This window comes from Scleropages formosus, chromosome 20 (assembly GCF_900964775.1).
Source record: "Scleropages formosus chromosome 20, fSclFor1.1, whole genome shotgun sequence".
NCBI classification, from domain to species: Eukaryota; Metazoa; Chordata; class Actinopteri; order Osteoglossiformes; family Osteoglossidae; genus Scleropages; species Scleropages formosus.
This window is the reverse complement of record NC_041825.1, coordinates 8,037,980-8,319,640: the sequence shown is the minus strand read 5'-3', so window position 1 is coordinate 8,319,640 and position 281,661 is coordinate 8,037,980. Positions and strand designations below refer to the sequence as shown.

General features: G+C 40.5%; 4 protein-coding genes across 9 annotated transcripts; 2 read left to right on the top strand and 2 right to left on the bottom strand.

Moving 5' to 3' along the window:
* Window positions 1–40,483: 40,483 nt before the first annotated feature.
* On the bottom strand, window positions 40,484–193,130 carry mad1l1 (mitotic arrest deficient 1 like 1). 3 transcript variants are annotated; one of them, XM_018740908.2, is made up of 18 exons: window positions 193,058–193,130; window positions 190,752–190,933; window positions 190,418–190,558; window positions 189,572–189,751; window positions 189,047–189,171; window positions 188,652–188,733; window positions 187,720–187,850; window positions 187,123–187,237; window positions 185,629–185,690; window positions 176,357–176,443; window positions 156,658–156,802; window positions 147,508–147,648; window positions 146,177–146,233; window positions 138,024–138,112; window positions 133,497–133,587; window positions 123,802–124,009; window positions 112,305–112,495; window positions 40,484–40,957 (listed from the first exon to the last, which is right to left on the bottom strand). In XM_018740908.2, exons 2-18 carry the CDS (start codon window positions 190,896–190,898, stop codon window positions 40,799–40,801), a joined length of 2,151 nt encoding a protein of 716 aa, XP_018596424.1. In that variant the 5' UTR covers window positions 190,899–190,933; window positions 193,058–193,130; the 3' UTR covers window positions 40,484–40,798. The 3 variants fall into 3 exon arrangements, with proteins under 3 accessions (XP_018596424.1, XP_018596432.1, XP_018596441.1); XM_018740916.2 differs by having other exon boundaries at window positions 123,802–124,006; XM_018740925.1 differs by lacking the exons at window positions 40,484–40,957; window positions 112,305–112,495 and having other exon boundaries at window positions 123,924–124,037.
* A 2,929-nt stretch (window positions 193,131–196,059) lies between these two features.
* On the bottom strand, window positions 196,060–210,341 carry LOC108926729 (sorting nexin-8-like). The gene is made up of 11 exons (XM_018739623.2): window positions 210,258–210,341; window positions 204,661–204,870; window positions 203,635–203,755; window positions 203,141–203,277; window positions 201,650–201,730; window positions 201,328–201,488; window positions 198,513–198,642; window positions 198,339–198,407; window positions 197,546–197,677; window positions 196,846–196,995; window positions 196,060–196,185 (listed from the first exon to the last, which is right to left on the bottom strand). The coding sequence occupies exons 1-11, from the start codon at window positions 210,339–210,341 to the stop codon at window positions 196,060–196,062; spliced, it is 1,401 nt and encodes a 466-aa protein (XP_018595139.2).
* On the top strand, window positions 210,034–223,565 carry iqce (IQ motif containing E). Of its 4 annotated transcripts, none has more exons than XM_029246528.1 (23): window positions 210,034–211,632; window positions 211,830–211,877; window positions 211,994–212,039; window positions 212,412–212,558; window positions 212,730–212,837; window positions 212,936–213,006; window positions 213,253–213,366; window positions 213,994–214,044; window positions 214,267–214,337; window positions 214,995–215,067; window positions 215,230–215,279; window positions 215,369–215,523; window positions 215,698–215,753; window positions 215,889–216,121; window positions 216,980–217,078; window positions 217,785–217,935; window positions 218,645–218,824; window positions 219,079–219,105; window positions 219,333–219,437; window positions 219,891–220,021; window positions 220,707–220,825; window positions 220,974–221,105; window positions 222,626–223,565. In XM_029246528.1, exons 1-23 carry the CDS (start codon window positions 211,582–211,584, stop codon window positions 222,736–222,738), a joined length of 2,331 nt encoding a protein of 776 aa, XP_029102361.1. In that variant the 5' UTR covers window positions 210,034–211,581; the 3' UTR covers window positions 222,739–223,565. The 4 variants fall into 4 exon arrangements, with proteins under 4 accessions (XP_029102361.1, XP_029102359.1, XP_029102360.1 ...); XM_029246526.1 differs by having other exon boundaries at window positions 216,938–217,078; window positions 220,710–220,825; XM_029246527.1 differs by having other exon boundaries at window positions 216,938–217,078; window positions 220,977–221,105.
* Window positions 223,566–225,745: 2,180 nt separating this feature from the next.
* On the top strand, window positions 225,746–277,667 carry LOC108927365 (protein tweety homolog 3-like). Its single transcript, XM_018740629.2, has 14 exons — window positions 225,746–226,846; window positions 241,454–241,623; window positions 250,637–250,748; window positions 251,324–251,544; window positions 253,860–253,955; window positions 255,369–255,441; window positions 257,554–257,629; window positions 262,052–262,107; window positions 263,110–263,202; window positions 264,501–264,593; window positions 266,407–266,543; window positions 269,101–269,286; window positions 270,509–270,584; window positions 274,765–277,667. The coding sequence occupies exons 1-14, from the start codon at window positions 226,721–226,723 to the stop codon at window positions 274,834–274,836; spliced, it is 1,587 nt and encodes a 528-aa protein (XP_018596145.2). The 5' UTR covers window positions 225,746–226,720; the 3' UTR covers window positions 274,837–277,667.
* Window positions 277,668–281,661: the final 3,994 nt, after the last annotated feature.

Here is a 281,661-nt window from a genome sequence, read left to right as displayed (position 1 = left end):
CAGCATCAACTGTTGAGATTCATCGTTTCTCATGTAATTATATTCAACCAAAGTGCTGCGGTAGCAAGTCACTACATGCTCTGCTGAGGTTTCAGCCCCTAAAAATTGATCCTACAGATCTGAGAATGAATGTATTCTGTACATAATGAAAGTGTATGGCAGCTTTTTGTTATAAGCTGATTTTGGTTTTCTTACTCTCAAATGTTTACTTCCCCTGATCTTTGGAACACAGTTTTTACATTTTTACTTTGTACTGATCTTCTTCATCCCTTGATAGACATCAGGGGAAATTGCCCGACTCAAACCAAGTTTTCTGACACTGACACTAAACGATAGCAATCATTTTTATGAACGACCTGCCATCCTGTGCTGAAGCAAGTTGTGTTCTGATCCAGCTTGATCTTTCCCTGGAGGAAGCGTGTAAAGGAGACTCCTTGCTCTCAAAATGACATACTGGGTAAGCCTGCCGGTACATGGTACTAAGGCTGAAAAATCGGTACGACTGGAAACAGAACCAGTCAGTCTGACCAACATTCAACCACCAAGAAAAAGAAGTATCTACAACAAATGATAGTATTAGCAGTTGTTAGTCCGTTATCGCTGGATGTTTGCCAATGTGGGACTATAACATTGCTTTTGTAAATGTCCATGTCCATTCAACAAGCATGACTAAACAAGCCAGTTGACAAGAGTGAAGAGCTTGTAATGTATTCAACATTAATGCTACTTACACTCAACTGTTACCACTGCAATGAACTGTTACTACCACTTTGTGTAATATCTGATCTTATGTCTTAGAGTGGATTACTAGAGATAATTAAATAGGCCATTTACTATTATTATTATTATTATTATTATTACATTTCAACAGCCTTAAAATTCTGAGATTTATGAGTTTATTTTTGTTTCAGTGTTAAGATGTAAACATTTTTCTTCGTCAGCTGTTATTTTTCTAAATGCAGTTTAGATTTCATGACTTGTGTGTTTTGATTACAGATATATTAACAAGTAACCTACATGTTTTTCATACCGCGTATTGTAGCACCTTTGTGTCTCTGTGAAGTCCAAGAGAACATCTGGATATCTTCAAGAGGACAACCACTGGAAAACAATGCTTAAGCATGGAAAGCAGTTGTTGTGAAAGTGCAACTGTGAGACATGCACACTGATGGATTTCAAAAAGCTTTGTGATCCATCAGAACTGAACAAGAGCACAATAAAGACTTTTTTCTTTCTTAATAACTAGTTATCTGTTTTCAGATCTATTTTGTGTGGTGAAATTAGAATAAGACGGGGTGTAAACAACTCCATTCATCACATATGCACACCTTCCATTAATTTAATTTCAGCAAATCCTTTTCAATTAGAACATCTATTAAATCCAATGGATATAATTAAATTAGGGAACAGTCTTCTGTATCAACTAAAATTTATTCTGCACTAACATGCTTATTTATATTGGTCCACTTACGGATATTAAGCAGGTTTATTTAACTTCCATGCAGGAGTTTAATAGCTCCTTCAGTCAACGCAACGATTAGCTGAAGAGGATAGTGTAGTACCTGGCTTGAAGAAAAGCCAGCAGATGTAATTCCAGTAATTTCCATTCAAAAATTTAATTAGGCTAAAGTGCTTTCAGCCAAAATTCTGCTTTGTATGTATGTGACACTGAAATAGTAGCCATTTCATTTGAAGTTTTCCCCGATATCTATAAAGGTGTGTAGATTAACTTCCTGAACTAAAATGACTAAAAAGGCAATTTTACTTAATATCAATATGTGGATCACACCAAGAGAACTATATTGCGTGTGTAATATAAGTAGTCGAACCATAACCCTAACTCTAAGAGGTTATTGATGAACACTGGTGAGAAATGTGAAGTTCAGTTCTCAAGTGCATTTGCCAGGAGTCGGAAAACTTCGAATGTGACCAGTCATGACTACTGGTTTATTGTTCCTTTAGTCCAAAGTAAAACCTACACCCAGTACTGTATGGCATTTATAATTTAAACTGAACAATCTGGTTTAAATTTTAATAGCAAAAAAATAAATGTTTGTTATTAAAAAAAAAAAAAGAAAAGAAAGAAAAAACTGTATTAGCCAATACAAGGTCATACGAGCTCACATTCTTTTATTTTTCGCTGTGTTTACATTACTTCATTTGGCTGATGCTGAACTCCACAGTGGCGTCCAATCCAGGGCAAGAATAGACGAAGAACTTTGGATACAAGCACTAATAGCAAATACACGGCCAGTCTTGGCAGATGGTGTTGAAACAATTTTTGTAGCTGTCAGAAGATAGGGAGAGAAGTGGGATCAAAGGAGAAAGTTAAGACACTTCTTAAATGAAGGGAGGGTCCAGCGGTTCTGGGGAAGGACGGAGTTAATTGTACCACATTGGGGCCAAACTTGAGAATAGACAGGCTTTGAATTTCTCATGCTGGAATGTAGGGATTGATCAGGTCCTGTGGGGATCGGGGTGCTCATCCTTTGACTGTCCCGTTGGGCGTAAGTAGAGCCTTGAGCTAGACACGGGAAGCTGCAAAAAGAAAAATGAAAACAATGTGGAAGGGTGACACAATGCCAATGTCCCTTTTTATTAAGCTATACAGTACATTGTGACAACGGACGATTGAGGTTTGCTTTTATTCCCGGTTTATTCATATGCTGCAAAGCACAGCACAGGTACAAACCCTTTGGATCCCCCCCCACCAAAAAAAACACAAACCCACAGAGGCCATGAGGCACAACACAAGATGTACTGGCAGTGGGCAATGAAATATTATAAATAAAGATGCTCTAGCCCACCCCAGTGACTAGGCAATCAATAACACAAAAAAAGAATTAAGGCAGCACATCCCATGCTTATTAAAATGTAACTAAAACACATATATACTATGTAGATATACTAAGAGATGATATCTCACCATCCTGCCACTACAATGTATATTTTTAGTGGATATTCATAACTCATCATGGGCCAATATTTCTGCTTTCCTTTAACTCAGATACCATTGCACATGTTTAGAGAATATGTTCTGATGCTTCTTGCCCTAAAGCACTGAATTGGGAAAATACAATTTTCAGAATTACAAATCATTGATGGAGCCAGCTGACTCATTTTTGTTCAGCATCACTCGGCCATCTCCATATTTATGATGCTTTCTTTTATATTGAGGAAGAAACCATTTTTTACATTAGCCTGCTGGGATGTCCCATTTGTTTAAATCGCTGCTTTCAGAGTGATTGATCCTCTGAACAGCAAGCAGGACCAGTGGAGGAAGAAATGATTTGATAAAAGCACACATTCAATGATTTATAAAGCCTATATTGCTTGTCCGGAGCCTTTCTTGGAACCATTCCAGTACCTTTATGACAAAATATGAGACCAAAACTAATGAAAAAATACAGTGATGAAAAAATTAACTCTTCAGCTTCTGTATAATGAAAAGATTGAAAGACATGCTTTTTCACCAAGAGGCTTTTTAATTACGTTGATATGAAATTTCATTATATGCCTTACAGCTATAGTCTTCACAATATTACTTTTATATTACATAAAATACAAAATCTATTCTCAACAGTGCTGCATTTTTAAAGAAATGTTGCACAAAGGTAGATGTGAATGTGACCATCTAGCATGATGTTTCATATGAGAGAAATTAGTGTTTTATTGCAACAAAAATGATTTTTTAAGGCAATACACTGTGCTTAATACACTTTTCATGTGCCCTAAATGAGCGCAACCATCTGAAGGGAAAGACTGCATTGTGTTGCACTGGGATATTTTAGCAGTTTCCCAGTTGCAGTAGTTGTTGGCATCATTGTTTAAGAGGAACGAGAAGATAAAGCAGAGCCAATAGCTGGGTGAGTGATTGTAGTACAAGTTTTACCATGTTTGGAGAATTTTACAAGTGTTCTCATTCCGGAGAATAAAAATTTTCTATGACTGTGTCATTGCCAACAGTGTTGGAAATTTTGCGCCAAGTTAGCTCGTGTCTTTATGTTCATACCTTTCAGCTGGTTTCAGCTCGCTGTGGGAAGTTGACATAAAGCTCCCTGGCAGAGTAACATGGACAAACCAGGTAATTAGGTGTGAAAAGCAATGGCTATTTTATACCAGGCTAAATAATCTTGAGTGCAGCAACGACACCAATGAAGCACAACTCCAAGATCCACTACACTGTTCAAATCTGCTTATACCCCGTGACCATAAAGTGAACTAGGCAAGAAAATCAAGCGGCACCTTGTCCAATGAGTTATCATACCTATTTATATCTTGTAAATTTTGATTCCACGCTTCTTTTGAAGACATGGGGTAAAGTTTCCATCTTCATTACAAGCTGAGTCCTGCACAAGCCATTTGTGGGCCTATTGTCACATAGTGTGTGAGTGACAGAGAGAGTGTGTTCCACTGATGTATGGATGAGTGACCCATTGTAAGTAGTGTATCTAGCAGTGTAAGTCATCACGGTGAATAAGGTGTGTGGGCTCATAACACTATATAGAGTTCACTGGAAGTTGCTTTGGCGAAAAGCATCTGCTAAAATAAATAAATGTAATGCAAAGTAACTATTGCCCATTCATGGAGCTCCAGGGTCAAAGGACAAGGGCCAGAGCTTGCAGACCAGTAATGTAGGGGAAAGCAGCAGTGACCTCCCTCTTGTTTCAGGGCAGACTCCTTCAGTGCTGAACATGACCCCTGCTGACTACCCTTCAAGAGCACCTTGAAACCCCTGAAATCGGCACTGAAGCCATCTCTAACTCAAAGGTCTTGGTTGCTTCAAGTGCAAAAACAAGAAATTAAATCACTGATGGATCATTCTTGGTAGCCAGAAGGCTGATAAAACACTGCAACACTGGAAGATTGTCTGGAGAATCTGTCCTGCAAACAGTAGCAGAGCTTTTGTTTGCTCATCTGAGTGTAAGATCTGCTGTTGTGAGAAGATATTCCCAAAGGGAGATGGCAATTCCTTTGACAGACAAGGGTGGTTTGTTGCATTTGTCACAAATTAAAACAAAACCAAACAGTTCAGCAGCCCTTCAATCAACACTGCCATGTCAGAGACAATGCTCCGCAATGAAAATGCAATATGTTCCCACACTGTCGCACTTTCAGAGATGAAAACTGTAAAGCGCTGCCATCTGAACAATTTTTAAATGTGCTTTGAAGACAATGCTTTCAGAAGGAAATGTTTCTCAGGGGGTTTAATTCACATAATTGGTTTATTTAATGGATTTTACTGGAAAAGTGGGGAAAAAAAACTAGTTCTGAGTAAAACTGTATCATTCGTGCTGGTTTAGGACCGGCACTATGAGTCTGTAACTATGCCATAATAAAAAGTTATAGACTTATGTACTTCTGCTGGAGCTTTTGATAAACCGTATATATTTTTCTTGCATTTACTAAGACAAAGCTGTACCTAATGTTTTTCATTATGCACAAGTTGGCTTTGTTTTTTGAGTTAGTTCTAAAATAAATATATATTTAAAAATCCTTTTTTAATATCTTCAGAATGTTCATGAAGAAGGCAGCACAGATTGTTTCAACGACTTTCATCATCCTCTTTCTAGAATCTGTTCCACGCTTAAAAGCGATCAAAGGATAAAAGCAAAAAAAAACTTGAGGTCTATGTGTTCAGAGGAGCACAGTCTGCACAGCACAGCACCACCTGCCTGACTCCTGCTCCATGCACAAATCTGAGAATTTAATTTTCTCTGAGAATCATAATTCACTGGTGTTTTTTTTAATATGAAGATGGAAAAAAAATTAATTACAAAGATCACTGTTGCAAAATCTGAGATAAAATACAGTGCCCTGTTCTGACACTAATCACTTAATTGTGAGTAAATGGCATTATTCCAGATTTTGAACTTTGATAGATCTTGTAGACATATCATTAGCCGATAATTAGAAAACAAAGGCTAAATCTGAAACAATGCTTGTCGGCAACAATGAAAGTGTTCATCAGCCAAAAGCCCAGGTGGCGAGAGATGCTGAGTCATAGTATACCTGGGTTAGGATTAGGGTTGGAGTTTGGGTTAGGGTTAGGGTTGGAGTTAGGGTTAGGGTTAGGGTTGGCGTTAGGGTTAGGGTTGGAGTTAGGGTTAGGGTTAGGGTTGGAGTTAGGGTTAGGGTTGGAGTTAGGGTTAGGGTTAGCGTTGGGGTTTGGGTTAGGGTTGGGGTTGGAGTTAGGGTTAGGATTGGGGTTGGTGCTAGGGTTAGGATTGAGGTCGGGGTTGGGTTTGGGGTTAAGGTTAGGGTTAGGGTTGTAGATGCCTCAACCAAAAACATAGTATAACTTTTTTGAACATTTAACTTGAAAAATATGATCCATATGAACAAGTGGTATGGAATCATATTTTGAATCTATCCTGTATGAAAGTACAACACATAGACTTATTAACATGAAGCAACTTTGCATAGTGGAATTACATTCAGACTGGTAACCACTTTGCACAGGAAAAAGGTACAAACTGGTGGTTCTGACAGGGCAAAAGGTACAAAAAAGAGCCGTATCATTTATTACTCATTAAGCCAGTGTGGTGGTCATACTCACGCTAGGTTGACTACGGAAGCACTTTTGATAGTCAGTGAGACACTCTAGAAGCATCCTCCGTCTGCCAAGGAGCGGCAGCGCTTTACACAGTGAAAAACACACGCTCTATGGGGCAGATTTCATCGGCCTCAAGCCTCAGATGCTTTTGTGGCATCTGCAGCCGGAGCCGGCCGAGATTTGGTGAGTCAGAGCTGCTCTCCAGCGCGGAGCCAGGAGGAAGTGGTGACTCACAGCCGCTCTCCGCTGCGGAGCCAGGAGGAAGTGGTGAGTCACAGCCGCTCTCCGCTGCGGATTGACAGAGATTAATGGTGCGGTCAGTGTCTCCTTATTTCCCGCTGACTTCTTTATGCCAGTATCACGGTTAGTTGGTGCAGGGCACTACTCCGCAACACAAATTCCCTTTTTTTAAACTTACCCCCCGCCCCCTCGGTTTCACAAAACAATTTCATTTTCCTGAACTGTATGTTAACCACAGCTGTCTGCCAACAGACCCCCCGCGTGTGCCAGGAAGCAACAAAGGCCGACAAAACTCAACTCTTGCTGGCTGATGTTCGTTGATCATACTGTCCACATAGAAGAGCTCAGTGCAAACAGAGCGGTGCCACCCAGCGCACAAGACCCATCAGGCACAGGCTCTTGAAACGCCCATTAGAGGCCTTCATATTGCAGTCTGCCAAAGTGCCCATTTCATCCACAGTTCAACACCAGTTGTGGCTGTTATGCGCTGCCTTTTACAGTGCTCACAGTGACAGTCGCCCAATAAAAAAAAAAGCTGAAGTCCAGTCAAATGCCGAAAGATTGCAGCAGCGGGTCGCGGGTGCTTGGTTGCCTTACAGCATTTCAGACACTTGAGAGCCGTCCTCATACATAGTACATGTTTCTATTACTGCTTTAAATATTCGGTACTGAAGCGCAAAGGCCTGAGTAGTGATAGCACAGATAAAGTTGCCATGTACAGGTAAGTGTTGTACCTGAGTACAAGCAGTATATATGTCTGATTGTGCTGGAGTTGAATTCTGAAACGACTTTTCTTTTAGTTTCATGGTAATCCAACAAGCTGTGTCCTCAAAAGGAGCCTGGCTGCTACATGAAACAGCATAAATATGTCAGGTAGAAAAAAGTATATATATATAATAATATTGAGTATCACAGTTTTGTCTTAGAGGGGGCCGCGGTGGTGCAGTAGGTTTGGCCGGGTTCCGCTCTATGGCGGGTTTGGGGTTCGAGTCCCGCTTGGGGTGCCTTGTGATGGACCGGTGTCCTGTCCCCTCTCCCTCCAGCCCTGCACCCCGTGTTGCCGGGTTAGGCTCCGGTTCACTGCGACCCTGCTTGGGATAAGTGGTTTCAGACAGTGTGTGTGTGTATGAGAAAGAGTGAGAGTTTTGTCTTGCACTGATAATCTCAGCCTGGAAATAGGCACCATTAAGTGTGGACGAAGAAATGGAAACACAGAGCCTCCAAACAGAGGTCATGCAATGCATCCCGTATTCGTGTATTGTGGCATTCCAGCAGACACTGTGCAGAAGATCAACAGGTAAAGTGAAAATCCACGGAAATAATGAGTGCCTGAATAAAGGAGTGTGGACAAACACTGCTGCTTTAATATACTCATTGGAAAACCAGCTGAGATTATTCTGAATGACATATAAAATATGGAAAGGTTCAGTTTCAAAGACTTTTTTTCTGCTTGAAGTTTCACTCATAGTCCTCAGTGGAATTGTCATGGTGACAGTCTCATTTAAGCCCTGATAAACTGCTAAAAACAGATATGCTAGGTATAGATAAAGGAGTCAAATACTGTGGTTATTTACTTTTATATTGCAAGTAACTCCGAAAGTTCAGAAAAAAACTGTGCTACCATGGCGATTACCACTTGCTCTTACTTAAGACAGATGCTTTTTTAACGATGATGCAATTGTCAGTAACTCGTAAAGCTGCGGGTCAGGGGTTCAGGTGGTCCGTAGGGAATAAAATTATACCTAACGTGTAATAAGCTCATTAACATTCACACCACAAAAAAAAAGCTGCAGAAACTGATACGTTTCAGCTTTTCACAAGGGCAATTACATTAGGTGACCATAAACAGTGAATACAAACGCGTGTCAGGTACCCCAGTGCTCTGTTTGGATTTTTTAAACATTGTTACGGAGGATACCATAAATAGCAGAAATTAATTCTTCTCGTTTTTACCGTTAGAAAATGCAGTAAAGTATAATATGGTTTCAAGCATGTGTAGCATATTTATATGAAGCAACTACATAGAATTCCTGCCAGATTCCATCATATCTAACAATGTATTGTGGCGCGCAGTGCCGTGGGTTTGGATGGGGCGAAGAAGGACGCAGAGGCAGCGTTCATTTTGAGCATTTTATTCGAACACTGATGCGCAGGGTAATAACGCTCTCGGTCTGAGGACCCCGTTTCCTCCAGGTCTAGCCAGCCTTCCCAGCCTGGTTAGCGCCCTCAGGCTCTCTTCTCTTTCTCCTCTTGGCAGATGCAATCACCTCCTTATACTCGCTGTACGTCACCAAACGCTAACCAATCACAGTAAACACATTTCCCGCTCAAAACAGTAACGTGGGTCGTTACAGTATGTTTTGTCATTGATTAGTGAGGTGATGCCAGCTAGCGTTCATAACGTATGTCGATAGAAGTACTGGCGTTATTTGAGAAGCTGTAACAAATTAAGCTCGTGTAACTAGTCAGCCCATGTGACTGACTTACTATAACTGTTCAAGGATAAATATTCCAACTTAATTTTTTTATTATTAAATCTAATGCAATAGCTGATGCTTTATCTAATTTTTCTCTTTTTTTTTTCTGTAACTGTTTTCCAACTAGTCGTGTTTGCATTTTTTATTTTTAACATGGCAGTTTAGATTGAGGTAACCGTACAGCGCTCACAAAGAATCAATAGACATTTTAGGCAAAAATGAAAGTGTGATGTTGGTAGTTTTGTACAATATGTGGATAGTGGATATGTCAATACACTGCATGTATCAAGTGCAAGACTCAGGCTATAGCCTAAAGACAGTCAAATGGTCATCCCCCTGATCCTTACAGGACCTAACCATTCACTACACCCCAATGATGATACTGAGCTCCACGTCTGGCCACCTCCTTGTCTCACTTACAAGGGCTCCAAAATCAAAAGCCTACCTGCTCTGTGTTGTGATCTGATATCTCTCTTCCTTTCAGAACCATTGAATCCCTCCCAATGCTCAAGAAGGGTCTCAAAATTCAACTCTCTCCTTCAGTGGGACAAATGGATGTCTTTGATGGCAACCATGAGGAATGGACTACTTACAAACAGTGAAAGAGTTAAACAGTGTTGTCTAGCCAAAAGTAATGGGTGCAAAATGTACAGTGTGCTGCTTAACTGCACCAGTAAAACCAATTGAGAAATTATTTCAAGAAACTGTGGACAGGTTACTGCCACACCCATGCCACCGAGCCAACGAGAAGCACCTGGGGCACGGCGCAGACTGATGCATAAAAGGCAGCGTCTGACCAGGAGCTGACGCGGAACCTTATTCAGCCTTGTTGCTTACGACCTCCTTGCTACTGTTCTACTCCTTCCTGCTCCCTGAGTCCTTTCCCCATCCCGTAATCCTACTCCTTAGTCCTAGTGCCTCCCTATGATCATCGACCTCTCGCCTGTGTACCGACCTTGCCTCTTGGATTCCCCCTTTAATGATGTTCGCACCTCTAAGACCTTTTGCCTGTCCTGTGACGAAGTCTCTCGGATTTCCCTGAATAAAGCACGAATTCCACTCCGCACTTGAGTCCGCCACTTCCTTCCGGAACCAGCCATGACAGTTACAGTCACATTTTAATCCAAAGTCACTGATTATTACCAAATAATTACAATTTCACAAATGTCAGCAGAAGAAGAATGAGTCAAATGTGTGCTATGTGGCTGAGCTTCACAGCCTCAGTGTCATGTGTTCTAATGACAGAGGGGGTTTAAATCAAGCAATATTTCATGAAAACGCAGAGAACTTCAACACACGCGCACCTCCTTCACTTAGTGTTACAAACCTGTCATAATCATCATGTGGCATCTATCCTTTCTCTGTTGAAAAAATAACACTACAAAACCCACAACTTGTTACATAACACATAAATAGCTACCTCTCAAAATTAAAAAAAAAATTCCAGTGTAATAGCTGATGAGAATGAGCATTCAACTTTTTAAAGACTTCCTCCTTCTAGAATGAACGGTGTCAACACAACTCAGTTTACTCTCACAAAATTCATTGGTTCCCTTCCAAAAGGTTCTGGTTTGCACCAGTTGCCTGTCTCACGTTCAGTCATGTGCCTGGCTTGCTGACTCTGCAAGACCTAGTAAAAGCAGTTCCTTTTCAGGTGCTGACCGAGTATCCTCACTTGGGATGGATGAAGCAGTATCTGGCAGAGATGCATTGATTGGTAGTGGGCTATTGACTGTAGTCTCAGCAGGAACAGGTGCATCGATAGCAGGCTGAGGGGAAAGCCAGGCTTGCAGATGATGTCTGTTCCATCATAGACACACTCCCTGATGTGTCTCAATTAGGTAGGACCTTGATATGGAGCTTTCCTGAGTTGCGGCTGCTAGCGTGATTCATGTTTTCTCATGGTCTGTCTTATTGTTGCATAACTTATAGGATTACTTATAGCAATAATTTTATGCAATCTGACACATTGCATGTTTGGCCATCGAGGCTGAAGGTTCTTCTCTAGTGTTGGATGGGTTGTTCTAAGATTTCTCTCCATGAGAAATTCTGCTGAGATGGCCCCTGTAGTAGTACCTGGAGTTTACCGAAAGCATTAGGGCAAAGAGAAAATCGTACTACTTAAGGGTTCTACTCTGTAAACTTGACTATTGCCTCGTGCATGGTGGGGGCTTGAGGTAATATGCTGAAAGACCTACTGTTTTGCAAGTTTTTTGGAATTTTGCACTGGAAAACTGTGGTCCATTGTCAATCATGACTTCCTCACAAATTCCATATTTCGGTTTTGGTTCACAAATATGTCGTATAATTCTCTTAAAACGTCGGCGAGGCAGTGGTGGGGAAATGAAAAGCTCCTTCTTCTGTAAACTTCTTAGCTTGCAATATGACAAAAATGACAAGCATTTAGTTTTTTTTATCTCAGAGGAGATCCTGAGCCCTCACACTAAAGCTTCAGTCTTCTCCATCCACCTCATTAGACCTTGATGTCCATCACGTATCATTTCAGGTATGTCAAACCTCAGAGACTGCAAGACAACCAGTAACTACTCCATTGTAGTCTGACAGTTCCACTCTGACAGGGAAGAACTCACATGTCGAAATGGAGGTTATGCTCACAGTGTCTAGCCAACTACACCTGATGAACTTAAGAACAGTATGAATCTTCTGGATTCAATCTTTTGCAATATCCTATCAAGATGATGTTATCAAAAGTACTACCATGGTATTGCCATCCACCAGAATATCGTCCATGAATGCAAGAACATCTTCCAGGCTTTGTAGCATTTAAGTCATTTTTCTTTGGAAGATCTCAGGTGCACTTGTTATTCTAAAATACACCCTTCAAAAAGAGTATCTAGCAAAAGGTGTGATGAAATTAGTTGGTTTAGTGCTCTCTAGATACAGGGGTACCTGCCAGAAACCATAGACACCATCTAGAAGTGATGAAACAGTATCTCCACTCAGTTTGGCAATGATTTCCTCCACAGTGGTTAGGATAAAATTCCTCCTAACTGCTTTATTCAGTTTTCTCATATCAACACAAATTTCCACAGTCCCTTTTTTCTTGACATCTGGAACCATGGCTGCACAGTAGTCCGCTGGATGTGTCATACATTCTATTAAGCTATTGTGCTCCATCCGTTACAACTCGTCCATTACCTTCCGCATTAAGAACAAGAAACATACACATTGTGTACTGCATATGGTTCAGCAACATCATTCAAATGGATCTTCAGTGCTTCAGTTTTGAGTATCCCTTGTTCACCAAAGGCATTCAGTCACTCTCACCCAGGCCCATTGTGCTTGCAGTGGACTGACATAATAAGCTTCGCATACTCGAGCCTCGGGCCATATAGCCTGTGCAACAATACTGCTTTCCTTTGTACTGAATGGCTGAAGAATTCTCCGACACCAGCGTACTGAAAGTGTCTTCACACATCACACCAGCATCAGCTCCTGTGTCTATTGTAAATGTCACGGGGGTGGTACTGATTAAAAGCTGTTCTGTCCACTGATTGTCTTACCTGCTGGAGCTGCTCACTGACCCGAAGAAACACCCTGTCTTCTTCACTTGCTCGGTGACTTATTTCACTGCTTTGCTACGACACACTCTTCCCAAATGTTCAATTTTGTGACATTTATTACAAGTGGACTTTTTTGCCCATCATTTTTCCTCCTTTTGTGTTGAACCTTTGCACATTTGCCATATTTCTTTTCATGCATTTGGTTTCCATTGGAACTCTATTGTCTTCAGCTTTCCAATGCTATTTTGGCGTTCTGCTGTGCGCCCATGAATCCACCTTCCCCATGCATAGTTTCACCCTGAATCGCCTCACTTGTTCCATCTGCCTTACCCTTTGTACTGGTGGTGCCAGATTTACGCTGGTTCGACTTTCAATTTTTTTCAATTTTACGATGGTGAGCTGGCGATAGACATTTAGTAGAAACCATGCTTTGAATTTTAAATATTGATTTTTTCCCAGGGCAAGCAATGTGCGAAGCGATACTCTCTTGCGATGCTGGGCAGCGGCAGCCATCCACATCTTCCGTTCTGTCACCCAGAGATGTGTATTAGGTGTATTAAATGCATTTTCGACTTACATTTTCAACTTATGATGGGTTTTGAGGAACATAACCCCATTGTAAATCGGGACCGCCTATACAATGAAAGTGTAATGTTCTAAGACCTCATGCACAGCTTTGATAAATTTCTGCTTTTTCATCAAGTCACTGGAAACAATGATGAAAACAGGCAAATTTGTGAACTACATTTCTGTGCAGGCATAAATGTTTATCAGACTTTCACATTTATTCATTTAGCCGATGCTTTTCTCCAAGGTGACTGACAATCTTAAAGTTACAATTATTTATCCATTTTCACAGCTGGGCAATTTTACTGGAGCAATTGAGGGTAAGTACCTTGCTCAAGGGTACTACAACTGGAGGTGAGGCTCAAACCTGCAATCCTGGGGTCCAAAGGCAGTAGCTCTAACCACTACACTACACTACCAGCTATCCCCCTTCTTAGTACTGCAAAAAATAGTTTTTTTTTCTTCATGAAAGATGTTCTCTGCTTCATTCCCCACAGAATTAATCAGTAAACTGACCTACACATATCCTCCCTCTGTCTGGTTTTGTCGCCATTCTGAATGCTGCTTCCAGTTAACCACTCTGTCAGCCTTTTGAAGGAAAAGTTTGCCGGTGAGTTAAACTTTGCCAGTGTACTCTCGCTGCTTTCTTCTGTCACTGCCAAAAAGATACCACTTCTCACACCATGCCATATGTTCCAACAATGAAGAAAGTTTATACCGAACAACATTTTATTAGAACACAGAGAATGGGAACACACATGTAATCATGTACTTCCATAAACTACATTGCACTGTCTAAACAGCAATGCAGGGTCACAAACCTGTCTTACATTATCATATTATAGACATTACAACAAATTACTTTTTGGTGTCACTTCTGCCCCTGCCGTGTAGCAGAATGCCATGGGTCAAGTATTGCAGACCATCCCTGGCACTCGGTGCTATTTGAATGGGACAACTGTCACAGGCAGTGACGATGGTACTCTTCTGGCAAAGCTGGAGGCAGTCCTTACCAGGGAGGCAGAGTTTGAACTCAGAGCAAACACGAGTAAATGTCAGTCCTTTCAAGACTTCATAGAGTCCTGTGGACACATAATTGATAAGGTGGGCCTCCATAAATCCCAGGACAGGATTCATGTAGTCTATAAGATTCCCAGGCCCAAAAATGTCATCCATTTCTGGGCCTTCTTGGTTACTACAATAAATCTGCATAATTCTAACTATCATAAATTCTTATGAAATATGTCAATCTCAACTAAACTACTTCCTAGCTAGAGAAAGGAAGAACATTGAAGTATTTGATCACATCAGAAAAAGTGCTGATTCACTATAATCCAAACTGTCCACTGCATCTAGCAGTGGTGCAATCCACTTAAATCTCTCTCTCTCTCTCTCTCACACACACACACACACACACACACACACACACACACACACAAACATTTTCTGAACCGCTTGTCCCATTCAGGGTGGCGGGGAGCCAGAGCCTAACCCGGCAACACAGGGCGGAAGGCCGGAGGAGGAGGGGACACACCCAGGACGGGACGCCAGTCCGTCACAAGGCACCTCAAGCGGGACTCGAGCCCCAGACCCACCGGAGAGCAGGACCCGGTCCAACCCACTGCGCCACCACACCTCCCTCCGCTTAAATCATCTCATACAAAATCTGATGGTTCTTAATGACCAATAGTACTTGCATCACTATTGTTAGACCCTGCTGGACAGAACTCTGTGTAAACTAGCAGGGAAGCTCTTACTCCAGAGAGGGTATCAAGGAATTCCGTCAGGGTTTATAAGCAAAAGCAAGTACATTGTTCAAAGCACATTTAAAATGTATTTTAGTTTAATCATGTTTGGTATGTAATTTCACTAGCAAAGTTGTATTTATACTTCCGTACTTATAGTTTTACAGTGTTCAGATTTACCAAGGCACTCGGTTTTTTTGGCTGTGAATTCCCTTCATTCTGGGTTTTTGAGGACATGCAGAAGGTCTCAAAGTCACACTCAGAAACAGAGAAAGCTATTTAAGAAAATGTACGGTTTTATCAAGATGTATTTGTTTTTTTCCCCTCAAGGACAGGCTGACCTTTCTTGTTAATAGAGGTGTAACCTTATCAGAAGCTCTGGAACTGCAATACAGGTCAGTATGGACCAGTGAAAGAAAAATAAAATGGAAAAACATAAAGCACAATTCAGTGTTACCCTAATAATTTGGCAATCTGCGTATGATATGTCCCTGAGAGTATGGCAGTATATGCAATTCGGAATACAGAGTTAGGAGTTCTGTTGTAACTCAGTGATAAGCAAAAAAAAAAAAAAACGTGAAAAATGAGTGCTTTGGCAAGACAGCATCTGATCCTTCATAAGGATATCTCAGTCTGGATACTATAGGGGGTGTATTAGGTAGCAGAGATACTTCTGAAAATGCACCAGTTGCTCCAGCTGTATAAACGAATTATAAAATGTGTAGGCCATACATTTTCAGCATTGAATATTGCTCTTCATAAAATCAATAACACTGTGGATGTGTTGAGCAGTAATCCAGTCTGTAGAGATATAACGAGTGCGGCACAAGTGATACTGAATGTGACATTCCTAAAATTATCAGTCTGCTTCAAATGCCCAATTTTCCTGTGGAAGATTTTATTCTTTTTTTGCACAGATTAGAAATGTATTTGCAGAGCCAATGTCTTCATGCCATGCCAAGATTGGTTAAGCTCATGTAAAAGGCATTCGGTTGCTTTATTTGTTTATTTCTCAACAACTACATGTATAATTTTTAATTCTTTTCTTAATACACACTGGTACAAATGTAGGTAGCTGTGTTAGCGAATTGTCGATTTTATGTAAGTACGGATGGAAACAATTCATTATTCCTATCAAAAACAGCGGCAGTAGAAAAACTGTGGAAACTGCATAAAGTTTTTAAAATCCAATTTGGACAGACAATAAGTGTTGGGCAACGGAATTAGTGAGACAGAAAAGTTACGGGTTGAAAGAACATAATATAATTTATAATTATGTTTTTTTTTTTTTTCCTGGATTCTGTATCTTTCATTCTTGCCACTCTTTTAACTTTACTCTTGAATGATTTGTTAAGTCGAGAAACTAAGTTTAAAAGATGTGTATAATTATTTCCTGAAACCATTATGAAAGGAGTCCGCGAGGTTAGCGAGAGAACAGCTAACGGTTGTACTTTCGGTGCTTAAACACTGAGAACGGCAAGTGCAGAAAGCCGCTGTTATTATTTATATAATATAGAATTACTGAATATTATTAACTCAACGGAAAGTTTAAAAGAAAAGTAGCACTGCTTCCCATGAGTTCCTTGCACACATTAACATAAAAGTTGACAGTGACAGCTCCCTCTGCCGAGCTGGACAACTTCTTACCCGACTAATTACACGACTCCTCAAACGTGTTTCGGAGAGTTGAGGAGGCCATGGCAGAGATCAGCTGGGAGCAATTTAAAAACAGTTTAATTAGCTGAGGTGCCATTCCCATTGAATGACTAATGGAGAGACAAGCACGTGCACAAAGAGACAGATCGGCCCTCTGTTTACAGGGGGCAACAGGCAATCAATGTCCTAAGGAAATGACAAAGGGAATGGGGTAGCAGCTGCTAAAAAAAACCTTTGCCAAGGATAAAAGAGTGCTCCACGAAGTTCTCAAACGAAAGTCACATCGCTGCATTATGCAACTGACTTGCAATACATATACATGGGATTACGGGGGCGTGGTGGCATGGCGAGTTCTGCCGGTGCTCGCTGCGTGGCAGGTCTGGGGTTCGAGTCCTGCTTGGGGTGCCTTGCGATGGAGTGGCGTCCCGTCCTGGGTGTGTCCCCTCCCCCCTCGTCCACGCGCCCTGTGTTGCCAGGTTAGGCTCTGGTTGAGCGCCACTTGGGATAAGTGGTTGTTGATGATAGATGAATGGATGGATACATGTGACAGAAAACATATGGATATATGTTTCAGCTTTCCTTCTTTTCACTGAGGCATGGTAATGGTTGAAAAATTTGTCTGACAACGTCAACCGAAAATGATTAATTACTCCAGATTTGGGTAATTTCAAAACATCTGCAGAAATAAAAGCTAACTGAAACAAGAACAACAACGATAATAATAATAATTCTTATTATAATAATGACAACATCCATACAAAAGGATATGCGTGGTATGAGACCGTGGCCTCTATACCCTGTATCTACTCCCTGTAAACAAAGGAGTTGTGTCAGTGTCTGAATGTGATGCTCTCAGTTGCCAGGACACTAAGTATCATGTAAAATACGTTGGGAAGGAGGGCATCGCTCCGGCAGCATGCGTGTGACAGGGTTCGCGTAGCGAAAAAAGACAGTAAGTGCTCCGGACTGCGCAGGATTCTGCTCATTTTGTACAGGCAAAACCAATTTATTGCTGAAGTTGCCTGTCCCATGCAGTTTATCATATTGCGCTGAAAGCGGCCGCATGTGCCCACCTCACCGGTGCCGGTTCACCCCCTTCTCATCAGCTTGCCTTGCCTCCATTCCTAAAACTCTCCTCTTTCATTATAACCACTATCATGTCACATTTTTCAAAGAGTCTATTTTCCATCGAAGAACAGAACAGTTGTTCTATGCAAGATACTGCATTTACCTCGTTTAAGGAGAGTAAGGAGTGCCAGTGCGTAGCACGCCACAGGGAAAGTTCCCAATAAGTTTGAACATGAACGAAATACACTAGGAATATGTCGATTAAACCTTACATTAATTACCTGGAGCTCAACATGAAATGAGAAGAATGCTAATGAATTCAGTTGGCTGCAACTCTCCTCCAAACACACAGACATTCTGGACCTTGTCATCAAGCCAAGTGTTTCCCTGAAGCAATCAAACCTTTTAGTTGATTCAGCAGCGGTATCTTTCCCGGGGCTCAACTCTAATAATCATCCATTCATTGAGTGAAAGCGCTTATCCTGGCGAGGGTCGCAGTTTACACAAATAACCCTCCAGGTGAAGCGTAATCTCTGCTCCAGTTCACAGCTCCACTATTCCACCTTTGTATTATTGTTACTTGTTACTTTTTTCTAATCAAAACATCCGCAAGGGCCCGTTTCCTCACGGTATCAGTGGAAACTGCAAGCATGTGCCGATCGCAGCATGAGCCGACGTAAAATGTCATCGCTCCTGCGATGGAGAAAACCAGTTCGAGTGGAAATTTATCTGACGGACACTCTGACTTCGGGAGACACCTTTTATGAAAAGGTGAGAATGTCTCACCACAGGCAATGGAAATGATCTATGATATGCTCATATATAGATGGCTACTGCAGCGTGCTGTGTCTGTATTACCAGCAGAATGTAGGAGATCCTTACGGGGCACTGGTCTTGGTAGAGCAGGTTCAGGTTCAGGTTCACACACGGCAGAAGGCCTCTTCTTTGACTGTGCTTTTACATTCAACTGATACGTTTCTCCAAAGTAACATACAGCGTTGATCTACCGACAATTATTTACCCATTAATACAGCTGGGTAATTTTACAGGAGCAATTTATGGTAAGTACCTTGCTCAAGGGTACTGAAGCTAGTGTTGGGATTCAAACCTGCGACCAGTACACTGCACTGCACCACTGTGCTTCAGTACATATGATGTGTTCGGTTATGGAGACCCTCCTCCGTGAACCGCCACCTTATCGTGGTGGAGGAGTTTGAGTGCCTGAATGAGTCCAGGAGCTATGTTGTCTGGGGCTACATGCCCCTGGTAGGGTCTCCCATGGCAGACAGGTCCTGGATGACAGACGAGACAAAGCGCGGTTCAAAAACCCCTTATGAAGGAAAAAGCAAGGCGTCCGTTTACCCCGCCCGGTATGGGGTCACCGGGGCCCCACCCTGGAGCCAGGCCTGGGGGGGGGGCTCGCATGCGAGCGCCTGGTGGCCAGGTCTATGCCCACGGGGCCTGGCCGGGCTCAGCCCGAAGCCATAACGTGGAGCCGCTCTTCGGTGGGCTCACCACCTGCCGGAGAAACCGTAAGGGGCCGGTGCATTGTGAGTTGGGCGGTGGTCGGGGCCGAGTGCCCGGCCGACCCAAACCTCGGGCGCCAACTCTGGTTTTTGGGACTTGGAATGTCACCTCACTGGCGGGGAAGGAGCCTGAGCTGGTGCGGGAAGTTGAGAGATACCGTCTAGATATAGTCGGGCTCACTTCCACTCACAGCGTGGGTTCTGGAACCACTCTACTCGATCGAGGGTGGACTCTCCACTATTCTGGCGTTGCCCAAGGTGAGAGGCGGCGGGCTGGTGTGGGCTTATTAATAGCCCCCCAGTTCAGCCGCCATGTGTTGGAGTCTACCCCGGTGAATGAGAGGGTCATCTCCCTACGCCTTCGGGTCAGGGAACGGTCTCTCACTGTCGTTTGTGCTTATGCGCCTAGCGGCAGTGTAGAGTACCCGGCCTTTTTAGAGTCCTTGGGGGGCGTGCTGGAAAGCGCTCCCACTGGGGACTCTGTCGTTCTACTGGGGGACTTTAACGCCCACGTGGGCAGCGACAGTGATACCTGGAGGGGCGTGATTGGGAGGAACGGCCTCCCTGATCTGAACCCGAGTGGTGAGTTGTTATTGGATTTCTGTGCTAGTCGCGGTTTATCCATAACGAACACCATGTTCATGCATAAGGGTGTCCACCAGTGCACTTGGCACCAGGACACCCTAGGTCGGAGGTCGATGATCGACTTTGTAGTCGTTTCTTCTGACCTTCGGCCATATGTCTTGGACACTCGGGTGAAGAGAGGGGCTGAGCTGTCAACTGATCACCACCTGGTGGTGAGTTGGATTCGATGGCGGGGGAAAAAGCTGGATAGACCTGGCAGGCCCAAACGCATAGTGAGGGTCTGTTGGGAACGTTTGGCGGAGGCCCCTGTCAGAGAGGTCTTCAACTCCCACCTCCGACAGAGCTTCAACCAGGTCCCGAGGGAGGTGGGGGACATTGAGTCCGAATGGACTATGTTCCGCTCCTCCATTGTCGGTGCGGCGGTTCGGAGCTGCGGCCATAAGGTCTCCGGTGCCTGTCGCGGCGGCAATCCCCGAACACGGTGGTGGACACCGGAAGTAAGGGATGCCGTCAAGCTGAAGAAGGAGTTCTATCGGGCCTGGCTGGCTCATGGGACTCCTGAAGCAGCTGACAGGTACCGACGGGCCAAACGGAGCGCGGCTCTGGCAGTCGCCGCGGCAAAAACTCGGGCTTGGGAGGAGTTCGGTGAGGCCATGGAGGAAGACTTTCGGTCGGCCTCAAAGAGATTCTGGCAAACCGTCCGGCGACTCAGAGGGGGGAAGCGGTGTTCCACGAACACTGTTTACAGTGGAAGTGGTGCGCTGCTGACCTCAGCTGAGGATGTTCTCGGGCGGTGGAAGGAGTACTTTGAGGATCTCCTCAATCCCTCCGACACGCCTTCCGTAGAGGAAGCTGAGGCTGGGGACTCGGAGGGGGACTCGTCCATTACCCTGGCTGAAGTTGCTGAGGTAGTCAAAAAACTCCTCGGTGGCAAGGCTCCGGGGGTGGATGAGATCCGCCCCGAGTTTCTCAAGTCTCTGGATGTTGTGGGGCTGTCTTGGCTGACACGCCTCTGCAGCATCGCGTGGAGTTCGGGAACGGTGCCTCTGGACTGGCAGACCGGGGTGGTGGTCCCTCTTTTTAAGAAGGGGGACCGGAGATTGTGTTCCAACTACAGGGGGATCACACTCCTTAGCCTCCCTGGGAAAGTCTATGCCAGGGTACTGGAAAGGAGAATCCGACCGATAGTCGAACCTCGGATCCAGGAGGAGCAATGCGGTTTTCGCCCTGGCCGTGGAACACTGGACCAGCTCTATACCCTCACTAGGGTGCTGGAGGGTTCGTGGGAGTTTGCCCAACCAGTCCATATGTGTTTTGTGGACCTGGAGAAGGCATTCGACCGTGTCCCTCGTGGCATCCTGTGGGGGGTACTTCGGGATTATGGGGTTCGGGGCTCGTTGCTACGGGCTGTTCGTTCCCTGTATGACCGGAGCAGGAGCTTGGTTCGCATTGCCGGCAGTAAGTCAGACCTTTTCCCGGTGCATGTTGGACTCCGCCAGGGCTGCCCTTTGTCACCGATTCTGTTCATTATCTTTATGGACAGAATTTCTAGGCGCAGTCAGGGAACGGAGGGTGTCTGCTTTGGTGGCCGCGAGATCTCGTCTCTGCTTTTTGCGGACGATGTGGTCCTGTTGGCTTCATCAAGTCAAGACTTGCAGCGTGCACTGGGGAGGTTTGCAGCCGAGTGCGAAGCGGCGGGGATGAGAATCAGCACCTCCAAATCCGAGGCCATGGTTCTCAGTCGGAAAAAGGTGGATTGCTCCCTCCGGGTTAGGGGGGAGTTGCTCCCTCAAGTGGAGGAGTTTAAGTATCTCGGGGTCTTGTTCACGAGTGAGGGAAAAATGGAGCGGCAGGTCGACAGACGGATCGGTGCGGCGTCCGCAGTAATGCGGTCATTGTACCGGTCTGTTGTGGTGAAGAGGGAGCTGAGTCGTAAGGCGAAGCTCTCAATTTACCGGTCGATCTACGTTTCTACCCTCACCTATGGTCATGAACTCTGGATCATGACCGAAAGAATGAGATCGCGGATACAAGCGGCAGAAATGAGTTTCCTCCGCAGAGTGGCTGGGCGCACCCTTAGGGTTAGGGTGAGGAGCTCAGTCACCCGGGAGGAGCTCGGAGTAGAGCCGCTGCTCCTCCGCATCGAGAGGAGCCAGTTGAGGTGGCTCGGGCATCTGTTCCGGATGCCTCCTGGACGCCTCCCTGGGGAGGTGTTCCGGGCTTGTCCCACTGGGAGGAGGCCTCGGGGCAGACCCAGGACACGTTGGAGAGACTATGTCTCCCGGCTGGCCTGGGAACGCCTTGGGGTTCCCCCAGAGGAACTGGAGGAGGTGTGCGGGGAGAGGGAAGTCTGGAGTACTCTGCTCGGACTGCTGCCCCCGCGACCCGGCCCCGGATAAAGCGGAGGAAGATGGATGGATGGATGGTTATGGAGACCAAGAAGGCACTCGTTACATTTTAAAAGCCCTGATGTTTCTTGCAGAATGTCCTCACCTCACACACTCCCAAAGTGTCTTCACTAACTGTGTCACGGTCTCCATCCAAAGCCACTTTGAGTCGTATTGTACTATATCTGTACATTTAACTGATTACTTACAATGCGAAACTGATGTTCATTCTGCTGGACGCAGGATCTGTATTTATACATAAGTCATTGTATAAATAAATAATTGTAAGTAGCTTAACATTTTTCATCGCTTTGGAGGGAAACATCAATGACATTTACATTTACTTAACAGACGCTTTTCTCCAAAGCAACTTCCAATGAACTCTACGTAGTGTTATCAGCACACACACCTTATTCACCAAGGTGACTCACACTGTGAGATACACGACTTACATTGGGTCGCTCATCCACGCACTATGAATGAATGAATAAAGGTAAACGTACACTCTGGACTGCACCGAACCGCCAAGAAACTCCGTTTTGTTCTCTACTCCATAAATTTCACCGAACCTTAGGGGAGTGGATGCAGAAGAGTGCAATCACAGAACCTCACCTGCCCTGATAGCGTGGCTTCATTGATAACCCAAGGAGTCTTGACCTACGTACATGTGCTCTTGTGAATCGCAGACCTTCACGTCAGCAGAAAAAGACCCGTAGATGTAATTGGCCAAGGCGTGATCGCTGGAGAGAATCGGGGTGCATGTAGATTCATGTATGACCTTGTGTGAAACCAGAAAGGCTATATGGCAAATAATGACTATCCCTAAAAAATTAGATGCAATAAGAGTAGTATAGTACAAATGACCACATTAACTGGACATTACTGGTCAGTTCAGCCACAAGGGGGCAATCGGATCCACTCCACACCCTACGTCACAGCGGGTGGAGGCCACAAGGAGGACCAGCAGCTGGTTTCTACCAAAACGTGGACACGCCCACTAGCGTGATGCACCACCCAGTGCTGCGTTCTACAACTAGTCGACCGAGTGCTGTTCACACTTCCTACCGCCCCGCGTCCTCTGGGACCTGGAAATTGAAAAGTATTAATTATTCTTAATTTTTGAAAGCTTGCACGGAATTTGATCACAAGAGACTAGAATATGACCACATGTTTAATGTTTGTCAAAATACATTGATCTGCTCATAAACATGACACAGTATACTTGGTTTAAACCCCCGCGTTCAAAACACAAATTCAAGTTAGATATTACTAACATTTAAAATACAGTGACATGCTGATGAAACGCAGCACTGACATAAGATAGAGAAGTGCGACTATAGTGTTATGTAAAAAATAGATTTTAATATTTTCAGTGGCACGGCGGCACAGGGGATTGAGCTGTTGCCTTAAAGCTCTAGGGCTGTGAATTTGGACGAGGATTTAAATTTGATTCTATCCATAGGAAGATGACAAGTTCTTCTTGTGTTTCCACGGATTTCCACCCAGTGCTCTGGTTTCCTCCCATAATCCAAAGATGTGTTTCAGGTAAACCGGTGGCTCTCAATTTCTTGTAGAGTGTATATGTTTACCCTGTTATTTGCTGGTGTACTGCCCAGAGTGTAAAATACATCGACTATATACAACACACCAATTTTTCTCACAGAGATTTGCTCATTACCGGTAAACTGCAAATCAAAAGACAGTGGGTGAACAAACTAAACTTCCAGCCTTATTTTGTTCTGTTTCACAAGTCATACATACCATTATTTAAGTATATAGTATCTTAAATCTGAAGTTGCTATAAGAAAGGGAAATAAATCTAGGCAGTTTCAGTTCCATCTGCCTTTATTTTCATGCCATTGGAGAGGCTATGATGTGACCTCATTTACAGACTTGAAAAGAGATTTAAGTCTGCAGAAAACTGCCCGGGCCAAGTGCACCAATTAGTTAGAAGAGTGTGATAATGAGGATCAAATTTTAGAAAAAACATATTAACTTGCAGTGCTGGCATTAGGGAGGGTGGCCGGGATGGGCATTGCTACCCTCCAGATTTTCGCTATAACTAAAGGTTTGCCTACTCACTAGATGTCGAAGCCCCCCGTCAAAGCCGTCCAGACCGAGGGCTGGAATGCGTGTAAGATTTTGGAATCCTAACAATCGTTGATTTATTTAAAGTATTACTGAGGTATGCTACAAAATGAATGTGTGAAATATCAATAAAAGCACAAAACTGTTTAGGGCAGCCTGCACACACAAATTTGGTTTTAGGGTTTGGATGTTACATAAGCAAGTAAGCGTTGGGTCTTTGCTTCCACAGTAGCACACAGGTGCTGAAAACTGGACTTCAGTGTCGGTGCACTGACACACTAACTGCTCGTGCTTCAGAAGACCTGGGAAAAAAAATGCCGGACAACAGCTTTACTTAGATTACACAGGGCTGAGAGAAAAATCTTCGCCCAGGGAAATATGCAACACCCACGCAAGTTCTCTCAAACGTTATGACTCAAACAACAATAAACAGTATTTATGTCAAAACAATTATTTACATGTGGTGAACGATGAATGAAACGCACACAAAAGACCATCCTTTGCTCAGCTGGGATTGCTGAGATGGTAGGGATGCGGCAGGGAGTGTGTGTGTGTGTGTGTGTGTGTGTGTGTGTGGGGGGGGGGGATTCTTTAACGGAAGGTCTTGGGACTGAGATCTGAAGAGTAGAGCCCTATTGTGCTAAGTTCTTGATGCAGGCAGTTTAAGACATGCTGTCCAGTACATCCAGCCTGTATAGCTGGGGAGAAATTGGTTCTCCATCTTGGCTCTTATGGTTGAAAAGCTCTTTGGAGCACATCCTCAGCGGCTGACCAAGAGACCTGAGGTGAGGGCTGCTATCGCTGGCACCATGCCCAGGTGCTCAAGGTGGTGGCAGAGGCTATCAGTGTGGGAGAGCGTAGCATTTGTCAAGGAACATGAACGAGCACAGGGCTCGGGGTGACAGCATGAGACTAGCAACTGACGGCTGACGAAAGCAGGCAGCTGAACTTTCCAGCCACTATCACAGAGAAACCTCAGGCAAGGAATCTAAAGAGTGTTTCTCATTCTGAATGGACGGTACTGCGTCTGAGCGAGTCGTCGATGGAGCTCAAAGTCCCTTGAGAAGAACAGGTGGCGAAGACTAATAAGGGGAAGATGATGGCGTGTAAGAAACTGGTGGAGCAGTGCCACACAGAAGGTTGAGGGAAAGGTGTGTGCCCATTGATGTAGGCTGCAGAAGCTTCATGGGTTCAAGGTAGTGCTACCTGGATGCAGGCTGGGGGTCTGATGAATACTGGCAGATTCATCTGTCTGATGCTAAAAGACCTGAAACACCCCATGACCCCAAGTCGCATTGTTGATAACGTGTCCAAGTTCACGTGTGATATAAAATTAAAAAATCCTGATACATATTTACGCTGTTCCACTTTGTGAGTGCTGTGAGTGAAATAAAAAACAGCAGCCTTCCAAGGATTGAGTTTAGAACCCAGTGACAGAGTCATTCAGAAAACCTACCACTGAAAATATACTAATAAATATTTCAATATACTGTTATTGCGTGGGGGGCGCGCTGGGTTTGACTGGGTTCTGCTCTCCGGTGGGTCTGGGGTTCGAGTCCCGCTTGGGGTGCCTTCCGATGGACTGGCGTCCCGTCCTGGGTGCGTCCCCTCCCCTTCCAGCCTTACTCCCCGTGTTGCCGGGTTAGGCTCCGGCTCCCCACGACCCCGTATGGGACAAGCGGTTTCAGATGATGTGTGTGTGTTATAATTATTATTATTATTAGTGTCCTTCTTCTAAACCACTACACTGCCAGCTTCATAAACAACTTCAAAAGTAGCTAAAACCAAACAGTCATGTAAAACCCAGTTTGTTTTTACATTTTGTAGGTCACAAGAGATCTGTTCTCTCCCACTACCAGAAACTACCAGAGACATTCTTGTCTTCTAGAACTGAAGTTCCAGGTGTACACCATGCTTCCATCCTTCACGCCCCGCTCTGGGATGTTCCCACAGCACTGTCCCCAGCAGATGCCAGCTGTGTTTCTCCTCTTTGGGAAACATCTAGTATTCACAAGGCAATTCCAGTAGCTGTTAGGCAGCGGCAGGGACTGGGCAAAGACTTGAAGAGAGAGGGGGGGAAAAGCAGTGAATCAGTAACTGTACAAAATGGTAGGCAAGGATGATTTTTCCACTTATGAAAGAAGAAACATTGTGTCTCCCACAGAAATGAGATAGCAAAGAGGGTACGAGATAATCGGGATGTCCAAAGATCAAAAAAAAATGAGAAGCAGTTCTTCAGACTCACCCAACAGAGAGAGCTGTGAAGATACCAGATATGAAAGAAGTTCAGAAAGTTTTAGAGAGATAAAGCGGATCTCTTGATTAAAAAAGATTAAGAAAAAAGTTAGTCGAAATTTTTCTGAGAAAAGGAACCGTGACACTTATTTAAGACAGAGTTGTAAAAACTCTGACTGATGTTCCCACAACTGTAATCCTTGAGTGACTGGTCTTGTTTCCACCCTTCTGCTATGTATCTATGGACTTCCAGAAGACACCAAGGTTTGCTGTCCTTGATGACACCAAGAAGGTACCTGTCCGTTTTTCCCTTTGCTGCCAACAAGGTGAAATCTGGAGCACTTCAGCAATGGGAGGGGAATCGGAGGTTATTGTCACAAGTCCAGTCAAGGAAGAAAAGAGCAATTGTCAGAAGGGGGACGATGGCTCTCACATGGATATTATACAGTATACCGTTAATAACTAGTTGAGGAGGACTGTGCGACCCCTTTGAGTGAAAATTTCATTCTGTTCAATTAGGATAACATATCTGCGCTGATGGAACTGTGGGTAAATTATTTTCACTGACCTCATTCTGACACGCGTAGGGCAAGAGGCAGGATCACATCATGGAAAGGACAGCAGCCCATTGCAACGTACACGTCTACACACAAATGCAAGCACAACACGAAAACACTGAAGACGCAAAACAAAGAAATCCGAAGAATAAATCAATACACCTGCCATTCCCTATAAAACACAGAATAGACTCCAAGAGAGCAGGACATCCCCGTGGTGGTGCGGCGAGTAGCGCTCCAGCCTCAGGGCACCTGGGTGGTTCGAGACGACGTGGATTCGATCGTCGCTCAGTCTGTTTAGAGTTTGCATAATCTGGCCATGTCTGTGTGGCTTCCTTAGCACAGCTGAGGTGAATCGGTGTTCCTAAATTGCCTTTACTGGATGTGGCTACCTTATGATGGACTGTCATCTTATCTGCAGAGTACCCTTCCTAATTCCCAATGCTTCGCATATTGAGTCTTTTGACAAATAAAGGAGGGAATAAAGTTTGGACAGGTACAAGTAGAACAAGTGGGACCACACCATGGACCTGTTATCCAGTCTGTCTCTCTGAGTGAGACGCACGAGCCCTCGCCTCGCAATTTTCAAATGTTTTCATATCCTCATCAGAGTATATAAATCAAAGAAAAAAGTGGTTAAAACGGTTTCTGTATGTTTGTCGTACATATCTTTACTTTTCTTTGGGCTCCTTCTGTGACATATTAGATGTTTGTGCATGGCTGGTTCCAGCTTTAATGAGACATATCTTTCTGGTGATACAAAGTGAGCGCTTGTAGTCCCAACTGTCTTCTTCTATATTATTCCCATTTTCTCTCTGCAGCCAGGATGATACTGAACATATCTATGACATATTCATTGAATTGTTTTTTTATTTCTGCCTATTAGAAACACATTAGTTTTTTTTTTTTTTTTTTAAATAAGATGCTGACCTGAATAAAGGTGTCAGGAGTTTCATTTAGCAACTTATAAAATAAGCTCTAAATAGTATGCAAACTATATAGACATAAAATATAACACGTTTTCTCACAACATTAATAAAATTAGCCAAAAAAAAATTACACATAACACTCATTAACTTTGTGCAGTTAAAGAAAAAGCATTTTGGCCGTTGAACGGCTGCATGGGAGAAAATCTTGTGAGAATAACAGAGTTCTCACCATGTTTCATAGAATACGTCATCATCTTGACAGAAATGCGGTGTAAAAAGCTAATAAATACAAGGGATGTAAAGCAAGTCAAATTGTTAGCTGTATTTGTAATGCTATTGATCTCATTTCTAGATGGAGTGCAGGAAAATAAAAGATCAAAAGGTTTTAAAAGTGTAGCTACAGTATAGAGGTACTTTCTTCTGAATTCATTAACCTGTAATACACTGTAAAAGTGTGGTGCACGTTTTACAAATCACGGATAACCCGAGAACTGAACAAAGCGAAACGATGACTGACTGTGCTCTATTTGTTACTGGCTCTGAAAATAATTGCTCATCTATCTTTTCAGTGGACCAATTTTCTGTGTCCCGACATGTTCAATTACAGTAAGTTCCACTGAGTGGAATTTGACTCATGACAACCACTAGCAAAGTTTTCCTGGAGGGATCGGGGTTGATTTACCACTGAATTTTCCGTGCATGGCTTTGGACTGCAAACGCGAAAAGAAGATAACTCCGCACACTCTGAGAGATTTGAGCCTATACCCAAACACATTCACTCATTTAGCTGATGCTTTTCACCAAAGCAATAATGTTAAGATAGTTACAGCTATTCACCCATTTGTACAGCTGGGTAATTTTTTTTTACTGGAGAAAATGAGGGTACTACAGCAGGAGGTGAGATTTGAACCTGGAACCTTTGGGTCTGAAGATTACAGCTCTAATCTCTACACTCCCAGCTGCCCCTAAACACACCCCTCAAGCACAGTAAGGTACTAACGTTGCAGAATGTTGTGTCTCAGCACACTTAAAGACTTATATGATGAGGGATCCAGTATTCACTGCAAACATTTTATAGTGCTCAAGTGTTTTCTGTAATAATTTTCCCCGCGTAGTAAATGTGACAATATGTAAAAAGAGAGTGCAGTAAAGACATGAAAATACAGGGAGCGTCTACATTTCAAGTAGTGCACACTGGCTGTCACAAATTGCCCAAAACAAACATTAATTCCTAACCTAAAAAACATGAACAGAGACATATGCAAAACATTTTATCATAGCTTGTTCGGGGAAACAATTGAAAACAAAAACGAAGGCACCCAGCAGAGTGGAAAACATTTTTTTCTCCGGGTGTGCACCAGCTTTGTGCAAAAAAAAAAAGAGAGCGGGGTCTCGCTATGCTTCAGGGCCCAGTTATTCCATCTGGTCTCCCTGAGATTCTCAATGAAGAACTAATTGCTTTGGCCAGAGGGAATGGGGTAAAAGTGTGTTATTAATCTTAGAGGGCTATTGAGGCCGCTCATGGATGTCCTTTAGATATGGCACAGCAATCTATGGGACTCAGGTGAGCGTGCCTCTTGGCAGCAAGGTCCAGGAGAGATTGAGGTTCCACTACAGAAGCATTAGCCTGTCATTGCAGGTGACAATGAGGACGTACTCTTTCCCACTATTTCCCGAATCCAGAAAAGCCAGATGCAAAACATGCCTTGAAGATGAAAAAAATGCAAGAGAAACTGACAGAAAATTTAATAAAGCCAGATACATACAGATGTTGGATCCGACAGCAATCTTTTCACAATGAGGAGAACGATGAAGGCACTTTGCCTTCGACTTTATTGCTGATTTCTCGGTTATTCTTTCACTTTGGCCAATCTGGAAATATGCAGCATAGACTTTGCCGTTTTTTCCGCGTTTCACATTAAACCTCTTCATCAAAAAGATCTTGATTAAGAAAGTCAAGACTTAAACAGCTAATTTCAAATATTCTTAAAGTGTTCACCTTTGGATCTCTAAGATTTGAACGTCAGCAGGTTGCATGGTGGTTTGATTTATCAACTTTGGACGCTTTCTCCAAATCGACGTACATCTCAGTAAAATACAATTTGTGTGTTACATTAAGAGAAAGAGACATGGCTGCAGACATGTAATTCTTATGTAAACCTAGTTTGTTGCTTTCCACTTGATGCACCAATATTCATCGATCTAGTAGGCGCATAAAACTCAGGATCCTGATAACCTCCTACCAAATTTATTTATTTTTTTTTAAGAATAAGGTACACAAACAAACAGTGGCATACAATGCCCGAGTAGTGGCTGTGTGAAGATCTATCTGGGGAAGATCATGAAGTTACGGTGCATGAGCTTTTACACCACACATGAGCTGGAGAGATCTTGGGCAAAATGGATCTGGAAAAGGTGAGCTTTCAGACTCTTCTTGAATGTAGACAGAGTTTCTGCAGTTCTGAGTGAGGTCGTTCCACCACAACAGAGCCAGAACCGTGAACCTCCGTGCTTTACCTTTCTTTCTTAAAGGACCCAGGTTCAAATCCTACCTCCTGCTGTAGGGCACTTGATCAAGACATCGTGAACCGCTCTGGTAGAAACTCAGACATTAAATTTTTCATTTAGCTGACACTTTTGTGGAAAGCATATTACAACATTCAGCCACTTACACTGATTTACCCATTTTCACCAGCAGTTTAGGGAACATACATTGCTCAAGGCCAGTGCAGCCAAAGGTGGAAGTCAAACTCACAACCTCTAGGTCCAAAGGCAGCAGTGCTAACCGCTACGATACCAGCAGCCCCCACTTGAAAACTTATAAACTGTTACAGCCACCTTCTTTAATCACTGTTTCTCCACACTCAATTTGTAAATATAATTCCAAGTAATTATTCGCAGCTAATTTTAGGTAGTTTTACAATTAATAATTAATTGTAATGAAACATAGTAGATTAATAAAAAATTGACATTAGACATTTAAAAACTGAGCTTGCCTTTTATGTGCAGCTACAAATATTAACGTAATAATAAAGGCCTCGGAAGAGAACACGAAAGTTCGGAAGCTCACGAAAGACCGAAAAACCGAACACGAAAGACAGGCACGATTTGAAACTGAAAAGATGAAGTGTGTCGATACAGTTCTAGAAGTGTGGTATTTTTAGTTAAGAACGTTTTTTAAAAGGCTTCTTTATTTGGCGTTTCTCATTTGAATAAAACCTATGCTAGTGAGAAACGGTACGATCTTTTACTCTAATCATGTTGGCATTGGATGGGGGAAAGTAAATAAATACATTCATAACTTAACAACGGAAAACACGAGGGTCACATTTATTCACCCTTTAAATCGGTGTTTGTAAATCCTTCTCAGGCTTGGATTATGCTTCCAAGATGCCCCCTGTGGTGTTTTATCTGCTCCGGGCTCTGCTGAAGGGTATCCTGGCGCACTCCTGCAGGCGGGATCACACCATGTTTCCGGATGTGTGAGCCTGCCTTTTTGAGTTCATGCCGAAAATGCCTCTCAGGGTGAGGTCAAAAGACCACCCGAGAACATGCACAGCATATTGTGAGGGGCTCACCATCATTTCGGAGATCTTTTCAGATTTGCCGTTCTATGATTTGGATCCCGTTTTAGACACGGATTAGCCTCATGGCAACAATTTATCCAGTCCAAATAGAGCGACACCAAGAGTGCAATGGGATTTGACCGCTGCTGGCGATGTTTTCTCAGCACAGGAAACACGACTCTTACGAGTGAATTTCCCTCTTCTCTCTACGAAAGCCGGGTCGTTCCTTCGCGCAGCAGTTTCCCCAATCACCTGTTTGACTCCTCCTGTTCTCGACGTGATGGACACTTTTGCGTTCTTAAAATGCTGGTTGGTCTTGGACAGGGAACTACTGCAGTTTGTTTTCTGCTTGTCTCAAAAACTACCTCTACAACAGCACATAATGACAAGATACACCTAAATCCTCTTCTTGGCAACACGGCCACTGACCCTGTAGACATAAAATTTATAGCCATCGCTCAATTTGCGGAGATGAATGAGCATTTGCAGGTCTTTGGAGAGCTCCCCAGCCTTACCCCTGGTAATATATGCCGCTGCTACCTTGTTGTTAACTTGTTTATTCCAAGCAAAAAAGGAAATTTTGGGGCGCTGAACTGATCCATAAGCTTCCCCTGACTTTCCAAAAACCAGAATGTTCTTTTTTTTTTTTTTTTTGCAGCTTTTAATTCATTTAATGCTTAAGGATACTGATATATGTGATGCAAGAGCAACGATAATTATGAGATATAGAATATGACTTTGGCCATGTTGTTAGGGTTACAGCGTAATTTTCAGCGCATCACTCTTCCTATAAATATTTCTGGAATTACATTTTCAAGGACGGCTATGAAAAAGTATAGGGGACATTACATACAGTATGCAAGCTGCAGCAGATCTGTCAAGAAAAACATTCATAATTAGTTTCCTTTAATAGGTTTTACTTTTCAGAGTATCAATTTCATGCTGTATATTTGGATGGAAAAAAACACAAACAAAACAAACAGTAATCAACTCAAATGAAACAGGACCAAAATCCCAGACTAGTGTGGCCAAATGTAGATACAGTGTATTCATAGCGGCTACATCTGGATGACAGACACAAATATATATTATGTACTATATGTTATATAGTACATAAAAGATATTTAGTACTGCAGCAAATAACTATAAAATTTTCAACACAGGTAATAACTGGGTGTTGCATTAAAAGACATTTATATCAAAAACCTCACATGCACACTACCTGTCTGCTTAGTGTAACTGCAAGGCATGTTGCACATCTGTCTTGCGAACCTGACGCAAAGCTTCGTTCGATCTGTATACGTAGGAAGCTTGAGTTTGACTTGAATTTGATTCTTCTGAAGTTGAACTGAAAGAAAAAAGGGAATTAAAAAATGGCACTTAATTAGTGGGGCAAAACTTTAGAGTACTGTTCCGTACTTCATAGGTAGCTAATAGGTAGTTATGCAGGAACTAGTGCAGAACTAATGGGTTGTGCTTCATTAACACTGCAGTAACTACTGACAACTAATAAGGAAGAGTGGTTAACTAATCAGTACTTAACGTTTGCAGTAAGTAACAGTTAATTATTAGTTATGTAGTAGTAGTTACTAATAACTATTAAATCCTGCAGTACTAACAATTATTACTTATTTAGTAGTTACTAATAAGTATTAAATGTTGTATGCCTCCTGCAGTACTACACATTAACTGAGGTTCATTTAAAATAACTATGAATTAACCACTCAACAGTCACGTACAATTACCTACGGCAATAAACAGGCTATATATGGTCCTGTTTTTATTAATAATACAATATTCAGATTATTCTTTTACTTCAGGAGGTTGGTCAGAGTATTTTGAACCTTTATCTGTCCTGTCAGCAGACTGAGGGAGGTGCGGTGGCTTTGAGCGGTGCCCTGCTGTGTGGTGGGTCTGGGGTTCGAGTCCTGCTTGGACTGTGTAGCAGCTCCGTGCTTCTTCAGGAACTACTCATGATCTGGACTAGTATTCTAAAGTGAAAATCATGAAAACCCATTAGTAATGATATAATCCAGGGCTGCAAGAATTCTGAGATGTATATATTTTTTAGACACATTTCCTAAGCTATGCAACTGTGTTGTAGAAGTAATTGCTTTCATTAAGTGATTATGTAATGAAAATTGGAGTGTCTACAATGCAAAATTTAAACTTTCTTGGCAGAGTACAAAAGTCGATGACTCAGCGTTTATTTCTGATAAAATTAGACATCCAAAATAACACGGACGTTGCTTTGCTTTCATCAAGATGTTTCAGAGTAAGGGGCGCGTGGTGGCGCAGTGGGTTGGACCGGGTCCTGCTCTTCAGTGGGTCTGGGGTTCGAGTCCCGCTTGGGGTGCCTTGCAGTAGACTGGCATCCCGTCCTGGGTGTGTCCCCTCCCCCTCTGGCCTTACACCCTGTGTTACCGGGTAGGCTCCGGTTCCCCATACGGGACAAGCAGTTCTGAAAATGTGTGTGTGTTTCAGAGTACTTTTGTGGATTGTAAAGCATTAATTTTACGACATGTTTTTGCATCTGATGTGACATTTATCCTAATTTATGATGACATGCTACATAATTATCTGCTACAAAAATCATGCAAATGCTGTACAACTTTGAAAAAGTCAAATAAAAAAAAGGACAAATTACCAGTTTGGTCGACATTTTTGTGAAGTTCTATCAGCCGTCGAGGTCGTGCTCTTTTACACGGACCTTTTCTTTCCGTCATCGTCATGTTCTCTGCCGATTCTGGGCTTTCCGTCCTTTTTCGATTCTCCATCTTTATACATGTGTTGTTTCTGTCTCTGCAGACAAGTTCAATAACCCTCTGCGAGTCCTCCCCTGTTGAGTGCACTACTCCAAAGAGTAATGCAGTTAACGACTGGCCTTATTCCGCTTATTTGCATGTCTTGCAACACTTTAATAACGTTTTTATTTTTTCCTCCATCTTCACTGAATGTTGCTAACTCCATTTTTCTTGTTATGAACGAAATGCTCCTCTGATCCTACTGCTTTCAATCGATTCGCTAATCGGACCAAACGAGTCGTTTAATATTGTCATTACGATGTTTGAGTCAATATGAACAAACTAACTCTTCTTTAGGCCATCATCATATTTAAAAATGTTCTTCTTGTCTTTCTGGGGACATTTGTACATGAAGAAGAATGCTTATTTACATTTATGTATTTTAAAGACAGTTACCTGATAGATTATTGGACATCCACCCCTATAATCTTTGACGAATTATTAATTTAACTGCTTTATCCATTGGGATTGGTCCATTCAATCATGCACTGAGAAAAGTACATCCTGACTATGTGACACACTCATACATGTCAGTAGCGGTCTGGATGACAATGACGGGCACAGAGAAAGCTTAATAGGGGCTGAATTAACGATAAATGATGTATTGTAAATATACACACACACACACACACACACATTTTCCGAATCGCTTGTCCCATACAGCGTCACGGGGAGCCAGAGTCTAACCTAGGAGCACAGAGCGTAAGGCCGGAGGGGGAGGGGACACACCCAGGACGGGACGCCAGTCCGTCGCAAGGTGCCCCAAGCGGGACTCGAACCCCAGACCCACCAGAGAGCAGGACCCTAATAAATCATATTTAAAGCCATACTGATTTCTTTTAATTTTTCCAAAAAGGACTGCAAAGGTCATTGAACTAATTGTGGTATTTGTTTTTATAGCTCTAAAATTCACGCTTCAGGTATGATTGTATATAATACGTAGCACGCGTAAGTGTCTTTTAAATTATTTTAACCACAGACCTTATAACACTAAAAAATCCAAAACTGGAGATTTCCCGGTTAACCCAAGTGTACACAAGAACTCCATGGTTCAACATTAAGCATGAAATGAAGACCTTTGGTTATGAAAGCATCTATAATATGAGTATAATTATCAGTGTCACACACGCGTCTATAAGCACACTTGGAAAAATAATGAATGGCCTGGGCACCATAATGTCAAGCAGCACACCTTTCTCCCACATAGCAACTGTTTCCAAGCAAGGATTGCTTATGGCAACCATGCTGCAGAAAAGGCGCTATCAGAGCCGGGCGTCGTACGTGCTAAACTTTGTACTTACGCGGGTTTTTTTCACAGTCTAATAATGGGGCTTGCAAGGAAAATAATTTCACTCTGTGAGCACACCAACAAAAAAGGGAACAGAAAGTTCACCGTATGGCTGCAAAAACACAAGCTTATTAAGTCAAAGATGAAATGCGGACTGTGTAAAAACACGGTGTGTCCCCTCCCCCTCCAGCCTTGCACCCTGTGTTGCCAGGCTAGGCTCCGGTTCACCGCGACCCCGCTTGGATCAAGTGGTTTCAGACTCTGTGTGTGTGTATTTCAGAACCGCTTGTCCCATACAGGGTCACGAGGAACCGGAGCCTACCCGGTAACACAGGGCGTAAGGCCGGAGGGGGAGGGGACACACCCAGGACGGGACGCCAGTCCGTCGCAAGGTGCCCCAAGCGGGACTCGAACCCCAGACCCACTAAAGAGCAGGACTGCGGTCCAACCCACTGTGCCACCGCACCCCTGTGTGTGTATTCTGATTGGTTAACATCTTCTGCACAGAGCATGTCACAGAGTAAAAAAACAAAAAACGACATAAAATTGCACCTTCTTTAGATTTAGAAATTGCACATCCTCAACTTCATCGTGATTTGTTGCACAGCCCTACTACAGGGTGGGACGAAATGCCACTTGCCACGTGAAAGCGGAAGTATCCATTCATTACGTACAAGCGGCAAGGTCTTCTAAGAAAAGTCAGCGGCCACCTAGCTCTTCTCTGGTTTCTGCCCATGTAACTCATTTAACTAATCAGTGATTCATTTCACAATTTTCCTTGACAGCTTTAGTATTCGCTTCTGATGCCAGTGTTCGGCGAAAGCATATTGCATTCTTGTTTTATTACATTAGTATCTATGTGCTATTTACTGTTAATGTAAAACCTATTAAGCTTTCGCAGTGCAAGCTGTTGTCATCCAGACCACTGCAAAAACAAGCATGTGGTCATGTGACGTGTTAGTTTTCGGTGCAATGGACCAGAAGGACCATTGGTAAGGCATTCCATTTAATCATTTAATAGAGGGGGCAGATACCCATTTGTATCTGAGGTACCAATTTTTCAGATTAACAGATTTAAACAAGCACACTTTGTCATTTACAGATGTCCCCAGGAAAAAGTCTATAAACTGAAATGTGGCCCAATGGAGGATCAATTCGAGGATAACGAATGCTTTCTTGAGGATGATGCTGTGATTCTCATAGGTCACAGTTATAAGCTCAAAGCCAATGGTGTAGACACCCAGTGGTTTATAGGCACTTAAAATTCTCGATCAGATACAGTTACTTTCTTTGCTATTTCTTTTGTTCAACTAAGAAAAGCAGTAGTTGAAATGTAATGAATATCTGGTGTGACCGGAATCAATTTATTGAAAAATAATTATTAATAATTTACAGAGCTACTGTCATTAAAGTTGTTGTTATGCTCTTAGCTTGAATATTATGTTATTGTTGTCAGAGACCAGTAGGTGTGCTGGTATGAAGTGGAATGACAGAACTTTGGTAATAGAACAAACATACAGTTATTGACAGTATCTTTGTATTTCTAGTATGGACAAGGACGAGTTGGAGGAACTTGGAAAAGGAAGAAGTGGGTGTTTGTTACGCTGGCTATAAGAGGTCGAAGGAGACGACCACTTTTGTGGCTTGTAGAACGGCGTTCAAGTGATCACCTCATTCCCATCATCAGAAGACATGTTCACCAAGGATCCACAATTTTAAGTGATGAATGGAGACCCTACAGAAGGGCTCTTTCAAGGACTGGGTACTCTCACTACTCTGTGAAGCATAGCAGATGCTTTGTAGACCCAAATCATGGAGCACACACACAAAACATTGAAAGGGCCTGGTCTATATAAAAAAGTCAGATCTGACAGTTGAGAGGCAACAAAACAGAGAAGTTCTCACAGGAACACTTTGCTGCTTTTGAGTGGACTTATTGGCTGGGGTGTGAGCAGAAAGATGGTCTTCTGGGACATTTGCTGAAGGACATTAAACATCAATACAGAGTTTAAAGGAAGTAAGAATTATAATGTATAGTTTAAGCATTATAGCATTCAATTTAAGTTCATGAGAAACTGTATTTAAATGAAACTAATAGAATATTGAAACACTTGAGTTATTAATGTTACTGTTCTACTATTAATAGTGTACTATGCTTTTTACTTTACACTGCTGCTCCAGCTAATTGTTCATTACTTACTTTTTTCAAGTTTTGCAAATATTTACAATACTGTTCAAGACTATGTGGATGTGGTAAAACCTAAGTAATTACTAAGGAGCTCCCATGGTTTTCACTTTAGAATACTGTTCCAGACCACGAGTAGTTCCTGAAGATCGATGTGGTAACTACTCAGTAATTACTAAGGAGTTACCAGGATTTTCTTAATAGTTAATAATAAAAACATAACCCCCAGTCATTACATAATTTACTGATAAAGAGTAATAAGGAGAGATGTCCCAAAGCAAATGGAGGTGGAACACATCGAATCTGTATAGTTTAATATGAGGTAAGTTGACTAGTGATGATTTCTCACAAGAGGTGGCTAATTTCTTAAGTTTCTTCCTGGTTAAAGAACACAACAAACCCATTTTATTGATGGCAATATACAATCTTAATGAGTTATTTAGTCACTTCAGTACAGTGACACACGCATGCAGAGTGGTTAAGTCAAACCGGACCCGTAGCAACCGCCTGGGTGGTTTTCGAGGCAAGTCAAGGGAGGAACAGAGGTAGGTTGCCAGGTCCGTCCTCTGCACATCGGGAGAGACAAATGCAGGGAAAAACATGGAGCTGTTGCACAGCCCAAGCAGGACTCGAAGCCAAAACCCACCACACAGTGAGGCACTGATCAAACCAGCTGCACCACCCGACCTCCTCAGCCTGCTGATAGGGGAAATATAAGGTTCAAAATACTCTGACCAACCTCCTAAAGTAAAAGAATAATCTGAATATTGTATTATTAATAAAAACAGGACCATATATAGCCTGTTTATTGCCGTAGGTAATTGTACGTGACTGTTGAGTGGTTAATTCATAGTTATTTTAAATGAACCTCAGTTAATGTGTAGTACTGCAGGAGGCATACAACATTTAATACTTAACTACTAAATAAATAATAATTGTTAGTACTGCAGGATTTAATAGTTATTAGTAACTACTACTACATAACTAATAATTAACTGTTACTTACTGCAAACGTTAAGTACTGATTAGTTAACCACTCTTCCTTATTAGTTGTCAGTAGTTACTGCAGTGTTAATGAAGCACAACCCATTAGTTCTGCACTAGTTCCTGCATAACTACCTATTAGCTACCTGTGAAGTATGGAATAGTACTCTAAAGTGTTATCAATTAGGGAATTACATACTCTATGCACACGTGCTTGTACTGATTACCGGAAAAACCAAAATTTGTTGCAAATTAGTTTTTTTTTATTTAAAAAACACAGAAAAAGTATGAGAAGTGTTTTGTCTGGTTTTTATTTCAGTGATATATCATCAAAACAAATCCACACATTTTTTTTTTTTTTTTAAACAGATTTTGGCAATTTTTCAGTAATGGCCAAGGACACGGAACAGTGTCATTAAACAGAACAATGACACAATGTTGCCCACTTCTTCAAACTGTGGTCCTGAACCATTCATTAATACAGGAAACAAATGATCAACACAACTGCACATGGGAAAGAACAGATTCCTTGAAAAATATCTAAATAAATCACAGTATATGGAAAGCTACAAAGTATGCATAACGTGACGAAAATACATTGTTAAACCCAAAATCTACTCATCAAAATAAGAAATTTGTATGATTATCTTAGTTTTGTGTTGTTTAAAGATTTTAATAATATAAGCAAAAAACAAAAGAAAAATTAAAAAAAATACTACTCCCAACAAGCATATGGTACCTGATCCTGCCTTTCACGAAACGTGTTAAGCAGTTGCGCTGATTATTATGGAGGTTACACATCCTCTCGCACATCCTGGATCCACCGTGTTTCCCACCAGCTCGCAGGGAAACGTGCTGTGAACCTTGGGCTGTGGTGGAGCACCTCTCCCTGCTGCTGCCTGAGCTACGTGCGACACACAACCGGTAATTCTCCAAGTGAGAGGCGCAGCCCAGCAGCTCATTATCACATTATAATTTAGTAGATTCACACAGGCACAACCACCACCAGGCTGTAGAAATGGGGAAATTCCGAGAACATTCTGGAATAAAAGCAGTCTCACGGTGCCCTACCGTTTACAGATATTTGCAAACGAGCCATTTATATTCCGTTGATTGTTTTGTTTTTAACACAATGATCACACCATATTTTGGAAAATGAATCCAAATAAGTTCAGTTTTGCAAAAAGCCAACAAAAAACAACAAACAACAAGACAGATAAGATTGTTGTTGATGTATAGTAGAAACGCTCATGTCCTTAAAGCATTAATGTTCACAATCATGCTCGGATCAATCCTTTACAGAGCCACTCCTGCAATGTAACGTAAATGTTTATATGTATGTGATGAGGGAAACTAACTGTACTTGTAAGAATCACACACTTGCAGCTATGTTTCTTTCTCCTAATGTAATGTACACATTGTATTTTCTATGAGATGTACGTCGCTTTGGAGAAAAGCATTTGCTAAATGCATAAACGTAAATATTGTATGTGGAAAGTTTAACATTTATTTGACCAGTGTTTCGTGTTTCTTATGAATGTAAATGTATGCTTGGTTCGCGGATAGCAATTTCTTAGAACTCAGCGTAAATGTTTATTCTTATGAATTAAAATGCAAACACAAAAAAATATTATCATAGATCAGCAGAAATAATGAAGCTTGAGAGGGATCAAAGGAGACTGTGAACACCCACATCTTTTACCACCCGGCCTTTCTGCATCAATCCCTTAACAGCAACAATCACAGCAGGCCTGCCCGACACTGCCCTCACACTGTCCTGACGCTGTCCTGTTGCCATGGCACCCATGTCCTCCTGCGACAGAGGGCGCGGTCAGGCCATGGTCGAGCGGCTGAAGAGGTCCAGTGTGACGGCGCTCAGGAAGACCGGGATGCTGTTCTGATGGAGAAGATGCAGCTCCACAAGCTCACGCAGCGTGCGCGAGTATTCTGTCTCCATGAGCTGCATGCTGGTGTGTCCTGGGTCGGTGGCCTGGTTGGACACACACAAAGCATCGTGTTAGTCACCCCCGGGCCCTGCCACAACAAAACACTGCCCCTCTTAGCCGCTGCTCCCTGGAGGCACCGGGATGAGAGATGGGTTGTCACTCCACCGAGCGTGCAGCGCATACAACATCCCGGACAACACTTCCATTAAGCAGCAACACGGGCGCTGACACACTTGCACTTCAGTGAGCACCATGGCTCGCTCTCCTCAGGCCAGCAGGCACAACATCGGGGCTAAATCTCAGTGAGGGTGCATCCAAGGAGATCTGCCATTTCCCAAAGGCTTTAGTCTAAACACTCAACAGATTTCTAAAGAGCTGAGAAACATGTAATGTCCCCGACTTTATTTTTGCTAATGAGAAAAGGCAATCGTATTGCAAGGGCACAGAACCCCTTTAGAACAGTACTGTGTGCTTCACATACGTATCATAAACTAGTTAAACGGGACAGGCTGAATCAAATACTGCATACAGAAACCTTAAGAGGCAACAATACATCTGTTGTAAGCTGTTATTTGTTAAATTATTCACTTAAACTATATGTTAAATTATATCACTTGAGGCATTTGTATTTCTTACATACTGTTGATTCTCTACACACACACACACACACACACACACACACACACACACACACACACACACACACACACACACCCTACTGAACCCCTCAAGAAGATATGCTGTCCTTCAGCCTGTGGTGTTTAAACAATTTATCCCTGTAAGTCAACTTGGACAAAGGTGTCAGCTAAATGAAGAGTAATACCACAGACTGCAAAAATGCACAGTTTTGTTACTGAAACCTAAATTGCACTATTTCAGATTTAACCCAGGGAATGTGCGTATTTCAATAACAGGTATGGGATTCGAGTAAGAAATCCTACGTCTATCATTGCCTCAAACTCGGAGGCCACATCGTAATTAGAAAAGCTAAAGTTATGCATATTGTGAGGAACTCATTCATATAATGGCACCGAAATGAAGGCATAACAGAAAACGATTCTAAAAGGAAAGCTATTGCACTGTAACTAAAGGCTGCAAGTTTTATAGCGCTGTTAATTAACTCCAGTACAGTGTACAACGCTTTGTGTTTGCAGTAAATCCTTTGACAATATCCAACTGTCTTTACTTTCAATAACAAAGCCTTGAACCAGCTTTCGTGAACAGAGTGCCAGTCAATGGAACAAAAGGTGCCAGTTGACCATAAACAATGTTCAACACAAGTCTTGCTTTTCCTTTGACCACATATTACATGTACAAGGTGCATCATATTTGTATCAAGGGCCTGGAATGTGGATTAGGGAGTAATGAGAGATGACAAGGAAAGTCTCAAAGGATTAATTAATGGAGTGCGGCTTTAGAGGGTTGCAGTGCGGAATCGCCACGCAGTTATTAAAACATTGCCGAGATGGCAGGAGGAGCTCCCGGACGTGAGCTCGGCTCTCAGTCTTGCCTGTGGATTTAGACGTCATGGGTGCTGGGGATGCATGACAGGCAAGTGGGGACGGGAGCTCAGCTGGAGAGCTGGGAACAAACAGTCATCGCAACTGCCTCTACCTGCCCCCACATCCCCCTACCGAGCTACTCTTGACAGCTTGGGTGGGAATTGTCACAGCATGCATGAGGTCCACATTTTTTACTCTCACGCCACTACAGATGGGAATGCGATGAACACTATGCAACACTGATCATATGAAAAGTTAATTCAAGCAGCTCCCTAATTCATTTCTCATTTGTGAAAAATATGACAGTTTTCTGTTCCATAAATTCATGCAGCATATCACAGCATCTTAACTGGAATGCTAACGAAAGCGCAGGCAGCTTAACATTAACGGGGGCAGAGATTAGAACCAAATAAATATTCACTTAGCCCCATGAAAAAGTATCTGCAGATGCCAGATACTTCCCACATCAGTTAAACACTGACTGGTTATTTTCTTAAATAACAAAGAAGCAAAAAACCACTACGTGAACCACCAACTTCAACATTTCAAAACAATTTATCTGACAAGAATAACACAAGACAGCATAATTAATTTGCGCCCTATACAAGCGCTTTACTGCATTTAGCTTGTTAGCAATATCTCAAATACATACTTAAGCTAGCTGATAATTATGGCACCAATTTAACTGTATGTGTCATACCATACTTCACGGGTGGACTGCAGAAAAAAATTGTCCACTGACACCCCTTTAAAAACAGGCCCTTTCTTTTATTTTCAGAAGCTATACGCAATGAGAGCAGAGCACCAGTGAGAAAGAAACAATCAAGCTGCACCAACAAAATTCACATTTTAAATTCTAATTGTACCTACATCAATTAACCACCAGTATACAGTTAAAGAGGCAACATCTCAAGAGGCTGTAGCTAATAATCACTGCCCAGGAAAATTTCACTAATACACAGTAGTCTCTTTAATTTGCCCAAGGTGATACTACAAGAAATTTTTATGGAGATGCTGCAAAAATAAGAACAGATTAATATTTACATATTGAGCAAAACAATGAAAACGGTCTGAACACAGTACCATGTAACAACTTTATTTGATAGTGTTGGATTTCCATCTTTAGATGAATGAGAAGAAACAAACTGGAACATCAATACTTTAAACGTAACCCGTGAAGGGGAATTGCTGTGGTTCTGTTCATCATTGCTTGCCACGAGACTTTCATACGACAGAGTTAAAAGTGTGCACCAAGCTGTTCAGTTGTTTTCTTCTGGGGTGATCTGGAATATGTGCATTGGTGTAGTTTTGACCCCAGAACTGTGGCCAGCATTTCCTTCAGAACAATTTTCTTAATCTATCGGTCATCTCAACACCAAAAAGGGATATTTATTTTGGAGGCAAAATAAAAGGGACAGGCCCGGCTACCGCAGCCTACTGGAGTGAACTGATAAGGATGCAAACCATTAGCGCTTTGTGGCTTAAAAGGAGAGACGCAGGGCCGGTCTCCTTTTAAACGCATTCCATGCATCAGCTTCATGTTGACTTTAATCTATTCCCGCTCCAGTTTTCTGAAGGAGCCTCAGAGCTGAAAGGGTCAACGTCGTGCGGGTGAGCAAGGGGCGAACCCTTGTGTTGGGCACAGATGTTCAATTTTGTGTATTTTCGACCAATCCCTCGAAAAACATTCTGAACGTCAGAGGGTCGGCAATGGCCTAGCACCTAATCAGCTCATGCAAATGTCTCTCCTCGCCTGCCCACACAAAGGAGCTTTCCATGCCGTCTTATCGTGGCTGCGGTAAAGTGCGCGGAAACTATTTGGCAGGTTTCCTTCTGCCCTTGTTGGCGAGCACACATTACAGTCCAGGAGGGTTTTGATGTTTTTGAGTCACTGATCACGGCAAAACACTTTGATTAAAATTCCCTCCTAGGGAGAGCGCAGCGACAGTCCTGCGCTCACGCCTTTTATTTGACGGTCTGGTTTCCAAAGTGTGCTGGAAGCTTCTACCAATCCACTGTCAGTGGAGAACGATAAAATCTGACTCATAGCTCTCCTAGTGCATTCTCAGTACAGATTTTTTTTATTGCCTTGCTTGCGTCTCTTATAACTGTCCACTCTGATCTGACATCACTTAAAATCAACCCATCAGCACCCAAAACAACGTGAAGCACACCACACGTTTCAACAGGTAGAACTCCTTGACAGCAGTGTGTTCCAGAACACGTCAGAGCTCTCTATATGTTTTACCGGATGACATATAATGGTTGCTGTATAGCTTCAAGCTCTCTACATTTCAACAAATTAATTAAAAATACGGTCGACTGCCTTTTAACTTATGTCTGTAATAATTATACTTTGCCAGCAGCGTGTTCTAGCTATTTGTTATTCATCTTAACTACAATACCAAAGTAAGCAGTGATGTTATACAAACATTTGATCGCTAAAATAGTGTACATCAAGTAGAGAAAGTCTTTTTGAACAAAGACACTACCCTGTCTTTCTTTGACAGCCACTTTTCACAATGAAAACTACTGAAATAAGCCCAATTTCACATCACACAATCTTTTTAATTTGTTGCTGAAAATATACATGAATATACCTTTACTAACAAAGTAAAACTGTCATGTGCATGCAAATTATTAGACGTATGGGGGGAAGTTAAGGGGGGGCCTTATAACATTCAGACCAGATACAATTTGAAATTGTGAAAAACAACATAATAGAAACAAAATACTGAGTCTCCAACTAGCTGTAATGCTACACAGCATGTTTACTTTGACCTACTATTATTTATAAGAGAAAAGAAAAGAAAAGAAAAAAGAAAAGAAAAGGAAAAAGGCACCGTCTGCAAGTGGACGCCACCAGCTACTGCTGGATCTGAAAGAAAGGAGAGGTGAAGGAGGAGCAGTCAAAGCCATAACGCTGAAATGAGGAGCCCGGGTGCAAACGTTCAACGCAGGAAGGCTGAAAAGAGACAGATCTTTTGATCGCTGTGGAACATTCATTCCACCACCCAGAGAACTCCGACAATATTTTGCTCTCCTTATTCAGAGCTTGTCTATGCTTGTACTGTACTAACGTTGGTTCCTTGTTATTCTCATCTCACAAATTGTTAAACTGGAACCATGTGTGAGCCCAATCCCAGACATATCTTAACATCACTTATCAGTTAATAAATGGCAAACGCTATCTGTCTGAAAATCACTATTCAGCACAAATGTTCTGTGACACCTGCTGATGTGCCAAGACAGTGCTGCAAAACGTGAATGAGATAAAAATCGGAGATTTATCATTTTTATGGATAAAAGAGAATGTACAATGAAAGCACATCAAAGACAATATTATGTGTTCTATACATTCTGCTGTTGGACACATACTGTTCGGATGAAATTTGATGAAAATGCCATTTCAGTCAGAGACAACATAAAAGGCTTTAGTTAACAAAGAAAAAAAATCCTGGACGCAGCAAAGTCTTGAGATCGCATGCAAACAAATGGCAGTCCTTTATCCCCAGTCCCCCTCTATCATCTCCCTTTTCCTCACGGCAGGACGTCCCGTCACTTCCAGAGCACTAAGCAGAGGCTGAAGGCTCACCCTCGCAGCTCCAATAGATCTGAGACTCGAGAGCATTAATCAGCTATGCACACAGCATGGATCCATCTCACAAAACAGAAGCAACACATACACACACTCAGTTTTTCTCCCCCTCACCAGCAGCTTAACAAGCATCTTGAAATTGGCTACGTAGAAAAATTGCATACATTTCACTGAATGAGTGAAACCAGCTCTAATGAACAAAACAGGCAAAGTATGGCAAATAATGTGCACAAGCCTGTCAAAAAGGATGCCATTTGAAGTGCTAACATAGACAGCAAAATTACTGGAGATGATAGTATAAAGCATAGCTAACGAAATCTCGCGGTTGACAAGACGTACCCATATCAGAGAGAGGACAAGCGAACGCAAGCGGATGACGGCATGTGGACCAACCCTAGAGAGCCCTGAGCTAATTGTGGATACATATATAGACACGGAATAGGAACACAACCTTTTTATCTCCAGGCATTATCCCTTGTAATGTCCAAGTAATGTCATCAATGACTCCATTAAATTCCAGCAGTGTGCCTGGGGACTAACAATTATCCAAATGTGGTCATTATGTAAAAACTATATCCTCGCCTCAGGGCACCTTTGCTTGATTAAACCACTCAATATGCTTTGTTTTGTGTTTATCCTGAAAGTATAATTTCTAAAGAGCTGTTATTTAAAATGCTTACTGAAGGGACTGAGGAAAGTATTGGATAAACTATTATTACAGCCACTGAACTGTTACCACCAGTCCCCAAAATCCTTGAAAACATTCAAAACATATTTTTCAAGTTACACACAAGCGTCCATGCTACTGCTTTTTTTTTTTTTTTTAAATCTTTCATAAACCTTCATTAACAGAAATAACAATATAAACCAGGATTTGGTAAGTAAATCTTAAACTCCAAGCTGAACAGTATTGAACGACACCAGCAGATTTTACGTACTGTATTCTGTGATTTCGTTTAATACAGTATCTAAAAGGTTAGGCTTGAGGAGTTTCTTTTTCAGATATGAAAACACAGTTGTAATTAGAAAAAAAGGTCAACAGATTTCTTTAAAAAAAAATTATTCAAAATATGACCTTATCAGTGTCTGAATGAATATTTGAGATTGAAAATGTATTAACACTATTCGGTCGCTGCAACATGCAGCAATTTTGCCAGTTTAAAAAAAAAATGTGGAGAACAAAAATGAATGATGTGAAGCAGAACTGGAGAGGCACCCTGGTCTACTGTGGGTTGCTAAGCTGTGTAAGCTTTTACTTGAGAGTCAGCAAGAACCTCTCACAGGTGATGTCCTCAATGAAAGGGCGAGGTTTTGACCTCCTTCATCTGCTGACACTTCTTTCAAGAGGGAAAAAAAGTGGTGGCCAAATAAACCCATGTAGCTCACAAGACTGAAAGCTGTGTGCTGCCAAAGCAGTGAGGGTGCAAACCGGTCTTTTTCGGCTGATGATCTAACAGAGCAAACACACAGGGAGGCATCAATAATAACTACAAGTGTGTACATCTAATGGGGTTTGGAAGACTACTCAACAGAGGCAATCCCTAAATCTCCAAACTATTACTGAACACACACAGTTCAAAAACTGCAACAGATTAATAAATCCAGTGATTTGGGAAAATCACGGCAACAATAAATCCGTGTAATTAAATAATGGGGGAGCAGTAGTTGGTGGTGTTTCAGCTATTTTTATTCTTTCTTCTCGTAATCACTAAAATAAAGCGTACAAAAGCAATAACAAGAAAGGGCTGACCACTGAACAGGACTGAAGCCTGGGAAAAGAAAACAACATCTTAAGTAAACACAGTGGCTGCACATGATCACACACACCAGAGCCTTCACAACCAAAAACTCCATTCCCTTCACTCCCTCAGGCTCTTAAAGTCCACAACTTAGACTGAGCCTCTCATTGGTTTATGGATATATGGGGGATTGGCTGCACCTGGTACTTGGTGTTCCTTCAAGAAGCTGTTCCCAGGCTAGAACCTGCCACAGTGACATTTGTAAAGATGCAGTTTAAAACTATCATATTTTCTCCTATAAGTGAAAGAAAACAGGCTGTAACCCTCTGGAATAAAGGCCTAAATCTCAGTTCTTTTCTTGTGATTCTGTGTGATTAATAATTAACTTCTCAAGAAAGCAAAATTCACAATGCGCCTAAAGATATTTATTAGAAGGACAAAAAAGAAAGTAACCATGACATTAACCTTTAGATCTACTCTTAGAACTGCTTTTCTTCCACAGGCGAAACATCTATTACATTCAACCCTGTGTACCATTGCCTCGGCAGTTCTGATTTGTTTATTAATGAAATAAACAAACTACACCTGTGTATAGTAAAAGACAGGAGAGGTGAGACAATTAGTTCCGAAAAGTGACTCTCCGTCAAGTTCTGAGCTTCTGCCAAACCCAATCAATCTGTGGTTTTGTTTGATCAATATGGAGATGGCGAGGGTGAAATCATGCCCAGCAGCACGAGCTCAGCTGAAGATGGGCCAGCGGATGGCAGAAAGCCTCCTTAATGACTGGCTGTCACGATCCCACACCAATGAGGCGGGAGAGACGGACGCTGACTGATCTGCCGCAGAGCCCAGACGCGCTCAAGAGAGCCGCTCGTTAGGACGAGGCGGCGATGGGCTCGGCAAGGGGGCTCTGACAATGAGCAGAGGAAGACAGGCGGCGGGTCACGTGGCCCCCACAAACGGCACGTCCTGGGGAGAAGAGAGAGCGTCACTGCAGGCAGCATGCAGCAGAGCGGGGTTAAACGTTAACACTCGTTAGGACTTAAAAGAAGAGGCAAATCGAAGAACGTGCCGGCCACACAAGGAAGGAAAATAAAGAGGGGTTGGGAAACTTTTGTTTCAGGAACTGGCCGGCGCCAGAAATGAGCTCACTTAAGTTCACCTGCCTTACATTTTTCTCTTTAATGATCATAGCTACATCCACCAAAATATATGGCAAAGATTTAAGAATAGCCTTTCGGAGAATAGCGATGTACAGATTTAGATTTCTTTTTTTGCAGCTTTATAAATTGAATTGACACTCAAGATGGTATATCTTAAACAGCAGTGAGGGCAGAAATCTGTTTGAAAATAAATTGTTTTTTAAGCTCTGGGAACTCAGATATGAAATAAAGCAGTACATTGTCCTCCATATATTCACACGTGTACTTTGGTCCTCCTCACATGCCTCCCTAAACAGACTTGACCTATCTGTGTACTTTTCCAAGTTTCATTTTTCTAAACTGGTTAACAGGTATACTCCAAATTACCTTGAAATCTATTTCCACGAAAGTAAGACAAAATCTGGAATTAGAATCTTGTTACTAATTGCATACATGCAATGAAAATAAAGCATTTCAACAAATAAAAGCTCATTAGTTTATAGTTAATTATTATTTACCCTTGAGCTGAATTCTGAAGTCAGATATTTTTTTAAAAAAAATGAGGAGGCTAATGGGGGATAAAACCAGACCTTTATCTACAAAAACCACTACGTGGGTTTCAGGGTGAGATTCTAAAAATAGAACGGCAGCTAAATCACTGCTGGAAAAAAAAAAAGAAAAATCCCTCTTTTGTTTCCAGTGGCTATTAAATGTGACACACAGAGAAATGGAACAGTTTAAGTAAGGGAAATAAAAAACAAAAGTGAAAATGATTGGTTTTCTGAGTGTGTTAAATGGCTCTGCTAAATATTGTATTTTGCCTGCCCGCAGGAAACTTAATTTAAAACGGAAAGCACACAATTTGATGTTGGACAGGAAGCTATTACAATTTAATATCTTAAATCAGCTGCATCATTTGTCAATGTACAGAGAAATTAGTCTTTTCAAGCCACTAATATTTATTTTGCTGATATTTAAAAGAGCATTTTTTGGAAATTAGTAAGATGTGCTGCTCAAGGGGATAAAAAGCAGAAACTGAATTCATGACTGTTTAAGAAACACATGCTAGGGTTTTCATAGAGAGGATGGAGAAAAACTTTCTCCAACTTTCAAAAACTTTTACTGTAAACAGAGCTAAGTACAAAAGGAACTTTGATCACACGAGTACGACCAGACCTGGCTGGACATATCTATGTGGACATTTATGAAAAACTCTTTCAGGCACTAGATTAAAATAAGCAGTTTTAAATTATGGCAAGACAAATAGCTTCCTATATAGAAACTGACATCTCCATAGAACAAAGGCATCGGTGAATAAAATTCTACTTACAAAAGCACTAGCATACTTGCATCCATCATATACACCTCAAGAAGTTTCAGCTGCTCGGTCATCAATCTGTTGTGCAAGGGACTCAGTTACAGTTACATAGATAGTGAACTGAGATGATTGACTCAACCCCGTCAGTAAGGAATTTGTCCTGTCCAGAACGGTGGATGGAACACTGCACAGTGCTAACCAACCCTACCCCCCATCAATCACACAGCTCCTGTGGGCTTTCCTAGGAGGGCAGCGTAGAAGTTATACAATCAAAGTTCCCAGTGTTATGTCTAATCAACATTTTACTTGTTTTACTGGTAATTACACTACAGTACATTAAAGTTAATGCAATAACTTATATAATAACTGAATACATAAACATACATATATGTTAAAATAATTGGTGGTAATTATTTTTAATTATGATATTCTGTTGACATTTTGTGGACCTAAATATATCTGATTTTTTTTTCAATTTTTGTCAAATTTAAAGCAAACTAAGGGAAACAAGTGGTTTTTATACTATATTATATTGGGGTAAGTGTGAAATATTGAGAAGCGTATTTTGTTTTAAACTTTCAGGTCCACCTAAAAAAATATCAACATAACTAATTGGCAACAGTTATTTAGCTATCACCATGTTCTTGATAGTATGCTGATACTGGTCAAATTGGAAACCAAAGAAGCCTGAGCAAGAGGGACCTGGTAATTAACCTTAGCAAAGGGGCAATGTTGGCAAAATATGATTAAAACACCTTTCTCAGTGCACCAAAAATGGCTGCTGGATTAAATGAAAACTTTGGAGTTCTTCTAACTGTGTGAACTGTGTAAACTGTGTAATATACACTTCATGAACACAGCTTTACTGCACAAACTCCTTGGAAAAAGCCATACTTCAACAGAAAAATACAAGAGTGGAACTTCCTAAACCAAATCCAGTAGACCTCAGGCATTTGGTTTTATTCTGTAATGAAATAAAGTTGAACTTATTTTGAGTGATGGCGACAAGAAGGTGTGGAGAAAGTGAAGGGATGCCCTGAAACTAAAATGCAAATAGAGTATGTAACGTAGCACTTATTAATGGAATAATGACAGTATACAAGAGTATTTTGGTGGGGGTTGTGGAGAATGGTGTTCATGATAAATCAGCACATGGGAGAAAAACTTTTTTCCAGCAAGACAATGATCCCAATCACATGCTACCATTTGACATGTTCTCCAGATCATCAGCCTTAACCAATCAGTGGACAAAAATAGCCCTCCCAGTGCCTACATCTTAATCCCATTGAACACCTGTGGGAGAAGATGGAGAAGCACCCATCACTTTTCCAGTGTGACCTTTTCTTTCCTGTCAAATGTACGATCAAGCGCTTTCTGAAATTACCCAGAGCTTAGTTAACAGCATACCCCATTAAGGCCAAAAAAGGGCCAGTTAACAACTGGCATCTGAAAATGTCATCATCATTGACTACTGTGCTAACGTTTCTTTTTTTTTCTTTGCAAAAACAGCTTTCTTAAGTTAACTTCAGAATTTAACAAACTTTATCTGTAAAATGTTGAAATTCATCCCCACAAAAACAAAAATACACTGGTTGAAATGATTATATATCTAATGATACCTCATTTATTGTAACTGTATCTGCTCCAATTTGTACCCTGTAAATGATATATCGTATATCAGAAAAACCATCATATTGTATGTTATTTAAAAAACAAGTCATGTCACACAGATGACTTCACTGACAGTAATTTTTTTTTTTTTTTTTTTTTTTTACAGAAGCATGACAAAAGGTTAATATGTGAGATGTACTGATATACAGGTATAATGACTGCGAATGATACTAATAAACCTAGTCATTAATATGTTACAGCTGTTCAAGGCAGAATTAACAGTATACATATGGTTTTGTTTAAAAATATACTGTAACGACCTGCGTTACTGAGAGTTTGGGCAGGAAACAGGTCTATTGTACATAGTTGGATTATGGGAAAACAAAGTTTTCAACCACTGGGGAGACTTAAGGGGAAAATAAAGGGGTGACAGTGTTTCCCAGAGAGCAGAGGAAGCCTGAGGTGCTAAGCATGCTGGGGAGGCTGGCTTGAGGCACAGGTCCTTGAGGAAAGGGGGTCCTTGGACCGAGAGCATTATTTCCCTGTGTTCTGATGTCCGAAAATCGTCCCATTCGAACCCAGAACGCTGCGCGTCACAATACTGTTTATATTGCCACCTATCCCTTACCGCTGACAAAAACAAAGAGAATATTATAAAATCCAAAACCACATTAATGGTTATTATAAATATCCAAATATTTACTAAAATTAGATTCCATTTAAGCATGCAAAAATAAGAAAACACTACTAATTTACAAAGACATATCAAATGTTCAAGTAAGGGGCTTAACTTACAAGTTGCAATAGATTTCTGAACACCTTGCGTTTATATTTTTGGGTTTTTTTTTTTTTGATAATGCACATTTGTCTTGAGATCACTGAAGCTCTTGCACTTTTAAGTCTGAGGTTTTATTCTTAGATCGACCCTGCTGTTGGATACAGCAAAGCATACCAACATGGTTCCGTCCAGATCCATGGGGTTAGCTACACAAAAGTGTAACACATTTTAGTCGATGACAGGCACAATCCTGAATGACCTACTGTTCCAACCGTGTCTTACTGCAGTATATTAAGGATTCATAAAACAAACTAAAAAAAAATATCCACATGCTAAAAGTATGTCTTCATATTACACCTCTTCATTACCAGTTAAATGACCTACATGTATACTTACAGCACAGTTCTTTTGTTCATTAGGTGCTTTAGGCATAGAATTTTAAATGGGAACTTCAATGAAAAGTAATATCCTGACCTCACATTAAAACATTATGAGCATCATGACAGTTTCGGCAATAAAACCCTCTAGTTTAACGTAGTGCAGAGAGCCTTCTTCAATGTTCTTTACATCTGATACCATATGCATACTTTCAATATATATTCCAAAGCTCATTTCAGTATGAATAAGCCAGAATTTTACAAAAAAAGCTTAAATTATTGTATTTATACAAAGGATTTATATTCTGCTACTGTTCCACATGTCAAGGTGCTGTTCTTTAGACAGAAAATTGTTCACACAACAGTGAAGCACACAGAGAAAGACACTGAGTTCAGTCTTTCGCAAACTTTTTAGACCTCAGGAAAAACACAGCTGTCTTTTTCGAGAAGTAAATCAATTGGACATATGTATGAAAATTACCGCTGGCTCTTGAAAAGAAAAGAAAAAAAAAAGGTCTTCCCAAACACAATTTCATGGACAGCTGTTTGGTAAGCAGTAGGCCAGCTGCTCAGTGTCAAATTGTGAGTGGGGAAAGACATATACACAAGACCAAAGGAAAAACAACAAATCATTTAACTATTTCATGATCCATTTACCCTCTTCCGGTCACAGGAATGGTTGGATGCTGTGTTTTGGTGATCGTTAAGTTTTTTCCTTTTTCTAAAACACAGAGGTTTTAACTTTCCGCACCTCCTCCCCATTTTGCTGTGAAGCAGGTACAGAAATGTGATCCACCTGAAGCAAAAGGCAGGAACTTCTCTTTCGCAGTTCAGCTGCTTTCTTGTCATTTTGATATTGAAATCTATGCAGAATTCAAGCTGCATAATGAAAGCTGCTGCTTCAAACTGGGACAGAACAACTAAAGAAAAAAGGAGCAGCTGAAGCAAGCCTTTGGCCCAAGTCAATTATTGGGTCGATTATTATGGGATCTCGTCATTATTGTGCAGTCACATCTTTTGTGAATGTCTAACGTTTTGGTTGTGTTTCTGCTGGAAAGAGAGCTTACAAAGTCATCATTAAAAAGTTTAGCATCAAATGTTTGGGTCTGATCCTACACAGAAAGGATGGAAACTAGCTAGGTGCTTTGTATCAGTCATTTAAATTCCATGCTGCATCAGTACTGAGAGGTACTGGCTAATATTTGTATCCTTCCTGCCTTGACGAGAGTGACCAACCTGCCTTTTTTTTCTTAAGTACCAATTATTCTAGTAAAATAACTCAAAAACTCAGTCATAAATGGAAGCAGCTTTGCAAAGCATTCAAGCATGGGAGATGAAAAACCAAAAAGAAACATTTCACAAAAAAAAAAAAAGGAAATATTTAGAATCATATTTTCCTTTATAACTTACAATGGCTGGTCTGAAAGACATAACTATTTTCAAACCAGAAATGTCAGTTTCTAAGACTTAACCATGTAAAATGTAGCAGAATGCATACAATTCACCGGAGCAAAACACCCTTATATCCACACATTCACACAAATTTCTAATCTTACTGGAGCATCAACAAGAAATATGACCATTGCAAATAATGACCAGCAGATAACGTTTAGATTGTGATCAGAATGGCAATGTCATGTGCCTCCTAGGTTTTGGAAAGTTTTGAAGCTGAAAAGATTGAACATGATTGCGGCATAACTGGCTATTACTATTTCCACGACTGTTTTAGCTCAGCAGAAAGTGTGAATGTAGTATGTCATAGTGCATTATTCTCAACAATCATATTAAATAGCCACTGCACATTGATTTGACGGACAGCAATAAAGACCTGTAAAAAAAAAAAAAAAAATAAATAAAAAATCAAAATATAGCTAACAAAAAAAAAAAAAAAAAAAAAACAGTAGCAAGAACAGTTCGACTCCATTTAAACACGATATCTGCACTGCATACATAATTGTTTCAGGCATTTTTGATTTATTATTTATTTTATAGCAAACATTTGTAGCACGTATGACAGCAAGAGGGAAAAGACTTGTAATTGTGCAACAGAACTCAATGTGACATTTAGTGTACATTAGAATTGTAACTTTGAAAACTTAAATAATGAATTTGAGCGTTACCTTATTTTCAGATAGGACTTTAAACTTTTCAATCTTGGTTTTATGGAGAGGAAAAATTGACTGTCTACAAATATTTTTAATTCAACTTATTTATTAGGACTACCACTTGACACCAAAAATGAGAGCTGGGTCAACAACAAATCTTAAATGAATACAATACTATAGTCTCCTGTGACATGCATTATTTCTTTAACAGCTAGCCCTTCATTAAATCTAAACCTTCTCCTGCTGAACATCCCCTACAGCACGAAGCCTTATCAAATGTAGGCTGTTAGAGCCAAAACATAACAATGAATCGGATCCAAGTTTAATGAGTCCTGGAAGAAACAGGATTAGTCCTCTGAAGATTAACCTTTTTTTTCTGCTAAATGGAAAGATGCCTAAAATATAAACTGGATTTTCTTATGCTGTGTAGAATGCAAACGGCTGGTGGTTGGCCAAGTCATGTTGCAGTGATAATGATGCTGAAATGCACGAGCAGAAGCAGAGACTGAGGAAAAAGAATTTCACATTCCCATTAGGGAATACAGACTGTCTTTGTTGTTTTTCCCCCAATGAGGAAAGGAAACACGGCGACTGCTAGACCAGGCATAAGACCTCTGATAACTGTAAGTCGTAATTGCATACTAGAAATACCAAAGTCTGTCTACCTCAAGCTCTCTACCTGCCTCTACAGAGCTCTTCAGTGCTGTAGAACACACAGTACGCCACATCAATTTCATTGACATCAGTATGCTAACTAGCCTATGTGCTGAACTTTCAAACAGCACTTGAAAATTTGTAGGTATTTATATCAATAACTCCTGTATATTGTTTGAAAAGGACTGTTAAATTAACAATGAAAATGTCCAATAATGAAAACAGCCAACAGAGCATCCTAGTTATGTCTATTGGCACAAACAAATGATGGAGGCGTATCGCACCGAAAACGAGGATGGCTTATTCACTTGTCTTAAAAAATAATCCAAAAATGCAAATTAAGAGATTTCAATTTAAATGCAGATTTTGACATTTTCTTTCGGCAAAAAACAAGGATGCAGCAGGACAAAATTAAATCTTAATAATGTAGGGTTGTTTAAAAAACTAGACTTTCGTTGCAATTTCATTTGCCTTTGCAGTTTGTATTATTTATGTTTAGGTGCCTTGAAAGACTTGAAAGACCATGGGAAGGAGGAAAAAAATAAATAAATTATCATGTCACAACCATAAAAGTAGGCTTCTCAAAGGTTTTGAAGCTGATGGTGTGATTTGTCATGTATAAGAACGACAAGAGAACAGGTATATAAAAAAAAAAACCTTGTTATCAAACAAATGCCAACACTAGATTTAAAAAAAAAAAAAAAAAAAAAAAAAAAAAAAAAAAAAAATCAAAAATGGCAACAAAAGCTAAACTCTGCTTTACATACAAACATTGATGTATATACACCTCTTGTGAAGAGAATGATTTTGTCATGTAACACGACAAAGACATCTAAAGACATTCATTTTGCGTAGACAATTAGTCAAACAACAAACTTGAAAAGGTTTTTTTCTGATTCATGAACCAATCAAATATTTATATCAGATAATACTTATGATGGATGACAAATTCCATAATGCATTCACAAAGGAAAGTCACCTAACACTGATGACATGAAAAAAGGGATCAGAAGAAAGAACAACCTCGAAAGCACATGCTTCACGAAGTATAATTAAAAGCATTTTTCTGGGAAATCACATTGCAATTGCAAAAGCAAAGCAAAACATAACAGAATAAACAAACTACTGAAAGACAACCACACACACACACACACACACAGTTTCTGAACCGCTTGTCCCATACGGGGGTCACGGGGAACCGGAACCTAACCCGGCAACACAGGGCGTAAGGCCGAAGGGGGAGGGGACACACCCAGGACGGGACGCCAGTCCATCGCAAGGCACCCCAAGCAGGACTCGAACCCCAGACCCACTGGAGAGCAGGATCCGGTCAAACCCAATGCGCCCCCCCCCCAAAAGACAACTATTAAAAGAAAACACCTACAAAAACAAACAAATAATTCTGTGTATAAAATGAGTGATTACTAAATCAATCTGCTGTAAACCTTTTTTTCCCCATTTGGGGTTTTCCTATACTATCAGTGAATTATTTTAAACTAATTCTATAGTATAGCTAATACGGAATGATATTAAATAGACAAGTAATTCGACAGAACGTCATTATTACAGCTCTCAGTTTACTGAGGGGTTGTCTTGTGAAGCTGAAATGAATAATTAGTTTCAACATGACGAAAGAATAACCTCCTTAAGGCAGCATTTCTTTCCTAATCATTTGACACAGATTCTGTTTTTCAAAAAGTTGTCAATCTGATACTGACAAATGGCTTGTTGCTCCAGTCAGAATGTGTCAGGTTGAAAACCTGGAACACTGCAGATGCCCTCGCTGCTTTAAGAGGAAACTGCAATTCTCAGAAAAACTGGGAAAAAGCAAAGCGTGATAGTGTGATGTGCGATGTGCAATTCTGATTCACTGGGGAACGGGGTTGTGTTGAGCATCTACATGATGCATCGTGTGTGCTCAGCTTGCTGTTGCTCTTGCTTTGTTGTCACTTTAGCTTCCAAGAGTGTTGAAAAGTTTAAAAAAAAAAAAAAAAAACAAAACAAAGGATAAAACTGACAGGAGTTTTGCAAAGTTTAACAACAAGCTGAATTCACCAGCAACACATTATTACGTTTTCACTTTCCACTGCGCCCTGGTAACCCCTTGCAAAACTCTTTAAATGAGAAGAAAAAAAACATCTCATGACATCAGCAGCGATGACTCTGAATGTTCTGAGATCATTCAGTTAAATGCAATGGATACACCCTAAGATGTAAATAAAGAAGAAACTAAACTTGCGGGAAACAAGACCTTTGCGTCAATCGCCATGAAGATCAATGCCAAGCACTTCAAGACAAACACAACAAACACATTACAAGCCGCCGACCCGACCGGTATTAAAATAAACAACCCTGATGCATTCGCAGAGAAAACAAGCCCATTAATATGACACCAATAACACAACATAGTTTCCTTTAAAAACACAAAAATGCAAGGTTCTGAAGATATTCATCAATTAATAATAAGGGTGATAATTGCTTTCCTTAACAAGCCCCTAACAACATGGAAAAACTGCAGCAGAGGCCATTCATCCTCATAAAGCTGGTAACATGTTCAGGGCTGACTGGGGATCCAAACCCTTGTTGCAGACGTTCCATCTTTCAGAGAGACAGTCAAGATAGTGAATACAACTGGCAGCAGCCCAGCAACCCTCTCGCCTGCAGACCTGCTCTCTGGGGTGAGAGAACTGCTATATTTGGGTGTGAGTTGCAAACTTGTATTAAAATGCATTACCATATGTAATGCAGGAATTTTGTCAAGCCTCATTAGCTGGCTTGCTGTAACCTTACATGCCTGGCTGAAGAAAAAAAACTGTAGAAAATAACAAAAGAGAGGACTGATAATGCATGATGCCAGATGTGAGATTCTCTTGCTCTTTCTGCCTTGTTCTGTATGTCACCTGTGATCGGTCACCAGCATTCGTAATCGGGGAGAAAGGGGTGGTGGGGAATTTTTATCAAGAACAGAGTGACCTGAGGGGACGTTTGCCTTTGTAACTCAAATCTAGTCTGTTAGTTTTCAACAGATTCTGTCCTGTTCATAGCTGTGAAGGTGCAATTGACGGGAACCATCTGGATCAATGTTCCATTTCCCAAATGTTTAGCTTTCTGTGGGGGGTCTATGGGCTCTAAAGTCCTCTATGAGCAAATATATGGAGCTTTTTGCCAGTTAATCTTAAATTAGTGAAACTATACTATCGAACCAAAAAAAAAAAAATTAAAAAAAAAAAAATCAGTTTTTACAGGGTATTACAGTGACTCCACACTTTTCCTCTTGGGTAGCTAATTAGGGATGTTTTGTTTGCATTCTGCAACCGTCAAAGGAAGCTGAAGGAATACCAACTAATTCTCTGTAAATCTCCCAAATCATTACAGCACACTCAGTGATAATGACAATATTGTCGCCAAATACTGAAATCACAGCCACTCTCCTAACATTGACCTAGATGATAATTTGGTCAAAATTTTCCATTGTGTTTACTTCTGCCATCAAATACACACTAGTGTGCGTCAGGATCATAGGGAATACAGTGAAATACAGTTCCTAAGCCTGTCCGTCACTTTGATTACCTGTGCAGATGCTTCATATTTAAATCTGCCTTTTTCAGAAAAAGTGAAGACTGGTAATGGCATTATTTTAACTTGCTGTTTGCAGATGCACTTTCTGAGAATAATTTACAGCAGTAGATACTGAAAATTCATTGGTTGCTACTGAAATACTCATCATCACTGTTCCGACAAAGAAGTTATTTGAACATCATTCAAAGCTAAATATAGTGTTCTGCACATCTACGACCAAAGAACCCTCAACTGTATTTAGAAACAGAAATAATTTGTACTCCAGATAAATCATCAGACATTATAGTAAACTCATGAAAAACATTTGCCTTATTTTTGAAGGTCTCCATTTAATGTTTCGACTGTTTCTTCAGCTACAAATACTCCCTTTTACAATATATTAATCATTGGTGCTGGTATTACTGAAAAAGTCACAAGTCACTTTTAATCTCTTTGGCAGAAATAACAAATTTGTTAATCTGTGCTAAAAAAGAAACAACTGAGCTAAAGTTATTTTTGAACCATTCACAGACTATTTTACATCGGAGAACATGTGCTTTTTTTTTAAAAAAAAACAACAAGAAAGCTCAACTTCTGTGTTTCTAAACTCTCCTCCACTTTGGATGCTGGCAGAGCAAACATGGGCCTGATGAGCTGTTGGTTTCCTTATTGGTGTAATCCTTCCTGCTGGGCAGCCACCTGGGGAGTAGGTTGACGCAGCTTCAGGCAAATGGTAATTGCTCCACAAAACCTCAATCAACACCCACAAGATTTACATCGTCAGTAAGAAAGTAGCTGCCCCAGTAGCTATGTGAAACCAAGTCCAAATGCAGCACTAAAGCCAAATGATCCCTTCAAAACTTTTTCCTAATCCACTGCTAGCACTATTATACAGCTGAACCCACTGAAATTACACAATGGAAGAAAAAAGAAAAGAATTTTAAATAATTTGTTGAAATTCAATCTAATCTTCAAATACAAGTTCACAGTGTGGTATATTTAGAGAATTTTTTTCTTTAAGTAGTAAGGCAAAATAAACCATTTTTGACAGCCTTGGACTGCAGTTTTGACTCCATGGATATTTGTAACACCACTACAGTCAAGCAGAGACTAATTAAACCAATGATGACCATAACTGTATGAAATGAAGCACTATTTTTAAGAAAATAATAATAAAAAAAAAACATATGAGCAAAACAGTTTTCTCCATTGTTTCATTAGTGGCAATGCACACACTTTGCATTTCATAAAGGGTTAGACAGACATTTCTACAACTATGACCTCTTCGCTCTTGAGCAGTGGTAAATATTGCCTCTTGTCATATCTAATCTGCTTACCTCTTTGCGGGTCTAAAACCATTATGCAGTCAGATATGAGGCTATTCTGACATGCAGGATTTTTTTTCTGCTGTCTGATAAAATATACAGTAATAAAAAAAATGAGAAAAGGATAAAGGTTTTCGGCCAGTGGGAAAAGACAGATCGTGGAAGCCAAACAACACTGACAAAGCATAATACAGCGAAAGAAAGCTCCCACGAAAGGCATGCTATTTCTGGCACAAGAAGAGCGATGGGTACAGATAGTAAGGAACGGTTCTCATCCTGCACAAGTCTTTTCAGTCAATATCATGACATCACAGAGCTGCCTCAGTGCTCACTTTTAATGACAACTCAGAGGAAGCTTGACAGCCTTCCTTATCCACTATCCGCTGAAATCTGTGTTGCTTTAATTCCAGCAAACTAATTTGGTTGCATTTACTATGCTTGCCCCCTAACCTGAGAATGCTAATCAGATGCAGAAAGATGTCGACTTAATAAAAGACAGTGAGTCACTGCAAGTCTGTGTAGATTATGTATGCATATACTGTACAGATGTGAGACCAATGTGTTCACTCATATCTGAGTCAAAAAAGCAAGGTGGGAAACAACTCACATGTATTCTGCTCCGATATCTTTGGAATTAAAATTTTTGTAAAGGATTCAGTTGTGTTTCTGATATCCTGAGTTTATATAAAACAAAGTGAAAAGTACCTGCAATTGGGGAAAAAAAAGAAGTGAATTAGCATTACTGCAGGTACTTTGACGTACCCTTGTAAAAATCCGGCTTCAGGAAACATTTAAGAGTCGAGCTCCTAAAATGATATAACTTCTAACTCTTACAAACTGGTAACAGCACAAAGCTTATCTACAATGAGAAGAAAAATTGTGCAATATTAAGATCCCAATTAACACCATTTACTCCAGTAAGGTGTTCCCACCCATACAGCAACCGTTACCTAATTTTGACTTTCCTCATGGTAAGTTTAGCAAACCTAGACTCAACTGCATGTTCGTCCAGCGCAATCCCCGCTAAGCTGATTGCTTTCTTTACACACTACCAGTCATGTGGCTCCATATGAGAAAGTTACTGCTGACCTGAGGAACTGTGCATCCAAAATGTTTCTTACAGGCACTTCTGTAAAATGTAGGGAGACAGCCATCAAAGGAGACATCACAAACAAACTCCAACAACCTTGTGAATGAATTCCTTAACCGACATTTCATCGTAGCCATCTTCAAAGGTGTTGGATGACATTTCTGTTGTAATTTTCCATGCCTCATTGCTAATGATCTGGCCCTTCTAGTTGTTGTTGAAAGAGTAATGTCCTTGTGCTGATACCTTTTTAAGGCACACCCATCGCTCTGTAATTTTCCAGCTGTGTGCACTGTTATTCAGCTAGTTTGTCTATGAGAGAGTTACAACAATAGTAACCAAGGATTTAATTAACTGAGCAGTCATTCATTGATCTCACTGGGCTCTTATATTTCAGTGCCTTTTGAGCCCTGGAGTACAATTTCCAATTACCCTGAATAAATTTCATCTTGGCAAAACTAATGTCTATCTATAACTGCAGTAGAAGTTTGTGTGGGTGTATGTATGAGTGTTTATATGCAGGAACACAATCTGCTGAATTAGTACAATGCAACAGGTAGATAACCATTTTAATTACTCAAACAAGTTTTTTTTGTAAATATGCTTTTGCTCTTCTCAAGTGCGTAAATTCTCTTTTACATTTAATAACAAAGAATACACAACATCTTGCACTGACATTAGACATGGGATATTACAATTTAGAAATAGTGCATGTCTTCACTGCTACTCTGAAATGAATAAACGGAGGTGACATATAGAACCATAAATATCTGTTTCATGTTAACCTGGCCTTAAACCAGGATAAGTGTGAGCAGAGCCTTGAAGAAAGATTAGTGTTAGCTGTAAGATACCACCCTTCTAACATGAATCATTCAATCAATCAGGGGGTCATTTAGTGTCACATGAAGAAAGGAAAGAATTTTTAAAGCATCTTAATGTGGGAATTTAATGATTTTGATTGACTTCTTTACAATCTTACATTTGTAAAAATAGCCCCTGACATAAACATTATTCTGTGCTCAAGTCAGGTATTTCTATGGTGAATATCAACAAAGTTTTATTTGCCTTTTAATTTCATCTGTATTTCTCCATGTAATGGGTACATTATACCCTTTGCGTTCATCTCAATCACTCGGGACAAGACTTTTTTTTAATACACCTGTATGTTACGATTAAGTGAATAAATTTATTTTGCTAAACAAGATTCTTAAAATTTTAAATTTTCCAACATTTAAAATTTCCCATAACCCACAACCTTTTCAAACTGCAATGTAACTCATGGATGTCAACTGCAAACAAGCCATCAAATTAACTTGACAAGTAATGACGGATGCATGCAATTAAATGCAGAAAACAATGTAATCTCAATTTAAGCCCACCTTCGCCATTTTCAGTGAAATGGATTTGCTGAAAAAGTCAATCCAAGAGACCCAATAAATTCTGCAGTGTTACTTCCAAGAGACTAGTGAGAAATTAAGCCTGTAAATCTCCCCTTGCTCAGAGCAGTTCATTCCAGTTAAATGACCACCCCTCCTACAATATTAATTTTTATTTCAGGGAAGGTTGCTGGGTTTGAAATCTTTTAATAAGAAAACTATGCCCCTTGTTATAAATGTTGCGATATGGATGAACTATGGTTTAGGAAAAAAGAAGCAATAAAACAGGACAGACATTTTTAGGAAATTCATCTAATAACCTGAGAGGAGGTAGTTGAGTAGATGAAGGTAAATTAAATTACTGCATATTGTGAATATTGACTAGCAGGATTTAAGTCACGGCAACTCAATGAACCAAGAGTGTTTTTTTAACACTATTAAATTTATAAGGCTTCAGCAATGACTTTTCTGTCCTTTGCAGTATTTCATATTTTATCAGCATAATTATTTTTAGTCAGGTTTTTTTTTTTTTTTTTTGGCATGTCATTTTTATCCAGAGTCTGATTCATCTTTCGAGAAACATTTGTCACTGCATCTCAACATAATCTTTGTGGATGAGGCATGACCAGTAATTGCTTTGATGAGGACATGTTTTCACTTACACACACACACACACACGTATATATAAAATCAGTAATTCAAAAGAACTAATGTATACTAATGTTAACACAGGATGAATCTATTAAAGTTTGAAGAAGTCCATTTTGGATGAGAAAATTATATAGCTCCTACAGCCCTTTAAGTTTTCTCTTTTGTCAGTCATAATTCTTTGCTGTGTCACCTGTATTTCATCAATCAGGGCAGACAGGTGAAGGTTGGACAAACCACGCAATGCGCCATTTTTGTTAAAAGTTAGGCTACTAAAACTAACAAATTGCCAGTTCAATAATATTACGGGCTAATGATATAATACGTTTACATTTATTCATTTAGCTGAAACTTTTATCTAAAGCAACTTACAGCTTTAAGCTACTTACAATTATTTACTCATCTATACAGCTGTGTAATCTTACTAGAGCACTTTTTTTTTTTTTTTTTTTTTTTAGGGTTAGTACCTTGCTCAAGGGTATTACAGCTAGAGGTGGGACTTTAACTTGTGTCCTTTAGCTCCAAAGGACAAAGCACTGACTACACTACCAGCTGACTTAGACTATTTCCATAAGGAATCTAGCCAACTGGCTATACACAAAGAACAAATATCTGTCGAAGTCAAGGAATTCAAGCTAAGCACTATCAGAAATAATGTTTTGTGGTTATTAGTCTGGGAAATGAACATGCAAACACTTAAGATTAATAGTGATGTTGCACAGATTTTTTTTTCCATTTGTAAAGGAAGCCTGACAAGAATCTTTTGAATGAGTATTTCTGAAAATGAGACGGCTGTAATCAATGGTCACACCGACTATGCTGGCCATGGCATATCAAATATCCTTTAAAAGGAATGCCCAGCCACACAATGGCATTTGAGGTTCCATGGAAAGCTAAAACCTTGACTGGCTAGATACATTCTTGGAGACTAAAGCGATCAAATCATTTTAGCCTCTGCTGTTAAAGCACTGGGGGACAGCATTCAGTTGTCAGGGATTATATAGATAGTGACCAATTTTCTAATCAAAATAGGACATCAAATACAGTAAATATGCAAAGTATTACCATTTTTGAAAGGAGTTATGAGTGACCCAGTTCACAGTTGGCAATTTTGGAAAGCAATGCAGGGTGGTATTACAAGGTTGCATTGGCACCGAAAAGTAAAACACCATGGCAGGACAGTGGTGCAGCATGCAAACTTACATCTAATAGACTTGTTTAAAGCCTGATGCTTTCATTAAGTTGGATGACATGATATGTTGAAATTAAAATAAATATTAAAAAGAAAAAGTAACATTACAGCATATTTTTCATTGTGCTGTGTCTTGCACAGCTACCTACATGTACTACTTTCATGCAGTAAACCATGGGAATCAGGAGTTATAAATTAATAGTTTATTTACATTTTAATATGTTTAAACACAGTAGTATGGTAGCTGGACATTATTTCAAACAATAGACTGTCTACAGCTCACAATAACGAGTTAATTGCACTCCGTTTTAGTGACTATGACATGGTTTCCCGAATTCTCTGCAACTAAGGGCACCACAAACCCGCAAATCATATCACAATAATTAATGCATTACAGGTATTAAAGTAGGAGCAATTAACTTCTTTTTTGTAGATAACAGAAAACAGGTTTCAAATTTGCAAGAGACTCCTGGCAGGAATCAAAAGTTCAGTTAAATACCTGAAAATTAAATCTACATTAGTATTAACCCACATTTGCATTGTACATTTAGCTGTGGTGGCAAAAAGAAGTCAGCAATCCAGTCTTGTCATGTTTAAAGCATACATTGTACTGCAACAAATGCACTAAAGTCAGGGAACATGGTTCTTTTTTCATGAGTCATTGTCTTTCAAGAATTGTAAGAATAATATACCCGTCAAAGTGAAAGATTTTATAAAGGCATATTTCTTTTTCCATTCTGAAAGGTTTTCGAACTAATCATGACATTTACTCAGCCTAGTGAAAAGAGTTACAGTAAGAAATGGTTGCCAAGCGAGAGAGGGTTATATAATACAGCAGATCAACACTTTTGACAGTCACGTGTCTGCATCTAAAGCGCTTTGTCTTTGAGAATTGCACTTTTGTTTACTTTGAATTGTATGTCAATTTGGAGAAAAGCATCCGGTAAATCAATGTTAGAAAGTTAATGTAAATGTATGCAACTCTAATATCACAAATATAGCTAAGCACAGAAGTTCCAACTAACTCTTCAACAACTTCACTTTTTCTTAGCTAGCTGTAATTAACATGAGTCACTTCGAAGTTAAATGGAGACGACTCCCTGCTGATAAAGTGGAACAAGTTACAAAAGACTTCAGTTCTGTACTGCTACATGATATTACTGAAATAATTTAATTACTGTTGAATTCTTAATTCTTTTTCAATTTATTGTGAAGTTAATAAAAAGAATATTATATATATATATATATATACACATCTATATTTCTATAGAAAGACAGAAGACTAGAAAAAGGACAAAGGACTGCGGAAGGTCATCTTATGAGGTGACAAGGGTGTGTGTGTGTGTGTGTTTGGTTTTACTGGTTAGCTGACAAAGCACCAAGGATGCAACAGATATCCAAACCACTTGCATCCCTGACCTTGTGAACAATTTGTGCTAGCCAGAGAACCATGGATTTCAATTTTCTTATGTCTATAACTGCCATATTTCCCTTGACATGCAATTAAAAAGATAAAGCTAAAAGATCAAAAGTCAGCATGGCAAGGCTGCGCATTAATTCACCCGGCTAACAAGTCCCAGAAGGAACTGATACCGCATGTGTCAAACAGATACGTGGCCCTGCATTCTGAACATATAAAACCAAAATAATTACATAACACATGGTACGATACCGCAGAATTACAAACACAATTTCTTACATTTTAACATGCTAAAGTATATTCCATTAATAACCATACTCAATGTACAGCAACTTTGGCATATGCCTAGTGTGTCTCTTTGTGAGGCTCTTACTGTAAGGATAAACTAGAAAAACAGTGCCATGCAAGCTTTAATAATCTGTCACAACAAATACAGTATATGCAGTCTTAATTTTACTTAGATTTTTCCATTTTCATTTTATCCCTGGGTTTAAAAATATATAAATGCGTATATATAAATAAATATACTACCAGCACAGACTTGCAGGCCACAAAGCCTTTCCATGGCACATCTAAATAGAACAGATTAAAGCATTTCTTATTTTTCTGTGATGAAAGGTGATGCGTGAAGATGTGTGTGCGGTCTCACACGCATTGGAGATATCCCTTTCCCCGGATCAATGCTTAACGGCGAAAGAGAGAAATCTCTAGTGTTCCCACACAGAGTTGACATGCAGTCTCCTCACGACAAATGCTGACGGTTCTCTTCACAGAAAGATGACAACACAAGAAATGACTGCCGCTCCACTTGTGCAGGATAAATGACTGTTAGTCAGAGCCTATTAGCTTTGCACATCTCAGAGCTGAATGTTTTATAAACCATGCATGTGCTTACTGAATATTTGTATTCATTTGAGTGACAGTGGTCAGATTTTAGCATCTACTGCTCGATACATATATACAATAAAATGTTTTGAGATTCACACAATTTTTTTTTTCCTTTGGCAGAGAGATAAAAAGCATGGCGACAAAGGCTCATGCTGTGTAGCTCAAATCTACACCGAACTACACAAAACACACCCTTTCATGTTCATTAGGAGCCCTTCAGTGCTGGGTCACTTGGCACCATATCCTGGTGGGAAGACCCCTCACACCATTTGATGTTTGGAAGATGCTTCTGACCCTTTTCATGCCTTTTCTCATCTCCAGCCGTTTGCTGTTTCGAGAGAGTCCTTGACTATTAATCGAAACTGAAAGGTCCTGTGAGGCTAATGGCTTTGCTAACTGATAAGCAATGGGGGGATATTCAAGCTTCCTTCAAGGAGGAGGGCAATGTGTTCTCCTTCCCTTAGTGGAGAAGGAAAGAACCTCACACCATAATGAAGTACTGATGAGCTCCATGCAAGGAATCAACATTTAAACACACACACCTATACAATTTGCATATCTCACTGTAATCAAAGTACAAGGCACTACCAATATGTACTCAGATACTCTATGGATTTAGCAAATGTCCACTACAGTTCAATTTTTTAAATAAAGAAAAAAATTTATATTAATTTCATTATAGCAAGTTAAAAGGCAGCTCTGAAATATTGTCTGCTATTTGGCTTTAATATTTAAAAAAAAAAAATCTCAGTTTTTACTGCCCTCACTATAACAGAAACTAGAGGGAGGAAAATCTGAAGTTCCCTTCAACAAAAACTTTCAAGCGGAGTCAAGAGTCAAGAGACATCTTCAAATATCCACACAAAGTAAGTAATAGGTTCTCCTGTTGACTGGGGTATTGCAGCTAAGACGTTTGCCCTCTCTGGAGACCCGAAATCAAACCTAACTTGGACAAGACATGAAAGTGCACAAAGCTCACTCCACTCACTGTTACAAGCATATGGGCTAAAACACTGCCTTGTTTGCCTTGCAGCCACAGCAGTCCACAAGCGAACTCCACCTCTGTGCAGAAACCCATTACGTCTTAGGGACAAAGGGCATTGAATACCTCACAGCAACAAAATTTTCATTTGCCACATACTGTCAGCATACATCCATACTTCACACAATAATCTGTTTTACTAACGAACATTTTACACACACACACGCACATTTTCAGAACCGCTCGTCCCATACGGGGTCACGGGGAACCGGAGCCTACCCGGTAACACAGGGTGTAAGGCCGGAGGGGGAGGGGACACAAACATTTTACTTTTGCCCAAATCACACCACTGGCATAGACAATCTAAAAATCTTGTGTGTATAAGACGGGCTTGAGAAAGACCCTTGGTGACAAAAATGGAGTGAATGTAGGCACATTTCCAAAGGAGAATGTGCTCATAAAAAAAAAAAAAAAAGCTCCAGTATAAATCCATGACATTGCACAGCTGATGACCTAATAATTATAGCATCCTTACACCCTCCAACTTCATCAACAAAAGGTTTTTTATTTATTTTTTTTTTGTATTACATAGCATAAAACTTATTAAAAGTGACAAATCACAAAACACAACACTATCCTTGGAATCTCTGAATAAGAAGTTTCAAAAGTTCTAAGAATAACTAAATGTAATGAAATTATAACTCTCGGTTTAGAGAGTAATGCAACAGTGCACCATTTAATTTGTTACCACTGAGTAAACTGAAACAACATTAAAATCAAAACGAAACCTTTCAACTCACATCCCGTACAAATTCTAGAGGTGTGTATAATTAAAGACTGCTTTAAATTTGCTCACTATACATTTTCCAACCCAGACCCGTTCTGCGTATGAAAGCACAACACACAATGGCCTTATGAAAGTCAGTTCTTACAAGATGTCCAACACTACATTTTGCGCATTAAATTTCTTCCCCAGGTCTTCCTAGACTGGAGAGGCCTGCTCCCGTGCCGTGACCTTCCAAGTGGTCGTAAATGCCCGATAGGCTATAAACCACCAAGAGGGTTACTGCTATTAACTGCGCATGATCCTAGTTGTAAAACTTCGGCGCTGCTCATTCGGCTCAACAGCTGTTGGTGCAGCCACAGAACCTTGCTCATAAAGCCCATCAACACGTCATAACCCTTGAGAGAGGCTCCTCACCATAATGTCCATATCAACCACAGAATCTCTCAAAAAATACTCCACAAAACAAATTCCGCTCGACAAATATGCCAATCCTGAACCAGACCGAGGCCAACATTTAATCAAAGCCTACAGTTTACTGCGATGTTACGATGCACTTTGGGAAGAGTCGGCAGGCTGCAAGTGGCTTCCGAGTCAATCTAGATCAAGATCTTCCACTTAAGTGTGACTAGTTATCCCGAGGCCCTGCTGACTGTCCCCATTTAAAGGCACTGAAAGTACTTGTTCTTTAAGGGGAGGTGTACTTTGGCGAAGTACATCAAATGGATATACTGAGTGGGAGAGCAGGCCTGTCAGCTAAGTTGGCAGTGATCATTAACACTCACAAGAAAATTAATGGGTGGCTGACAGAATGGTAGACCACCCAGCTATCAAAGGAAATAATGCAAGAGCCAGTTTTTTTTTTTTTTTTTTTTTTTTTTAAATGAAGAGTTCTTTGCAAACAAGACAACTAGAAATACTTATGTTGATTCAGACAAAGCACATGCTAAGACAATAATGCTTTTTAAAGCTTAAAGTAATTAAAGGCTAATCTGTCTGGCTTTTTTTAAAAAAAAAAAAAAATGATTAATCCAACCTTAAAATTAGCAGGTCATTGAAATTTGTGTTAATACGTGGTTGAAAAAATAAATCCAACTTGGAGCAGTAGATGGCATTGGGGTTAGAGCAGCATTGCACTCAAAGTACCGAGATTCAAATCTCCTACTTCTGCTGTACTAACCCTGAGCAAGAGACTTAGCCTGCACTGCCCCACTAAAAATTACGCAGCCATGTAAATGGGTAAACCACTGTAAGTAGCTTAAGATGGTAAGTCACTTTGGGGGGGGGGAAAGCATCAGCTAAATAAAGGGAAAAAATGTAAACATAAGCTGAAATTAAGAAGAGCTGCCAAACAACAGTATTCAGTATTTAAAATAAACACAAAAAGGAAGACAGAAAAAGTAAACCAATACTGTAAATATAGGTCCCTGCTAGGCAAAGCGTTTGTCCCTTTCATTGAAATTTCATCGAGTCAGTAGCGGATGTAGCTGCTTCCCAGCACGGGATGCTCGGCATCCGGCAACAACAAAGAAGGGGATGGTGGGGGGCGGAGTTAGGGTGCTGCAAGGCCCTGCTGATGAGTGTCATAATCCCCACTGACGTACAAATAAGGGGCAATCCATCACCCCACCCACACCAGTGATTTCATTCAAACGCACCCTTCATCAGCACTGGCAGGGTCTTCTACATTGTAAATCAAACGGAGTATCGCAGCACAGCAGCTCTTCGAAACTTGACTGGATTTCAAAGACAAGCGAGGGGACCGGGGTTGAAATTGCAGCACTTGTCAAGACGGGGTGGACAGGGTTCGTCTGCAGGGCTGGCCAACTCCTGCGAGTTCACAGCTGCACAGAGGCCGCTGCCAATGTGCTGCCAAGAGGCTGTTCATCTAAGTGTCATGCATTCTACAGGGGTTCGGTGGCCTTGCTCAAACAAATGCAAATGATTTCAAGAAATGCATCTATTACAACGGCAGTTAGGATCGTGTGTATGCCCGATATGGGTGCTCTGCTCCGAACATGAAGGTCTCCTGGGGTCACAGCTCATATACATTCAGATCCTGTCAACAGACATCCATTCTAGCTATGTGACTCAAAGTAAAATAAGTTATTGCATATGTGAACCAAACAGATATTACATTTATTCATCAGATGCTAAATGACGTACATCTCATAGAAAATACAATGTGTGCATGAAATTAGTAGAAAGACAGACTTAGATGTAGACGTGTGATTCATAAAATATATATATTACAGAAACATAGCGATATATAAACATAAGATATACTGTATATTATAAAAGAAAAACTAAAGTTAAAAGAACTTCATGCTTTTTGCACATTGACACCATCCTCGTAACTAACATCATATTTTTTAAAACTCCGTGAGTTACAAATCGACCGTTAGCTGTACGTATTGTTCATATTAACATTTACAATTACTCATTTAGCTGATGTTTTTCACCAAAGCGACATACAATGTTAAGCTACTTTCCATTATTTACCCATTTATACCGCTGGGTAATTTTACTGGAGCAATTTCTTGTAAGTACTTTGCTCAAGGGTACTACAGCTGGAGATGGAAAATTGAACCTGGGAACTCTAGGTCCAAACGCAGCAGCTCTAACCACTACTCTACTAGCTGAAATCATTACTGCTACACTGACAAGAAACAGCAGCACATCAACTAAAGTGTGTATGACAGCACATCCAGATGAAGTCCATATCCAAGTACAGAATACAGAAGAAAAACATTTGCTGGTTCCATGTGCTGTTAAACTAGCCCAAAAATATGAAAAATCTTTGAGCCACCAGTAATATTAGACAATTCTGTACCTGAACTAGTGAAAAAGCCCACACCGCTGGCATATTTAACACTGTTTACCTTTAATTTCATTAATCTATATAGGCCCTATTCCCTATAACATCTTCTGAAAAGGGTACCAACTCTCAGCATTAATGCAAATCAGTGTTCACTCACTTTGCCAGCCTTTCACACAGTGAATGAGCTGCACAGAGCAACCAGAAGAAGAAGAAAAAAAACCTCTTAATATAAAGTTGTAGTTGCTTATTAAAATAAGTGTTAAGGGAATTTAAATATTAATTCACACAGTGAAAACGAATAATACTTTACTGCTCAATTTCTTTAATTTCATTCTCTCACTTGTGTACACTCAGAGTTTACAACTGAAAGTAAAGGAGCTTTGTGAAGCAAAGTGTTCCAGTAAATTTCAACCAATAAAGAATTTTATTAACTAAACGTTATACATTTATCAAATAGACAGTGCTGCATTCACGCTGTTACCTAGGGCGTTCAGCACAACAATGTTCTAAGTCACGTAAAAAGTCTAAGATGTAAAACGTTGCATCAGTTAATTCACTGTGTGTGTGTGTGTGGGGCGGGGGGGGGGGGGGGGGGGGGGGGACAGAGAGAGAAAAAACTAAGCATAAGTTGCAAACACATTTAATAGATTTGGTATAACATATGACTCTGCTGAGAATAAAATAATATAGCCTCTTTTTGACCTTTTGAACACTCAAAAGTCATTGTGAAATGCTTATATAGAATACAGATCAGGCACAGAATACATTTCTTTTCAAGAACCTTTAAACTAAGTAAATGTGAATTAGTGATTTCACAGAGACCCAAGGAAAAACGAGAGGCACTCGGGCTGGCGTGGAAACAGCTCGGTCCATCCAGACACCACTGTCTCCATGTCAATGATAGGCCAGCAAATTACGGGGGTCATGCCGGAGCATATGCTCTGGCTTGGGGGGAGGGAGGGGGCAGGGGGGGGATACAAAATGAAGGAGGAGCATTGCGATGCACTGGTCAGACCGCACAGAGATCTGAGGCTCTGCACAGGAAGCTCAGCTAAAAAGCCTTTCGCCCCAGTGGAAACATCTTTAACACAGCTCTTCTGCAGTGCATTTTGGAGGCAGCCTTGAAGCAGGCTGTACATTTTATTAACACTCAGATCAATGGCCCCCTCTGCGTCTGTAAGTAATTCCTGTTATCGTTTCGAATACTATAAGCACATGTGAGAATACCTACATACTTAATACACCACACAGTGCATCACTGGTCCTTTATATGAATCTTTTGCGTCACAAAACACCTGCATCTATCTCAGGATGGATGGATGCCATCTACCGAGTCAACAGAGTAGGACATTGATCCTCTGCCAGATTCAGGAAGCCACAGTGCATTTTAGAACAGAGATGAAAATTAGATGCTTCCCTTTGGCGGGTTAGCAAGACTGGGCCTACTTGTCATTCCTTGACCGAGCACCAGATAGCAGGATCACAAGGGCACAACAAACAACCCCTCATTTACACCATAGTCTACACTTGTAAACACTCACTACAGAGAAAACAAAACAGGCATGTTCACCTAGAAGTTTTCAATCTACAGATGCTCCTCAATTTACGATTTTTCAACTTTACGATGGCGAGCTGACGATAGACATTCAGTAGAAACCGTACTTCGAATTTTGAATTGAGATTTTTTTCCCCCCGGGCAAGTGATATGCGGTGCGATACTCTTTCACGATGTTGGGCAGTGGCAGCGATTCGCATCTCCCAATCTGTCACGTGGCTGCTATACAGATACCCCCCCCTGCGTATGTAAGTCGTGTTTTGCGCATCCATAATTTCACAGAAACACCCATCTGTCTCTCCTACTACTGGTGTGAAGAAGAAGAGGAGGGAAAATACTCTTGAGGAGAATCTCAAGATAATTGCCCAGCATGAAGGCGGCAAGCCTGTAATGGCCATTGCACGTATGCTAGACTATGATGTAGGTGAGGTGTGTTAAATGCTTTTTTGACTTATATTTTCAATTTACAATGGGTTTCGCGAAACATAACCCCATCGTAAGTCAGGGACCACCTGTAAAAATGGCCATTTGCTACGTGCAGGGTACCGCGGATGTCGAGTTCTGCTGAACCTTCCTTTTTAATGGACTACTTCACAGTGTAACTGGTCCAGTTAAATCTTTTGTGAAAGTTATCAGAAGAGAAAACTTATTAATAATTGTTACATAATTTTATTAGCTTCTGGTTAAAAAAGAAAAATATGCACTGTATAAAATTACACAATGTATAAATGTTAGAATACAACAAAAGGACATTATATTATCATACATACACAGTTTCTAGACTTGGGCTCCTTCAGGTTTGATTACTAATACTTTAAAAATAGATATAAAACTGCACAATAAAGGCCAGTTATCACAAAAAAAAACTATTTCAAATTTTACACGTTTGGGGGGAAATGTATGTTGTTGAAATATGGGGATGAGGGAAACGTCCTATGGTTTTACTGACATCTCCATTAAACCAACGCATAATCTCAAAGCAAATATTTAAGATACAAAAGCAGAAAACTACAACTGCTGTGTATTTACACTTTCAGGAAAAAATATATTACCCGTTATGAAAAATAAAAATAAAATGTATTACAGGTGACTTCATACAGTATTATCTGCCTCAATTTTATACTTCACTCAAGTACTGACCGCAAAGGTGCCTCACATACTGCTGACAGATTTGAACTGAGTCCATTTCAGACATCAAAAATAATTTATCATTTTGCTAATGATTTTCTCTTATCAGTTCATTATCACCACAGTTGATCATTATTCGGAATTTCGATGACACGCAATTTCCATTCTGATTAACGATTTCAATTTGGATTACATGATTTTTTTTTTTTTTTTTGGGAACACACACTGTGTTACCACCTGCAGCCACGGTGATTATGATTGGACTGAATTACAACGTCTCACATTTAAGAACTTGTGTTCTTCCATTACATCTCTGACCTCTACATAGTGTAACACTGGGCCTTCCAATCTGAGTTTTACTCAATGCGAAAAGGTCCAGTATTACATTCCACCTATTTATTTAATAGCTACAGAAAAACAGTATTAGTTTCAGTTCTCACTTCAGAGTCGAAGAACCATCCCCCTTACAATATCTGCAAATTACATTAACCTGACACTTTTCTCCAAAGCAACTTACAGTGTTAATCTCCATACAATTATTTACCCATTTATACAGCTGGGTAATTTTACTGGAGCAATTTAGGGAAAGTACCTTGCTCAAGGGTACTACAGCTGGAGACTGAACCTGCAATCTTTGAATCCAAAGGCAGTAGCTGTAACCAATACGCTACCAACTGTCCCCAACAAAAATAAGATCAACATGAAACCTGTTTAACAGCTATAAATATTTTCTTTAGTTCACAGTAAATAGAAGATGTAGAAGTCCAACTCTTATCAAGCAAAATAATAATATGCCAATTTTGATTTCCGTGAATTAGTGCAAATTTTACCATAATATCACACGCGCAAAATAAAAGAAAATGTTAGAACATCTTTTGGGGAAATTCCCATACTTCCATACGAAAGGAGGATTTAGCCAAGGTTTGTACTGGCGATGTGTTACATATTTATACACATGCAAACAGCAGTTGAAGGGTTTATTGTTATTCCTCAGCCAGCTGTCTTTAGAACGATCAGCAAGAATTATTCACTAGGTGCGGTGGTTCACTCTTACCCAGGCTACAATACTTAGTGATGCATACGCTGAAGAGCAGTACACAGGAACTATAAGCAGGATGTCTTTGAAAGGCAGGGGAATAAAACATCAGCAGCAATGTCAAAGTAATATTTGCAATGCATTTTCTGCAAAAAATTTTGTAGAGAAACAGATTATTCATCTGACACTGTACTATACCTGTATTTCTGACAATGTCAATCGTGGCAGGCATCTGCAGATTTTCTTCATTTACATATTAACAGACACTGCAGTACGAAAAGGATTGAATCCAAGTAGTCCTCATATTCACACTATGTACTGGTGTTAAAACCAGTATTTTATTTATTTTTGAAGAAACTTTGATATTTATGAAAATTACATAACAAAAATGACAAAAACATATACAAATTAAAAATAATTACAGGCACTATTGGATATAAATTGAATATGGCTTTTTTGTTATTCAGCACTAGTCAGAAGAACTTAAGATTCTAACCCAGCCCCCGACTGTGAAGTTTAAAATGAAATGACCCCTTCTTATCTTCTTTCTTTAGGCAAATTAGCACACAGGCTTGTCTGTTTACTGGGGTGCTCTTAAATTTTGCACATGCACACCATGATAATTAGTCACTGAGTCACCAAGAATTCTCATTTCTTATTCTTTCTGCTTTGTATCATTTATCATTGTGGGCAGCCTTTTCACTGTAAGAAGTCAAATTGGGCTATAATGAGGCTTATCTTAAGGCCAAAATGAGTATAATTAAGCTAATCATTTTTACATATAGGTTTCTGAACAGTTCTGATTGCAGTGGCTGTAATGTAAGAACACACAGAGCACAACCATTACTAGCCATTTCGCTGAACAGGGAAGTGATTCAGATGACCCGCACAAAAGAAAACCACATTTCAAAATTGTGTTTAATACATGCACAGACCAATCACACAATGTAACAGAAATGTTATGTCTTTTTTTTTTTTTGCACTTTTCATTCAGTTCTGTTAGATTAAGCATACTTTTGGTGTTAGTTCATACTGTATGTCAGTTTCTAGAAAATTATTCCACATTTTTGAAAATGGCAAATTTTGCAACCGATTTCCAAGCACTGAATATTCCAGTACCTTTTAGGATCTGATGCATTCTAAAATGCTTTGATAGTTTCTTGAATGTTTGAATCCCTTTGAGAATCTTCCAACGGGTGTAAAGTACCAAACTAAAAGTGACACTCTAGAAGAACTAGAAGTACGTAAACTTTAAATCATAGTCAACACAAAACTCAACGTAAGTAAGAACTTAGTTCAACTCTGTAACAACTAATTGGCTAACCTCTATAAAAAACAAACTTGATTTAGCTGCTGTAAGGGCCAGAATAACAAAATAACTGAGGTGTATACAACGAAACAAGATCCACATTCATAAGCAAGTGACAAATTGGGACAGTTCAGAGAAGCATGTGACCTGTCTGCAGGGTACTTTTATTAGGTATGCAGAAAACAAGCCTACAACTTAATACTTCTGAACATGATAAATTTGCAATTCATTACTAGAGTAGCAGTATTCTGAAAACCAGGAACAGATAGACAAATTAAATGATGTTCACATTTGATGAATATGACTAACACGGAAGGCTCAAATCCAAATCAATGCTATAATACTACATTTAATTACCAATATTGATTGCTCATCTTGAACAGTTCCTGAATTCCTGTAGAGACTTACACATCAGGAGGGTGATTTGAATGCCAAGTCAAATCACACAACTTCAATATGAAAATACAGGAGCAAATTAAGAGAGAAAACAATGAATACATTACGAAGATTATTAATGCACTTCATGGGAGGTTATATAAAGACAGCTGCCTCAACTGTTTGGGAAGCTACAACTATTTCTTTCTACTCTTTCAAGACATGACTTTCAAAATTATTCCCATTAAAAACTCCAAGTGCACTTCCTTAGACAAGAATGTAGCCTTTTCAAATATTTTCTTTCCTACAGCAGAAGACACAATGGACTGAGCAGCAGGTTATGTCTCACATTTTTTCACAGCTGTGGACTTGGCAGGAATCCCACTGCAATCATCGTTGGTACAAAGTTATTATAAACACAATGTAAGACGTGAAGAAAGATTTTCTGCTTACCACATAATCGTGTGTGATGGTATCATGGGCTTTCAGATAAATCACTGCTCTTTTCAAATGAAAGAACTCTTGATTTTTACATACATTTTTCCTGATTTACACTGCATTTCATCAGGACAATAAGTGTTGACCCAAGATTTAAAACAACAAGTACAGCACGATTGGGTTCATCAATTAGCACTTTAAAAATTACAGAAAAATGCCTCTTGTCCCACTTCTATAGCATATAGGCACTCATCTTAAACAAAACTGCTACCCCAGGTTTGAGCTCTGTAAGGATGTCTGTTGGTTATGAAACTCATGTTTCTGATGTTAGACAAGTTCTTGAACTTGAATATGAAGCGGACAGTATAAAGAGAGGAATCTTTAAGAGCAGAGGAGACACACAAAATGACTGAGAAGAAATGCAAGCACCCGAGGCTAAAGAAGTGGTGCAGACAACAGGCAGATCGGGCCTCCTCAGTAATCCTCCCCCGCTATTTGCTGACCTGCTCCACTGGAAGCGGTTTTTGTGTTTTTTTGCCCACTCCCTGATGGTGACAAATGACCTCCTGGCAATTTGTAGTGTCAGTATCGACACAGAATGTGGACGTCCTCTCGCTGGATGACCGTGTGTCCCGGGCAGGTGGTGGGCAGCAGCTATGTCCTCATTAATCCTTCCTGGGAGAGGAACCATCTGCTGCCACAAAGGGCAGGGATGAAGGTGCAGGCTGCCACCTGAGGAGGAGGAGGCCACCCCCAGCCATGTGTCAAAGGTGCATGCTCCTTTAAGAGGAGGCCATGGTGATGGGGCGACTCTCATTATTGAAGCTAGTTGGCAGACCCGCCACAGCTGTCGGCTAATTAATCCCTTTAATCGCTTAACCTTTTAAAAACCCGATTGTTTCCAGTGGGATGTTCCCCAAGGACCAAGAGCTACTGTAGTATGGATTTGGCTTTGCTGGAGTATTTCAGCATAACCTTAGCCCAATGGGGCACAATGCAATGTGAACTTTTATCATCTCAAAAAACATGAAAGGCTACACTGTAAGAATTTTTTTCTTCTTTTTACAAAAAAGAAAAGAATAAATGATAATGGCTAGAAACCCATTTTTACACTGCTGACAGCATTTATTGGATGACAGATTGCTGCTCTGTAGATTAACTTTGTTGTTACAGAAGATCCCAAGTTATATGTCACATGCATTCATTTGCTGAATACACGTGAATGCATTTCTGCTTAAGGCAAAGATAAATGAGAAATAATGTATACCTGAAAATCATCTGAGAAAACATTTGTGGGCTGTAAATAGCTTCAGGGGTGCATTAAATGGATTACCACATAGGACCCACCCCTTCTGATGCTGATACTCCTGGGTCATTATGCATAGACGAATTAGCACTACAGACAATGTCATACTCACTCTAAAATAAGAACATTTTTGGCATTTATACCACAGTTATCACTCATCAACACCCTTGGCGTATAAGATAAATATGCAAACTCTAAATGATAACCATGATGTACTGTTGTGCTGCTATAATCACAAAACACTTGAATACTGTTTGGTCATGTGCCTCCGTGCAAACAAATTGCCGATCTCTACTAAATACAAAGCTATTCCTGATGTTTTCAGTCATCAGTACGCTTCTTTTCAGCTTCGTATAACTTTAATCTGAAGAAGTAATCAATAAACATAACATGCTACAATTTTTCATTTGCTTTTAAAACGTTTACTGCTGGCCAAACACATTTTTAGACAGATTACAGAGATACGAATACTAAATACTGACTGTAATTTTCATGCACTGGTGTAAAAAAATCAAACCTCCTCTCCCAAAGCTGATATTTATGCACATAACTACCCAATGATCCTTTCATTTAATAAATATTTAAAAAAAAAAAAAAAAAAAAAAACTGAAAACAGCATCAAGGTCAGAGCATTGAAAATGAATAAATGACATTAAAAATGAATTCAGAATACAGTAAATTTTTATGAATTTCTGCAAAACGCCACCTGGAATGACAGGTAAAAGACCATTATGAAATGAGACAGCCGAACAGATAAAAAAAGAGCTTCTGCCCTTGTGGTAAAAATCTATTATCAGGAAAAGTTTAATGGTAAATTAAAGGGCACTGACGACCTCTTGAGAGTGATTAGTGCACAAAGCAAAGATGTCAGTGGTGTGATAAAGAACATTCCTGACTACAGCCGTCTTCCCAGTGAATGGCGCTGGAGATTTTAGCTCCAGGTCAAATGGTAGCGGGGTCCTTTCTGAAGGATGCATCTCTCAGTATCGTGACACACACATCAACCAGTTGAATAAAACCCCAGTCGATGGAGTGCGCAGTGGTGTCACAAAGCAAGGTGCCCAAAAAAAAAAGGGAAAAAAATGAATACACGTGACTCGCCACCACCTAGAGCTACGTGTCTGCAATGACGCCGGGCTGTCAGCACTGGCGTTCCAAGAGGTCAGTCTGCTGAGAGGGGAGACCGGGCATAAGTCGATGTGTGACTGGTGGACTAAAAAAGATGGTCCCTTGAGGGCCAGGGATTGGAGAGCAGGGAACAAAGGGCTAAAGCCACTGCAGCTATGCTTACACATAGTATGGTTCAGGTCTGAGAATGGGCTTGCTGTAACCCCCAGGGAAGGCCATGTCTTTCACACTCGTATCTGAGCTGCTGGAACCCACACTGGACAAAACTGCCAGATAAATGGCAGGTCTCAGCAAAAGATGCTTCTCTTTCAGCTTTTGTTGTGACATGTCTGACTGTCCTGTTTCAGTCTGGATTACTGTTTGCTTGCCTTCAATTTGAAGCAAGCGATGGCCGGAAGCAAATGCGGACAACTGGCCATTACTGGCTGCGGCTCGGTTCAGTTAGCACGGTGTCCCTTGGCACTGTACAGTGGAGGGGAAAAGAAGAAATATATGCTCAGTGCTTCTGTTACAGTCTCGCTCTACTGCTGGCATTGCACCTCAGACACTTGACTTTTGACACCATGTTCTTAAAGCAGCTGACCTCAGTAATAAAGATTTTCAAAAGCTGCTCAGGCTCTGCATCAGACCAAAAAAAAAAAAAAAAAAATTTAAAAAATGACAATTTAACTATCAGACATCCAAAGCTAATACACTTGATACCATCTTACAGTGAAAATATGCAGAAATAAATGTTTTACAGAAGTATAACTCAAGAAGAACCTGACAATTCAAAAGTTACTTAGAAAAAATACTGCAATGTAAACTTTTCTAGCTAGCTATTAGCTGAGCCTCTAAAAGCTGTAGTTGTATCACGGTTGCCTAGCAACAAACATATAGCTGGAAAGTAACGAGCATTACTTCATACCCAGCAACAGCTGCACAGCGAGGACAGTGATTGCACACATCCTTTTATGTGCCCAATAAACAATCACCTTTACAAAAGCACAGTTTTTTTTTTTCCTCCACATTCTTTTCCACATGTGCAGACTCTGGGGCACACTATAGTAGGGGCTCATCCCTCTATGTTCTCTCAAGAACACAATGGTTCCCTGTGGGCTTTGCTCACATCTTTTACAACAGTAAAACAAAGCTTCTCTGTGTTCTGTGATGATGATTTAAAAATGCACAAGGGTTTTTACTTGACAGCACGTGTGCATTTTTTCCCCCCTACAGTCTACAGCAGGGCTTCCAAATACTGGTCCAAGTCACCCCTGCATATGGCGTTTTTGTTCCAGCCAAGCTGTTAATTAAGTAATCTTTACTGAGGTGTTTATTGAATAAACAGCACGATTCAAACAGAACATGGACTCATTAAGTATTCAGTGAACAGAATAAGTAACTTCTGTAGTGAGAACATTAGAAAACAGTTTCAGGTGTGTCATGGTAATAAAATGTCAATTTCATGTATAAAATTTAAATTCACTGAGATTAAAGAACTAAATTATTCACCTGTGAACATAACAAACAGAAAGGGCACTTCTACATGCAATGCATACAAAATGGCACATTTCATCCACGCATAAAATCGCTTAAATTGTCTTAAGTGCGTAGACGACAATTTACAGGTTGAGTCTACAGGTTAAAAAAGAAAGTCACGGAAAGCTATAAGGAGTTTACTCTGAGAAAGCTATCAAAACAAGGTCTAAGACACTTCTTGCAAGAAAGGGATGCTGATGCCCCTCTTGCAAACACCACACAGTTTGCCCCCCTAGAGATCTATACAGATCAGCTCTTTTCACACCATTTCCGTAAGTAACCTATTAGAACGGTTTAGCTAAATAGATGGACAGCAACAGCCAAAAGATTACTGGTGGCACAAAACAACAACTAAATGCACCAATGTTAACCCGCATGAGCAAAATTATCTAGCCATTTCCCCCAAATGTAGAGAAGCAGCAGAACTACTTCGACAGCAATATAAACAACACGTCATCAAGGTTAACAGAGCAATTTGCTTGTTCACTTCTGGTACAGTGTTTTTAAAAGATGCATTCAAGCATGGTTGGTCCTTTATATAGCACTTGGCTCAAAATACCAAATTTAACCTCAGACAGGTTAAACTCAACAAAATATTGTAATGACCTGCGTTACCGGGAGTTTGGGTGGGAAACGGGTCTATTGTACATAGTTGTATTGTGGGTAAATGTAACTAAGTGTGCAACCACTGGGGGGACTTACTGGCAAAATCAAGAGGTCACAGTGCTTCCCAGTGAGCAGAGAAAGCCTGAGGGCGCAAAGCAGGCTAGAGAGGCTGGCTTGAGGCGCAGGTCCTTGAGGAAAAGGGGTCCTCAGTCCAAAAGCATTATTAATCTGTGTGCAGGTGTTCAAATAAAACGCTCGCAATGAACGCTGCCTGTGCATACGTATTCGCCCCCATCTGAACCCAGAGTGCTGCGCACCACAATATTTTACAGAGTAGAAGTGACTGTTACAGTCATTGCTGATTGGCAACTGAAGTCCACAAAACACACAGGTCAAATTAAAGGTGAGTGTGTACCGCATAAGTCTATCTAGGTCTTAGTATTAGTTAATATGTCAGAAACAGTACATTTGTTAAACAATTGTTTAATAAAGTCCCACTAAATGTCCAAAAATAAGGAGAGAAGACATACGATATCACCTGTACACATTTATGTTTGTTGTGCTAATGTTTCTCAGTATCTTTGTAATTTAACAAAACTGAAAATTCAGAGCCTCAATTAACTTTTTCCTGTTCAAGCTATAATACAACACATTCATATGAAGCTTTTGCAAAAACACTGTCAAGATTTCCATGCACAGCTCAAAATGTTTAATATCAGCCCAGGAAGCAAATCTCAGCATGCCTTAAAATCTCAGCATGCCTTTCAGATATTTTCTTGAGGCAAAAAAAGTGTATGTGATTCAAGGGCAATATAGTTCAGCAGAGTACATGCCCGGTGATGGGTGATGAGGGTAATGGATCATGGAGACTATTTTCACCATGAGTGGGGTTTCTATTTGGTGTCAATATGCTGCTGAGTAACAACAGCACACAGCACAAGAAAGGTTTCTCTCTTTTTCAAGGCTTGCATAACATGTAAATACATTGCTGCCAACTGAAAGGAAGGTGGAGGTAATGGAACAATATGATTCTGAGTCAGTAGTATATTTCAAGGGCTGCGGTGTGCACACACAACCAATGCAGTCATCCACACCAACACAGTAAACAGAAAACCAAAGAGGACGTAAGGCTGGCCGACTCTAACAAGTATGGTATTGCGTCTGTACATACAGTAAGTGAAGGAAAAGGTTTAAATCCAAAAAACACTTAAAAAATGCAAGCCTCATTGTGAGCGTATGGACGACGGATGGAAGCAGCAGTGGAGAATTGAAGTAGTGGACCAAAAGGTTTATTTTCCTTTACTAAAAAGTATTCTTCAAAACACATAAACCCTCAACCAAGTACAAAACAAACAAAGTTATAAAGAACATGAGGCCTATGAGACATGGGCTTAGCCCTTATATCAACATTAATGCATAACTCTCCTATTCACTGCATGAGAGTAACTACATAAGTTTGTATCAAAAAACTCTCACTAGTGCCTTAATACAAACCTATATAGTAATAGCTCCGCCCCCTGATTATACCATAACAGCCTCAATTTATTTCAAAATACATTTCCCCCAAAATTACATCTAAAATAAATACTAAAACATACTAAAACATACAAACAATACTAAACATTTCTTACTATAAAAATCCCTACATACATCTTATAAAAACATTTCACACTACACAGTAAAACACCCCTGCCTAGTTGGTTGTGCCCAAGGACTCCCCCCTAGATATACCCCAAATAGTTGACTCCATTGCGTTTCCAACACAAGGCACCAAACACAACAGAACACCAGACAGCTACATGGTAAGGAAAAAGTCTACAGAAATGTTCTTCTAAAAACAATAAATACATTCACTCTCCACATTACATATACCTGCCATATCTTTATAAAAGAAATATTAGTAAATGACAACCAGACAGATACCGGTAGGCCTTTCCCGGCACCCAATCTAGTTCAACAAACAGTGTTAAATGGAATACGAAACCAGAACAAACAATATAACAATACAAGATAAAATGCATGTGACAGGCAACAGCAACAAGGTTCAGCGTTACATTGTTGGTACTTTGCCGGCATCTTGCTGATTCCTTGGAACAACTTGCCTGTCACAGCTCAATCTGTGACACTCATGTCTTAAGCATAGTTTTAAGTAAGTATTTCAGTTAACAAATGGATCTCCTTGACTGCTGGTTTCCCCATCACAGCCCCATCACTTTGCAAAACTGCACACACAAAATGGACGATTTTGGAACACTGACTTTGTGTTGGGAGCAGTTATTTTCTGTATTCCCCTTTATACTTCAAAGTGTTCATGAATCCTTAGCTTTATACAAGAACACAAAATGATTTTCAGTATCATGTACCTGCTAAGATAAACCGATAACAGACTGATTGGTATAGAAATAATACAAAATCCTCAATGTGTTCAATCAAGCTGCCTTAATTATAACCTAATTATAGTTAACTCAAATTTTATTTCCATTTCTCAACGTTTTGCCACTCCACTTAACCTTTTATTACATATTTAATTAAATCTGGAGTAAAAGAAAATGGGGAAAAAAGAAACCTTGGGATAACTTTCCATCTTGCATATAAAGACATTTTTGATGTCAGAAATATGGAAAGGAGACGTTAAAATCTTTTTCACGTCCGTTAATTCTAGTCTGAGAACTTCCTTTTCGATAGTGGATGACACATTTGCTAATAGAGCCTAATAGGACTGGCAACAATGAGCAACTAAGGAATGACAACTGCAAATAACTTTGCTATATATACACACACATCTATATAAACATACAGTATATACCTAAAGATTAAAAATAGAATCAACACTTTGTTACCTGGATGAAAGAAATCCAAGCCTTAGAAGGCTCATCAATACGAAAACAGCGAATTTCATGAGCTTAAATGTTTTACTGTTTGTGGTACCCATCACTTCAAAAAGGAAAATCTAAATTAAGACATTAGGCTGTACTATTGTGATGGAAAAATGACATTTTTTTGGCATTAGAAAACATGTTTGTGTGAAATATGCTAGTTTTACAATTTAACAGAAATTATATTTTCAATAGCAATTACAATACAGAATTTACATTTTCCTTAAAAAATGTATGTTGCAATTGCAACCAAACCAATTTGGTGGAATCAAAACCAATAAAGTGGATGCTTAAGTGTGTCTCTGTAGAGAGAATCACAAACAAGAATCACTGCTATTCATAAGGGGATACATTCTTAACAATGGCCATTTAATTACATGTCTCTTCAACACACTTCATCACTTTGTGAAGCTAACTTACCATTTGATATACATCTGACAGAGTTGTGCTCAGAGGTTACTAATATGAAGCATTGATTTGCAAGATAAAAAATATCTTTGGAATAAATTAAGAAAAAAAACACACTAATCTTGTAGAAAACTGATTTAAAAATGAAATGAAGTTCAGGATACATAAAAAATGTACTGTTTCTCCACTGAACACAAACTGAATCTTCAATGTATGAAGACAACTGGTACTGGAAGTGTATCTGAATCCAGATTTGTTCTTAAATCCAAACTTATTTTTACTGTCACAATCAATAAAAGCAAAAGAACACATATCCATTTACATATTTAGCAGATGCTTTTCTCCAAAGCGACTTCCAATGAACTCTATGTAGTGTTATCAGCCCACACACCTTATTCACCAAGGTGACTTACACTGCTAGATACACTACTTACAATGCACCACTCATCCATACATCAGTGGAACACTCTCTCTGTCACTCACACACTATGGGGGAACCTGAACAGCATGTCTTTGGACTGTGGGAGGAAACCAGAGCACCAGAGAAAGCCCATGCAAACACAGGGAGAACATGTAAACTCCACACAAACTGAAAGGGAATGAAACCCATGTCCTCTTATGCAACACAGGCACTGTGAGACAGCTGTGCTACTCACTGTGCCACCGTGCCACCCATACCTGAATTTTATATATAGATTCAGGGTTCAGTAAAATAAAGCAACTTGATAAAAACTATCAGTGCAGTGTGTTTATCAACTTCAAACTACAATAAAACTAAAAATGATTAAAAAAACAGCTGACTGGTAAAGTTGATACAATGGTGGTTAGAGCTACTGCCTTTGGATCTGAAGGTTATCAGTTCAGGCGGTCACTATGAGTCAGCCTCAACTCAACAGCACTTCCAACCATCGAAGAGCTTAACACAAAAACACAGGGCACTTTTGCTTCTCCACATGCTGAAATTTTGGAAAATAGAATGGTAAAGAAAACACTTAAACTGAAAACGGGATCTTCAAAAATCTGTAACTTGACATTCATAACACAAGGAGCCAATGTTATGCATTTATAAAATCAAGCTTTTATGGGCACAAGCACTGTCTATATGCTCTATTTCTGACATGTGATAACCTCTCATTTTTTAGCAGTCATGTAATCATGAAATTTCAACATTTTTGACATCTACACACCTTTCATTTTCAACCTTATTGCGACACTGTCATAATAATTCTTGAGAGTATGGCCAGTTTCTACCTCTTTGAAATGCTAACACAACCAGATTGTGGTGATATTTTGTATCACAGTGTTTAAGGTGAATTTCTAATATCTCCTTCCACAGACATTGCAGAAACATTACAATAGATAAGAAACACTACAATTATATATTTCAGACTAATATTAGGTACCACCTACAGAAATGACATTGCGCAAAATAATTTGCATTATATTGGACCCCATCACAGTCCTGTACTCATAAAATTTTAGGGTGGTTATAATACAATGACACCTACTGCATCCGAACCACGGTTGCTTAGTAGGCTTTCTTTCCGTTTTTTTTTTAGTTTTTTCTACATTTACTTAGACTCATGTTAACTGTTGTTCTTTTGTCAGATTTCATTACTGCGATGCAAAAATTTCCTTCAAGGCATTTCTTAAGTCAGGATACAATCAAACTCCGACAAGACCTGAGGATCAGCTGTGGCTGAACGTCCAATTCTAGATCCAAAATGAGACGTGAGTGAGCCGGAGGTCAGAGCAGAGTCCCTCATGGAGTGATGTTCACACAAAGCCCAAAAACATTTTGAGGAGAACAGCCCTGGGTTAATAAATATTGACAGTGAATTATCTATCCAGTGGGGTCGCAGGTGGACTCTCCAGGCCAGATTTGACACACTGAAGATGACGAGAGCAGATCAGGAGATCACAGCAGAGGAGGGCTATTTAAAGAGCTGCATCACAGGTAAAGAGCAGCACAACCTCCTGAGCAAGCAGAGAAACTGGAGAAATCCCACTTGTTTATGGCTCAAATGCTCATCCACAGAGAAAGGATATGCAACACAAATACATTTATTCCAAACACACACACACACACACACACACACACACACACACTTCCTGAACCGCTTGTCCCACACGGGGTCGCGGGGAACCGGAGCCTACCCGGCAACACAGGGCATAAGGCCGGAGGGGGAGGGGACACACCCAGGACGCGACGCCAGTCCGTTGCAAGGCACCCCTAGCAGGACTCGAACCCCAGACCCACCAGAGAGCAGGACCCGGTCCAACCCACTGTGCCACTGCACCCCCTATCTATTCCAAACAAGTGTGGTAATTTCAAAAGGAACAAATGGGAAATTTATTTAATCTCCCAAAAAATTAAATAAAAAAAAAACTGGGTTTTACTCTTTGGAGGCAAAGCTATGAGTTAGTCAAATATAAAATCCATGGCCCAATGACTTAATATGAAAAACAAACTATTGTAACGCAAAGGACACGGCCTTACTGGTGAAGTACATCTAATTTTCAAAAATTTGTAACAAAATTATAAGATATTTCCAACATATAGGTATGTTCATAATATAAAAGCTTTTTAAAGTGTGAAACACAGACTGCTATGAAGGACAAAAACAGCATGACAAAAAAAAAAAACTGGGGGAAATGTATTTTGTGCTGCTTTAGAAGTGTTTACATTTGTCAGTAAAGTACTTATTCTTCTTTTAGAGAATACCAATATTTGACTTCAGGAGAGTGGAAAAAATGGAGATAAAAAAGGAACATACATTAAGGCAATGTATTCATTGAAAGTATGACAGCGACAGACACAAAGCAGAGACCATTTCTCATACAGTATAATACAAGCTTAAAGAACAATTCTGCTACAGGGTTATTTATGGCCGATTACTTGAAATGGAAAGGAACTCCTGTTTCATACTCTGACAGTTTGTCCTGGTTTTCATTATTCTTCACATGTACTCTGTGATCAACACAAATATGCATTGAAAAAATTAAATGCTTAAACTTGATAAAACTCTCAGAATTCAATTTTAAATATCAGACAACAAAATCCAAATCATTCATTTAACAAAGATTTTCTGATCTGAGATGTGCCTCGTTCATCTTTCAGCATCTCGTACCGTTTCCTAGAAGATAGCAAAAATTAAACTTTTTGTTCGGGCAGCATCTACATGCTATTTAGTGAAAATATGCACAGCTGGGTCATTCAAAGAAAAGCATGGGTATGTACTCTATGGCATGCAGCTAAACCGCTACCATCATGTGATTTCTCAGCTTCAACCTGGCACTATGACCACAACTAGTAAACACCAAGGTTGGTATGTTTCATCAGCGCAGGTGTGGTAGGGACTAAGGGGGATGTCCTGGACATTGAGCAGGCAGACCGAGTTTCATGAGAAACGTAGACAATTAAAAGCAACGACAGGGCAGATTTTCTGGGCAGTTAGACATGATCAAGAGACCAAAGCATATCATGGACGTAGTTCAACTGGAACGTCAACGGCAAACCCAAAAATGAAGAGAACAAACACGAGCGCTGTTTGCCGAAAACCCTGCTGCACACAGTAACTAAACAGAAACATTTCCAACAAACGCAAAGAACACAAAAATCCAGTGTTTTGTGCAAAAGCAATTGTTTTCACTTTTGTTGTGTCAAACAAATGAGTAACACTGAAATGCTAGCCACCTGAAAGTAATTGGATAAATTTAAATAACATGCTAGTAAATTCAAACTGAGCAATGTACAGTTTTCTTTTTCCTTCTAGATCAAAAGCCAAGGTAAAAAGCCTGCTCTCAATCAGTAAACAACAATAAGCCATATGAAGTAAAGACAAAGCCTTGAATTTTTGTCAACATTGGACAAATGGCTGGTGTTCCTGGGTGTCAAGTAAGCTGTGCTGGGTGTTTTTTCATAGCAGTTAAAAAAGAAAGGAAAAAAGCTATAATTAAATAATTATGAGCCAAAAGATGTCTGTTTCTCTCAATAAGCTGTACCAAGTGAGAAATAAGATGGCAGAAAGCTCAATAAACCATGACATCACCAGACCAAGACACTTATGCCTAACAGCAGCAAGTCATGTAGTACCACTACCTCCAGCTTCCATCATTAAAATCCTGGCAAAGTTAAAGAATAAAAAAAATACTTTAAAAAATAATAATCTGTAGAAGCGAAATGCTGTTAGCCCTAAAGTAGCCCACTGTGAAGCAAGACATAACTGTACTGCATGCTACATAAAGTTTTGTGAATCCAATAAAAATAAAATTAAATGAAAAAACAGCCTGAAGTAAAGTTACAAGACAGGGCTTTTGCAAAACAATCAACCAATTTGTAAACTTTTTTTTGTTTTTTTTTAAATATTAGCCATACATACACACTCAAATTGCCACATTGTTTAAAAAAAAAATAGAATAAACCCCAAAACAGTAATTCATAGAGAAAAATGCTTTCCATACTTTTTGAGCATTTAAGACGCAGCTTTATAAAAGGTTTTCCAGCCTTCGTATAACGTGAAACAGATGATTTCCACGTTAGCACTGACAGTGCTGGTTCTGCTTAAACTCGCATGTTTTGTGCCACTACCAATTATGTATGAGGTTTAAACCATAGAAGTAGAGCTGACATTTGAGTTAAAGGATGGGGAATTACGTAGATGAGCAGCGCAGTACCAACAAGTACAGGTATAGCAGTTCCTTCTCATCTCACTTTTCCCGTTAACACCGCACTGGCTCTGAATAAATGTCTCCAGAAGAGCGGTTTGTTCCTGCGCTATTAAAATGTACGAGCCTTTGGAGAACAAACAGCCGTAACAAGCGGAACGGCGGTTTGTATTCCAGCCCAGCCCATTTACAGTCTGTCATGCTAGTGGGAATCCATGGCTGTACACAGGGAAGTGAATCGCTGAAGGCATTTCGCTCTGACAGTTAGCAGGAGGGAAAACAACTTCCTCATCACAACTCGTTCCGCGAAACCAACATCTGTCTGCACGTCGCCACAGAGTTCAAGTAAAACTAAACAGGTGACGCTAAAATGGAACGGACAACTGTTGAGATGAAAACGAACGCCTTGGTGATGTCTTGCTGTGGGGGCAACAAAGAGAAAGGATTTAGTGCAGGTACAAAACAATATTATCAAGAAAAACTGGAGGAAAAGAAGGGTTCCAAAGAGCCACGAAAGCTGCTGCTTGGTGAAGAGGGACATGCCAGGTTCAAAATGTAGAGTAGGTGCGGCCTGGACTCACAACCCCCCGAGCTCTTAAACTGGTGAACATCTAATTATTCATTTATGTGTAAAGGCAACGGTCTGAGTGGGCAGTGAAAGTAAAACATGGCCTCTGCCTCGCTTTTGCTGGTACTCCAGTGGAAAGTACCAGGAGACACATTTCAGCCCTGTGCTGTTAGCACACAGCCCAGGATGTGGGAAGACAAAAGGTTTCAATTTCCTACCCATCTAATCCTGTTCATTGTTGCTTGAAAAAGTGCTATGCCATATCAAATCTAGTATTACAATTAAAGGACACTTCAGTAAACAGGAACATTAAAGCTCTGTGGACTCCTCAGGAAAAGAGGATTCACAATGCATTTTTTCCCTCTTCAATAAAACACTGCAACAGTTCTTCAAAAAAAAAAAAAAAAAAACAACTAGGTGCTGCTGCATTTTAAACCACTGAAGGTTCTGTTTTTATTTAAAATATTGATGGCACTTATAAATTTATGCAATAACACAAACAGCAGGCTGCTTTGCAATTTGTTTAGAAAATAAATTGGGCCCTAAGTGAGAGTGCGCACACCCGCAGAGGAGGGTCGGGAACGAGAGCGAAAGTCTCATCTTGGCACGTTACCCCTGAATAAACACAGTAAATGAATATGAGCCTTCTCTGCTGTGCCGTTTATTACTTGACAGTAATCATTCGGAACATTTAATTCCATATCAGCGAAAAGCAGTTAATATCCACATTAGAATATAACTATACAATTATAGCACTAAGCAAAAAAGGGACATGGAAAGATTTGTTTAACAAAGGTTGCTGTGGTATCAGGATTAATTACATTCCTTACAACTACGTATCATACGTCATATGAATACTTACATATTTCCAGAGGTAAAGATACTTTGCCTAAATTGCACCAGTAAAAATTACCCAGCTATATAAAAGTGTAAATAATTAAAGGTAGCTTATCATTGTAAGTTGCTTAGAAAGAAGAAAAAAAAATGTCAGGTAATAAACGAACGCATACATAGACATGGTGGGATTACATTACATTAATTCATTTAGCTGACAATTTTCTCCAAAGTAAATTACAATGTTAAGCAACTTACGATTATTTATCTACATACAAAGCTGGAATATTCTACTGGAGCAATTTAGGAGAAGTACCTTGGTCAAGGGTACTACAGCCAGAGGTGAGATTCAAACCTGTGACCTTTGGGTACAATGGCAGCAGCTCTAACCACTACGCTACCAACTGACCATACATTAAAGTAACTGACACAGGTTCCAAAGGGGACAGATCACACATTTCATTATAACCCAACAGAACTTAATGGGTTACAGAAATGGCCCTCGCAGTTGATTTTTTTTTTTTTTTTTAACCACTGGAGTAAAAGATTTAGTAAAAAAATAGCACTGGAGTTTATATCTGTATATAACTCTACAAGGACATGGTCTAGGCTATAACTGCCAAACCCATAATAATGGGCTGAAAAGAAGCAAGTCAGGCTAAAACAAAAAATGCATTCTATCCCATAATAAACATGAAAATGGCATATTTTTATGTCCACATTTTTAGAGTGCTAAAAAGCCCATTTTAACAAAACACAAAATTAAAGGTACAGAGCAGTGATGAAGCAATCAGATTATTGATAAAAAAATTCAAATAAATAACATTTTGCAGTATCATGCAATCCTAGTGTTCTGATAAAAGCTTCATATGAAAATGTAGAGAATAAATATCCTTTTGTTTCTTACTTTTCACTGATATATGAATTCTTTTGGCATTCTAAACAGTATGACTTTTGGGAGAAATTAAGATGTTCCTAGCCTTGAGTCCATATGCGCCTTGTACGAACTCTCCATTATCAAATGAGCCGTGTTTTAAAAAAGAAGAAGAAAAAAAAAAAAAAGCATTTGGATAACCTCAGGTTGCTTGTTGGAAAACACAGTTCGAGGAGCATCTCAGTAACTTCCCAGGAAGTGAAGTTAAGCTAAGGAGAACAAATATGGAGAAAGTTATTTGAATATCTAAAATATGTACACACATCTCATAATACGAAACGATTGAGGAATACCGTTGATGTTAATCAAGGCAAAATAGCATGTTACAATTTTGCTTCTTGATTTTTATCTATAATTTTAATTTACCTTCATTTCAATAAGGGTGGCTTAGACCACAATACAAAAAAATATGAATATATGTGACTCTTCAGTATATCTTACTGCAGGATGCAGTGCTGCTTTTAACAAAAACATTTTATTATAGTTTCTGAAATGAAACAAGCATCTTAATGTTTTACTATACTCTGACCAGAGAGAAGGGGTGCAAAATTGCCCAATGTAACACAGACTGAATGTGATTTCTGTTTCAGACATTCAGATCCAGGGGAAAAAAGTTTTACGGAATGCGAAACAGATGTGTCACAGATATTACACTGACGGAGAGAAAGTTTTATGAAAAATCGGTACATCCCACTGCTACTGAACTGCTGCCGAATGAAACAAGAACAATATTTCTGAGAAAACCGAAAACCTGTTTGGCAGCAGTTGTAAAATTGGAGGGGGGGCACAAAAAAAAAAAAAAAAAAAAAACAGTGCTAATGACTTGTATAGCAAATGAAAGCGATGCTGCTATCCTGTGCAGTAAGGCCAGTTGCCAGCAGTGCCGTTTCTGCTGTCCTGAGAAAATAAATTTAACCTTGACACAGTAAAAATGTTTTTCACTGCTAATGATAAATGGAAAATTTTTCTCATATTTATAGCCCATTCTCTCCCACACACCTTTATTAATCTATATTCCAAAGACAACACTTTGACCTTTGGCAGGAGGCAAGTATTATTGCACCTGGCATTAGTAATTATATATATTGCTTTTCCAGCAATCTGCCTCAGTAGTATTGCATTTTCTGATATAAAACAGCCAATTTTAGGTTTAAGCTTTGATAATGTGCACCAAATGTAACAATTTGCAGTTCTTCTCAAACAAGTAGTATACATATGCTGTTGACGAGTCATGACAACGTCTGTGCTGCAGCTGAACAAGCTGCATACTGATTTTAGACATTTTGGAGAAATGAGGGTATGCAGCACTGTGTACATCCTCAGAGCCGCCTCCAAAACTGTTGAATATTAAATATTTGTCCACATTTCCGCATTGTCATACCTTCTTTGTCATTTGAAATCTAATAAGACAAAGACCGTTTGAGAACATACAGCACAACTGCCGTGAGACCAATTCCGCCGAGATTAACACCCTTAAAACCATCATCATCTTCAAAGGACAAAATCGAACACTTTAGTTTTCCCCCTGCTGTAAATAATCAGCACTTTGTTTAACAACATTTACGGATCCCAGAAGAGTGAGGAAAAAAAAACTGCAAAGACCAGAAACTACCAGTTTTATTTAATTTCAACAAAGCCTCCTAAGAGAAACCTGCTGTAAAAAAAAAAAAAAAAAAAGTTAAGAACTAAATCACTTCAAGGATAGGCTGAAGCAATTTGGGTTAATTTCGTGAACTTCTTAAACGGATGACATGTGTATAAAATGTGCAACTGGGAATATAATTACCGTCTGGAAAAAAATTTTTGGTAACCACTTGGAATTAAGGGAAAACATCTTCACCTGAACCTAACCCACTGGAGCCAATTTAAAATGCAGAATCCACACCTCTACAGGAGGCTCTCCTGACATCTGTTCTCTGCTCACATGCCTAATGTCTTCACTTTTTGCCTTTTTGTTTCTCTACTTTCCACATGTACAACGACAAATAAAATATATGCATCTTTGAATGCGACACAGCAACACGTCAGAAGTGTAATGGTGAATGATACAGTAATATATTTGTATACAGGTTTACATTTGTATATTTTAATACAGGATTACAAGATACAGATGTTTCTATATTCGATTAACCAAACCTACAGAGCTGAACGTAGCCAGATAGAGTTCCATTTTTCCCAGTTGCTTCAGTGCATAGAAAGAAAAAAAACAAAATAAACGTGGTACTAGGAATTCAAGGACTACAGCAAAAACTTCCCTTGTCATTTTCAGGTTCCACAAGGAATTTAGATTAATACTAAATTTAAAATTACATTAATTGGACCTGACCTGGTGATATCAGTAGTGTAATGTTAGAGGCACTGGAGTGTTCACCAAATTATGCATTTGCTCAGGGGTAAAACAGCAATGTCTCTTGCTAAGTTTTAGCCCTTCAACGCCGTGCAGCTCGTGCCCCCGTGTTCAAACTGGAATCCGAAGCACAGATAAAGGCAAGTTGCACAGCAGTGCAAAAGACACAACCTGCTATAAAATGGGGTGGGGATGACACCAAACAAACATGCACACAAACACACAAAAGCTTTTTTACATCCCTATTACGAATGTGGGCAGCATTTCAAAGTACCAAATTTCTTCAGCTGCTATCAGTTAAGCTGAAGGCGCTCAACAGCCTTGAAAAAGCTTATCTTAGACTATGCACTGATAAAGTATAAAAGTAGGTACAGTACTCCTCCGAAGAGAAACAAGCTATTTAGACTAAACTAAAAATGGAACAGTACAAGATAAGCATGTAAATCCATAACAGTACAATTAAGCATCAGAGCAGAGTAAGGTAGAACAACATCCTATGTTGACTGGAATCCCAGATGCTTAGATTTATACATAATTAAGCCAGCATGCGAATGGTTATCCATTTAATGCACTACATCGGAATTACAAAAAACAAGGTAAAGCAGTGTGTACACCTGCCAAACACTGCAGCAGGAACAGTCTGTTTCTAGAACACTCATAGAGTCTTGCCTGGATTTTGGCAGCTGCAGGCCTTTCTGTGGGATGATTGTCATAATTTACACACATTTATTTTCATATAGACTGTTTAATACATAACCTGGAGTAAAAACAGTTAATATAGCATGCTAGAGGGCAACCTAAGGTAAATGTTTAGTGAGTGACAGCTTACTCCTTTGGGGAATTTATGCCTGCATAAAACTTGTTACAATCATCTTGGATTGAAAGGACTTTACAGCTTCTATTAAAATCCATTTTGTTAAGGGTTCCTTTTGTAACTTTGACAGCAGTAGAGCCTTTCATTATGTATTTTTGGATCTAATACAACACATTGGATACTACATAATGGAGTAATGCAAGATGACTGTCACAGCAAAATCTGGACCCCTTTTCAAACAGTGGATGATTAGAGAGTTTTTTTTTCCCTACTGATTTTTTAAGACCCCTCAAAACATTTTTCATCTCTAATTATTTTTTTTTTCCCATTTTATTGCTTTTAAGATATCAGTGCTTCCATGTCACAAGTTAAAGTTAAGCATTTTATCTTAGTCTTTACTTGAGTTTGTAAAGTAACGTTCTCTTACACAGACATATGCAGCATTTATCTCATTTGGAGCAATCTTAAATGGAACATTCAGGCTCACCACCTGAGTCACAAAGCATTTCAGACCCATTTAAAGTACCAGTCAGATTAAACTTAATGCAAAGCTTCGGAATTTTTCTAACTGAACTGAACAAATAATTTACTGAAAACACAAACATAAAGTAGTGAAACATTTTTACTGCACAAATGCAACACGTAAACAATAGGCAAAGCTAGACAGAATATACATTTCCAGATGGGCAACATTTCACTGAAATAAAAGAAATTTAAAAAAAAAAAACTGAAGTATACTAATAACTAAATGCCATGTTCTCTTTTAAAGAACCGTACATTCCCAAGTCCCCAGAAAAATGTCTTAGGACTGTGGAAGGGAACCAGAGCACAGAGCATGGGGGGAGCGTGTTGTTGATGTAATGCACTCTTTGCAACCTTCTCTGAAATGTACATCACTTTGGGGAAAAGTGTCAGCGAAATAAATAAATTTAAATGTAAATATTCAAATTTCATAGACTAAGCTGGCTTCAAACCCACACTGAAAAACAGCCTAGGTGATATGAGGCACTCATACTACCTGTGGTGCCATGGTGTGCGGCTACAATGTGAGAAAGAAAAACATACTTCATGCACAAGCTGTCTGACAGAATTACCAAGCATGTTCATACAAACATCCAAAACAGCACACGGAGTGTCAGATGCACTGGGCGCGACATGATTATAGATGGTAACCTGCAGCTTCAAAAGGCCTGCAAGTTGTGTGATCGATGTGCTGAAAATGACCCGCACAGCGCAGAACACACACCCCACACTGCTGTAAAGAGTGTGCTGTTGAGCAGTGCTCTTGCATGTCTGTTTACTGCGCCACTGCCTCCTGATGATAAGTAGCACTATTAGGACACATCTGAGAGAGCATTTCATCAGGTGGTGAGCTCACTCGGGGGGAGAACCTCAGGGAGCTAAACACATCGGCCCACCGCTCCAGACAAACAAAAATACAAACATTAAAAATCCCCCCAAAATGTATTAACTTTTTCAAATTAGACACAGTTCGAGGCGACTGCAATCATATGTTTTGCTGCGAAAGGTTTAAGGACCGTCAAATAGATTTGACATTAGCTGAAACCAGTTGAACGGTTTTCATTTTATTTCGATTTGCTTAGCCATGCTCCATAAACAGAACATGATGATTATTGCCAAGTCACTAAAGGGCAGGGGGGGAAGGAATGGCAAATATTTACAGCTGTAACAGTAACATAATCCTCGGAAAAAAATGGAGGAGGGTGCAGAAAAAAAGCAACAAAAATGTGCTAGAAAATAGTCATTTCTTTTTGCACCTCATAAAGCAGTGTGTTTGGTTCAAAATGAAACAAACATCCTGCAAAATAAGTGTTGTAGACACCACGGTTATAAGAATTATGATGCATCAAATTTACTGTGTATTCCACAGCTTAGTTTCATGAATTGTACAAAATACTGTGCTGAAAAGGAGGGGAAAAAAAAAAGAAAAGAGAACTGTTGTATGGATGTAGTGCTACTTGTCTTACTTCCGTAAAATCACCAATGGAGAGTTACAAGACTACACTACAAATAAAAACAATGAGAAACAGAAAAAGCACTAGAATTTCACAAGGCACAATATGCTATTCGGGAACGTTCACCCACAGAAGGTCTTACTCTGGCTGGAATACTTTGGGAACCTTAACTCTTTACTCTAAAGTAGCTGAATATGAGTTCTAAATATAAATCTGAACTCTATGGTGCTTGAATATATATTTTGACTATATGAATATCGCAATACCAACACACTGCCTAAAATCTGAAAGTGCAGATGTTCGGGCACCTCAACATGGCTTGACAGCCACTCCATGGTGATAAACTATTTGAGTACATGGAGTGAATCAAAAGGTGTCATGTCCCTGAGCAAACAGGTTCTACACGCAATCATTACCGTATCTTAACAACAGGGCTCGGGGCTGAGCTTCCTGGGATTCCCTTCATTTGAACGGGACTCTTTGGGGATAGTTCTGTGACACTATCGATTTAACAACCACACAGATATCTATGATGTTCAGCACGTCTGATCAATATAAACTTCCATGAAGTTGCGCGCACAGGTAGGTACAACCAGAAAATATTAACTGGGCCACACAATGCTTCTTTAGCGACATTTAAAGGAAAAAAAAAAAAGAGGCAATCACAATCTTTCAAGGTCTTGATCCTTTGTGCTGCATTCATAGGAAAGATTCTGCTGACAGCTACAAAGCAGCCTGTATCGACACAGCAGTGCAAAGGTAAGGGATCGCTACAGAGGACTAACACACACACACACACACACACACACACACACACACACACCCCGTCTGAACTGCTTGTCCCATACGGGGTCGCGGGGAGCCGGAGCCTAACCCAGCAACACAGGGTGTAAGGCTGGAGGGGGGAGGGGGGACACCCAGGACGGGACGCCAGTCCGTCGCAAGGCACCCCAAGCGGGACTCAAACCCCAGACCCACCGGAGAGCAGGACCCAGTCCAACCTACTGCGCCCCCCAGGACTAACACAGAACAGTTAAATTAAAGAAAAGTCTCAAGTTTGCCACCTAAACTTACATATATTGCACATGTGTAGGATACACTCTGGACTGAATGCCAGTCCACTGCAAGCTAGCCGCACACATTCACACACTGAGGGCAAATTAAAGCCATCAGTTCAGTTAAAACACACCTTTTTGTTCCTCTGTAGGAGGAAAGCCATGCATTCATGGGGAGAACATGTGAACACAGACCGAGCCAGACTACAAACCGCTACTCAGCCTAGAGCCCAGGAGCTGTAAAACACCAGCAATAAATGTCTTACCACAGTGTGCACCTTCTTGTACCTATACTCCTTTTTAATCATTTTTATTTCCACACGAGAACACTTGAAAACTCTCCAGCTGACATGTGAAAAACCATATAATTCAAGAAAACCAAAAATAAGTTCTACACCAAATTACTAACACTTAAAAGACATTCTCAAAGTAAAAAACAGAAAACGTCAACTTAAAGAATGCCATGCTGAACAGAAACCCACAAACCCAAGGACAAATACTTAATCTGCTCCACAGAGTACAGCTGACATACGCAGAACGGTGACATCACACATTCCATGAATAACAACAAATTAAATCAGATGAACAGTACAAGAGTTAATACATTTATGATTCACCTCTGGCATTTTAAACCAAGAGACTACAATAGGCAGTATCTATAAACATGATAGAGGTGAAAAGGACGATTTTAAGATTAATTTTGTTGTGGATTTGTCCTGGGGGGGCCCTCATGATTGCAGACCATAATGGGAAAACTTTGTCTTTATTTGAAACAGATGGATCTGTGGAGTTTTTGTTTGTGGATAAAAATAATGAAAAAAGCTATTTTCCAAAAGAAAATTCTCTAACAATCCATGCATGCATAAGCACACACTGCTATAACACACTTATTGTACTTTAGCGCATGGAGAATAAGCAAAGTGAACACTAACCTTCCTTAAGAAAATGCGCACGCGCACACACACGCATATACAGCGTACATGTATAAAATGAATACAAAAATGTTATAAAGCATAACATTAGTAGGACTCATTTAATTTTATCAATTTTAAAAGCACAAGGAAGTAATGTGTTACAACACTAATTGTGAGAAACAACTGGCTCTCGTGTCTCTTCTCTACCTTGACCTCTCTGACCTCTCTGTCCTCCCTGTTCTTCTGGTTTGTGTCATACCTGTCGAGAATGTGAGTGCACACCGGAGTTCTTGTTTTAACTTCTCTCTCTTTGTTTAAGGTAAAAGGGCCAACGGATGCAACTGAAGTATCATATAGCCTCTCTACATGTATAACCAATCACAGTGCTCTGTTGTTTAACATTACCTTTTGTGTTTCTGTCCCTAGACCCTGACTCACTTTTTAAACCAATGAAAACATATTTCTTTGTTCTGAAAAATAGTATATAATCTATGTGAACACACAATAAACTTGAGGATTTGGAACGAAACACGCTGCTTGTTCTTGTGTCCTAATCCTCCCAGTGATCACTGGTCTCCGGTGTCCGGACAGCTCTGAGCTGGCAGAAGGCCGAGATAGAAATTAAGATAATTTCTAATCTAACACTAATAAAACAGCATTTTTTTAATCTGAATCACATATCTTAAAAAAGGTATAACTATTCCTCCCAGCCACCTTTATAACTACATAATTCTGCAAGCACCGCAGCGATGACTGCTCAGTTTCTTCAGTGTGTACAGAGTGACAGTGAATAATGTATAATTAAATGAAAAGACCTTCAATGCCAATGAAAATGTAACTCAAACACTGTCCTCCACTCTAGCGAGAAGGCAGAGGTTTGATTATGTATATGACAACAAAAGGAAATCCACCTCCCATTCGATGTAGTGCACGCATTGTTCTAAATGTGAGGCAGCATTTAGTGCAATAAAATTATTCCTTCATTTGATACACAGTTTAAGAAGTTTCACGGAATTGTAATGAAGGGCTACAGAGGCTAGGCGGATGCTTCCTTTCAGCGCAGACAGTAAAATCACAACATTACAGTAAGACTCCTAATTAGTGCCAATGTCTGTTCAAGCGTTCTAACCCATATCTTGTTAAAATGACAGCTCTGGTTTTGGTTTTTCCTTTTTTTTTTTTTTTTGATAAGTCTCAGCAGGCTGGAAATTCTCAGTGCAAGTCTAATTTCAGATGAAACTTAATTTCCCACAAGCGTGATTTAGTTCCATATTACAGTTTCAAGCTAAATGCTAGGTCTCTTATCTACTGTGGCCTTGAAATAAAGCTGTATTAGTTACAAGTGATTGTCCTTGGTGAGGTGTGCTCCCATCTATGTCAAATCAAATAGAAACACAATTACCCAGAGTCAAGGCATTACCTCCCAATTCTGGAAATGACAGTACCTTTTCAAGGAGAGAATAAACAAACAGAAAATAAATTAATATTGCTACAACTCAGAATGCTGCTAAACTGTAAAGCCTTGCAATTAAAAAATGTGCACATGTAAAAAGCTAAATATCTCATACTGGGCATATTATGGTATAGAGTCAATTGTTTCAACATGAAAACACAAAAAAATAAGTGCTAATCACTAAAATGCATAATAAAATCACAGTAAATATAACTTCAACGGAAAAGAAAATTATTCTAAAATTCTGGAAATTTTTTTCAAAATTTATTTTGAATGCCTGTGTTAAAGCGCTGTGTCACTGCGTGAGAAGAGTGCTCTATAAAAATAAATAATTAATTAAAAAATCAAATTTTTTGTGTCAAGGTTTTAAAAAATAAGTATACATGTATGCATATTTAAAAATCAAGCAAGAATAGTGCAGAAATAATGTCAGTAATTTCAACAATATAAAACCTGAAAATCTATATATGTGTATACAATTTAGAACCTCCATGTGTTCATTCCACCTGTTTTCAGCTCACCATACTTCAAATAACCATGGACTTAATCTAAGACATTTCTATCAATGTCCATTAATTGCTACAATTCTACACCTCCATAGCCCTTATTTACAATAAATAAAACCCAACTGTAGTTTCAATATGTACATAACACCGCCACTGAGCAACATCCAAGAAACATCTACAGTTTATAAAACTAATAGCTCAATCTTGTAAAATGTGTTAGTTGTGTGTGTGTGTGTGTGTGTTTGCCAATTGACTTAATGAGTCACAATTGCCAAAAGTAAATGCATTTCAATATTATGTGAACTGACCCAAACCACAACTGTCCATTGGGATTTTAACCTCCTTCGATACACAAAGTCACTCCTCCCTCCAGGACATGGTCAGTGTGAAGTTCAACACACTGCTCCTGGGAAAAGGTTTCGAATCTCATTATCTGCAGGACATCAGCAGCCCCTCATCTGCCCCAATACTTTGCACAGCAGGCTTGTTGGGTGTTAATAGTCTCTACCACTCAGAATTGTCCCTCCAGAGCTCACAAGTTGTACTATTACCTCGACTGACTGCACAAGCGCCAAACATCTATCAAATGCAAAAGCCTTATTTAGCCACAAAGTAAGGACTCCCCATTGTAGACCCAACACCAATCCCCTGAAGTGAATTTCAGTTCGTGCCATCTATAATTAACAACTATTTTACTAATACAACTAAACCATCCATCCATGGTTGATGGCTTTCAGCAACTTTTCATTAGGTAAGTCATTAGAAGACCTTAAGAGCTGCAAACTGGGGTAACACCCTGAACAAGACAATAAGGGAACTCTGATATACTGTACATAGAGTGTAGTAAAATAAATGAATGCATATAAAAATGTCATTTAATGAAAATCAATATATTTCCATTATAAGAAACACTTCCTGTGAAATTTTATGTAGTGTAAGGCTAAAGATAGCATCTGTTTCAGCAAAAACAAATACGTTCTTCACTTAAACCATGAGTGGCATGTTCTCTTCTTGCATTTTGATTAGAGCTGATACAAAATAGTGGAGCAATCTGGGAAGATTCATTTAATGACAGTTAAGAAAGTGAAAAGCAGCATTTGGGTAGACTTAGACTGCAGATTCACATCGTTTAAATTGCCTGGCTCCAAGTCAACTTCTCACTATTCTCCAAGACTACTGTTTAAGTCTGATAAAACAAATCTGCTCCCAGCATGCCAGGCATGTATACAAAAGGTTTTCAAATCAATGTAGACTTCCCTTTTTCCACAGAACAGAAAGCTCTTGAGTGACTCATGCATGCATTTCAGATGCCACCTATACCTTCTGAGGGTTTGGGAAAAAAATTAAACAGAACATACAACAAACAACATAAAATCATCCAAAATAATGAGATGCTATCAAATGATTGATGCCCTGCATTTCATTCACCTCGTCCCTGAAACACCCTCGCTGTGGGCTCCTCCTGTACAGTAGATATAAATGCATTCTTTCATGTCATAGCCCTCTTTCATCACTGCAACTTCATCTCTTTGCTATACTCTCTGCATACCACTGAAAAATACAAACAGGGGCAGGGGTGGACTAAAGAAATACAGAAACATTAGTCTATTCCAGAATGTCTAAAACTGAAAGATTTGTAGAAGGTATTATTTTGTCCTTCCAGGGGAAATTTGACTAAAATATATTACTGTCTAGTGTGGTGAAAGCGCTCAATGCCAGCAACATTTATTGGTACTCTATGTAACAGCGGCTGAATATTAATATATAGCCCAGTAAAACGCAAAGTGTACTAAACCAAGCAATTTGTATAACAACTCATACATCTTATAACCACACCTGACTATTACTGAAGCGAGAAGAATCAAAGGTTGCGCAGAATCTATTACGCTGAATGTAACCAAAACTCTGGAACATATTTAAATGTATAATGATACTTTTGCAAACCAAACTAATTGAGCTGTGCAAATGATAACATGGGATGGCACAGTGGGTAGCGCTGGGACCTCTAAGCTTCTGGGTTGCGCATTCAGATATGGATATTACTCAGGCTCAATCTGTGTGGCATTTGCATGTTCTCCCCTTGTTGATAGGGGTTTCTTCTATGTGCTCTTGTTTCCTCCCATATGTTTCAGGTGGATTGATGACTCTAAAAGGACTTGTGTGTGCGCGTGAGTGACTGCCCTACCACAGGCTGACAGCCTGTTCAGACAGCATCCTACCTCATACCCTGTGTTTCCTTGATACGCTGTGAACCACCAGGACCCTCCACTGACCAAACAGCTATAGATAATGAATGAATGAATGAATGTTGTATTCTATCCATTTCAAAAACCATCACCTTTGCTTGGGAAAGATAAAACGTATACCTGTCATGGCTCCAAACAGCAAACGGAACTCTGAAGAAACCGCTTAAGACTCCTGCTTAGCAGCCACAAGCTCTTATAATCACTTTTTAATCAGTTTGTGGAGAAGATAATGTTGAAAAGCACAATAATGGAGGGCAAGAATGCAGCCATAGCAATCCTCTGTGGCCAAACTTTAATTAACCAGCCAGGAGAACCTGGAAGTAAAGTACAAGTACTGTAACTGTGTGCAGCACTAATCCAATTAAAACTTTGTGGTGGGGGAGAGAAAGGATTATTTAAGCGAGAGCTGCAGGCTTTGTAGAGGGAGAGCAAGCCGGAGTGGGCTATACTCTGTGATCTGCAGTCTCTGAAGTCAAAAGCCTGTTTCAAACAAGCTCCATTTTATTGCACCTGTACATTTGTATTCATGCACTCGCAGAGCTACAGAGTGAAACAAGCAGGGCAAGCCAAGTACATGCTCAAGACGGAAAGAAGCAGAACAGCAGCGCTTCGCAAAGCTCACCTGCACTGCAGCGGGAACCCTAAAAATACACTGCTTGCAGCCCATCGTTTAATGAACATCAGCAGTCTACCAGCCAATTAAACTTCATTCTCGCACAGCCGTTTTCTTGGGAATTATTTTTAATGCTGAAATCTGAACATTACTGGACTGAAAAGAATGACAAAAACTAAGAAACATAAAGCAAAGCAAAAAAGAAAATTCTGTACATGAACAACAGCCCAGTGAATGTCCATCAGTTTTTGGACAGTGGCAATTTGGGCAAAAGGCTGTCATCTCTACACAGGTCAACCAATAGAGATGCAAATTCTCTCGAATGACAGCCTTCTGTCTGAACCTTAACCTCATAGACATTGTTTCACTTCAAATCAAACGTGCTACATTCAAGAGCCAAAACAAAAACTGCACCATTGTCCAAATACTTACGGACTGTATTGTATATTGAAACGATCCTTCTGAAGATAACATGCCCAGACAGTAAAAATATTAAAATTTTGGCTTGTAAAACTGTTTAGAACATACTGCTTTCAAAATACAAGTTTTAGTGTACATACTGCCATCTTTGGATCTTTCAAGTTTGATGGGGTGCTGGTTTTTACCCAGCCTGAGTGCTAAATTACTCTGGGCACCTCAAACACGTCACGGTCTAATTACATACCTATTAAACATGCATGTTACCTGCAAGGTCTGTGTTTCATGTCAATTTTGTTTTGAGACATTTAAATGAGATTTCAGAAGAGCTGCTGCAAAAGTCATGAAAGAGTTCTCATCCAGGTGTCCGGAGGATAAAATCGCAGAACAGAAATCATCATTTAATCCATATCACCTCACTGATGGATTAGTTTCTTGGGTAGAAGAAAATTTTAAGAAATCGTTCAGGCTTTACTGGCTTGACAGTCGAGCACTAACGCAAGAAAAACACTAAATTACTTCTGACTCTTGATTCAGATAAAGAATATGCTCCGCTTAAGAGCTGATAAGGAAATTTATCATATTCATGAGCTCAATTATAAAGTTTGTGTCATTTGCCCCATTGCTATTCAAGGACTTGTTTCTCCCCATCTGTCAACTAGCAAGGGGTAAACACCCTTAGAACATAATGTATAATTATAAATATATTATAATTACAGAAGGTCTTTTCCAAGAAGTGCATTTCAAAACAGCCTGCACCTGGACTGTGAGTACATATTCATATGAATGTAAACTAATTCAGACCTTCTGCACCTAAGAGTAATGGGTCAAAAAAAAATAAAGCTTTCCTTTTGTTTTCTAATGATCAGCTCCTCAAAAACAACTTAGTGTGCAGCACAGATGAGAGGCCAAAGCAGTGCTGGAATTTCTGCAACTCTGCATGCTGGCCACGTCTCCCCTGCACCAATATTCCATCACCCTTGGCTGACCTGATGTTGAATGCATGCGTGCGCGCACACACACACACACACACACACACACACACACACACACACACACAAAATCAGTTTCAAACTGGACAAGAAACTCTCCTTTCTGTAAACACACTGCAGCCGGCCTCCCTGGACATGAACTAAGGATGCTGCTCTCAGAGAAAGCAGCTGCTTCTCTGGAATCTGACAGCACATAATTCATGCACACGTCACTACGGTCGTCATCGCCTTGCACTTACTATGGTGTTCCTGAAGCTTAACCTCCAGGCACTTGTTAACAAGCAGAGTTTAACATATCCCCACCCCTGCAGAATAAACAGGAAGGTCTGTAAGTAACAACTTTTATATAAAAAAAAAAAAAAAACTACCCATAAAATGACCTCATAACTACATTAAATGACTGCAGATATACTGCGGTACTAGTAAGGGATGCAAAGACTGTTGAGATTGGAAAGAAAAAAATATACTGCAGCTTCTTCCTTTTAAAATACAGTACTTCTAAAAAATATTCAATATGCAAACAACACAAGTGTCAGTGTTTATCTGTATCACAGTGTTAAAAGTACATTTTTTGATTGTGACTAGAGAGATCATGTTTGCCCTCCCTTCTTCAGGTAGCTATAGTGTCAGGTCACCTACTGTTACTGTACACTTTTAGAACTTTGCAAACATTGATTTGTTTGTCTGAACTCTTTGTCAAAGGAGATTTACAATGTTAGGTTTGTATACTCAGCAGACATACCCATGTATACAAGTATTGAGTATTTTTTTCTACTACTGTATGTCAGGTAGTGCAACAGGAGTAGAACTGAAACCCAAGGATCTTCTAACTGCCTCTTAAATTAACACACATACATAATATACTGGCATGAATGTATTTAGGGGAGTGAAATTTTATATTACGTTTGCAAAAGCACAGCCGAAATATGCAAAATAGGAATTCCCTATACCTGTCAGGTGCAACAGAAGTCTCACCATTTAGACTGATGGGATTCTGTAAATCAGTGTTACAAAGGTAAAGAGAACCAATATAAGTGGATGTGTACATCTATGTGGTTTTATCTGAACCATTTAAGGTGGAAGAAAAAAAAAAATAAAAAAAAAAAACATAATGGTGAAAAATTTGCATGTATTAATAACACTTCTGAATTCGACTAGTGAGCAACATCAGCCCTCCACCTCCAGGTGATTCACAACACCCCATAAACCTCCCAGCAACCCATTGCCTCACTTTATGCATTCTTGCATCAAACACACTTCTTTACTCTCTTATGATTTGTATAAGCAGTAATGTATTTACCATGAACATGCTTTTCATTATAGAAACTATTGTGTTGTATGGTGTCACTCTGTGTCAATCCCTCAACTGCAGCAAAAGAAAAAATAAAAATAATAATCTGGTGCTTCATAGAGCTGACCTGCCGTTCAAATGTGCAAAAATGCATATCCTGAAATAATAAGCAAAAATCCTGGACGTCTGAGCAACAGAAAACATGAATATTTAAAAGGAACATTAGTATTTTTATAACACAAATCACTTCTTTCAATCTCACAAATCTCATTTTACCTGTGCTACTTTTCCCACAGTTCCTTCTAGCTAAATACTTGCCTAACAATTTTAAAACACTCAGCACAGATATTTCAGCAAGAACTTCAAAATGTCAACAATAATTTGTCATGATAACAGATGAGCACTAAACAGCACAAAGTCAGAACAAAAATATATGCAGCACAACACTACAGACACAACAGCTCTGCTTTTTAATATGTGAAAATAACTTCACTTCCCTTGCTTTGTGCAAAAAGCACGAAAACCATAGAAAAGAAGCCACCAAGTACCTCAAAAAGGGTTATTTCTTTTACAACTGTTATATTTATCTAGAATTCCACCAAAATTCAAGAACTGTCACTTTAGCCAAGGTAAACTCAGAAATCACCATGTATACAATTCTTTTATATTCTAAGTGCTAATGCATCCCAGTTCAGTTATTTTTTAAAAGTGGCCTTCATTTTTTGAGGTCACAGAATTTAGGGGTTTCTTCTACTGTCATAAACCATTATAAGATAATTTAAGCTAACTAATGTGTCCAAAATGTTATTCTCCCCCTCTCACTCAGAACTGCTAAATCTCTCTCTACATTTAAGAGTCTCAAAACTCACCTCTTTCAGGCTTACTTCTGCCCTGATCTCTTAAGTGCATGATGAATGTGAATGTTTATGTTCAACAATTTTGTGATTATGACTGTTCAATAATGTATAAACCTTCATGCATCTACTCATGTCATGTACATTGGTTCATATGGTGGAATGTGACAAATTAACTGTGCTTTAGAATTACGTATCTGTATCCAAATCTCTGTTGATGTAATGCACTCGTATTTTTCTCTGAAATGTATGTTACTTTGGAAAAAAGCAACTGCAAAACGAAGAAATGTAAATGTAAACATTCAATCTAAAACAAGAACATTTGTACCGCCGAAACAGTAACACGTCAGAGTGACAGAGACCGTTGGTGCGGTGTCACTCACAGCACTGACTGAAAGACACCACACACGACACAGTGTCCCTGAGGGAGCCCACTCACATACCACATCACAAAACAGAGTAAGAGAAAGAATCACTGGGCATGCAAGACTACACATTTGTACAGATCAGCTTCATTGGTGTACTCAATTCCCAGTCACTGTGTAGCTGTTTTCGGGAAAGGGATGTTAAATGTGACCGAGAACCGTTTTCATTAACTTTATATTACACTAATGCGCGAGTACACAACCGTTTTAGGACATAAACTGAAAGACAAATACAAATCAGTATTTATTATTTATTTTACTAATGGACAGGAAAGATGAGGGGCAAGATGGTCACTGCCACAAAGAAACATTTTAAAGAGGAATGTGGCAAGGCTTTACAAATATTGACAGCAAAGAAATGAAAACCTTTTCCATTCTAGTCAGCTTGTTCTGATAGCAGTAACGACAAAGACCACCAACATCGTAATTACTCTTCTCACTTGATCAAAAGCAATCTGTGAATTGTTCTAATGGAGGGAGCGCTGCCTCTACAATGCCGTGCTACTTACTCCCCAGTCGATACACCTCTCCAGGTCCACACATCCATCAATTCCAATCTGTCACTAAGGCCCTCGTGTTCAGGGAGAGGGGCATGCAACCAGCATACAATTAAACACTGTCCAATAGGGGCTAAATGTGGCAAAAATACAAAGCGTATACAATACAAAAACACAAGTGTAAACAATTTAAAAAGGAATACACACATAAATTAATCAAAATGCATATCTATTCGCTCAGAGGACTGATAACTGTTTTAAATAGATTTGTTCTGACCAATGAATATGATGATTTCACAAGGGGGCTTCTCACATTATGTTGACCTATCCAGCAGGAGGTGAGATTAATGAAGATAAGAGCTTTTTCTAAGTAAATGAAGATATGTGTAAAAAGACTGACCAAGCCATTGCTACTGAAAGATTCATAAATGCAAAATAAGTAGCAAAAAAAAATGGGGTGAGGAATTTGCTGTCACCAAGACAATGCAATTAAAAAACAGGCTACAGGTAATGGGATGCATAAATAATACACCTACATGTACAACTACAGCTGGAACGCCAACATTATGTTCACTGAAAATACAGTGTTAGGCAAACTGAAACCAAACATCAGATATGTTCTATGCAAGGAAAAAGAGGGGGGGGGGGGAACAATATAATACGCAATGCTCACCTATAAGCGGAAGAATGGCTGTCACCATTCGACTTGACGTAGCAACACTAAGCTGGATGGCTTCCATGTGCATGCAATGTACACGCACCATTTAAAAGTCAGAGTACACCTGGGCAATACCTGTATGAAACACACTGGACTGGGGAGTGAAAGCAAAGCAATACACAAATATTGTACGTGTCTTGGAACTGTTGCAGAAGAGCTGGGAAGACATGAGCTCATTTTCTGATCAAACTTACTCACTGAATACCTTAGAGGGAAAAATTAGTTGCCAAAAAATGTACTTAAACTAGCACTATGAACATATGTGCATGTAAATATATCGCCTTAGCATTAGAGCAAGCTTATAGTTGTATGATGAAGATACTTTTAAAGGTACATTTATTCATTTAGCTGATGCTTTTCTCCAAAATGACTTAATGTTACAATTATTTACTCATTTATACAGCTGGGTAATTATACCAGAGCAATTTAGGGTAAGTAAATTGCTCAACAGTACTATAGCCAAGGGTGGGGATTGAACCTGCAACCTTTGGGTACAAAGGCAGTAGCTCTAATCCCTAAACTACTAGCTGTCCCCAAGTAACATTATTTTTTCCTTTATTATCTTAAAATGCTATAGTATATGTAAAGGCTGCTGAAAGCTCCTACAAAGACCATCTACACATTTATTACATACATTTACAGTTATTTAGCAGACACTTTTTTCCCAAAGCGACTTCCAATGAACTCTATGTAGTGTTATCAGCCCACACACCTTATTCACCAAGGTGACTAACACTGCTAGATACACTATTTACAATGGGTCACTCATCCATACATCAGTGGAACACACACTCTCTGTCACTCAAACACAATGGGGAACCTGAACAATATGTCTTTGGACTGTGGGAGGAAACCAGAGCACCCAGAGGAAACCCACACAGACACGGGGAGAACATGCAAGCTCACACAGACTGACTAGGAATCGAACCCACATCCTCTCGCACCACCCAGGTGCTGTGACAACAGTACTACTCGCTGTGACATCGTGCCGCCCACAACCAAAATGAAGAAAAAGACAGAGTGGCATAAAGAAAAAAGCAGTAAGAAATAATGATTTACTATTGGTAAAGAATCTATAAATAATTGAATAGAATTTAAGAAAAAGAATAAGCCATTTTGCTTTTTAGACATACTTTGCATATCTACTTTATTAATACTTACAAATCTGGTCTTCAGAACTAAGAGGTTATGTAGGAAGAAACTGCTCTATAAAATTATCAGTGTAGGCAAATGCATAGAGTGTCTAAACAGGAACGCCTCTGCTGCACAATATAAACTTGTCATGAGGTCTGACATCAACAAATACAATTCAATTTCCAGACAGCAACTGGTGCCGAGAGTTGTCATTTTTACTCAGCTAATCCAACACAGTTCTATATACGCGTAGATAGAACTGCACTGAGAAGTCCCGCTGATATGAAGAGGATCTGGAAAATGGTGCACAATCAATGAAAAAATAAATATTTCAGAATAAAGACAGCTCTCTCTGCAGGGTTCCACAGTCTGGCATATCCAGTATATCAAACTCAGCATCTGGATGAAGCGGAAAGTTGTGGAAACGTTAAAAGGGCGAAAGTAGGGAGATCACTTACTGAAACAGGAAAAAATAAAGCAGTGAGAAAAACCATTGTCACCTCCTATATGGATTAAAATTTCAATGTAACTCAAAGAAAAATTTGTGGCCAGACAAGAAAACATCTTTAAAAAGAGATGCGAATAAATTTTTTTAAAAATCCCCTTTCAAGTAAATAGTAAGTAAACTAGAATGTCAGAATCCTATTAAAATACAGTGATGAATACAATGAATTTATGTGGCAAGATGTGGAATTTGCTATAGTGAGAATCTAAACATAATTTATCAGTGTTTTGTGAACTGAGGACAAAATAAGGCATCATCCATATCACTGCCAAAAAGTCTAAACTAATGTGGAAAAAATGGCTAGTCAGGTGAATGATCCAAGGCAAACATCTAAGATTTAGGTAGCAGAAGACACATTTACCTTCCTTCACAGAGACAAATTCTGAACTCTTGAAAGGTTTCATGCGCAGAATTTAATTATTTTTAAAATACTAAATAAAATGCCTTTCCTTTCTAAAAGACTTTTCCCATAAGTGAAAGAAATCTTCGGAGCAGTACTTTTGAAAGGAACCATGGGTAACACTTGCTTTCAGACAGAGCATGTACTTGTCAAATTAAGAAATTGTAACAGTCCTTCCTTATTCCATTTGTTTACAACATTTGACAAAGCATACTTACTCAACCAAGATACAATGTATGCGTCCTCAAAATCATAATGAAACCAGATACCATATAGTAATCTGATCTTCCTTATAATGTTAATGGTACATTTACTAAACTTCTATTTTCACTTTGATCAGAATAAAACACACCTGCAATAAAGAATAAAGGAACAGCATGCCTGTTTGAAGCAGATTTTGCTTACACTGCACAGAATGAAGTCCTCTGCTGTTAAAAATTACTTAAACCCCAATGTCCCAGCAATCACTGAAATTTCTCAAGTGGACCAAATGAAAAACATCGTTAATTGTTACATGTCAATACATAGTCCAGTACAAAATCTAGTTTCAATGAACTAATAAACTGAGTAAACTTGAAAATTTAGTAGCTAAACTAGCTGCTGGAGCAAAGATTTTTTTTTTTTTTTTTTTTTTTAAATTACCTTGAATACAAGACAGTCGTCCACGTGCTCAGCATAGACGGATGTGAGGCGGTACTGGTTTTCGGTGGTGATGTCAATCTGGTAGCCTGTGAGGACGTGGCACACGGTGCGAAACTCTTGAATCTTCTTCTGGAAGACCTCCTTCAGACGCTTGTTCTTCAGCTCGGTGAGTTCTAATTGTTTGCGCAGGTCTAAATCATGATATGAAAATAACAAAAAAATGTAATAAGAAAAATGAGAATGCAGCTGTCTGTTCTTAAGTCTCTCTCCTTGGTCCTCATCCTCCTTGACCTGTCTGCAACGTTGAACACTGTCAATCACCAGATTCTACTCTCCTCTCTTAGCTTGGAATCAAAAGAACAGCACTACAATGGTTTGACTACCACCTATCTGACAGATCCTATTAATTGGTCTAGCAGAGCTCTTGTTCTCCTCTGCCTCTCACAACCGATGTCCCGCAGAGCTTGGTACTTGGTCCTCTGCTCTTCTCGAGCTACACCTCCTCCCTCGGCCCGGTCATTGCCTCTCATGGATTCAAACACTACTGCTACATTGATGATACCCAGCCCTTCTCCTTTCCCCCTAGAGCATTAGACATTTCTGCATCCATTGCTGCCTGCCTGTCAGACATCTCTGCATGGATAACTGATCACCACCTACAATTCAACCTCTCCAAAATGGAGATCCTACACCTCCCAGCCAGCCTGTCTTCCTGTCATGATCTGTCAAACCGGAGAACTCACTCATTTTGCCCACCTCCTCAGCTAAGAATCTGGGAGTGATGATAGACTCAAATCTATCTTTCTCTCAGCACATCGAAGCTACAAGCTGGACCTACAGATAGATCCTGTGTAGCATCCGCAGGATCCGTCCATACCTCGCTACTGATTTCGCCCAACTACTTGTCCAGGCTATGGTGACATCCAGTCTGAACTACTCCAACTCTCTCGTGCCTGGCCTTCCAGCTACTGCCATCTGATACAGAACGCTGCTGCCCGAGTTGTGTTTGACTTGATGAAGTGTTCGTATGTATCTCCCCTACTTGTTTCTCTGTACTGGTTTCTCATAACCGCCCAGATCAAATTTAAAACCCTGATTGTGGCCTAGAAATGCATCAATAGAACTGCTCCCAGCTATCTACAAGACTTGATCATTCGCTACATGCCAAGCCGACTGCTACGCTCTTCCACGTCTGCCTGCTTGACGGTCCCACGCACAAAAATTAAAGCACAGAAGTTCTCAGTTCTGGCTCTGCTGAGGTGGAAAGACCTAACCCTCTCACTCAGAACGGCTGAATCTCTGTCCACAATTAAAGAGAGTCTTAAAATTCATCTCTTCCAAACATTGGAGGGGGGGTGCGGTGGCACAGCGGGCTTGGCCGAGTCTCGCTCTCCGGTGGGTTTGGGGTTCAAGTCCCACTTGGGGTGCCTTGTGATGGACTGGCATCCCATCCTGGGTGTGTACCCTCCCCCTCCAGCCTTGTTCCCTGTGTTGCCAGGTTAGGCTCCAGTTCGCCGCAAGTGGCTAAAGCCTGTGCGTGTCTTCCAGACTCACATCACCCAGGATCTCTTAAGATTATGTAAGGTACCATTGTTCACGATCACGCTTGGATCAATCCTTTACAGAGCCACTCCTGCAATGTAATGTAAAAATTCATATGTATCAAAAAAAACTACTAGGAACATGATTAGGTATCAGTGACATTCTGGTGAAGTTTAATGCAGCTACTTGGGTGATGAACATTGTTTTATTCACCATATGCACCAATGTACTTAAAATTCACACATCTGAAGCTATGTCTTTCTCCTAATGTAAGGCACAGGCTGCTGATTAAGGGGATAAAATAGTCTAAATACATGCATTTGATTTCAATTTTTTTCCTACAGAGATGTACAGAGTGAGGTAAACGTGGTGGTTCAGTTCTTCATAAAATGAATTTATGCTGGACTAATTTATCACTAATTTGATCTAAAAAGTACAATGTTTTCCAATGTAACAAATCCAGAATATTATTTTTTTTTTTTAAATGAAAATGATAAAATTAGAAAAATCTCTGGGAAAATATTGTTTACTTATCTACTTGCAATGAGTGAGAAAAGAATTTCAGCAAAATCAAAAACTCCAGGGCTTTGAAATTTGGACTTTGCACATGCAACATACAGATACTCCTCAATTTATGTAATAGTTTTCTCAATGATCACTAGAAAAATTTATTGAAACTGTTAAATATTTCAAGTCAAAACAGAATAGAATATTTGAAATCTACTATCTCAGTGCACTTCAGTAATGCATCTAGTTTATACAGTACAAACATTTTGAAAAGAGATCATAAAATGACATTCATTTATTTCAACATTTTCATTGCAATACTCCACTCGTAAATATTTACAAAAAACACAAGACTAAGAGTTCACTGTGCAGTGAACTCAGGTTGCGAAAAGTAAAACTGACAAGAAAACAATTCTGACAAGGTCACAGGCAGCTGAATTGGTACGACAGTTTTGGAGTGCAGCTGAAACATGGAGCAGAAAACAGTTATCCCACTTCTTCGAAAAGTTAAAAATCTGCCAAACAGCACATATGGCTGAGGCAGTGTGTGAAAAGTTGATGCACAAGTACATATACATCAGACAGGGAAACATTGTTCAATACAGGCTTATAAGCATTTCCTGCTTGTCTCCATGGTACATCTACAACTATTATGGTCTCCTCCCATTATTACACCGGAGAGGCACGAATGACTGAAATTGCATGGCTTATTCATAAGATGCCACGTCAAATTCTAAATTACATGTAATCAAAGTCCTCCTCTGGATATTTCACTAAACTGAAACTTAAGTGTTCTTAAGAGGCAACTACGTGTAATCTTTATGGGACTTAATAAGGAATAGTGACATATTGCCATTACATGCTCAAACCAAAGAAGGTTCCTATACACAATAAATACCTAGAATAAATCACTACATAAATCTGAAAGAAGGCACGGTCTTTTGAAGCTCTGTGAAAATAAAAACACCAACCTGTTTGTCAGCTATGTGGTTTCATTAAACAGATATCTTGCTTTTCTGTACAGTGTTTGGGGGGGGGAAACAATTACTCATAATGCGTATTTGCATATGAGTGCTGTTTAGGGAACCCTTGAAAAGTTCCAACATGAGACTGGATCTTGGCATAAGATAAAATATGTAAATATGTAGTAATGTATTAAATTCCATGTCTGCAGACCAGCAAACTAATGCACGTTAGATACTTGTTTTTATGCAAAATAAACCTGCATGTCAAGAGAACTCTAAAAAGGTCGAAACTTTAAGCAAAAATAAAAGGCTGGGACACAGAACTCTGTATACACAGAACTTGTAAAAATTAATGAAGCCAGCCTCAATAATGTACTTCAGACCCATCATACAAGAGAAGTCAAAGAAAAACTGTACTTGTAAAACCTTAAGACTTGCAGTGAAGGGGAAAGAATATCCTACCGTCATATCATAGACAAGAAGTGACAATACAGTACATCAGTGTATGGCGACCCAAAAGCCATTTCCTACGCTGTGCTTATTAATTTCAGGGGACAGAGTCCTTCCCAAAATCCTGTTCTGAAGTAATACGGCTCCTTCCACAACAAAGGGATTTAAATCCACGTGTTTACTCAATCTGACTCTTATCCCTCTTCTCTCTAGTAGACAGACATCCATTTCTCAATGCATTCATGGACACAAACACCACTGCCAAGATTCTCAAAACACGATGGAGCACAAATGAAAAGGTGTACAGGATATTACAGTCTACCTTCAAATATTTTTTTAAACCCTCTAATAATTTGAAGTTCCAGAGTGATTTCACTCAGACTACTTTAAAAGCTTCCATATACCCAGGCTGGAATCCTTACAGCTGACTTTTGTGTGAAATACACAGTGAACTGTCAGTGGCTTAACAGTGACCCATCAAGTACTTTTACCAGAAACAGCGCAGGTTTTCACCCACACCTCAAATTGCTGGTGAACTAGGTGCCCAGATACAGTAATTGGTCATCATCTTACCACTTGGCAGCTGATGCTACTAAACTCAATTAGGCAGACAAAGCACCATCACTGGAAACAATATCCCAAATGGTGTATATAAAGATGCTGGCAGAGAATGGACTTTACATTTATTCATTTAGCAGAAGCTTTTCTCCAAAGCAACATAGATCTCAGAGAACATACAATTTGTGCATTACATTAGGAGAAAGAGTGATATAGTTGCAGACATGTGATTCTTAAGTAAACCTGGTTTGTTTTCCACTTTATAGAGCAATGTTCATCGCACGAGTAGGTGCATAAAACTCAGAACAGATGAATCCCGATCACCTTCCTACAATTTTTTTTATTTTAAAAAAAGGTGCATACATTTACATAAATACAGGAGTAGCAGCTGTATAAAGGCTTATCTGGGAATGATCATGAAGTTATGGTGCATGAACATTGACACCATACATAAGTTTGAGAGAATATGGGCAAAGGGAGTCCGGAAAAGGAGAGTTCTTAGACCCCTTCTTGAATGTAGACAGAGTTTCAGCAGTTTTGAGAGAGAGGGGGAGGTCATTCCACCATGATGGAGCCAGAACTGAGAACCTCTGCGCTTTACCGATCATGAGCAGGACCACCAAGCAAACAGAAGCAGAAGTAGCGAAGCGGTCTGGCTGGGGTGAAGCGGTTGTAGCACTTTATTCAGACAATCCACCTCTACAGATATAATGTTTGCTATTTGACTTAAAAGGGTCTTTTAGAACTTAAACATATTTGTCAAATAACTGACTCACTTTGGAATTTAGTTCATATGCAGCAACACATACATTCAACATGCAAAAAAACCTAATAACTAAGCCACTCCTACAAAATGAAGAGGAAATTACTTGGTGGCTTTTTTTTTTTTTTTTTTTACACTACAACAGAAATATCAGTGACTCAGAAATTGTAAACATGAATACAACACACACTCTTTGTTCTAGTTATCAAAGGGGATGACAACCTTAAACATATATAGTCTTGTACAATATTGCAACAAACCTAGGGACATCCTGAGTCAAAAGCATCTTGACTAACTCAACAAACCAACAAAATAATAGAACACTTAACTTATGCTTTATGGAATGTTAAGGATTATAACTGAGAACAATACGGTCAGAGGTGAAATAGTAGTGAAATGTAGGCCTGGAACTTTAAGTGTAGAAGATGAAGAATTCATTCAGGCTGCCAGGCATTGATCACACTGTTACCTCAATCATGTATTTCAGGTTCTGAGGGCTAATCTGACTCTCTACTGACATGCAAAATGGTTTGTACTAACTAGGCATTACATGATTGGTTGGTTAAGCCACTTGTTAGTTTATTTAAACCTTCCTGACACAGGTCAGATGTCCTGCGCTATTGGTTTTATGGTTTGTAAACAGTTTAGACACCCTATCGATAGTAAAGCATATGTACCACTGCAGTATTTTCTTTAAAAACACCTATGATAGCCATTAGGAAGTTTTTGGAATGTGTTAAAACTTTTCATTTAGTGCAACTGAGAGACATTGAGTCCCTCTGGAGGTCTGGCAATGGATATGAGGAATAACATGCCTCAATGACACATGGTCACAAATAAGTAGCAATGTGTCTTCAAAAAATGTTTAGTGAGGCATCGTACAGCAGGAAACCTCTGTATGCCAAACGTCTCATTTCAACAGCAGTTCTACCTTAAATGGCCACAGGTATGACTGCTTTGTGAAATGAAAGGTAGTGCTGTTGTGAGATCATCACAAGCTTCTTCATGAAATCAGTAGACTTTTGCAGATCAATACATTTCTGCATTGCCTACAGCAAAAAAAACAGCAATCCTTTTGTGGATGAGTGAAAACAGTGAAACCAACTTGTTAAATAAAAACCTGAGTTACGCCTGAAATCTCCAGTGTGAACACCGCACATTCTCGTAGCACGGTACAAATAGACGTCATCTCATTTTTAAAGGAAAGAAAACTGTGCAAAGTGCCAAGAAGATGATGGCTGGATTGATGGATGAATGGGAGAATGGATGGATGGATGGATACTTAGAGTACAACACTGGTGAATAAACCAGTTCCTTCCATTAGTTGAAGCAGTAATTACATGGTACAGCATTTTTGGGGGGGGGGGGGCAGCCAGGAGTTGTTTTATTCATAGAAGCACACACCTCATTGTACATGCTGTGAGCCACCCACTTCTTTGCACTTCACAAGCTGTGAGCTTCATTGGGCAACATAACATGCTTGGAGAACAGTGCTACTCGCCCAATTCGACTCACAGTGCGGTTGCTGGCCGATCGACTACCAGTGTTGCTGTGACTGATGAAGGAGAGAGAAACCCAGCCATCTCACCCACCCGAGGGAACATGGACCAATTTATGTTCTCTGGAGCTCCTCGCCACAGATGGCTAGTGTGGCACAGCAAGGATTCAAAACCAGATTCCTGCCGAGGGCACTCAGTAATTTATCGGTGTGCCACTGGGGAGGCCCACAAACATGCTTCTATAAATAAAAACAAAGCTGTCTTCTTTCAAGAGGAGTGGATATCTAAGTACTAGTGATGAATATTTTATATCTAAGAGGAGTCTCAAGAGCACAAAGCTGTCAATTTCTGTCAGAAATTTTCCTGAGGTTGCTGGATCTACTGGGGGTTGGGGGTGGGAATCTGCCAGCATAATACAGCTGTCACAATAATAAGAGGCTTGAGTGTCATAACATAAGTCATCCTTAACCACAAGTCAATGTGGGGAGGAAGGAACACCACAGGAACCAATGGCAAAAAGCACCAGTTGGAACTGAACCAACGGACATCTAGAATCCCCTAGATTTTTCTTCCTAGCATGTTGGTGAAGCCTGAAAATTAGAAAATGAGTGTATGGAGAAGGGTAATATGTGCACATGAGCACGCAGACACACGTTTGTAGAGCATTGTATCGCTGTTAGGCTGTTTTTCCGATTATTTCTGGAATTGCTGTCACTTGCAATCTTTTCCCCTACCCATGTATAAAAACTGCACATCTCAGAGGCCCAAGTTTCCTAACATTGATATAGCAGTCAGATACTGACAGCAAAAGGCTCAGACATACAGCATTTAATGTTTTCCCCTCTCTTTTCCAAAACACTGATCTGTTTTTTCTGTTGCTTTGGTACTTTAGAACAATCCTGTAGGCTTTATGCACATGGTTATACAACTGATCAAGAATCACATTACAATCTGCTGACTTGTGCAGAAGCAGTGTGCTGATGATGCCTGTTGTTGTGACAGGTTTCCTATATCCTTTGAATAGTTTACAAGTAAGTTTTCTATACCAGGCTCATATCTGTATTTGTAACTGTATAGCTTTATTAGTGCTGCACAAAATCATCAATCTTGCCAACCTTTGACAACACTAGAGCTAATCACAATCAATAACCAATGTGGCAGATGTATGACTACTCTACTTTCATGCTTACTTTCAAAAAGTCAGTAATCAACTAATTTGAAGAGAACTGGATGATTGCAGAAGTGAAGGATGGTATTACAGAAAGAGATGGAAATGGAAGTGGGAGCTGTTTAAAAGCTCCACATGTATCAATAAACATTTGGTTAAAGCTATTTAGCAAAACTAAATGTGATCATAAACTGCATCTATAAAGATGACAATATTCAATTCAAACATGCCAGATACCTGCATTAAAAGTTAAGTAAATAAATTAACATATTTTCACTATAATCCCATAACCTGGTTAAAAAGGACTTTGTTTTAGGAGGGAAATACGTTCCTTAATTTTCATTTAGAAGTTAGTTCCTGCAATTACACTGGAAAACCTTAAGACTACCCAAAAAAAAAAAAAAAAAAAAAAAAAGTCAAAAGCCACATTTCTTCCAGATGACAGTGCACACAAAGACCATAGTAAGCTCTTTTGGATCAGTCTGAGAGCTTAAAGCTACCAGGGGGCCAAAAACTCAATGATGGCTGATAGGCATCCTTAACAGTGATTTACTTTCTTAGCATGTTTCTTTACTAAACTCACCAGTTGATGACAAGCTTTTTATACATCCATTTCTAAACCCGCTCATCAACATACTGATCTTGTTTGTTACATCATATTTTAGATAATGGCTCAACAAAAACAGGTCATGAGCCTTAGCAAGTACAGAAACAATTGTTAATATTGTTGGATTAAGTATAAACAAATATACAATCTGCCCATTAAATTCACTGAATGAAAACACAAAAAAAAATTTCAAAAATTTTTGCAACATTAATCAATCTACCAATTGTGCTTGAGACAACTTACTGTATGGATGCTCATTGTTATAATGGTCTAACAAATGTGTTTTCATTTATAACGCTGGTAGCATAAATATAGGAGGGTGACAAATTTGATTCAATTAAAATCAAAATAAAAACATTTCTAGTGAAGGGGACAAAAGCAGAAAGCAAGCTGTATCTTCAATGGACATGAACAGTAGCAGAGCACAGATAATTAAAGGAAATAAAGGGTGTACCTGAGAACCACGAAAGGAATACCTTCAAGGTATGCTTATTAAATCTTTAACATCCTATTATGTGTGAACTTAGCGAAACCTCAGCGTCTGCATTTTCCTATAATCACCTGTCTACAGATTCAAGGCTAATTCCTTCCACCTGCACGTAGTCACTTATTAACGGTTTGGAAGTTGAACCGCAGAAAAAAAAAGTAGTCCAAACCCTTTCAATTAATGTCAAGCGCCATCTTCTTAAAGTCCACACTTTTATGGAACCACATACTGAAGGCAAGAAGCGGATGAAAATGAGTCCCCTCGCTTTTATCCATAAAGCAAAAAGGGGACATTTTGTTATTAAACACTTAGTTTAATAAAATCAAGCTTGCGGACTCTTCACATCTGCCCTGCGTGTGTTTGAAGAACATGAAGCATAGCTCCTACATGTTGGATTTGACTAAAGTAGCTAAAGGTGACAGGCATCAAAAGGCGTTCTTAAGAGGAGCCAACGTGTGCTGCTCAAATGTTTCCAACTCATTAGCGGGGCATTTTAAATTGGCCCGTTGCTCGTGCAATAAATTACTGGGTTTATTTGAGATGTCATTCTCGGAATGACGGCCAAGCACTTAGGTCCGATGACCTCGGTTTGTCACAAAGCACAAATGCAGCACTTAAAACAACACAACCTGTGACAGCAGCCTAATTACATATTAGCGTAATGCACTAATTAAAGTAGTGCTAAATATGCATGTCTGTCTACAGTAATAACTGGTAAATAAGAGAAAACATGATAACAGCATAACTAAATGATCATAAAATTTGTTCAACAATTAGCCATAAAAGCTTAAGACCACCTCTGACTATTAAGGAAATTATGAATGTTACAATGAGCTGACTACAAACTAAAAATATATAAAATGCAATTATCTTTAATGTCACAGCTTATGGTACATCAAAAGGCCTAGGGACTATGTGTGCGCACAAAGCCTTCTTTACAGAACAAGAAGAATTCTGTCCACAGCATTTACTCACTAAATCCTCTTATTAAAACCAACACCATGAGACACATTGGCTTTCACACCACTTAAATCTTGTCAGTCTTCAGTTTTTCAAGGAAGTAAAAAAGAAAGAGGCTGCCAATTACCAGCAAAAAGATCTGTTTGTTTATCCATGGCCCAATGTCATTAATGAGACTGTCCTGTCACAGCAAAAATTACTGAAAGTACAGATGATAAATTACCTCTTAGAAAGGCACATAGCAGCAGCACATTCCAATTTCACTGAGGATTTGAATATTTGCATTAGTCCACGTCATATAAAATAAAAATACAATATCTGAAAGGGTTTGGAGCATGAAGGGAGAAAAAGCAATAAGACTGCAACTGTTGGAAGGGATGGAGCTGTATCTATACATTTCACAAGGAAAACAGAAGTGTTCCAGACAAAATATTACCTTTGGCAGACACTGAATGCATACACGTACACAAACTAAAGGGCAGGATAAGTGCCATCTCGCAAATTCAACTCATAGTGAACGCTCATGTGGTTCTCAAGGTAAGGGATTGTATGGAAGTGCTTTACTGTGCCAAATAACCATACAATAAGGTAAATTAATGGCTAGGAAGATTCAAAATTCATAATTAAATTGACATTTATGATGCAGACATAGTGGGAAGAGTTAGACTAGTCAAATTCAGCAACTTGTTGCATAAATTAAAACCATCAAATAAATCCGTATACATGTCGCTGGCAAAACAAATGCTGTTGCTTTTTGTTACATAGCGTTTCCTAATTAAGGTGACAAAACTGAACATGTCCATACTAGTAAATACACACACACACACACACACACACACACACACACATTTTCAGAACCGCTTGTCCCATACGGGGTCACGGGGAACCGGAGCCTACCCGGTAACACAGGGCGTAAGGCCGGAAGGGGAGGGGACACACCCAGGACGGGACGCCAGTCCGCCGCAAGGCACCCCAAGCGGGACTCGAACCCCAGACCCACCGGAGAGCAGGACTGCGGTCCAACCCACTGCGCCACCGCACCCCTTACTAGTAAATACATGTGCAATTTAATATTTTCAAAAAATGCATCTGGGATTATAAACACTTTGATTTTCCTAATACAAAAAGGCATCCTGTCGCCTGGTGACGACCATTTTTCATCTTGGGGACCAAGCTCGGCTGTCGGCTTTCCCTACGTGACAGTGACACTCACGCATCATTACACAGAGTGAACAATTTTTATTGCGAGCAGAATCAGTGCTTTACTTTGAACACAGGAGTGTACTGGTAAAGTCTGTGCTAAAGTCATAACTTGCTTTCAGTCCCTCTCCTGGCAGACCCACCTGTATGCTGGATTTTGTAGATTGTTCATGAATTGCATAATAAATTTTGCTATGAAGCTGAAGCAAACAGTATTGGTGGACTTGGCAAACAGGACAGGGGAGAGCTGGTAGCATAGCGGTCACAACTCCTGCCTTTAAACCCAAAGGTTCGCAGGTTCGAACAACACCTCCAACTGTAGTACTCCTGAGCAAAGTACTTAGCCTAAATTGCTCCAGTAAAATTACCCAGCTGTACAAATGGGTAACTAATTGTAGGTAGATTAACATTATGAAGTTGCTTAGGAAAAAAGTGTCACCTAAATGAATGAATGTAGAATAACAGACTTAAATGGTGAAAAATAAGACAGAAGAAAATCCTAACATTTAAAATACAATTAAAAATGTGACTTCTCAGTCAATACTTTGATTAACTTTTGAACTCATACAACATATTCGGTCAACAGTTACATAAACAATCATTCCATCGCAAGAAAAAAAAAAATTATTTTCCATATTGTTCCAAAAAGGTTGTCCCCTCGCTCCAACTGAAAATCGCTTCTGGGCTAATTAGATTAAACTCAAAACGCCAGGATTCACAACACAGCTTGCCAAGCTCACTTGAGCATAAAGTCCCTCCCGCATTTGGATTTCAGGGTTAGTATACAATACCTAGGACTTCCTGGGAGGACGGGAGGTTGAGGGGACCTTCTTCGATGGTCGCAGCACCCCCTGCCTGTAGTGCCCTAACAAGGTTACCAAGGCGCTGGCACTCTTCCCGCAGCTGCTGAACCTCATCAACGCGTTGCTGCTTGGCCATGCTGGTGGGGTTCAGGCGGAAGTGGACCACCTTTGTCTTTGAAGGGTCATAGTCGCCCTGCTGATGACATTGGATCAGATATCACAACCTACAAATGAATGTACAAAACGAACAACTGTGCACACAAAAAACCCTACATTATTATCCAAGTTATTTAACATACTTATCCAAGTGAATATCCATATGCTGAAGAGTTTCAAAAGCCCATTGTAAATATATACCTAAAAATTACCACCCAGGCACATAACCTTCAGTAAAAAGCAATCTAAAAGCTATGCCTTAACAAGTCTCAAACTGTGCCTCTTGCTAACAATGCCTTTTTAAGTTGTACAAATCTTGCTAACAATGCCTTTTTTACATTGTACAAATTAAAGTCCAACCTCCTGCTCAGGATTAAAGGATATTTCTTGAGATTCAATCCTTGTGGCACTGACAAATTCCATATATTTCAAACCCCATCAAAAGACTTGCAGTGCACTCCACACACATCTCCACATTGAAATCCACATTTTACTCCAATATCTACATATCCTCCAGGAGTGAGGGGGGGGGGGGGAATCCAGTTAAGATTTCTACAAAATTATTTACCTAATAGGGTTGCCAAAGTAGTGTAGCCTCTAGTGAGAAAGTTCAACTTTCAGGTGCTGCTTCATTTTCCATTTTATAAAGAAAGAGCTAGAACTTAAGACTCATTTTCAGAACATCCTTGATGACAAAAAAAAATATGAAAGTTGCTAATGTAATCTGAACCTTACCAGCCTACAGGTAATCAGGTAATGAAAGTGCCATGCAGGTCTTGATTACTCCACAAGATATAATTTTGCATCCTGCATGATGAATTAGCATGATGGTCCCAATGAAAAACAGACAAGTAGATCCGTTTTAATCAGGATACAGGAGTTTGGGTTATACATGTGGTGGGGGGGAGCACAAACCATTAAAGCACCATTTCAGTCTATGCTTTACTTTTTTGTTTTTACCAGTACTTAACACTTAAGAATGACAACTGGTTGCATCATGATGTGCAAGTAAGAGACATTTAACTGCACTTAATAAACATTGCTCTTTGCTTTCAAATTTGAAAGGATTATACAGAAAATCAGCATAAAACGCCTTTATATATATACACACACACGTACCAGAACTAACAAGCGGCAAACAAAAGTTTTATTTACAGCTACACAGAGCAGTGCTAACAACTCTAATGCCTGACATAATATTCATATGAAATGTAGCTGCATACTAGTCTAAACATGGTTCTTCTGAACCCAGTGAGGCAGGAATCTTATCACAACTACACTGTAACATTGATTATGTTCTTGCAAATCAGAAGAGCAAATGCGTAAGAGCTTTGCGGTGGAGAGAAATTTGCATTTATTCATTTAGTTCACGCTGTCTTCCAAAGCGACTTATAATGTTAATCTACCTACAATTACTTACCCATTTATACAGCTGGGTAATTTTATGGGAAGTACCTTGCTCACAACTACTAGAGCTAGAGGGTGGGAATCGAACCTGCAAAATTTGGGTCCAAAGCCAGCAGCTCTAGCCATTACACTACCAGCTGTTCTTATATGGAGAAATACTGCATGTGCTTTAGAATGAACGATAATATGAAATTAGTTCCGATTACCCTGAAACTAGCACCTTTGTCCTGGGAGTGTAAACAATGCATTTGTGCTCAGTAGCAGACTTTTTTAAAATTTTTATTTATTTAAACTTTTGAAGCATTCTGTTTCAATTGTGCAGTAAAATAGGAACAGCATAAAAGTGCTTCCATAACAATGCAGAAATATGGCCCTCAGATGTTTTCAAAGCTTTACAACAAAAAAGTAAAAGGATTTTTTTCAATATTTGTCCCAATGATGCCGCTTAAGAGCGTTTTCTCATTGCTGAGCCGCAAACCTGCCTCATTTCCAACAAGCAATACTCACATGTAAACGAGACGCCAATCACTTCATTTTTAATTTACATTGTGGGAAGTTGCGTCCCTTGTGCTGAGTGAGGGTAAAGCTCATTTCCATTTCATGACAAGAAAAAGTGGGAAAAAAAAAATTTAGCTGGTCTACAGCAGAGGAAATGGTAATTTGGTTGTGTTGCTCGTTCAGCTTTGTTGCAGCTCTCCATGTTAGACAGGTTCTGAGAAGCTCAGTCGGCCCCCCTCCTCATTTAACACTGTATTATAAGCGTCCGTGAGGTGGTTGAAAAGCAAATCCATAGGGAGCAGGGCAGTAAACAATCTGAAGCAGAATGCTAATGACACACTATGGATTCATAAAGCTCTGTGTCCCACTTTGAAATAACCTCAGTTCTATTTCTGCCTGGAGGATTATGGGTGGTGTTTAGCATATAATCCAGCTCCTCGCTTAAGATAGTCAAGGCTTTCCCTGCTACAAACTGTACAGTTACCTCTAAATCATTACCTGCTTCTGTGAAAGGGTTCAAATTGCTCAATAGAGTGATTAATTAGTTCAGCAATCCAATTAAGTTGGAGGGGAATTAAAACAGACAGACGCACAGGACTGCTCTCCCTAAAGGGCACTTTAAATTGTATTCCAAATATTGAGACATAAGGTGTTTAAAATGGCATTCATCGGGGGGGGGTAATGCCACAGCCCCACATGCAGTGGTACTGCAAAAGTAATTTGTACTTATTTAATATGTCTAAGAGGAGAACCAGTTTTTTAACTGCTGAGATGTGCAATACACTCCTTTTCCAGCAGAGCAAATTTCTCTTATCACTTAGGTGTAAGAGTAAATTTATACCATACTGGGAAACCTTCATGTTTGCACTTTGTTGCCTTTTTTTTTTTTTTTGGTGCCACAAAACAGTTACAATGCAAGACGATTTAATTGTAATTACAAAATGTATTAAAATCTACTGCTAAGGATGAAGGCAAAACTAATCAGATATTAAATGGGCTTATTCCTCCAAAGTTAACCAACAAATGACCAATGATAGTTAAGACGAATTCAACGGACCCCCACATATTTGTTGTTCTGGTCTGTAATGAAACAACTTGATCTCTCTGATCTTGAGTAATCAACAACCACATAATCATGTCTTTTTTAGTATGTAGGTTAATTGATAATATGGCAGTGCAGTTATTTGCATGCATATGTAATGACGTATGATCTGTGGTTTCCCCCCCCCCCCCAGTTAAATGCAGCCTTAGAAACCTAAGGAAAACTTCACAAAGTACACAAGTTAATGTATGTGACATTCTAAGATGGGGGGAAAAGTTGTACATTTCAGCATTTACCACAATGTTCAAATGCTGACTCCAAAAGCTAACACAGCAGCACATGTGAGACCTGACAAGTCTGGGCTGAGCCCCTTTCCCTCAGCCATGTGTTGAGGCAACACACACTAAAACACACTTAGAAAGGGTCCGGGGAGCGAGAGCTTGTAGCATGAAGTTGCAGAAGCACATTTGTTCCCCCGCTGAGAATTTTAAACATCCTCCCTTTAACGGAGGAAGAAGGGCAGCAGACGTGATGGGAGCCACAGCCCAGAAGGCCGACGCGTGTAGGGTTATTCTTTTGACAGTGTTTCTCCACAACAGATCACCATTGAGAGAAGAGGGCTGAGTGGCTCCCCTGAGGGCCTTGCCCCTCCACTCCCTCCTGTCTTGCCTGGCTGCCCAGCTGAAAGGATTAAGAGAGGACCACTCGGTGAAGGTTCTCGCTGGTGTTCCCTGGGGGAGAAGAGGGATTCACTGAAGGAGGGCAGACGAGGGAAGAGAGCTTACTTCCCAACAGACCCTGACTGGAGCCGCCAACGGCCCTCCACGCCAGTTGAGCACACAGGCACTTCTTCAGACTTGGATTTCTTCTCATTTCCACCCCACTCCCCTCCCCACAGGCAATCTGGGAGCTTAGCAAATGTATATTTTTCATTTGCTCCACTTCAGAAATTTCAGTTATCTACTTATTTCTCTATTTTGAGTCACTTGATTCTGCACCAGCTTTATAAGCTGCAGTGGATAAGGAGGAGGCACTTTAAGTTTAATTATTTTAGTTTTTCCTCTTTGTATTTTAAAAAATGAGAAACCTTATCTTCAGCACTTCGGAGCATTACAAACAGTGTATTCAATCGCTCAGAAAACAAGCTGACTGATGCCATTAAGATCACAGAGTTAGTTCAGCACCATCTACTTAATTGCTAGATGTCAGATATAAGGAAGCAGAATGTCATTACATGTTTGCTCCCCCACTTAAAGAAGCACATCACACAGATCTGAAGAGTATTTCTCCTTTCTGTACTTCAAGTTCAGAAAATGGGAGAAAGGTAAAGATTTAAATTTCACCAAAAATATCATATTAAGGATATTACATTTAATTGTAAAATTCTATGGGGAATCAAAATGCAATGTAACTTTGCATTAACCAAAACAATTTCATCGTAATGCAAAATATTCAGTATAACACTGAAGAATCAGAATCAGTAGTAGTCCCTGATATTCATCACACGCTCCAGAAGGAACAATGTAGCGCTCTACCTGCGGTAGGATGAACAAACTCCACATAAGACTAATGAAAAACAGTCTACATCTAAGTAACATTCATTTCTATACTGCAGATGTATAGATCTCCTCCAAAATATTTGCAGAACTATAATGAGGAAAATAAGGTTTAACATATATAGATTCTTCAAAATTCCAATAAAGGGGTCCATGTCTCAGGATATACTATCCTTTTGGGGACACAAGTAACGGGGGGGGGGACATCCACACACAAAATTGAGAAAAGGACAGGGATTAGAGACAACCAAAGAATTTGTGCTCATTTCTGGGTAAGCATGTCAAGGAAAAACATAAATCATTTAAATCTAATCCCATATGCTGTTCTTGGAATATGTATCCACATTTTACCATGAAAGATCCAATTTCAAAGGAACAGTCATTCAAACTTCAACAGCACTGGAGGCAACAGAACTATCACTTGGAAAGAGCTTCCATAAATCTCATTAGTTATCAGTATTCTTCAAAGATTCTGAAGCACTTTGCTCTTCAGGACTGCCCTTATAGAGACTAGGTTAGAAGAAATTGTTTCAGATCCCATTATCTGACCTAAACAGAACATTATCACTGTTAAACCATCACTCTGGTACATGGAAGGTATACACTGTATGTCAAGAATATCAGATCTCAAGGTGTCCTCTCAAAGTGGCAAGGAACTTCATTAAGCCATTCACAGCCATATGATTTAACCATTTCCTCTAAATGTAGGAGGAAATACAGTAGAAACTTTAAATTCAAACATTCTTCTGGAATCAGATTCTTTTGGCCCAATCAAACCCAGCCACAGTAGCTTCCAGTGTTTTCACAAATAATAACCTTGATGACCTTGACATCTTGTTCAGCTCTCTCCCAGGGGACAACACCCCATTGATTCTTCTGGGTGACTTCAAACTGTCGCTCCTACAGTCCTTCGACCTCTCCTTGTCCTGTCCTCTGTTACTCCGCTGCTTGTCTCTGATCACTTAATTTCCTTTCAACCCTGCATCACCACTAATCCCTCTCCTTTTTCTGCACCCATTGTCACCTTCCACCACAACTTAAAATCTCTCTCGCCTTCCTGCCTTGCCTCTGCCACACTGTCCGCTCTCCCATCTGCTGCACAGTTCTCAGACCTACAAACAGACAATGCCAGTAACATTTCCTCTGCCCTATCTTCCTCTCTTTACTCCGTCCACTGGCTTCCAGACCTGCACGCTCCAGTGCCATCCCATGGCTGACATACATTACGTGCTAACAGGACCAAACTCTGGGCTGCAGAGCCACAATGGCAAAAATCCAAGACTTGAATGGGCCTGGAGGTCTCGAAACAACTCAACTACTTTTCACTCTGTCTCCTCAGTTAAAACTACCTTCTTCCAAAACAAAACAGTCAGCAACAAAAAAAAAAAAAACCCCCACACAGATGCTTTGCCACCTTCTCATCCCCTGTGTCCTCCACCACACCCTCCTCCTTCTCTCACTGCCAATGACTTTGCCTTCTTTTACAGAGACAAAGTCAATGTGATCATGGACAAGTTCTCAGTACCACCCTGCCTGGTTCGCACTGGATCTCCATGCGAAGTCACGCTCTCCAAAATCAAGCCACTCTCCACATCTGAAATCTCTGACCTCCTGATATCACAGTGAGCCACCACCTGCTCACTTGATCCAATCCCATCGTCACTCCTACAGACCATCTCCCCCTTCATCTCTAAGAAGATCAACTCCTCCGCTGTCCTCTGGCTGCTTCCCATCTGCCTTCAAAACTGCTCATTTAACCTCTGTTAAAGAAACCCTCCCTAGATCCCAAGGCAGTCCAAAACTAGACCAGTCTCCCTCTCTCCTTCCTGTCTAAAACTGTAGAACAGGCAGCGTGTGATCAACTACCTGAATTCCTCACCTGGAACCATCTCCTTGATGGTATCAGTCTGAGTTCAAAGTTAGTCACTTCACGGAGACAACGCTCCTGGCAGTGTCTGATCCTCTCCAGTCAGCTAGAGCCGCCTCCCTCTCCTCAGTCCTCATCTTCCTCAACCGGTCTGCAGCATTCGACACAGTCAACTACCAGATTCTACTCTCCTCTCTCAGCTTTGGATCACAGGAATGGCACTAAGATGGTTTGGGTCCTACCTATCTGACAAACCCTACCAAATGGTCTGGTGGAGCTCCCATTCATCTCCTCTGCCTCTCTCAACCAGTGTCCCGCAGAGCTCAGTATTGGGTCCTCTGCTCTTCTCGATCTACACCTCCTCCCTCGGCTGTGCCATCGCCTCCCACGGATTTGAATACCACTACTACGCTGATGATACACAGCTCTTCCTCTCCTTTCCACCTGGAGCATCAGGCATTTCTGCCCGCATTGCTGCCTGCCTGTCAGACATCTCTGCATGGATGTCTGATCACCACCTCCAACTCAACCTCTGCAAAACAGAGATTCTGCACCCCCCCAGCCAGCCTGTCTTCCTGTCACGATCTCTCAATCAAACTGGACAACTCACTCATTTTGCCTACCTCCTCATGTAATAGTCCGAGACTGACGATTGACTCAAGCCCATCTTTCTCTCAGCACACTGAAGCCACAACCCAGACCTCCAGATACATCCTGTGTAACATCCGCAGAATCCGTCCTTACCTCACTACTGAGTCTGCCCAACTACTTGTCCAGGCCATGGTGACATCCCGTCTGGACTACTGCAACTGTCCCTTGCGTGGCCTTTCTGCTACTGCCATCAAACCTCTACAGCTGATACAAAACACAGTTGTCCGTGTTGTGTTTGACTTGCCGAAGCATTCCCATGTATCTCCTCTACTCGTTTCTCTACACTGGCTTCGTATAGCTGCCCGGATCAAATTTAAGACCCTGATTATTGCCTACAAATGCATCAATAGAACTACTCCTATCTATCTACAAGACTTGATTAACCACTAAACCGCAACCACACCGTTTCGCTCTTCTACATCTGCCCGTGTGGTGGCCCCATGCACAAAAGGTAAAGCACGAAGGTTCTCAGTTCTGGCTCCATTGTAGTGGAATGACCTCCCTCTCTCACGCAGAACTGCTAGAGCTCTGTCCACATTGAAAAAGGGTCTGAAAACTCACCTCTTCCAGACTCACTTTGCCTAGGATCTCTGAAGCTCGTATAAGGTGTAAATGTTCATGTGCAGTAACTTTATGATCATAGCAGGATAAGCCTTTACAAAGCCGCTACTCCTGTATTGTACGTAAATGTTTATCTTTAAAAAAAAAAAAAAAAAAAAAATTGTCAGAAGGTGATCAGAAATAGTCTATTCTTAGAGTTTTATGCAGCTACTCATGTGATGAACACTGGTGCATAAAGTGGAAAGAAACTACTTAAGAATCGCACATCTGCAATTATGTCACTCCTCCGCCTAATGTAATGCACAAATTGTATTCTGAGATGTACGTCGCTTTGGAGAAAAGCGTGTGCTAAATGAATAAATGTAAGAAAATTTCCAAGCAAAATTCAGCATACACTGACTACCAACAGCACAGATAAAAGATAAATATGCAGTACCAAGTGTTAACATTTTAAATTACTACATTTTTAAATTAAATACTGAAAGTCAGAAGGAACCTTGGGTTAAGTATCATTCCCACTGAAACTGCACATGGAAAAGGTCAAAATTTGCTTTCCTATCACAACTTTCAAGTACACTCAGATAATACTGTACTCTCATCTATGAAGAAACTTTCTAAAGTCAATGCCTTTAAACCAGGACATTTAAGAATTTAATGTATATGCTTTATTCATTCATTCATTCATTCATTCCATATTATTTAGAGTATTTCAGATATTTTGATACTTGGAAGGGAATTACAACTATCGGAGGACATACTGGTGTAATCAAAGAGACCTTTTCAATAAAAAAAGAAACCTTAATCTAGTGCACAGCGTCAATTTTCAAAAACAATTTTTCAGTACTCTGCACTGTAATGTACGTGTGCGCCTTTATAGTAAGGACAGCCAGATTCTACCTTTGGTTTGTTGCAGCTTGAATCAGAACATAAATCTGAGTGCTTTGATGCCTTTACTTAAAAATGGACCTTAAGGAAATTCCCATAGTCCTACCATTGAATTCAGAATTAATATTTTGATATTATTAAAAGTGGTCTTTAAAAAACAGCTATCACATCCTCATGAGGGGCATAAAGTCTCAACAACATTTATTGAGTTTCCTTTATAATGAGAAGCTCTACAAACCATTAGACATAAAGATTAAGGTTCCCAATAATATGCCCACAGCTACCATTTTTTCAAGAGTCATAGTCCAATTAGAAGTGGCTGGGTGACAGGTCCTGTGGTAAAGTGTACTACAGAGGGTCTAAATGGCTCCTAAACCTATTTTATCACCCATGTCAATTTCCTTTTCCTTGACGCAGAGTATTAAAAATGGATTTCATGTGTTGCAAATACATGTCAAAACAAGTGCTTTACCCGATCAATTTCAGTTTAATAAAGGTCAGAAAAGATGGACGGGAACATATTGGGGGCTGGGGGGGATGTTAAAGTCAAATAAAAACTGGAAAACTATCCTGTCAGGCTGAATACATTCACAAAGACCATGTTCAAGGAGGTAATTGCAGGGATAAAGCACAGGCAAGAACAGATGTAAAACTACCAGTTTTTTTTTAAAAAAAAAAGCATCCTATCAAATGAAAGGCACAAACAAAAATTAGTTTAACAAGCATAATACACGTCAAGTTTTCTACAACAACAGGCTCCACTACTTGTGGGTAGCGTGATTAGCATGAGCGCCACTTGAATAACTTCAGAAATTTGTGTTTTACATGGTTTGATTCTTGATGCATTTGTTTTTCTCATATTATCTGATTTCCATGTGCTTACATCACATTTGTTTTTGTCCCAATCCAATTAGCTTTTCAACAACCTAAATCACTTGACTAAATGTACCAGTTTAACTGAACTGGGGAAGACCAATAGGTCAAACCTGGACAATTTGTGATATGATATACCCAGAGAGACTGATGTCTGTCCTCAGTCAGCGGTCCCCACATCCTTTACCTGAAGGTTATGTCTCTCCAATCTCATCTCAAGGATATTATTCTGATCTTCTAGACGTTTGCGCTCCATCTCCAACTCCTCAATCTTCTGCCTGTGATGAGAAGCAGGGATGAATAATGGAGGACCAACCAATTTACATCACACAATTAGAAGTAAGTGGCTGTGAAAATGACTCCAGAGGCAAGTGACGTCATCAATTCATTTAATCACTCAGGCTATGGGGCTGCAGAAAATGGGGTGCTCATCTCACTTATACTGACTTTTTTTAATCTCCACTTTCAAAGTGAAATAAGCCTTTTCAGCAAGGCATGGAGGCCCATACTTGCTTGTACTTCTGCTTGTGTTTTTTTTATTATGAGACATGGACAAAGGTAGTTTTTACGGCATAGGACGGTGACGGTAAGAAGAAAAAAAAAAACATCAGAAAAAAACAGAAGCAGAGAAAGAACTTGCTTTTCTCTGTCCTCAGAAATATGATGCACAGTAGCCAATGGGAAAAGCAAGGAAGCGAAACAACACGACACACTAGGGGTCTGCATAACATGCAGAGATTCCCCTCCACCAAACAATGATATTTGCACAGTTCTGGAAGCCTTCCAGTCACAGGAAGACCATTTCCCTATCAGTTCACACAACTCTTGAATGATGAAAGCTCTGGTAAAACTTAAGCAAATAAAATAGGGATTGTTGCTTCCCAAAAGCCAGGCTTGAAATCAAAGCATTTTTGGCCTCAGTGGTACCTGGAATTTGACAAAAAAAAAGTTGTTTTTCAACTGTTGAATAATTGCATGTATCTGATAACTTACATCTACAGTAAACAATCCATGCAGTGAAGAAGTATGGGATGATGTTCCTCTGACATTTTTATTGAAGAATGTATCACAGAAAGGGACTCAGAGAGTCTTCTTTCTTCTACAACATAATACAAAAGTTACTTTGGACCTAGCTTAGCCAGAAACAACAACAACCAATTTGTCCTTACTGTCATAGTCAACACTCATGGTGGTTGTTTTTTCCAGCTAACCTGTATTTTTGTGTTCACTGGTTTCTACTCAAAGATTGTTTCCTCCATTAAGCAACCTGTACTCTGTACTGAATCTAACTCTGATATTCAATAGTGGAGCCAGCCTTTCTAAAAAGCCCACACAAGCAATACAGTGGTCTTTTCACTGAATGCATAATACCTCATTAAATTCAGCTCCATCAAATGAACAACTGTTAGAAGAAAACTTAAAAATATACTTTCACACTGAAAAACCCATAGTCTTTAGACTAATGGAGTAAGGGACACTCCAACTTCTTCATAATGGTGTAAGCAGACGCGTGGTGTTTGAGACAAAAATGGTAATTGCCTAGAATCCTATTACAGACATGTGTTACTTAAGGACGGGGATACATTCTGACAAATGCGTCGTTAGGCGATTTCGTCATTGTGCAAACATACTTATACAAACCTAAATGGTATAACCTCAACGCAGTCTAGAGACGTGGTAAACAAGATTTATGACGCTGCTGCCAGTGTAACACTGCATACTCTTAACGTAAACTTTTTGTATAAGTAGAAAGAGTACACTGTAAAATAATAAGTATAGTAAATACATAAACCAGTAACATAGGTGTTTATTATCATTATCAAGTATTATGTACTGTACATAATTATATGGGCTGTACTTTCATACGACTAGAAGTGCAGGAGGTTTGTTTACACCAGCACCACCACAAAACAACACACTGCGCTATGAAGTTACGAGAGCTACGACGTTGCTAGTCGATAAGAATTTTTCAGCTCCATTATAATCTTTGGGGACCACCGTCATACATCCAGTCAGTTGTTAAGCAAAACGTCATTAAGTGGCGCATCACTAATATAGATTAACAGTTTCTTTTTTTAAAGTTACTATGAAGAACATTTTATTCCATGAAAACTGTGACACTAAAATGTGAATAAAACCATTGTAATTAAACATTTCATATGGGATATTCACAATAGCTGACCAGTCATATTAAAACAAAATCAGAATCTCAATAACAATTCTTCCATCTGCATTAAAAATTATGGTCACTAAAAGTATATAAGCATCCTTTAGCAGCTACTGTTTAAAACTACTGGTTGTTTGCTGCAACGCACATGGTACAAAGTATATTCTCACTGATTTACCATCACGCCATGCTTCATATTTCTGACTGATCCAACACAAGGCTTTCATACACTCACCCCAACAGCAGCGTCTGGCCGCCCGCTCACTTTAAAATAAAAAAATAAAAAAAAAAAAAAAATGTATGCTTTCTCCAACACAGTGCCAAACCTACAGTCAGCACACATCATACGAATGAATATGAAAGAATATGTATGCTGTAAACAACATTTCACAGTAGACCACACTCACCCTTACAAATGCATAACAGTAATGAAACACCTTCTGCCATATTAGTGGAACCTCTTCGTACTTGTCTCAGCAAGTTCACTCAGAACTTGTTACTAGTTCAGGTATAAACCCCACAGGTATTCTGCTCAGTTGGTCTGACTCATTTAAAACTGATCTGGAGTTGATTTCTCACCTGAATGACCACCTCAATTGATGAACTGTCAAAACAGACAGTACAGATACTACAAGTAGCAACAGCAACCAAGCTAGTGTTTCTTACAAAGACAAGTTCATTAGTAGCACTGCAATGGTTACATTTCCAATAATGAACTGTTTTGGATAACAAGGATAACTTGACAAGTATCTAGCTTTTGAGAATTACTTCCCCTTTAATATTTTACTTTTTAGTCCGTAAGCTCAGGCTTTTAAACAAAAGGACCTCAATGAGCATTATGTAAGTCACATAACATTTGGTACTTAAATTTAAAAAGTGTTCAGAAACGCATTTCATTGGATTCTTTAAAACTGATGCAATTTACATAAAAATGAACAAGGATTTGAAATAGTTTGTTCTTAAAATGCTGGGACCTCCAATAGCCTTGACGAAGACAAGGGGTGTCAACGATAAACTAACTTTCATACTGCAAGTGACAACACTACTCTGTTCATTTAGATACAATTATCATCCATAGAACAGAGTCCCAAATAAAAGTCTGACATACCAGTTTATTGAAATAGGACTTAAAGAATGATCCTTTGGTTTGATACAACAGGGATGTTGCCTGTTGTAATGGCGAATTAATATGCTATACCATACATTAAATGTGCCGTTCTAAAATGCAAATAATGTATAGGTCCATTTAAACACAACCTTTATACCACAATTAAATGGTGGTAGCACATCAATTTTTCAAATTTAGGACTCAGAATTTGTGTTGTCTAAAACTTCACAGCAGCTTAATGTGTTCAGCCATCTTTATATTCATACTTCATAACATCAATAACATTTTTCATTTGGTTAAACCAGCTCACTTGGTGCTTTTGAGGATATCCTCCCTCATATGTTGTACTGGTTCAATTAAACATTTGAGGAGAGTGCACTTTTCTATTTTTTTACAGCACAGTCCAGATTGTGTGTCCTTACAGATGACACAATCTCCACTGTATGTGGGACTTATGTAATAATTGCCACAAATATGATAAAATATGCAGATTTTTTTTTCCTACTTGCAATGTCTTCATTTGGCATTTCAGTGATTCTTAGGTGCCACTATGACTGTCTAAAAATATTGCCCACATTAAAAAAAACAATGAAAATTACACACCCACATAAGTTATCCATTGAACAGGGAGATTTTACTCATCAAATTAGGATTAAGTGGTGGAAAGCACTAGTAAAAATTGACAGTTTAAAAAAAGGGGGGGGGCGGGGGGGGGGACCTGCTAAATCTCCGAAAATTATTTACTAATCAGAAACTGAAATTTTGTGCATATCCACAGACACTAGTAAAATAATAAATAGCCTAGGAACACCAAAATTATTTTAATATGGATTGTCAAAAAAAAAAAAAAAAAAAAAAGTTTTCCATGAAATGACAGTAAGAACACAAAGGTATATTGGATGGTTCAACTGTCACCTATGTGATTTTTCTATGAGAAGGTATTTGGGGGTGGGGGCTCTACGGAGCCTTGGCATGCATTATCACAGATAGGATAAAATGGAACACCTAAAATGGCAGAGCATCTGCAGTCTGTGAGCATGCTGTCATGAGCATCATGCTCAAACCCAGCAAAACCATCTGGCTCTGGACACTCCAGCTCCTCATTTCACTCCTGAGCCAAAAAAGCTGGGGGGAAGGGGACTTCTCTCATTACCAGTGTATTCAGGCCAATTCTTTCATGGTCTCAGAATTTCAGCACCTTTTATCCATAGGAACATAGGCACAGCCTTTCGTATTTTAGAAACAGAGCACACAATATTCTTTCAGTTTCTACTAATATTTCAGTTACTTAAGATCACATGTTCTTGTGTACTTCATTGCTTTGGCAAACAGGATTTCAAATATATTTCAGCCAGAAGAAATGAAGTTTAACCCTTATGATTCAGTTTTGGTGTGGATACCCTCCAACTCATGCTCCACATGGACCAAGAATTGCTCACCTGAGGGAGTTGACCTCCTCACCCATCAGAGAGGAGCTGGTATCTATATTAGTGGCCTGCTTCTTCAGGGTGTCAAGCTCCATTTCTGCCTGAAATACAACCCAATTAAAAAAGAAATGAGACACGTTTGTGCCAGGAGCAACAGAAAGTAGAGGCAGAATATATGTGGCCCAGATTTTATAATACAAGAGAGTTAATATCCAGGTAAATGTCAACACAACAAAAATACGCAGCTGGCAACAACAGCATTTCGCTTACTTATGAGCAGTTCCAGTATGGCTCGAGGACCTAATTCAGATTTCAAGGCTACCTCATATAAATTTTCTTCCCATCCAACATGACCCACTGTAACAGTAACAGGAGGGGCAACCTGCTACACTCCTCCACAGTGCTTAAACACTATAGATGTTTCTAAAAAAAAAATCAGTTTTGAAACTTGAAAGCTGGATAAATTGTCTCTCCAAGATTTCTGTATTTTAGCAGATTACTGAAAGTTGTCTGGAACTTAAGAAAATACAAAAATAAAAATATAATAAGGGACTGAACATGTAAACCGTCTAAACAGAGTAATGTCATACGGAGTTACAAAAATAACAATTACTTGGAGTGTGTACAGTTCAATGTCAAATTGTACTAAGGTTAAGAGTACATTTACAAAACATACTATTACAAAAACTCAGCCTTTTGCACAAAAAGCAGACAGAATATGTAACATGGAATATTACAGAATCCAAAACCTGAGAAACTGACCTGCATCCTGTGCAAACACAGGTTATACAGAAAACCACAACAGGATTTGCATGCCACAATCTTTTTTTTTTTTTTTTTTTAAAAAAAAAAAAAGAAAAAGAAAAAAGATAGAATACTTAAATTCAATTAATAAGATAACATCTAAGCGCCATTGAACTGTGATGAGTCCTATTACTGAGGAATTTGTCTAACGTGGTCTGGGGAGTAATGGAAGAATAACATGCCACTAAGTGCCATTTTCTACTCCTGCTTATCGGTGAGAGTAAAGCATTGTTCCTGAATGCCCTCCCAGAGATTCCTGTCCTCTTGCACTGTGTCAGCTGCGCCATCAGCCGAACTTCCAGCAGCTTGGTGCTCACAGGGGCCGTTGTTCCTCGCCTTGAGATGAAGCTGCTAGCTGCCCTTCGACACAACAAGACGAATTGGCAAGAGCCGGAAGGGTCTCCCCAGACCACCTGTGTACCATCTGTGCTCTGTATTTGTTTCGAAATGCAAATCAAGATGTAGAGTTGAGATAAACCACAGCACAATTAATTAAAAATTTAAATGTTTTGATTTTTCCCCTCATAAAAGTCAGTGTCAAACATGTAATCCACATATCTCCAATGTATACCTCACACACTATCTAAATTAAAACGGCTTCCACAAAGTCAGATGTACTGCACATCATGCCAGCGACCTGATTTAAACAGTCTCCCTCTGTCACGTCTGGACTGCAGGCCAAAGTTAAACCTAAAAGAAATTGCTGTAAAGAGCAGGTCTTTGGATTCCAAGTGGATCACAGGGGAGGAGATGATACATTCATCTATTTTCTCCCTGTTCTCCTAACACCCTCACCCCCCACACCGCAAAGGCAACAAAATAACCAGTGCAAGAAACAGGTGAATTTCACAGGGTGCCACGCTTCATCAGGAGAACATTATAAGCACATCTGCAGGACAGCACAAAGCAGAGGTGGGAAAGAAAAAAAAAAAAGAAAAAAAGGATGTGTGGAGTAAGAGCCACTAATGATTTTAATATAGGTCACTCCTTGCTACAGGACCAACCAGGCATCTCAAAGATGTCATTTGAAGCCAACGGGTATGCGCAAACCACCAAGCCTTGCAAATTTAAACAGCCTTGCTCTGCTTATTTCAGCAAAAAGGGAAGGCAACCTCACGCCAGGCATAGGCATATCTGACCACAACTCGTAAGACAGCCATGCCAACATCGGACTGGCATAAACAGACCAGGGGCATTTCTGAACGCGGTGCATATGAAGATACCGCAGCTCAGGTAAAGGTGTGGAAAGGGACAGCAGAACGGTGGTTTTAACCTAACCCCACCACCACCCGCAGACACATCAAGACTCACACATACACTCCCTCAGAGTAAAGGAACACGGTGACTCCAGACAGGGCAAGCCTCTAACGACATGCCGGCTTTGCCCCGGCAGTCGACAGCCATCCAGACAGACTTAGTATTTCAAAAGTGACAGGCTTCCGGGTCCCGGTGGCCTGCAGAGAATAGGCAGAATTAGGTACAATCTCCCTTTTCACACAGTACGTGCAGGACCAGCAAGATATAAGCCTCTTTAGATAAAACTGGCGCAGTGCATTTATCAAAGCAGTACCAGGGTTTATATCTTTCTCTTGCATTTTATTTCCTCTTCTATTAAGCATTCATTTGGGAAAATTCTGCATCAGGCGATAGCAATCTAAACCAAGCATTTAAAAGATGATCACTGGTTTCAGTGCACTGCTATAGATGCACAAGTTTCATTGCGAAACATGGCCTGAATGAGGGAAACTGGAACATGCGTGGTTAGACTGATAAGACTAACAACAACTCAAGGCAACTGAGGGTTAAAGTTTAGAATGACTATTTATTATGAGCACCTTTTGTCCTTCACACAGCATTACATTTTTAAAGGAAATAAATGTCTGCAATGATAAAGAGCAAAATGTCACACTAACGGACTGTCTGCACATTATAAACAACCCATTCCTCAATGCATTTAACACAGATGCACAACAGAGCTATTAGGACTGGTATTGAACACCATAAACTGCTAGAGGCTTACAATGAAATTATGCAAAACAGAAGCGTAAAAATTACTGATCATTACACTACATGGTTCAAAGGAAAGAAATGTCTTAAAAAAGGATAAATATCACATCAGATCAGTCTCACTTTCAAAAAAAGGAAAAAACCTTTTATAGTATCTGTGTTTTTCATGTGGCCTCCACCACAGATCAGCTCAGATGCCAATATTATATGTAAGTCATAGTACAAAGAGCCAAGATCAGAAGGTCAAATATTAGGTCAGTGTTTATTTCCATGCCAATCATGACACGCCTAGACCACGTAACCAACGAAGCGCTGAGAGAAAGCAGTGGAGAAAAGGACATTGTGGCAGAATACAGGCAGAATAAGATGAGATGGGCAGTACACATAGCACGGCTAGTGGACAACCGATGGACAACACTCAGCTAAGAGACGACCACCTGGACGACCTCCAAGGAGATGGGAAGACGACCTCGTCAGATGGTTAAGACCGTCTGTAGAGGAGAAAGGCAAGGAGAAGGGACGAATGGAGAGCGTGTTGTGATTGGTGCTGTCTAAACAACACCTGATGGACCGATCAATCCAGAGTATCCAGAGACTATTATCATGTCATTTGTGAAGCCATTTCTGCTGGATTAATGAGGAAATTCACATACTAACTACAGCTAACGTAATACAATGCATCCATCCTATATCACTAGCTGCTCATCCAGTGAAAGGACACTGTAGCATGGAGTTTATCCTGGAAGCATAGGGCACAAGGCTAGGTACATCCTGGACAGGATGCAGGTCCATCACAGTGTAGCCACCTGTGCTCATTTACTCCCACAGACACATACTAGCTGCAATTTAAAATGAACAATACACCTGACGCACATCTTTAGACTACGAGGAAACAGGAGCACCCAAAAGAAACCTACGTGGATATGGGAGAACATGAAAGCTCCATACAGAGTTTATCAGAGCCAGACAAACTCGGGTATTAATACACAGACCAGGAGTTTTTAGGCACAAGTGCAACCCACTGCACTTGAGCTCTCTTTTCACTTAATCCATGCCATTTTCAAGCAATTACATATTATTTTGCATTTTTCAGTTGAAAAACTGTTGATATTCAAATGCATTATACTAAAATTGGAGTAACTGCAATTTACACTGACAATGATAAGCTTTTCAAATCGTTTCAGCACAAAGATTTTCAAATATTTGTTTACAGGAATTGGGGCTAAGCAACATTACAACAGGAACTGCTAGTAAAGTATACATAAGAAGTTTAATATAAATAACTTTCCATGATATCAGAAGAAAAGCTTTATGCTCAGTTGCAAAAAAGGTGTCAGATTTTCAAAAGTACTTTGTCAGTGCTTTAAGCTAGACATTAGCACATACTGATAGTATGCTGCATTCCTGAATCTCAAAAGTAGTGTTTTTGAAAACAAAGAATTTAAGTAATTATCAATATTTTGGACATATGAAGTACAGAAACAATATGCCTGTCATACCACTAGCTGAAACTCAAAAAACAGCCATTAACTTTTCATGAATCCTGTAATTGTGGTCTCTCCTGAACAAGGCAATATCATTCATGTTAGAACTATTAATTCTTTACTCATAATATGCTCTTTGGTAATTGCATACAAAACAAATACTAAAACAATGAAGCACTGACTGGACGCGAACACATCACACATACTCATGAAAAGAAGCTTCGCTGAAGTGCTCAGAGATTCAAAAATAAGGAGTTTTTCCTTCACAACAACTGAAAGGTTTTAAGCATTTTAAACACAAAATTGAAGTTGGGCTTACTTGAGCTTCACTCACAAGACTAAAACACAAAGACTGACCAGTTTCATAATGTGCTACCAGCAATGTAAGCATGGTGTGGCTGACATGTGTTGTACACTGCAGGCAGAACACGTTTCGTGAGATATGGCCACATTCCGTTAAGGTCCATAGGTCCTTAACAGGAGTGGAAGAGCAAGAGTGTATTTCGAGAAACTACCCTGACAGCAGTAGAGTATGGACACATACTGTGAATGTAATTTAAATTGAATGTCAAAGATGAAAATGGAAGTGCAACAGTGCATACTATGGGTATTGTTTATCAAGAGCCAGGGTGCAGATGTCATCTACATATAAATGTTTACAACAAATAAAACGGAAACAAAAATTCAGTCTGTTTTATACAACATTGATTGTGTTTTTCTTTTAGGTTTAAACACAGGAAAATGCAACTGCAAACAACCTGTTTAAGACGCAAATTATGTGGATAAACGTCATTTAGCTGAACACAAAGTCTTTACATTACTGACAAGTCCATCATTTACATTTACGTTTATTCATTTAGCTGACATTTTTCTCCAAAGCAACTTACAACAATTTACCCATTTATACAGCTGGGTAATTTTACTGGAGCAATTTAGGGTAAGTACATTACTTTAGGGTACTACAACATAAGATGAGATGCAAACCAGCAACCTTCAGATCCAAGAGCAGCAGCTCTAGCCACTAAGCTATCAAGTGTCCCTGATAATTTATCAAAGAAGCAAAAATTGCTTCTTTGAGTTATCACATATGTCTTTTTTCCTTGCTATGGTGTTAAGGACCAGACAACCATTATTCATACTGATTAAAACCATTAAATTGAAAAAAGGTCATGCTTTCTTTTTCACATGACTGTGTGGATGAATGTATGTGTGTATTTAAATGTCAAAGCCTAAAAAGCCCATCTTCCCACCAAAAAAACTATACCTACAATGTGAAAATTTAATGCAGTCATCTTGATAGACAATGAAACTCTGTTGTAAAATTTTTCCATCTTTATGCACTACATCTTCCAAGATAATGGTTAGACAATGGGAAAAATAATAATAACCATGACCTAAAGGGTACATGTTTCACTTAAGGAACAACAGTGCATAGGACATAATGATGGGTGGGATTTTGACTTTTAATTGGGCCATCCTTACTGGCCTGGACTAAACTAGAACAGAAATCTAGAGACAGACACACCTCTTCAGAAATACAGTTAAATTACATGAAGTAATCTTTTTTTTTTTTTTTTTCTTTCCTATTTCCTGTGAGTACTCTTCCATCCCTGCTTTGACCTCAAACTGCACAAAAGTGCTGAAGACTGGCCTGTGCTCAGCTACAATTTGAGCTTCAACTGAAAAATCATTTTAATGATTTATATTGGACATGAACATTGAGGAACACTCACATATTTTAACAGTACAGAGCTGTTGAATGGTTTCAGGAAAATGGCACAATTCCCATTATCAAACACTATCTGTTTCCTTAACGGGGATGCAGTGGCACAGCTGGTTTGGCCTGTGCCTGCTCTCTGGTGGGTCTGGGGTCCGAGTCCCGAGTCCCACTTGGGGTGCCTTGCGACGAACTGGCGTCCCTTCCGGAGTGTGTCCCCTCCCCCCTCCAGCCTTGCACCCTGTGTTGCCAGGTTAGGCTCCGATTTGCCGCAACCCTGCTTGGGACAAGCAGTTTCAGTCTGTGTCTGTGTGTGTGTGTGTGTGTGTGTGTGTGTGTTTCCATAACTATTTAAAAGACCATATTCAAGTTTTTAGTACTAACTGTGCTATTATTTTATTAGTGCTGCCTTCAAAATGCCAAAGACCTACCAATAAAATTCTATTACATAAACCGAAAGGGAAAATCATACACGACACCGGTAAAACTCAGCAGCCTTTCAATCATAAAAGACTTTGTAAATAGAGATGCAAAAAAGTGCAGCACATTAATAATAAAGTAGAATCAAATACTGACTTCATATCCAGTTTGCCATCAGCTGTGTCTATCTTCATGCAGCAACACACTGAGTGAGTTTATTTTTAAAATAAAAAGATATGTGAACTTAATTAAAAAATAAAATCAGCACTCAATTCTTCCAGCAAGTAAGATTTGGTATACATCACTAAGTTCAATAAAGCACTGCTCATTACTCATTTTAGACTCATTACATCACGGCAAAATGGAAACCCAATGGCATTCAAATGACAAATGCTCCTTTGTGATGGCCATAGAGAATGATCTCTGCACTGCTGCTTTAATTATAGTAAAGTTTGTTAATGAGATGGTGGCTGTGAGCAGCGAGGCACTGGTGAGAAATCAATAGTGTTTGGGGATGCGATCAAAGACTATGCCAGAGACAGGCCTATTGGAACCCATTGTGCTAATTAACATAGGAGTGTTAAAAAGGCATTGTTGCATTTTCTTATAATTAACTAATAGAGGGTAACTTTTTCCGTTATTCGTAAAGATGACTAAGATGCTTCACTTTCTGAAACTTAAAAAAAAATTTCTATTTTACTTATAGACAGAAGAAGATTGTAGCATCTGGTGAAAAATATGCTTAATTTTGCTCGGTTACATCAAAAGCCTTTCTAAACTGTAAAATAAAAGTTTTTTTTAAGCAAATGAAAACCTCCATTCTAGACAAGTATTAACACTGAAGTTACAACAATTACCCCTATGTATTGGGGGGGAGGGGGGAAGGAGGGGAAAAAAAAAAAAAAAAAAAAACCTGTTTTTGCAATTCTAGCAGCGTCAAGATGACAGTGGATGAAAACACAATTTATTCAATATTAAAAAGAAAAACTTGTGATTGGTGAAGCTTATCTTGAGGAGCAAGATGTGTTGTGTATGTTGTAACCAAAAGCTGTCATCACTGATCAGAGTAGACTTGTTTCACTACTTCAGTGTGCTATTAGTGGCTCAGGGTAACACAATGGAAGTCATATCTGAAAGGTCTCATACATTACAATCACTTAGCTCTTTAAACCAGTGAATGAATGCTTTAACAGGCTGAACTAAGGGGACGCACCATTTTCAATTTTAAAGTAGCACCAAAGCATGAATAATACGTTTATACAATTAGCAATGCCATTAATATTGCCCTCACATACGGACTGGACATTTTGCATCTTGGCATATGATTCAAAGGATTAGAAAAACAATTTCAAATGCTGTCGCCAGTCAAATTAGCATATTAATGAGCAAAGGACATCAGAGTGAGGGTACCAGTTGGCATAACCGAGAATTTTTTGGCACTGCATACCTGATCATTTATACTAAATATAATTGTTGGAAGAAGTGGCAATAAATCACAGAGCCAAGATTTAATTAACCATGAAAGCTGCACAGTGTTTATGCTCCAAGCAATTGTTTAAATTTATAAACTTTATATAGCACTGATAGAAAGCAGCCAAAAGCTACGAAAGAAATCAACACCTCATACTGAATTCATAAGAAAAAGATTTTGTCTAACTAAAAATAGATTTCTAAAGTATTCTCCAGGGTCAATAAAACAAAAGGATTCTAAAGGTGCCATATTGTATACATACAGTTTCAGCCTGGAGTTTATAGCTTCCTGCTTCCTCCTGAGCTTTAGACAGCTGAACCTAGAGGAAAAGCAAAGATTTCAGTGAAATACATGCAATGAGCTGTAAGAGGCTCAACAATACAAAGGATCTCACTGTTGACACTGCGAGAATTTGGGAAAAACCTTATTCTGCTGTCTAGGCACTGTATATATCAATGTTTTGTGACGAGAATCAGTGATGCTGAAATCTATAAACAAGGTTCATATTAATGACCGTTATTCATTCTCTTAAGCAATAGCTCAAAATTAAATCAGTTTAACATTTTACTAAAGACCATGTAATGGGTCATAACAATTGGTGTAATTGAGCCTAATATTACACCTAACATCACACTAGCATTGGACCATTAAGGGCATTCATTAAGTCTGTCAGAAGCACTATTTTTAATAACGTTTCTCATTCCTAGAAGCCAGACAACACTTGTCACCAATTAACCCAGCCAGCAGTGTAAAACTAAACTATTTGATGTGGATCACTGACTTCAGTGTTCTACTTGTAAACAGCTCTAGAAATAAACAGCTCAAATGAAATTAAGCAACCTTTTACATACAATTTAAGACAAGTGTAACATTACAACAGTAAGTGCCTTGATTTTATTAGATGGCAGGTTAGAACTGCAATGGTGTCAAAACAAAAAAAATATATGTATTTATTGATTTTTGTAGGGGGGGGCGCAGTGGTGTAGTGGGTTGGACCGGGTCCTGCTCTCCGGTGGGTCTGGAGTTCGAGTCCCACTTGGGGTGCCTTGCGACAGACTGGCGTCCCATCCTGGGTGTGTCCCTTCCAGCCTTACACCCTGTGTTGCCGGGATAGGTTCCGGCTCCCCGCGACCCCGTACGGGACAAGCAGTTCAGATGGTGTGTGTGTGATTTTTGTAGGGGGAAATACTGTATATATCCCTCAGGGACAGCTAGCAGTGCAGTGGTTCCAGCTACTGCCTTCGGACCCAAAGACTGCAGGTCCAAATCTCACCTGCAGCTGTAATACCCTTGAGCAATGAGTTTACTCTAAATTACCCAGTTGTATAAATGGGTAAATAACTGTAGGCAGATTAACATCGTAAGTTTCTTTGCAGAAAAGCATCAGGTAAATGTAAATATAGCCACACATAGCGATATATTACAAGGCATTATACATATATGTATAACAAATATGGATATTATCTTATGTGATTAAATTATATATGAAACTTATTGTAAATTTATGAGTACTGATTAACAGCACGACTATACAAGCAAAGGGTTGCCTTTATCACATACTTTTGTAAAACTATCCAGACAAATAGACTGTACCTCCATCTCGGAGTTGTGCGCCTGCACCTTCTGCAACATTTCCTCAGCCTCCTTCACACGACGGCTCAGCTGGGGCGAGTATTCGCTGGAGGCCAGTTCGCTGTCATAAGAGTTCAAGATGGCTCGTATGCCGTCTCGCTCCTGAGAAGAATCGCACAAAGGCAGTAAGAGTGAAAAAACCTTCCTCAGTTTTCAATGGCATTATTTTAATAATTGCACTGGCTCCTCAATAAGTTAATGCCACCTGTGTTTACCTACCAAGCTGACAGATGGCAGTAAAGTGAACCCGAAGAGAATTAGGGCAACAGGCAGCATGGTGGTTGCAGCTGCTACCCTCCACTCGAAGGAGCCAGGTTTAAATACCGCCTCCTGCTGTAGCACCCTTGATCAAGGTGCTTACATTAAATTGCTCAGTAACAATTACCCAGCTGTATAAATGGGTAAATCACAGTAAGTCACTTTTTTCCAAAGTTTCAGATAAACAAATTAATTCAAAGCGAGGGGCCTCCTAATTCAGCTCACTTGTACAGTGTTTACATCTCGTGCCTGGTCTTCCCGAGTATCTCTGATGCTAACAGTGCCAATGTGAGAAGGCGACTTGTTGCCACGAAGACCAAATTGAAGATAAAGGAAGCTAAAAGTGGAGAAATTACAAATGTTGCACAAGTATATAAGATGGATCATTCAATTGTGAGAACTGAAAAGGCATGTGGAGATTACATTTTTACTGATGGTAATTTAAGTTAAAAGTGACTTAAGATACAAATAAAAGCAATTACAAACAGTCTTAAGGTCCCAATTGTGTCTTAAGTCGAAAAACTGGGCTACAAATACATGGATTAAAGCAAGATATAACTGCACCACAAAATTCACTTATATTAAAACAGCAAAGACTCCGTGTTAAAATGTAATTTACTAATTTTCAAACTTGTCAACTTTTTCAACATTCACTTGATATGTCAGTACCTAGAGATAGTTTATAAGTTTGACAGGCACTAAACATTTGCACAGACACAGCTTTATACGTCAACCTGTGTGTACAAATTGAAATACTGAATACACGAGAGCCTTAGCATGATGAAATCTGAAACAGATCATTAGTTCAGGCTACTTATGTTCCTTATATTTTTCGATGTGGAAATACTGTTAGTCGATACATGGCCTAAATCAGTAGGCCTTACTGTGTATTATTTAGAGAAGGCTTGATTTCAGAAACATACCATGCATATGGAACTAGGTTTTCTGTACTCGATGTAATCAAGAGTAAAGCCCACGTACTCCGAGTACAAATGCAAAGTTTCCATACTTTTTTCAAAGTTAAAAACAGGCAGAGATAGATTGATATGGTTTATTTAATGCCAAAAGAGTAGAAATAGAAGTGTTTTGTAAGGAAATTTCTACTTCTCAAAAAGCATGACTAAAAGTATCTTTTGGAAAGCTTCTTTGTTTTGTTCTTCCAATTTCTCCAAAACAAACTTTATGGAAAAACAAAGCAAAAAGCTTGATGTATAAACAAGCAATCCACAATTCTGTGGTAACAAAAGAGTTGTGAAATTCAATACCTATAACTAATGGAGTCCTTGGATGAGTAGATATGACTTTCCATATTGTGAGAAAATAAAGCAAAAGGATTCTGAAAAGTGTCAACTAAAATCAGCAACATCATCCATCCTCAGATGAAAGAATACTTAGGCAACAAAAATTCATTCAAATTATGTAAATTAAGTCACAGTATCTTCAGCAGGACAATGTTCATTTTGAGGCATAGGCAATTACATTTTTTGCATCAAACAAAAGCTGAACTGGACTGACAGGACAGTAAGAATATGGATAAAATGCTCACCATGGCATAAGCGCAAACATTTTAAACTTCTGTGCAAATTTTAAAAATATTTCTGAAGGGTTTTAAACCACATCGTGTGCCTCTGAGATATTAAAAGTATATATGTTTGAAATGTAGGCACCAGTGGACTTTGTTAGATTACAATTACTACTATAGAAACTAAAAATTAAGCTATTAATTGCACATTAATTTGGATTACATAAGAAAATTGTAGTTAATGTCTTTCAAAAGGCCCAGGGATCTAAAATTCACTTTCTTCAGAAAATAAAATTTCCAACCTCAGTAGCTGAACTTATGGCTGTTACCTGACAACACAGTAAGTATAAAATACAACGATACATATTTAAACCCAAATAAACTCTATCCAAATGTAAGATGATACAAAATACATTTTAATACCAAAGCACTAACCTCTGTGACACTGACAAAGTACTCTAAGATACTTTTTAATAACCCAGCAAACAGGAAGTGATTTAAAAAAAATTAAGACTTTTAGATATTTAGATTTTTTTAAATTACATCCAACTGCTACACTATTTCCTACTAACAGAAGAATTTTGATTCTTTTGTACTTTTCTCTCAGCTAGTCCCACAGAACTCGTACGCATCCCCCAACCACGAAAGCGACATCCACACCAACTCAGGAGTAGGGAACACAGCCACACACCACCTCCAGCCGCTTCCTTTCACTCCAAGAGCTGCAGGTTCGCAGTGTGCCACCCAGAGCCTTATAGGTGCCCGGCTCAATGCAGGTGTCACTGTGACTACTGACGGTGACAGGACTCCACACGTCACTCACCCATGGGAACTACAGCCACTTTAGGTTTCCTGAGCAGCAGTACTTATGTACCACTTCACTACTGCACAACTACTTAATACATTGTGTGCACGGTTTGGGTCCAGAAGCTTTCCTTTAATCCTAAAATTGCTAATATTATACACAGTTCATTAATAACCTTCAAAAAAAGTGCTCTAAAAGCAAACTCTACCAGAAACTACAGGATTTATTAATAAAGATAATGTGTGCATATGTGTTTTTATTACATTAGCCCTTAGAGCACATCAGTCCATCAAAAGTCCAGGACACAACAGGCATTGAAAGTCAAAGATTGTGAGCATATAGCCAAAATCCCCAAAGATGCAGAAGGCAAGGCCCATTATTCCTACCTTTCATGTGAGATTGCAAGTGTATTCAGAGTGTAAAAGCAGCAGACAGCTTTATTTCCAAACAAAATTCTGTCTGTATTCCTATTAAGAAAGCACTTTGGTTCCTTTGGGGGGGGCGAGTGCAACTTTTACATAAGAGAGCCAAATAAAGGACCAAAGTAAAAGAAAGGTTAGAAATCACTCAAGAAAGGGGGCGAACATATTGCTGCCCAATTGCACACAGCCCAGCACCTTTGGAAAATTACTCACAAGTGATTTTTTTTTTTTTAAGCAAATAAAGTTAAGTGTAAATTCAACACCACAACAAGACACACTACATGCTAATAAAGAAATAACAGCTTGTAATACTAAATAAAAATCAATTTGATTTCTGATTCTTACAGTATAAAAGCTAAGTAGAGTTGGAAAGTGACCTAGGATGAGTCATTATGCATGGGGGGACTTTAGAAATTGCAATTGCTAGGTCAGTACAGAACCCAGCAAAGCAAAATAATCCATTGGTACAACACATATTTGTACTTCACTTATCACCTTTTATTCCAGCTTCCTAGAATTCACACTACTGTAAATATGCCAACTTCCTTTTTAATACATCATGACTTTTCTGATATCATTTCTGCATCAATCTCCTTGATACTGAGTGTACCAACATTCAGAATATTTAATGTTTAGAAACCCTTAACTTAATTAGCAAAAAGGTCACAGAACATTTAATTATTTGGGATCCCAAATAATTAACCAGGCCCATCTGTATTCTAGACATTACCATAAACCAAAACTTATCTTGATGGTAACCTTTACACAATACTAATATCCAACACTTTGTATAAATTGAATCATTAAGAAATTAAAATTGTCTATTCAGCAATATACAAGAAATACCAGTGACACAGAGCATCAAATTTATTCATTTAGCTGATGCTTTTCTCCAAAGCAACTTGCAATGTTACACTACCTACAATTATTTACCCACTTATACACGTGAGTAATTTTACTGGAGCAATTTAGGAGTACCTTGCTGTAAAGTACTGCAGCAATAGGTGGGATTCAAACCTCTGACCCTCAGGTCTGAAGGCAGCAGTTCTATCTACTACACTATGAGCTGCCCTATTGGAAACAATTATATAGCAGAAAACATTAGGAAAAAGACATTTATTGTGGAATCCTTACCAGTAGTAACATTCCCTCAGCGATTCATATATTTTAGTCTACACTGCTTGCACTGTTACGCTGAAAAAGTTAACCAAAAGCAAAATTTTCAAAAAAAAAAAAAAAAAAAAGCTTGACGCTATTGTCAAACCTATAGGCCTTGCCATCCTCCTCATTTTTCCCTCAGAGCACCTTTGCATCTGCATGTAAACAAATGAATTCACCAAACCGACATGGAGGAACATCCGTTTAATTAGCACTAATCCATTTTCACCGAACAACGCAATCTGTTTCTAACACAGAGTTCCACAGAGCACCTAATCTTAAACCACGAGCATTTTTAAATGCCCATTTGGGTAGTTCCAAGAACAGCTGGCGAGTAACCTTGGGTTTCTGCGGTCTGAGTATGTGCACTGCAATGTTTATTTGGCATAAGTCACCCTAAGGCAGGCACTTGTAGACAGACATGTTAAAAAGAGATAAAACACCACAGCAAGTTATGAACAACTTGCACTATCAATAAGTTTAAAAGTCAGGGAAAAAAAAGTGGAATTCTTTTTTGTAGTTGCATCTTACACAGAATAATACATAGAAAACATACATTCTGACGATGCAAGTTTTCAAAATCAACCCTTCCATATTCTTCACGAGCCAAAATAAAGTTACCAAACACACAACCCATAACACAGGTGTGTGAGACAAACAAAGGGAAATGCAGCATTAACTAGAAAGGTGACAGTGTTGTTTTCAGATGGGTGGTTTGATGTAGAGATGAAGACTGTAGTACTCTAGTGTAGAGTTGAAGACTAGAAGTCTGCCTGTTTTTTGAAAATTAATTTTTTCCAGTTCATTCATTCAACTTAATTATTAACATATAAACCAAGTAGCATATAAGCCTCACGGGCAATCAGATTTGAAAGGCCAATGTTTAAGTCCTGATAAATACCTGTGTATGTGGTAAACATTTAGCACACCATCATTTTCCTCCTTTGTGAAGTGGTCTTGGTAGGTGTTCTGAAACATCCCCCCCCCAAACATCTGATATTCTGTTCAATTGTCATGGTAACTATGGATTCAGCATTAAGGTGAAAACACAACCACCTTACTGACCACATATGGCAAAAACCCTTCACACCCTAAATGAATGCATTTGCTCATTTTTAGGCACTGACTATCAGCAATGCCAATTCTATCATCTCTAAAAGCTAGGATATTTGATCTTACGATAACTAATATTTCATATTGCTGCTCGGGTTTGTTATCAAAACAGTTTATTTGAATGAAAGTTGTTGTACATTATTTCATCTCTCTTCTTTTCTTTAATTTTCACAGTAAAACAATAAGAGCCATGAAGTCATTGTCCACTCTTGCCAGCCACATGAATAGAATCCCTCCGGAATGTTCTGTCCTACTCTTTTGTGCCAAGATGTTATCCACTCCAAATGGAAGCAAATAAATGAAATGCACATCTTTCCACAAACAAGGTATGCAACTTTTAAACATCCCCAAAAACATAAGTACTAATGACAACACGAAAGACCCACAAATTCCCCAAATAATTCACTTTGACATATCTACATGCTCATTTTTCATAGTATTTTTAAAAAAAAAAAAAAAAAAAAAAATCCAGTGTTGCACAGAATGGCAAGACCCTCAGAACATGTGGCTTATTATTTACCCATTAATACAGGTGTGCAATTTTACTGGAGCAATTTTGGGGTGAGTACCTTGCTCAAGGGTACTACAGCCAGAGGTGGAGATCAAACTGGCAATCTTTGTGTCCAAAGGCAGCAACTCTAACCACTACACTAGCAGCTGTCCCTAAAAGTATCCATTAACTTTTTATAACAATATTCTGCATATGGAACAGCTGAGCTGTATTGCTGTCCTACCTTCTACCCCAAAAAAAAAAAAAATTACTGACATTAATGAAAATAATCCTCAAAACCATTTAACAGAAAATGTGAAACCAAGAGACAGTGTGCTAAAAACAGAAGTACTTCTCATATCATGTGTCAAGAACATCTGCTCTTTATTATGATTTACTCTGGCTTGCCATCATGTTTCTTTTTAATATTTTCTAAATTACATTCACAAATTACTGCTAAAACTCTTTTGAGTGCACAGCCGATTAATGTAATTACTGCTTTTCATTGGGTGGTTCATGGGGTAAGTGAGGATTACCGCAATGTAAAATAAGTCACGATGGACAAGGTTTCCAACACTGGCCTTTTAAGAGAGAAAATGTGCAAAGGACAGAAAATCACCTGTGCAAGCAGCAGCCAGCTCAAGTTATAAAATTCTGGAAGACTAAGAAAGTACTAATATGAGCCCTTTTCACCTGAAATTTCCAACTTTCAATCAGTATGCCTGCTGACATTTCCATTTCAAATAAATCCTAACACTTCAATGCAATAAAAATATCTAGCCATTACTTATTACAGCAATGCGGATTCAAAACTATCCCAAGTATAACTTGAGGTAGAAAAATTTAAGGGGAGACTGACAAACTGAGAATTTCATTATTCAAGAAGACATTTCCACACCTTTGAAGTGAAGACAAGTTTTTTCCCCCCAACTTACACTGTGACAACTGATGCAGTCTGACACTTTAAGGGTGTAATAAACTGCCTTTTTTTTCTAAAGAACACTTGTGAAACAATGCTTTTCCCTGTGGCACATGCAGAAATAGAAACTGGAAAATGATATTAAATAGCTATTTATTAAAATCACCAAAACAGTGTCAGCGATAAGATGACAACATTCATGTCAGCTTTAATGAGATGCATCCATTTGTTTTCTGATAACATGTTCATCGACTGATCTAATCAGAAATCAAAATAATAGGCATGTTTGTGCTTAAATTACTATATGCAAGATGGTCAAAACACCTTGCATGGTTAAATACTGAGCCCAGATTATGTCTGAAAAACAGCAGCGTATGAGAAGCACCTTGTGATTTCTACAGTTGATAAACGCATCCAGTGAGCTAATAAAATGACTCAATTACTATACACATTATTTTTGGTCTAGATTGCCCTTTCCAGGGCAATATCAACAGATCAATAAATTATGTAAATAACACAAAGTAATGTGGTGGGAATTCAGAAGTAGGATATGAAGCCAGGGGGAAAAAAAGAGGATCGAACAGTATGCAGACGTTTTCAGGTAAGAGTGTCTTGATAGAAACTGTCAGGCTTGATGATCACAGAACTACATTCAGCTGCAAAGTAATCCATGTTGAATTTCAAAAGAATTTAAGGTCTTCGAATGGTAATTTTGGGTTTAACTTAGAAGACAATGTGATTGTTGGCAACAGTAACTCAAACCATGCTCTAAAAATCACCCAGACTCACTATTTAAGGTTCAAGTAATATGCTTCATTTTTAAAATAAAACACAAAGGGATTAAATCAGTGTAAATAAATGTACATAATCCCTCTGGGATTAATAGTTTCATTCATGCATTCATAATTTCAAAATTATCATCGTTAAATCAGCGCATTTGGCCGAGGAGTTTTAGAATGTTAGATTATCAGATTCATGATTTACCCATTTACGCTGTCAGGTATTCAACAAGAGCAAATTATAACATCAATGGTAAGATTTTTCAGATCAATAATACCAAAACAATGTGTTTTTATACTATGCAGGAAAAATCTGAACAAATAAGAAAAGCAAATAAATTGAAAAAAAATGCTCATACAGCTTTGTCCTGCATTAGCCGTGGACTAGCATTCGTCCTGTCTTAGTACTTGTATCTCATCTCTACTCAACATATAGTCAGCGACCTACAAACAGGAGGACAAAAAGTTCTTCATAACTATAGTTCTGTACATTAAACATAATTCAATCATTTCCCTTTCCATCAAGGGAAACCTTTAGCCCTCATAAGAGAAGGGCAAAATACTTATAAAGATATTGTTTCTCATGGAAATCTCAAGGTAAATGTTTACAGGAGCACAGACTATGGAGGAAACTTTCAATGGTTACACTAGTGCCTACACTAGAGAATGACAAACCTCTTGTAAATTACACTTTTTTCAATACTGTAGAGCAGCAACACACATACTCTTCTAATAAAAGATTAAGAAATTGTTTAGTAGATAATCCATCATGCTCATGTTTATAAATATACAACTTTAAAGGACTATAGAACTGCAGTCAAACAATAACAAATGCCTGTACTTGCAGAAGTTGAGAAAACTTTAATTTTCCTGGGATATTCCTAACAAAACGGTTCTCCGTAGATAAATCAATCACAGCCAGCAGTCAACGACAAGAGCTCTCAGCTTCATTATCTAGTATGTACAGCTAGCCACATAAGTACATTTTTGTGTGACGGTACCACCTCCCAAAAGCAATCATCCCAGCAGTGATAGCCTTAGATATGAAAAAAAGTTTAGGACGTCTGGGTTTAGGGGCAATTCATACATTAAAAATCATTTCGGTGTTGAAATATATTGCTCTCTGTCTTCAATTGATTGTAGAAACTAATTAAATATGTGGATCTAGTGACTCCAGTTATATTCTTCGCACTATCACCAAGAGAATAAAGAGTGTAAGTTACATACATTTAACTTGTTTTAAAAAAAAAAAAAAACCCTCAACGTCATCTATAAAAGGGTCTAAAGTTTTGCGACCACAAAGCCAAAGGCAACAGGTAATTTAAACAAAATATCCATGGCTGACTTATGACTTATGATCCAATTAAACTCTTGGAGCACTCACCTAGAATTACTCTAATTGGAATACAGGGGAACTGCTAGGACTATCAAGTGGATGGTCCACTGATGCAGCATTGAGCACAGAGACTTTTAAAGAGAATATGGTGCCAATCTGGGGCCAAGACCAGAAATCAGTTCCCACTCACAGAAAAAACAGGAGCCCTGTGATGCTGCATGCACTACATTATGAAATATACAAAAACAAAGTATGACAGAACCTGACAAGAAGCTTTGAAAAGGTCCCTGCTGTGACTTTACTACGCACCTTGGTGAGAAGCAGGACTCTCTTCTGCAGGCGACGTACCAGGGCATCCTGCTGCTCGCGCTTCTTCTGCTCTTCCAGAAGCCGGGAGCGCAGTTGCAGAACTTCACCTTGGAGCTGCACGCGGGCCTTCTCCAGGGCTCGGGCACTGAAAAGCACAATGCTTTGTTATGAAACAATGAAGCACTGCCAAACAAAAGTTATGGCTCAGACTTCTGTGCAATACAGAGTCAGGGGGTTCATGCTAACAATCTCACAATTACTGGCTTCTACTATGACACAGTAGCCATACTGAATTTTGCCATATCTTGACTAATAGGGGCAGCTGGTAGCATAGTGGTTAGAGCTGCTGCCTTTGGATCCCAAGGTTGTAGGTTTCATACCCACCTCCAGCTGTAGTACCCTTAAGCAAGGTACTTACCCTAAATTGCTCCAGTAAGATTACCCAGCTGTATAAATGGGTACATAAGTTTGTAATAATATTAACCTTAACATTAAAAATTGCTTTGGAAAGAAGTGTCAGCTAAAAGAATAAATGTAGTACCAGCTTTTTTTCCCCGTTTTTGTAATTACAGCTTTCAACAAATGTGGAAGATGTAAAACTGAAGGCGAACAGAAGATGAAACCACACAGCAAGAGATAGGACTACTACAAAAAAATCCCATAAATTCAGTAGTTCAGTACTCCAGTTAGAAAGCATACATTTACAAGGCAATGAGAAAACAGCTCCTTGAAACAAATTGTTGCAACAACAGTTCAGATGCACCGTGCATAACCTTGAGAAATACCCTTGTTATTCCACAACCATCAATGCAAATCAGTCCATTCTATTTGCATTTGGAGACAAATAGATAGTGACTGAAAAGAGCAGTACCCTACTTGACCTTAGGAAAAAAGAAAAAAAAAAAAAAAAAAAGAATGAAATTACTTGCAGGAGGAGTTCAACTCAAACCATCGCTGAGAAAGGAAGGCTTAGGAGGCAAAAAGGAATAATCAGGGCCTCATAACATTCATTCGGTCTCATCATCCTTTTTTTAAGAGAAGACAGCCCATAAGCCTGCAGACTCGAGTACAGCCAAGTGAACTTGCCATGTCACCATTTATCAAAGACAGATCACAACTTAAAATGTGGCTGTGTGGACAATGTTTACAATATACAACTATTTTTGGGGGGGATGCTTCATGAATCTTGCAGTTTTATTTTAAAAATGTAATAATTTGGGATCTCACTGTTAGAATCAACAAGAAATTAATGGATTCTGCTGTAGCATGCTACTCTGAAAAGTCTTTCCCTTTGTTATTAATTACTATTACGCATAATTCTGCAAAGATATCTAGTTCAATTAAATTTTATGAAGTGTAATAAATACAGGATATAAATACAGGATTTATTTCTACATTCAAAAACCAGTTGCATCACATGTCGAGATTCACTCTTGTCAGAAGAGAACCTACACTTCAAGCTTTCTGCAGATACCAAGTAGAATGTTATTTTAAGAAATTTTATTTCATTCTCATATTACTACTACTTTAGCAGTTATAGTACTAAATACTCACATATAAAATTATTTAAATTAAAATTTTTTTTAAAGAAAAGCAGAACACCAAAAAAGCTAAATATCTATACACATTTTGTATGCAATTAGAATAACTAAAGTGTAAAGAGCTGAATTAACTATTTAGATATTTGGAGGATTTGAAGACAATATAAGACAAATACAGTAACAACACAATTTGTCATGAATTGTGAACAAAAGCTAACTCAAATGAATTTAAATACAACAGTGCAGGCCCACAGGCATCTTAAATTATGCATTTAGCATAACTATTCATTTTTCATGATTACAGAAGGTAGTTACATCACCCATATATTTAGGCACGGCTCATTGATGGATTGTCCCGTATTCCCACATGGCTCAAAATGTCATGCTTTTAGGAGTATATAAGTTGGGGACTTCAGTGACAGTTCACTTGAGGGGAAAAAGAGGAGGTAAAAATGTTTTCACCTTTTTATTTTTGAACCACAAAAATCCTTTATTAGTTCTCAGGATTCAAAAGGAATACAGCGTCATAAGTGAAAGATTCAGAAATGGAAAAAAGAGTCAGCAATGCTTTTCCCTGTAACTTCTGATTGTATGCTCAACCTATTTTCACAAAGGAGACTAAAAAATATCAAGGAAATAATAATTTAACTTTTTTATAAGATAGCAGAGTCTAGGACAAGTTCTAAGTTCCAAGATGTGGCAGGGGCAGAATAAAATGGAGACTTTTTTTTTTTTTTTTTTAAAAGAACAATCTACAGTGAGATGGATACTGTAATAGTTTTGAGGCTAAAATAAAGTAAATGGCTGTCATGTAGAAGCAGCAGCTCTTAATGCCATTTGTGACAGATTAATCACATTTTCTGTTTCAACCCAGTTGAAAGGGCAGATGTGTTTTTGTTTCTGCTTCAGTCTCTCACAACACATAATTAAGAAGATATTTTAAACAATGTCCAAAAAATTGCACAGAGCTACTTCAGACCTACTTAAAAATCATTTGGGGCATTTCTGTGGTAAGTACACATAATTTTCTCTGAATAATTACTAGTTTTGTCTGAGATAAGTTGCCAATGCTGTGAACTTCCCTCTGTCCACTTACACTTTCAAGTCCATTTGTAAAATAATACAAGAAACCAACATTCTCTGATAACCCTGCCACAACCATCCCTAAATACTACTTTCCACTTGTCAACTTCTAAGAAAAACACACTACTTTGAAAATCCGCATACTCAGAAGAGAATGTCTTAAAGATACGCTAAGGGTACCTTCAACATTGGAACATGTTATCATGAGAATAAGAAAAGAAACAGTATGTTGCAAAGCCAATAATTAACGTGTACAACCAACTGCCTTCTATGAAGCTTTCAAATTTCCCTACTAAATATAACCGCCATATACTTAGGAACACATGTAGAGAAAAGGTCAGTTTCCCAGGTGCTCTGGAGTCTTATGAGCAAATCCACACATATTATACATTAAGTACTGTTATAAAGCTCATGATACTTTAGAAAAGAAATGCTGCATTTTCATTTATTCATTTTGCCATTTCATTTATTTTCTCCGAAGCGACAGTTATTTACTCGTTTTTACAGCTGAAAAAAAAAAAAAAATTTAACTGGAGCAATTCAGGGTAAATGCCTTGCTCAAGGTTATTGCAACTGAAGGTGGGATTTGAACCAGCTGCATGCTATGAATGAGCAAGGTACTTACCCTAAATTGCTCCAGTAAAATCACCCAGTTGTATAAATGGTAAATAATTGGAAGTCACTTTGGAGAAAAGTATTAGCTAAATGAATAAATGTCATTGTCAATTCAGTGCTTGGGCTTGAGGTGTTCACTTTAGGATCAATTATGGGGGGGAAATCACAAAGAGAGCTTTAAAAAAATTTAAAAAAAATAAAAACATGGTTAAAGATATTTAGCTTTTCCTCTGAGAATAAGCAGTCATACTAATGTAATCGATACACCTTTTGAAACCTTGCTACAAAAAAAAGTTAAGCGTTGGTGTGTCCTTACATAACACATGAGAATGCTAAGCTTGAACATAAACCAATATACACTAGACATTTCTAAGGACCACTGACAACCACAGATGTGCTGTTTATCTGAGGTGGCTAATTATTCCCCGTAGAATATTACTCAATCGTTTTAATGTATGAATTTCAATTTAAAGTGCCCATTCCATGAGTATTATTTAAATCATCTGTTCAATAAACAACTAAAACAGTGATTTTAAACCTCAGGTTTGATTACAGGGCTAAGAACTACCTGCAGGATAGGTGCAGTTCAGTTTAAGAAAAGAGAATTTCATTTTGGAAAATCCAGAAGGGAAAATAATTTGTAGGACTTGGACAAAAGTATGTGACTAGTCTACTATATTAATATGTGAATTACTGTAGGAAGTTTAGCATCATATCTCTAGAATTCTAAGTCACCTTGGATGAAGGTCTCCAATACATACTACATAGTGATCATTAGACACTGTCTTACAGAATTATCTACAATGGGAATATATTCATACCCTGAGATACAGCCATTAGAGCTTCAAGAATTCAACTTTACAAGGAGTTTCATTTAACGGCCCAACTTTGACTTATGGCGCATTCTTTGCATTTATGAGGACCTACTTTGAGGAAACTAGACCATATTTGTTAAATTCCTCCACATTTAGGCGGCGAAGTTGAGCCAGCCACTTAAAAATATTAATCCATCTGGAAAGCACAGCATCAGTGCAAGGCACAAGCTTTCAATTCACATAATGCAAGACTATACATTAAGTATAGATTAATGATCCATCGCCTCTATCGCAATGACATGCTCTGCAGCTTGGTTTAGATATACGACAAAGCTCTTTGTTAACTCAGCATTGTGACCCAGCTGACAGGGCTCATTTTCATCCTGACCTTGCTCACTACTACACAGAGAGCTATTAAATTACCATCAAATTTAATTTGACATGCATGCAGAGCTTCCATTACTTTAAAGTCTACCAGGAATTTTATTTCAGCTACCCATTCTGCAAACCTAGTACTGATGTGAAGTACGGAATCCAACAAAATGTAACCTATAGATATTTTGCTTAATTTTTTTTTTTATAAATATTAAACACTACGACACCTATTAGCATCACTATTACCATGCTGAGCTGATCTGAGGAATTGTAAGAATTTACACAAAATATTAATGCCCTGTTTAAAAGTGTAGTCCCGAACATTTGCAAAGCATTTCTAAAGAACCAGTGATGTAACACAAACTGCTGTGGTCAGTCTTCTGGAATGATACCCTCACAATCAGGGCAAATATTTAACAGATCCAAAGAAATACTATTGTTTCTAGAAACCATCTGGACCAACAATGAAAACCTCCCAAAAGACATATGGAGTCTACCCAATACTAGAGAAACAATCCAAGTTATGATTGAAGTTTTAATACAGAGCATAAAGGATGGTAAATAAATTTTGCCAGGGGTTCTGCTTTAGGGCATGAGGCATAACCTGGCAGCAAAACCACAAAGGTAAAAGACTTGAGACTTACTCTGCAGACTTGTTTAAATATGTACGAGACATACTCATCCAAGCCCTTTATATACTGCACTGTTTATCACATGATTGACTGTTAATCTTGTGCAATCTTGAGAAATATATTTTGTCAATTGAATCATTAAGACCTTTCTACTGTGGAGTTATACCAAACACATAACATGGACTTCTCTCCAAATTAATGGAAGAGCACTTTGTCTGTATTCATACTTCCTAAGATGCAGGCAAACAGAGTAAGCTGTTCACAAAACAGTCCCCACACACACACACACACACACACACACACACACCTTTCATTTTTGACAAAACGCTTTCTTGGATTCCATGACAAGTATGCTGTCTGACTAACTACACTCTTGACATATTTGCGTCAAGTTAGATGTTTGTTACTGCAAACTTTGATCTCAACTTCATATTTAGTTTTCGGTTGTTTCCCCTCACAAGAACCAATGAAAGAAACAGACAACTATGCCTCAAACTGCTGTCAAATTTCAAATTCAATCATTTCAACAAGTATGAACTGACATAAGAGTTTGAAACTAACGTATCCACTTTAATATTTCAAATCATTATCATTTCAAGACACTGAGTGTTAAGAGCTCTACTGTAACGGAAACCAGTATTCCCTGTGACTGGGCAGAAATATCCCCCCACATGACAAGTGTCAGGTGAAACCATTCAATAGATCCACAAATTCGCACAGGTACGGAACTTATAATGTTTACCACTGAAACTAAAATGTTAAATCACAAATGTGTAATGCAACTACATTTTTATATATATATATATATATATATATATATATATATATATATATTTTTTTTTCCCCTGGAAGCTTACAACCTCAAAAGAAAAAATTCAAAATTATGCTGCTTGAGATTTAAGTGGTCATCTTAAAGGGCGAAAAGTCAATGTGATGCCTATTAGACAGGAATAAAACACCAGGTTCCATTTTACTGACTGCTGTTGGATAAGGCTCCTTACAGTAATCTGTGATACAAAATATAAGGGGAGGGGAATAGTCTTGCATTTTGCTTGATCATCAGTATGAGGACAGCAAATGCTTACCCAGGGCTGCATGTTGTGTCTGAATCTCCAGTAAAATCGTTTTCGTTCACGCTGGCAGCAGTCCCGGTCTGGTCTTTATTAATTGCATGAAGCACTAAATTGTAAGTGCCTGCTGGTGCAGGGAACCATTACTCTCGGAAACTCTCAGTGAATTAATAACGATCTGATTCATCCACTAAGCAAGTGGCATAAAAACAACTTATGGATTTTTTTTTTTGTTAAACATTGCAGAAACGCAAGCACATAGCATCTGTAGCATTTCATCAAGGCAGTCTGTCAAACTCTACAGTTTGTTCCAAATTAAGAGCTATCTTTAAATTATAGAAACTACCACATCTGGCACCCAAGGGAAATCAAGAGCTGCTTCCATACGCAGCCTACTCATAGTATATAAATACACAGCGTCATGCAGTAAAATCTCACCCCACAAGCTGATGTCTTCAACTGTCCAAAGTCTAACAAGGGTCATGTAAAATGACCAATGATATATATTACTTTAAATTTTAAAAAAATGTAAAACTGCAGACAAATTCTGATTCCCACGACATGCACTTGGCAAATATTTTGAGTTCGCAGCTTCAATTAGAGAGGTGCGAGCTGACCTTTAGCCACTGCATTAGCCAAAGCAAAATATACACCTGGCTCTTCCCAAAAGTACAGAAATGTTGTGTAGAAGAAAGTAGGACAGCCCAATAAAGAGGAGGAGGGAGATTAGACAGCTGGGGAAGGTGGCAGGACCTAATGGGCTGCACTTCCTCCCAAAGCACTGATGTGCCTTTTCCCTTCACACTTTCTCGCACACAGACACCAACAGAGCTACTCCCCCCCCCCCCCCCCCCTTCTTCAGTATATAGATTTGCTCTGTCCAACAAAAAGAACAGATGGGAATTCAAGGCTGTTCTCAACTCATATATATTCCTGAATAAAATAAGTTGCATACAGAATGTTAAGTCCATTAACAAAAGCAGTAATATGAGTGCAGACAGGGATATCATGTTAAAAAGTACAAACTTGCAATGGTGGTCCAGAGGTGGTCCCCATGTCACACACTATTTTCAGGATAGGCTCCAGTACACAGCAACCCTTCATAGGATGACACGCTATTGAAAATGAAATACATAAAACTATTACAGCAATTTTTAAAAATGTATTATACCTTTACCTGAGGTTTTCAAGACAATCTAAACTGAATAAATCAAGGGGTATCTGAATTACTAAGCTTTTATTGGATGAGCAAAAGTGACTTTGCATTTATCAAACAAACAGTGTTTCAACCAGGCTGGTCCTAACTAAGTTGAGGGCCCAGTGAACATAATAAATATCTTGATATTTTATTAGGTAAAATTTTCATATAGTACTTTATTTCAAACCAACCAAAGCTACCAAAACAGTACTGCTTTAATCTGAATTTTACTACAATGTAACCATCAGAAACATTTCCACATAAGAACAGTTCTGACAAATTGTCTTCCGCTACCGCACTTAACTGACTCTTCTGGTTCAACAGGACTACTGCTAATTAAACCCAATTTAATCCTCGACTCCTTAACATCATCCATCAACTTCAGTTTATCATAGGTGTCATAGCCATATCAGTTCTGTATTGCAACTTGTTTCAAACCAGTTTCAATCCCACATTACTGTATATTCATTCCTCTACAGAAGCATAAAGTCTGTCATTGAATTTTAACCAAAAGTTTGTTTTCAAATCTGGTACACTCATCTCAAACCCAGTGTACAGCCTCTCTCTACCACACTCATTCCAGAAACACCCAGAGACAACTCCTACACACAGACCAATATGTTATCACCCTCATACATCTAGGTTAATGTTTCCCAGTCCAGGTGGAAACGAGCCATTTCCGTTGCAGCACTTCAGTCAGCAGATGGGCGCTCGCTGGGCTTTCCTGGGCCGGCACTAATGATAGCCACACAAGGCTAGCAGCACTCGCAATTTCTCACAGGATGCCCCGGTCTGTGGACAGTGCCAGAATCCATCAGCCACGTGTCAAGAATTGGTGGGGTGGGAGCACATTCATCAAGGTCCGTGCATGCATTTTCCATCCATTGCTATTTGAAAATGCTATTTCATGTGCGTCAGACACAGAAAGGAAAGAGAAATGACTTGCCAGTCAAAAAAGGCCTATTTGCATAAATACAGCCCCAGTTTTGTGTCCAAAATCAGTGTGCCCTGCATTATTTCATACTCATTTTTCCAATATATATCATGGCAGCAAACTAAGACCCCATTTGTAAAAGCTAAAGAGAATATAATACAGGTACATAAACATAGGTCAAGATTAAGTAATTATGTGATTACAGCAAATAGATTGTAAAGAAAAAAGCAAGGCTCAATGTCCCAAATAAATAAATGCATACTGACGGTGTTCCTTTTGGCTAGTAAACTGATGTGATCTTATTTCGAAAAAAAAAAAAAGAGACATTAGGTGCAACAAAAACAGAATCCTGCTGATTATAACAGATGAAAACAAACTGATACTGCTAATGAGTAACTGATAGAACCATAGCCCACAGCATGACAAAATGGGGAATAAAGTGTGTGAAGCAGTGCTGAAAGAACTGTAACACTCATACAATTATTAAACTGCCACATTATAACCAATCCTCTCAATAGGAGAGATGATATAACACATGGACAAAAAAAAAAATTTAATTGAACCAAGGACAATTATCCAACAAAACACAAAGTAAATTGAGGAAAAAAGACTGCGTTTGGGACCCATTTAATGCAATAATAAGCCGATTACCGGAGAAACTAATAAATGACTCAAGGTATGAAACATTCAGGCGAAACAGATTACCGTAATAAAAATTACAGATTCTGCAAATTACAACAATTATTTCAGTTGCTGTGGTTTCGGCAAGTCCCACCTTTCATTAACATCTGCAATGAGCAATAAGGGCTTTCATCAGAGCCACTTCCTATTTTATATGCCTGGAGGAGACAGTTACAGCGTTCATACCAGAGACAAGAAAATATGAGCCATTAATCTTCCATCAGCTCTGCGTCAATGACAATATGAGACATCAAAGGAGGAAAAAATCCCCAACATTGGCCCAATACACTAGTACTTAATCTAGCACTAAGTCTTAAAAACATTCATAACAAACGTAACCTATCTCAATCATGCCACAGCAAACATAACCATTGCTCCCTTTAAAAAAAATGAAACCTTCAAAAATTTTACACACATCTATTGGACACAATGGTGAAACCAGTGAAAAGCTTGCAACACTCAGCATTGACTAAAAACAAGGCGATGGATGGATCCTAATTGCCACCGCACAATTAACACTCTCTCTGAGATAGTTTCCTCCACTTGAAAGACGAGATGCGAAGCAGTAGCAGACAGCGAGGTAGCTTGTGTGGACATTTCTCTAAAAAGATGCCAATTACTAGATCCAAGAATTTTGCTTTGAAAGTCTTTCCCCTCAGACTGCTCGAAACGAGTAACTCAAAGCAAGCACTCTGACTGGAGAACAGTAATTGTACCCTCTTGGGGTCAAAGAATGGCAGAGAACTATAAATAAACACATTCAAGCTTCCATATGGTATGTGTTGACTGCAAATACAGGAAGCATCCACAAAATGAACATTAAAGAACGCTATAAGCTTCAAGTAGTAATATGTACAAGTTTGGTGAATATAACATTAATAATCACAGTAAATTAGTGGAAACTGACCCTAAGATCTGACATGGTTAAAGTTTCAATTTTAGGTGATCCGTGTGCTATGGATTGTAACCATCCTTTCACTCACACTTACCCGATCTAAAAAGGGTTCTCAAGCTTCAACCTCTCATGCATAATTCAATACATGAGCCATAACATCACAGAAACACAATGATTACACTTGGTGCAGCAAACGCGAGCCTAAACAGGGCTCAAAACATGACTGTCTGCATTCTAGTGTCATCCCAATGGCATGTTCCCTAGAAGTCACTTCAAATGTATTATGAAATCTTGGGTGGCTCTGATCCAGAATCAAAATTAGCCTATTCAAATTTTTACATGCTGCAGCTTGAATTAAACAGATAGAAAGGGGCAGCTCACAATGTAGCTGTTAGAGTCGCTGTCTTCAGATTCAAAGGTTGTCAGTTCAAATCTCACCTACTGTTATAGTTGTGAGCAACGCAGCTCCCCTAAATTGCTCCAGTAAAATTACCTAGCTGTATAAATGAGTAAATAGCTGTAGATAACACTGTGTGTTATTTTAGAAGAAAGGGTCAGCTAAATTAATAAAATATTTATATCTAAAACTGCAATCCAATCAATAATATGGTGAGTATTACTCAATCTTGCACTCAGAATACTGTGTTGTGACACTTGTCAGTGTATCATATCCTTCACCTCCAACCATGAGAAACCCATGTGCTATTTACCCAAATCAAATGCACCACATTCATACAACCCATGTCCACCAGTGAACGTTGTGTGTTCCAACACACCAGAAACCCAAATGCTGTCTTTACATACACTGCTGGTCCCAACAGTGTTGGCTTCAACTGGAAGAGGAGGCATCTTTCAGTGCTAGCAACCCACAGGACCCAGTCATTCTTACAGACCATGTTTGGGCATTGATATGACCAAATTAAAATCTCCTGCCCTCCTGTAATGCAATCATGTTAGGTGTGTGTGCACAATCCAGCCTTAAAACTACATATCTGAAATACAAACCCATAATCCAAATAAAAAACTCCTCTCTCATATGAGCATGCACCAAGAAGCAACTGAAGAGAAACCAGCCCAGCTGTCATTTGTTTAATGATTAATGTGAAATGTTGCTCCAGTGACCATAACCAAAGACAGCCACCCAGATGAGCGACAAAAAAAAAAAAAAGAGCACACAATGACCAACAAAACATATCCAGAAGCTGTGACATTCTTTCTTTCATCTCTTCTGTACCTTTGGCATCTCCTGCAACACAAGTGGGCCTTTCTGTTCCTTGCTCTCACTAGGTAAACACGGAACCAGCTGTCTGCAACCAGGCGACTTGCTAAGACAGCAGATCACGGGAGCTGATTTGTATACAATGCACCACCTGTTTGTTCCAAGCCACATGACATACAGTAAGTAGGTGATCGAAATACTAGTTATACTACAAAGTCACTGTACACAGCATGTTTTGCTTCCAACTGCTGCCACACAGGTAACAGTGCCACACGCTGATCAAAATAATCAGGCTGCATAAAAGTGTATTCAAAATAGCACCATGGCACCCGCTACCTGCAATTCCCCCCCCCCCCCCGTTTTCCCAAAAGCTGTGTGACAAAAGCCTCAGAATACACTCGTACCGTAACTTACAAACACAGCTGGGACTGAAAGTCTGTAACCAATTGCTCATAAGTCCAACCACTACATCACAATCAATAAAAGCCAACAATAACCTCTTGATCCATCAATTTATTCATGGGTCGAGTAGAGCTATAGAGAATTAAAAACTCTCCAAGACTTTATTCAATTTTGATCAACGGTTCATACAATGGAGTGTGATGCAGGGAACAGCAAGGACAGGATGGCAGTTCATTACTTTTTAATATCATGGCTCAACATTAAAGGCCGCTTTAAAATAGTTGAAAATAGAAAATATGTAGTGTACACAAAATCTTGTGTGTTCCACTTTATTCATGCAAGACATTTATTTTTCCTCTGCATCAAGATGCACAGAGGAAGGTAACTGTCTCCATGCTATGACAACGATGTGGCAAATTCAGCTTCAGATGGAAAATATTCAGAAAAGTTATACAAGGACTGCATGTGTAGTTGATTGAACAATTATGCTCTGTACTTATTTTTAATCCAATTAACTTTTTAGTTAGCTAGATAAACACAAAAGGCACATAATTAAATCAACTTGATGTCAAGTTATACACACTGTTGCATATTAAATTATGGAAAAAACAATGAAAACATACTTATACTGTTTACTAAATCAAGAAAAGTTATAAGGACCAGATTCACACTTCTACACTAGAATTCAACATAGTGCTCAGTGCAGTTTTGTTAACCTCCAAAACGCAAAGCAATACAGTAAAACGCTAAATTTGGCGATTCCTCTTTTTCAGTCTTTTGAGTTGTTTGACATTATTTTATGACCAGACCAATTGGAACAAAAGTTTACAGTCACATTTGAAAACTCTCATAGATTGTGTGTTTATAGATAACATGAGATACAAGTGTATTTCAGGTATGAACATCAGAGCTATGAATTTTTGAAGCCAAGACCATTCAGCACCTCGGCACAGACCATTTTGGCTTGGCATCTCAGAACCGCACTGGAGCGAGTTTATTCAATGTATTTATAATTTATTATAGCTTTATCCCTTATTTTCATAGAAACTACCCAGCAAATAAACAGAGGTATGTCTATTTTTTATGGGAAACAAAGCAACAAGATGCTTTATAATACATTGTGCACCTCCTCATGGCCAGTATTGTAATTTTTCTTTTTATGAGACACCCAGGTGGCATTTAAGGTGCAACACTTAACACTCCTTTCTCCACTGTTACAGTGTAATGCTGCAATCTATGCCTTGTCATGTTTCTTTCTGCCAGTATTTGTCATAGAGGCTGTTCACTTCTTCTCTGTGTTAGATTCAAAATGGTTTTTCCACTGTTAAGACATTTAAGAAAATATCAGCTAATCAGAGCATAAAGTTTCCCCAACTTTTATAAAGAGGATATTGAGTAATGATTTTAATTGTACTTTTTGCTGCAAACAACTGAAGTAAATTACAGATAAATAACCATACAATTTAGGAACTCATTAGCTACAAAAAATGGATAAAATAGCACTCAGGAAAAAGTGAGCCTGAAAACACTGGCTCTAACCTGTCCAGTATCCTGCAATGGGACCTTGTCACTTGGTGTGTCTCAAAGACAGTACCTGGGGATGCAGGCACTGCCCCAATGGCTCCACCAGCACATTCTGCAGACCAGGCAGTGGGAATGCTCACCAGAGAAACACACACTCAGAGGTATAGTGCCCACGTGAGTGCTCATCCGTCGGCTTTATCTTCTTGTACTGCACTGACTGATAACTGGCCTGTGATGCCCTTGAGTCCTGCTGCCTGGCCCCACACACACACACACCAAAGGCTCAGAGAACCTGTGTCTAGCTCTCTGCTGCTGGTCTTACTGCTGAAAGCCAACATTTTTTTTATTGGTCTGTTTTTCTTCATTATTTAGCTATATGTACCCTGCCTCCTCCCCCCAAGGCTCCCAGGGTTAATAAAACAGGCTGCAGGTCATTACCACTCTGGCCATCTACGCCTCACTGCTTCTCTGGTCTTCAGCCCACAGGCACTGCAGTTCCAGCCCACAACACCCCTCCGTCTTAAAAATGTACCTAACTTAAAGTGTGTTATACTCACAACCTCAAAACTCAGCTGTTTTCATGGTTTCTCATACTAAAATCTGGTCACACATTTTAATAAATACCTGAGAAGGGGAGGCAATCAATATTTTCTTTTAAAGAAATGGAAAAGATGCACATCTTTGTAAATGTCCTTAATCTTGAATGAATACATACATATACAGATAGCCTTCCCTGCATAATTTTGGTTCAGATGCATTAGCATTCTGCATTAACAAAAAAAGCACTGAAATGTTACTGCAATATTGCAGGCCATACAAAGTGAAAGGGCAACATACATGAACATACAAAATAAGTCAAACTTCCACTTCCACCACGTACATTCTTTTTCAAACGGACTCTTACTCTGCAGTTCCCATTCAGACATTAATTTCTTCTGGGGAAAACTTCCAGGCAGCAAAAGCCAGCTTTAACTTTTCTCCCAGAGTCACCTGTCTGTCTTTAAAACACCCCTAGCTTTGGACCTCTGAGCTCAAGATGGCCCATAACTCTACAGCAGTCCTTGTTCTTAATCCTAATAGACAAGTCATTGCAGACAATGTTCTGAAATTGATCAAAAACAAGTTGTGTCACTGAACCCATTAGGGGTTTAAAACGAAAGGCCATTCATCATGTCAGCACTGACTTCGTCTAATCTGTCAAAAAGGAGACGTGTCTGAAATCCCCGCCCCATGAGTACTCAACACGCCGAAAATGAAACAAGTCACCTGTCATTCTGACACAGCGAACAAGCTGTTGAATGAAATGACCACCACTCACATCTGAAGGAATCCAAATTGAGGACTTGGACTGAGCATCACCTATTTAGGATTCTGTATGATAACCTGTCAACCTGTCCCCTCTGTCCACTGCAGGAAGTGTCAATACAACTTTCACATTCCTGACACATTTTAAACAATACGAGGGGGGGGGATATCAAATACAGAAATCAAAACTTTGTTACTGGCAAAATGAGCATTAGAACTAATAGTTAATGGCTTCAGTTTATTTCAAGTTAGTTCAGCTCTTAATTTACAGAGCATTTAATTAAACCAAAAAAAATTGATTTTATGAAGGTCAGTGAGCAACTAAAACCGGAAAGGCAACAAATTTTCAAAGGGTTTTTTAAATTAAAGAAAAAAAATGGGGAAAAAAAAAGCATCGTCTGTCAGGGAGATGAAGCTCACTTTTAAACACTTTTCTTTCTCCCAATAAATTCCCTGCACACTCTTACAACTCAAGACCGGCATTGCCACAGAATTCAGAAAAAAGCAGAACACCTTTTACAAGATTTGGAACAAGACACTAATCTGGACTCAGACTACGAGTTGTTCCCTCTTAAATAGATAAGTGGTGGGGGAGTTCATAGTACTTAGGGCTGCAGTCTCAAGATCCCATGTTTGAATTTCACTCCTTGATCAAGGTACTTACATGGAATTGTTCCAGTAAAATATCCAGCTCAGTAAATGGGTAAATGTTCGTAAGGTTGATCACATACTATTATAAAATGCCTTGGACAAAGGTTTCTGATAAATGAAAGGTACATACAGGAACTCTTCTTATGTATGGTTCTAATTCTAAATAGGATTAAATGGAATCTAAGGTACTTTCACACCTGATTTACTGGGCAGTTAGAAAGTCAATGAAATGATCAGTTTAACTTTCACTATTCACACCTTGAGTCGTTAGCAGCTATTTAGTGGGTCAACCTCTTTCACACAGGTTGTGTGGGATGGGTAAAAGCCAAGGAATTAAAGCATTGTCCATCTCTGACAACTATTTACAAACTGTTTGTTTCTGGGTTTTTTGGGAGGGTGCAGAAGTCTTACCATTGATGACTTTTGCGCATGTTTTTGGATTGCAAATACTGGAAGCATACTGTAACTTCCCATGGCCAGAGCCAGATTTGAAGCACTGTGTAGCACAGGCTATACCACCACCATACTGCAATTCTGAAGCACATAGTATATATTGAAATCACAGCTTACAAAACATCTGATTTATGAATCAACTTTTACAAGTGGAAATACATACTCCAGTCACCTTCATTAATTTTATTAGTATCTGATCCGTTTCAATCGCTTAACTCAGTAAGGATGACTGCATAGGTTTAGGGTAACTCCTGATCTAGTCAGCTGAGACAGCAGTAAACACAATTACTCCAAGGTAGCGGTTAAATTGATAAGGCTATGCAGTAATTTTATTTTCTTAAATAATCAGTGCCCACTTATTGTGGAGTTGCCAGGTCTCTACTTTGTGACTTAATTTGGATCACGTTAGCTAAGAGCAGGGTGCGGTGGCACAGCAGGCCTAGCCAGGTCCTACTCTCTGGTGGGTCTGGGGTTCAAGTCCTGCTTGGAGTGCCTTGCAGCAGACTGGTGTCCTGTCCTGGGTGTGTCCCTTCCCCCTCCAGCCTTGCGATCTGTACTGCGGGGTTGTGCTCCAGTTCGCTGCAACCCCACTTGGGACAGGCAGTTTCAGGCAGTGTGTGTATGTTGAGAGCAAGCAAAGACAAGCTGCATTTAGCCGATTTGTGTTTTTTTTTTAAAAAAACAAACTACACCCTACCCAAAGATTCAGATTTTATGGGTGAGATTTCCCAAACACAACTTTTGCAAACAGAGTACATTCCCAGGTTAGCAATTTGGTGTCAACATAGTAATATTTTATGATATCCTATATTCACCTATTACCAACAAGTACAAAAGTCATTTGTAGTTTTATTGCAAAACCTTGTGGGTAATTTTTCTGCTTTTCAAATCACACAAGTTTGAATCCAGTACAGACCTCAATGTCATGTCTATAGCCTTAAAAATGAGAAAAGAAGCTCGAAACCAGTCAGTGACTGACAGGTTACAACTGAAGTGGTGGAAAATGGCATTTAAAACTATTTTCAACATTTAGTACGACGTGCCTATGAAGGTTTAAAAAAAAAAAAAAAAAAAAATAGAACTGCATCTGTCAAAAGTTTTGTGCCTGGAGCTTCTGAACGAAGCTATATACTGCGAGCTGAGCATTTCAATATGCAATTCTGTCTCACAGCAGAACCTGCACTGCAAAAGTCATGTTATTTTCTGAAAAGATGAATCAAAACATTTTATACCTTCAGGCAGCACTAAAAATAAAGGCTTGGATATCTATGGAGATGTGTGGAAGCATCTGTTCTGCTACTGATTGTCATACTAATTAAGAAAACAGAATGCACATGAAAAATTTTAATAGTTAATACTAAGTTACTCAGTCCATCACTAAGGTCAGTTTTTTTTTCCTGCCACTGTACTGGGAAATGATTGGCTTTCCATACATGTTAAAAATAGAGGACTCATATTAACCAAATGCTTGCCAAGCACTGAATGATCACCAAATTGAACTGTTTTCAAAAGATCAGACAATATATCAAAGGGAATTACCCCTTTTTTAAACTCTTTTGCATGTCACATCCATGTACCAGCATGAGATTTCACTGTTGGAAAGAGTTCACCAATAACAATTCAACATAGACAAAGTACTCATGTACCAAATGCAGTTTTGTGTTATAGAGATTCATATTTCCATCATGCATTCACAGGATTACATTTAATAAAATCTTAGGCAGAAATTAAGGTCATACACCTGTTACATTAGGGATGCCAGTTTAACCCTCACTCCTTGTTTCTGCTATAGTACCTTTGATCCATGTAATTACTGTGAATGTATGCAGTTAATGAATGCATAAATGGCTCACACTTTGGATAAAAGCATCAGTTAAAAATGAAAAGAAAAAAGCAAAACACTAACAGCCATCATGTTAACACTGTAGTCAAGGATGATTTTGCAAACTGTAACCCATTCATAAATCTCAGACAGACTCTCCGATTTTTACTGTTGTTTGGTCTTCATGCAAGTTAAATACAGACTATTCAACATCCAAATGCAATAGTTGCCGTTATTTCCTAGAGGTCATATTTAAACTGTAGCCAAATTAATCAAATACATAGCTCCCCCCCCCCGTGAAGCTACATAGCTTATCATTCACATTTAGCATGTTCATGAACTGATTTAACCTCATTTTATGAAACACACAACTCATCTGCTGGAATGAAGCTGAACTACTGATAGAAACCATTAGCCATGGCATGGCTTTGTGAATTTGCAATAAAAAATAGAATCATAATTGTTCAACTTCTGAGATAGTGTATATGTGATTTGAAGTAACCCAAAAACAAAGTTCACCGAGAAATGTAGTACACCAAAAAAAAAAAAAAAAAGTTTAGAAACCGTTTCTGCACTGCAATTAAAATATATATCACACTAAAGAGAAATTTCAACTGAATAGGCTGGAGTTTGTCGATTTACTAATTGGACATTCATGTAAGGCACCTACAGAAGTACCTGGGCCACAGCAGCATCAAAAAAATCCAAATTAAACTAATACCCAATAAACAGTTTAAGAAAAAGAAACAGCAGAACAGAGCAATAAATCAGACAAACAAAAAGTGAAAGTGCTGATACCAGAGAAAGGGAGCAGTGGAAAAAGTATGTAATAAAGTGGCTTGCTAGAACCTCTCTCCCCAGTCAGATGCGGAGCACTGCAGCCAGAGCTTTCAGGGAAACAGGTATTGCCATTAAGGGTCTACTCTGATCTGCTGCACATTCATAAATATATTATCAGGAAAAAATTACTGGGACTGATGTGACTGTGTAGAGCAACAAATGCACGCATGCATTTTAATATATGTGCAGATATATAAATACATACACACAGTCATGTATATAAGAAACCAAGGCTTATGCATACACTCCAAAAATAATTTAAAAAAAAAAAAAAAAAAAAACTTTAAACTAAAATGTTAAAAAAAGTACAAAAACACTATTCCATCCTTCAAATTTCCATAACCACTTGTCCTGAGCACGGGCACGTTGATCCAGAGCTCACCCGGGAACACTGGGCACAATGCTTAGGAGGGTACACCCCAGGCTGGATGCCAGTCCATAGCAGTACACGCGTTACCATATTACTAGTAGTATATACACCAATACATTTTTACATAAACATACACTGAACACATATTTTGAGCAGCTGGCACATCAAAATATGCAATGAATAGGTAATATAATATAGTGTACGTGATATATGTAATTAGGGGCCAGCTGGTAGCATTGTGGTTGGAGCTGCTGCCTTTAGAGCCAGAAGAACCTGAAAAGGTCACAGATTTGAAACCAACCTCCAACTGCAGTACCCTTGAGCAAGGTACTTGTGTTAAATTGCTCAGGTTACATTGCCCAGCTGTATAAATGGGTAAATAATTCTAAGTAACTTGACATTCTAAGTCACTTTGCAGAAAAGCATCAGCTGATTAAATAAAATATATTATATCTATTACACACACACACACACACACACACACACACACACACACAAGGAACTTTTGCTCTTCTGCACTGAGTGCAAAACCATTCCTGGGGGTGACTAAAAAGTATAAACAAGTGACAAACGATATAAAGTTTGTATGATGCCAAAAGAAGATCTGCTCCCCCAAAACTTACGTGAAGGCAATGTGAAAATACTGCACAAAGGACTGTGTGAGACAAAGATCCCAGCTGTTTTCTTAAATGCATTGCTGAGCTTTTATGAAAAGATTAATTGCTAAGCATAGGCGTGGTGTTTTGAACGCTTCAGAGCTTCAAGCCATTTTGATTCTGCTGTCAACAGTAAATTTAAATGATCGTTAGGTTTTGTAATCTTCTTATCAGTAATCTATCACTAATCTCTTTATCACTAATCTCTGCAAAACAAACATTGCAAATAGAAGTTGCAGTTCTCTTATGGGTATCCACTTCAACATATAGCACTGACAGAAGTGAATAAACTTCCCATCAAAAACTTTCAACGACAAGCCCTGGGGGGGGCCTGCTGTTGTACCCATGAGACACTGCTCAAATTATATCAGTAAATGACAGTAAATACAACACTGTGAGGCTGCAAGCCATAAACAGATCTTGACAAAGCCTCTTCAGCAAAAGAAACAATCTGAGGTTTAAGGGGGGGGGAACAAACATTACTTTTGTGTTTCCATGGGTTTCAAGTTCCATTAAATTAAATGAGCTGAATACAAGTTGCATAAACATGTTTGTGGTGCTACTTATGTGCTTTTGACAGACCGTTCAGGATATTGACAGGATGCAAAAAGCCCCCACCTGCTGGTGATGGAGTGGTTCTGCTGCTTCAAGGTGATCTCTCGCTGCTGAATCTGAATGATCTCTCGTGACAAGTCTTCTGGCTTCCTACAAGTGAAAAACAGGTGGTTAATTAACAGTGCCGCCCTTGGGCTGAATCGCAAAGCAAGAAAAGGATGGGACTTCCAAGCTGCATGTTTTCCTATTGCCTACATTATCCTGGGAGGAAGCAGGCCCCATTCAAAATCTAAGAAACACATTCTTTAAGGAAATGCTGTAACTTCCAAATTATTTTACTCCTATATAATTTGCCATTCTTGATCAAAAGCAACTTCATTTAAAGGATGAATTTGTTTAATTATCACTGTAGAGCTTGACTGAAGCCAGATCAGCAAAAAATACATCTAAGCCCAAAAGCAAAAACATCAGTTTTAGATCAAGGTTACAGTAACTAGTTTTTTGCGACTTGAACAATAAATAATAGGTAGGAAGACAAGTTTCAATTTGTTCGAAACACCACACACAATTCAAAGAAGGGTTATCTTGTTTTGTTTTCTTAAAAATTAGTGGCAATCACTGTCACACCAGGGTTTATCGGCATTCCAATTACAGCAGGATTCTGAAACACATTAGGCAAATATCACTGGTTCCAAGTGTATTTCATCAGTATGAACTCCAGTCCACAATATTTAAAATTTACATGTATTCATTTACCTGATGCCTTTCTTCAAAATGACTTACAGAGTTAATCTACCTAGAGGTATTTGCCCATTTATACAGCTGGGTAATTTTACTGCAGCAATCTAGGATAACTACCCTGCTCAAGGGTACTGCAACTGCAGGTGGGATTTGAACCTACGACACTTGTGTCTAAAGGCAGAAGCTCTAACCACTATGCTACCAACTGCCCCTATACCTTGTCTATTCCACAAAGGCATAATGGCAGATTTACATGTGACATTCCTCTCAAAATGTGTGAAACCTAGAGATGATTTTGGATGCTTTTTGAAACATTTTCCCCACTGCACACTACCTCTTCCCCCCCCCTTTTGTTTTTTTTTTTTTGGAGGGCACAAATCATTTTACCTTTCCTGACAGGTGCTGAGTTTAATAAAGTGAGCGGTCTCTCAGAATTAGGTGAAGCACCATCTGTCTCTGGTTCTCCATTCAATCAACGTCACAACTTTCATTCATCTGTCTGTCAGCCACCGGCCTTGACTAATTCCCTCTAAAAACACATTACACAACTGTCCTATGACACATGTAAATATAGTCAAGCTGTACAGAATCGCTAAGCTAACTGGCCTTTCTTTCTATGAAAGGACGGAGGGCTCGGAAAAAAGTCTATGGGAGAATAAAGAAACAGCCTGAAGTGTGTGGGGGGGGGGGGGGGACTGCATTTCAAATATTAGTTACTTTTACCCTGATCTTAGATTACTACGGTCATATACACAGACTTTACTTGTCTGACATAGCAGCTACAAGAATGTCTGAAATAAAATTTAACAGAAAATCGTGAATAAAGTATTCCTGTAAAAGCGTCATCCACCATTATGCCCAAACATAGAATACAGCTTTAAACATCAAGATCCTCATCTACAAAACATCAGCTCAAAGTTGTTATATGTACTATTGATGTGTCAATTGCAAGATACTGCTAATTTTATTTTTAGATTCATTGCACTATGTTATACTTTCCCATTTTCATGAGCCAATCACACACTTCCCAAAAAGGTGCAAGCGTTTAGCTAATCCCCTCAAGGTCCACTTCATTTCACAGCCTCACTCTACTCAACTCCCAACTTCTCTCCTCCCTGTTACCTGTTCTCTCTCCACACACACACACACACACACACACACACACACACACACACACACCCTTAGAAAAGTGCCCTCTTCTCTAAAGTCCCGGTGCCCCACAGGGACACTGTCCTCTAATCGCCATCTTCATCACTGTTACTGCGCTATACTCTTTCAACCAATGGAATAATGCCTTTCATAATGTATTGTACTGTTATTCTGTGTAGTCTAAAGTTTCTGCTGACCCGTGGAACCAAAACACCCCTCGTTACCTACATTTTAAAAGAAGCGTAATATAATTATGTAATTTCTCACAGCACCTGGACAGTGCAAGAGGATACGGGTTTGATCAGACAGACTGAGTGGGTAAGTTTGTATGCTCTTGTCATGATCACATGGGCCTCTCCCAGGTGCCCGTTTCCTCCCACAATGGACTGTCGAGTGAATTGCTGAGCCTAAATTGCCCACAATGCGTGTCAGTGTTTGCCTGTTGCTCTGGTGCATAAATGAGCGATTGACTGTCAGTAGTAACCTATAATATACTCTAGCAGTGTATTGCACCTTAGTGTCAGCTAAATACTGTATTACACAGTATTCATTGAAAGTCACTTTGGACAAAAGTCTGCTAAATGAATAAATGTAATGTGAAGGATTTACTGGAGTACATCAAATTTCACTACTGATGACCTTGTAAAAAATCTCTCGGAAAAATGCAGGGATGACGGGAGTGTTAACTCTCTCTCCTGCTCTCTCAGAGAAGAATAGGAATCTAATTAAAAGTTAATGGAGACAATCAAAATCAATTTCATGTCTGAATACAAGCAAGTGTGTAACAAGTTCATTACTGTCAATTACCAAACAGAACTGAATTAAGCGAACACCTTCCTATTCAGAAACCTATACTTCACGGACTCTCGTGTCCCATTTGGATGGGATTGCTTTCACTAAGGGAGGTCTGGTGCAATAATGATCTAATTTAGTTTGTAATTTTAGCCCATCCGAATTGCCCACAAGTGTAAGATTTAGGGTTCGTGAGTACAATTCCTGCTCAAAGCTACAGTTTTTGGTAAGGAATTATAACAAATTCTTAAACTTCCCAGAACAGCCCAGTGAACCTAGACACCCTGGTGCAATATCTGCATTAGCGACATTTTCCTGCAATACCATTCTGGTCCGATTAGGACTTGAAAGTGAGAGGAAACGGCAGAATGAGCTCAACAGGCTGTGCCACACTAGAGGCCCTGCGTGAGAATGGCCAGAAAATTGAGATTTGCCCAAACATGTAATGCAAACACTTTTCACTACAGCTGCCTTCACATTAGCACAAACCCCTAAACTAATGAAGTAATCAGCAAGAAAGTAAGTGAAAACTGCTATCCTGGCAGAACAATCTCACGGAGGGCACAGGTAGTTCTGAAAGGGACTGCCTCAGCACCAAAAGAGATTAACCCCTGGTGGTGTAACATTGAATGCCCTTCCGGTATCCATTCCCTCTGAGCTTTTAATACATGAATCAAATAGGATGCAAGCTTAATTTGTTATTCTCTTCTGAATCCAGGCTCACAGCCAGATATATTTAACACATGCAGAAGCGTAACCTTCGAAGACCCCAAAAACCACATCAAACTGCAAATATGGCACGCACATCTAACAAAAAACTTCCTCTGTCCCCTGGCCCACCTCAGTCAAATCTCTGATGGCAAAACATTCCCCTCTTAAGTAAAGTCTGAATGAATCAATCTCAAAAGTGTCTTGTTAGCTCCAGTTCCAGTAATTCTTCGGAGAGTGTAACTCTACCTTCAACTTACAACCCTTAATTTGCAGTCATGCATCCTTAATCAGGCAAGCATGTCCATCCATTTACAAACTGCACACATGTAAAGGCTGAATGTCATTAACAGATCCCAGTTTTTTATAATTCCAACTATGTGTGTAACATTAACAACCTGATGCTCACCCATAAAGAAAGCCAGAAGCACTGGTCTTAAAAACCCTTCAGTCTATACTTTGTTTTTGATGGTATGGAAAGAAATACCAACAGATTTTTGTGTTTGTTCTTAGACTGCATCATGGTCAGACAACACAAATGCAAAGTGTTATGGATTCATCTTCCCAGCTTTTGCACCTTTTCTTAGCAACTTTACAGTAGTCAGGCCCAGGGAGAATCACAGCAGGCCAGTGTAACAACTAAACAATAAGTAAAATGTTGCCCTTATTTTTGACAATACAGACATTACAGATGTCAAACATGTTGCCACATATTAACATCCCCAAAGGGCTATGCCTCAAAAAGCATATCCATAATTTTGTCCGACTCTCCTTCCTAACAAATAACAAAAGCAAAAATATCTCCCACTGGTGAGCTTGCACAAACCACACTACATTCACTACTTTCATTCAGTTCCAGGTTTCTGACATTTTAGACAAAGACAAAAAAAAAAAAAAAATAGAAATATTAGCAACAACAGCATGTCAATTTCAGCAAACCTACATTAAAAACAGGTGAAGATTAAAAAGTTCAAGTAATCAAGTACCAACAACCTTCATGCTCAATAATTACAAATTTGCAGGTAACAATTTTCTTAATTCGCCCTGAACATAATCCACGTCAGTCAAGTGTGAGCACAGAGCATGTCAGTCTGTATTAGGCCCCATTCAAAGGCAACCCTGACTCAGCCACTGGGAGAGAGTTTCCTAATCTCCAGCTCCCAGGCATTTAGCACAAGATTAGCTCATTCATTCAGCTCTGAAGGAAGCAGGTAATCCATCAATTAAGAGAATTTAAGGTTTAAAAAAAAAAATTTTCTTAATTTCTTTAACAAAAAAAAAAAAAAAAGAAATCAATGAATGAGAAACTTCCTTAGTTTATCCCCATCTAATTTTATGCTCCTGTCCAGGCCAACTTTATCGTTGAGTGCTCATTTCAGTAAGGAAACCGAAAGAACATTCTGAGACACAGCAGATGATATTTCTCCATGTTCAACTTAACGTGAGAACAAGCACATCAGTTAACATGCGCAATGCACAAAATGGTAACACGCTTGTCAAAACTGCTTGGTAAATACCACTGTCACTAAGAAAATGAAAATCACTGGACACACAGAAAGATTCATTCCGTGGAACCAAGACCATATCATAGCAGCAGGTGGCCACACTACAACCTTTATGGTCAAATGATCCAAAAGTGAATATGAACAAGGTACTCATCATTTATGGGCTCTGCAAGATGATTCAACAAGTCATCAATTCAACAGTCTTGTAAAATAGTCCAAAACCCAAATATAATCAAGCTGTAACCCACATAAGATAATAAGACCAAGAAAAATACTTTTTACTCTTTAATTTGAACCTATTAGTATTATGTGAAGGGGGGCGTGGTGGTGCAGCGGGTTGGACCGGGTCCTGCTTTCTGGTGGGTCTGGGGTTCGAGTCCCGCTTGGGGTGCCTTGCAACGGACTGGCGTCCCATCCTGGGTGTGTCCCCTCCCCCTCACGCCGTGTTAGGCTCCGGCTCCCTGCAACCCCGTATGGGACAAGCGGTTCAGACTGTGTGCGCGCGCGCACGCGTGTAAGTGAGGTGTACATTAAATTAGCTTAGTGGCATTTTCCATAAGACATATTTAGGCTAATAACCCTGGGAAGGTTATTAAATAAAAATTAGTTAATACAACATAGCCCATCACACCAACACATTAATTTATTACTCAACTTCTGTGTTCTTCATAAAGAATTGTATTAAACCTTCCCATGAAAAAGGCTCCAGAAAGGCATAGAAAGGAGTTAGCTGGGAATTCATGTGGGAAGAGGAAACCGCTACCAAACACCCATTAGTGCTCTGGACAAGTCAGTCATCCATAAACAAATCTGAAAAGATAAACCTCAATACTTCTTTTTCACCACCTTTTCATGTTAAATTAAAAGCTGTTCCTTTAATGAACGGAAAGTTCAGGCATTCCTGTGACAGGTTCAAACAAAGTTATTTACTTGGGGAGGGGGCACTGCTGGGTAATGTTTCCATTAAGTCAGGTCCCATAATTCAATCAAGACAGAGGAGTGAGTGAGTTTTACAATTTCTCCTCTCATTTCCATCCCTACGAGAGTAATGGGATCGTCGTTCTGGGCCCGACTGACAAGGCACACTGGCTGCGATTGAGTGATGCCTCAAAACGCACTACAGGCTGCAGAGTAAAGACCACACTGCAGGACCTGGCAGGCTTCTGCTGCAGCTGAACACTAACGTATAAATATATCTGTTCTTTCAACAAATCAGTGTTTATACAATAATGTAGTACTATGACAATAACTGAGGTTATCACTACTATTGCAGTGCAGACAAATGGGACAAATTTAAATGGGACTGCTTTAATCTCGGACTTAGCAGGTAAAGTCACCGCCTCACAGCTCCTGAGCGGCTTGGTGGGCGTGGGGTTCGAGTCCAGCTTAGGATGTGTGGAGTTTGCATGCATCCACCCACGTCTGCACCCAGCAGGCGCACGCAGGGAAGGACACCCTGGCACAACACTTCCGTTCCTCCCTTGCCTACAAAAACACTTAAGTGGTTGCCAAGAGTTGGATTCAACTGGCTGGCACTTCCACACACAGGAACATGTCTCAATAGTTCTACCCTAACCCTAAGCAAGGTATGACAACTATATTAAATTAAGTAGTACAGTGTTGGTGAGCTTTCTTAGAACTTTTCTTTTTGAATACTTGCCTAAGTTTTTACTTACTTGTAGTCTTATTACTTTTGTCTCATTGCCTTATCAGCATATTGTAATCATGCAGGTTCATTCATTCCTTCAGAAACTCATGTCAGATACCGTAAGCATACAATTATTTTTGTATACATATTACAATACATTTTGTATTTCTAATCAAAGAAGAAAAAAAACCACATAATATTCATGTGAACAAGATCAATTTGTTATTTCAGGAGTATCCCAAATCATGTACTACGTATGTTCAACACTATAATTTAGGAAGGTCTGCTTTAAGCAAAATCTAGATTGCACATCTGGCAACTAAGTATGTAAATGTGTGCACTGTATAACCAATATCATCAACACTAGTAATAATTACAAAGTTAATTTATTGGACCATTCCAAAGGGATCATTCTTATCCACTATGCTCTGAACTACTGACAAGAGAATGCAGACAGTAGGAGCAGCTATGATTCTTGTCCAGGGAGAACAGCAACAGCAGTGAATGTGCTTCAGAAACTAAGGCTAGTTAGTCTGTTTGACAAACCAATTATCCTCCTGGGCTCAAGATTTTAAGTCTCCACTGTTTTACTGCAGAGACAGAAGACCAACAGATGAGATTGTCAACCAAGTGCATTGAGTTCCCAATGGCAACATGGAATGAAATGAGGTTCAATAAACTACTTTGAGATCAAGTGAAAAGAAAAGAACGTTTGCTAGTTCTTGCACTTTGACATTTAAATGTGCAATGAACTATATGAATTGGTAAAAACCTTCACTGACCAATTATCACATAAATACCGCCGAAAGTGTGAGACAGAAGTATCGATTCAAGCCATCCCCCTGTTTTTGCCGCAAGCTATGTATTGACTTATTTCTTCCCCAAAACATTTTAACAGACTGATAATATATTTAAACATAGGTAATGCGATAAATAAGTTTTTCAGGGATTTTGAAAAAGATAATACCGATTTTTAAGGAGGTAAAGGGCACAGTAGTCATTCTTCTAAATAATCAAGTTTAACATTAAGAAAATTACATGATTGATAAAGACCGAATTTCAAAAGAAACTGTCCTTCCAAATAGAGCATCCAAACAAGGAAGGAGCAGCTCTGGGTGTCACTGTGAGGTATGTGCCTGTCTGTGTGATGTCAGCTTGACATCAAGTCACAATGGGAAAAACCAAGTATATCGCAGCTAATCTTTAATCCCAGAAATTCCGCTCAATACATGAGAGTCTAAGACATGTGCACACAGATCATTAAGCTCAATTACCTAGCAATAAGCACCATTTCACACTGAACATTCAAAGACATGAACACACTATTTAAAAGGCAATATCCCACACTGTATATAATGCTTTAGGAAATGTCACAAGCTTTCATTAATCATTCCATCCATGGCTGAATTATCCATCCAGGCTCTTTTATAAACCCTTAATGAGAGAATGATTGCATATTTCCACATGAGCAGCAAAGCAGATCAAAGACATAACAAATGTTTTTTTTTTTTTCCCCCCCCATTTCTAGAGCTGTCACACTCGGTGTCAAAAACCATCAGAGCGAGCGTTCTGAGAATTCGTCAACGAGAAAGGCGGAAGGTTTCAGATGAATGGGAGTATCTATTCAACATCTCTCAAAGTTAAGAGGACAAAAACGCATGGATATTAGACAAGGGAGGATAAGCAAATAGGGATCCGAGTTGGCCTCTGAGCACTGGTGCGGTATCATGGAGACAAGAATCTGTAATACCCATGCAAAGCCCTTTGATTCAACAGCAGGATAACCTACAACTCAAGTGCGCCATCTAGTGCAGAAGTTCCCAATGAAAGCAGTATCCTTCACCATACTCCACAGCAATGGTGAGCCTTGAGACTAACACTACAAGTGTGGAATTACCGTCTCACGAAATTGCATCACAGAAGAGGGAAAAAAAAATTATGGCAAAGGAAATTCAATCAATTCACTCCTACCCAAGACATCTGAATTAAATATACATATACTCACACATACACTCATATATATTTTCATTCTGCTTTTGGAAGTAAAACATCTGAAACAACAATGACCAGAACACAATGTTTCTGCTTTTAAAATCATCCAGAGTTCTCCTGCGACAGTTTATGATCCAGGCCCACACCCCCTCTCGCCTGGAGTACCGCACCTCCAATCAGAATGATCTTCTTTATGCGCAACCAGACTCCTTCAGCTGATACAGAAGAGAACGTTTCATCTGGCTTTCAACCTCCCCGACAAACAAATGTCACCCCTCTTCTGAGTTCTTTCCACTGCCTTTAAAGTTCTGGCCTATGAGGCAGAAAAGACTTGGGACCTCATTATCTACAGGACATTAACAGTCCCCACATCCCTGCCAAACCAGCTCACGTAGAGCAGCCTGGGCACGTAATAGTCGTTTCCACATGAACGTCTCCATCCAGAGCTTGTTGATGGAGATGTTTTACTATCGCCCCCCACTGGCAGAACAGGCTCCCGATGTCTGCCAGAATTGCTGAATCACTTCCACAGTTCTGAGAAACAAGGCCCAGCATATTAGGCTCTGATCAATGAGGAAAACAATTATGTACATTTTTGTACTTCATTGACACTATGTTAATTGCTATTAATTCTGAATAATCTATGTTTCAATAATCTCAATTGCTGATGTGTCCGGTTTCCCTACATACATACCGTTAGGTGAATAAAATGTGAAGTTTAACTGATTAAAATTGATTTTAAGTAATTACACAGTATGAAAGAACCCAAAAGGAAATAAAGTTATGAAGTATTTTCTTACCTAATGCTCAGGCCAGTTTTTTCACCTAAATTCTCCCAAGCTTGAAGGGCACTGACTTGTTTCTGTAAAAAGAACAGAAAATATTCTACCATAAGAGGTGATGCAAATACAAATAAAAAAAAAAAAAAAGGAGCACCAAGTAATCTATTTTTCCCCAAGATGAAGGTAAAACATTCCTATAAGAAATCATGTAGATGTGTTTGTAAATCTATAAATGCTGTTTAAAAAGCACACATAACAGTATAAATAAGTTGGAAGGACTGATTTGTCTGAATGCAGTCTGATTAAAACAAACCAAATCTGATCCTACAACCCCCTAACCAAGCAACTAAAGAAACATCCTTTTCATGTTACTCAACAAAACTGCTAGGTACTTCTCAGCCAACAGCAAACCTCATCATTTACGATGAAATAATATCTATGAAAAGATTTACACATTTCAAATGAGATCTCATTAACAGTAACTAAGATTCTGATTGCCCAGATCATTACATTTTCATAATTAACTCATTTTGCCAGTTTAAGTTCTTTGCGGTGAATGAGAACAAGAGCTAATTTAAAATCCTGAATAGATTACGGGGGTTTATTTTTCCTCCTCTCACTGCAAGTGCGTAAATTTTTTAAAAAACAGGAAAAAAAAAAAATTGTGATAAATTGGCAAACAGCTTGGTTCACCTTTCTCTACTGGCAGAGGCCAGCTGCAGGCAGACACAGCCTCATCATTAGAATCGCTAGACAGCCTCACTCGCCCAGCACCATTTGACATTAGATCAGAGAACACTGTCGGGTTAGGGCTACCACTGTCAGGTAATGGTTGCGAGAGCAGGCAGGGCCAGTCGCACAAACATTCAAGACAGACTACAGGGGGAAGAGAGAAAAAAAAAAAAAAAAAAAAAAAAAAAAAAAAAAAAAAACTCAGGGCTGAGAGGGATGAGCTCAATGAGCACAACATGCTTCTCACGGTATAACATACACCTGTATCCAGAGGGCACCCAAACCCAAGCCAGTTAAACTGTATACAAACTCAGGAATACCAATATTTAGGGTACCATACAAATACACACTCATGGCACCGAAAAGGCAATGGCAAACACATAGTAATGGCAAGTTCCTTTAAAAAAAAAAAAAAAAAAAAAAAAATACACCTCAGTTAGGAGATGATTTTCATAATATTCAAAAGATGTCACAAACTGGAATAAAATTCCTAGAAATTGAATTCTAATGAGGCTTGTCTATGTAAGGGACAGTTGGTAGTGTAGTGGTTAGAGCTGCTGCCTTTGGGCCTGAAGGTTGCAGGTTTGACTCTCACCTCCCACTGTAGTACCCTTGAGTAAGATACTTACCCTAAATTGCTTCAGTAAAATTACCCACAGCTGTATAAAGTAAGTGTAGGTAGATTCACATAACTTGCTTTGGAGAAAGGTGTCAGCTAAATGAATACATTGGGAAGCGAAGTTACTCCACAGAGTCTCTGAGGTATAACTAGTCCCTCACCTCCTTCTCCAATTCCAGGTTGACCATGTCCTCTTTTATCTTCTCCATGCGCTCCAGTTTCTTCCTCAAACCCTCCATCTCTTCCTTCAATAGACTGCTGTTCTCCTTGGTCTCTCTAGTACAAAGTAGGAATATAAACAAGTCGGAAGAAAGTCTCAAGGTGGCCTTCAAGTTTTTTCAGGTGTTGGTTTTTTTAAAATTCCCATTGAGATGTGAACATAATAATAAAGGGTTAAAGAAAAAGCCAACCATAGTGACAGTATTTATTTTACATATTTTGCTCTTGCCTCCACTAATGCTTTCCCTTTCAAAACATAAAAATCAGGGGGAAAAAAAAATTCTACATTATGTAGTGAAGAAATTGACATCATCAACCTACATCCTCTTTGGACTCCATAACTGGACCTGGAACCTGCTGAACAAATTATCGCAGCCTTGTGTTTGGCTAAAGGTAATGCCAGATTTACCACACAAAACTTATATTGATATATTGGCTCACTGTTAGCCTGTCAGACAAAAGTAAAGCTGAAAGCTGTGTCTCAGCTCGCTAAACAACAGCAAGTCAACAGGAAACACTGAAATCACTTTTCTTCGTACCTCAAGTAGCCGTTCTCTTCACGGAGATGCTTCAGCTCCCTCTCCATCTCCGGGATGTGCGCAAGCTCCGCCCTCATGTTCTGCACAATGATTGAGTCTTGCTCCTGCAAGGCCAAACGCCTCTCCAGCTCCTGGGGGTTTCACCACAGTCAAGGTAGTAATACAATACCAGCATGCAGCTTTACCTCAACTTTCATCTTATCTAAACAGACATTAAAAATGCTAAGAAATGCCACAGCCTACATGTTACTGCAAATTCCCCAGCAAGTGTACTATTTGAAATACCACAGTAAGCCTTAATAATGCACTTGTAGGGATGTACTGTAGGCTCGAACTATGGAACAACAACATGTCAGTAACCAGCTGCAAAGCAGCTTTTCAGTCTCACTTATGACAGATAAGTGTTATCAACTCTATTCAGTTCTGAAACTGAATGTTTTTGGGTAGCCCATTCAAATTCTTATACCTCATCCATTAAATGAAAAGCAAATCATTTGTGAAAACACAACCATCTAAAATGAAAGCTAAACTTGCTTGTTACTGTTATTACAAAGTCTGCATTCAATGTTACAGATATGCTGCTTGGATGAAAGACCCAGCTGCAGAAACATCGAAGCAACAGCAGCACAACCAGGGGAAGCGGACAGGATTTTTATTCCGCATGCAAGGGAAAAAGGGGGGGGGGTTCACTAAATGTCTTGTTGAACTGAATGAACTCTGACGTTTTTTTTATAGACACAAGCCGGGCTCAAACCCATCCTTTATTACCAAACAGTTGCATATATGTATATGACAGCTCGGATGGTGTGCTCACTGGGTTTATTTATTCATTTTGCACACTTAAACTTATTCTAATGAAATAATTGAAAAAAATTGTTCAATAAAGCTGAAAATGTTTTGATGACTAATACAAGGCAAATCAAAAGGCATACTTTAATCTTGAGCTCACTGTCCGAGTGCAGAGACTGCGATGATTGAAGTGTCTGGTACTTCGAAGAAACCTCTTCATATTTCCTTTCAGGTTCCCAAAAACAGAACAAAACAAAAAGAGCTTTGAATTATATGCTGTTAACAAAAATTAAAATTTTAAGATGCATTTCAGTTCTTTAAGAATTTATTAAAAATTTGCTTGCTAGAAGAAAGTCTCAGATGAAGCTGAACTCTCAGTTATAACAAAACAAACAAGTGTGCAAAAGTAAACACAAATGAAGCACAAAAGCAAATACATTATCTGAACAAGAAAACGTAATTCAACGATGAACTCAAAAGGGGGAGGGGGGGAAAAAAGAAAAAAAAAAAAGAATTGAGACTGATAAGTTCTTCATACCTGCGCTGGAGCTCCACCTGTTCCTGCAGGCCTTGGCTGTCAGTGGACAGGGTGATGAGTTGCATCTCTTGGTTTTTAATCTTGTGATTGAGCTCCCGAATCTCATCTCGCAAGCTACTGATTGTCTGCCATGATTCAATAAAACAACACTTGTAAAGATTACCAACAATGAGGACGGTGAAAGGGAAAGACAGAATATCTGCAGAGGCTGATTATCCTAAATAAATGTGCATGATGGAAATCAAACTGTTTCACAACAGCTCACACATGATATGCATTGTCAGTAGCTGTATAGTCCTTAATATTCACCGTGTCCAATTGCTTAGACCCTGACAATATCAATGAGGAAAAAGAATTTGAATTTCCAATGCAGTAAGAGACTTCAAGCAACATCTTTATAGGCAATAACTATTTCAGTACACAGTGAGAAATGAAAACACCTGCCAGTGATGTTTACAGAATTTCCAAGTATTCCAGCATGGCTGGAATTAATAACCTAGGCCACTGAAAGTCTGTCTGTGGTACCTCGTTGGCCTCTGAAATCTTGGAATCCTTCTCTTCTAATCTCTTGTTCTGGCCCTCAAGGCTCTTCTTCAGGGTCTTGTTCATATCCATTTGCTCACTAAGAATCTTAGCAGTCTCAGTCTCCCGGTCTTCCAGCTTCTTGATGCGGCTGAGCAGCTCCTGATTGCGGTCCACTTCCCGCTGAAGGGTTAGGAGAGAACAAAGTGACACGAGAGACATGACTAGAGAAAACTCAGGTTCAAGCCCAGCATAACACAGTAATATAGTCAATGGTGACCTGATCTAGGGCTCTTGTATTACTTCAGGGTAATGTTAAAGCAAATGGGCAAAAATCCATCCATCCACCATTTTCAAAAATAGCACGTACAGTACAGGGTTGCAGTAATCTGGGGGCTTATCCCAGGATAAGCAGGGCCAAAGGCAGGGTATGCCCCAGATGGGACAACATTCTACTGCAGGACAAAAGAGAAAAAAAAAAAAAAAAAAAATTCATAGATGCACTCGCACATTAAGGGCAATTTAGTGTCTCCAATTCTTCTGGAACCCAAATCTTTGGACTAAGAGGATAAACTGGGACACCCAGAGAAAACCTGCAGAAATGCAGGAATAATATGTAAATGTCACAGAACCATAATCAAAAATCAAATCAGAGCCCACATCCCAGGAACTGTGATGTACCAGTGGTACCTACCAAACCATTGTTGGTGTATGTCTGCTTAGGCTTGTTAGAACTACCCATATTTACATGCAAACATATACTTATGTATTATAGGGTAAAACAGGTGCATAAGACAACCAAACAAAAATCAGGGCTTCTTTATGTGCTTTTTGGGCTTCAGCACTCACCTCCAAGTCCCTGGCACTGATGTGTGCTGCCTTCTCCAGCTCAATGCGGGCACGTTTGTGACTGAGCTCCATCTGCTGCTTCTCCTGGGCCATCTGCAGAAGGTGCGTCCTGGAGTGGATCTTTTCAGCTGCATCCTCCAGCTACAGGAAACAATTTATCAAACAAACTTTATGCAAACACTATTAAAAAAAATGAACACATAGTTCTATGTACAGACATTAACATCCATCCATCCACCCACATACAGACACTTCAAAAATCATGTTAAAATATTGGGGATCCAAAGCACATAGGATTTACAATTACTAATTCATTTATTAATGCATTACAAACCTCAATTCTTTGCATGTACTGCCTCTGGAGATCACCTTGGGCCAAATCTGCCTCAGGCAAAGACTGAGAGGTCTCAGGTTTTGAAATGAAACTTTTGAATGACTTTAAAGTCATAAAAACAGTGGTTTCATCATCCATAGTGTCCATGTTGTTCCAGATGTTTCTGAATTGACCCTCTGTCACTGCCAAAAGAATAAATATGCCAAATGTCAACAGCATTATGTCTCAGTTATTTTTAATTCACAAACTAGGTTCCTACCAGCATTCAAATGACCTTTTCTAACACTTTTCCCCAGAATCCAAGTAGTATGAGCCAAGCTGCACAGAGTGAATAATTAGATACCATCTTACAAGTACAATAATAATTACATCAAATGTAATACCCAGGACCCACTGCTCCGTGGCACCAAGCAGTTGAGGCATCAGTTTCACCTTACGCAACTTTTAAGGCACCTCCAGCACATTTCTTAAACGCTAAAAAAATGTGGAAGTATCCATCTGTTGAATAGTTTGTCTAAAAGACTGCAGGGTAAACAGCTGGTGACTCACACAAACAGAGAAAAAAATAAAAGGAGTAATAAATAAGAAAATAAAACTACCAAAAAAGTCTCAAGATGTGTGCAGCCCGCAGTGACTGACATTGTCCTAGTCAGCCTACTGCATTCTGACGCCACAGTAAACACTCTAGGGGTATCCATGTGTTTTCTGGTGCATCTATCCATTATTAATAACTGTCCAGTGGAAGACTGTGGTTAGGAGCCTAACCTGGAAATACAGGGTGCGAGGTGGGGTATACCCCATTTAGGGTATTAGATTTAACAAGAAGCATTCCTTCTCATCTGATATAATAGGTATGCAATGACCAATTCCACATGTTGCTTTAGAGGAAATCATGTGTGTAGTAGAAACACAGAAATAGAGTAGGTGCAAAAATAAGTGAACCCAAAGTTGTATTTATTAAACTCAGTAGTCAAGTAGAATCAGGTAAATCATTTATTATTCAAGTTTATTTTAACATTTAGTTTAATATTAGTTGTAGTTTAGATTAAGATAAGTTTATTTTAATATTTTATACAACAATAATCACCACCTCTATAGAGTTCATGTACATACTTCCACGCAGCAGGACTAAGATAGAGAAGCACCACGAAGCAAATCGTTTAGCTATTACTGGCTGGCCAAATATTTTGAGTTTACCACCTCATTACTAGTTCCAGTGTAATTAACCTGCTGCACACAGGTGGTTCACCGCATATCTTAACAGCAGGATCAGTTTATCACATGTGCTTTAAACAGTATAGCTCAGTGTGTGTTAACACTAAGAAGCCCCAAGTCTTGGAGAAGAGCTGAATCAGACAACAGCACTGTGCCGTGTGCAACAATGGTGAGGGCTGGTGCCTCGCAGTGTCTGTGCTGTGTGTGACTGAACATGGGTTCCATCCCCGCTCATTTGAATATTGTCCTCGTATTCATGTAGGCTGCACCGGAGTGCTCTGGTTCCCTCCCACAGTCCAAAGATGTGTTTCAGGTGAACTGGTGACTTTAAATTGGCCACAGTATGTACGTGCATCAGTATAAATGAATGATTTATATTACTCTGCTGTACAGATGGGTGAATTGCAGTAGTAAGCTGAGTAACAGTGTATGCAGTGTAATTCACCATGGGGGGAAAAAAAAGAGATCAGTTGAATATTAGTTAATCACCAAGTTTCTTTGGAGGAAAGCCTCGACTGAAGGAGTGAATTCAATTAAACCCAAATTTCTCAGCTAGAACAACAGTATATTTCACACCAGACCAAACCGAGGTGTGTTGTTGTGTGTGCGCGCGCGCATTCGTGAGGTGGTTCCATTACAAGCAGCTACTGAAACTGTGAAAGAATAGGAAAAAAAGCTGGCGAATTTTGTTCCTACGTGATTCGCGGTACTTTAAGTTTAATACGTAATGTTGCAGTAAATGAGTAAACAACAAATAAGTTGAAATAAACAAGTCAAGCCTCTCTACTCTCCTCGCCAGTCACAATTCCTTCCTCCTAGTGCTGTTAAATTATGATAAAACCAGTGGTTCAGCAGTGTTGCAGAATAAAGAGTAAAATGTTAATAAAAACACGGAAAATAGAGACTCGTCACGTCGTCATGAGATGATCTACTACTAGTCACCGCGCGTGAGCAGCAGAGCTAGTTGTTGTTGACCGTCCATTGATTGACAACGGCAGCCAAATAGTTATGCAGTTTATGTGAGGAGCTTATCAAACTAAGATTTAAAATGTAACTACTATAACGAGTCTGGTTCGCAGCAGGGATTTTACCTCACACTTCATGATCGGCACTTCCACTACGCTTGGATCTCCCTCCTCGCTGCTGCCCCGGCAAGGCGTCATCGCGAGATTTTCACATTACGGTTTTACCGTAATCTGTCTAGTAGTGGCCACCTTCACAATGTAAGGGACCATCGCGGAGGAACTTTCTTAAAGCTTTTCACTTTTTAAAAACTCTCTTTCGCTTTTATTACTTGTCAAGGTGCGCTGTGTTAAATGTGACATGTACAGTTAGTCTTACTGTATATATGTACATACACACTTTTCATCCAGTTTTTAAGCATTGAATGAAAATACAGGGTGCACATAGGTCTGCATTCAGATTCAACTTGACTTTCAGATTTTTTTTAAGTGACTGATCACTGAAGAGTGTACACTAAACTGCTTGTGCAGAGTTTTCTTTTCAGCCTGTTATTATTCCTTAGTTCTGAGATCCCAGTGATCCCAGCAGTGTAATAAGTTCTGTAATGAATTCTCACTCTGCTCACAGTAAACAGTGTTTCCAGCAGAACCAGGACCCCCCAAGGCCAAATCCAACCTCATAAGAGGTGGCTGCCACATTGCACTCAAAGGACCCAGGTTTGAATCCCCCTCCTGCTGTAATACCCTTGCTCAAGGTACTTCCCCTAAATTACCCCAGTAAAAACTGCCCTGCTGCATAAATGGTCAAGTCATTAGAAGCACCTTAACGTTGTGAATTTCTTTGGAGACGAGCATCAGCTAGACAAATAAATGTAGATAAGAAATATGCCTCTTCCACCTGACACACCCCACACACAACTGAAATCGGGGTTAATATTTTTTCAGGTGTCGCTAATTCCAGTTAAAGGTATCCCGTATCTGCTAATGTGCATTTAACTTAATTTGTTTAACTTATATTGCAACTATTGGTATTGTCTGTGCACCTTGTCGTGACTCTTTGTTCTACGTGCTCGTGTCGCGTCTAAATGTTCCTGTATCGGGTGCTGTACGCGGCTGAATTTCCCCCCGGGGATCCATAGAGGAGGATGGCTGGTAGCGTAGTGGGTTATGGGTTTGAATCCCACCTACAGCTGTTGTACCCTCGAGCATGGTGCTTACCCTAAATTGTTCCAGGAAAATTTCCCAGCTGTACAAATGGGTAAATAATTGTAAGTAAATTAACATTGTAAATTGCTTTAGCTCAATGAATAAATTTATGTATCTGTCCATCTAAAGCTGCTGATCACTCAACAAAAGTACAGCTGAAGGAACCATCTATATGCTGTCCTGATACCCAGAGAATACAGTTCTGTTTTGTATCATTTATCTCACAGTGACTGTCTGGTTCTTACCTACCAAGTGCTCTTTGCGCTCATAATCTGGACATCAGGCGAGGGGCTTTTTTTAATAGCGTTTTCAACGTAAGACACTTTAATTTTCACTTTGATTTTTATTCTTCTCTTGCGTGGGGAAAAACGGTGTGTCTAAACCAACATTTTTGATGCAAAAAAGGCTGGATTGCTTCATTTAAGACAGTTGAAGTATGTCATTGAGGTTTCAAAATGATTGTCCCACACAGGCTGAAAGAACTTGTCCCGAGGAGGGTCGTGGCGAACCGGAGCCTAACCCGGCAACACAGGGAACAAGGCTGGAGGGAGAGGGGACACACCCAGGACGGGACGCCAGTCCATCACAAGGCACCCCAAGCTGGACTTGAACCCCAGACCCACCAGAGAGCAGGCAGAGGTGAAACCCGCTGCGCTACCATGCCCCCCTCCACAATTATCCCATAGACAGCAAATTATTAGATATTATCATGAAATGGTGAAGCCCAAAATGGCTATAAAGTACAGTACTGTGTTAATTTTTTTAAGAATACAGTAATATGTATTGTAATACCTTGCATTATTGTTTATTTGATTCTTAAGTGGGTTTGTTGTTGCGACTTTTGTTCACCCACCATAAATAGTATCAAACTAAGTCAGAAAGTCATCAAAAAGATTCATATTGAAATTAAAATGGTCATTTTTGAGCATGAATTATGTCACATTGGTCAGATTTAGTTCAAGAGTTACAAATGAGTATTACATGTAATTGGGATTTATTAGTCAATTAAGTGTTTTGGGCCTGTTAAGCAATCTAATTTTGGTAGATTGCTTGAGCTTCATTATTTTAGCTCTTTGTTATCTTAAAGGGTAAAGCGACAAAATAAAATGATGTTAACTTTCATACCAGTCCTAACGCCGAATATCGTAACTTGCCCTTCGTATTCATGTCATGTCCAGCAGGCTTAAATTCGGAAGACTATCAAATTCCACAACGATAAAGGATTTCGAAAATCCCCAGCGGACTCCTTGAAGCTACCTGCCTCAGAGTTTGCAGAGACGCTGTCAAGGAGCGCGAGAAACAAAGTCAAGGACCTTGAAAAGAACCGGAAAAAGGCTATTAGCGCTAGAATTTGCTGAGACTTTAAATTTGGCTAAATGCTCCTATTGATCAACCCTCTTGTGCTTAATCTTCAAAGAGAAATTGATTCTCAATAACGTGACAACATAAACACTTTGAGGCAAATATGCAAATTCCTAAATCCTAGTGGTCATACCGACATAAAGGCAGAGTCAACGTTTTTAAACAGTAATTTCGAGGGCGTTAGATATATTTAGATTGCAGGTATTATGTAAATGAAATACACCGATGACATAAAATAGGTATCTTTTATTTCTGAAACCACCAGTTCTCTACATTTGTTCCATATTTCTCTTTTTCATGGGGAGGAGGTCATTATTCACAGTTGTCCCATGGCTCTGGAACATACGTCTTTTCCTTCTTGCTGCATACTCTGTTGCTATAATAACTTTTTTTTTTCTTTTTTTTGCAAAACCTGAAACTCACTGTCCTTAAAAATCAAGTCCCGTCCATGTATGTTACAGCACCGGTGCAGTCGCTTCCAGGTTTTTGTGACAGGAATATCCCAGAGTCGCCATTTGTTGAGAATGAACATTGCGTTGCTGTCAATGTCTCGTTTTTATCGACTAATTGGGAACCAGCGTCACGGGGGTCGGATGCTCCCCTGCTGGCGTGCGAGTGGAAGAGGTGCCGTTCGAGCTCCCGAACAGACAGCTGAGCTTTGGGTGCAGATCGTTCCAGACCTCACTCATCTGAAAGGGGGTTAAAAAAAAGGAAAAAATACAGCACAATGTCATTTTGACACTTGGATGATTTCCTCCACCAACCACTATGATTCTCATTATATAATATTAACCTAGTTACTGTAAAACACGGCAAAGTCTGACTGGTTAAATACTTCAGTTTTCACCGGAATCGTAACGAAAGGCCGTTGAAAGCAAATTTGAAAAAATGCCACAATTTTTGGTCAATTATCTCGTTGCACTTAATTATGTCGGCTACAGTAGATTCGGTGCTTCAGATAAAACAGAATAAGGAAAATGAGAAAAATGTAATAAGTCCTTCCTGCCTCAGGAAACCGTGCGGCTTTATAAATTCATAACGTGCAAACCGCAAGGGCACAAGGATCCGCTCATATTAACTCAGGTCTAAATGGTGATATTTAGACCAACTGTATGGTTAAAACTGGGCTTATTAAAATTACCTGTAGCACTCCGTACCCTCAGGGACCAGGGTTCGGGGTGCCTGAAAATTTTCCTGTTGGCACCATAGCTTTATTACTTTATATCTGTGATAACTTGGTTCATTTCCTTTTCCATCTATGTCTAATTAGTGGACTTTTACAAAGACAATAATCCCAGATCTTTGTAGTGGTGAGCAGAAAGCGATTAGGGAACTGAGTTTCAGCAGACCTCTCTGTGCCCTTGGATCTGAGAGTTTATGAGAGCTCCCAGGATGTGGGCAGTCATCTGAAGGTACTTGAAGACGAGCTGTGTCTCCTGGTGAAGGCACAGTAGGGAGAAATGGCACCGCAGCTCCGCAGTTAGTATGGCGTCCTCCTGCTGTAATGAGCAGAGACATGTGAACGCGTGGTCAGACGTGAGGTTGAACGTCATCCGTCACGACATCGGTCTGGTGCCACACATTCCTTGCATTTACATTATTTATTTAGTTCACTTTTCTCCCAAGTGACTTACAATTGAAGTGAATTACAGTGATTGACTCATATATGGGGTGGGGGGGGAGGGTAATCTCTACTGGGCGATGGCACGGTGGGTTTGGCCTGTGTCTCCTGTGTGGTGTGTCTGGGGTTCAAGCCCTGTCTGGGGTGCCTTGGGGTGGATTGGCGTCCCCTCCGGGTGTGTCCCCTCCCCCTTCGGCCTTGCGCCCTGTGCTGTCGGCAGGGTCCGGCTTGTCAAGGCCCCTGCTTAGGACAAGCGGTTGTAGACATCGCATTGCGTTTTTCCTGGAGCAATTCAGCCTAAGTGTCTTTCTCAAGGGTATTGTAGCAGGACTCAAACCTGGGTCCAGTGAATGAACGCATCAGCTCTAATCATTGCTCTTCATTCTGCCCTTGCGACCCAAGTAAGGATACAGCACTGCAAGACTCACCTGAGCAATGCGTGACTTCAGCTGTTCCACAGACACCGGGTCCCTGGGCTGAATCATGTTATTGACTGTCTGTTTCCTCGCGTTGGTGTGCTTCTGCAATATCTGCTGGTGCCACGGCCGCTCGGACAGGTCCTGCAGGCACAGCGCACATGCTAGAACGATGCGGCACAGACAGCCGTATCACCTCAACACTGCAGAAACTACGACACGCAAGCGCAGCTAGAATACACAACACAGGGAGCCAACTGAAAAAACACCGTGGGTGGCACAGCGAGTGGCGCTGCTGTCTCGCACCACCTGGGTGGTGCGTGAGGATGTGGGTTTGATCCCTGTTCAGTTTGTGTGGAGTCTGCATGGGTTTCCCCTGGGTGCTCTGGTTTCCTCCCACACTCCAAAGACATGCTGTTCAGGTTCACCCATAGTGTGTGAGTGACAGAGAGAGTGTGTTCCACTGATTAATGGATTAGTGACCCATTGTAAGTAGTGTGTCTAGCAGTTTAAGTCTGTGGGTGCTCTGGTTTCCTCCCACACTCCAAAGACATGCTGTTCAGGTTCACTTGTAATGTGTGACACAGCGAGTCTGTTCCACTGATGTATGGATGAGTGACCCATTGTCAGTAGTGTATCTAACAGTGTAAGTCACCTTGGTGAATAAGGTGTGTGGGCTGGTAATACTACACAGAGTTCCTTGGAAGTCGCTTTCGAGAAAAGTGTCTGCTATATCAATAAATAATGGCTGGATAATTGACAATGCGTGCATACATAGAAATGTAAAACCAAATGAAGATCTCACTTTGTATGATCGGAGCAAATCCAGAAAAAAATCCAGTTTTTCCACAACATCATCTTCCTCTCTTCTTCCCTAAAAAACACAAAAAGCCCAGAAATACGTTGACAACTTCGATTATTCCGGAAGGAGGACAAGATAAGCCTGAGGCCGGCGCAGGAGCGGCGCTGGTTCCTCTACCTGCTGAGCAGCTCTGTCCGCCAGCAAGGCAAACTCCACCGACAGACCCTTCAGAGAGTGTCGCAAAGTCCCCCAGTTGCTTGATGCCAAAGCCAAAGGGGGCACCGGCCATGCATCAGAGCCCACTGTGCTGCAAAAACAAAAGATGCAAGAGTTTATGGTCATGTGCACAGTGAACAGTTCGTTACACCATGCAATGAAATTCTTACTCTGTGAATCCTCTCAGCAGCCTATGAAATAAATTATAAGGACTTAAGGAAAGAAAAGCACAAGAAAAACTGATCACTTCTAAGTTGAGGTAAAACCGTAAAATGGCTCAAAACTGTCTCAGCTCCAGGACAGCGTGCGATCGTTTTTGACTTCCATATGCATTTGTGAGAAAAGTTTGTTATTGAGCCTTTTGGAATTTTCTGCATTTCTGCACACATGGCTCCTAAAACCTTAACCTAAGTTAGCAAAAAGTTTTACACTGGCGTGTCTTCATTAAAGAAACGGTTTAAAAATCAAGGTCATTATATATAAACTAGTGTACCCACAGGGGGTGTGGTGGTACAGTGGCGCAGTGGGTTGGACTGGGTCCTGCTCTCCGGTGGGTCTGGGGTTCGAGTCCCCCTTGGGGTGCCCTGTGACAGACTGGCATCCTGTCCTGGGTGTGTCTCCTCCAGCCTTATGCCCTGTGTTGCTAGGTTAGGCTCTGGTTCCCTGCAACCCCACTTTGGAGAAGGAGGTCAGGAAGTGTGTGTGTGTGTGTGTGTGTGGTACCCATCTCTCTGAAGAACATTGTTCTAGTGGTACTATGGAATATAACCAGTGAACTTAAAACAAGCAGTGGCTTCCTCTGTGGTAACTTCCCATAAACACCTTTTTTTTTCCCTCATGATCCTTTATTCATTTAGCTGATGCTTTTCTTCAAAGTGACTTTACAATGTTACTTACAGTTATTTAGGTATTAATACAGCTGGTTAATTTTCTGCAGAAAATCAGGGTAGATACGGCACAGTGGGTAATGGCGCTGTCTCGCAGCGCCTGGGTGGTGCGAGAGGATGTGGGTTTGATCCCTGCTCAGCCTGTGTGGAGTTTGTATGTTCTCCCCGTGTCTGCGTGGGTTTCCTCCAGGTGCTCTGGTTTCCTCCCACACTCCAAAGACATGCTGTTCAGGTTCACCCATAGTGTGTGAGTGACAGAGAGAGTGTGTGTGTTCCACTGATGTATGGATGAGTGACCCCGTGTAAGTAGTGTATCTAGCAGGGTAAGTCACCTTGGTGAATAAGGTGTGTGGGCTGATAACACTACCTAGTATCCATGGTAAGTCGCTTTGGAGAAAAGCGTCTGCTAAGTGAATAAATGTAATATAAATAGCTTTCTCAAGAGGTAGGATTCAAACCTATAACCTTGAGGGCTAAAGGCAGCAGTGCTAATCACTATGCTACCAGCTGTCCTCATACCAGATACTACCAAGTAGAGATGAATGCAGATCCTTCGCTTTCACCTTACGGTTCTTTATCACTTGTGCGAGGGCTGTAGGGCTGATTTTTCTAAGTCACCCACTGCTAGCGACAGTAGGAAGAGCCGGAATTCTTCCATTTGTAATACATCTGCTTCACTGTGGACTGTTGGAGGTACAAGTCCTTAGAAATCCTTTAGTAAGCCTTTACAGTCCTATGAAATTTAACCACTCTTTTTCCGAAGTCCTCCAAAATCTCTTTTGAGCTTTTGCACCTCATCGGAATTTTGATGTAAAGGGCAGGTAACCAAACTTGTGTGCTTTCTATGTAGCAGGGCAAATCAGATCCATGCTTGAACGGATTGTGACACCCGCCTCCTTTATTGGAATTCCTGAATCCAATTAGCTTCTCTTCATGAGGTTGCTGTTCTCGTGCTTTTTCCACCAATGACCATGAATGTTAAGACCATTTGTTCAACAGAAATATGGAAATATCAAATGTTGTGTATGATGTTTGTTAAATAAGACTTATTTATATATTCTGGGGGGTGTGGTGGTGCAGCGGGTTTGACCAGGTCCTGCTCTCCAGTGGGTCTGGGGTTCGAGTCCTGCTTGGGGTGCCTTGTGATGGACTGGCGTTCCGTCCTGGGTGTGTTCCCTCCCCCTCCAGCCCTATGCCCTGTGCGTTGCCGGATTAGGCTCCAGCTCCCTGCGACCCCCCTTTGGGACAAGCAGTTTCAGACTTCGTGTGTGTGTGTATATATATATTCTTATTACCTAGATGATGATCACATCACGAGCAGAAATCCAGACAATTCCAAAGGATTCACTAATTTTTTCTTTCGAACCTATAAGTGTACGTCACTCGCTTTCATCAATCACTTGCCCTTGTCACATCGCAGCATGTATAAGTGTACCAAAGATTCTACAAATGTCATCGTTGAAAACACTGAAGATCACCAGTTTACCAGAAAAGATGCATTTTCATGACCGCCGGTGTGTTTGTGTGGTGTGTTTCCAACTTGCTCGAGAGGAGCGGGCAAACAGCCAGCCTTGGGATGTTTACCCCTCCTATAGCAGTCTTATGAGATTTCTTTCAGCTCTTCCAGAACCTTCTGTTCCCCGTTATCCGTGTATCGGAACAATTCCATCGTTTGCTCCTATTTGTGCTTTCTCGCTATCTTGCAAAAAATGACTGCGAGTAATAATTCGGAAAGTGTGCTATACATAGATAAATTAATTCAATGTGGAAATTCTTAGACTAGGATTAGTAAATAAACACTAATATTGTGAAATCAACTAAGCCATGGTGGGGGGGGGGGAGGCAAAAGCAGGAGTCGGAGAAAAGCAATAAGTAAACTCGAAGCTTGCCTTAGCTCCCTTCCAAACATGAGCAGGTCCGTGGCGTTCCCCTTGGAGCGCGCCGCCATTCTCTCAGCCCTGTCCCGCAGACCATGAAATAAGTTGAGGATATTGTGGATGAGCTCCCTGCTGGAGGCAAACTGGCCCTGTGCGTCCGGGGGGAGGTACTCCTGTAACACAGCGATGCGTAGGCAGCGAGGCACCCGGGTTGCCAAGTGTCATCGCGTTATAGCCTCGAAAAATAAGCAAAAAATGTTCGGAAGGGAGCAAATCACATCAGCCATGCTGGGCTAAAATGTCGAGGGTTGGGAATTCGGAGAAAAGAACTAACCTTAGCTTGTCCGGCAATTTTACATGTCGTAAATTCATCTCCTGATCTCCTGAAGGCCTCTCGCAGTTTGTGCTGAACATCCTGTATCATAGAAACAGGAAAAGCATCAATTAAAATGTACCCAGAAATTAAAAACTCAGCGTATTCAGCATAAAAATCCGAATTTTCGCGAACGAGCGTCAGTCTACGCAAATACCCAATGCCTTTCCCTTCGAAATACAGTATTAAATGGAACGCCACTCAAACAAGGTCTCAGATGGTGAGAACGAGATGTTCCCGTCAAGTAACCGTGTATGCGGCTTGAAAGAGAACAAAGATCTCTGTCCAAGTCACTCAGAATAAAGGTTATGGAAGGACAGGGTCTGGCCATCAAATACAGAGGAAAGACAACCGCAGCAAAGAGCGGCTCTTGAAAGCAGCCGTAATTTGAGGTCGAATTCTGCTGAAGCAGGAGAGTGGAAACGCTGCTGACAAGTCCAGACCGAACACCGTTGACCTTATTAACCCGCTGGCACCGCTCATCAGACCCGCGGGTAGCGCCCGGTGCCGTCCGTCCGCCTCTCACTACCAGCTCCCCCATCGTAATGCATCGACGAGGCTTCTGCATCTTAATCAAACCCTCCCCCGCAAAGAAATGGAACCGTCTTTATTCTGCGTTCACGTTCTGCTTCTCCAAGTCCGACTGCCGACATCTGAGCGTAATTTGTGCACTGATTGACTGTGCCAAGTCCACACTTGTCTCAGAAGCATTACATGGTTTCACTGGAACACTTCACGGATGAAATGCCTGGCAGTTTGCGAAGCCATTCGCCGTAAAGGTCACGATGCTTCAGAAGGTTCAGAAATGTGGATTTTTTTTTTTTTTTAACACAAATCCACCCGATTTCTCAAGAGCAATGAATGCTTTAGCTACTAAACTTCTGATTATTAATGAAAGCATATGGGTGGTAAGGTGGCACAGCGGGTAGCTCTGCTGTCTCACAGCACCTGGGTGGTGCGAGAGGATGTGGGTTCGATTCCCTGATCAGTGTTCTCCCTGTGCCTGTGTGGGTTTCCTGCAGGTGCTCTGGTTTCCTCCCACACTCCAAAGACATGCAGTTCAGGTGGATTGATGACTAAGTCACCCATAGTGTGTGTGTGATAGAGAGGGTGTGCTCCACTGATGGATGGATGAGTGACCCAGTGTAAGTAGTGTATCTAGCAGTGTAAGTCACCCTGGTGAATAAGGTGTGTGGGCTGATAGTGACACTACATAGAGTTCATTGGGAGTCGCTTTGGAGAAAAGCATCTGCTAGATAAATGTAATGCAAGGCAGATGCTGAATGTGCTTCTGAACGCAAAAGAAAATGCAGAAAAAAGAAATTCAAGGAAGGGACGGGTGATTGCCAGTCCGCTCGGTCAGTCCGAGTTTCAGGGTCCTCCGCCGCACATCCCGCTCAAGTCGCAGCGTGTGAACCGTCACCGTCCACAGCGAGAAGACACGGTCCTCACCGAGCCGCCGAAGGTCAGAAAGGTCTTCAGCAGCTCGTCTTCGGAGAGGACGGGGTGCTGCGCAACCAGGTTGATGAACCTGCGCAGGGCACGTCTCCTCCCTTCTATGAACTCCCGCTCCGACACGGCCGCCAGGACTGCGGGTACAGGGAGAGGCGGAATGCAGACGAGCTCATTTGCAGAGTCTCTCGGAAAACACTAACGATTTCTGGGAGATATGACAGTACATTAAACACTCAATAAATAATGTGTTTGTAAATTCCCCTTGGTGCTGAACTGGGAACGATGTAATTTCACTTCTGCTTGGAGAACAAATACACCAAGTCCATTTAATCCCCCTAAGGAGGAATTTCCCTTTAAAAGCCTGTTATAAGACGACAGACCGAGGCCCCAGTAAAGAGGGAACAGAAGATTTGGTTTATCGGTGCTCACTGCTCTACGGCATCACAAACGTTGCTCATCAACCCTGTTTTTTAACTGGGACGAGCTCTTACCTCCTTTAAGCATCTGTTTAGGCGGGAGCGCTGGCACCATTCTGTACGGGAACCTCTGCAGCAGAAGTTCGTGGAATACATCAAAGTCGCTGTATCTCCTGCAGACAGACGCTCTGAAGCGCTGCGGAAACACGGACGCAACACCATCGCGGTTGCGTGAATGTGCGCTTTCGGCCTGGCCTTAAGATGGTCCTGATATGGAAAGGCACTTGAGCCGCCAGAGTTTCTTAGTTCATTAAATGTATGAATTTCACACTGAGCTCCCGCTGCCCTCCCAAGCGGCTCACGACGTTAAATGACTTGCAGTGATTTTGCCCACTTTCAGAGCGGCGTCATTTTTTTACATTTGCACCGGCATTTACTCGTTGAGCGGAAGATTTTCTCTGAAATGACGCACATCTCCGAAAACAATACGAAAGAAAAACTGGAGCCATGTAGGGTCTGTCTCCCTCAGTAAGGTATCGCAGCAGGAGGTGGGATTCAGAACCTCCGACCTCCAAGTCCAAAGGCAGCAGCTCTAACCAGAGAACTGCCTGCTCTTTTTTTTTTCTCTGTTGTCGCTAATGTAGAGCAGTTGGTAGTGTAGTGGTTACAGCTTCTGCGTTTGGATTGGTTGCAGGTTCGATTTCCCCCCCCCCCCCCCCGCCTGTAGTACCGTTGAGCAAGGGACTTACCCTAAATTGCTCCAGTAAAAATTACCCAGCTGTATAAATGGATAAATAACTATAACCTTAACACTGTAAGTTGCTTTGGAGAAAAGTGTCAGATAAATGTCAAATAATGCAGAAAGTGTGAACATAAAGATGCTACAGCTTGGCCTTAAGATGACTAATTGACTGTCTTCAATTCAGTATGTATTCCTAGTTGTCACTAATCAAAAGGAAAGCTGAAGAATCCAGATGCAGTAGCTACAGCTCGGCCTTAAGATAGTCAGTCGAGATTTTTACCGCGTTATACGTTTGAGTTTGGTTTCCACTCGTCACTAATCTCGAAGGATCGAAAAGTATGAAGGTGGATCTCACTCACCCGACTAGTAATCTGGTACTCCACGTGCTTGAGGAACAGACCCTTCTTCTCAGGGATGAGCTCCACCTGCACAGCATCTCGGTTCAACAGCTCTGTCAAGGTTTGTGAGGCTCCCAGGAGGGTCTTCTGAGATACCTGCATCCTCGGAGCCCGGTGCTTGTTCAGCTCTCCAAGCCGGGTTCTGAAGCAACCCTCGTGTCCAGCTCCCAACTGAATGGTGATCGCCCAATACAACGGAAAAAGGTGTCAAGCAGTGACTCGGTGATCACGCAGGGGCTTTCCTGGCACGATGATGTCAGTGGGCGTTAATTTTGGACCATGCACTGAGAAATGGTGGGCTGCGTACATTAAAAGTGCGTCAGCCATCTAATAGGTTATTTCAAGCGAGTATAAAAGAGGAAGAAAACAAAACAAGAGGAAATCCCCGCTGATGATCCCCTTTCGTGTATCGGTCTCCGACATGTGCATGTGTAGACATTGCATTTACATATGTCAAAGAAAGCGTGAAAAACCGTGCTTTATTCATCTAGAACGGTTTGAAAAAGGCCCTTTGACTTGGGGGAGGGGAGGGTGAACTCGGAAGACCTACGGGCTGAATTACGACACTCAAGGGTAGGTTTTATAACATGCAAAACACTGAAATACCGGGAGCACCTGTGGCAACATAGCGCTGTACTTTGAGAAACAGAGGTTACTCCAAAAGCTCGATGAAAAGCAACCTGCCCTCAAAAATCCCACTGGCTATAGTCCCGAATTCCTCCTTGCTGTCTCTGCCAACCAGCTCTTTATTCATACATAAAAAACAACAGATAAACTATGGCAAAGAATGTATTGCTGGTGTCTCACAGCTCCTAGCGTTAGGGTTTGAGTCTGTGGGAAGTATGAACACCTTGCTTACGTTTGCATGGGTTTCCTCCTGATGCTCTGGTTCCCTCCCACATTCCAGAGGCACTTATATCTTGTGAACTGCTGGCTCTATATTGCCTGTAGTGTGTGGATATATGTATGTTACATCACACTCCTCTACAAATGAGTGTAGGGAGTTCACTGTGGTAAATCTCACACTGTAAGCAGTCTTGTTGAAAGTCATCAGCTGAATGATATTTAATACACACACACACACAGAGTCTGAAACCACTTTCCCCAGGCAGGGTAGCAGCTAACCGGAGCCTAACCCAACAACACAGGGCGTAAGGCTAGAAGGGGAGGGGACACACCTAGGACAGGACACCAGTCCATCGCAAGGCACCCCAAGCAGGACTCGGACCCCAGACCCACCAGAGATCAGACACAGGCCAAACTTGCTGCACCACTGCACCCCCTGCTACTTAATACTAATGGTTAATATTTTTTACTGCTTCTACTTTCTTGTCTTGACTTCATGTGCAAGTAAAAAGTGGGAAAGGGTCTCTTCTACGGATGCCGATCAGGTCTGCCTTAAAAGCCCCTTTGAATGTTCATTGTAATTCTGTCGAAGCAGTCCAGGGACTAAATCGAGATGTAGGAAATGCAGAAAATGTGCTGACCAATCTGTTTTTATAGTGTGCGAGACAGGGACGTGCAAACCAAATGCAAAGCCTGAGATGAGAAGAACCTGTAGGGACCTTCTGTAGTCTCTTATGTGACTCCTTTTCCACAAACTTCAACAAACCCATCCTTAAAATCCATGTTCAGTCATATTCTCAGCACTGAGTCCTTACCCTTCACTCTTTAGTTTTTACATGAATAATGAAAACAGAAATGGCTTTTCTGCTAAGATGATGCAGTTCCGCTATAACCAGAGGAGTAACAATTTGTTGTAGAGTTGACTATAAAATCCTTCTTTTGACCTATAAGGCAATACATGGCATTGCTCAGGTTTACCGTTGTGAGATTGTTGACTCTCATTTCCTAGGACGATATCTTTGTTCATTAGATGCAGGTTACCTTAAAGTACCTGTGATCAATAAGACCTCAGTAGGAGGTCGCGCCTTTAGTTATAGAGCACCTAAACTGTGGAATAGTGTACCAGTTACTGTCAGAAATGCCCTATCTGTTTCTGTCTTCAAATCCAGACTAAAGACTTACATGTTCACTCAGGCATTCCACCTCAAAATGTAATTGCACTTGCCTTGTTTGTTTTTTACCACCTTCATAAACATGCATAATAAATTAACTCAAGTAACACATTACTAACTCTGTTCTTTCTTCATGTTGAGTACTACCTTGCTACATAAGACCTGAGGAGGCCGGCCAGTGGTGACAGATGAGTCCCATGCTAACTGAGGATGATGACCAACTGCCATGACGAATCGAGATGTTCCATGCTGAGCTGGGGTGGATAAGATACCACTTAGCAACAATAGCATTGTTACCTGTTAAACTGGCTTACAATTGTTACTTAATCTATAATGCCCAGGACGGGTGGGCAACCACTGGCCCTTGGACCCCCAGAGGTTTTTTTCCCCCAACTTTCAGTTGGGAGTTTTTGTTCCTTTCCCTGGTGGCCAGTAGGTATACTTATAGCTCTATAACAGTACTTTATTATGGTAGCCATTAGTCGACTGTGAGAAGAGTGCTCTATAAAAATGAAAAAAATAAAAATAAATAAATGTTTTGGTGGGGACCAAAATATTACATATAGTGCTTGGGAAAACGGGGTGCGGTGGCGCAGTGGGTTGGGCCACAGTCCTGCTCTCCAGTGGGTCTGGGGTTCGAGTCCCGCTTGGGGTGCCTTGTGGCGGACTGGCGTCCCGTCCTGGGTGTGTCCCCTCCCCCTCCGGCCTTACGCCCTGTGTTACCGGGTAGGCTCCAGTTCCCCACAACCCCGTATGGGATGAGCGGTTCTGAAAATGTGTGTGTGTGTGTGTGTGTGTGTGTGCTTGGGAAAACTGGCATGAATGAGTACTTAGAGACACATAATCTCCTCGTGTTGCACCATGAATTTAAAAAATAAATAAGGCTGTTGCATTTTCTATCAGCTCTTCATGGTAAAGGTCAATGAAGTCTCAAGTCAACTCTTAAGCTGAGCTTTTCAAAAAGTGTATAATATTTTTTTTTTTATTTAGCTGATACTTTTCTGCAAAGCAGATTGCAATAGCAATAGGGGAGGATCACAACGTAGTAGTTACCAGCACTGCTTTTGGAGCCAAAGGTCGCAGGTTTGATTCCCACCTCCAGCTGTAGTACCCTTGTACCCTTAAGCAAGGTACTTACCCTAAATTGCTCCAGTAAAATTACCAAGCTGTATAAATGGATAAATAGTTGTAAGTACCTTAACACTGTAACTCACTCTGGAGAAAAGCATCAAGTAAAAGTAGTAGGGTTGTATACTAAGCTTTTAGTACAGAATTCACCCATTTATATGGAAGTTCAATCAAGTTGTGGCTGACTTATAGCAACCAGTTCTGTGGTTTCCAAGGCAAGAAAGGAATTCACCAGCATCTTCTTCTGTAAACCCAACTGCACTTGAACCCCACACTGAATGTACAGCTCAGAAGCTTGAAGGCACTGCCATTGTTAAGGGGTATTAGAGTTGGAACATAGGATCAACACCTATGGGACAGCTGGTAGCATACTGGGTAGAGCTGCTACCTTTGAACCCAAAGATCACAGGTTTAACTCGTACCTTCAGCTGCAGTACCCTTGAACAAGGTACTTTCCCTGACTTGCTCTGGTAAAATTACCCAGCTGTACAAATGGGTGAAAATAGGAAGTTGCTCTGGACAAAGGCATCAGCTGAATGTGGGCGGCACAGTCACACAGCACATGGGTGGCGCGAGAGGATGTGGGTTCGATCCCTGCTCAGTCTGCGTGGAGTTTGCATGTTCTCTCTGCGTCTGTGTGGGTTTCCTCCGGGTGCTCTGGTTTCCTCCCACAGTCCAAAGACATGCAGTTCAGGTGTGTGAGTGACAGAGAGAGTGTGTTCCACTGATGTATGGGTGAGTGACGTAGTGTATTTAGCAGTGTAAGTCACCTTAGTGAATAAGGTGTGTGGGCTGATAACACTACATAGAGTTCATTGGAAGTCACTTTGGAGAAAAGCATCTGCTAAATGTAGTAAAGTAAATGTAACAGAAGTCCTTTGAGTGTAAGAAAAAAGATTTTACCCCTTCACTACCTGCTAATATAGAAACAATCCAAGATTTTGTAAATATAAACTTCCTGGCTCTGTTTTGACAAACACACTGAAGCAACATGATGCAGGACAAAGACCAACGACAGCAGCCACCCCCCACCCCCCCAAAAAAAAAAAAAATTAACAAACTCAGAAAAACAACTAGGTAGCTTCTATGGCATAACAGAAACTTTAAAAACTAACAACTTCCCAAATTCCCTCCTCCACCTCTTACCGTCCCACAATATGTAAAACACCAAGACCAGGGTGTAGCGGCTTGTCAGCTGCTGGGGGACCGAGAAACATTAGCGATAGTCAGGAAAATACACTTCTGCCTCAACATCGCAAATACTGCAGCTCAGGTGGGACTCGAGTCCAGGTGTGAAAGCTGAGCTGTCAGCACCGATACGCTACAGGTGTCATTCTGAACGGGGATTATGTGTTTGCAAAAAACAAACTGCTAAAGAATAGTGAATATTGTCCATAGTTTGGACAAGCAGATTTAACAGGAGAGGCTCATGTAAAACCGAAATTAAAACCATGTAAGAGCACATCCCAGAAGGCCACAGGGTGTATGTGTTTATTGTAGTGTCACTTGTACCGACATTTACGCAGCACTTTTCTGAAAGATCAATTTCGGGTATGAACCCATTTGTATAACCAGGTAATTTTAACAGTGCAAGTCAGGGAAAGTGCCTTATTTAGGGGTATTACAGGTGGGACTTGAACCTGTGATCTTTGTGTCTAAAGGTTCAAACCACTGCGCTACAAACTGTATTTTGGGGTCTGTTCAAGCACTAATGGAAATGTGTTTTCTAAGTGCAGGGAAGGAGAACCAGAGAAACAATAATTTTGTATTTTTATTTTTTTAATTTATTTAATTAATTAATTATTGTTTTATAAAACAAACTTTACTGACAAAAAGCAGTAACTACAAGTCAGGATCGTAAAAAAAAAAAAGACACGGAACCAGACTGAAATATTAGAAGAAACAACCCCAGAGGGAACAGGCAAAGAAAAGAACATTTATAAATAAACAAATATAGAGAAAATAAACAAATAAATACATTAAGAAATATTAAAAAATACAGAAAAAAATTAATAAAGATTTATTCATTATAAATAGGTTAAGACGTCGATAGAACTACAGTTCTCACAGCTTTGAGGTTTTGAGAAAGCAGAATGGCGGTATTATTATGATATTTAACTTCTTTTACAAACAGGAAAGAATAATTTCGGTCCCCCACGGAATTCAACCTCATATGACGTCACGCCGTGATCGCGCGGCGCGTTCCTTACTGCGCGCTCCCTGACGAGCTTTGATTTGTACGCATCGTTGATCATCACGGCTTTGTTTGGCCGGGGCGGCACGAAGAGAATCATTATGAATGTCATTTCAGTGGCTCCCCTGGAGTTATCATTACACGAAGATCATCATGAACGGTAAAATCAGCTTTTTAATGAAGTTCGTGGTCCCCGACACTCCTGCGCCGGCACCTACACGAAAGAAGACGATGGAGAAACTGCGCATGCGCGAAATGGATCTCAGGAAACGCCCCCCTTCCCCGGGGTCCAGAAACTCCATTACGCTTGATGCATTTACTTCAACGATTGTTCTGAAGGAATGGTGGTGGGGAAAAAGGTTACCGATTTTTTATTCACGCAATTATATGAACTGAGGGGAACTCCAGGAAACGCAAATTTCCTCGCAGCGAAATACATGACAAGAGCCACGTCTCATGAATTTGATGCGTCTTTGCTTTAAGTACCAAACACCACATCGACGATCTCTGGAGTCTTTTGTAGGAAGAAACTGGAAACGATGTAGAGTTGTCCAGTTATAACGTACCTAGAGTTCCTGGAAAGAAATCCATGTGTACTTAGTAAACACCGATGTTACGTCCCCTCCGTGTTACACGTAACACGGGTATGTCAGTATATACAGGACACCTAAACCCAGCGAATTTCTATTCTAGTCCTACGACTGTGAAGTTCTGCCTAAAAACTACGATTGTGCGCCAATGATTGATTGTGTGTTACACGTACTGAGAGCTATATATTCCCAAAATGTTCATTTTATCTCCTAAAATATTCCGTTAAACTACAACTTAGTTAGCTGTTTGGAGCTTTTTTATTTAAATAGCGAGTGCCCTGTTTTATCCGTGTTTAAATACAGTCGATTTATTCGCATTTGCCTGCTAATGAAACGCAATACGAAGAAACTCCGGGTTCGCGCACGGTTGTCCAGCGAGCGCCAAGCTCACTGGTCGCTGTGTTTGGTTGCTAGACGACTGCAGTATTGACACCAAAGGGGCACAATGTGACAGTGCGACTGATCCAAGCGTGTCGGGCGACGAAATGTTGTCTTAGCTGGGAACTTCTGTGTTTGAAAATGTGCTTGCAAGCGAACAATTTAGGAAAGTCGCTTCATTTTGGTGAGCGGAAAATAAGAAAGTTGCGACGGAGCCAGAGTGAAGAAGGCGAGGTCAACGAACCGTAGTCACACAGACTGAGAGAGAGAGTCCGTTACAAGTCAAGTGGGAGTAACATGGTGGTATATTTACGGCTCTTTTGACAGCCGCGTCGTGGAGAAGGGGAGGCGCGGTGTAGTTAAATGTCCACTGCGGTGCTGGAGTGTCGGAATGAGGGGGCGGCGAGAGGGATACTTTAGAAACGCGTGTCAACAACATGCGGCGCTCGTGCTCCTCTGCCCCTTCCACCACCACCAATCGCAGTGCTGTCCTCGCGCTGTCCTCGCGCTCTCTCCTCTCTTGATCTCCTCTTCTTTACCTCTGCTTTCCTGCTGACCTGTTGATTTGAGCGACATGTCCGAGGCGCCCAGCGACGGTCTCACGGACCCCGAGCTGGAGGAGCTGGTAAGAACCTGATCCTGGATCAGTTTTTGGAGCGCTTCCGTCCGTCACACCGTGACCGTGGACACACACACCGCTCAGTTTTCTGTCAGTCGGTGTCATGTGGAACAACTGTACTAGGAAGAGCTCGTCCGTCAGTGTCTTCCTGAAGTGGTAATAATTGTTTAAAATGGCCACATTTCTGTTACGTGCACATTTAGGGTGAAGACGAGCTTTCTGTTACCACCTGTATCTCAAATTCTGAGAAGGTACGTTGGTATCTATCTATCTATCTGTCTGTCTGTCGTATGATGCTGAGGTCATTTGTAGCCACGATTATTTTGTGCAGCAGTAATAATTCGGTGGTTTGATCTCCCTTCCACAGAGACCCAGGAAAAAGAAAGCGCCACATAAACCGTCTCCATCTCCTAGTAAGACAGTCATTTAAACAGTTACTGAAGTTGCTTGTACGAATATGAATGAAGTGCTCGGAAAGAATTGTCTTTTACGCTGTGGCTCGGCAGCAACCTTTAGGCTTCGTGTTGAGTCGTCAGGCTGTCCAGGTGACGCTGAACTGTTAATACTACTTACTTTTGATTTATTTGCATACTGTCTGTTTTGGCATTGTTAGGCCTGTATTAAGCGATCTCCATTTATTCTTGTGTTATTCATGTGTCCTCTCTCAAATACTTTTATGTGTGTTGCTGCAGCCTCATGCAGTTTCCATCCATCCATCCATCCATCCATCCAATCTGTCATAGCTCACTCAAAATCTTAAAGCAATATGTGCAATTGTATTTCAGAATCTCCATATTTGACTAGCGCAAACTTGCATTCAAAGAAGTCGGCGCTGTGGCATTCCTTGAGGGGTACCGCGGTGACTCACAGCGAGCATCCTTCTCTGCCAATGCCTGGCGACTTCTGGCTGGCCTCTCTCAAAAGTGGACTTGGTCAGTATATGCATTTTTTGGCTCGCAAGTGATAGTCATAGATAGAGGAATTCAAGCAGCACACGGATGTAGTACTCGAAATTAGTCTCTTGAATTTCATCCAGTTCGATGACTTTGTACTAATTTTTGTATTGTCTTTATACCCTCTGCTGGTATAAATCCTGAATGCAGAACTTGATGGGACACAACCAAAGTGCTCCACTTCACCAAGCATGCCTGAGTATCTGAAGGAAGCTTTTGGGATGAGGAAACCAAAGTACTCTCGGTCCTCCAGCAACGGTGAGGGAAGCTGGGGGCGATCACGAAGAGTCGCAGAGGTTGTGAAATATCCGTGTTCGCGTTCTGAACCTGAAACACTTGTTTCCCTCCATTTTCAGGCTATATTCCAGGGACCCCAGACTACAAGGAGAAGGAAGACATGTATGATGAGATAATTCAACTGAAGAAAGTACGTTTTAAGTTTGATTGCTTATCGTTAATGCTGTTTGTAGCAGCCGATCCAACCATCGTAATATGCTTTTTTAAATGTTTTAATTTTTTAATGTATTTCCCATTTATTGGATTCAGCAAAAGTTGTCATATATTTTCTCCTTCGGAATATGCGTATTAAAGTGATGTCTTAAAATATTCAGTATGTATGCAGTTTCATTGTGTGGTGTTATGTATTTCTAATTGAAGACACTGCTTTTTACAGTGTCTGCAAGGTCAGAAGTCAGAAAATGACATAATGAAAACCAAACTGCGAAGACTTGAAGAGGATAACCGTAAAAAAGAAAAGCAGATTGAGCAGCTGTTGGACCCAACTAAGGTAAAATCATTCAAAATCAGGATCATTTACAGCCGTAGCAGTTTTTTGATAACTGTTAGTCAGAAGTTAAACCTTATTTTCAGTCTAGTGTGTTCTAAAAGGAGAACATTTTTTCATGGAAATAAAGTGAAAAGTCTCCAGACCCCCCCCCCCCCCCACCACACACACCCACGGTCAGTTTGATACAGTACTGGTTTTTAGGTCAGGCCATTCATATTAAGAACCACAAGGGTACAACAGCAGGCCCTTTCCTTGAACTAGTAACCTGCTTGGTGCAAGTTAGGACCCAGGTTTGAATCCTGCTCCTGCTGTAGTACCCTTGAGCAAGGTCGAAATGCTCTCGTAAAAATTATCCAGCTGTATAAGTGGGTAAATCACTGTAAGCTTAGCATTCAAACCTAAAATTGTAAGTTGCTTTGGAAAGAAGCATCAGCTAAATTTTCTTATTATTATTATTATTATTATTATTATTATTATCACATGCAAAGCTACCAGTTGATTGTTCTGAACGGAGTTATGCTGCATTAGGTGCGGCATTCTCTCACAGAAATGTCTTTTTCCCTGTTCTTGTACTCATTGGACATTAAATAATATAAAAGATATATTTTTAAATTTTTTTTTTTTTAGGGCTCTGAATACACAAGGGGCTTCGTTGACAAAAAGAATGATGCCAGTTCAGTGAGTATACCCCTCCTGTGTTGCCTTTCAAAAATGTGATGTAAATAAATGAGAATATATCTTGGGAGGGAATAATGTCCTTGGGGAACTTTATTTTGAACATTTGTTTAATTTAATATGTATCTGAACTTTAATGTGTGATTAACGGTGAATTACCAAAGTTTGGTTTCACTGTCCCTGTATTGTTTGTACCTCATTGAAAAGTATATTCTTCCACTTTAGGTCCTAAATGGATTAAAGCACAAGATTCTGAAGCTGGAACAACAGTGCAAAGAGAAGGACAGTGCATTAATGTGAGCTGGGCTCTTTATTATCTTCAGAACAAAGATTAAACTTTTGTTTAGAAACCCACCAACCAATGTCTACAACCACTTGTCCCGAGTGGGGTCACTGTGAGCCGGAGCCTAACCCGGCATCACAGGGCGCAAGGCTGGAGGAGGATGGGACACACTCAGGACGGGACGCCAGTCCATCGCATCGCAAGGCACCCGAAGCGGGTCTCGAACCCCAGACCTGCCACATGGCAAGCACTGGCCAACCCCCCCCCCCCCATATGTGTAAACAAAAAGAAATATTGTATGTTTAAGAATTAACTGCAAATAAGTTTTCACAAGCAATTTCTTGGGGTGGATACTTATTTATTAAGCTTTTAATAAGAAAAAGATAAGTAAATAGTAAAATAACATGACAAAATAAAACCACTGCACACACTGCAGTGCACAATATCTCTGTATAGGTAAGTCAATGAATGAATGAATGAATGAATGAACCAATCAATCAATGGAATTTCACCCAAAGCAGGTCAAGTTGCAGCAGTGCACGTTAAAGATTGTGTTACAGATTTATAGCAGCAGCTTTTACTAGTCGGACAGAGTAAATAGTGCATGTGAAGGTAGCGGCACAGGAGCGTTCCTTGAACGTGAACCTGTGGCGTTGTGTGTTGTTTTCAGCAAATTGCAGAATGATGTAAAGACTAAAAGCATTGAAGAAATGAAGATTGTGGCAGAAAAGTACTACGAAGAGGTAATGTTCTGGTACTTTTATTCAAACATGCATTAACTCACCCAACGTGTCATAATAAATTACTACTTTATAGTACAGTTCACCTTCTTAGAAGTAATGTGTTTTCAAACTGTGTTCATTATTTGGATATTTATTTTTAACCCGTTTATGATGTTCCTTTAGGTTCAGAGGCTCAGGCTGTTGCTGGCCAATGCAGAGTCGGCAGAAAAAAGGTACTGATGTTTTTTTAAATGCCCCCCCCCCGGTTTCCATGACAGTTGTTGAAAGATGCTTCATTAAAAGGCAGCGCGTTTCTCCATAGCTTTACCGCCGAGTGCAAAGCGTATCTCAAGCAGCAGAAAGTTCTCAACTCAACCATCGTGAAACTGTCAAGGAACGTGAAGCAGCTGCAAGAGGAGAACGAAACCCTGAAAGAAGAACTCGAGAAAATGACCAGCGTCCCCAGTACAGCCAGAGGTCCTCACCGGCGCACTTTCCGCATTTTAACGCCATCACTCTTTGGCTGCCAAATTTAAAAGTGAATTTAAAAAATTTAAAAAAATTTTTTTTTTTTTTTTTTTTTTTTTTTTTTGGAACTGTGATTCCTTTAAAAGCGAACTTAATTCCATTGCTTCGTTCTCTCCCTTCCAGGCTACGCTGAGTGGAGTAAACCGAGACTGGTGCGGAGGATCATCGAGCTCGAAAAGGTGAAGGCGTGTTCCGGTGCGGCCGAAACGTTGTCCACGCACGTCCTAGAGGACGGGCCACGTTCCAGAAGCCATGCGGTTCCTCGTGTGGCGTAGCGCAGCGATGTCATTCTTAGCTCAGAGTTTGTGTTTCAGAAGAAGCGTCGGTCAGGGAGTCCGCCGTGCGTCAAGGGGCCTGGTTGCAGAGAAGGAGCCGGGACCCCCGCCGTACACGCGGAGGAAGGAGCCGATGCTGTCGCAGCCGCTCACGAGGTCCCTGTGACCCCCAGTGGGAACAGCACACAGCAGGAGTGCGTCCATCTAAGGGAGCTGGTCGGGAAGCTGAGGGAGGAACAGGCGAGTCTCCAGGAGTCTCTGGCAGACAGGATGTAAGGACACTTCCTTTGTGGTGGGGGGGGGGTCCTACTCTCATTTCTGCTCAATCTGTATCTGAGCCGTCTGTACTGAAATGTACACGCTTTTGGTGCCCTCTCTCACTGTCGTCAACCTCCAAGTCCCCAAGTTGGGCGCAGCGGTCTGGAGCCTATCCTGGAAACATGGTACAAGGATATGCCTTGGATACGGTGCCAGTCCATCGCCGGGTGTCCACAGGCTTAGTTTTCACACGCTATAGTGCAGTTCATCACCAGTTCGCCTGAAACGAGCCTCTTTGGGCTGTGGGAGGAAACCAGAGCACCCAGAGGAAAGTCATGCAAACATGGGAAAAACATGCAACCGAGATTTGTTTGTGTCAGGATGGTCTTCATGGAGCTCACATCTGGCAACTAAAGGAATTTATGTGAGCGACAGGATATTGTTTATACTGTAATTGTTAGCGCCAAGTGCTGCTCTTCGCACTGTGTACTGTGTGGGTTCAGGTGTGTTTCTTTCAGGTGCTCTGGTTTCCTCCACAGTCCAAGGACACGTGTTTCTCGTAAACAGGTGGCTCTCAACTTCCCTTTGTGCAGGTGTCGCCTATTTAGCAGTGATATTACTAATATCTTTACTAGTAATAATAGTGCAGTAGGATCATTATGCTTTGAAAACTACATATTTACATGTTTTTGTCTGCCTGTTATAGTTCAAGAAATGTATGAGCCCCTGTAGAGGGACACTCATTTGTGGATGCAGTAATCGAAACCCCTGAACTCTGAGGCTCTGTGCTCTCCGGGTTGTGTGGCTTGTGTGTGATGTGCTGGCAGCAGACAGGAACGAGATTTCGTTGAGCGTCCGCTCCGTTCCTTCAGGGCTCAGATGCAGCGGCTGTCCGAGGAGAAGGAAGAAGCTCTAAAGGACGTGGAGAAGTCGAAGACCATCGAGTACAACAAAGCGAGTCAGCTGTTCAAGTAAGTCTTCCGTTCATCTCCTTTCTCGCTGGATCAGTTCGATTTACATTTACATTTATTCATGTAGCAGGCGCTAACTGGAGGTCAGAGATTTCTCACTTCTGTCATACTGGTGTTCGCTGCTGTTGTTTTGCTTTATTTCACTCTCTTTTGAACTGAAAAATACACACCGTCCCTCATTTCCCTGACCCCTGTTCCAACATAATTTGGCAGTACAGTACCATACCATACAGTAGTGTTCTTATGCCATCAGTAGGAGAGAGTGTGTTTTGACAGTGACAGTGTATTTGGATAATTCTGCTCTAACGTTTTTATGAAAAGATCTATACCGGGAATTTGTATACCTTGAAAATGACCCGAGAAGGATAAGTGGTAGTGCAGTGGTTAGAGCTGCTTCCTTTGCACCCAAAGGTTACAGGTTCAAATCCCACCTCCAGCCATAGTGCCCTGCAGCAAGGTACTTACCCTAAATTGCTCCAGTAAAATTACCCAGCTGTATAAATGGGTAAATAATTGTAAGTTGCTTTGGAGTGAATACAAGTAAATGAGAAAACACTGAGAATTTCTGTACCCTGAAATTTCTATCACTTTCGAGATACGAATCTGCTAAATGATTACAATTAATAAAAGAAAATTAAATTTAAACACATTGTGCTTTAACACATTCTTTGGTACAGTTCAGTTGTCTTTTTCTCTTGGTCCCCAGAGAGGAGATTGAGAACCTGAAAGAGACGATAAAAGAGCTGGAAGTGAAGCTACAGGAGCTGAGACGTCTAAGGGCAGAATCTTCACGCCATCTCATTCAGGTCGCTAACACCAGCGCTCCAAGGGATACCGACGAAGCATCGATAAAGGCTGTCAGTACAATCCCATGGCTCAGTAGTTTCCTTTTTCCACACCTCATAATGTGTGAAAATCTTTATCATATGTGTTCGTCGTCTGTCCGGTGTGTTTATTCTTTATCTCCTGAATTACAATCTGAATGTTTCTGATCTGAATCCCACTCTACCCTTGATAACGGTTCACTGAAGTGGCACACTAAAAATACCCTGGTGTGTAAATTGGTAAACCATTGTAAAGCTAATTGTAAAGTGCTGAAAATCTCCGTGGATGACGCATCAGTAAATTGAATTTTATAGTATACTATATTATATATAATAACAATAATAATAATAATAATAATAACATTTAAGAGATTATTGGTCCACACTTGCACTGCTTTATAGCTTATGGAAAAATCTAGTTTTTAAATTTTCCTGTTTTTAGGTGCGGAATGTGTTGTATCACTCGTTTTGGTTTCTTTTGGTAACTTTTATTTGTGCATTATTTCTTGAAAAATATTCCATTTTTAATAACTAACTAATAAAACTGAACATATGCTGATACCGTGTGCAATAATCTTTTCGGCTCTTTGTGTTTACAGATATTATTTTTGAATTTGTTTTTTTTTTTTTTTTGTTTTCCAGAGTAACATAATCTGATCTGCTTATCAACACAGTATGTTAAAATGTATCAAACTTCTATTTAAGTTCCTCCCATTTTTATATTTCTTTGAATGTTACATAGGACCAAAGATCAGGTGTGGCACAACTGGTCCAGGAGAGTCATGATTCAGCTGGAGAGAATCCTGAGCATCTCTGGACGCCCAAAGGCACCAAGACCCCCGCTGATGTGGAGGGGGAGGAGGAGGAGGAGGACCGAGCTGCCAGGATCATCCAGAAACACTGGCTTCAGTACAAGAACAGGGTACCTGTCCATTACTTGCTAAACATGTCGGTGGTAATTTTAGATTCTCGTTCAGTTCCATTGAGCAGAAGGGAGCTATACGGATATATTGCTTTTATATGTCTAATAAGAGTGAAGCAGAATGTTTTCAGACTGATTTCAGATGGAAAATACTATGAAGCGTTATATTAATTTACTACTAATTCTGCAATAATCATCTGTTGAAGACAGAAGGGAAGTTTTACAAAACAGTAATTTTTCTTTTTTTTCTCCAGGAGAGAAAAGCCAAAGACTTGGAGGAGGTAAGTGTTTGTCATTATTTTGAAGAAAAAAATTGTGTGGGAAATAGCTGGACTTTCCTATAATATTGCATTTGATCACTCAGTGTTTCAGGCTTTCCTTTCTAATTTTTCCTTACAATTACAAGATGTTTGGAATATTTTTATCGCTAAAGTGTAAGATCATGACCAGGCTCATGTTTACATACTTATATAAGTGTGGTCACTGAATGTTCCCTCTTTATTTGTAGGACATCATTTTAATTCAGTCAGCATTTCGAGGGCATTTGACAAGGCAAAAATCAGCAAAAATTAAAACCCTTCATGAAGAAAAACTGCCCAGCGTCAACCGCAAGGTAAAATTATAAGTAATGAATCTTTACAGCTGTAATAAAACATAAACATGAGCTCTCATAAACATTGTTTACTAATTGTGTTTTCTTTATTTTTCTATGTTTTTTACTTTTAGTTTTCGTGCTGTTAATATTGCAGTAACGCGAAATCGCCAGAAGGTGGCGCTGCAAATGCAGTGCACAATACAGTTTGATGTTCCACACATAAATGACCACATTTAAAAATACTATAAAGTAATGATCAAGTCTGGTTTCCCCTGAAGAAATGATAAATGTTATACTGAAATAAATGTTCTACTGAAATACTCACCCATGATCCCATGAATCTGAGAACTGGACTAATTGTATAGGTCTCTTGTGAAAAGAGGTACAGAATATGGTACTCAGATGCTCAGCGCTTCAGGATTGATGTGAAAGTTGCATTTAGGAGCCTTTTGGAATCTCTCTTTATCTGAGGCCCCCCAGAGGGACTTCAGTGGCAGCGTCCAGAGCCTTCACGTGGGTGATGGAGATCAGGAAGATGGCGTGGTGCTCCTGCAGTCCGTGTTCAGGGGACACTTGGCACGGTGCCGTGCCAAAATGAACAGGTGACAGTTCGGAGAGGTCACCTTTATATTGACCTGAGCTCATAACGTGTTAATTTTTACCTCCAAAAATGCTTCACAGAAGAAAAGGTGAATGTCTTCTTTCCATCCTAAGTTCTTAATACTATGAAAACGTTCCTGCGATGTTCTTGGATGTGTGCAGAGCTGCTGCAGAAGCCAGCTGTAGTAAGGAGTAGTGTACAGTGCTGCTTGAAAGTGTGTGAACCCTGTAGGGATGGCCGCTATATATCCACGACCCCGTATGGGACAAGCGGTTCTGAAAGTGTGTGTGTGTGTGTGTGTGTGTGTGTGTGTGTATTTTAAAATATTACGATCTAAATCTTAAAGCTTAAAGTAAACTGGTAAAATGAATGAATAAATGATTGTGATTTACACCCCTGACTCCACTTACCTACTTGCTGTAACCAGTGTAACTTGGACTTTACTTCTTTTTACACCTGTTCCACTTCTGTGTTTCTACTACACCCATGATTTCCTATATATGGAATTGGTGATTACACACCTATTATGTCTCATGAGAAACACTGGTTCTCATTTAAACTACGGGATACAAGTGGTTCACGTACTTTCAGGCAGCGCTGTATGCAGCGCAAAAATAATACACGGACGTAACACTGAGGCTCTGTGGAAACACTTTTTTTTAAATTTTTTTTTTATATTTTAAAAGTAGTTTGATGGGTGGACCGGATACACAGAGCTCCGCTGCCAAGATGCAGGACTCTTCTCCCAGGACGCCACTGAGGAAGAGCTGCCCAGGCCCTGCAAACTACAGCACCAACGCTCAAGGTAGGGTGGACGAGTCACAAAAGCCATGAAAATCCACGATGCTCTTTGCTTCTCAAGTGTCTTCATGGGATAAAGACCTGTGGCATCACTCTGAGAACAGCATTAACTTTGAGGGGTAAAGCGTGGTTAAGAGGTTATTCTGACAAAGGAGCTGGAGGCGCTGTGGGAAGCGACGGCGAGGAGATCGAGGAGGATATCCCCGATGGAGACACCGAAGAAAGCGGCGATGCGATGGACTTAACGTTGCACGGCTCCTCTTTCAGAAAGAAGCATATTCCAGGTAAAGCCAAAGCGCTCCCATGTTTCTCCTCTACTCATTTCTCTGCACTGGCTTCCTATAGCTGCCCGAATCAAATTCAAAACCCTGCTTACTGTGTACAAATGCATCAGTAGAACTGCTCCCAGCTATTTACAAGACTTAATCAACCGGTACACCCCAGCCAGGCCCCTTCGCTCATCTACTTCTGCTCGCTTGGTGGTCCCGTGCACGAAAAGTAAAGCTCAGAGGTTCTTAGTTCTGGGTCTGTTGTGGTGGAAGGACCTTCCTCTGTCACTCAGAACTGCAGAAAGTCTGTCAACTTTCAAGAAGGGTCTGAAAACCCACCTTTTCCAGATTCACTTCGCCCAAGATCTCTCCAGCTCATTTACAGTGTAACTGTCCACGCATCATAACTCCAGAAGCATCCCCAAATACAACCTTTATTCAGCCATTACTCTGGTATTGTACTGCTCATTGGTGTATCTTATAATATTTTTTTTAAAAAATGGTGGGAGGGTATCAGGATTTGTCTATCCTGTGTCTTATGCACCAACTTGAATGATGAACCTCAGTGCAGCAGGTGGTAGAGAACAAACTAGGATTGCTTGAGACTTTCATGTCTGCAGCTATGTCTCCTTCTCTTAATGTAATGCACAAATTGTATTTTGCTGAGATGTACATCGCTTTGGACAAAAGCGTCTGCTAAATGAATAAATGTAAATGTAAAGCCAGCAGAGGTCCGAGACTCACGTGAAGCGTCGTGTTTACTGTTGACACCGATGTGTTAGAGAGAGTGTGTGCGCTGGGGATACTTTGTATTTATTGGCCATGAACATGTCATATGTTTCACTTGTGATAGCAGGAAGATGTTGAATCTTCTCATTTCTTAATTTTACATAAACTTTTAGATTTATAGATTCAGCTGACGCTGTTCTCCAAAGGGATGTACGTCTCGGAGAACAATACAAGAAGTGCATTACATCAGCGGAAGGAGAGATTTGGGTGCAGAGACGTGATTCTAGAGTACAGTCAATTTGTCAGATTCCACCATACAAACCAGTATAAATCACACCAGTAGCTGCATGTAGACCTTCCATTATTTAACAAATTATAATTAAAATGTATTAAACATAACAAACACGCTTATTTACATCGGAGGGAAGTGAGTCTGAAAGAGGTGTTTCGAGAGACTGCTTAAATGTGGAGAGATTCAGCAGTTGTGAGTGAGAAGGGGAGGTCATTCCACCACACGAGAGCCAGAACTGAAAGTTTTAAATGTTTTTGATTTGCAGTGTTGAAAATTTAAATGGAGAAAGAGAATGTAGCCCACCTACCTGTTAGTCGGTATATTATGAGATTTCTAGACCTTGAACTCCATTCTGCTGATGTACAGCAGAGATCATGAGTGCAGCAGAGCGGCACGTGCTGTCGTTGTCTGCAAGTTTGGGTCGATTTCCCAATAAACCTCCTTTGTTTGCTGTTAACTCGTAAATGAGGGTCACCAAATAAACTCATCAAACTGTGAACATGTTTTTAAACAGCTCAGCTGGATCTAACAGCAGCCGAAGCTGCCAAGACTGGAGACTCCGATGACTCGGATGATATCATTATCTCCCCGTCCAGACCCCTGAAGAGAGGGGACCCTTATTTCTAGAACATTTCTTTCTTTTTTAAATAATTTATCTTTTTCTTGGCAGTGGCCTTTCTTTAGGATGTTTGTGGGGTCGTGTGTAGTCACAATGAAAAGTGACTTCATACTGAGCTCCTATGAAGATATGTTGAAATTTTACATTAAAAACACATCAGCTTGTTGTGTCAACTGCCCGCGGTTCCCAGATGTTGACTGACCCCCAGAGGAGCAAGATTTTCACTTACTATAGTCTGTGTACATTGTATAATTTATTCAGATTCCATGCATGGAAGCAAATAATGACCTGTGTGATTTGGTAGCTCTGTCTTTACTATTTTGCTAATAAGGAGAACAAAGTGCCTTTTCTCATTCACAATGTGGTCAAAAATGTAAGAAAGACCCAAAAGTCTGTTATTTAGTCTTTTTTTTCCCATTTTTCTCTGGATTGTGTGGTTTCACTATTTAGGATTTATTGCTGTATGTAAATTAGACCAAAATGATATTCTAGGAAATGTAAATTGTGGGTTCCTGTGAAGTTTTGCATAAACCAACATTGCTAAATGCCCTTGGAAGTCACTTTTGTTTACACGTTTACAAGCTGATGTAATACATTTTAGAAGACATGTTGTGTTAAAACTGTGGAACTACATTTTCCAGGACTGTCATTTTTTCCACTGCCCCCCCCCCCCAAAACAGCGCACGTGTCATGGGTGTTAAATAATGTTAATATTAAAAACACATACTTTTTAATCCAGTGCAAGACCTCTAATGCAAAGGTGCAGAAACGTGCCTTGATGTGCACGTTGGTGTTGTCGTGTCTTTGTGAAATACTTTTTTATTATTAAACATATTGAAACCATTTATTTGTGATCAAGTTAATTTGGTGTAGAGGTTTAAAGAGAACATCCCATCTCACGGGCTACCAAAACCACAGCAGCTATGTGCTTTTAAAATACTTTTAAATTCTATTTTTAAATTATCGTGCTAAATGGGCACTTTGCTCAGTCAAGCAAATTTGATTGGAGCTTTACAGCAACTTCCTGTGAAACATCTGCATCTTTGTTAACATCAACGCAGGAGAAACACATTTTGTGGTACGCATTGCTGAAAAACGCTAAAATTACTTAATCTATTATATGTAATCTGCAGTGTATTGCACGTTTCACAAAACCCCCCCAGTCTGCAGAGAAAGCAGTAGTACGAAGGGTAACAGGACAATAGACAAAATTCAAACATGAATAAATGTATAGGTGATGTTTCTTGGTATAGATTTACTAGTTAAAATCTGCAGGTGAACAAAAACATCCTCAGTACAAAGATGTGAATTAGTTTCTCAGCACCAGGCCTATTAAACGGTCGTATTATCGGGTGCATTAGTGATGCTTTGCAGATGTTTATTACAGTTATGGTACATTTGTGGTACCGGTCAGTCAGCAACAACCTTTCAATTGGTAAAAATCAGCGCTTCACATGTCTCCCGCTGGTCCCTCTTTCTCTTTGTGCTCTAATAGTTTGTCTTTCTGCGAAGCTCTTTCAAGCTCAGGAATGTCCTTAGCTTTTCTTATTCTTGAGATCACACCAGTGATTCTCAAATTATTATTCTGGGATAATTGTGCACAATAATATGCAAAATTGATTGGAGGAGGAAATCTCACTGCTGGTTCCTCTTGATGCATCCTTGGCTTTTGGCAGAGGGGGTGAGCAGCTCTCTAAAGGACCGGCCTGTGGGTAGAACTTGTAGCATGATCGCATACATTTGTATTCCTTAATTTAGTTTCTGCTTTTACATTTACATTTATTCATTTAGCAGATGCTTTTGTCCAAAGCGATGTACATCTCAGCAAAATACAGTTTATGCATTACATCAAGAGAAAGAGACATAGCTGCAGACATGTGACTCAAGTAAACCTAGTTTGTTACCTACCACTTGCTACACTGAGGTTCATCGTTCAAGTAGGTGCATAAGACACAGGATAGACAAATCCTGATACCCTCCCACCAATTTTTTATATTTTTTAAATAAGATACACAAACAACCAAATACAATGCCAGAGTAGTGGCTGAATAAAGGCTAAATAAAGGCTTTTATCCAAAGTGACTTGTGGTGTTAATCTGCGAACAGTTATTCACCTATTTATACAGCTGGGTAATTTCACTGGAGCACATTAGGGTAAGTAACTTGCTCAAGGGTAAAACAGCTTGAGGTGGGATTCAGACCTGCAATCTTTGGGTCCTGAAGCAGCAGCTCTAACCACTACACTACCAGCTGTCCCTATATACAGTTTTTTTTTGCCCCAGTAGTGTTTTGGGCACATGAAAGCAGGTTCCCTTTGCCTTCCCTTTGGCTCAACACACGCATTTTTAAATGTTTTACCAATATAGTGGAGCTTAACGCCGATCTGTCTGGAGCAATGATCTCCCGTTTTATTTTTGCGCTGTTTTTAATCTGGTGTTTTCAGTGATCGTCGGTGCAGCTTTGTGGATCTGCAAATGCCGTTTCTGTTTTCCCTAAGAACTGATGGCTGTTTCACCTTCTATGAGGGTTCACAGTGAATAGGGGACAGCTGGTAGTGTAGTGCTTAGAGCTGCTGCCTTTGGAGCCACTGGTTCAAATCTCACCTCTGGCTGTAGCACCTCTTAAATGAGGTACTTCCCCTAAATTGCTCCAGTAAATCCACCAGCTGTATAAATAGGTGAGTAAATGCTTATAGATCAATACTAAAAGTCACTTTGCAGAAAAGTATCAGCCGAATGACTGTAAACCCAGTTAGTCCATGGAAAGCTGAGTGTGACGCACGTTTCGGCCACTAGATGTCAGTGTACGAAATCGAATCGGTCCCGCCGTTCGCACACAGTGCTGCACGAAGTTACACTCAAGTGACTCTTCCTTCCGCTTTCTGCTGGTCTCCTATTCTTATGTTAATGAACTTCCCTCGTCGGAGGCAATGAAAACTGTGTCCATGGACTGTAAAATATGAGAAAACAAGTCCACAGACACTTGAATAGCTCTAAGAACGAGGCAGCAGCGTCCGCATTCCTTGGGTACCATCCGAACCGGAAACAGCCGAAGGCGCGGAAGAAACCATGGCAACAGAGCGCGAGCGCGGAGGTGTCTCGCGCGACGCCCGCTGGTCGTTCCGCTCTCGCGCTGCCTCCCTCCCTCGGCGTAGTCCGATATCGGCATATTCCGGAGAATTATATATATATAAAACGCACTTGGGGTTTATTTTACAGCCACTACCAGGGAGGAAATCACGTATGCCATTTGTTTAACTCCTTAGGCATTGAGTGAGTAAACGCAAAACGGCTACCGTGACAAGACACCTAGAGACATTACACACAGTAGCTGGGAATGAGACAAAGCGAGGGAGAGACATATCAGCGGTCCAGTTTGTGGAATAAAAACACGAAATTCGAGGCTGTTGGGATGTGAAACAATAAATGTCGGTAGTGTGACAGGTCATTAAAAAGACTAAAAGACGAGAAGATGGTTTGCGCTACGCTCTAACTAAGCCGGCCTGGAGAGCAGTGCACTGAAGTGGAAGTAAACCGGGTGAAATTCGTATTGCTCCGCCGTGTTGTTCGGTTCTGTTGTTTGGCCGTATTAGTCCGCCGCAGCCGGCCTGCTGTGTGTCCGTACGGGGCAGTCAGTCCACGGCGGGCGCTCCCGGGGTCCGCAGTCCCGCCGCATACGGCTCGCTCGGCACCGCGGACACGGTGTCACACGCTGCTCCGTAAACAGCTCTGCCTTCACACAGGGCGCCCAGCGGGTCCGGCAGCCGAGGAAGAGCCGACACACCTCGGACCCATTTTTTGCGACGCGCGGCTCCACGTCCACACAGCGCGTGTGTGACACTATAGTGAGGCGGAGGCTGTTCGTCAGGCTCTCTCTACTTCGCAACCGGGCGTTCGCGCGCGGAGACGTCGACCGCCCTGCGGTGAGAACAGGGGGGGAAGCGCTCGCACTCGTGCTCGCGCTCGCGCTCGGGCTGTGGATTCGGGAGCCATGGCGGCCGTGGTGAACTACTCGCCTCCCTGGTGGGTGAACCTCCTCCACCGGCTGCCGCACTTCAACCTGCACTTCGAGCAGGTCAGCAGCGACTTTCGCCCGGGAGACTCCGAGTACCAGAAGGTGGGTCTAGCGGAGAGTCGGAGCCCCGCAGCCGCTTCAACACACGCCGGCCGGGCACCTACCTAGGCCCTACTATGGTACAACATGGTACTGGTGGTTAGTTAGACCTGAGCTGAGTAGCTACAAGAAGAACCATTCGGTCGGAGCATCTGAGCACGACCACTTACTTAGACCTAAGGCTTAGATTCTGAGCATCTAACATGGTCATCTAGACCAGTCCTGAGCACCTAAACATGACCACTTGGACCTAAAAGCCTTAGATCATCTGAGCTAAACGAGTTAAATCGGGATGCCTGGATATAAGAAGATTTAATATGAACACCTGAACATGGTCACTTAGATATAAAGCCTTAGATCTGAGCAGGAAGAGTTAAATCTGAACACCTAGACATGGTCATCTAGACCATGTCCTGAGCACCTAAACATGACCACTTGGACCTAAGCCTTAGATCATCTGAGCATCTAAACATAAAGAGTTAAATCTGAATGCCTGGATATAAACAGATTTAATCTGAACACCTAAACATGCTCACTTAGATCTAAAGCCTTAGATCTGAGCACGAAGACTTTAATCTGAACACCTAGACATGGTCGTCTAGACCAGTCCTGAGCACCTAAACATGACCACTTGCCTTGGACCTAAAGCCTTTGCTCTGAGTAGGAAGAGTTAAATCTGAACACCTAGACATGGTCATTTAGACCATATCCTGAACACCTAAACATGACCACTTGGACCTAAGCCTTAGATCTGAGCATCTGAACATAAAGAGTTAAATCTGAATGCCTGGATATAAGAAGATTTAATCTGAACACCTAAACATGGTCATTTAGATCTGAGCACGAAGAGTTAAATCTGAACACCTAGACATGTCCTGAGCACCTAAACATGACCACTTAGATCTGAGCATAAACATGAACCATTAAATCTGAGCACCTGGAAGTGACCGGTTGGACCCAAGTCCTCAAATCCAAGCACCTAAACGTGAAGAGATATATCAGAACACCTGAACATGACCAGTTAGTCCAAACACGTAAAGCTAAAGATGACCCACTGTAAACACGTCTGATAACCGATTAACTCCCTAATCTTCTTAACAAGTGGTGCACAAAGCGTTTTGGACTTAATTTGTAATTAACATTTTGACTCCCTTCATGTCTCCAGTTTTTGTGGTATTTTTCTTCCTCTGTTAAAGGATGTTTTTGTGCAGTCCCTGAAAGGCTGCGTTTTCAGCTCTTGATGCTGTTGTACGCTCGCTTCTTTTTCCGCCTCAGATTTGACTGCAAACTCGGAGTGAGAGGGACCAGTTTCAGCAGTCGGCGTGTTTTTCTGCACACGAAACACGCGGTGTGTCGTTTGTTGCGAAAACACACGTGCGCATGGTTGTGAAGTGGCGGTAAACCGACAAATGTGCCCAGCACTGCTGACATGAGTGAATTAGCAGTGTTGCCATGTTATATGTGCAGTGTCCACATGTCCACCGCAGGATTTGCAGTCAAAGATCTCTTTTTAACCTGCCCTTAATACTCCATTAAGACGACAGATGGCTGTTCAGAAATGCGCTTTATTTTCAGCTCCCAAACGCAGCTGCTGGCACGTGCAGCCTTGTGCTGAGTTGTTGACCGTTTGTCTTATTGCCACCATTTTCTTGCGTGTCTGAACGGAAAGGTGGTGTGTGTGATGTTGGTGAAATGCCACACGTTGTATGTGTGTGTGTGTATGTGTGTGTGGATTGTAGTGGATCTGTTTGCTCAGGTCACTGCGAGCTGGTGGTGAGGAGGTTTCATCGTTCACCGAGCGGGTTTTCCATAAAAGATCACAAAGTAATACTGCGCTGAATAGGAGATGGCAGAGTTGTTTACCGTTGTACGTTACTGCAGTTTTACCCTAATTTTTTGATGCCGTTTTCAGGCAAAGCTCCACTTGAACAGACTCATTCGTGAGCTGTAATTCATTGTAAGACTCCTGATGGTTTTTCCACATTGGTCTTGGTGCCGGATGCCTCGTTCAGCTAAGGACCCCTTTCCATCGGAAGTGGAGCTGCCGTCTGAAGAACAAGAGGCTGTTCTGCTGCTCTGCTCCTCGTCAGACCTTGAAAAATGAGGCTCTCTGATGCTGTCGGACTGTTACCTTTTCCCATGTCCCTGAAATCCCATCAGCTGCTGGACATCTGTGACAGGATCCTGAGCCTTGACAGCCTTCAGGGTGTTTTTTTTTTTGCGCTGCATTATGCCACTGGGCTTTGGGGACACACGCATGCAGTCCTGAATGTCGTAATGATGACTAATTGATAGATGATTACGTCTCCCCAAAATTATAATGGAGGCTTAAATAATAATGATCCGCCCATCTGCCTTAGTGGTTTGGGATCCATTTTGATGCACCGCACAGCTATAAACACCGTATCAGTACATTGTTCTGCTGACCATGGGTGAGCGAAAGCATTCCAAAGTCTTTGGGTGTGGTTACTGTTTCTCTCGGTGCAATTTACTTAACACATAAGTTAACAGAGTAGCGTCACATGAATTTGAGTGACTTTGCCTTCTTAGTATTTTGTTTTGCTTGTCATGTCTTTGCATTTTTTTCTAAAATGTTCAGAATGTAATTCCCTTAGCTTTAGCCTTCATGAGTGCTACATCTTCTGACAGCATGGCTTTTCATTCCGATCGTAAGAATTCCATTATTCTTATGAATGTCAGAGTAAAGATCCACTGAATTACTACACTCTGAATGCAGCGATAACAATCTTATAATTCTGATGGGTCCAAATGAAGAACCCAGTTTCTTTCAAGTTTAAGATTTCTTTTGAAACCGTCCAGCTTCACTTTATCTGAAGACCACAAGTTATAATGATAATAGACTGCAGATAGGAAGCTGTCTTCTGACCTTCCATTACTGCCTTTTCCTACCAGTTTCATTGTGTGGCTCATTGTAAGGATGTTTGCTTAAGGTCTTTCATGGTCTCGTTCATGATTGTTTTGAAGAAAAACCCCTTCTCTTTAAAGGTCCTCTGGTTAAATAGGGAAGTTCACAGTTCTGGCTAGGTTTTAATAGGGTGTTCATGTGTAACATCTATAAACTGGTAATGATTTTACTTGCGCTCTTCAAAAATTGTTTTGCAGAGCAATATAGTCACTCCTTTCTTGGTGCTGGCATTGCTGCTGCTTTCTTCAGTTTACCTTATTGAATTAACCTCTCTTATTTGGCACTTTTCTTTGGTTTTTGGTTTTCCATTCTTAAATTGATCAGAAATTAGCCATATCTCTATTTCTCAAGATGAATGAACTCAAATAAGGAAGATGGCAAAAATTGCCTTGTTGATCATCTACAGTAGGTATGGGTTGTTATTGCACTGTGACGATTTTATGTTTCTGGATCCCCGTGCATTTTCTCTCTAGCTTTACTATGAAACCAACCTTGGTTCCGTCATTGTTGACCCCCTCATTTTACATCTGTGAACGTAGATGGAGAAAACACAGCTGGGTGTGGTTACAAAGCAGCATGTAGTGATTCTGTCACTGCAAAATGCAGGAGTTTTTCTGTTTGTGTCGTTGCAAGGCAAAATTGTCGGCAGGTCCTAAAGAGGTCATACTAGTCCAGTCTGTCATGGCAGAGCTTGGTTCTGTTCGGTCTCAATGACCCCATTGGTTCAGAAGAGGGCATTGTGTGCCCTGTGGGCAAGAGGGGCGTAGTAGGGGATATTTGGGTTTGTTCCAGTTCAGGGACTTTCTTACTGTGGATTCAATCCATTTGTCACCATGCTTTTCAGCCATTCCTTTGTAGGGCAGCCGTGGTGGACTGTCTGGTCTGTGCTGGGAAATCGGGTCTCAGAAATGGCTGATTTGTATGCAGAGAGCCTTGCCAGGAGCAGCGTAGTCTGACATGGACAAAGACTTGACTCTTTTGTGTTCAGTACGATTCAGAAGAGCTGTCCTGCTTCTAGAAGAGGAGAAAAAAAATGTTTTGGGGTGAGGGATATTGCCCCAATGTTTAAACTTACGAACCCTTGGACGCTGCAGGTTCTTTTTACTGAAAATTCAAGTAGGATTATTTGTTTACTTGAGGATCAAACTGACCAAAACAGAATTTACATGGCTTTGCATTATTACACTCATGGAACATTCAAATGACTGGATGCAGTGATATAAAGAGTGAGGAAGGAAGAGCCTTCTGTTGCAGCTACTCTGGAGTACAGAGTCACGTCCAGAGTGGCTACTCATACAGTGTGATTCATTCTCTATAGGTTTCACATATTACTGTTCCTCTGATGTAACTCAAATTACAGAGGGAAATCAGGCTTTCTTTGCAGAACAGTGGAGGAACCGCTGTGGGCCCTGCTGGCCTGTAGCAAGCAGCAGCAAAAGCTTAGAGATAATAGAGAAGACTGGCAGCTCAGGAGGATTAGTTTGATTTCTAGGCGTATGCCAGGCTTGGTTTGTGAGCCACCTGCCGTTGACTTGAAAAGGTCAGCGACAGATGGTCAACGTTAGTAGCAGGGTCACTACAAATAGCAGTGAAACTTCTGCAAGGGAAATGCTAAGCTTTGCATTGACATAGTAGTCAAGCAGTCAGGATGTTTGGGTGGGTAGAAAACTGTGTTGTGAAGGAACCGTTGACTCCGTGCTGGAAGAGTTGTCCTGCAAAGGTGGCCCATTTGCAGTAAGAGATCAGGTACGATGATGAGTGACTGAATCGGGATGGTCTTCTGCAGCGCCTCCTGAGAAGTGGGGTGGGAGGTGTGTGTGGAAGCACAGCACTCGCCCAACCATAGTGACAAGGAGAAGGCTGGTGGATAACCTGAGTCATATACTGTACTCCTCTGAGCTGTGTGTAAGTGTGTAAACTTCTCTCAGCCTTTCTTTATCTCAACTGGAGAGAAGCACAAGGGGGAAAAAAATCTTTTTTGCGGCATACATGTACATTTGCTTCACTGTAAGAGACAATTTGAGACCATTTTGGTGACACTTCAAAATATACATTTGCATTGAAATGCCATTCAGGAAAATCTGTTAGTACTGATATTTAATTGGGAAGCTAGAAAGGAAATGTGTGCAGAAGATATTTGGCAAAAGCTGTCAGTGTGAGTTCAGCACATAATGCTCGTGTGCAGACTGCTCTGTCATGAGGAACTCTGCAGCATGGCTTGAATTTTAAGCAGATTTTCAGATGTCACTGTTCATTGTTGTAGAACTTGACAGGATTTTTTTTTTTTTTTTTTTTTTCTCTCCCCCCCTTCCGCAGACCTTCTGGGTAACCTTTACAGTTTCAACCCTTTAGGGAAGTAGTCCTCACCAAATTCTGGTTTCTCAGCAAAACTGTTCTTCCACCCTTAGAAACAGGATACCTTGTTTCTCAGCCCTGGACGGTATGTGTTTGCGGAAGACTTGAGTTGCAACCTGCTGCTCAGCCTTGGGGTCACGAATGGCAGGGCCGTCTTCTCAAGACCAAGGTAAAGGGCAGCAGCTGACTTGTGTAATTTTGGGCTGTGTCCACTTTGGTCTACACCTGGGACTTGGCTTCAGTAACAAACATTAGTTCATTTCATATTGCAATAAAATCTGTTTTAAAACTTACTCACAGACTGAGAATATCGAATGTCTGCGGACACTCGGGTCTTTATTTTGGTCACGGTCTAATGGTATCGGTAGAAGAAATCCGCAATGTACATTTAGTACATTTTGCAGCTGGGTATCTATCTATGGGTGAAGAAAATTCCTCTAGAAAACAGAGTAAAGGTCCTGGCTGGAAGTCCCCCCCCCGATGTTCAGGACTTGTCTGTCCAAGTAGTGCAGTGAGACAGCTTCATGTTGTGACTTAATGTACGTACTCCATAGTGCCTCAGCTGGAATCTGTTGTATAGTGAAGTAAAGGACACGAGTCAGACACTGTGCTATTAAAAGTAAATGTCTGCTTCTGGCTTGGACCACATGTGTGTTATCGGTAAGTTAGAAGCACATTAAGTAAAAAAGCAGCACAGCTGGCACACTGCTACATTTTCTTCAGCGGTTTCATGCTGTATGGGGGTTCATAACTACGTCATCCCAGTGTTGAAGGAAATTAATTTGGCAGAGACACAAGCTGCCTATTGTTCTTTAGTTATTTATAAAATACGTTTCTGATTAAACTGTGCTAAAATGTTAATGAGTAAAGGTTAATGGCTTCCAAAAAAGAAAAATTTTATGTAATTAACATTGTAGATTGATCAAACTTTCAAAATTAATTTACCCCCAGCCCTTTAAGTCTTATGTTAGCAAAGTCTGGGTATCACAAATGGAGACCTGTGCTTTAGCAAAATCTGCATATAATTTGTTAGTAAACGAAAGAAGTAGAATGACTGTTATAAACGTAATCTCACTGGCATACCTTTAATTTCCGGCACAAACTAAACAATCTCGCCGTTTAGTGATAGCTTCTCATTATCTTGTTTTAATTTCGTTGTGGTTTTAATTAGTTTTCTGCTTTGAAAAGCTGTGGAGCTGTACGTACTGATTTTAATGGCATTATGAAGAATTTAACGTTGGCATGCTAATTGAAGAACATGGTGTAAGGTGTAATAAGATTAGGATTTTAAAAAATTTAGTGTATTGTTAGTGCTGGTGGCACAGCAGGCAGTGCTGGAGCTTTGTGACACTTGGGCTGTGGTTTTGGATCTTGGTCAGAATCTTCTTTACTTTGTATGCATGTTGTCCCTGCACTCACATGAGTTTCCTGTGGGTGCTCTGGTTTCCCCGTAGTCCAAATATTTGTGGAAGAAGACAGTGGTAGACAGCTTCTAAACTCTTACTTACTGTGAAAAGCACCCAAGTGGTCACCGAGTTGGCTTTCACTTGACAGCCACTTACACTTAACCTAGCTATCGTTTGCACGGGTTGAGTGTTGAGTGAACTGTATGGCACAAGGGGTCAGATGTGTTCAGTATCCTCAACCAGCCTCTGAAAGTGTTGTTTCAGTGATGCGGCACCCTTGTTTTTTTCCTTCCAGATTCATGTGGAGTAAAGTTGGTCGGTTTCGCTGGACTGTGGGAATCCAGGCTTCCCCCTCCCCTCTCTCTGGGATGCTGTTGGCTTCCCTCCTGTCTGCTCTTCTGCTCGTGCTCTCTCTCCTCATGACCCTGAGTACCCTGCCAATTCTCAGGGAGATTCCTGCCCCCACCCCCTGGCTCTAGAAGGCCTCCATTGCTGCTCTGTCACAGCATGTTAACTCTTGCCTGAGCAGGCTCTCTCACATCTCAGCTCTACTTCCCTCCTGTCTCTGGAGCTTGTAACTCTCCACAGCTGTTTTTTTTTTTTTTTTTTTAAACTCCTCCTGGGTGACACTGGAGTGTATATTTTGCTTGTGGCATTTTTGTTTGAAGTGGTGGTTTGGACATCAGTGTTCTCAAAAATGTACACTAGCTCCTCTACTCACGTAACTTGCACAGCTGGGGCCAGAATTTTGTTTGTCACTTAATTCCAAAGTCAAGTTTTTCCACTAAAATATAATCATTAAAAGCTGTAATAAATGAAAAAGGAATTCTCCGTAATACTTCCATCCATCAGTACATTATCAATAATGGTGGTACTCGTGTAGGATCATAGCAGTCTGGAGATTATTCAGGAAGCATAGAGCATGAGGCAGGACATATTGTGGGTAGGATTTCAGTCCATGGCAGTGTGACACCCTTTTTCTTTATAAACTTTAATCTACATTAAAATGAAATTAAAATGAAGGGGCTTCCTGCCCCTTTCAGTTTTTCTTTATCTGTACAGTCAATAGCAGCTTAGTTATTCAGACATTCCCTGATTTATGTTATGTAAAAAATCTGATGTAAAAATATACACTTTCAAAGGTTTCTAACATTTTCATTCAAGCTTCATTAAAATTATTTAAAATGCCAGTATTGAGTGCCATATGTTAGTGGATTAATTGAATAGTCCCACATTCCTATTCTGTTTTCAAGCTCAAAGTGTCTTCCTCCCAACAGGTGCCGCCTTCATGGTTTCACCTTCTGCTGTACATAGTAGGTGTTGTAATTGCACTGCTTGTAGTGTTTTTTTTCCTCAAAAACATCGTGCTGCGTGGATGAAGAACCCTTTTGCCGCCTTGTGTTGATTTCTTATTTAAGATCTAAAATGTGGTTTTTAGTATGTTAGAAACCTAACTGAGGAATGTGCATTTTGGTTTAATTTATCTCTGCGAATAGGGGCTTGATTTTAATTGATTTTTTGATGTAACAAATTTAGTTTGTTCTGCACTATTTCAAAGTTGGTGGCGTTGGTGTGGGACACAGAGAGGAATAGAATCAGATTTAGTTGCTGTTATAGAAACAGTAATGGTCTGTGGTTTGGTTGGTAAGATGAGGGGTTGCTGCATTATGGTCTGGTGGCAGCAGTGCGGTGAAAGTTGTGTTGGACTGGATCTTGCCCACCTCTGTCTGACTGAGGTCTCCGTGCAGACTTGAGTCCCTGTGACTGCATCCATTACCTCACCAGATGGTGCGGATACGAGCAGCCAGGTACACTCGGGTGTGGTCTTACTGCTGTGAGGGGCCTGCTTGGAGAACCGACAGTGACTCCCCCCCCACAGATAAAACTTGTTCCTGTTACAGATTGCCGACAAACTCTAATTAAATAACTCCATCCCTTACCTTGCAGCTTCAGCCATGGTATTGTGCCCGATACTCAGCATAAGCTGCTAATTGAGCACCGGCAAATCCTTTTTCATCGCAGCGGCTATGAGCGCAGTCTTTTCAAGCCCGACAGAACATTGCAAAGGATTCTGTGTGGTCAGCAGGAGTCGACATTGACTCGATGGCACTTCACCAAAACAATCCCTCCTGCTTAATGCCCCTTGCAAGGTGACTGGTTACGCAGCCTGTGAAATACCATCGATGTCCTTTCATAGTTAGAGGTGCGTGTTTAGTTACGCAGCGTCATCTGCAGAAATTTACTCCATGCTAATGAAGCAGACGGTTGTTCTAGCAGCCTGTTTTTCTACTCTGCTGTGCTGTGTGTGGCATATTAAGAGGACGATGGCATGCAGGAAGCGCGGTAAAGCAGCAGTAATGCTGCTAATCTGGCCTGTCAGACAGTTTTCCTGCTGTAGCATTCGGTGAAGGGCGGACTAACGGCTGTTGCTGCATGTCTGGGAAGCCGGGCAGCTTTCGTCCCAATGCTGCCTGATGCACACTCAACGTAGGAACTTCCACAGGTCTCCATGTTCCCTGAAGTTGAGGCTGCTGAGGCAGTCATTGTACTTTTAACATGCATTTAAAAATAGCATGTGGTGTTGTTGCTGATTCTGGAACTTCCAGAAACGGTAGTGTGCCTGTTAAGTATATAAAAAGTGCTTGACTTGGAATACCTCTGACAAGTAGGCATGTTTTCTTTTAGCTAGGTCAGCTGGGACCTTCAGCTTTCTTGTTGGCAGTGTTTGATGTGGCTTACCTTGTTTATGTAATTGCCTCTCTTGCATTGTAATTTACCGTGCCTGCCAGCTGTCGTCAGTGGGATCATGTAGTAAAAGGTCGAAGCGAGAAGGTGTGAGCTGTAAATGATCTTCTGAATGATCCTCCTGAGCTCAGTAGTGATTTCCTTTTATAAATTGATTTCTCTCTGGTTGTCTGAGACCCGAGAGGCTTCTTTATCTTTTTTTTTTTTTTCTTTCCCCTAACGGTTCTGGGAAAAGTGAAAAACCTTGATCTCCTAAATTGATTTATTGGTGTCATTTCCTTGCGTTCCCTAAACTACAGTTACTCTTCTCAATGAGACTCACTCTAAAGTGCATGTCAGGTAGGATATATGTGGTAAATGGCCATTGTTTCAGAAAGTTTGCCTTCTTGAGCTGGAGTTTAGAGGTAGAAGGATCTCTCTCTATTGTCCAGTAGCCTGTTTCATCAGCTTTTTTTTATATTCATCATTTCTACTGATTTATCGCAGGAGGGAAAATACAAACCAAAGGACAGTAAATGCAGAAGAATAGCTTCAATAATGTTGGGGGTAAAATCTCAATCACAGAGACATCTCCAGCAACACCTACAAAGATGCAGGTCTCCAAAGGGCAGTTTTTAAGAAGACTCTATGTTGTTCCAGGTGTCTAGTGAGTTTGGCCTGAGCATCAATGGCTTTGGCCAGTGAAGAGGCAGGTCATCTGAGGAGCAGATGAATGGTGTACACAACTAGACCAAAGCATCCCTGTCTATCTGCCCAGGAGGACAGCAGATTGACAGGACTGTGTGGCCATAAGAAGCAAATCCTTTGCTCTTCTACTGATCGGTTGTTCTGTAAAGAACGGTGTTCGGTAACCAGCATCTCAAACTGAAAACTCAAAGTAATGTTTATTTTGTGTTCTCTAGTTTGTAACATTTATTTTACATTTTGCCTTCTGCAAATTTTCGGAAGAGCTGTTTCTGAAATTCTCGTGTGTTCTTCATAATGCAGAGTTACCATGGAAAAAATGCCTGTGGTTACATGAAGCAGATGGATTATGTCAGAACCCCCGTATTTCCCTCTGGCACAAGTAATGTTTCTGCAGGAATATTCCCACAGTTTTTGAGATGGAGCATTTTACCAAGTTACTGACTAATCAGTGGTTTTCACATCACAGCAAGATCAAGGTCTTGAATTTATAAAATGGAGTTCTGTTTAGTTTAACAGTACACATGGACACCTCTCGAATAAAGTTTTGTTTCATCTCAGAAGTTATTTTTCCGCTGAAAATCTTTCGTAGCGTTAGGTATTAATTTTTCAAGGTGAATTGTTGTTGCTTTGAGAAGCTGGCTGTATAGTGGCTTAACAAGGTCAAAACTGGAATAGTTTGTTGTTCTTCTGAGAGTGTTTATACTTAGGAGCTTTGTACCGAGTTGCCCAAGGTTAGAATTGTTCATCGATTGCAGTAAGTTAACAAAGGAACCCGTCGACTTTTCCTGTTTAACAAGTAGCTCAGCACTTACCCTCTGTCCTTTGCTTAGTAGTTCTTAGGAAACAGGAGGGGAATTTTTTTGTTTACACATGTATGTCTCATCCCAACAAGCAGCATCTCCAAGTTTCACTTCCCATGACTTCCACAGCAGTGAACTTTGAAGATAAACGTGCTTTTTCACGTAACATTTAAAACATCAGGCAAGAGTAAACGTATCCATATACTCTACCTTTGACAATAAACGCAAGAAAAAACTGAGAAAAGCATTGTCCTTATAACATCAGTTGTACTTTTAAGCTGCTGTTTATTTCTTGGCTTTCTGGATTTCTTTGTCTTGGCATTTGATTATGCCCAGTGTCATTTCAGCTCGGTGTCCATCTCTTCCGAACTCACTTCGCCCGTGATCTCTTTAGGTCGTGTAAGGTATACGTGATCATGCTCACATCGATCCTTGACACGGCCACTCCTGCAGTGTAACTAACTTAAATGTTTATATGTATCTCCAAAAAAAAGTTTTCATTTAATCCAATCTTAAAATTTGAACATTTAACAGCTGTTTAAATAGGGTTCTTATGTACACAGCAATTAGTCAAAGATGTTAACATCTATTGTGTCATCCCGGGTGTAAGCCTCTTTGGTGTGAGCTGTCGGTCTGTTTAACTCTGTGTTCAGTGCAACTCTGCAGAGATTCGAAACCACACGTCTCCAGTGGTATCCGTAGTGGGCTGCTTTTCCGGTTTTTTGGCCCCACGTTTTGTTTGACACAATATTTTTGGGCTTCACTTTAGCCTTTTTAGAGTATCTGTTCTCTGTATTGTGATACAACCTGTAATTTTTTTTTTTTTTTTTTAAATAAAATTAAGAAACTCTCGTAGATCCTGCACTAGACTAGTATGGTGGAAGCAGTGATTTTGTACTTTGGTCATAGATCAGTGCTCCTAAGTAACTTAGCCAAGCTGTCTACTTGACCTTTGCCGTAGGTGTCAAACTACTTGTCTAGATGGCCACATATTCTTAGAGTTTTCAATGAGTGCTGTGCTTTTGACGCGCCCCCCCCCCCCCCCCCCCCCCCCCACACTTCAGGGTGTTTTGCAGACACCTTTCTGCTGATTAATAGAGGCTAAGTGATATATTTTCTTTCTTGTACCCGAGATGTGTGATTTGGTGGGGGGGAAAAGGGGTGGCTGTTAGCAGAGTGGTTAGAGCTGCTGCCTTTGGGATTAGAATCTGTAGTCTTTTGGTCCAGCTCTGGCTGTAGCAGCCTTAAGCAAGGTAATCACTCTTAATTGTTCCAGTAAAAGCTACCCAGCTGTATAAATTGTTAAATAATTAAGTGATTTACAGTGTTAAATTACTTCGGAGAAAGCGTCAGCTAAATGAATAAATGTAAATTAAAACGGACAGTGATGCAAAGGGTTTAACATCAGCATAAGACATTTGTTGATGTTTGAGGTAATGCTACTAAAAAAACCCCATAATTTCCTGATATGCTTTTTTTTAAAATAAACATGCTATCAGTCAAATAATTGACATGAATGATTCTTTTAGTGATAGTTTTTTAAAAAAAAAAAAAAAAAAAACTATAAGAAAATGTGATTTCAGAGGCCTATAAGATATTTTAAATAACGAGCCTTAAAGCTCCTTAAGCCTTCTGCAAGGTCAGTACGTGGAGTAAGCTTCATAGAGAAACAATTCTGTTCAACTGTCACTGACCGCACTGCAGTCTCTACTTTTATCCTTATAAGGAGGTAAAAGAAGATGCTTTTTGTGATGCACTTACATGAGGTTTGAGTTTTCAGACAGTCTGCAAAAGAGATTCTACAGATTGGTCCCCTCAGTTGGCTACTTCGCACATTAATTTAGTGGATTCAGTAATTCTCCACATATAGTCAGCACTTTAGATGAAGTAAATGGCAGTACTGATGAAAAATCTGAATATTTAAGTGTTTTTTGCAGATTCACTGCTGTCTTCAATTATCATTAGCTTGTTCATTGCAACACATGAATTTCTCCACACATCTTAAATTAGCATAGGGACCTTGTTGGTTCTGATTTTCATTGTTTTTCTGTATTTCTGGAAGAGACATTTCTCTAAAATTCATCAGTGGGTCTTTAGGCTGATGTAATTGTGGTTTTCCAGAAGACCATCTTATCTGCTTTAATTTGCTATGTTTATCAGAAAATAAGGAAGGAATAAATGTGAATGTGATCATCTTGGTGCTTGGAGCAGTAACTTGGATGTCCTTACCACAACTGGGACTCCAAGACCGAGTTCTTTCAGTTTCTCGAAGGACATGTGCCACGTTTTCAGTACATGGAGCAAATTCGCTGTTTCTTATCAGATACAGTTGCACAATGGTTTGTATCTGCTTTGGGAGAAATTCAGTAAGGGAAACATCTGCATGGAATCATTACAACAACAGGAAACGGCAGAGCCCATAAACAAACCATTGTGTTTCAAGCACATTCTAAAGCCAGGGGGATATACAGTGTGTTCCTGGACTCCAAAGTCTTCTGACATTTGATTGGACGGGGGGTGGATTTTAATGTGTGACCCATCTTTTGGCATGGGGAGGAGTAGTGGCTGAACTGAGGCACATTTGTTTGATTTTCCAAGTGATTTACCACAATCAAATGCTTTGTGTATTGCTCCAGGCCTCAAGAATTTTAGACATCTCCTATTGGCTGACAGTTTAGTTAGCAGTGAGATTTCTTTGAAGTTTATTAAATGGACTGGTATCATTTTAAGCAGCACAGCAGGGGATGATATGGCTTAACATTGTCATTGAAGCAGGTTCGATGCTACATTGCCCTCTAACACTGTATGAGTTTCTCTGAGTTATAGACAAAGGTGCCCTCTATTGGACCCAAAAGATACCGTCAGCTGACCAGTAAGGTGCTCAGAAGGACTTCTTCACACAAATCTCTTATGTCATTCTTGCACTGTTCTACTCTTCAGGTGCTAACCCAAAGCACAGAGAGGGTATACACCTGATGGAGAAGGCTGTTCTTGGTCTTCCATCGTTTGCTGTACTGATCGTATGAAAATCAGAACCATATTCTTCCATAGTAATCCATTTTTTTTTTTTACATCAAGCCAGCATTGTCACTGACTTCATATTTTGAAGTCACTATCTATTTTGCTGCTGTGTGTAAGAACAGCCAATTGTCTGTTCAACCTCAGTTGTGCTGAGTGAGAAACCTTTGTTCTGGCTAATGCACTTCAGTCATCAGTTAATAGCTTGAAGTCTCCTTACACATCACCACCTCCCTGCTTGGCATAATTACTGCAATGGAGACACTACATAATTGACTCGTACTGTCTCTAGGTCCTATAGTACGACCTCAGAGAATTGCCCACTGCTTCTGTCACTCATACTGCTACACAAGCATCTTCTTAAGTGCTGCCTTCTGTAAACGGTCCAGCACAAGATTATGGTTGTTTACAGTAATGTTTTCAGAGCCAAGTAGTAGTGCGACCAAAAACTGCATTTTTTTTAAATTTATTATAGCTTGTGTTAAAGGGTTTTCTGGTAGACTTGAACAAAATTGTTGCAAACCTCTTCAAAAACCATTCCCTTCATTTGCTTATGATTTAATATAATCAGATGAATAATTTAAAAATGATTGCATCATTGCCTTTGTGCAGAATAAGGATCGACAAAGTTTGTTCTGGGTCGAGTCATATCCCTGCTGTCATTGTCTTCCAGTCAATCCTTCTGCTGGGTGGTGTGGCACTAGCCTGCCTGGCGCTGGACCTGCTCTTCCTGCTCTTCTACTCTTTCTGGCTCTGCTGCCGCCGTAGGAAGTCAGAAGATCAGCCCAACGCTGACTGCTGTTGCACGGCCTGGTGTGTCATTATTGCGACTCTAGTCTGCAGGTGAGTCTTCGCTGGCTATTTTCTTTTCCACCAGCTGCATCCTCCCACGTCAATGCGGGGAGAGGTATGGTGTGGCACTTTGACCTCTGTCCTCTGAGCAGTTGGCCACATTTTCCCCTCTGCGATTCAGGATACCCCGCTGCGAAGTGCACGTTTCCTGCTTGCCAAGATTGTAGAAAGATGGCATGACAGCTGTAATATGTCTGCAGTGATTCCTGCTGGCAGTAAGTCAGAGCAGAATCAAATCTCCTGAGAGAAGCCCAAGTGGAATCAGACTGTGCACCACAATGAGACCCATCCGCAGCATTGCAGGCTCTTGAGTCTAGGCGGGGGGGGGGGGGCTTCCTCGCGGCCAAGAGGCTCTCAGTCCGTTGGTGCCAAACAGCATTGCTACAACTCAGCTGAAGCTCCTTGTCTGATAAATCTGCCGAACCGCAGCGACACCCTGAGAGGTAGAACAGCTGTCATCAGTCATCTTTATAGAAGGGGGATAACAGGGCAGGTGGGAATAAGGGACAGCCTGACACTTTGAATTCATGTCCGATTGTCATCGTTGCAGTGCCTTGTGCTCTTTAGTGTGTCTGTGTGAGAAGTTCGATCTTTATCACGCAGTCGGCGTGCCTCTTAAAGCAGAATTATTTATAGAAAAATTGATTTACAGTGGAATTTTCTTTCAGTTGCTATTTATCCAAAGAAACCTGTATGACCAAGACAATTGAAATACTATTTTCAAATTGGAATGCTGTAAATTCCTCATTGAAGGCAGTGGGCCTTAGAGATAGAAGTGACTATGTAACGTGTCATCTCTTTACTGCTTCGAGCTTTAGCCTTGTGTATTTTAGCTAGGTTTTATCTTTTGTTTTTAGATTTACAAATCCTGTGTTCTGCATTCCTAGTTGAATAAAATCAAAATCTCTTTTCAACATTGCTTTGCAGTACTTAATGGTATTGCAGGAAGTTATATGGCAGTAAACCCTGCACTGCTCCAGCCTCAATGCAAAATTAGTTTATAGGAAGGTATTTTTAGAAATAATCCCTTTTGACTTCTTTGAAACTGTCAGATAAGTACACCAGATTACTGTGTTAACTCCATGTTGTTGGTGATTGTTCAGGCTTTGTGTTCTCTGTCGGCAATGGGTCAGACCCCTTGTGGAGCAGAACGATGGACAGCATTGAGATGACATTTTAGACAAAATTTCTTGCACATTTGTTCTGAGAAACGTCATTAATAGTGGTGGGAGGATGGGAAATGTATTACATTTTATTAACAGAAGTCCTTTTACAGGTATTGCCAAAAAGAACATGTGAATGCCTTTGTTTAAATTTCAGCTTTTTTATCGCTCAGTTCTGCCTTCATACTCGATTCTCTTTCTAAGTTATTAGTCATTTTGTGAGTCTTCTGAAGACCTATTATCATATGTGCAATCGTTTGTCTTGAAATATCTTTCGTGTGCCATTAAGTGGAGAGTGCGGAAGATAGCTGCAGCTGAATGAAATTGCTTCACATAGTGGGGAGAATGAATGTACATTTTGTCTTAATTGCTTTAATTTGCGTTAAACACTATAATCCAATACTATATTCCCAATCAGTCCCTGTCCATTAAACCTCTGCTTGGAGGAAGAACTAGTCACCCAAGTCATTATGTTTGGTTCTTATAGACAAACCCAACTGCTCTGTTGTAAATTAGGCTGTGTGTCAGTGTTGTATTGACCAGATTAGCACATGGCTCTCAAAATATGAAAGTTAGATGTGGCCCTGGTTTCAATTCACATTATCAATGTACAGCAGAGAATGTTGTTGCATTAAGAGTTGACCAGAGAACTGTGTGACTGCATCTTGTGTTTTAGCAGTAGCAGGGTGTATAAACCGTTTCCCTTGTAGGAATAAATTTTCTTGCTTATCCTGATTGACAGGCAAGTGGAATGTCAGTCGTAGCACGATGACACTGCTCTATTGTACTGTTTGCTGGGTCCTCCTGATAAAACCCACTGTTTGTCACTACATAATTCAGCTACTGCTTTTTAAAGAACTTCTTTTGGGTGTTTTTTTCATCAAACTGAAAAAGAATGATGTACATTGAACTTCGTGAGCAGGGGCTATACGTGACATGCTTATTTTTAAGACTCATGTGATTAGAAAATATGATTTGTTTTTGTTCCAGAGGTTCGACTGCGCTTATTTATACTTTTCATTTATTATATTCCAAGTAAGGCAAATATCAAGAAAAGGCAACAAAACCAGTGGTATAAACTGAAGTATAAATAAAGTTAAAGTACTTTTGTCTTCTATTATTTGTGGTGTCTACAGGCCCTGTTTCATATGAGTAAATAAAGTACATTTGGTCTTAAACCCATAATTGTTTGGTTATTTAAAAAACGCTTATAGGTAAATGTCATCATGCTGATACCATGCTGGCTTTCACCTCACTTTCTTTGTTCCTGTTCTATGGTGAACAGCACACAGAACCAGTTTTTCACTGCTGATGGTGGGTTTTTCCCACTAAAATTAGGGTCTTATGAAGAATATGTACTAAACCAACCCTTGTTTTCTCTTACGTTGCCGAAGCTTGTTTCACCATTGACACACTTTCCATAGAGAATATTCGGTATGACAATACCACTTGCGTGTCTTGCCATTAATTCTTACCATGCTCTGTCACCATATTGCACTTTGCATACATGTTACTGTGTTTGTTCCCACTAATAATGCTTTGGGGTTCTCTCTGTTGCAGCGTGGTCTTTTTCCATGATTCACAAGCTTTCTGGCCATTTGAACGTATAGTCTGCCGTTTCCCTTCATATATGTGACACATCTGTCCCTTGGCTCTCTGTATTCACTGGTCCTTTTAATTTCAATGCTCCCCTTTGTTTCCCCATGCTGAATACAGCTGTCATCTGTTTGGAATTTCTGCAGATCGTGCCAGTAAAATTCTTGCTAAAAATTACTGCTCGTATAAAGAGATTCTGCGGTCGTGCATGAATAGAGGAAAAAGCAGCCTAACCCGATTGTGTAAATGTAAACAAGAAGTTTGCACTGTAAAATATGCTTATTAAGATATGCTCTTAGTATTACATAGTTTCTTTTACCAAACTGCTGCATAAGAGCATTAACTGGACTAGAATGTTTTGCATATAAATGCATTTTATCATGTATATCATGTATTTATCATGCCCCAACTGTTTTTGGAGATTTTCTGCAGCCTGTGCTATTGGCTCAGGGTGACTCAAACCACACTGTGCTCAGAAAAGCCTCCTGCTCGTGTCGCTCTTCCGACCTACCTCTGCGGCTTAGCTTGCTATTGTATTCACACAAAGCTGGGAATGTTCTCACCCCCTTTCCTTCCCCCCCCCCCGGAATACACAGGAACGAGGCAGAAGGCCAACAGATGTGCATGGAGGTGGCTGCAGAGTCACTGGACATTTGAAGAGTTCTCAGCAACATTGCTCTAAATGCACATGGTGGCCAAAATACCAATCTAGTCTGCAGTGGTCTTTCTCAAGCCTGTTCCTGTCATTGCCTGGTGTATGTTGGTTTTCCCCAGCAAAGAGGTTAATCGAGTCAATAAGTAGAATTTTTTGCTCAGGACTCTGGTTTCCCACAATGATGAAAACCAAATGTTTTTTTTTTTTCTTCATAAAACTGAAAAAATAGTGATTACAATGAATACCTATTTTTTTTCAGTCATCATTACTGAGTTTGAAGTTTAGCTTTGGAGGGCTGGGTGAATATGGAGTCCTCAATTTAATGATTGATAAGCCCAACAAGTCCTGCATTTTATTCAGCTGACATTTCAGTTGAAGGGCTTAGCTGGAACAAGGGCTTGTCTATACAGAGGGCAGGAAGGACAGGGTTTACGTCCCCTACTCTACAGCGCAGCCATGGAAACAGAAAGGTCCAATCCCGGTTTAGTGTTTTCCCCTTGCAAGTTTTTCAGGCATAGTAATAAAGTTTGAATTATGACCTTGGGAAAGTAATAAAGCACCTGAAAGTTTTGCTGGGGTGGGATGGGGTCTTTTTTTTGGGGGGGGGGCGGTTAAACTTTTAAAAAAAAAAAAAAAAAAAAAAAAAAGAAGAAAAAACTTTAAATGCTTGCTGCTCTTTTCCTATGGAGACCAGACACCAGTGCTGCTAATTTCTGGTATTTTTATGTATTTCCTGCAAAATGTATGCTTAGCATGATGGAAACTTTGCATGCAAGTGGTCACTGCTGTGCAGAGGTAGAAGAGACGAGATCCTGCTGGTTGCCTGTTGTATCTTGATTGTTTCTCTTCCTTATATGTTGTCAGTTCTGCATTTGGTATCTTCTCAGTGTTCTCGTGTCAGGAAACGGACACAGAGCAAGTTGAGCTGGATTTGGGGTGCATATGTTTGTTTTTTCCCGTTCATGCATAATGCATGCACTGGCTGTTAAAAATGTGGAGTGCTGGTGTGTTGGGTCCAAGAGCTCCAGCGTGCAAACAAGTCAGGGTGCACAGAATGATGAAGAAACCCGGGGGAGGGGAGCAGGCACCAAATGCGTGACAGATGCTTTGCGTGACTGCTTTTCAGAGCAGTCTGCCCGATCACATGGTGGAAAAGCCCTTGACTTTTGCTTGCGGCCTTTGCCGGTAGAGGCATCTATTATTGAGGTGCAAGGTGAAGACATTTGAATAAACCCAGTGCATGTCAGCACAGGCCTTGCACGTATGGCTGCCCATGCTGAGCTGTGGAGAAGGAGATACCAAGAGAGTGTGAGATTGGTATTCAGACTGGGGGGGGCACTGGAGCCTTGCTAACGTGTCCCACTCCCCATGTAAAGAATGCAAAGGCTGTTTAATATGTGGTTACATTGTCATTAAAAATAGAAGAAACATGTACTGCATATTTCAAGAGATGCTCTCTGTGGAGGACTGGATGTGGGGTGGGGGGGTTTTGATGAAGGGGGATGGACTGTATAGCTATGGAGTAGCAGAATGAAGTTTGGTGGTATCAGGACACATCTTCTACTCTGATCTCCAAAAATGAAAATGTGCTACTGTCCAGCCCTGAGTGTCTGGTTCAGGTGGTTACAAAGTAGTATGGGGGTCTATTTCATGCCTCTCTCACTATTATTGCTATTGTTTTTAACTAATTTAGTTAACGCTTTTGTCCAAAGTGGCTCACTGTCTTGGGTTTGTAGTCTAAGCTACTTACTTTTTACACATTTATAAAGCTAGATTTTTTTAAAATTTATTTATTAGGGGAACTTCAGTTGGAGTGGGATTTCAACCCAAGTCTTTTCAGTGAAAGCCAACAGCTCTAACCACTATACCACCTGCTGACAGAGCAGAGCTGAGCATGGATCCATGTGTCTATGTATACATGTTGACTTGTGCTGCAGACATGGCTCGTGCTCTTCACCCAGTTCGTGGCAGATGTATATTGATGAGCGTGGCATTTGGATTTTAACTCGGGGTTGACAGACAGGGCCCTGGCAGATTTGATGGATTTCTCCTTAAAAAGTCATTCGTTCCCACAAGGAGCAGAGGTGTGGACTCGAGACTCCGAGGTCCTTCGGGCAATCTTGGACAGCTCTTCAATGTGGTGCCTCTGACCTCTGTCAACACTACAGCACATCCTTCCCCAGCTGTACTGTCACTTTTTTCCTCTCCATCCCATGTCACAATGCTGCTTTGGGAACTGTACAAGAAGCAAAATCAGCATGAGCCACTTAACAGCATCATGTCAAATATTAAGAGCTGCTTTGTTGTATCCTGTTAAGATTTATTTATATCTGGGGCAGCTGGTAGTGTAGTGGTTAGAGCTGGTGCTTTTGGACCTGATGGTTGCAGGTTCAATTCCTACCTCCAGCTGTAGTGCCCTTGAGCAAGGTACTTACCTTAAATCGCTCCAGTAAAATTACCCAGCTGTATAAATGGATAAGTAATTGTAAGTAGTTTGGCATTGTAAGTTGCTTTGGAGAAAAGCATCAGCTAAATGAATAAATGTGAATGTGATGTATATATCCAATCAACCTAGTGACAGGTAGGCTTGCCGTTTACGTTGTGTACATCCCACGTTTGTTCCTCGTAACATTTGAAGTACCTTTTTTAAATGTCACCTGCATTTGAGACATGCTATAGTTCTGTAGTTCTGTGTATTCCAAAGTAACAGCCTGGTGTGCCTTCTAAATATCTTTTTGTGCAGTCTCAACTTTGGCCTAGAAAGGTTGCCATGGAAACAGAATTGGATTTTAAAGTGGAGGAAAAGATGAATCATAGAACCACGGTTTCTGGTGTGGCACAATCAGTGGAAATGGGTGAAAATGCCCTTAGTCTGTCATAGTTTTCATGCCGTGTGCCCCCCCATCACCCTCCAAACAAATGTAGCATAAAGGCTGTAGTGTACAGTGAGATATTGATTTGGGCATTAACAAGTGCATCATAAGATACGAGGATAACGGGATGGATTTAAAAGAATGCATTTACATTGGTAACAAAACTACTGTAATAGCCTTTAACTTAAAGCTGCTTTGAGAACAGAGAAGTGGGCCAGTTAATCACGTACCTCGCTGGATTTACCGCGCTCCACGGTGTCACTCACATGACAGATTGTTTTCGGCATCTCATATCCGCAATGTTTAGAGGAGGCCATCCGCTGCATTCAATTTTCTGTATAGAAGCAAATCCTGTGCTTGACCCATAGCCTGGGGATTTTTAGTCTGATTGTCTGTCTTTTCATTTCCATATGATGGACATTTTAATTTTTTGCTTGACATCCCAGTATAATTTACACTGGGGAATGTGACAAATTGTACATTCCTTTCATTATAATATGATGGATATTTTATTCCGTTAAGAGCCGTTATTGCCTGCTTAGGCCGCAGTGAGAAATGTCAGCTGAAATGAGTAGAGGCCCTGGGAGGCAGTCCGATGGGTGTGCCTGTCAGTTTTGCCGGGGAACTGAACGATCTCTGTGATTCTTCTCTCCCCCCCCCCCCTTCTCACAATGCCTGCAAGAAAATCGGCAAGGAAACTCTTCCTACAATGTCCACTACGTCATCCAAAAAATATATATATTTTTGCTTCATTCTTAGACGTTTCTCAAATGATCGGTCAGGCTTCAATGATACAAGTATCTAGTGGCAAAATTCCTAACTCCCCCCACCACCGCTGTGTTGTCCCCTTTAAGCTTGAACGAAGATCCCCAACTAATACCCCAGGCCTGACAGGAAACTGCTTCTTTGGGTCATTCCATGAAAGTGGACTCAAAGCTAATGGGGGAGCTCAAGTCCTCCAGTCCTTCTTGCAGCAGGGGATTAAAGCAAGTAAACAAAACCCTCTTATGTTTGAGGAAGGAGATGGACTCACATTTAATTAATTCAGGTTTAATTTTCAGTATCTCCTATTCCTTTACTGCGGATAGGGGAAGAACGTCAGCAGAAGTCGGTAGCTGGAACAGGACTGTAAAATGTTCAGCATTACAAGCAGAAGGTTCAGATTTTTTCTTCCACAGAAGACTAATTCTTATCTGAAATAAACCAGTCTGAAACTTGGGTCATGGGATCCCTCCGGTTGTCTGTCTCCATTTCTGTTTACTAAGCTGAATTGTGCAACCAGTGGGTTATTTAAAGTTATTTTGAGCGCAGCAATAATATTTCCTAATGTTGGCTTTTCACCCTGGCATCACAGTGTGCTGACTCTGACACACGGGAACATTTGTTTCTCATTTTCTGTAAAAGTCCCGTTATCTTTGCATGGGGTGCTAGCTATGCAAAAACCTTAAGGCTGGAGAACGGGCGGCTCTGCAAGCACATTACATGTCTTCCAGCGTGAAGGGTCTCGGTCACTGCAATTGCAGACATGAACTATCTGGCATATTGTCACTGCTCTATTGTGTGGCCTGGCACGGTGTGTACACTCGAACTGCAGGGAGGCTGCCGTGGTCTTTCTGCTGACTTAAAAGGTTTGGTAATGGAGCAAATTTCTCACTGGTGAGGGATGACTTTGAGGGAATGGAAGGAAGCTGAGCCTCAGTGACTCCTCCTGATGACATGCAGGAGCAAACTAGAAGGTAAAGGTCAGGTCAGACCCCCAATTTCACCGTAACCCAGCTCCTTTTATACTATATCCAGCTGCCGGCTTTAGTTTCATCATGACATTTTGAGAGTATCTCGTATCCTAGATAAATAGCGCCATAAGGACCAGTGTTGTCTGTTCCTCAGGCTTGCTTTTTGTGGCTTGAATTTATTCATTTAGCTGACACTTTTGTCTAAAGTGGCTCACAATCTTAAGATACTTAAAATTATTTACCCATTTAAACAACTAAATAATTTTACTGGATCAATTTGGGGCAAGTATCTTACTCCAGGGTGCAACAGCTGGAAGTGGGACTCAAACCTATGATCTTTTGGGTCCAAAGGCAGCAGTTCTAGCCACTATGCTACCATTTGTCCCCTCGCTCTGCTGCAGTATCAGATGATACTTAAGGTAAAGCAGCCAGCCAACTGATGTCTACAACCACTTGTCCCAAGCAGGGTTTTGTGAGGGCAAATTACATGTATACAGAAGGAATTCTCTCAATAAGTCTAATTTGTTTTTGAACAGCGACATTGCAGCATTCTCAGTTTTCACTGTGAATTTTACCTCTGTGGTTCGTTGTCCTGCCCAAACTTAACATTTTTGTCGTTTCTTGCGTTAACGTACATTCTTTTTTTCTCTTTCTCTCTCCAAAACAACGTGAATGTACTTCATCCTTTCGGACAAATAGGTTTCAGTGAGTTTTCCATGACTCCACTTTACTTTCCCAGTGATGGTAACTCTTGGGGGGGGATTCACATTTCCTATGAAGCTCGGAGTCTCGCTCGGCCTTTCCGTAGGATTGCAAACTGTGGTTTTTGAAAGATGTCAGCAGCAGACTGTTCAGCTTAACCTTCAGCTTGGTGTCGCTTAGTGAAGGTTTTGCTTTGACACAGTTGAGTCTGCAGGAAGTAGAAGCCTTCCCATAGTTCTGTCCTCGTCATCTTACTGTGGTATCTTTCTTTCTCTTCCCAAGTGCTGGCATTGCAGTTGGTTTCTATGGCAATGGCGAGACCTGTGACGGAGTCACTCGGTTCACGTACTCTCTCCGGCATGCTAACCACACAGTTGCAGGGGTGGAGAAACTGGTAAGTACCCTGCTTCCACCCCCAGGTCTTTCAGCCTTCTCGAACTAGTTGTAAGGTGTTTGCCATGAAGAATAAACAATGAATGATCATCTGATGGGAGTTAGGGTAGGATGTCAAAAAATGGAGAGTTAAGTTTGCAGCCAAGAGAACTTCAGTCCTTGGTATTTACCATTATTGATTATGTGAACTCCAGTACACAGACAAACTAACATGTCTTGAAACCCAAGTTTGTTTTGCTACAATTTCTAAAAATAGCTTAATACTGTGCTTACTTCAATTAGTCTTCATCTACATCCTTGACAGGTATAGTAGTGATGTATGTGCAAAAATTTTGATTGCTGCATTAGCATTTGCCGAATATTTCTCTGACACACAGTCGGGCAGTGAACAGTTTCACACGTGTAGCTTTTGATATGTACATTCCAAGCTCCACCTTGGTCATCTCACCAAATTTAAATATTTGGAAATATATAAATTTTGATGTGGGAAGTATGAGTGAGGATGGACACATCTGAGGTTACTTTGGTTATCCAGAGGCCCAGTGCACTTCTGGCAGTCTTGTGTTTGCCCTTCAGGTATCTGACAGTGCTACCTCTTTGAACCAAACCGTGGAGGAAGGCCTGCAGCAGCTCGAGGGTCGGTACGCTGCACATGCAGACTACCTGTCCATCGTGCAGAAACTGCAGGGTCAGCTGGATGAGCTCATGCGCCAAATGATGGAGATCCCCTTCTGGGATAACGGCAACATTTCCCTGGAGGACCTGGCAGTGAAGACGGAAATGTTTGACTGGTACAGGTGAGGCCTTTCACAGCTCTAAGTGAACAGGGGCATATTGGAACCTGTGGAATGGGTAACAGGGCTGTTGCACTTAATTCAAAATTAAATCTCAACGATGTCCTCTTGTTGTTAAATCAGTTATTGCATGTGAGGATATTTGGGAAATGTACAGATTATAGTGATGGGCTGTTTTTTTTTTTTTTTTTTTTTTTTTTTTTAAAACTTTGTACACCGCACTCCTCGCTATGAAGAATCTGTCGAGATAGTTCGTCAAACAAAATACCCTCAACATCAACGGCAACCACAGAGCTATGCATTTGCAGGCAAGATACAGTGGTGTAGGCATCTGAGGGTCAAAATGTATAGAGGCAAAATCTATTTTTTATGTATTCCCTTACAAAAAAGTAAAGAAATTGGTTGTCATCTGTATAAAACAACCTCCATAGGCACAGGATGCAACTCCACTGTTTTGAAAAGGCCTCTCTTCTTCAGAGGGGACTTGTTGGTCATGTGTTTCCTTGCAGCTCATTTGTACCTGAAGAAATGTGATTTTTCTCATTATTTCATTGTTTTTTTTTTTATCTTTCGTAAGTTAAAAAAATGGAAATGAGTACAGTGTTTGGTTTGGCCACATTGTCAAGATGGTGCAGTATTCCTCAGTGTATTGCAGTGTAACTAATTTCAGCGACAGGGAAGAAGTTTTAAGAAATGAAGCATGTCTGTTTAATAAGGTGTATCTTTTGTTGTTCACTCTTCGCTGTAAAATAATGAAAATGTAGCGATTTAATCGGAGTCAGCAGGTTTAGTTTACGAAAAATGTGGCTTTTGCAGAATGAAGACCCATGTTTTTCACTCTTCGGCATTCTCCTGCATACAGGTGATTTTTGGAAGCGTTTGGAGGTTTAACGTTTGTCTCTTTACCCTCTCGTTGACATTCGGAAAACACAGAGCTGAGCACTAGGTTACACGCTCCTTCTGCTTCCAGAGAGCAACTGTTCCTTTGATCCTGTGCCATTTTGGAGCCGTATCACTCAACGTGTGTGATTCTCGCCCTGGTTCTGTGGGATTGCCGAGTCTAATGAATTTCCAAACTTCTCTCAACTGCGTTTGTGTTTTTTTTTTTATTTATTTTAAAGCCTTTACCACCATTTTGTGCAATAAATACAAAAACGTCTGTTTAAGGTACCAAATAGCTACTTCGACACGTAATGTGTAGCTGTTGAAAATTACAACGCGACTTACAGCGAATGCTACATGTTGTTACTAGCCCACACACCTTATTCACCAAGGTGACTACATTCCTAGATACACTACTTGCAAGGGGTTACTCATCCATGCATCAGTGAAAGACATTCACTCTGTGACACTCACACACTATGAGGGAACCTGAACAGCATGTCTTTGGACTGTGGGAGGAAACCGGAGCACCCGGAGGAAACCCACACAGACACAGGAGAACATGCAAACTCCACACAGACTGAGCAGGGATCGAACCCACGTTCTCTCACACCACCCAGGCGGTGTGAGACGACAGCGCTACTCGCTGTGCCACCGTGCCGCCCCATTTACACCTTCCAACTGTACATTTCTAGCGTTTCCTGTCCTTTTTTTTTCTGTACCTAAATATATGCAGTTCCTTGGTAATTGTTTTAAGAATATAAACTAATTATGCAACACATATATGACATAAAACTAATGTCATGATGGCACTACTCATCTTCCATGTCTGCATGTTGTACCGGAAATACTACAAGAGGAATCTGGTTTAAAGCACAAAAAATATTTGGAAAAGTCTCAGCATTTATCTATTTTAGTGTAATGCTCTTAATGTAATATTTATGGTATTGAAGTTAGTATTCATTATCCCCTCAATGAAGTGAATGCCACGAGCTCCTTTAGCCACCTGATGATTCTCTTACTGTGTTACATACAAAGTGCCGTTTTTAGGGGTCTTACTTAGCCAGAGCTTTTGACCTCCATAATGCCCCTCAAGGGCCTGTTAACCCATGAACACAAAAAACAGGGAGGTGCCTCACGACCTGAATCGTTGCATTTGTTTAATTGCTTAATAGTCCACTGTGGTGGTAATTAGTATTTTTTTTTTTTTTTTTTTTTTTTTGGGGAAATATCTGACGTGTCACGTGTTAAGTTGCTGTGTGTCTGAATTTCTCTACTGTATTGTTAACTAATAAAATTGATAATTGTATAAATTTTATTGGGTATGTTAGAAAAATATGCTTAGCTAAATACGTTACGTGTAATGTAGCAAAGCGATGAAATGGCTTCGTCTCGGAGCAGGGTTGTTTACTGAGCGTTGCGCTGTTTGTCTTCAGGTGGCTGGCGTACTTGGGTCTCCTCCTGTTTGATGTCCTTATCTGCCTGCTGGTGCTGTTCGGCCTCATTCGCAACTCAAAGGGAACGCTCATCGGGTGAGTCGAGCTGCCTGACTCCGCAAGGAGAATTTGTGGCCTGCCACAGACAGCAGCCTGCCATCACACGCATACTGCGCTCGCCCTCGGATGGTCGTTCAGGGCTTTTTATTCCTGTGTTTGCCACTCCTGCTGTACGAGATGGACATCGGTCAGAATTACCGCTTCGAGGTATACACATCGTGCTGCTGCATGAGACCGAAAGCATCGGTTGGGCCAATCGCACTATGAGAGAGTCAAATTGGCCTAAATGTTCATAAGTTTAGCCACATCCTTTTAACAGAACATTTGGTACATGGGTGTGGGTGCGAATGGAGCGCGTTTGCGTTGCGAGCACCAGCTATGAATGGAAATGTTAAACCCCACTCGCTGCCTACGATTTTAAGCAGCATAGAAATTCTACATACGAGAATCCTTTTTTGTGCTTCGTGTGCAGGTCTTTTATCGTTAAATTAAGCAAGCGACCGTCCTTGTATCTGCAATGCTGATCGGCAAGCTTGAGCCAAGCCCGGTTAGTGCGCAGGCCGGCGTTTCATCGCCTTAGATACTGCGCTTGGGGAAGCTTATGGTGGCCTCCTCTTTGCTTTCTGCTTTTCACTTGAGCGCTGTACCCGAATCAAATTGTATTGATTATAAACTGAGCTGCACTGTCAGGGCGATTATGCGCAGCCCATCATGCTTTGTTAAAGCGGCTTTCTCGCAGCTCCTTGTCGTGAACTTGCCGTGTTCTGTCCCAAGGCCTTTTCTGCGCCTCCAAGTACTGCAGCTCTGCAGCAACAGGGTTACACCGTATCTTTTTACTAGCTGTTGAAATGTATTGATCTGGGGCAGCTGAGCACACCACACCCCCCCCCCCCCCCCCCTTTATCTCATCATAGAATTGCCACCTTTTGAATCAGTCCTTTAGTCTGCTGTACTGTAGTGTGAATGATCATTTTACTGTTAGTAGGTGTCAGAGGTAACAGTGTTTATATGGTAAGATCACAAAATGGTTCTGAAGACAGACTCAAGTTTTTAAGTTAATTTAACTTCCTCCTGTTGTTGGTGTACTTCTCAGGAAGTTGCATCGTATAGCATATTTTATGATTTTGCTCATTTAAGTTTAATTAGAACTAGGGTCTAGAGAAGTATGAAAATCAATGCTAACCATGATATGGTGTCAGGTTTTAAAGTGATTGTCCTTGTTGGGTCTTTCTTTACAGATGATGTCAATTGTTTTGAAAACCAGTAATTTTTTTTTTTTGTCATGTTTCTTGCCGCTTTAACAGTGCACACTTTCACAAATTGCATTCATTAGCCAGTTTATAAAATGCTCGTTCTAAAGAATGCCATCCTAGTACAGACGTATCTTTATTGAGCACTAGTGAGAAAAGTAGATGAGTCGCCTGTGCTGCCTTGTTCTCGTGTTCACAGGGTCTGCTTTCTGGGCGTGCTCACACTCATCATTAGCTGGGGATCCCTGGGCCTGGAGCTGGCTGTTGCTGTGGTAAGCATCTCCATGGGAACCTCATGATACTGCATGGGCTCCCCAAGGATGTACTATGTATTTGCAGAAAAGACAATCATAATGCTTTTGCTAACCTTTCTGTAAATGGTTTCTCAGTTTCTTATTTGGCATTAATTTTGATCAAGTTGATGACTCTCAAATTAATATTGTGTATATTGAGGAAATTTTGATAATCTTGGTAAATGCTGGTTTAGATGTAACCTTACTGTAACCAGATGAAAATACCTTAAAATAAGTGACTGGAATGTTGAATGGAAAAGCCCTTCTGTGCTTGTAGTCTGTAGCCTGACTTTCCTGCCTGTAATGAGCAGTTAAGCATACAGGGCATCACCTTGTAATTTTCACAATGGCAGTTGGTTTGAGGGCCTATTGGTGGTTTTTGTTCTTAACTGTCATTTAGGGCCATTTACATGATTTTTAGGGTGAAATGCTTTAAATCAATAATATGTGTACATGTATGGGCTTTGTCCGTATGGTAACGATTGATAGAAATAGTTCTGTGTCACTGTTTTAAACTTTATGGTTTAGAATTGGGATAATGTCCTGTTCCCCTTAAGAAAAACTGCAGAATATTATATGTACAGAACCTGGATGTTTGAAATGGAAAAAGCTTGTTCATTTTAGTCATAGATTTATGAGAGGTCTAAGAAACTGGTTGTCGTTCACAGGATTTGTCTGTATGAAAAGGCTATTTTGTGGTTTTATTGTAGATTATTCAATTTATATTCTAATTAAAACAATTTCTTTTGTAAATGTTCATTAATGTTTTATAATTGGTCCTGGAAAGATAGGTCATTTGTTAGAATCCAACTTGAAATTAATAGGAAGCAGGTTAAATATTGCCTTGTCTTTTGAACCATCAGTTATTAGCAAATAATTGTTGATTTAAATGTTTATATCTTTTGAGTAACATCATACCCATGTGCAGTATGTTCTCTAAATAACTGACAATCACTGCACTATAATGTCACTTTATGAAACAGGTAAACGTGTACTTTTTTCTATGCCTGGTCATTTAGTTGTGTTTTGTTTGCATGGTTTTGTGTTCTGTCTGCATTATACTATGTTCTTGTCTGCTGCATTATGGGTAATCATGTTTGTATTAGTCTGTCTAGTTCAGTATGTGCGCATGTATACTGTATGTGTGAATGTGCACCATAGGTTTGCTATAAACCGGAAACAAATTCCCTGTATGCTCAGGTATACTTGGCCAATAAAGCAGATTCTGATTTTTTTTTTTTTTTTTTTTTAAAAGAGTGCATGTCGGATTGTCATGGAAATAGAAAGTGCACTTTACTCTAGGTTAAGACACACGCCATGCAGACCTTTCACTTCCCGCATGTGCTGGACTCCGTTTCCTGTGCAGCTGCATTTCAGCAACTCTTTTACCTACATTGTTTTGCTCTTGGTTTCTGGTTCTACTTTCAAAGCGGGACATTGCAGTGCAGGTGAAGTTAACACAGCACTGCGGGCCTGGATGTGAATATCATTTTCAGTCTTTCATGTGGTTATCGCCATTACCTTCTTAGATGTAGGCTACCTAGTGTGTGAGGTGAGCAGTGCTGTTAGGTGCTAGGAGCAGCAGGTTGTTGTAAGAACACCTGGTGTAATTGTGATGTACTATACTGTGGGTGCATAATAATTGTGGCCCAAAGGTTTTACTCATTGTTTACTTCCAACATATTTGTGTTGGATCAGTGTGCAAGACTTTGCAAAGGACCACAGGGGTTTGTTTGCCTCTAGTCAAGGTTACTTTGCTTTGAGAAAGGTCTTTTGGCCAATTTTTAATATAATGAAATCTGTTTAAGAGTAATGTTGAATTTCTGTCTGGAGTTCTTCTAAAGCTGATTACCCAGCACTTGCATTGGAGTAAGAAATGGCCACCTTTGCTTTGACCTTCTTTTCCACTGAACCCGATGCTGCAAGTCCTTTAAGACCATATTAAGATTGGAAGCTCCTTGGTATAATGCAGTGGCATTTTTCAAGCAGACAATAGATCAGATTGCCATTTAGTTAAGAGCTTCTCCCCAACACATTCGCATGCATTTAATGAAAGACCAAATGCATTTCCCACTTGTTTGCCTTTAATAGACCTCCAGTGACTTCTGTGTGTCCCCTGAAATGTACATCATACAAATGGCTGAAGACAACGGTGTTGTCCGTCAAGGTAAGAGGACAACTTACCCCAACCTCTCTTGTGTATAACGAGATGCTGATAACTGTATAATGCATGTATGTTCAAGTTTGCAATTAAACTTAACCTAAACTGCAATCGTTTTGAAATGTTTACTCCTCCACTTTATTTACAGTTTTGCAATGCATGAAAATCAAGTTTTCCTCTTCAGGATGTTGTTCACTGTAAATGCTTAATGTCAAGAAATGGGTGTCCAAAGGAAACTAGACAGTCACTGCTATTTCGTCATTGTTTCGTTCAGCTGAAACCAAGGGGGTGTGTAACATGATAGACAGAGTTTTCTTTTTAGGGAAGTTCTATCCTATGCTTTGCACTGTTCCGTGGACAGGGTGTGATGGTCCCAAACGTGTAGAGAGGAGGAGTGGAGGAAGGGGAAGGGGGAGTTCTTTTCACCAGCTCTTTCATTTCCTTCCTAAACTGAGCTCCCCTTACTAATTTTTATTTCATGAGTATAATAGCACTTTTTATTGAGTTATCTGACACCAGTTAAATACTTGACGTGCATAAATGTGTTGTTCTGATAGTCACTGCCTAACTTAATAGATTGTTCTTTTATACTGTAGAATTGTTTACACAGATAAAGGAGACGTTCAATAACAAGGAAGACATTCATTAGCGATAAACCACCACAACCTTCCCTGTTTCCCATAGAGGGACAGTTCAGAGTTGCTTCTCATGTGCATGTAGATTTAGGGTTGCTGTTGCTGCATTATTTTTAGAAACTCTTGATTTTATATCATGTATTCATAATGTAACTGCTAAAGTGTGCAGTATGTCAGCCTTGGTCCTGCATCTTCCCTTATGTAACTGGACAGTCTGTTTCTCTGCTGAGCTGGAAAATTGGAGGAGACAGAGCCCTCAGGCACAAAACCCACACAAAGTGGAAGTATAGCCAGTGGTAGAGGTGTGTATCATCTTCATGGGAGCGTCTGTCTGTCCGTGTGTGTCTATGTCTGGCGGCAAGAGCGGTTCTATGGATTTTCCCACGTTTCTCTTGGCCTATTTTGTTATTCACCTTCGGGTATTTTGGGTACTTTTTTCTCAGTGGAATGCTAAATCATTGAGTAGGTGGAGATGCAAGGACTAAATATAATGCATTATTTATGTAATCAAGCCAGAAACGCAGAAGATCAGTAGAGGCAGTATGTTTGTAGCAAGGACAGGAAATGGGCTTGAGCCCCTAAAATCTGTATGCAGTCTTACTTTATTGCTGTGGCTGCATGTAAATCTTCTGTCTTTATCTGCACTCCGTTATTCTACTTGTCAAAACTTCACTAAAATTGCATACAAGAGAACTGTTCATTGTTCTGTTTGTAATTTTCCTCTTTTTGGCAAATACTGTAATTTTTGTCCACACCTCTGACTTGTGACGCACTGCTGCATCAAATGACGAATGATGGCTGACAATTGTGGCTGAAAGGCCATTGAGGCTTTTTTTTTTTTTCTCCTGGTCCCTAATTTTTAAACTCTACTGGATGTGTAGCACTAGGCGCAAGAACTGATAAAACCAAGAGCATTATTCTTGTTCATCAGCTGAATTTGCTGTTGATATTTTTCACTGTTTTGTGTTGTATGGGAGGGATACTCATGGTCAGGCTGATCGTGTGCATCTGTGTTAGTATTATTTATCTAACGGCTTGAAAAGCTTTGGCACCCAGTGAACAGATTGATGTTGGGTGGTTTCTTATGTCTGTTCCCAGCGAGATTAGCAGATAGCCAGTGGATGGAGTTTTCAGGTTTTACTAGGATCCGGAGACCAGAACATAACCAGAATTTATGGGGCAGCTGGTAGCGTAGTAGTTAGAGCTGCTGGTTTTGAACCCAAAGGTCGCGTGTTCGATTTCCACCTCCAGCTGTAATACCCTTGAGCAAGGTACTTTTTAGGCACCCTAAAAATAGCTCCAATAAAATTACCCAGCTGTATAAATGGGTAGGTAATTCTAAGTAGCTTAACACTAATTCGCTTCTGAGAAAAAGCTTCAACTAAATGAATAAATGTAAATGTAAAATTTGGCTTAGTTTTGGAATTGCTAAACTGTCGCTGATTTACTGTGTGTTGCTTGAAATGTTACACTGACATACAGACCACCTCCGTTTCCCTTTCCCTGCTCTCTGGAACATGTTTTTCTTTAGAATGTTTGAAGGTTGAATTCGCTGAGGCTTATGCTGTATTTTTTGCACTTTTGGCCATGAGATCGTGAGCAAAGCGTTTATGGGAACTTCAGTAATACAGCAGTCATCAGGTTACAACTTAATTACAGTTGCCTGCTGATGTAGAAATTGTCAGCATGGCAGCAGAAATTGTTCCAAGTACGGATATGTGTCAGTGATGAACACTTTAATTTTTCCAGATGTTATGTAGAGGAGGTGATGAGACTGACGCATCTTTGTCGACGTTTTTTGTCACTTCGGAGGGTTTTCCCCTCTCGTAGGAGTAATCCCACCCACTGAGCGCCGCTTCACATGAAAAATTCCATTTTTCGCAGGGGAAATGGCGCAGCCCTTTAAAGCCCTCTAGGTAAAATTTTGCTTTTTTGTTTGATAAAATGATGAGTGTCAGACAAGACATTGCTACTTGTTTCACTTTTCCTTGTGGAGGCTGCAGTTTATGTTAATGTCGTGCTTTTGCGATGCTGCTCGGCTTCCAGGTTTGATGTGCTGTCGGACTTCTCTCTTGCTAGTGTTGCAGCTCAAGTGTGTCCTTTTGTGCTCTGTTACATGCGTTTCAGGACTAGCGGCTATGTTACCGCTAATTAGTTCCTCAAGGACAAAAGTGCACTGCATTTTAACACACAAGCCCTGCTTTCACAGCACACACATCTGACTTTTGTACATGGGCTCCCAGGGTGCAGATTGTTAGCCGCTCACCCACACGGCTCTCCGGTGTAATTCTGCAGTCTTTTTTACAAGCAGTCGGAGCCCGATGCCACGGCACACTTCAGCCTGCTCATCCGTAAGTGTGTCAGAGCCTCCTGTTGGTTCCCACACACCCCGCTGTTTTCAAGGAGTCCAGTCGGACATGGAGGCAGGAGTTAGGTTCACCCCCAACCACTTAAGTGTCAGTAAAGGACACAGGAGGACTTGGTGAGATGCTGGCGCTCCTTGGTTACACTCAGTGTAACATCGTGATGGAAATTTTCAGTGTGGAAGGGAGATCGTGACGTTTAACTGCAGTTGTGTGTTTTGCTGCTGTGCAAAAGAAAATGAAATGTGTAAGGATGTTATTTTTCCCAAGAGTCCCCCCCTCCCTTCCATTTTGCCCCAGGGGACAGTGTGTTAAAACAAAGGCTCCTGTAAAAAAAAAAAAAAAAAAAAACAGCCCTGTTTACTGAGGTGTTGCTTTTTTAATTGGCGTTTCATTTAAAATGGAGACTGCTGCTCAGGATTTTGCAGTGTGCTGTCATTTGCCTCATTGGGCTTTTCTTTCATCTATTGATTACAATGATATGTGTGTGTAAGGGCAGCTGGTGGTGTAGTGGCTAGAGCTTCTGCCCTTGGACCTAAAGGTTGCAGGTTTGAATCACACCTCTGGTTGTTGTGCTTTTGAGCAAGGTACTTGCACTAAATTGCTCCAGCAAAAATGATCCAGCTGTATAAATGGGTGAATAATTGTAAGTAGCTTAACATTGTAAGTTGCATGAATAAATGTATGTTGTATATGTGCATGTTTTTTTTCAGAGGGGTGGCGGTGATTTCATAGAGGTGGAGATGGGTATGTTAAGATGGTTAAGAGCCCAGGGTTAAATGCATGTTGTAAGTGTGGCCACTTTGTCGTGAACTTAAATGAGGGATATTTGGCTTTTTTTCAAAGCAGATGGAGTACGTATGGCGATAGATGTGCACCTTTTATTTTGGCTGGAATCCTCTACATTGCAGGTGTAATGTGTCATTGTGCTTGAAGGAATACCTGTTGCAAGATTACCTTTTGAGAGGAAATGTGTTGCTGCTGTTGTTGCTCATGAAGCTTTTTGGAGACCGCTGGGTAGTCTGTTCCCCTACGCACGTGTCCTGCGGCCGAACGCAGCCGCCAGCGCACGGGTTCTACAGGCTTCTCTGTGGCCTGTCACCTTTCCTTAGCATGAGATCTGTCTACAGGGAAAGAAGGGGAAAACAGGAGATGTGCTCTAATAGCACTCCCTGGCGCTGAGTGAAGATGTCTTACTCATGGTTGGTTTAGTTCATACCTCTGCCTCATCAGTACAGGGTGCCAGTGTTAGAAATTGGAATGGAATAGGAATGGGAAATTGACTTTTTCCAGTGCAATGCATACATTAGATTTTTTTTTCTTTAAATAATTTCAACTTCAGCTGTGTTAAGCTTTGTAGCTGTTTCAGCTGTACAGTCTTTACGTAACCTTTTTAAATGTGATTTCATATTTTTGTGTTTTATTTTCAGATATCCTGCAGTACTATTTGAAATGCAATGTGGGACAAGCAAACCCTTTTCAGCCAGTAAGTGTAACTGACCTCGATAACTTGTGATTAATATTAATTTGCGTATAGGTAGGTGAAGAAGGTTTTATTTATAAGAAAAAGAAAGCTTTATTCTGACCCACTGGATCTTCAGTGAAACGACACTGTCGGACCATCTTTGCTAGTAGGCAGCCGTATCTGTGTGCAGCAGCTCACACACGGTTCATGCATGAAGCACACTGTTGTATTTGGAAAAATCAGCAGTCCTCTTTACAGGTCCCTGTAAAAAAGAATAATTGTTCCTGGACCTTAACAGGGCCTCAAGGTTTTTATTTCTTTGATTATTATTACTATTATTATTTATTTCGTGCCAGTGTAGTGCATGAATGTGAGATTCCCCTTGTTTATCTTAGTCGAGGTGAAGGAGTTCAGCGTTCCCCCGCATAGAGATATGTGTAGGGTTTAAATGCTGTGCATTTGACGAGTGATTCAGGGCATTGATGTGAATGTCTTGAGTTTTTTGTTTCCCCCCCTCACCCTCCCCTGGAATTTAGAGACGTGTTCAAATCCTTGCAACCTATAAATAAATGTAGTAAATGCAGTCTATCGGGAGTCTGGCGGTTCTCAGCATTCCTCAGATTTGCATTTTAAAATCTGACCTGCTCTAGAATGTAAAACTTGGAATGCTATTTTTTCCTTCCAGTGGCTTCCCCCCCCCCCCCCCCCCCCAATATTAATGCCTTTGGAGGACTTCACTAACAAATATGCTTTTTGCCTTTTAAGTAGACGGAAGATTTTTGTCCCCAGATCTTCATATTTAAGCAAGACCTCGTGCAGCATGCGCGAAAGCTTGTTCGTTTGCTTATATTTTTATGTAGCCTGCTATGTATAATGCAAGTATTACCCTTAAGGCTACCAGATGCCAATTTAACAACACTCTGCTAGTGAATTCTAGGTATGAGGAGACGCAGGGGGCACTTTTGCAAATCTGAGGGTCTCCATGAAAGACCTGTTGTGATCCTGCTTGTTGACCTGCTGCAGAAACTGTCCGGAGGCCACAAAGCGCTGGTGGAGATGCAGGATGACGTAGCGGAGCTGCTGCATTCGGCTGTGAATAAGTATCCACAGACCAAGGTGTGATTTCATACTCATGCAATATATATACATACATACACACACACACACACACCGTATATATACAGTATATATATGTGTGTGTGGGGGGGGGGGGGGGTAGGACAGCACATGTGTCTAATGACATTCTCATATGGTCTTCACTCAGTTGTTTCACAGTATAGAACTGTTTAATGTTGTCTAATGGAATCGTTTTTCCATTTGCACAGAAATTTTACCTTTTCAGTAAAATTTGCATTTAAATTGAGGTTTAAAAAAATCATAAATTCATAAGGTTATTGTTCGTGTTTCTTAGTGATACAAATTACATTATGTGTTAGATGTCGGGCTAACTGGTAGCGTAGTGGTTAGAGCTGCTCCCTTTGCACCCAAAGGTTGCAGGTTTGAATCCCATCTTCAACTGTAGCACCCTTGAGTACCCTTACCCTAAAATTGCTCCAGTAAATTTACCCCTGGGTAAATAATTGTAAGTCGCTTTGGAAAGAGCACCAGGTAAATGTAAACGTATGTTTTGCATTTGAACCATGGTTTGAGTCATAGGATTTTGCATTTACTTTGGATAGTTTACCAATAACTGTTGAGGAAAACCTGGTTTTTCCTCCTCTAAGTAAACAGTATCAGTTTTTCTCTCTGTGCTCAGTACCATTGTGTAAAAACACACCTGACCGAGAGAAATCCCTATTAAAAAGGGAAATGGCAATACTCTTGTTTTTACTGCAGCAAGGGAGTGAACACCTTGACACCTCTTCCTTATCCTGTTTGAACAATTTGCAGTTTCCATCCTTTAACTTGCTTTTATTTTTCATGGACAGCAAACACTTATGCAGCCTTTCATATTTCTGTTGAGCTCTTATCAAATTTCCCCTCTTTCATTCATGATTCATTTAAATAAGTTTTAAAGTTGGTACGGGCATGTTGCATTGTATCTTATTGTAGATTTATATCTATATATTTTATTTTTTTAAAAATTGTAGGAAGGTGATCAGGATTCATCTATTCTGAGTTTTATGTAGCTACTAATGTGATGAACACTGGTGCATATAGTGAAAAGAAACTAACTTAATCACATGTCTGGAACTATGTCTCTCTCTCTCTTAATGTAATGCACATTGTATTTTCTCTGAGATGTACGTTGCTGTGGAGAAAAGCGTCTGCTAAATAAATAAATGTAAATGTACATATGTGTATTACAACATAGAAAGTGTTTTTATTAATATGCAAAGCCTTTTAATTGGCTGTTCCACTTAGAAGGCTGTAGTTTGAAAAAGCTACCTCTTCAACTGCCGCTTTCTTAACAGGAAACTGTGGAGCACATCCAGGGGGTGCTGAATACGACGGAAATCGGCCTGCACCAGCTCACGGCCTTGGTGGACTGCCGCAGTCTGCACATGGTGAGTGCGAGGCCCGGCCCGTTCCGTTCCAGTCTGTAGACACGGTACGATGTGAAGAGTAGGTCGTAAGGAAGTGCAGCTGCGTGCTGATGTGAAGGGGTTACCCTGTTCTTCTCTTTTGTACCTGTGCTGTGTAACGTTGCCCAGCAAATCCATTCTCAGATTTAGGAATTGTGCTGTCATAGAATTGTAAGAGTTGTAAATTGTTTGCTGAACAATAATGGGGACTTAATGGATAGCTGTCGCTTATGGGGTGGATGGTGACCACTACAGCTATTTGTATGTGCTTTTGTGTGTGGTTATGTGTGGGTGCGAGCGTGTGGGTGGGTGCATGTGGGTGACGTTTCTCTGCCTGCTGACCAAGAGCTGTGAGTGGGCTCATCTGCACATGGCACGTGAGTTGGCTCTACATGGGCAGGGAATGTGATCTCATGCGTGAGTCAGCGGCTGCGCTAGCAGCATGAGGCGGCCGATGTACTGCAGTACAGCTCTCAGCCTCAGTCGTTGGCGTGACTGCGGAGGAGGAGGAGATGAGTGGAAGCATCTTGTGAGCTGGAGTGTCTTTTTCTCCCATCACATTCCTTCTGCACGTGCAGCACACTACTGTCACCTTGACCTTGAACCCTGGTGTGTGTCCTGATGTCACAGCACCCCAGCCCTTACCAGGTGTGCGCCTTTCACGCTACAGAGGGCAAAATACCTACTGCTTTGTTCATGGGCCACTTATAACTGCCTGCTGCGAGTACTGCTACACTCACTTAATATCTGTTGGTGTTTTGTAAATGATGACGGTAGTACATTTACATTAATTCATTTATTTGACCCTTTTATCCAAGTCAGCTTACAATATTAAGGAAATTATAGTTATTTAGCTATTTATACAGCTGGGCAGTTTTACTGGACCAATCTGAAGTACCTTGCTCAAGGGCACTACAGCTGGAGGTGGAATTCAAACCTGTAACCTTTGGGTCCAAATGTAGTAGCTCTAGCCTCTACATTACCAGCTGCCCATAATAATAATAGTTGTTGTTGTTGTTGTTGTTGTTAACAATGACAACCACCTTCAGGCTTGATGACTGACTACCAGCTCCGTTTAGGAGGTGGAGTTAAGTCTTGGAATCCATGTTTCAGTTGAACATGGAGGGGTAACTATGTTATAGCTTACCTTCACAGAGGAATCAAACTACAGTGAATTTATCCCTGAAGGCTTTTCTGCATCACATAAAACAGTTGTACAATATGTAGCTGAAATACAGAACAGGCACTTTCATCATGGAACGAGTGTGCGGTACACGTTTTAAATAATGACAGTGATTTGCCCCACTAAGTCAAGAGAAAAGCTTTCGGCAGCAGCCCACAGAGTAATAGCAGCAGTTTCAAGTGGGCCATTTCCTCGTTGTCTTTTGTGTGGCGCAGAGACGAGATTAGCAGAGCATTCTCCCCAATGGCACGCTGTTGACACATTCGTTACAGCCTTGAGTACACAGAGTGCTTAAGTGTTCTCACCTGCGTACCAGAGTAGATGTACTCTGCTCCGGTGGTGTCGTTTTAATCAAAATACTTCATGACCTGCTGAATGCAGCTCTTGAGGTATGAGGAGGTAATGTGGGCAGGGGATACACACAGTGTCACGGGTTCTTGGCTCACGCTAAACTTAAAATGTATGCGGTCAGATAATACTGAATTGGCCAAAAATGAATGAATCCGAGGATGCGGTCGCTGGACTGTGCCGGTGTTCTCTCGAGCGAGTGTCCTGAGCTGTGTCGTGACCCCTCGGTTTGATCGCAGTGGTTATGGTTGCTGTCTCCCGCAGGACTACGTGCAAGCACTCACCGGGGTGTGCTATGACGGAGTGGAGGGCCTCATCTACCTGGTCCTGTTCTCCTTCGTCACAGCGCTCATGTTCAGCTCCATTGTCTGCAGTGTACCCCACACTTGGCAGAGCAAGAGGTAAGGGCTGCTGCCGCTGCACTTGGCCGCTCCTCGCTTCGCGTCCTCTGGGGTCCTTCATGTCCCACTGCGGTTCTCTGTGTGTGCGTGCATCTCCCACTCAAGTCCTCTGTGAATTCCTGCATCTCCTACTCAGCAGCTCTGCGTTTTCCTCTAAAGGTCCTCTGTGGGTTCTCCTATCCTGTGCTCAGGGCCTCAGTGAGTCCAGGTTACCTTCTGCAGCTTTCTACAGGTTCTGTCCTGGTCCTCAATGGCTCGTACCATCTTCCATTCTGGTCTTAAGGATGTCCATGCATCTCCCACTCAGGTCCTCTGCAGGTTCCCCAGTAGGTTCCCCAGTGAGTTCTTGCATGTCAAACTCAGGCCCTCATTGAGTCCCTATGGATTCCTTTGGATACCATCATCCACTGAGGTTCTCAGTGGGTCCCTGCATTTGCTTCTTTAAGTTCAGTAAGACATACCTGGTCAATTCACACCTCTTTGATTTAGTTGCTTTTTTCTTGTATTTCTATCGCTCGCTGATTTGGAAAGACCGCGTAACACAACTGGACCAAGAGTTTACTGGAGTGTCATCGCTTGGCCATGATAGGCAGTCAGAGGCGGTTGGGAGGCACAAAGGTCACAGCTGCCATTCAGCCACTGGTATTGTCATGGCCACGTGCTGCACCTGTGGCGTGTGGGCACGTGCTCTCGGTTGGGGGTCACATGGTTGCAAAAGGTCGCGGTAGATGGTCATGCTTTTCTAGTCTGGGGATTCCTGCTGAAGTGATTTAAAACTGTCCTCAGTCTTTTTCTTTGTGAAACTGCTTTGGCTTACTGCTCAGACACGATGTGCTCATCAGTGGTTGCGACACATGCCTTACAATTGGCCTCCTGGGAAGGCGTGGGCTTTCACTGTGCCTTTGCTCCTTGAGAAAGCTCCCTGGAGGGTGCAGTGCTGTGCTTTTGTGTGCGAAGCTCTGTGTTTCTCTTGTCCTTCCCATGTATGATGGTCATTTTGTGCCCGTGTGCTTGCAGAAGCACCTTAGATTTTGACAAAATGAAAAAGGATACTGCCCCCTTGTGGCGTCATCCAGATAATTTTTTGTGTACTTTTGCTGTAGTTAACTGTAGGTCAGATGATTCACTTTGTGATTCACTTTGTGTTTCACATAACGGGTGTAATTTGCCTTTTCTTCTATGTAACAGATTCACTAATTTAGTTCAAGACAATGCTGTAATCCTGGAAAATAAAATGCATCATTAAATATAATTGAGTATAATGAAAGCAGTAGAAATCAATCGGCACAGCCTGGAGGTGTGCGAATAGTTAGAAGAAAACATACATATTGTACGTATTTCCTTTGCTAAGGCGTGTACTGTCCTCTGTGTGTTCCATCCTTTGAGAGGACTGGTTCAGCACAGACAGCTTTAGTCTCCGTTGCATAATTTTATCCTCTGTTTCCAAAGTACGGGCCAAAATATATGTAAATATATTTAAAATTAGCATTTAGTTAGTTGATTTGTAAAGAGTTCCTTTGCTCCTCTCAGTAGTCTTTAGATTTCAGCTTCCAAAGAAAAAGTTATTCCATAATTTGGAGGCAGCTTGTGGCAGTGACTAATTTTCTAAAAGTGATCAGTATTTGAGAATATTTTGTGTATACATCGCTTAATTTTTTTTCTTATTTTTTTTTTTTTTTTTTCCATATGCTCATTTTACTTTGAGAGCACACATTTATTTTGTTTAATGAAATGAGCAACTTGCTGTCATCATAGGCAGCAAAGTTTTGGACACTTCGTTTTGTGACCCAGCAGTAAGAATTTCAGACATTTTTGTACTTTTTGATTTTTTTTTTTTTTTTTTTTTTTCCCCCCCCCTCTTCTCCAAAGGGAAGCTTTGAAAGCATTTGGTAACTTTTCTAGATTTCATGTTCAGAGTGTGCTAAAGGAGACTATTAATAATGGTGATGAAGCATGTAGTGCTCATGGTGTCGTTACAGTCAGTACAGTATGTCAACTGTAAAGGCATGAAATCTGAGTGGTGGGTATATGGTTACAGGTGATTATCAGGGGCAGCTTGTTGCAGCTGGCTTCCAAATCTGCTCTTGGTGTATTTTCATTTCCGTTGCCATTAATTTGTAATCATTTGATTCCTTTTTATTTAAGTGGATATTCCCTTCCCTTTTTTATCCAGCAGATTTTATACATTTTTGAGAATCTTTTTTTCCTGAAACCTTTTCATCAAATAATGAATGCAAAAATGTACGCTTAAAGTTGGTTCAATTTGCGGAATTGATGTAATTCTGTGAATTCCGTTAAATTTTTTTTTTTTTTTTTTTTTTTTTTCCCCAAGCATAAGTTCTGCTCCTTGCTTTTTTTAAATGTGCTCTATTAAGCCTATCAACAAATGCATGCTTTTCTCTATTCTCTTTATGGTGGCAAATGCAATTCTAACTTGCCAGACTGTCAGGGTCACCCTCACCTTAAACACCTCCCTCTTTCCGCATGGGGACGTGCATGAATAGTCGTCCCCCCTTTTAGGCTCTGTTTCACTGTGCTTGTGTTCTCGGTCCCAAAGGAATGAGGAGGAGGAGGAGGAGGACGGCGAGGCGGAGTCGGCGGCGCACGGCGGCCGGCAGCCGCACGATAACCTGTACCGCGTGCACATGCCTAGTCTGTACAGCTGTGGGAGTAGCTACGGTAGCGAGGCCAGCATCCCCGCAGCCGCGCACACCGTCAGCAACGCCCCCGTCACAGAGTACATGTGAGTGGGACGCACGGCGATCACACTGTGTATGGAGTCAAGATTCGCACCCCTCCGGTCCCACACCACAGCGCAAGTGTTTGGAGACGCACAGCTCTTCTCAGTGCGAGCGATCATGTACGGAAATGAGCGGGGTGCACTACCGAGACCCCTTCAAGTAGGGCAGCAGGTGAAGCAGTGCTTAATGGGCACAGCCCTCTAACTTAGACTTTTTTGAGCTCTAGGATTGGCCCTCTTGTACATTCTTTTAAAGTCAGGAATTTGCATTACATTTATTCGTTTAGCAGACGCTTTTCTCCAAAGCGATGTACATCTCACAGGAAATAATGAGCGCATTACATCAACAGTAAGAGAGACTTGGATGCAGATGTGGGATTCTAAAGCACAGATAATTTTACATTCCACCATATGAACCAAATTTAAGTTTATTTAAATTGTGTGCTGTGTGTACTGCTCTACTCTGATGAAATATTCAGCATAATTTTCTTTGCATGTGAGCATTAGCCGAGCAGCAAGTGGTATTGATTACTGCAGATCAGTCTCTTTATTTTTAATACATTTTCAATTTATTGTACTCTTTTACTGCTTACTGTGCTTAACATAAACAAATGACATTACATTAAATGTAATTAAACAAATTTTGAAATGCGCTTTAGGCCCAAAAGACACACTTCTGAAATGTTTCAGTTTTGTAAATGATGCTGGGGTTTACATATTTGATGCATGTCTGATATGGCTTAATTTTGGGCACAGTAGTGCAGAAATGTTGATACTGTATAGGTTAGTGCCTCTGGATCAGGTCATCCTTTCAGCTTTAACACTTACAGGGAAAAGGCAAGAGGCTGCTGCCTGCAGCAGCCCTTGGATGGTCTCCATTGCATGAAATCTGTCTATTTGCCTATTTTATAGAAGTATGGACTGTCAGATAGTACCGGAGAGATCTTTTTCCCTTTATTGCCTAGGACTTGCACAGATCCTTTTTGTGCACCTTTATAAAAGAAAAAGCTGTCTTAAGTTGAGGGGTACAGCATATGAAGGTCCTCCTCGCCACCCGTCCCAGGTGGATGGTCGTTTTCCAAGAGGAGGAGAACAGCCTTGTCCTGCGAGAGGGGCAGCAGTAGCTGAGCCACTGACGGGAGCCCCGGGCAGCCATGGGCTGTGTTACGCCCCCCAGTGCCGCAGTGCCGCTGTAACAGTGTCTCGTTTCTGTATTGTGACACAGGAACCAGAATGCAAACTTTCAGAACCCCCGGTGTGAGAATACCCCACTGATTGGCAGGGAGTCCCCACCACCCTCTGTAAGTCTGCACACTTTGTTCACTTTTAGTAACACTTTCCATAGGGTCATTTTGGCAGCCTTTATTGAAACGTAGAAACTGGCTATTTCCTCACAAGTATCCATCAGGTTCTCATACGTAATGTAAATATATTAAAAATAAGTGAAATTAACAGAAAGTGGCATGATTTTTGGGCAATGTTTGTGGGAATTTTTCCTTTTTGATTCTGATGAAGCATTGACTTTGAGTTGCTTAGCGGAAATGTTTGTTACTCAAGCCATAGTACAGCTATTACTAACCCGGTGTTGAGATTAGAAGACTCTCTTACAGATCAAATGGAAAAGCTTTATTTTACGAAGGAATTTTAAAAGCGGTGTGCCAGCCTTAACTTTCACTTATTCTGAGAACTATTTGTTGACCAGCTGTGCTTTCTTCACCATACACTTTGTGAGGGTGCTGTGGGCCCAGTGTGCTGCCCTTCAGTCGCATGGAAGTGTGTCTTATGTTGCCCACAGAGGCTTCTTTTTTGGCTTTTCTTATTTTTTCTTTCCCGTTCGCCTGCACAGTTGTACTGACTGCTTTCAGACAGTAAATGCCATGGCAGCGGGCTGTTCAGAACTTTGGACGGGAAGACTTTGGTAACCCCACCTCCTGTCTGAAGAGCTACTGAAAGTGCCCCTGCTGTCCTGTCCTATCCTGTCCTTTCCAGTGAATCCCTCACTCTTTGCCTAACCAGTGTCCTGTTCTCCCACCTCCCACAAATTCAGGTGCTTCCTCACACCGTATCGTGCCACTGGATATGCTCTTTCGTGCCTTCGGGTTGCATGTGTCCCACCCCCGTACCTGCTCCTCCGTTCAAGGCTGTGAGCTTCTCGTGGGGTGCCTCTGCTCTTTATATATTCTTTGGTTCTGATCTAATGCACACTGAGGTCTGACAATTGATCCATGTCTTTTTTTTTTTTTTTTTTTTGGAGTGGGGGGGTCGTTGAAGCTCTATCGAGGTGGTGCGTTATAAGTCAAATATGCATAATAAAAATGTTTTGAAAATAAAGCACTAAGGAGGTAGAGGAAAGAGCACAATTGTTGAATTAAATGGGTGCAGAATGGCAGACAGGCATTGCATCGGCTGAACTTTTGTGTTCATCAGTGACTGAGATTTAGTTGAAATTCTTAAAATTTTCTATGAGAAGATTGTAGCATTAGAATTTCGTGCGCATGCATATGACTATGGTGTGTATATATACATGTATATGTAACTGGCAGAAAAATTAACATGCTGCTCAAAGTTTCATTTCTGGCTACCTTGAATGTACAGCATATTGAGAAAACAGACTTTAGTTTTTTCATGCAAGCTGACACTATTTTTGAAGGGACATAGTAAAGTGAACAAAATGTAAAGTTTGTATATTGTGTAGCCTCATTTTCTGTGACTGAATCTTATTTTTGTGTTTGTTTTTTCAAAGCAGCAGTACAGGCCTGAGTGTCTGAACTGGATGGAGATGTCTCACTCCATCTTTTTGCATTTGTTTCTAGAAATGCTGTTCATTATGTTGTCCAGTGGATTTAAGATTTTTTTAACCCTTTTTCTACACTCCTGGTACAGTTAGATTTTGTCTTCTGGATACTTTTGTGGGGTCCCCCCCAGAGTGCACCATCGGGGGCTGCTTAGGCACCACCGGTAGGCAGAGGTTTCAGAATGTTCACTCATTAGAGTAACTGGAGAAAAGATCTGTTCTCCTGAAGTCCTTTGTGCCTTTTCCATATTTGCAGGATGCAGTGCCAGTGACTGGCCACAAAATTTTTCACTTGATAATCAATGCGGCAGATTAACCCATTATAATATTAATCTTACCTACATACACTACAGTACAAATTCATGATTTCATTGACTCAGCTTTCACAGATATATTAAACTGCCTTATTTGACTCTTTGTATTTGTATTCCAGTATATGTATACTTCATCTATGTACATTTCACATATACTAAAACCTCATTTCTAAAGTTATGTTTGAACATTCTTAATCATTATGTTGACCACATGTAGCTGCTGGTTATTGACACCTCCACTACAAGCTATTTTTAGAAAATTGATTTTTTTCTTAGTTGAAATGTTAAGTATGGTAGCAATGGTATTCTGTCTATGTGTCCAGTGTCATATGGTATGGCTGAATATATAAATGGGATGTCCTCTGGGGTGTCTGGTTTTCTGGTTGGTGTCTGAGAGGTCTCTAAATTATCGTGCAGTTTAAGCTGTTCATCAGTCTGAATAATGTCTGTGAATTTTACTTCACATACCTCACTGTGTTGTCTAACAACATGCTCCTTCATGCTACATCAGAATTAAATCAACCCCTCAAATCATCAAGATCACAGCATTGGAGACCTAATTGAAGGATAATCTAACAGGGAAAGTGGTAACTGAAATCTGTCGTTTTGGTCTATCCTCAGTGCTTTATAACAGGCTGTCCAAATGACTCTGTCTTTATCTGTGTTTGTGTTACCATCTGTGACTTGTGAAGGTCCCACATTGACCCTTACAGCAGCAACAAAAGCATGTCTTTAATGCCTTTATAAATATTTTCAATTTTATTGTAAATATTTATGTGGTATCCTGTCCTGCTTGAACTGTTATCGTGCCATTTTACATGGAATCATGTATGGTAGAGGTGTTAGAGCCATCTGTGTTCTGTCACTCAGGAATAAGAGCACAAAGTTGCTTAGTCTCTTTGTGGGTTTAATGCATTTTAATTTTATTTATGAAGTCTGAACTTATTGTATGCTCAAGGTCTAGACCTAAAATTGTCCTGAAAATATGTATACAGGCTTCCCTTGTGTAACTAACACCCCTTGTACAAATAGATTGAATTTGTACCCTTAATTTTGTCTAATGACCTGTCGGCTCACCTCAAGAAAACAGAAATTTGAATTCCAAGCAGGAGCACAAAGTGATCAGTGTCTGTCCCACATGTATCTGTTATTTTATAGCTGCTTGGCCACTTGCACAGGAAGTCTTTGTCATATATAAGAATAATGAACCAGGGGGCAAAGAAAGTTTTAAAGTCTTAAAGGTTAAAAGTGCAAAGGAATCAGTTCAAACCCTATCAGTTCAAAATTTGAAGTGGGGGGCAAAAAAGTGCATAGAATTCTTTTGAAAATCAGTATCATTATGAATAACTTTCTGTGATTCTGTTTTACTATTCTAGTACTTCACTAATAACTCAGCAAAGAGGAATTATAATCATTGAGTGATTACAGTAACTGCAAAAATAGACTTGTTACATAGTGTTCTAATAATACAAATATGAGAATAAGATATATGGGTTACAATTCTACAGCAATTTCTAATAAATAGAAGCATTTTTAAAAAGTACCATGGAAGAGGAACAGATTCCCTCCATTATTTATAGTCATTTGTACAACTGGGTCATGATGATCTGGAGTCTGTTCCAGAGGCACAGGGCATGAAGCAGGGTACACCCTAGACAGGATGCCAGTTCAATGCAGGACAATCATAGACATTCATTCACTGACACACAAACACTAAGGGGAATTTAGAGTTGCTAATGTACCAGAAATATGTCTTGGACTGTTGAAGGAAGCCCATGCGAACAAGGAGAGAATGTGCAAACTCCACACAGACTGAACCCAATTCGCAACCCTAGCCCACACAATGAAAGAGAGATTAAAGTAGCACATATTGTGAGAGGGAAAGAAGATGGGGGGGGGGGAAAACAAAGGAACGCATAGATCACTCAAATGTGTTGCATATAAGCAGTTTTGATGAACGTGTGCGTCTTAAGCCTGGATTCAAGGTGCCCAGAGCAGCTGTGATATTCTGGCCTTGGGTTTCAAAACGATTTTCTTTTGAACCTTTTTTTTTTTTTTTTTTTTTTAAAGCTCAGAAATGCTATATATATTTTTCCCCATTTAAATTAATGGCAATTAAGAGCTTGATGCATGAGAATTCTCTTTCCAGGCAGATCACTGGGAGCTAATTAAGCATTCTATGCGAGGGAAGCCTGTTTGTTGTGCAAACATTTTTTTTTTTTTTCCTATTTATAAACAATGCTTTATGATGTACAGTAGTTTAATTCTCATACCTGCTGTGTATATTGGGGGTGCAGTGAGCCCACACAATGTATAAATAACCTTTTTGTTTCCCAGTTCTATTCCGTTTTGTCTCTGTCTCCCCTTTTGCAGTATACCTCGAGCATGAGGGCAAAATACCTTGCCACCAACAGGCCTGATCCCAACAGCTCTGCAGTACACTAAAGGCCAAAAATCTCACACGTCCTCAGCAACAAGTTTGGGACCCAGCAGTTTCCAGAATTCTCTGAACCCCTGCAACACAACACACCACCACCATCCTATCTGGTTTCCCCCCACTGCTTTACAGGCCAGTGGCAGCCCTGTGCCCATACCTTCCACTTCTGTCTGACTGATATGATCTGTACCCTTCAGTCAAGCCGTTGAGTCAGTTACATCTTTCATGATTTGGAAAGAGCCGAAGAGGCAGCCTCTCGTGACGTGTCCTGTAAGAACCGCACCTCTGTGTGTTTTGGATGCCATCGGGATGCCAGGAGTTCTGCAGCATGGATGGAGAATCCAGGTGTGTGATCAAGTCCAGACCCACGAGAGGACAGCCTCATAAGGGTCAGCCAGCGGTATTGCCCCGACCTTCGCTCATTTTCCTGGCCGTGGGCTGTGGAAGTCTAATAATAATAGGGCCACTCTTGAAGTGTGGTGGGAGAAGAGTAACAGCCAGCACCGGACCCCATCTTTCAGTCCTGCATTTCATCACACCACCTTTATAAACTAAAAAATAAGATTGTCAGCATGTTTTTAACTTTTTCAAGAGGAAAAAAAAAATTCTTTCACGACAGCCCTTTCCTCTCAGTGCAATCTGACTGAGGAATTTGCTCAGTGGCTTTTAGCTTCTGTGTAGACTGAAAGTATCAGTGTGTAATGCTGACGTGTTCTCTGTTGCCATTTCCTGTGCAGATGCAGAATAAATAATAGTGTATATGTGTAGGTAATATTCTGCCACTCAAAATGGCAGTTTTTAGCTAAATTTAATGTCTATGAAAAAATGAATGGCTGCATAAAGACAGCAACTTGGATGAGAACTTGATTTTCCAGGTATGAATGAGGTCCACAAAGTTCACATTACAATTGAGTGGCTTCATTTTATCAGTGATCTGTGTATGCTTTTCCCTCTTGTTTTGAGTGGGAGGGAAATGTATTTTGAGGGCCTGTTCTGTTTATGATAAGCGAAGATGGTTTGAAAGGTCATCGTCACATCGCGAAAGCAAGCAAGCGGTCGGGTTTTGCCATATTGAAAAGTTATTCAGCAAGAACAAAGGTGAACCTTTTTTTAATTTTATTTTAGTCTTTCTGCAATCCCTCAGATGGCAAGGAGGGACTATATGAATTTTTTTGCATTAGTTCTGCTCAGGAAGATCTCAGCCTACTTTTCAACAAGGATTGGATTGGTTCTGCGTGTAATATGGTGTTTCTTTTTCCATTTGATGAGCAAAACCTGTGTAAGATACAAAAAAAGGCCTTTTGTCTTAACTGAAATTGCCACTCACCTCTCGAGGCATTACTGTATCTTTTTTGAACCTTCGACATTGTTACGCTGACAATAACATCAGTTACTGTACAGTCCTTTTAGTTTTTTATTGGTGTCAGCAGGGTACCATGGGACCAGTGGACTCTTACTTGTACAGTACTCCCTGGCAGCTGTCAGTGTCCCATCTCAGTGTAGTGCCACTGTGTCAGCGGACCTACGGTCCTGTGGCGTTTCGCCTCACTTGAATCATAAGCACTCGCGTACACGTGAAATGTGAACTGGACGCCGAATGCCGCTTCACCCTCCGGTGGAGCCGGGCTCGCGAACGAGACTTCGGACGAGGAAGGCAGACGTGCGGTGCCAAAAACGGAGAGGGAAGGTCAGAGGAGACGCCTCCGGGTCGCTCTGCATTCACCTCCGAGGAGAGGAATCTGCTCGAATGCAGTTCAGAAGAGGCACGTTGGGGGTTTTTTTGTTTTGTGTGTGTGTGTTTAAGGTTAACAAACTTGGTGCTCTTTAAGTGGCATAATGTGACTAACAAATCTAACCAGATTAGCTGTCAGGTTTTCTTTATTATCTTTCATTGTGTGTTTATGTTCTAATGATGCATTCAGTTTTTTTTTTTTTTTTTTTTTTTTAAATGAATCATTCAATAGGACAGCACATGGGCAAAAAAATTTTCTCATTATGATGATCAGTTCTGCTTCACAAAAGTGTTTCTGGAAAGCACAATAACTGAAAGACCTTCAGCGTAACGGTAAAGGAGAACTGAAGGGAATGAAGCACACCTAAGCGAGACATACATGTACACCTGTTCAGCATTGGTCCTGAACCGCAGAACACTTTAATTTTGAATATGTGAGATACTCTGCTGTGAAAATATCGAACTTGCGGTGTTCTAGTGCTAGTGTTGGTGTGTCTGTATATTATGTGGCTGGTGTGTTTTGCTTGCCACTGGAGGAGGGCTACGCCTGCTTCCTCCCCAGCACGTCCCGTCGACCTGGCCTCCTCCGTGTCATAACTGCACGGACAGTTGTGCTGTAATGTTTTTAATTCTCATATGCAAGGGGGGGGTTGGGTAACGTGCTCACCATTACAATGTTAATATGTTAACAGTTGTTTCTTATTAAATTGTGATGAGGGAAAACATTCCACATGTATTTGGTCTGAACAAATCGTGGCTTCCTCTGTTAGATGGAGGTGTCCTGGCAAAGTGTGCCCTGGAAGCCCATGTGAAAGGAAGATTGTTGCCACTCAGCTTTGAGTTGAGGAACTGCAAGTGTGTGTGTGTGTGTGTGTGTGTGTGTGTGTGTGTGTGTGTGGGGGGACTTTTTGTAATGAGGGGAGATGGAATTGTTGAGTGACCACAATATGTGACAATACAGAAAGTGTCCCCTCTACTTCGCATCCTCAATATAAAGTTTTTTTTTTTTTTTTGGCATTTTGTACAATTTATTTTCTATTACTGGCAGCGTGTGCAACCAAAATGGACACCTGTGAAAATTGAGCCCTAATTTTCTGAAAGGAAAAACTGTATTTTTATTTTCTGTGGGAGATATCTTTGTTATAGTAAGACAATCTTATAGCGATAGTGAGATTTTTCTTTAATCATTGTAAAATGTATATTCAGTGTTTGCACAATGAAGAAAGGTTACATGCAAATACACTGCAAATATTTGTACCCATTCTTTCTAATTATGTTCATTTGTATTTTCATTATAAAATACTAGCTTCCATTTGCATCTTTTATGACATAAAATGCGTTTATTTCTTTGTAAATTGTGAATGAACAATTAGTTCTTAAACTTCTGTTTTCATGAACAGTACTGAAGTAGGTTTTGTTTTAATTTTGCAATTGCTCAAATATTGTACATGTCAGACCTGTGGTTTTACAAAGCTTGAAATCAATGTTTTAAAACCTAATTAAAGTAACCTTTAACAGACCAATGTGGCACGTTGACGGTTTGTCACCATCTAACACTGTCACTCCTCAAACATATCTTCCACCAGAGTAGACCTTCTGTATGTCCTTTCGGTACCACCACACGTGTCGTCTGTAAACGTGCGCTGTTGACCCACCTGCTGTCGTCGTGATCTGTGCGTTTTTCATTACCCATGACAGCTTTGTGTTTCAGAAGGTAACGCTTCCAATGGATCCGCTTGTAGGTAATCATTGCTCTCAATCGCCGCAAGATCAGTGTCCTTAGCAGAAAATGTAAGAAGTATATTCATCACAAGATAATTTCATGTACAGCACATTCAAATGAAGTTGGGTTAAACGCACCTCAAATAAAACCGACAGGAGGTTTTCAAAGAAATCGGTCCTACTGGCTAATTTGTAAGATGGATTTTATAATTGCTCATTAATTTCATATGTCTATGGGAAGAGAAGGTCTTCCTGCCAAATTCCAGTCCTCACTTTCTCATGGCTACCAGAGTGTGGTATGGCAGAACATTCATTCATTTTCAGTAACTGCTTGTCCTGATCGGTGTCACCCACCCCGGAATCACTGGACACGAGGCTGAGATGGGGTTACACCCTGGACAGGATGCCAGTCCAATGCAGGCTTACAGCACACACACTCACCACTTCATACGCTATGGGCAATTGACCATCACCAATACACTTAAAGAAAGTCTTTGGACCATGGGAGGAAACCCGAGTACCCAGAGGGAACCCGTGCAGACGTTGGGAAAACATGCAAACTCCATTCAAACTGAGCTGGATTCAAACCTATAACCAAACAGCTTGGGAGGTGTGAGGATGCAGCGCTACCCCCCCTGCACCACCACGCGGCCTTTGCGCCTGAATCTTAGCTGGGAGCTGTCGGCACGTCCAGACGATGCACTTGTCCCCTGCCTGCTCAACACCGCCAAGCACCTTCCTCTGACTTCTTGGTCAAAGGAATACTTTTGTCTAAATATCCCTACTACTGTAAGTTAAAAGCACTTGTTTGAACTTTTCTGCCTTTAAATGTTTGCTTTAACGGAAATTCCTCTCTAGGGCCAACAGGTGGCGCTGTTACTGCGCTGAGTCCAACTCTGATGGTGAGGTGGTCCCTTCCTGCTGCTCTCGGGGTGATGACTGTCCTCGGCGCTGTTACAGAGATGTTGTCAGATAGCCAGTGGGGGTTTTACTCTGCTCTAGTCCCTTCATACCTTCAATTTTGCTTTTCACACCATAACGCCAAATCCTCTTCATTCTTAAGGAGCATTTGTAGTGTTTCAGTGGACTGCGAAAGGCTAGCGCCCCATCCAGGGTGTACCCTGCCTGTACTTCTGGGATAGGCTCCGGACCACTGGGATCCTGCACTGGGTAAGCAGCGATTGATAATCGGTGAATGACTTTCAGAAGAAGTGATCACTGTCTGTTCCCATAATGCACTTTTTCCATAAAAATGCAGACCTCCGTATGACAGAAAAAAAAAACTGTATTCAGTTCCTTCATACCTTTTGATATCTAGAGGTTTTGCTTCCTTTGAATTCCCATTTCTTGTCAAATGCTTGTATAGAACCCCCTAAATAGAAGACCGTTATTTCAATACCCCGGTGTCTCCACCTGGGGTCCCTGATGCCTCTTGTCGCCTGTTGAGCACACTTGAGCCTTGCACCCTTGTCGATCCCCTTCCTTGAAAGTAAAGTAAATCCAGGCTAATTTACCGATCGCTGCCGGTTCCTTCTCTATGATAGATGGAGGCCTCATGTCATTCGCCTCCTTCCGCGAACAGGATCCAGGGCGCACCCTGCTGCTGAGGTGCATGGGAACACGTTGCTCTAGAAACTGTTCCGGTCAGCGGAGGAGGTCGGATCCAGGCTGCCTTCATCCCGCCGGGTCGTCGCTGGGGCGGGGGGGAGCTCGCGGAGCGCGTCCCCGAGTCGACCCGCGGTCCTCCCCTCGGCCTCCGGACAGCTGCGGCCCCTGCAGTCCGGTGCGGTAAAGCACGTCTCTGTGCCTCTCGCAGGGGGAAGAGATGGAGCTCGTCCCGTGAACCCGCTGCAGGAGTCCCGCCGTGCTTAAGTAGGGTCAGGACCAGTACGCTGTGGGACCATCAGCGGGGTTTTAACCCCAGCGCAGAATGATTTTTTTTTTTTAGCAGTCCCTCCCCCCTCACGAGCCCCGGTGCTCTGGTTGACTTTCAAAACCGAACCCCAACTGCCTGCATCTTCTATTGTACCCCTGAGATCTTTCTTTCCACATTAATTTGGAATCGGTGAAGAATCAGGTTATGAGTAAGATTTTAAAAAGTGATACATTCTCCAGGCTTCTACTTCCCCTTTGCGGAGAGGGGGGAAAAAAGAAAAACTGAGAAAGCGTTTTGCGTCAATCCTCGCACTTGAGACTCCGGACATTAGAACCGTTATTCCGTGTGCGTCGCCGCCGATTTCGGGCCGAGGGCCTCGACGCTTTCTGATATTTCCTATAATCTCGGCTTGGCGGAGTATGAAAGACGCGACGAGTCTCTTCTTTGTGCGTCAGGAGACTTAAATTCCCAACAAAGAGGGAGGAAGCAGCCGCGCGCGCGCTTTATTCCGGGCGATGCCGATGGGGGCGGCGGGGCCGTGGGGGGGGTGGAACGCCGTAATGAAGTTTTGTACAGCCTTGTCTCGCAGGAAATTGAATGAGTCCTGTTCGCGCGATCGAAGGAATGCATTGCTAATGAGTTTAAGTGGAACACAGAGGAGCGGGGAGGGACTGTGCCCGACACCCTCCCCCCCCCACCCCGACCCCCAACAAGACGGCTCTGTGGGTCGATTGGCGTCCCGCCAAGGGCACGTAGCAGATGTGAGGGCCCTGGACTTCCCCCGACTCCCTAAGCCTCCCGTCCCCCCGGCTGCCGGCCGCACTCCCGCCGTCTCCCGGCAACTCCGCGCTTGGGTGTCAGTCGATCGTTACGTGTTTGCAAGGGGCAAATAAGGAGGGCAAATCTTTCTTTAAATATAACTCGATAAATTAAACGTGCGCACGCGCGCACACGACGCGAGGTCAATAGGTGTCCACAATAATCCTTTAATTTCAGTACAGGTTATCGAGGACGCTTTTTGACTTCCGTTGTGTGTGTGTGTGTGTGTGATCCTGTAATAGAAATGTTTTTATAGATATTATAAATCTTTCTAGTTTTTGCCCTGTTCATGCTTTTCGTAAGAAGTTTACACCTATACGCAAAAGGGATTTACTGTTTGTAGCTGGGGGGTGCGGTGGCGCAGTGGGTTGGACCACAGTCCTGCTCTCCGGTAGGTCTGGGGTTCGAGTCCCGCTTGGGTGCCTTGTGATGGACTGGCGTCCCGTCCTGGGTGTGTCCCCTCCCCCTCCGGCCTTACGCCCTGAGTTGCCGGGTTGGGCTCCGGTTCCCCGTGACCCCGTATGGGACAAGCGGTTCTGAAAATGTGTGTGTGTTTGTAGCTGTTTAGATGTCAGTTATATCATTTCAGAATTGTTTTTTCTCATCTGCGTACTACGTATCAAACTGGCCTCTTTGTTTCTGTTTATTAGTAGCCGTTTTGGTGCTTTTATTATGGTTCTTTTG

What these genes read in the sequence shown, in the direction of transcription:
- mad1l1 (XM_018740908.2), bottom strand. Translation starts at nt 190,898, where the DNA reads ATGGACACTATGGATGATGAAACCACTGTTTTTATGACTTTAAAGTCA. An exon ending in TCAGTGCCAGGGACTTGGAG is followed by an intron (nt 189,752 to 190,417) that starts GTGAGTGCTGAA and finishes CTAACCCTTCAG; the next exon opens with CGGGAAGTGGACCGCAATCA. An exon ending in GAAGAGAACGGCTACTTGAG is followed by an intron (nt 187,238 to 187,719) that starts GTACGAAGAAAA and finishes ACTTTGTACTAG; the next exon opens with AGAGACCAAGGAGAACAGCA.
- LOC108926729 (XM_018739623.2), bottom strand. Translation starts at nt 210,341, where the DNA reads ATGGAGTTTCTGGACCCCGGGGAAGGGGGGCGTTTCCTGAGATCCATT. An exon ending in ATGTTTGGAAGGGAGCTAAG is followed by an intron (nt 198,643 to 201,327) that starts GCAAGCTTCGAG and finishes TTGTTTTTGCAG; the next exon opens with CACAGTGGGCTCTGATGCAT. An exon ending in CGGACAGAGCTGCTCAGCAG is followed by an intron (nt 198,408 to 198,512) that starts GTAGAGGAACCA and finishes TGTGTTTTTTAG; the next exon opens with GGAAGAAGAGAGGAAGATGA.
- iqce (XM_029246525.1), top strand. Translation starts at nt 211,582, where the DNA reads ATGTCCGAGGCGCCCAGCGACGGTCTCACGGACCCCGAGCTGGAGGAG. An exon ending in GAGAAGGACAGTGCATTAAT is followed by an intron (nt 214,338 to 214,994) that starts GTGAGCTGGGCT and finishes TGTTGTTTTCAG; the next exon opens with CAAATTGCAGAATGATGTAA. An exon ending in TGCCGTGCCAAAATGAACAG is followed by an intron (nt 220,022 to 220,706) that starts GTGACAGTTCGG and finishes ATATTTTAAAAG; the next exon opens with TAGTTTGATGGGTGGACCGG.
- LOC108927365 (XM_018740629.2), top strand. Translation starts at nt 226,721, where the DNA reads ATGGCGGCCGTGGTGAACTACTCGCCTCCCTGGTGGGTGAACCTCCTC. An exon ending in GAGACTCCGAGTACCAGAAG is followed by an intron (nt 226,847 to 241,453) that starts GTGGGTCTAGCG and finishes ATTGTCTTCCAG; the next exon opens with TCAATCCTTCTGCTGGGTGG. An exon ending in TTGCAGGGGTGGAGAAACTG is followed by an intron (nt 250,749 to 251,323) that starts GTAAGTACCCTG and finishes TTTGCCCTTCAG; the next exon opens with GTATCTGACAGTGCTACCTC.